The 288358-nt window shown below is 41.6% G+C and overlaps 2 protein-coding genes across 2 annotated transcripts; one reads left to right on the forward strand and one right to left on the reverse strand.

The window, feature by feature from the left end:
* Nucleotides 1-12876: 12876 nt before the first annotated feature.
* PRKG2 (protein kinase cGMP-dependent 2) lies at nt 12877-152709 on the forward strand (the record flags this gene model as incomplete). Its single annotated transcript, XM_082269973.1, has 18 exons — nt 12877-13412; nt 25841-26007; nt 30043-30156; nt 33037-33142; nt 35998-36061; nt 47079-47156; nt 91318-91412; nt 94502-94573; nt 96019-96117; nt 100994-101144; nt 102469-102605; nt 104762-104851; nt 105780-105921; nt 118920-119083; nt 133718-133840; nt 140275-140337; nt 149734-149800; nt 152587-152709. 18 exons carry the CDS (start codon nt 12877-12879, stop codon nt 152680-152682), a joined length of 2364 nt encoding a protein of 787 aa, XP_082126099.1. The 3' UTR covers nt 152683-152709.
* A 37166-nt stretch (nt 152710-189875) lies between these two features.
* BMP3 (bone morphogenetic protein 3) lies at nt 189876-264357 on the reverse strand. The gene is made up of 3 exons (XM_082275311.1): nt 263902-264357; nt 210423-211321; nt 189876-190926 (listed from the first exon to the last, which is right to left on the reverse strand). The coding sequence occupies exons 1-3, from the start codon at nt 264173-264175 to the stop codon at nt 190735-190737; spliced, it is 1365 nt and encodes a 454-aa protein (XP_082131437.1). The 5' UTR covers nt 264176-264357; the 3' UTR covers nt 189876-190734.
* Between the last annotated feature and the right edge of the window lie 24001 nt (nt 264358-288358).

Genomic DNA, 288358 nt, shown 5'->3' on the forward strand with positions numbered 1-288358 from the left:
ATGACGCCAGCAAGCATTACGGTTCAGTTAGTTGACATGCAGGAGCTGACCAGCGAGCTGTTATTCGTGTCAAGACAATATGATTTACATCATGAGACTTCTTTAAAAAACTACCCTTCACATGGGAAAAAGAGTCCAATAAGTCTCCACCCCTACCTGTAAATGCATTAGTTGCTCACTCCCAGCATTCCATGAATGAAAAACAAAGGTTTTTGCTTTCTAGCAGCAAGTCAGTATGTGGGGGTTGCTAACTACTTTTTTAGCCAGGCTTCTGAGGGGAATGTCTATAGGTAAAACAATGAAAGAAATGATTATTTTACAAAGTTGCACAGATATTTAATTTGATAGAATGGGCTTTGCAGACAGTTCGTGTTTATCACAGTGAACCTTGCATTACAATTGGTATATATAAGATAAACAGTCCGTCATTCCAGGCAGCGCTTCACTATTTAAATTACATGTAGACAAGTCCACCTCTGTGTAAGTGCGTAATCAAAGGAGTGTCTTTAGTATACAGAGTTAAGTGCCTCCAGATAGTGATCCCAACATCCACTCATAAAATCTTCACTCTGGTGTAAATGGTGACCACCACTCCCCTCGATACACCACACTCACCAAATAAAGATGCAGTCAAAGTAGTGTCTTTAGTATACAGAATTACGTGCCTCCAGATAGTGATCCCAACATCCACTCATAAAATCTTCACTCTGGTGTAAATGGTGACCACCACTCCCCTCGATACACCACACTCCCCAAATAAAAATGCAGTCAAAGGAGTGTCTTTAATATACAGAGTTACATGCCTCCAGATAGTGATCCCAACATCCACTCATAAAATCTTCACTCTGGTGCAAATGGTGACCACCACTCCCCTCGATACACCACACTCACCAAATAAAGATGCAGTCAAAGGAGTGTCTTTAGTATACAGAGTTACATGCCTCCAGATAGTGATTCCAACATCCACTCATAAAATCTTCACTCTGGTGTAAATGGTGACCACCATTCCCCTCGATACACCACACTCACCAAATAAAGATGCAGTCAAAGTAGTGTCTTTAGTATACAGAGTTACGTGCCTCCAGATATTGATCCCAACATCCACTCATAAAATCTTCACTCTGGTGCAAATGGTGACCACCACTCCCCTCGATACACCACACTCACCAAATAAAGATGCAGTCAAAGTAGTGTCTTTAGTATACAGAGTTACGTGCCTCCAGATATTGATCCCAACATCCACTCATAAAATCTTCACTCTGGTGCAAATGGTGACCACCACTCCCCTCGATACACCACACTCACCAAATAAAGATGCAGTCAAAGGAGTGTCTTTAGTATACACTCACCAAATAAAGATGCATCTCATTTTACTGATTGGCATATCTCACTTTATTTTTACTAGTTTTGTGGAAAAATAATCCTGGTCAAGATAGCCACTTCCAGTTAGGTAACTTAACTTAGGTAATTGCTCAGCACTTTCTTCACAACGTATATTTTCCCCGGTGTCGATGTGACCGTAGATGAAGATAGATGGAAAGCTTAGATGAGGACGCTCTCCGAATATCGCCAGCAGTGTTGATAACTGGGGTTCCCAACAGAGTATGTGTTTCTCCAGTTACTTCAGGTTTATCTCTGGAAATGGAAATTGTTCTATTGAGGTCATGTTTCACTTCTACATATTCTCGCACCAGCTACAAGAACCGCTCTGTACACAGCTAGGTGGACATCTGTCACAGTCCCACCACCACCACAACTCTGACCACCTTGCTATGGTAGCTGCTAATTCCTTTTATTTTAAGTTTTTTTATATAATCTTTTATATATTGTGAGCCTCTAAGTGTGGAGTGTTTTGGACCTGTAACTGTCATTACAGGCAAGGTTCTCTTATTATCTTTAGGTGAATCGGAGCAGTGTCAATAGGTGGAGCGTTTTTGATGCAGGGTCTACTCTAAGTTCACTTGCACTAGCACATTAAAAACAATTTGTGTATTGGTTTGAACCATGTAAAAAAATACAGTATGTCTAGCCACAGGTTTCGCTGGAAAGAAAAGGGAAATTTTCAACTGCTACACAGAAAGAAAGAAAATGTTTTTCTTTCTTAAGTTAGTGAAAGGCTAGCACTCCATGCAGAGGCATACCTAAAACCTTCAGGGCCCCGGGTCAAGAAACCATGAAGGGCCCCCCGAACCCCTGGCCGGGGCCCTTCCCTTCAAGCCTGGGGCTCTTCCCACTGATCCTGGGGCCCTTTACTCTCATTGTGGGGCCCTTTATTACGGTCCTGCAGTGGGACCTTTTCACAAGTTCTGTAGTGGGCCCCCTTCCTGCCATGTTGGGGCCCCCTCATGGTGGTGGAATTCCAGGGCCTGGTTGCAAGTGTGACCTTTGCGATCCTGGGAAATCACCCACTGGTGTCAGTAGTTTTTATTTTTTGGTATTTTAATTGTATTATTTGTTATAAATTTATTTAATTTTTTTTACAATGTCACTGACTATGACTTTGTCCATTCAGAAAAGAAAGGAGCTGGTAAATTACATATTTACCGACCCCTTCCTGGTTCTGTATTGTGACACATCCCTTGCAGCAGCCGGCAGGAGAGGGAAGGGAGCACGGGGGGGGGGGGCAGCACAGTGAAGGGGGGACCAAGGGAGCACACTGGAGGCCCAGAGACAGCAGAACAAAAGTGAACTGGATAGGAGGAGTGGCAGGGGCAGCATACAGAGGAACCAATCTCCTCCATTTCCTCCTGCAGCTACAGGAGGAAAAAGAAGGACAGTGATTTCTCTACATGCTGCCTCCGTCGCCCCTCCTATCCATGTATACAGGGGAGCCTCAACCCCGGCAACCCTTGTATTTACCCCCCTGACTCCATGTGACGAATTTGGTATCAGACCCTGGCCACCTTAACCAACTTGTGACTAATTTCTGGTCAAACTCACACCGTACTGTCACTGATACTCTCAGCCTCGACCTGCACAAAAATTGTCTAGATTGCGCAACCAAAATCTAAGTGTCAGCAGACTGGCAGTGATTGACACTGGGCTTGGTAAACTATGCAGTTAACTTGCTAAGACCCAAATCATCAGTCACTAAATATTTTATAGTAAATATCAGACGTTCATAATAGGGATAGACCGATATGTTTTTTTCAGGGCCAATACTGATACCGATATTTTGGTCACTGAGGCCTGTATCTGTATCGGCCGATATTGGCCGATATTTTGTACATTTAAAGTTTTGAAAAATAAAGACAAATTTTGACACAAATCTGGTACTGAACATGTTAATGTTTGTTTATTAACATTTTTAACATTAACCTCCCTTGTTTCTGTTTTTTTCATATATTGCTGCCACTTCATTAACACGCTCAAATAGAGGTGAAGTTCATCCTCCAGCCTTATTTTTGCAGATTCAGAAGAATCCTCCGCATGAGGCCCCAATAAAACACTGAACATGCCATCAATTTGACCACGAAGAAGATTCTGTTCTGTTTTTTGTCATCTTTTTGGACATTTTTGCCCTGGCCAATACATCATCAGAAGAGAAAGCATGGTTCTTGTATCGAGGATCCAAAAGACTTGCCAGCACAAAATTTTTAATCTCTTCATGCTTCTCAAAACACATATCAATGAAAGCTCTCTGGCTTGACAGACCATCATTTAGAAGTTGGAGGGTGTTGTGTGACATGCAATTGAGGTCTGACACATCAGCAAGCCTCATTCCTTTCCGCATGTTTGCTCCGCTGTCTCAAAGGAGCACAAGCATCACTTGGTCTTTGTTGATTCCCCAGTCTTCAAGCATGCCTGGAAACATTTCTCTACTGTAACCAGTGTGGGATCTTTGCATCACTTTTGTATTCAACACCAATTGCCTTTTTGTCCATCCTCTGTCAATGAAGTGGCATGTAAGATTCATTAGTGACTCTGTTTGTCCTGACCAGCAGTCAGCCGGGAATGAGAGTGAGTTGCCAGCATTCTCTGGTTGCAGCATAGCCTTTACTTTCTCAACGACCTTTTGGTGAATCTTTCCGAGCATTTCGGTTCGATAATACTTCTCACTCTTCAGTGTTTACCTTGGCTCAACTATGGACATCAACCGCTTAAATTCAGAGTCAGACACCATTGTAAATGGCTGGTTATCAGTGACCATCATCTCTGTGATTACTCTGTCCAGCAGTTGGGATCTTCCATCTGAATTTATCCACCTGTTTTTGTTCTGAAACATATCTCTTATTGTTGCCTGGGATAGTGGAGGAGGTATTTCGCATTGTGATTGTGATTTATTTTGTTTCTGTGCTGCATGATATAATTCAACATGATGAACTCTTAGATGGGCCCAAATATTTGACGTATTTTTTTTTTTTTTTGCAGTTACTGATCCCATGCTTACATTGTTTTTGCATGTGTTGCACAGTGCTGCTTTTCCTGGAGATGGTTGAGACGAGAAATGGTCCCAGATTACACTTTTACTTTTTCTGTCTGCATCCATCTCCATTGCAATTTGAAAGAGAGACAATATAAGGTTAAAAAATTGCTGGCTGGCTGCTGGCACCCTGCTGTGGGTGGCTGGCTTGCTGGCACCCTGTTGTGGGTGGCTGGCTTGCTGGCACCCTGTTGTGGGGTGGGTGGGTGGCTGGCTGGCACCCTGCTGTGGCTGCTAGCTGACTGGCACCCTGCAACGGCTGCTGGCTGGCTGGCACCCTGCTGTGGGTGGCTGGCTTGGTGTAACCCTGTTGTGGGTGGCTGGCTTGCTGGAACCCTGTTGAGGGGTGGGTGGCTGGCTTGCACCCTGCTGTGGCTGCTGGCTTGGTGTCACCCTTGTGGGTGGCTGGCTTGGTGTCACCCTGTTGTGGATGGCTGGCTTGCTGGAAACCTGTAATGGGGTGGGTGGGTGGCTGGCTTGCTGGAATCCTGTTGTGGGGTGGGTGGGTGTCTGGCTTTGTGTCACCCTGTTGTGGGTGTCTGGCTTGGTGTCACCCTGTTGTAGGTGGCTGGCTTGGTATCACCCTGTTGTGGGTGGCTGGCTTGGTGTCACACTGTTGTGGGGTGGCTGGCCTGCTGGAACCCTGTTGTGTGGTGGGTGGCTGGCTTGGTGTCACCCTGTTGTGGGTGGCTGGCTTGGTGTCACTCTGTTTTGGGTGGCTGGCTTGCTGGAACCCTGTTGTGGGGTGGGTGGCTAGCTTGGTGTCATCCTGTTGTGGGTGGCTGGCTTGGTGTCACCCTGTTGTGGGTGGCTGGCTTGCTGGCACCCTGTTGTGGGGTGGATGGCTGGCTGGCACCCTGCTGTGGCTGCTAGCTGGCTGGCACCCTGCGGTGGCTGCTAGCTTGGTGTCATCCTGTTGTGGGTGGCTGGCTTGGTGTCACCCTGTTGTGGGTGGTTGGCTTGCTGGCACCCTGTTGTGGGGCTGTGGCTGGCTGGCACCCTGCTGTGGCTGCTGGCTGTCTGGTACCCTGCTGTGGCTGCTGGCACCCTGTTGTGGGTGGCTGGCTTGGTGTCACCCTGTTGTGGGTGGTTGGCTTGGTGTCACCCTGTTGTGTGTGGCTGGCTTGCTGGCTTGCTGGCACCCTGTTGTGGGGTGGGTGGCTGGCTGGCACCCTGCTGTGGCTGCTAGCTGGCTGGCACCCAGCGGTGGCTGCTAGCTTGGTGTCACCCTGTTGTGGGTGTCTGGCTTGGTGTCACCCTGTTGTGGGGTGGGTGGCTGGCTGGCACTTTGCTGTGGCTGCTGGCTGGCTGGCACCCTGCTGTGGCTGCTGGCTGGCTTGCACCCTGTTTTGGGTGACTGGCTCAGTGTCACTCTGTTGTGGGTAGCTGGCTTGGTGTCACCCTGTTGTGGGTGGCTGGCTTGGTGGCACCCTGTTGTAGGTGGCTGGCTTGCTGGCACACTGTTGTGGGGTGGGTGGCCAGCTGGCTCCCTGCTGTGGCTGCTGGCTGGCTGGCACCCTGCTGTGGCTGCTGGCTGGCTGGCACCCTGTTGTGGGTGGCTTTCTTGGTGTCACCCTTTTGTGGGTGGCTGGATTGGTGTCACCCTATTGTGGGTGGCTGGCTTGGTGTCACCCTGTTGTGTGTGGCTGGCTTGGTGGCACCCTGTTGTAGGTGGCTGGCTTACTGGCACCCTGTTGTGGGGTGGGTGGCTGGCTGGCACCCTGCTGTTGCTGCTAGCTGTCTGGCACTCTGCTGTGGCTGCTGGCTGGCTAGTACCCTGTTGTGGGTGGCTGGCTTGGTGTCACCCTGTTGTGGGTGGCTGGCTTGCTGGCACCCTGTTGTGGGGTGGGTGGGTGTCTGGCTGCTGGCACCCTGTTGTGGGTTAGTGGCTGGCGGCTGGCACCCCGCTGTGGCTGGCACCCTGTGGTGCCGGTCTGTGGCGATGCAGAATTGTGGATGCACAGCACAGTGAGTGCAGTACTGTGACTGCATGCTATCCGAGGCGAGGGAGACAGCCTAAGAAGGCAGAACGTGTGTAGTTATAGATCCAGCACATGGAGACACGTCAAGCAACACACGCAATGATGTCACGTGTGCGCCATGCACAATAGTCATCCGCTGACATCCGCAATCCCCATAGACATACATTATGTCCGTATATCATCCGCAAACGGATGGGATGATATGCGGACATACGGAGCGAATGACACAAGTGTCATCCGTGTCCGTCAAAAAAAAAAAAGTGCCGCAGCGGAAGAAGAAATCGAAGCGGCCGTTTGAAAGAGCCCTTACTTTGTTTACTGTATAACGAAGAGTGAAAGTGCAAGAACATTTTGGGTTGTCACCAGAACAGAAATAGAGGGGGCATTTTCCAATAGAGACACTTGTTCTGGTGACCCTGGTGACAATTCCTTTACTTTGGAGGGATTTCCTCTCACTTCCTTTTGAGACCACGGGGCAGGATGTGAAGGGAAATCTCCCCAACGGGACACAGATGACAATAAAAAAAAACTGACAGTGGTTATTCATACCCTCCCTTACTCTACCCAAAATAAAAAAAAGTTGGGCCTTTAGTTTTACTTTAACATTAATATTATTTATTATTATACAGGATTTACATAGCGCCAACAGTTTGAGCAGCAATTTACAATGTAGAGGGGGGACAACACAATTACAATACAGTTCAATTCAAAAGGGACAGGAGGGACCTGCTCGTTGAGCTTACAATCTAAAGGGAGGGGGAAGTGGTACAAAAGTTATAACTGCGGGGGTTATCTGATGGAGGTGGCTTGGGTACAGTTCTTAGGTGGAGGTGGGGTAGGCTTCCCTGAATACGTTTTTTCAGGGATCGCCTGAAGGTGGGCAGGATAAGGGGCTGACCGGACAGGCTCTGGAGAAGTCCTGGAGGCAAGCATGGGAGGAGGTAACAAGGGAGCTAGAGAACATTAGATTACTGCACAGATCTGGGAAAAAAGATTTAAAATATAACTAAAAACATAACTTTTTTTTCAGTTTTGCACAGAATAGAGCTAGATTAGAACACCTGTCTTTTTTTTTTTTTTTTGGTGTCTGTGCCCCCAGTAAGGAGATTCAGCCTTTCTATTTGTCCTATTTGCCATTATCATTGAAAGTGAAAGTAAAAGAAAACCCAAAATTTTGGATTGTTCCCCGAAAAGTAATAGAGGGGAAATGTTCCAACGGGGACACCAGTTTTGGTGACCTGGGTGTCCCCCAAGGAATGCCCTTAATTTGCAGGGATTTCCTCTCACTTCCTGTTTAGCTATGGGGCAGGAAGTGAAGGGAAATCTCTGCAATGGGACACGAATGGCAAAAATAGATCTGAGAGGGGTTATAACTCTCCCTTGCTCTATCCAAAATGAAAAAAAAAATTGCCTATAGTTCTACTTTAAGTAAGCATACACTTGCCTCCTGTCTTCACAGAATATTTATTTTGTAGTTTAAATAAAATAAAAAATAAAATAAGATTAAAATTAAATTAAATAGCAAACACGTTTACCCAAAACATGATTGGATAGTTAAGGCGCACACATATTTGCTGTGACAGAAAAAATTAATAATGTGTCTATAATAAACTGCAAATACTATGTTTGTCCTTTTTCTCCAAAAAAAAACCATAAATACAGATGTGCTCTACAAGCTTAATAATTTTTACCGCCTTCACAGTGATAATAATAAAAAAATATATATGATTAGCTATTTTAATACCTACAAATATGTAATTGCCATAGAATAAGGTTACTGATTTTTTTTCAAAGGCTAACATTAATATTGCTAAGTAGCAATAAACAGATGTAAATTGCTACGTGTGTTCAAACTAAAGGGCTTTTGGCAATGCCAGCTAGAGTCATGCTTGCTCCTAGTGACATGTGTAATATAATCCAGCAGCAAGACAAGGCTTCTCTGCTTGCATCAATCCCACCAAATGTCTCATACACTTTCTCCCATGGGTGACAGTAATGTCCTGCCTCGCCCAGGGCTGCCACCTCCCAGGCACAGGCTCCACTGGGGGAGGGAGATGTCAGAGCAGACAGTGATCTCTATCACTTACAGTGCACCATGTGTTACCTAGTATAGAGTCACTGCTTTCTTATCTGTCATTTACCCAGAGAAATGACACTGGGAGCCTATGTCTGATGTCCACAGAGTCTGGGAGCCAAGCATCACAATCCTGAGAGGTAAGTGTGGCGAGATTCTGATCATGAATAAGGTGAATTAGATTTAAAGTGAATTTAAAGGGATACTTTATTTATCTAAATCGGAATCATTTAATGATATGCTTTGCATATAGTACCTATGGTGCTGACAATCTTAATTAATATTGTGATTTCTCTAGCTTCAGAAAAATATTTTGCGGAGATGTAAAAAAAAAAACAATGGCAATTAATAATTAATAATTGTAGTACAGTGGTATAGATAGAAGTGGAACTTTGTAAACACATGATAACATCCTTTCATAGACATGCAGCTTATGTGTGAAAGCCCATATTTGGATTGCACTCTGCTAGCCTGTGGTATAATACTTTGAACTAACCACACAAATTTACTGTTTATCAAATTTTCCTTAATTTGATGAAATGCTCATAGGCTGACTGGGTATGAGATTAGTAAAATTGATGGAAGCCGTACAATTGTTCAAGGAATGTATTCATTTTATTAGGGATTTTTCTTTTTTTTAGAATTGTATTATTATTTTTTATGATAAAAATTGTAATATTATTTGATGTTATTCTACAGCTGTTTGCAAAAAAAGATTGAAGCATTGATATTTTTTCTGAAAAAATATTGTAAAATTTTTAAATTTCACATTTGCCTAAATAATCTGATATTAGTAACAGAAAAAAATGTATGTCATATGTTGACGCCGAGAGTAAATATCTTGAGATCTCGTAGACAGCAAACAATTACGTTGTGTGTGGTCAGTTTTAATAACTCCAGGTTTCATTTCTCTTTAGTTCGTTTGGGCCAAGCTATTTAAAGTGAAATGAAACCTGGAGTTATGCTTTAATGTAGCCATACTTCAGTAGGATAGTACAAAAATATAAAAATATCAAGTAAAGCTATTCAAATGTATGTTTACTGCACTTTGGTTTCCAACTGGTTTTGCATGTCGACTTCTTCAGGGAAACGCAGAAATTATTCTAACTGGTAAACAGATAAGAATGTAATAAGTACTATGAAACATCTTTATATACATAGATGTAATTAATTTTACAACATTCTCCATCAAAACGGTGGAACTGTTTCGCATACTCAGTTGATGCCTTTGGCCTTAAGGAGTATACTGACATTCGCTGCCCAATAGTTATCCTATGATCCATGCCACAGGTATGAAAACCCTTATTATTCTCTGCATGTCTGATTGAACAAAACTTGCTGCATTGAGATATAATTTTTTTGATGGAGAATGTTGTTAAATTACATCTATGTATATAAAGATGCTTCATAGTACTTATCACATTCTTATCTGTTTACCAGTTAGAATAATTTCTGTGTTTCCCTGAAGAAGCCGACATGGCGAAACCTGTAGGAAACCAAAGTGCAGTAAACATACACTGAATAATTGCTTTTACTTGATGTTTTTACATTTTTGTAATAAATAAACGTTTATATTTTTTGTATATATTAGTACTGCCCTTGTTTTTTTCCCTTTTTCTCGTTATTATGTTTGAGCACCCTAAAAGTTTGACAGCCCATACACCCTAACATTTCTTTGATCAATGCGGATGTTGGTTCTCTGATTATTTGCAATTGGTCTCATCCACGAAAACCCATTGAATCCAGCAGGATAGTACGATATATTCACTTTTAACTGATTTATCCTAATGTGCATAGGGTAATTTAAAATTTGAATGCAAGCATTGGAAGAGGCTTCTTTAAAGCAGCAGGGAAGCTTGGACATGTAGGGGTCTTGGGTTTAACCACCTCCTGGGACACAATATCCTAGTACCTTCTATATTTTTTCTTTTTTGCCTAAATTTATTCACAGCTGAAAATAATATATCAATAGGTTAAAGGATTTTATACTAATCTTACCCTATTCTGAATTTTCTTCTCTGCAAAGGCCAATTTCAACCTTAAGTAAAGAACAAAATTCAGCTCCTGAAAAAAATTATTGTCAGAACATTTACAGATATCAGATATTCTTGCAGTGCCTACACTTAAAGTGACCCTCTTATGAGAGCAGTTCAGGGGCTGGTACTGCTGGCCTCCTTCAGAAAATGCAAATAGTTTCACTGTATTTGACTTAAACGATGTATCATCTCAGCTGGACACAGGTAGCAAAAAAACGGATAGAGTAGATAAGGGTTAAAATCTAAAACCTAAAGGTTTGGCTTTTCATCACTTTAAATTCTTTAAGCCAAATTCACAGAACAAGCAGATTCTAAATGAGTTTCAGAAAAGTGTTAGATTTTCTCATATTTATACTTGTTCTGTCTCAGACAGGACTGCAGCTAAAGCCTCAGCATGACAGTCAGAAAATTAGCATTCTCAGAAAGACATGTTAGAGATGGCACAATCTATTATTTTGTATTGACAGATTTCTTTTAAGAGACATATTCAACATTAAAGATGTTTGTTTTTCAAAGGGGCTGCTTTTAGATATTGCCCCCATAGGTTTACATACATTGCTTTAGTTATATCTGAGTTGACTGCTGATGTCACCCATGGTCTCTGAGATGAAGATGCGTAGACATCCTTTGTGTTTGGCTGGATGCTATAAGCATACAGAAAAGAGCCCATCACTCTGTCATCATCTTGGAGGCTGACAAGCTTGACTACCTTACTTTATTTCAAGTACTTATATAGCGCCGTCAATTTACGCAGCGCTTTACATATACATTACACATTCACATCAGTCCCTGCCCTCAAGAAGCTTACAATCTAAGGTCCCTAAATCACATTATTACATACACATAGTAAGGCCAATTTATACAGGATCCAATTAACCTACCAGCATGTCTTTGGAGTGTGGGAGGAAACTGGAGAACCCAGAGGAAACCCACGCAGGCCCAGGCAGAACATGCAAACTCCAGGCCGGTAGTGTCGTGGTTGGGATTCGAAGCAGCAACCCTTTTACTGCTAGGCGAAAGTGCTAACCACTACACCACTGTGCCGCCCATAACTTTAAAAAACATTCAACAATGAATAGATATGGAATTTAAAACTGAACTCAAGGAATTCATTGTATTGCATACTTTCATTGGTTAAGCTTGACACATTGTAACAATGGCAAGATGTAATATACATTATTTATATCTGATGGACACTAAGGCTCCGTTCACATCTAGGCGTTTTGGGGCGTTTTTGGGGCATTTTTCTGCTCTAGGATCAGCTCTCAAAACGCCCAACAAGACAAATCCTATTCATTTCAATGGCCCCTGTTCACATCTGAGCGTTTGACGCTGTATACAAAACGCCCAACGCTCAAAAAAGTACATGAGCTTCTTTTTGGGCAGATTACAGGCGTTTTCCATTGATCTCTATTCAATCTAAAAACGCCTGCACAAAAATCGCGGTAAAAATCGCGGTAAAATCGCGGTAAAAAACGCCGCAAAAATCGCGGTAAAATCACGGTAAAAAACGCGCGAAAAACGCTACGCTCAGGTGTGAATGTAGCCTTAAAGAAGCTGGAAATCCCTGTAGTAGTCAGTGATACTACAGCTAAAGGTTTCTTATGTAAATATCTCATAGGTCCTGCTCTGGTTCTATGCGAGCAGCTGCCCCTCTGCATACTGGCCACAGGGGGTCGCTTGCTTCATAAAATGCCTATTTTTTTTCAATGAATATAGGACATTCTCTGATTGGATAAGATGAAGAGGAGGGGTGGTGACAAAATGATCTCCATCTTGTCCAATCAGAGAATGCCTTGCATTTACTAAAAAAGTACTAGGCATTCTTTGAATGGTGGTACACTGTAAGTATGTATGTGCAATACCTCTCCGATCCCTGTGGAGACTGGAAATTACTAGTAGGCACTGCTACTACAGTGATTGCTGCAAGCTACCAGGTCCTGTGATGAGCGACTGCCCTGCTGCACAGTATGCACAAAAGGTCATTAGCTTGGCTAGGGCACCATTCAAAGAACACTTTGCATTTTTTCAATGAATGCAAAGCATTCATTGAATGGATGTGGTTCTCCACTTAATCCAATCAAAGAATGCTTTTTATTCATGGAATCCGTAATGCTTTTCACATAAACTACCACATAAATCTGATGTAATATTAAAAATATAGAAAACTTAAAGGGTTCAGAAATCATGCTTGGTGCAGGATTGCATTATTTAATCATTATGCCTCGATTTTAACAGATACTTACAGCATAGTGTTTTGGTATACTTCTCTATGGTGATATCTTATTAATCAACCATTTGTTTTCTTCTGGTTTTTGTTTTTTATTGGGTTGTTTGCTTTTTTGTAGTGTATCATAAGACATGGGAAATGGCTCCATGAAACCCAAGCCATTGAGGCAGCCACATGGACAACTACTGAACTTCTCTGTCAGCGCCTGCAGTAGTCTTCACAATACAGATGCCACTGATGGAAAAGTTTGGGAACTTGAGAGAGAGCTCAGGCTGAAGGATGAGGAACTTCTGAAAAAAGAACACATATTTCAGGAGTTGCAGGAGCAGTTTACCAAGCAAACCCTAGCAATTGCTGAAATCACAGAAGAACTTCAAAGCAAGTGTGTTCAACTTAACAAACTGCAGGATGTTATTAATATTCATGGGGGGCAGTCTTTAACACCCACTTTAAAAATGTTGCACTCTTCCCCAACTAAACATCGCCAGACATCACCTTCAAGAGCTCTTCAAACTTCACCATTTAAGACTTTGACTGGGTTTTTTAACAACAGCAAAAGAAAAGGAGCCAAGGAGGGGATATCTGCTGAACCAACTACCAGGGTATATGATCAAAGTAATGCACCAACGTTTTCATTTGAGAAAGCATGTGTTAGGAAAGATTTAAGGTGAGTTCTAATGGTTAATGCAAGGTTGTCTTCCTTAATAATATAAAAGCTATGTATGAGTTTCTTTTTGCCAGCAATGTTTCATTTTGCATTCTGCGTTGATGCTTAATGCAAATTTTATTTTACCATTGGATGATTCTGCCACTACTTTTCCAACATTGTAATATCATCAATTTTTCCTTTCCTGAAATGGGCACACTTTTGCTAGTTTTAAACAAATTGCTTTGTTTTCTTTAAAACCTAGCTCTAGGATATAATCAATCTACCCCCTTCCTCCCACTCCCTTTAACGAACCACTTAAAAAAAAAATGAAAAAAATACCCATTTTAATTACCTAAAACTATGGTTATGTGACAATCCTTCTCTCTTCCTCAATTTATTTCCTTCTTTGGGTGTCCACATTACTGCCTGCTTTCCTATTGGTGGAAGCAACACTTGCAGTGACTGGTTCCTTACTCATGGGCTCCGGAGGCAGGAGAACTCATGGGGTTAAGGAGGAAACCAGTGCCCAAGAACATAACAAGCAGCGAAAAAATTCCTGGTCAACAGGGCAAAAAATTAGCTTAGCTCATAGAGGAAACTGTGGGGAAAAGGTTGGGCTTAAGGTGCCATACCGCCTGTTTTCTATAAACTATACAATATTATGAAAATGCCTCATTACCTCCTCCCCCCCCACCTCCCATCTCCCCCAAAACCACTGGATCTTTGATGTAAAATGACATTTACGTATATGTAAATACATATATATATATATTACCGGTTTTCATTCCCTGCCCTGCCCCTCACTGGGAAGGTTCAGATGCTTAAAGCAGTCCCTTGGTACATCTCTTTAATCTTGTGAGATTTTTCTCTGCCCCAAAATGTTGTGAGGTTTAGTTTGAGAATAGATGAAATGTCATGACATGCTTTCCAACCAGTAGTGATGGACCAAACAGCCCCATAGAAAAAGTTTGGATGCGTACCCTATTAAAGTGTCCCCTAAGACCCTAACTCAAAAATGAAAAGTGCCAATTTTGTAGGCTTATATGCAAGTTATTGGCCAAAAAAGGGTTTGGGTGCCTGGGTACTGTCCTGGGGCACACGTATCAGTGCTTATTTTTTTTTTTTTAAATATCATTTTTAACCACTTCTGGACCGGAAGGATTTGCCCCCTTAATGACCAGGCCATTTTTTGCGATTCGGCACTGTGTTATTTTAACAAACAATTGCATGGTCGTGCGACGCTGTACCCAAATAAAATTGATGTCCTTTTTTCCCAGAAATAGAGCTTTCTTTTGGTGGTATTTGATCACCTCTGCAAAATTTTTTTTTTCATGCTATAAACAAAAAAAGAGCGACAATTCTAAAAAAAAAAAAAAAAAACTACTGTATTTTCTGGCGTATAAGACTACTTTTGAACCTCAAAAAAATCCCCCAAAAATGGGGGGTCGTCTTATACGCCGAGTATAATATCTCCAAGGTAACCTAAGTGTAAGTATTACCGGTAGATGAAAATTAGGGGGGGTCACCTTATACGCCCAGTCGTCTTATACGCCGGAAAATACGGTATATTTTTTACTTTTTGCCTGTATAACATTCCCAAAAAAATAAAAATCTAAATTTTTTAACACTTTAGGCCAATTTGTTTTCTGCTACATATTTTTGGTAAAAAAAAATGCAATAAGCGTATTTTTATTGGTTTGCGCCAAAGTTATCGCGTCTACTAACTGCGAGAAAGGTTTAGGTCATTTTTATTGTTTTTTTTTTTACTTGTAAAAGTGGCGATCTGAAATTTTTAGGGGGACTGCGACATTGGGGCGGGCAGATCGGACCCCTAACTGACATTTTTTACACTTTTGAGGGGACCAATGACATTACTACAGTAATCAGTGCTAAAAATTTGCACTTACTGTAATAATGACAGGGCAGGGAAGGGAAGGGGTTAACACTATGGGTGATCAAGGGGTTAAATGTGAGCCTAGGGGAGTGATTCTAACTGTATGGGGGCGGGGGTTTGTGAAATTATCATAGACACCTGTGATCCTATATATGTGATCATTCCAGAGAGAAGAACGGTCAGCTGTATTTACAACAGCAGACCATCATTCTCTCTCCACGGGGAGAAATCGCGGGTGCCCGGCAGCAATCGTGGCCCCAGGCCCCTTGCATCGGCATCCCTTCTGCCTAATGGGGGCGTGCACACACGTGCCCACAGGATCGCTCCCACAAACTGCCGTACAGGTGTGTTTACAACAGCTGACCGTTCTTCTCTCTCAGTGGGGAGCAATCGCGGGTGGCAGGTGGCAATCGGAGCCACCTGCCCCATGCATCAGAGTGCCCGCTGCCGAGTGGGGGCGGGAGCGCGGCGGCGCGCACTCGCCCCTTAGCTGCAGGCGCGTGACCGATGTATACCTACGGCGGTTCGCGCAGGAGGGCGAGTATTTCTGCGGCGGGCGGTCCGAAAGCAGTTAAAGGAGCATTGATTTTAATGTGGATGTGGTGTATCTGGACTTTGCAAAGGCCTTTGACACCGTTCCCCACAAACGCTTACTGTACAAACTAAGGAAGGTAGGTATGGACCATAAGGTGAGTACCTGGATAGAGAACTGGCTCCAGGGGAGAGTCCAGAGGGTGGTGATTAATGGGGAGTACTCGGATTGGGCGAGGGTGGAAAGTGGGGGTCCCCCAGGGTTCTGTCCTGGGGCCAATCCTGTTTAATTTATTCATAAATGATCTAGAGGAGGTGATATCGAGTACAATCTCAGTATTTGCGGACGATACTAAACTAAGCATGCCAATATCTTCTATACAGGATGTGGAAACCTTACAAGCGGACCTAAACAAAATAACGGGGTGGGCAACTACATGGCAGATGAGGTTTAATGTTGATAAATGTAAAGTAATGTACTTGGGGGCCAGAAACCAGAAAGCAAGCTACTCACTAGGGGGGGAACCTCTGGGGGAGTCTAGGATGGAAAAAGACTTGGGGGTACTGGTAGACAACAGGCTTGGCAGTGGCATGCAATGCCAAGCCGCCGCAAGCAAAGCCAACAGAATACTGGGATGTATAAAAAAGGGGATTCACTCCAGAAATAAAGAGATTATTCTCCCGCTCTACAAGACTCTGGTCCGGCCACATCTGGAGTATGCTGTCCAGTTCTGGGCACCGGTCCTCAGGAAGGATGTGCTGGAATTGGAAAGAGTCCAGAGAAGGGCAACAAAAATAATTAGGGGAATGGAGGACATCAGCTATGAGGAAAGACTACAAGCACTGAACCTATTCTCTCTAGAGAAGAGACGTTTGAGGGGGGATATGATATCAATGTACAAATACTGTACTGGCGACCCTAGCATAAGGAACAAACTATTTAGAGTAAGGAAATACAACAAGACACGTGGCCACTCACTAAAACTAGAGGAAAGGCGGTTTAACCTTAAAATGCGTGAGGGGTTCTTCACTGTAAGGGCGGTAAGGATGTGGAATTCTCTTCCACAAGCAGTCGTATCAGCAGGGAGCATTGATAGTTTCAAAAAACTATTAGATGGGCACCTTAAAGACCACAACATACAGGGGTATACAATGTATGGTTAAAAGCAAACACACACACATCATAGGTTGAACTGGATGGACTGATGTCTTTTTTCAACCTCACTAACTATGTAACTATGTAAGGGGTATACAATGTACGGTTAGCAGCAAACACACACACACACACACACATCATAGGTTGAACTGGATGGACTGGTATCTTTTTTCAACCTCATTAACTATGTAACTATGTAACTATGCATAACAACAATAAAAATGAAAAATCCCTTTAAATATAGTGCCTGGGGGATCCCCTTAGTCTGCCTGTAAAGCAGCACATCTCTACCATATATAGAACCTGCTGCAGCAAAACCGACATATATAAAGGAAAAAAAATTACATTTAAAATTATTTTCCCGGCTGCAAGTCATTGTCCACAATACAAAAATTAAAAGAAAACACCAAAATTAAAAAAAATAAATAAAACGGTGTGGGGTTCTATCTAAAATCCATACCAGACTCTTATTTGAGCATGCAGCCTGGAGCATGTTCATGCATAAATCAGCGCAGACAGTCATTAGGCTTTTTTCAGCGATGGGTTAATTCAATCAACTTGATGGTGAACACTATCGAGGTATTTTTGCTGAATTTACACATTATTATGCCTTTACATATTTATTATTTTCAAGTTCAGGAGTACTCCTGACCTATACCATAGGGAACTGCCCATACAGTATAAAACAAAGAATTTCAATTTCAGTGCGGTTTTGGCCTTCTATCTTGGATGCCAATTTCCCATTTTGCAGGAAAATAATTAAAGGGTAATAAAGGCTATGTCCAGGGATTAAAGTGACAGTAACCAATACCCTTATTCTCCAAAACGAATCCATTTACATCCAATACTTAAAAATCCATGTAACCTATTTTTCATGGAATAGTTTCTTACTGTGTTTTTCTGCCTTCTTGTAATATCCTCAGTAAGGTCTTGGATCTCTCTTCCCCCCTCACTTCTGTTTCTTTGGAAGAAGTAGTTGTAGTCTTGTGAATTGCTCTAACCACACTATAAATCCCATAGTCCATAGTACTGAGTCCATTTCAGGAGCAAGCAAGTGATCGTGGCTACGTTCTACGTACAGTAGAGAATGAACATAGCCACCCTTTAACAGGAAGGCAGATAACAGCAGCAAAAAAATGTGAATTTGGAGATTTGGAGGAGGCTGAGAGCAATAGAAGATACTTTTCTGTGCTAAAAAAAACTTACTTGGATAGAATAGTTTTTTTAAACCAGAGTTTTCTGTCCATTATGTCAGTTTGGTTTGAAGCATGGTAGGAACAAAGCGTATGGAGTTTTGCAAAGACTTCCCAGGCTGAGTGCTGTGTTCTTGAGGCTCACCAGGCAATACACAGGAGGTAGTAGCTTGGATGCACATGCGTATCATCTGGTTGTGCAATTATTTGAACTCATCTAGCCATGCTGGTTTTAAATAAAATGTGAAAAAAACACAAAGTTTCCAGTTTAAATGCATAGTCTGCAAATGATATGAGATTTTTACTTTTTTTTTTTTTTACTTTTTCCCTGACAAAACTGCTTTGTTTAGAAATGCTCAATCAGTGGCCTCAACTAGATATCATAGGCCGTCAATACCAATTGTAAATGTTGCCTTGGTTTATTGATGGACAAGCCAGAGAGATCATGATCAGTATTATCCACACTGAAGTTTTACAAATTACTGAACAACAACTGTAAGCTGCCAATATATATTTTCACTGTAAGGACAAAAATCCTTCTTGTCTTTGTCAGTAACAATGGATATGTAGTCCCATCACCTAGTACCTAGTGTTAGTGGCCATCATCCCAATAAGTAGAGACAAGGAGGGTACCCCCAATTGTTTGGGACTGTGAATGCCACTAGACACTGAGAAAAATGCAACTATGTAATAAAATAATCAAAACTTAATTTATACACAAAAGAAAGAATATACCACAGGTTGATAATGCAACCAGTTTACAACTGGATATACATAACAGATTAAAATTACATGCAAAAACAGACCATCCTCAACATGGAAGACTCCCAGGTACAAATGGTGAGGAGAACCTGACAGGGCCCTACGCGTTTTGGGTAAATACCCTTCTTCAGGGGTCAACCAAAGTTCAGAACACGAGATGTGCCTATATGGGTAAAATTTCTTTAGTATTACATAAGAGAAACTGTATGAAACTGTATTGTTGCCTGAATCCGCTCCTGAAACAGAGCCAAAGATGCACAGGACCCTTTTCCAATGCGGACCCTGGACGCCACAGAGATGTGTGAACCAGCTCCATTGAGAGTCGGTTACACCCTCCTGTCATGTAAATTGGATTACCAATCGCATCATTGTGAAACCCGCCTTAAGCAAAGGGAACTTAGTGGCGTATTACAGGCTTCTTACCATGATCTGCATTTTATGAATAGAATTAAAAATTTGGGCCATGGTGTGTGAATCCAAGTGGGGTATAAAGGAGAGCGGATGGCAATATCTGCCATCTAAATCTGCTATATCTAAATTTACTTCTGTCTCAATACCTTAATATACCTTTCTGTATTAGCAGTTTGAATTTACCTTTTAGCATGATCCGGACATCAGAAGGGAACATTGCTGGCCAATTCGGTTTTACTACATTGCACTACACAAGAAACTTGCTAATCTCATTAGTGTGTTTTGTTACTTTACTATCCAATCACAGGCTGGGGTGGACCTTAACCAAGTTGTGTTGCTTTAACTGTAGTAGAGCAAGGTGAGGTCAGACTCTAGAAGTGTTGTCGGACATGGGATGTCCCATTTTGAAAAAAAAAACAAATTGAATTAATTTTGTGGAAGGCAAGCTAGTACGCACATACTGAATGTCAACTGTAAATTTAGCTGTTTTACCTTCACTCACACTTTAAATGTAATGCTGCAACTATGCAAATAAAATTCAACACTGGATGTCTAAATTGTAGTGAGCGAAAAATACTCACTGAGCAATAACCAATGTTTCCATATCCCTGCAGGAAATATTGATAGTTTTAAAGACATGTGGAGCTATTGTAGAAGAAGGAAATAAAATATTACTACACATAAAATATATTACCAACCAGAAATGGTGGAACAGCCTACATCAGAGCTACTTTAATATACTCTGTTGTATCTGTTCATAATTCAAGGGAATCTTCTATAGAGCAGTCTGGGAATCGTCCATTACCATCTTCCTTTACCATTTTAAAAGCAAAACTGGTTTTAAGTAGTGTTCTTGTTCAATAGGAGCTATAACAAGACTTTCTAAATTTCTGAACTGTCTTTTGGCTTGAATATGGTTACAAATGAATTACTGCTGAGATATCATGTATACAGTATATAAGTAATATATTATTATGGAAAAGTTCTAAATTGTGCAACTACTAGATCATTTGTTGTGATAAAATCTGGTACCATTCCATATAACTGTCCAAAACATTGTTATTACGAACAGGAGAAATTGTATTGAACTTTTGCTGTATGTGGGTCAATTGCTTTTGGTGTATCCATGTGACCCACTTAAATATGTGGTTACCAGGCAAGTAGAGAAAACACTGCTCCTAAAGGCTATAAATAAGCCTGTCGTATCTTAAAACATATATAATAAAGGTGATGAGGCAATAGCAGAGACTGCCTGGAGTCTATTGCTAAGGCCAGCAAACTGCAGTGCAGCCTGAATTTGGTTTAGTCCTGAGTGATGGCCCCTTTAAAGTGCAGGAGATGCATAGGCCACCACAAGAGGGGAGAGTGCAGCATGGTGATTGGCTGCATTGGTGTCTGGGAACCCAAGCCACCCCATTCAGTGACAGAGGAGGGAAATGGAGTGCAATACCAGGCAGAAGAGAGCAGTGGGAATTAGGTGGCCGGCAGCCCAGGAGACAGACAGAATAAAAACCATCTAGGTACCAGGGAGACCCAGATACATCAGCTTCCTACAATTCATCCCTTTTCAGGCCCACAAGGACCACCAGAGACTCAGGGCTAGAGAGGGAAAGAGCAGCCAGATAAGAGGAAAGGCACAGGCTTTTTTAAACCTCTACAAACTAGCCTCCATGGGGCGTCATGGCCTACCCTCTATCCGCCATCATCCAGCCAGTGTGGTTTACACTTCATTCACCTCCACACAGCCTGCAGGTTTTGACTGAAAATACACTTTCATGGCTATCCACCACTAAACGTGGTTTAAAAAGTAGATTGGAAGCATAATAGCTTAGTCCTTCCAAAGAAACCTTCTTTACCATCCTTTCTGTTGACATCAGTGTTACATATCCCAAAAAATTCTACTACGAACTTAAAATGCTGACAAATTCATACAATCAGCCCAACGCCAACACTTTGCATGATCAGAAAATATGGTCCAGGGGATAGGTTCAAAAGGAGGTGGCCCTCAGCAGAAGGGGCTGCCAGGATTTGTTTTTTTTTTTGTTTTTTTTAATGAATCCCACGTCATGCTTACATTCTATTTTCAACCCTACTTAATAATAATTTATTTCTTACCGGAAACAGATGATGTAAAAGTATTTTCACTTAGAGCAGTATGTCATAAAAAGGAATTCCCTAGACAATAATCAACTTTATTTAATAAATCAGTGCAATGAACAACGGTGACATGTAAAGCATAGCAATATATAAACACCAATCAGATTTTGGTAACCTCATATTTATGAAGGATCCCTTCCAGTTGGTTCATTTTCTCAGTTTTATTTGCTTTGATCAAGCTTCAAAATACTTTTAATATTTTGTGACCATGTGTATTTGCCAATGAAATTCCAGATTAAATCAGTCATGTTGATGATGCCCTTATGTAATAAGGAAAAGTAGAATACTTAAAGTGTAACTCATACAATGGACTTTCACCTGACTGCCAAAATCGAGTTTCTGAAATTTGATTAGCAAGGCTGTAGTGTCAATGTTGTTTGTTTTATCTTAATAAATACGCCCTAGCTCATTTTTTAAATCAACAGTTATGCAATGTGCTATTGTTTTGTATTTCTTGCCTGATTGACTTCCCTATGAACAATAATTTTAATGTGTTTTTACTCAACAAAAAATGCTTTACTGATATTATTTGCAGAAATATCAATAACTTGAATAGGCATAATTTACCTTTTTCATTTTTTTTTCCTTTCTCTATAACAGTATTTTTATTCTGCTAGTGACAAACATGTATAGATGTATAGGAGAACATGATCTGTTTTTAAGTGCTCACCATATGGAATTCCCTGTGACCTACATCCCAATTAGCTGCTAGCATTTTTTCCTGTGGGAATACAATGGCAGGTTGCACAAATCACAAGGCAATTAGTACTGAACATACCTTTTGCTGGGTGAGTTAAAAGGATTAATAGTTACGTCTTAATCAATATTTCTGCCTCCTAACTAGAAGCTTTAATTGGTCCATAGTCAGAATTATTTCAAAGCTTAAAGTTTTGTGGACTATGTAAACCACAGGTTAGTTGGTGCGGGTGTGGTATTCATTTTTTTCCACAATAGCAATTATTTAGAGATTTAGGTAGCATAGCTTCTTCACAGTCCCAGTTATATTATTATCCCTGTCTGATGTTGTGTGACTTATTAAAAATGCCTAGTATACAAGCTGAAGGAAGCCATTGAAAAAATTGAAGTAATTCATATACGTATCTACTTACTTGCTGAAGTCAAAGAAATAGTCTATCATGAAATTAAAATTCATTTTTCATGTACATATACTGTTTTCATGTCATAGAGTATTATTTATTATTACATATTTTGTGTGCACGCCCAAAGGACATATCCTATGGAGCCTAAGAGAAATCTTTCCTAAGAGGAACATAGAGGCTGCTTTTATAATTTGGCATACAAACTTTTTGAGTTGCTAACTCAAAAAAAGGGTGCAGATAAGCACTTCTGACTTTTCTCTGACTTTCCTGGTCTGCATACTTAAGCCTCGTACACACGCAACGAATTTCCACTGACCGGTCGTCCGTCTTTTGTCCAGAGTTGTGTCTGTTGGTTTGAATGTGCCTAGACTGCACACAAATTTTCCCGCACGACAGAATTCTACTTCAGAAGTGACTTACAGTAACATTCACATGAAGGGCAGATACAAGGTTTCCCAGCAGAACATTGCTCAAAGCACCACACTGCTTCCGCTGTCTTGCTTTCTTCCCATAGTGCATCCTGTGCCGTCTCTTCCCCTGGTAAGTGACGCACACACTCCCAGCTATCCACGTAATGTAAAGCAAAACATGATTCATCAGATCAGGCAACCTTCTTCTATTGCTCAGTGATCCAGTTCTGATGCTCAGTTCTGATGCTTTTGGCTGTGGAAACCAGTCATCATGGGCACCATGACAGGTCTGCATGTATAAAAATAAAATCAGCACAAACAATTTCTAAACAATATTAAATATCCTTCTAAATAATATTTTGTGCTTAATAAAACAAGGCTGTGACTGCTGCTAGCACTTTTAGAGTGTGTCCACCCAACTCAAAAAACGATAATAAAGTGCAACATATAAGTGCAGAGGTATCAATAAATGACAAAACATATAAATAACAAAATACAAATAGTGCTAAATCCTAAATGTGATAGCAAAAATATCTATGTCAAAGTCCCATTCATAGAATTCCACCGTAATGCAAATATAGTAACATAAAATGCTTGTATCCAATGTGTTCGGTGCCCACCACCTTCAGGCAAAATTCCTGCTCACCTCCAATATCTGACCCCACCCCAGAGTTCAATCAGCCTTAGTGTCCTTCCCTTAAGATGATACTGCATGATCTCGGAACACTCCCGCTGGTAGCACCCCTGAATCTTAGTCCTCTTACTCTTACTTAGCCTTTTACTCACGATAGTCATAGAATATACCATAAAACAGAAATGTATTTATTGAAAAGAACTAGGGATAAAAACACTTACATAACTGCAAGTAAAATGTGCAAGTCATCAGCTCACCACGCTGATACAAGTTTGGTGAAATTACATCAATGTCAGTGGCTCCTCCCACCCATCCACGTTATGCTCGCCTTATGAGCTTCTTCAGCAGGAAGAAGCTCATGAGGTGAGGGTCTGCGACTATGCTGCCTCATTCACAGCCAACTTTATTTTTTTTTTGCTTTCAACACATCAGCTCATCAGAGAGAACAATCTTTACTTGCTGCCTAAAATATCCTAACAACGTTCAGATGCCATTGTAACCGGATAATCAATGTTATTCACTTCACGAGTGAGCGTTTTTAATGTTATGACTGATTGGAGTATACAGTATAAAATATAAAAAAACAGGTATATAAAGGTGAACAGTACCACCGCCAAAAGATTGTTTATAGTAATTTCCAAAAATAACAAAAAGCAAAACTTCCTTTTAAGATGAGACTTTGTGGATCAAGATTTTACATTGAAACAATTCAGTCGCTTACTGCACCATGTAGCCACAGTGAAGCAATGCAAGCATGCTGCAGGGAATTGGTGCTAGCTGTGCACTCATAATATATGCATCGGCTGACTCCACTGTTCTGTGCTGAGAGTGTGTTGACTGCAAATTCCCAGCACAGTGACAGAGCTGGAACAACAGTCTCTGGTCACCATTTACGATTCGGAGCCAGTGGGATGGTCTTCCGATCATGTGATAGCCAGCCAATCAAAGTGATCACATGATAAGGAAGCATGCCTCCCATATTTCAGAACCCAGAAGTCAGTGGCAGGGGGCTAATTGTTTGAGAATTGCATTGCTTTGTAATATAAAGCCTTAAGCATCAACCCTGACAGTGAGCTTACTATTCAGTGGCTTTTAATACTGATCATATGTAAGTTTTCTCCATGCTGATGAAATGCTGTGAAGAGGTAGGGTGGGATGGATGGTGCTGCGCAGCCCAGGAGTCTTTCTTACCAACACTTCCAATGTCAGCTTTTCTGTATTCTGAATTACAAAACAGATATACACTATATTACCAAAAGTATTGGGATGCCTGCCTTTACATGCACATGAATTTAATAGCATTCATGTCTTAGTCCATAGGGTTCAATATTGAGTTGGCCCACCCTTTGCGGCTATAACAGCTTCAAATAGACACAGAGTGTGTCTATGGGATTGTTTGACCATTCTTTCAGAAGCGCATTTGTGAGGTCAGGCACTGATGCCAGACAATAAGGCCTGGCTCGCAGTGTCTGCTCTAATTCATCCCAAAAGGTGTTCTATCGGGTTGAGGTCAGGACTCTGTGCAGGCCAGTCCAGTTCCGTACCCAAAACTCGCTCATCCATGTCTTTATGGACCTTGCTTGCACTGGTGCGCAGTCATGTTGGAACAGGAAGGGGCCATCCCTAAACTGTTCCCACAAAGTTGGGAGCATAAAATTGTCCAAAATGTCTTGGTATGGTGATTCCTTAAGAATTCCTTTCACTGGAACTCAGGGGCCAAGCCCAGCCCCTGAAAAACAACCCCTAACCATAATCCTCCTCCACCAAATGATTTGGACCAGTGCACAAAGCAAGGTGAAGGTGCATAAGCACTTTTGTGCCTACAGCCTCATAACTATATCTGCAGTGTGACTTTATAAAGCACTGCTGCCTCTTACTGCTAGTCTCTGAAGATTTAAAATGAGATTGAGCATTGTCACTACTGCTCACTGCTCTTCTTGCTAGAGACCTTAACAAAAAGGTGCAAAGCCCTGCCTTCATACACCCACATAATGGTAAGTTAATAATGGGAAAGAACAGTTGTAAGGAGAGAACAGTCAAAACGGTTGACTAGACCTTTTGTCCTTTGCCTGATTTTTTGAACACATAAATTCTAGTTGCTCTTTATGCCCCATTCACATGGGCGATGTGGTTTGTACAGCGTATAATTATATTTTTTGATGCGTGTTTTATATTTATACCTTCTTTGTCTTTACAAGTGATAAAAAACTTATAATGGATGCACTATACAAGAATCAGTTTCTAAAACGACTTGATCCTCATCAAATCTGGGACATGATAGAATGCATGTACGAAAGAAGATATGGCCAGGGAGAATATATTATAAAGCAAGGCGAACCGGGCAGTCATATCTTTGTATTAGCTGGTAAGTTGAACCGAGTATTCTTTTTCACTAAACACATGCTGGATGGACCTGTCCTCATCATTACTCAGCTGTAGAAATGTTAAACTCTGACTAAATCTAGTCATGGAAAAAAATAGCAGGTGATGCGGTCAAACTCTTTCACGTTGCACTCAATATGGACTTAACCAAACAAATCTGCTAAAATGGAAGCAGAATTCCAACAATAAAGTACTGTTGTTAAACATAAAAAGTTGCTGTATTCATAACTATTTCTGGATGCTTAAGAGACCACACTTGGTATCTCAATACACCTAAAAGCTAGCATTTCACTGTGTGTGCTTGCATTATATATGCAAATTCTAACCTCAGCAAACATTTAGTGGTGCGCACTTCGTAGACATATCCAAATGCATCATACTCTTTTTTTAAACCCTGTATGAAAACAGTTTTGATAGATTTTAAAGAGCCTTCTCCACTCAACCTGATATTTTAGTTGTAGGTATATAGGTAGATGCTGGGGAGATAAACTAATGGTTTATCTCTCTAGTTAAATCTAGGGATCTAGGCCTTCCTGTTGGAATTTTTCATGTATTTTATTTTATTAAAGCATATGTATAGCCACAGCTGTTTTTGTTAGTTTTGGATTGAGTAAGTTAAGGTATAACTAAAGACAAAACATTTTTTTGTTTTAGATGAAGTAGGCAGGAATTAGAACATCTCTCTGGTTTTAATTGCTGTCTGTGCCTTTAGGAAGATTCACATTCTCTATTTGTCTTGTTTACCATTATCACCAAAAGAGAAAGTAATGGACAACCCCCTAATTTTGGGTGCCCCTATGGAGAGTAACAGAGGGGAACTCTTCCAATGGGGACACTAGTTCTGGTGACAATCAGGGTTTTACTCACTTTGGAGGGATTTATTCTCACTTCCTGTTTTGGCTATGGGACAGGAAATGAAGGGACATCTATTAAATGGGACACAGAAGACAGGGGTTATAACCCTCCCTTACCCTATCCAAAATGAAAAAAAAGTTTGCCTGTAGTTTCCACTTTAAAACCCCTATCAGGATATTTTTGCTGTTTGTGTCCTGCTGGGAGGATTTCCCTTCAATTCTTGCCCTGAAGGCACACTACGAAGTGAGAAGAATTCTTCTTAAAGTGAGGGGAGTTCCCATCTTGGGCAACTGTCACCAGAACATTTGTCCCCAAGGGAAGATTTCCCTTCACCTCTTGCTCTTATGAGAGTCTAAAATGTAGGATTTGTGCATACTTTTTGTTCTGGTGACAATGAACACAAGAACAAATAGGGTGAATCTCCCCAATCGCCCCCCCCCCCAACACAGACCACAATAAAGGCATGGCTTACTGTTCAACCCTTCACTACTCCATCCAAAACTAAAAAAATATTTTGCCTTTACAACCACTTCAAAGCCTAAAATCCAGGTCCATCAAAACAAAGGAAGTTCAAAGTCTTACTGTTCATGTTTTTTATAAAGCTTGCCTCCTGCCTATATGCTGCAGAGTAGGACTCTCCATTAGGAAGCAATGATCTCTCTGCAGAAGCCCAGTCCCTCCCTGCTCAGTTATAATCAGAGCTCTCCAATCCGCAGGGAGAATGACATTTGATGATTGCAGATTTAAAGGGATGTTTTGGACCTCTGCAATAAGATGATTGCTTCCCCACAGACAGCAAAGGTAACACTCAGCAGCTGCTGGCAGGAGCAGGTTTCTCTATTTAGGCTGTGGTTGCTTTGGATAGAAAATTAACTGTAAGACTTTGAACACCTTTTGGTTTTAATGCACCTTACATTTACTCTCTCCCCCATTCTAAGCATATTCTATCCACCCTTTAAAAGGAAAGTTGCCTATACTTACCTATTCTGCAGTCCTTCTGGTCCGGTTACATGATTGGGTCCCAAAACCTGCTTCAGTGTAGAGGAGGGACAGCCAACAATGGATACCCCATAGTAAGCATGTGGGTGATGTCACCACCCAGGCTCAGCAGCTGTTGTCGGCAATCACTCCTCTGAGTGACTTCAGAATAGGTAAGTATAGGCATCTTTCCTTTTACAGGTAGAAAGCATAGGCTTAAAATGGAGGTAGGACTATATTTAAAGAATAACTAAAGGCAAAACCTTTTTTTAGTTTTGGATAGAGGGGAGAGGGATTAGAACACCCAGTGAAGGCTGGTGAAAATGTTTTTTTTGGGGGGATTGCAAACCCCTTTAGGTCCTTACCTGCATGGCTGTCATGGCTCCCCTGATTACCCGGCCGCTTCCGCGTTCCAAATCTTCAGCCTCCTGATTGCCTGCCGGGAAACCGGAAGGGAAGGGATGGCAAATTTTGATTTACTAAAAGCAAAAGTGGGAGGGTTTGGGCGAACACCTATTATTTTTTGTTTGCAGTCTATGTCCCTAATAAACAAGCAAAAAATTTGGGGGAGCATACCCATGTATTTCTAAAGCTGGTGCAGCTGTGAACCAAAAGACATGTATATTAAAAAAGAATAGCGCACACATGCAAAAGAAATTACTACCAAATTTGAAGACAATCCATAAATAAAAATGGGGATTTGGTCCCACCATATGGCCATATAGTGCTCAAGCCCACCACTACGTCAAAGTACCCCATTATCAGTGGGTCCTACACTATCCATGAAATATATCTTTTTCATGGATAGTGTAGGACCCACTGATAATGGGGTACTTTGACGTAGTGGTGGGCTTGAGCACTATATGGCCATATGGTGGGACCAAATCCCAATTTTTATTTATGGATTGTCTTCAAATTTGGTAGTAATTTCTTTTGCATGTGTGCGCTAGTCTATGTCCCTGCTCGGAAGATTCACCTTCTCTATTTGTCCTGTTTACCATTAGCGTTGAGCTGAAATTTTAAATCGAGTTGTAAGAAAAATAGCAGGAGAAGTAGAAGAAGAAGGAAACACCCAGCTGGGAGATTTTGCCATTTTATGTACTTTTATTGTTCTAGTAACAGATGTTGGGGGAATTAGGCAATCAAAAACTGATAATAAAACTTCAGTCTTTAACTAGGGAATAATTATTGATCACACTTGGTTTCAGTCTACATGGCTGGCTAATTGACCAAACAAAACGTTAAATGGGAAAAATGATCTATTGGTCAACTACTATAACACTGGCACTGGCACCTGATTACCAGGTATTTTTAAATAAATACAACATAAAATCCCAATAAGCAGCGTATAACATTTATTTATTTTATTTAAATAACTGTGGTATTTTTTTTTTTTGCAGTTAAGCTATAGACATAATGTAAAGGGTAACTTAACTTTTTTGAAAAAAATATGGCAAAAAAAATAATAATAATAATAATATAGCATATACAATTGCTATACAAACTATATTGCAATGTATTTGAATTTTAAAATGATCTTTCCTCTTCAATTTGCAGTGCTGTAACTTTCTGTAAAATTCAATGCAATATTGTAACCTGGAGGTGTTCTGTAGAATGTTGATGTACAGAAATGTAATTTTCTGTGTGCGTGTGATTGGCTCACTGATTTTCCTAGAAGTCTGCACTAAGATACACGTCAAATGTTGACCATCTTCTACGATAGATATTTTAGTTTGGTCTACAAGGATTAATTACTTCCAAAGAGAAACTTTTTGCATTAGAAAAATAAAAGTGTCCCAGCTGATTATAATGAACCAGTCCCTCCCACTGAGAATCAGTATCCAATCAGTAGCCAAAGAACATAGTGGAACAAACAGCTTTTTTTTCAGAGCAGGACATGGTAGTTTGTTAAAATCCTTGAAATGCACATTGATCACCTAAAGAGTTTTTTTTCTCACTAAAGAGTTACTCTTTAAGTGATCCTGTTATCAACTAACACAATCATTCAAATGCAATCTCACTGTTGTTACTAATAGAGTTGCTCAGCACAAACTAAACTGGGAAATACTTTACATTACAAGTTCTTCTTAAATGCCAATGCTAGTTAATCTGAAATTATTTGAAAATGTTTTTAAATTTATTATGTTTTAACTTAAAAAAAGGTTTATTACAATATATTTTACAGAGGGTAAAACAGAAGTCTTCCAGCAAAATAAACTACTAACCTCCATCCCTGTATGGACAACCTTCGGAGAACTGGCAATACTCTACAACTGTACAAGAACAGCTTCAGTCAAAGGTAACAATTTACTACTTTTAAACTGTCAGGATATCATTAAACAACGTACTTTAACCACTTCAACCCAAGAAGGTTTACCCCCCCTTCATAACCTGGCTATTTTTTGTGATACAGCATTGTGTTAATTTAACTAACAATTGCACGGTCGTGCAACACTGTACACAAATAAAATTGATGTCCTTTTTCCACACAAATAGAGCTTTCTTTTGGTGGTATTTGATCACCTCTGCAGTTTTTATTTTTTGCACTATAAATAAAAAAAAGACCGTTAATTTTGGAAAAAAAAAAAGCAATATTTTTACTTTCTGCTATAAAACATATTAATTAAAAAAAATTGAAAAAATCAAATTTCTTCATCAATTTAGGCCAATATGTATTCTGCTACATGTTTTTTGGTAAAACAAAATCCTAATAAGTGCATATTGATTGGTTTGCGCAAAAGTTATAGCGTCTACAAACTGTGGGATAAATTTATGGAATTTTTTTTTATTTATTTTTTTTACTAGTAATGGCAGCGATCAGCGATTTTTAGGGGGACATTGCAGCGGACAAATCTGACACTAAGTGACACTTTTTTGGTGACCAGTGACACCAATGCAGTGATCAGTGTTAAACAAAATGCACTGTCACTGTACTAATGACACTGTAAGGGAAGGAGTTAACATCAGGGGCGATCAAAGGATTAAATGTGTTCCCTGGGAGTGCATGCTAACTGTGTGGGGGTGCTTTGACTGCACCTGCTTAGCAGAAACACAAGATCTCCATCTTCCCCTCTAACAGAGGCAGACCGCCCTTCTGCCTCTCTTGGGAATGATCACCGGGTCCTGGTGCACATTGGGTCCACTGGACCCACTGGAATGGCTCCTGCTGTGTCCAATCACATGGGCACATGCACACCACAGACCAAGAACAAAAAATGGTACCAGTACAGTACGTGATTTGGCACTGAAAGGGCACCCCGTCCACCACCACCCCTGTATATGTAGATGGGGTGGTCCGGAAGCAGGTGATATCATCATAATTTGAACAGTGATACGCTACTCTTGGTTTATTTCAAGTCACATTATTTTAGTTGAAAGTGCAAAGATGTTGGTGGAACTCAGGCTTTAAGCGCCGGTTCACACTAGCGCGACGCTACTTTCAGGGGCGACCTCCGAGATCGCGGTGCGAGCAGCGCGCCGCGACCTCGGAGCGGCCGCCACGGACTTCATAACATTGAAGTCTATGGCGGTCGCCTCCTGGTCGCCCCAAAGAAGCTCCGGACCCTTTTTCTAGGTCGGAGCGACTTGTGTCGCTCCTATTAGAACGGGTCCGTAGCTTCCCTATGGGAGGCGACCTGCGGCGACCTGTGAGGCGACCAGGTCGCCTCACAGGTCGCCCTAGTGTGAACCGAGGCTAATACAACAAAATAGCAAAAGGAAGACTGTGCCCATGGGAGTTTTTAGAGTTACTCCAAAAAAAGGTTAATACCACTTCACATAAAATTTACAACTTTGAGTCCATATTCAGGTAAAAATGTGACACAATGTATAATACATATGTCATGATATTAAAAAGGTAGAAAAAAGTACATGTACATTTTGATGCATATTTTAAAAAAAGACAATATTGCAGGTATAAGCAAGTAGGTACAACCTGGACTAAATTTCAATGCGTTTCATGAAACAATGTTCACTTCTTCAGGAGATAGTCAAATCCAGTGCATCTGTGGAGAGGCCATGTCATAAAGATAATCTATATAAGCCCACATAATATATAAATATGGGTAAAAGGACAGTCACCACTCCCTATAGTGGATATAATGTACTTAAACAACAAATTAAATATTTAAAGGATAACACAATCCAAGGATTGTTCATAAAATGAGGCAATGAATAACAGCATTGTGAAAAACTGAATAACTACTTTTTATTTTTATTTTAGTTAAAAAAAAAAAAGCTAAATGTTTATTTTTTTACAATGCAGTTATTGATTTAAATATATACCACAAAGAAACTATATTTAAACTCTCACACTACAGTGAAGTTATTGTATTGTTTATGAAGATATTCTTTATTTGCTAAAATTAGTAATAATCCCCTTATTTTGGAGATTTGTCATGGAATCAGACATGTGAATACCTTCTGTTTTAGGAAGGCTTTACTCTGCTATGCACTAATAGGAGTGAGGGGTTTTTTGATTCCTTTAGGCCAGTGATGGTGAACTTTGGCACCCCAGATGTTTTGGAACTACATTTCCCATGATGCTCAACTACACTGCAGAGTGCATGAGCATCATGGGAAATGTAGTTTCAAAACATCTGGGGTGCCAAGGTTCTCCATCACTGCTTTAGGTCCTTCTCACCATAACCAATATGGTTATACTGTATCATTAGTTCACAAGCCCTACTGCTTAGAAGCCATGGTTTCCATTCACAGCACTCATACATGGCACTCATACACGGCACTGATGATGATCAAAAAAACTAGAAGAGCTTTATGCAGTTTGGAATAAATGGCCTTATACTATTGGGCTATACTTGTTATATATGCCAGCGTTTCTGGATGTGCATCTGGCCAGTGGGATGTAATGTTTTAGTAATGGATTGAATAAGACACGAGTACTTTCTGTATTAAGAAGTTGTACTTATTAAAGTGAGGAGTTTTGATTGCTCTAGTCCCTAAAAATTACCATCATGAGAAATGTTTAAGGGAAAGACACAAGGAAAAGAGCTACCTATGTCATGCTTTTATTGAAATTCCTTATCTGGGTTCCTGATTGTATTTTCTTAAGTGGAACCTTGGACCTGCCTAAGAGGTGTATCCCTAGCACAGGGCCTTTACTGGTGGAGGTTTGCTGTCCATTTGCATATTGTGTCTTTTTTTTTTTTTTTTTTTACAGCTATAAGCAATGTTAGGACATGGGCTCTTGACAGAGAAGCATTTCAAAATATTATGAGAAGGACGGCACAAACCAGGCATGAGGAGTACCGGAACTTTCTTAAAAGGTAAAAATGTTTGGGTAGAATTTCAATATGAATGTTAATTGAAGCATTACCCAAACAAAGTATGTATTGTTTCTCATCATAAAGTGTTTGTAAACCCTTCTCTGAACATCTGGCACTTTGGCCAACTTTGTTTCAGTAAATATACCATTTAAAGTGTTTTGTTATAGTGCAAAATACCTTTTGATCCTGCCAGTAATCATGTCAGCTGATAATTAACTCTGTGTTCTGCTTGTGCTGCACTCTTATCAGTTTCCTTTGTGGATCACAATACACCCCCTCTAATTTTATGGAAAAGAGAAAAGGGGTGGTGATCTGTTTTCAGTCCTAGGGTGACAACACTGCTGCTACGTACATACCGTATGGTGAGTGAGCATTGTCACACAAGGATAGGAATTGTGTCACTGGCATGATCTCCAGGGGAAAAAAATAAAGTAAAAACAAAACCCAGAAAATAAGCTTTCAAATAATTAATAAAGTTTTTTTTACTTTCCATTTTCAGCTCACCAGAACAAAGTCCTTAGGCTGGCCATACATATTAGCATCTTCTTGTACAATTTTCCTTTAGATTTACCAAAACTATATAATATCAGGTCAAGCCTAAACACTTTCAAATTGTATCCAATCAGGTCAGGCCGGCCCTTGCACTACATAGCTGAAGGTAAATCTAAAGGAAATTGAACAAGAACATTGTAAAATGTATAGCCAGCCTTAAGCAGTGTTTCTTTGGTTAAACAGGTGCTTAAAGTGGACCTTTACTCAAACTCAGCACTTTAACTCCAACAATCACCCCGCTCTCCACCATCTGTTTTTTCGGTTTTTCATTGTTTATTTACCTTTTCCTATTTTTTGCACTTCACCCTGTATCCCACCTCCATTCTGACCTTGGTGAGAATGTCTTCGCCTTCACTCCTGAAGCCTCCTGGGATATGCATATCCCATGTCTCAGGGGGCATCAGCTTCAACACAGTGGCCTAAGGAGGGAAGACCAAGTACTGCATCATCATTAGGGGAAGGGGGCCTGAACCAGAAGGAGACAGTTGGCTCCTGATGGCATCAGAAAGGAAGAAGTCCTTGTATGACCTGGCTGAGCTCCACAGTGAGAAGAATCCTCAGATAATATATTCAGATTTTAATTTTCTCCTTTTATCCCTGTTCCACTGTAAAAGTTTGAATTTCTCTATTTTCCATCAGGACAAATATAGAAGAAGAATCCCCACAGCGTAGTCATAGGGGGATAATTACTAAAACTGGAGCGTGCATAATCTGGTGCAGCTCTGCCTTGAAACCAATCAGCTTCCAGATTTTATTGTCAAAGTTTAACTGAACAAGCTGAAGTTAGAAGCTGATTGGTTACTGTGCACAGCTGCACCAAATTCCAGTTTTAGTAAATCTCCCTCTTAGTCAACAACAAAAGGTGTGGGTTTTTAAAGTACTGGCCTTATAGAATGGTAGCTAGCATGTTCAAAAAGAGAAGTCAGCAAACGCAACTGACATACACTATATTACTAAAGCAGGAATGTCCAAACTATGGCCCTCCCGCTGTTCAGGAACTACAATTCCCATGAGGCATTGTAAATCTCTGACATTCACAGACATAACTAGGCATGATGAGAATCGCAGTTCCTGAACAGCTGGATGGCCATAGTTTGGATACCCCTGTACTAAAGGTATTGGGACACCTGCCTTTACACGCACATGAACTTTATTGGCATCCCAGTCTTAGTCCGTAGGGTTTATTATTGAGCTGGCCCACCCTTTGCAGCTATAACAGCTTCAACTCTACTGGGAAGGCTGTCCACAAGGTTTAGGAGTGTGTTTATGGGAATGTTTGACCATTCGTCCAGAAGCGCATTTGTAAGGTCAGGCAATGATGTGGATGAGAAGGCTTGGCTCGCAGTCTCCACTCTAATTCATCCCAAAGGTGTTCTATCGGGTTGGGGTCAGGACAGTCATGTGACTTCACCCCAAACTCGCTTATCCATGTTTTTATGGACCTTGCTTTGTGCACTGGTCATTATGGAGTGTAGTTGTTTTTCAGGGGGTTGTGTTTGGCCCCTTATTTCCAGTGCAGGGAACTCTTAAAGCTCCCAACTTTGTGGGAACAATTTGGGGATGGCCCCTTCCTGTTCAAACATGACTGTGCACCAGTGCAAAAAAAAAGGTCCATAAAGACATTGATGAGCGAGTTTGGGGTGGATGAACTTGACTGGCCTTTACAGAGCCCTGACCTCAACCTGATAGAACACCTTTGGAATGAATTATAGTGGAGACTGTGAGCCAAGCCTTCTTGTCCACATCAGTGCCTGACCTGACAAATGTGCTTTTGGAAGAATGGTCAAACATTCCCATAGACACACTCCTAAACCTCTTGGACAGCCTTCCCAGAATAATTTAAGTTGTTATAGCGGCATTATTGCTGCATTTTGCTGTATATTTGGTAATATAGTGCATTTCTGTCACTGCGGGTTTCCTTCAAGTTCATTCACTCTTCCATTTATTCACTCACATTAGTTTGCCAATTTACAAAATAGCTCTTACATTTTGGGTTTACAACATTCTCAGTTTTGTCATGATGACCTTTCTTTTACATATTCCAACTAATGAATTGTGGTTTTAAGATATGTTCCTCTTATAAATAGTAATTGTATAAAATTCGATTATGCAATTACTTGGCAATATACCTGCAATAATTATGAAATTTAACGTGAAAAAATTCAGTTTAGAAAAAAAAGTGACAAGATTTATTAGACTAGGGGTTACCTTTTGCCTGTACATTTGTAAGTGGTATGAATGTAACTCTGTAGATGATGCGTACAACAGTCAATTACATTTAAATTTCTTTCTCTACTTTAAAGTGTATTTTTATTTAAGAAGCTTCCAGAAGACACATTGATGAAGATAGCAGACTGCTTAGAACCGGTAAGTTTTTTTTATGGTTTTTGTAACATGTTAAAGGGAACATCAAAAACCTGTTGTCTAAATGATACATGCCGAAGCTCAGGAACTAAGGTACAAGAATATATCTTGTGTTTTACTACCATAGGAACCTCAGTAAAATGCCATATCTTGGTTTGAGTAGTAAGGCACATCTCCTCCCGTATCACCCAATGCAGTGCTTACTGCATGAATAACCTATCACCAGGCCAAAGCATTGCCATGTGACAGTTGTAGGGTGTGCCTATGCAAATTACAACATTACCAATTGCATGGTAACCTAGTAATCAAATATCTATATGCAGGGGAGCCTCTGCCCCTCAGGGGAAATCCCTTACATACAGCCATATACCAAAATAATTACCATGAAACGTTATGGGTGCTGTAAAAACTATCCAACAGAAATATCACAAAATATAAATGTTTAATTTTAAATACATATATTTTATGATATCTTCGATGGGTAGTTTTGACAACACCCATAAAGTTCCATGGTAGTTTTTTTGGTATTCCATTTAATTTGGAACTTGGGGGGAAGGACTCCAATAGCACTCTAACAACTAAAAATGTAATTTAACAATGAAGATGTAATCTGGCACCTTATGATTACTGATTATGGCTACACTTTCCTACACTGGTACGGCCACGCTTTCATTTAAAATTTGTTCACAACCCTCCCTCGACCCTATATTACTTTTTGTGCCTACCACAGACTGCTTTTGAAATTCCTCCTAATCCAGTTGAATGCCATGATTATTGTGCCATACATGAAAATGTGTTTGATACAATATGCATACGTGAGACTCCCTTGTAGAAAGAATCTGATGTAGCGGAAAATTTCTTCATTCAAGCTTTCAGATTGAATCATGTCTAGAAAGACTGGCATTGCCAACCCTGTTGCATGGATATGTTTTTTTTTTTTATGCATCAAGTATTTTAGTTCACAATGCGATTGTATGGAAGCATGATCTTCCCAGCGTCAAGGCCGACAAGTGGATTTGTGGATCTAATAGAAGAGTCAGGCATATACCATGATAAAGCAAGAAAATACCAGGTGAAGATCTAGGATCTGTATATAAGAAGTGGGTTGGCATAAGCAAAGCATATATTGAATTTAAAGCACACCTGTGCCCATAATATGGGTCATAGATGTTTCACATGTATGCACTGCAGCTTGGTGTATTCTAAAATGTATGACATGCTACATTTTTGTGAAGTCACTCATCTTAAGCAGGCCCCTTGAAATACATTTTTATTATTATTATTATTATACAGGATTTATATAGCGCCAACAGTTTGTGCAGCGCTTTACAATGTGAGGGAAGACAATACAATTACAATACTATTCAAAACATGAGGTAGGAACTATTAATGTCATACACAAAAAAAAAGCATGCATCATGCAGTTCTTTGTATTATTACCACATGCACCATGGAGAAAAGCTATTCTTTGTATATATTTGGTGAAAAAACACATACAAAATGTACATAATGCATTGCAATACAGACAGTAATTTGGATGCAAAACTCATATTAATGCATGTGCATAATTGTGAAGGGCCGTGTACTGAAGGAAATATGAAAGCTAAGGGCCTGGCAGTGATCTTGAAAATGTGTCGACAAGTGATTGTTTGTTCTTTCAGGTGCAAGCATGGGGGTCAATGGGGGACAATGAATACAATAATACTAGGCTAGGCTCCATTAGCATATTGGCATCCCAGGTCATGGGCAGAATCGCCAAGATTCTGGCCGTGATTCCGAATCACGGCAAATCGCGGGACGCCCGCGCGATTCCCCTCACTTTCAATGGCACCCCAAACGCAATGCAATTTTGCCACGATTGTCGCCCAGCTAATCAGGTTAAAATTGCACAAACAGAACTGCAGGATGCCCAAAAGAAGCTCTTGTACTTTTTTTTGGGGCGACAGGCATACCACAATTCTGTTTGCGCGATTTTACCACGATTCATCAAGCGACAATTGAGGCAAAATTGTGCCGCATGTTAGGTTGGTGAGTAGTCTAGAGTGTCAGTCATGATTTGTTGAATGAGGTGGTGAACCTCTTTCCAGCACGGTTGGATATTTTGGCAGGACCACCAGATGTGTACTAGTGAGCCTGTGTGATTGTCACACCTCCAGCATTTAGCAGATGTGGAGGGAAAAATTTTGTGGAGCCCCAGAGGAGCCATGTACCATCTCGTCAGTACTTTAAAGTTATTTTCTTGTGTCGTGACGTTAATTGATCCCTTGTGAGCAATTGTGTGTATCATTTCACATTCAACCTCTGTGTAATTAACATTCAAGTCTAGTTCCCATTGTCATTTCAATTTGCTAGATGTCGAGGTCATGTCTGGGAATAGCAAGGTGTATATGATCGATATCATATGCCTTTAAGGCTCTTGTTTGGCGCATAGTGTTTCAAAAAGGGTACGGGGGGCGCCAGTATTTAGGAGCGTTTTTTGGGTTATTTAGAAAGTGCCCAATTTGTAGGTATGACCAAAAGTGGAAGGTAGAGGTCTGTGTACGGGAGCAGAGTGTTGAAAGAGAAATGAAGTTCCTGCTTTCAAAAAAATATTCAGCTTTAATACTTTGGTTAGGCCACATGTCGGTGAGGAAGGAGTCTGATAGTCCAGGTGTAAAGTAGGGATTTTGTCTAATAGGTGTGAAAGGACCCGAGGAAGTGGATATCTGGAATTTTTGGCAGTTGGTTTTGAAAATGCGTATGGTGTTCGCAATTAAGGGGTGGGAACCAATGGAGGTCTGCAAGACGGTGGAATTTGTCCGAGGGAGTTGGTTCAGGGGGGGTTTTGGTGCTAAGCTGTTCCAGTTGTACATCCTGTATATATTTTTAACAAGCAGTAAAAGAATTTTAAAACAAGTTCTCACTGCCCTCTTTAGCTGCTTGGACTGTGAAGTAATTATTACTCAAAGATCACAACAGGGAATCTAAAGTTGACATTCGGTCAGTTTATAACAGATTACAGCACCTGGTGTGTGTGTTTACATTGCAAGGCTTAGAGTAATGGATTGAAAGTTCTGGGACCCTCAAATCCTGGTTAGTGAAAAAGTGATCAAAAATGTAGTTTATTAGTGCTAAGGATGTCCCTGTGTGGCATTTGGGTGCTACTTGGTCAGTTTCTGTGTACTGTGTACTGTGTACTGAGGAACTACCACAGTACCCTCAGGATAATAATACAACATTTGAATTTTAAAATAAAGTGGCACACCAAAATGTGTCCCAAGTAAGAATTTATTCTAAAAATTACTTTAGTAATAGAGCCAATCGCCGTCTTTATCAGGGCTTATGGACATATGGAATCTGTTTGTTCTACCAATGATTTCACACTAGATATGCTATGTTGTCCAAATAAATTTAGTAGCATTCAGCTTCTGGTTAGAGCGTCAACCAATTTTTCATAAGCCCCCAAAAAACATTGGTTCTCTTACTTAAGTTAATTCCTACTTTTAACTTAAACATTTTAATGTGGTTCTTTGATTTCAGGTTCAAATATAATTTGTCCCTGGAAGGCTGGCAGACAACCAAGTCCCTTCTGCCATAGAAAATACAGGAAAAAGACACTCTATACTAGGGCTGTGCATCTTCACTTACCTCACGATTCGATGCGATTACGATTATTAGGGTCGCGATTCGATACGATTCGATTCCGCGATGCATCACGATTACTGCTCAATGCCCATGCCCAGCCCACTGCCCAATGGTTTTCAAAACTTTATCAAAAAAAACAAACAATCAAGCAGTCACAAATAAAAGAATCCTTTTTATTTTCATTTGCTTCAAAGGACACTTTCCTGGACCCTGTCATGGCCTGCAAGCCCTGCATACTTTAGTGCACTTGCACTGCAAACATATAGGAAGGTCTGAAAATGCAAACAGCATAGCAGAGACAGACAACAACACTAGTATTTTACTAGAAGTAACAGTAAAATTTGTAAAAAACTGTAGTAGTGCAGTTTACTGCTTCATAAAAGAAAATATTAATATAAGCCAGACTGCCACAGCAGAACAGTACCCCCGGGCCCCGACCGACCGTCCCCTGTCCCAGGCCCCCCCCCCATCACAGACATCCCCCAGAGATACAGACGAGAGACCCCCATGAATGATTACACAATCATTTGTTCGGACTGGGTGGGTTGTTGTGCACTGCATTGCAGAGGAGGACAGGTGCTGTGCTGCTCTCTGGGCTCTGTGGCGGGCGGCTGGCGTCACTGGCAGTGGCGTGGCGGCTGGGCCTCCAGGGCCTGTCGGCTACGGTGAGGTGAGGTGAGGCTGGCGGCGCTGGCTGGCTGCGATGGGGACGCACTTGGGGCTCCTCGCTCCTGTGTGTGGACTCACTGGACTGGCGGCTTCTGGCTTGGATGGCTGGCTGGCTGGCTTCTAGGCCGCAAGTGGGACGCCGATACACGCGGGGGATGTCTTGCTGCGCCTCGGCCCGGGTCAAAGAGGCAGAAGGGGAGGGGCGGAGCCTTTTTATTAAGCTCCCGCCACTAACCCACCAATCAGCTGCCGATCCTGCGATCTTGTGATTTTTTCTTTTTTTTTTCCCTTGCGCGATAGGGCGTGGCCGCGGCTGATGACGTCATTTTGTATAATCGATTATGCCGGCAGCCCGCATCGATGCAGAATCGCGAAGGGTCGAATCGCGATGCATCGATCTTTTCGATTATATTCCCCAGCCCTACTCTATACCAGTGATGGCGAACCTTGGCACCCCAGATGTTTTGGAACGACATGTCCCATAATGCTCATGCACTCTGCAGTGTAATTGAGCATCATGGGAAATGTAGTTTAAAAACATCTCGGGTGCCAAGGTTCGCCATCACTGCTCTATACCATTGTTGTGACTTTAAAATGTTAATGTCCCTAAAACTCTTCTAGGTACAGGGGTGTTTTGAGAAACTTTTACTGTTTGTACAGAATAAGTTACCACTTTATTGTGCAAAGTCTGGCACACATGCACTTAAGGTTTGGGTATACAGTAATCAATCGTATTTTAAGTTTTTTTTGGGGTGTAATAATTCATATATAATTATATTTCTTGGTGTTAAATCTTAAACTGCTGCCCCAAAAATAACCACACCAATTTCCCAATAAACTTGCTGTACTACATAATACTATTTCAGTAGATTAGTAGTAAGTCTAAAAGTTATTAGCAGCAGTACAGGGCAGATCTGTGTGAGACAAGTGGGCAAATTTACTAAAGAACTTCAATTTCACACAATATAATTGTGTAGTTATTCGCTGAAATTATTTATTCATATGCGAATGAAGATGGTAGGTTTAGAGGATTGCCTTTTAACATGAATAAATAATTAAAAAGAATATTTCCACGATTAATTGTTAAAGATTCTTAACTCCTTTAATAAACCAACCCCCAACTTTACACCACCTAGAATAGATGCCAGAATTGACATTAATGCTTCATCTAGGCAAACAGATTTCAGTGCACAAGGTAGATGCCAAATCTTGATGATGCTTGTACAAACATGGTCTTCTTGGGAGAGAGGCATTGCTAGGAAGAGTGCTGTAATCTCTGTAAGAGGCCGGGGCGTAACTACAGGGGTTGCAGGGGTTGCAATCGCTACCGGGCCCCATGCTCCAGGGGGCCCGGTAGCAAACCAGTGGGTAAACTTCCAGGATTGCAAAGGCCACACTTGCGACCGGACCCTGGCATTGCACCACTGTGGGGAGGCCCCAAGATTGCAGAAAGGGGGCCCACTGCAGAACTTGTGAAAGAATCCTGCTGCGGGACCGTAATAAAAGGCCATGCAACAAGTGTAAAGAGCCCCAGGATTAGTGGGAAGACCCCTGGGCTTGAAGGTAAGGGCCCCGGCCAGGGGTCTGGGGGGCCCTTCATGGTTTCTTGCATCAGGGCCCTGAAGTTTCTAGTTACGCCTCTGGTAAGAGGTAATAAATACCTGTAAGTTTTACACTTTATATTACTTAGCATGCATGCAAAGAACATGAAAAATATGTTTGTGGCTAAGTCCACATTAAATGTATGTTTTAACCCATCGGTGTAGCAGCATGGGTGATCCCTTTTTTTTGTAAGAAAAAACAGTAATTTCAGGTTTTAGCTGCTGCACTACTTGCAGGTAAAATCTTTAGCACCACAATACATGTTCAATTGCATGTTCAATGGTCCTCTGTGAATACCACTGAGTATGTAAGTTTCTACTTTAGTATGTACAACACTGGGCCAAGAAAGGTGAGGATTTTCCTGTTTTACTGTACGAAAACATAAGAAGTGAAAGGGGATTTCTATTTAAACTAGGAATCATAAATAACCCCCACAGTCTACCAGATCAAAGCATACGCACGTCTTGAAAATGTGAAGTTAAGTTTATTTGTTCATATTGAAAATCTGGTCCTCGGTAAGAACCTTCTCTGGCTTTTTGAACATTAGAAAAAAGGAAATCTTCTCACCGGGAGAGAGCAGAAAATGTGTCCTGTGTTCCTCTAACATGTTAGAAGGTGACACATTTGCTAAACAATTTTACCAAAGCACAAGAGAGCTCATTAAAAAGGCTTCTCTATGTGCATGAGACACACCGAAGAGAAGGCCCACTGAGTTTATTTTCCTGGGCAGAAACATAATATGGACGTTGGCCACTTCAAATACGTGCAGTGGAGTTCCACGCTCTATTTCTGAAAGATTTCACAGAAAGAAACTATTTCAGAGGTGTTGACTTTATGTCAGACCTGTGTTCATCATATCATTGCACGAAAAAGAAAAGCAACCTTCTATTGAAATGCAGTCAAAGAGCACTTTGCACTTAAGTGTAAATTACACCACCAATGTATCAATGAGTATTTCATAAAAATTCCCCAGAGGAATTTATTAATTCCATGCCACGATGATACAGTGTTTGCTCTCTCATTTCCCAGGGTTTTGATGATGAAATCATTCTGAACAGGTCTTCTTGGATCTGTTCCCTCCAGAGGGCTGGCCATGTAACGTAACACTGACACAGATGTTACAAATTAATAATTCAGCGTAATTTCACCAAAGAGCACAGTCATTTTTCTTTAAAAGAACAAAATGTGTTTCTAATAGAGTATGTAGCGAGCAGACGTAATAACCACCAGAGAATTCCATTCTGATCCCAGATATTAAATCTAGAGCTATGAGGATTAATGGGAGTACACTTTGCTTGCTACCTCTTCACCTTTCACTATTTTCAATGGGAGGATTAGGGTTTGTTTAGGTTGTTTGTTGGACTTAAGGCTTGATAGACTTTAAAAAAAGATATGCTCACAAACAAATAAAGGCAGTCAATGCAATTGGCCTAAATAGGGTTCTCAAAAATATTATTAATGGTGGTGGTAAGCTAATGCTGCAAAGTCTGTGCCTTTCAAAGTTTAAATGTGTGCACATCTGGGCAATCAGGGTCAAATCCCAATTTTCAGGACCTATAGTGAATCTCTACCTACTATATTCTGTGAAGATGGGCAAACATTTGTGCAGTTTGAGAAAGTATTGGAAATATGTCTAATGGCCCCAGATTTCTATTTTTTTTTTTAAAGTAATGATAATGATAATAATAATGGCAATTCTAATTAAAAATGAGGTTCAAGATCACAGCTTCCATGGGTTTAGGGAAAGCCTGCAGGTTTGAGATGCATGGGCCTCATAAATTTATGTGCAGATTTAATCTGTCTACGCCCAGCTTTATACCCAGCTTTAGAAGGGAAAATTAGCAGCCATGGTGTCAGTGAATTGGAACCTTTTGGAGAGAAAGCTAATAAACTGCAAAAGGACTGAATAGGGCAGATAGGAAACTTTTTTTTTTTTTACAGGGTAGTATTTTTTTATTTATTTTTTAAATCCTATTTTATGTTGTAGGAAATTTTTCCATTTTAGAGTGTTCAAAGCAGAACATTCACGCATCATCTGTTCTTGGAACTGCACTATGTTTTTAGCATGCCACTACTTTACTTGAAAGTGATAGAAAAAGTAAGTGCAAGAGCAGTGTGCACCTAAACCACCTCACATTACCACTTAACTGCACCCCTATCCCATAGATAAAATAAACGGCATATTAAAAATGTCTTGCTGGTAGCTAATTTTACTCTGTTGTACAATCTGCAATATCCTAATTCTTGTAGTAAAACAACCTGCCCATTCCCTTTGTTTCTAGTATTGTAACATACCTGGTAGAAGAGCCTGACATGAAGAAGAAGGCCTCTCTTACACCTCTGGGCCCCTGAGCAGAGAGGTGGTGCAGAAGTATAGAGTGGCATGAGTGCCTATTAGTCTTGTCAGCAGCAGGGCTGGACAGGCTCCCTCCTTAGACCACAGCGTAGCAGGAGTGTTGGATGGATACCAGTGAGCAGGAGACAGGAGCAGGCTGGCACGGGTGACAGCAGACAGGTACAGGCTGGTAGCAGTCAGGCGGTGAGCAAGTGTTACAGGAATATAGGCAGAGGCTCACAGCAGGCAGTACAGCAGCAATGGGGACAAAGGCAGAGTCAGACAAACCGTGTCATACACAGTCAGCTAGACCAGGTGCAGATGCATAGGCAGGAGTGAAGTTAGGATACAGGCCAAGTCAGTAACCGAGCAGTGGAGCAGCAGCAAGGGGCCCAGGCAGCGAGGTCAGAGGCAGGTCAGGGTCAGTGCAGGTGGAGTTCAGTAGTCAAGACAAGTCAGGTTGGTAACAGTAGCCAGATGCAGAGTAACAGGTTGCAGGTATGCTTGGGAAAACCGTAGACAAGAAAGCACTGAAGCATAGAACAGGCTCAGTTTAAATAGCCTGCCTGGCCCCAATGTGAGCAACAGATGCGCGTGCGTGAGCATGTGCACATTTCCTACGTGCATGTAAAGGAACATGAATTAGCCTGTACCTATGGACAGGACGCTATCCAGAAGAACCATGTAGTTTGCTGGTATGCCCTTCCTGACAAGTACATTGTGGGCAATTATCCATTATTAAAAATTTTCTGCTGCTGACCTGTTTTAAAACTGATGGATCATCTACAGTTCTTAAAGGAGTTGTAAAATCAGAGGTTTTTTTTTATCTCAATGCATTAAGATAAAAATCCTTCTTTATGTAGCAGCTGCCCCAGCACCCCCTAATACTTACCTGAGCCCCATTTTTATACAGCGATGCCCATGAGTCTTTGGCCATCCAGGATTCTCCCACCTGATTGGCTGAGGCACAGCAGTGGAGCCATTGGCTCCCGCTGCTGTCAATCAAAGTCAGCTAGCCAATCAGGGGAGAGAGGAGGCGGAGCCAAATGGCAGCTCTGTGTCTGAATGGACACATGGAGCTGCTGCTCGGCTCGGGTGCCCCCATAGCAAGCTGCTTGCTGTGGGGGCACTTGACAGGAGGGGGGGGCCAGGAGCAGCAAATAGGGACCCTAGAAGAGGGGGATCCAGGCTGCCCTATGCAAAACTAATTGCACAGAGGAAGTAAATATAATATGTTTGTTATTAAAAAAAAATATATCATAAGACTTTACAATCACTTTAATTCTTAATAAGAGCTTGATAGAAACCAGTGCATATACTACCACCTGTTGAAAAAGCATGTGTTGCTGCTAAACCTACCTGAAACTGAAATAAATCAGACTGGGAAGTTGATCTGTTGATAAAGCTAATTGTAAAAAAAAAAAAAAAAAATCTGTTGCATCAAAGCCACATGAAAATACCCTCTCCCAGCTGTATGGTATTTCTTTTTTTTTTTTTTTTTTTTTTTATTGTAGCATCCAGATCTGTATGTCTTTTTTTTAGATATATATATATATATACATATATGTATTAATTAATATATATTATATATAAAATAGATTTCCTATTAGCCTTAAAACTGCCAAAATATGATTTGCCTCTACATTTAAATTTACCAAATTTCGAACAAGATTTAACAAATTGATAGAATTGAACCCGGGCAGATTTGCCCTTTATTAATAATAATAATAATAATGTCATCAGTACAAAGCAATGAACAGATAATTTTACTCACATGTGGCCAGTAAGCTATTGCCCTAATATTAATCATCTGAGTTGTCAAAATTCTCACAGGTTTGCTATTTTTCTACTTTAAGAATTCCAGTGTTTAACTTAAAAAGTTGCATGCTAGTACTTAAAGGGTAATTTCACTTTCGTGGGGAAAAAAAACAGCAAATAAAGAGAAAATAATATAGCGTATACAATTGCGACACATATCATTTTGTAATTGAATGGTATTAAAAATTACCTTTCCTTTTCAGTCTGCAGCTGTTGTAATTTTCTGAAATTGCAATGCAATATGGCTACCTGGAGCTGTTCTGTAAACAGAATGTGTACTGACCACACTCCAAAAACATAATTTCCTGCTTGTGTGATTGACTCACCAATTTTTGCAGAGGTCTGCCTAAGATACAAGTCAGATTTCTGGCATCCCCTGCAACAAAAATGTAATTTTTGGTGAGATGCTCCCAATAGGAACACGTCAAAAGGGATGCAGGCCCAGCAGATTTCCTCATTAGTGCCCTGCAGCTGCCACAGCTGATAGATAATGATGAAATCACTCCCATTTGACCCACTCAACACAGAGGCACGGAGGAACAAACAATGATTTCTTCAGAAAAACAAAAGGTAGGAATCTGCAACAAAGTTTGTTAAAACCCTTGTAATGTACATAGATCACCTAGAGGGGAATGTTTTTTTCTCAACAAAAGTGGAGTTATGCTTTAATGTTATATGAAATACAATAAAAACATGAATTTGGCAATTCAGATATTAATACGATTCTACATTAAAAAAATCATGTGAATATGATAAAATGTTGCTTCAAAATGTAAAAGTCGTTGCTGAAAATGAAATCTTTTAGTTAATACAAACTTCTGTGACCAGTTGTGTTGAAAAGCTATTACTTGATAATTATACACCATGTAGGTCTTGTTACACTATAGACTGTTGGAGTTTTCTTTTCCACAATGCATTTTTTTAATGAAAATATTGCAATATTATTTATAATATTTGTTACTCTAATTACAGGAATATTATGAAAAGGGACATTACATTATTCGCGAAGGAGAGGAGGGGTGCACGTTCTTTATCATTGCTAAAGGAAAGGTAAAGCCAAAAGCAAAGAGCAAACTAAATATTACTTTTGTTTTGCTTCATTCCTTTCTTTACAGTTTATTGCAAAACCATTCTTTTAGGCTGCAGCTTAGTTCTGTAGTAGATATAAACTATATGGAATGGCATTTCATTTGCTAATGCACTGTTTATGATAAACAACCTTCATTTAAACTTCAAGACTCAACTGTTTCACCCCCTTCCTGCCTGGCCATTTTTCAGTTTTCTGAAAGACAATTATTTTGAATGACAGTTACTCAGTCATGCAACACTGTACCCAAATTAACAGGCGGAGCTTTCTTTTAGTGGTATTTAATCCCCACTGGGTTTTTGTTTTACTTTTTAATACTTTTCTGAAAAAAAAAATAAATACATTTTCTTTGTCTGTGTTACAAATCTCTGCAAATAAATAATCATAAATAATTCATACATTTGGGCCACCATGAATTCTAAAAAAATAATTTAGTGCTTTTTATTTAATGTGTGTGAAAGTTTTAGCATCTACAAACTATGGTAAATATAATTGAAAATTGATCAGTCCTGATGCACTGACTGCCTATTTCAATTCTTGAGGCCCTAAAATGCTAGGACAGTACAAATACCCCTTTTTGGAAAGTAGACAGTCAGTTCTTTTGAAAATGAAGAAATTAAAGAAATTATTATTATTATTATTTCTTTTTTTTTTTTTTTTTTTTTTTGCATAGTTGTAATTTTACACATCATAGGCATACTTACAATTACATCCTAAGCCACATTTTGCTATGCTTCTGAGTATGAGGATACCACATGTGTGAGACTTTTTCACAGTCTAGACACATAGAGAGGCCCACAATCCAAGGAACACCTTTGGGCTTTCTAGGAGAAAAAATTACTCACAAATTATGCATCTTATTTCCTGACTACCTATCATATTTCTTGAGTCTATCAAGTGCCAGGGCAGGAGAAACACAAATGACCTAATTTTGGAAAGCAAACTTTTGATATATGGGTATGTCCACCTGCATCAACACTTGCCATGTCTGGCCATTACATGGACCAGACAAGAAGCAGTTAAAAAACAAAATGTTTTCACCTTTTTAATGCTTTGTTGCATCTCAGTGCTGCTGATCTACTGCAAGCTTTTTGTAGCCACATCATGTCTACATGCACTTAGGTAATGGCTGCATGGCATATTCCCCATCAAAAGCTTGTGTACAGTCTGATAATGTAGGAGTACAGTTGGGAGACAGAAACAGAGTGCTGTCACCCTATACCAGGAAGTGCATGAAGAAGGACATTCATGGAAGGATAACAGGAATTCTTTAATGGAGACTGACAGAACTAAAAATATTGAAAATGGCAAGAAACAGGCATGTTACATTAATATCATAAAGCTTATATGAGACTTTAGTGATTGGGTTTACATATACGTTAAGAAGTTAACACCTTTATAAATTGAGGATGAAAGTTCTCAGCAGTCTAAGCCATACTGAGAAATATTCTAACGTCATAACACAGGGCTGAAAGCAGAATTATTCTCTGCTGTCACACCATAGGGACATACTTGTGTAAACATTACATGTTCAGTTTTCATAAAGTAATTGCTATGGTGCTATGCGAGGTCCAACTTTCACCTTTCACCTCCTTGAGATGCTGAAAGGCCTGTTTCTTGGCATCAAATGGCTTATAATGTTATGTTTCCTTACTTAGACAGCTGTAGAAGCTGTCATGTGACAGTATGCAGAAATGTGCTTTGTGCAAGAAGATGGCAATGGCAGTAGTAAGGTGGTCAGTTAATTACCTGAATAAGGCACTTTATTTCTAATAACAATAACATTTTAACCATTTTATATCAAAGAACAAGGTAGAATTCCACTGGTGGGTATGGGAAACTAAACATTATTGCTCTTTGTACATTTATTAAAAAATAGAAAACGTATATGTTCTGATTTAATGATATTCAATATAGACAATTCAGGGACAGGTTCATATTTACATAGATACGTAGTTAGTCTGGCTGAAAAAAGACCATCTAGTTCAACCAATAGAAGGAAAAAAATATACAAGCACACACACACACACACACACACATATATATATATATATATATATATATATATACACACTCAAACATACACTATATTACCAAAGGTATTGGCACACCTGGCTTTACACGCACATGAACACTAATGGCATCCCAGTCTTATTCAGTAGGGTTCAATATTGAGTTGTCCCAACCTTTGCAGCTATAACAGCTTGGATGAGTGAGTTTGGGGTGGAGTAACTTGACTGGTCTGCGCAGAGTCCTTACCTCAACCCGATAGAACTCCTTTGGGATGAATTAGAGCGGAGACTGCGAGCCAGGTTTTTTCGTCCAACATCAGTGCCTGACCTGACAAATGCACTTCTGAAATAATGGTCAAACATTCCCAACAACACACTCCTAAACCTTGTGGACAGCCTTTCTAGAAGAGTTGAAGCTGTTATAGCTACAAAGGGTGGGGCCAACTCAATATTGAACCCCTACGGACTAAGACTGGGATGCCATTCTAGCTCATGTGCGTGTAAAGGCAGGCTTCCCAAAAGTTTTGGTAGTATAGATACACATATATATACATACACACACATATATACACAATCCTATATATACAATCCTATGCCCACAGCTGATTCATAGGAAGGAAAAAGGTTCACCAGGATGAAGTGGTTTAATGCAGTTCACTAAATGTACTTCTTGACATTATGGTCTTCAAGAGCTGTTAGGGAATGCAAAAAGCATTGATGATGTGCAAATATTATTAGCAATCAATCCTAATTTTTTCATAACACATAGCAACTAGTGTGCGTGTGCAAATCTAGCACACCTGCATGGCATATCTAGCACCCGAGGCTGCTCTTTTTTTTTTTTCTTGCGTCCCCCCCCCCCCAAAAAAAAAAAAAATGGTTCGAAGAAAAAGAGCAGCAAATTGTTGATGGGGTTAAATTGTGTCAACAGAGAGAAGGGGTATATGCTTTAACCCCTTTGCACTGGCGCCTCTCAGCCCCTTAAGAGGTTTCTGATGCCAGGAGGCAGGTTTATGATCATGTGACCGCCATGATCACATGATCCGAAAGTTATAGATCCAAGAAGTGATCAGATGCTTTCCGTTAGCCACTGGTAACTATGCTGGGAGCGCACAGGGTGCGCGCTCTTGGCACAGCTGTGTCTGCTAATTAGTACGCAAATATGTGGTCGCTCGGCGCCAAGGCCCACCCACCGAGAGGCTGCATATTTGTGTCCTGTCGGCACCTAGGGGTTAAGGACTATGCTACAAGCGAGCATGTAACAAACACTCACAAACCTTAGCTCATTCATTTTAATAAAATTACACTGTTCCATTACATATGCTTTTCTACACACAGTTTACCTTACTAAAGAAGTTCATATACTTAGAGTACAGTAATCAGAAGTATGAAATGTAATACATAGTTAGGGGAAATTGTCAAAACTGGGCCAGACAAAATCTGGAGCAGTTGTGTCTGACAAGCAATCATTTTCTATCTTCAGCTTGTTCAGTTAAGCTTTGAAAATAAAAGCTATGAGCTGATTGGTTACTATGCACAGCTTCTCTAGATTTTTGGCTGCTCCAATTTTGATAAATTCCCCTTACTTAGACAGGTGCTGAGACCCACCCTATGTGCTGAGATGCTTTTTACTGCATCTCCATCCAGCTCAGAGCTGAATGTAGGGAGCCTATAGAAGTGGATGCAGATACAGTGGCTGCAAAATTTGACATGTGGGCAGGAGCAGGTGCATGGATCTGAATGCAGACAATGTGCGTTCAGATCTGTGCACTCCCTTCCACCCACATGTTAAATTTTAACTGTGTTTTGACTGTGTATGTGCAGCAGCTGAATGAGCCTTATGTGCTTATAGTAGAGGGATCCAAAATGTGTAATGCAAAGACCACTTCAACTAAAATTACCCCCCCCCCCGCTTTCCAGTACAAATCATCACCCCGCCAAACCTATATCCCCCACATTACAGATCTTCTCCAAGTCTAACCCCTAAGTACAGACCCCTCAATATAAACACATCATTACAGATTCCCCTTCTCAGCACAACCCCCTCCCCCCGCATGGAACCCTAAGTACAAAGCCTGCCAATACAGACCCCACCAGCACACAAACCGACCTTATCCAGCACAGACCAACTCCACAACACAGACAGACCCTTTCCAACACAAACCCCCCCCAGTACAGATTCCCTCCATCCCCACTAGCACAGACCTCTTAGCACAGACCACCCCCCCAGGACAAACCCCTCTGTACAGAAACACCCCCCCCCCAGCACAGACCCCTCAGTACAGTCTGACCCCCCTAACATTCCCAAATCCCCCCACTACAGACACATCGATACAGACACTTTTCTCCCCTAGCATACACATCCCTCATCTGAGTACACACCCCTCAGTACATAACCTTTCCCCCCCAGTACAGGCACCCCCCCCCCCCCTCTTCCTACCTACACTCACTATGTAGGAGGTCAGTGTGACAGGAAGTCCTCTCAGCTCTGTAATATGGGCAGAGCAGAGAAGGAGAGTTCCTCTCACAGTAAGCTCTGGCTGACACTGAAGCACCGGCACAGACTTAGGCCCCTTTCACACATATGGTCTGTTCAGTTTATCAGTTCAGTCACGTCGAAATGTATCAGTTTTTCATCTGTTTTTCATCCATTTTTCATCCGTTTTTCATCCGTTGTCTTCTGTTTTTCGTCAGTTGTTATCAGTTTTTCATCCGTTTTTCGTCAGTTATCTGTTTTTCATCCGTTGTCATCCATTTTTCATCCGTTATCATCCGTTTTTCATCCATTGTCATCCATTTTTCGTCCGATCCGTTTTTTTGACAGATGAAAAATAGGGCATTCATACGTTCAAAAAAATGTAACGGATGTTAACTGATGATCATCCTTTGTCATCCGTTTTTACATAGAGATACATTGATGTCCGTTTTTCATCCGTCAACGGATGGATGAAAAACGGACAAACGGACAGCATGTGTGAAAGGGGCCTTACTGAGAGTGCTGGGGACTGCTTGTTATCACTCTTTTTTGTGGGGTAGCACAGTATAATAAATAAAAAATTAATGTTAGGCAACCCCTGCACCCCCAGTGATTATAGCCCCCAGACTGCACCCCCCTTACTGCAACCAGTAAGAATTAGAAGAGTGGATTACTATCAGTTATTGTACCCTAAAGAAGAACATTCATTAAAGTTTTTTTCACAGGTCTTTTCTTCAGGGGACAAAGTGCATTTAGTACTTTGTCCTAAGTTGCTAGTTGTTTCCTAGCCCTAGATGAGGTTGGACTGGGCTTACCCCCTCACCGGTCTGACAACATAGTTACATATTTACACAGTTTGTGAGGTTGAAAAAAGACATCAGTCCATCCAGTTCAACCTATGATGTGTGTGTGTGTTTGCTGTTAACCGTACATTGTATACTGTATGTTGTGGTCTAGCATGGAGATGGCAGCTTCATAACAGCCATTTATCTTGGCCCCTAAGGCAAGTGGTAGCTAGAAGAATGCAGAGGCAGAGGGGGCATTTCAGCCCCCCGTTCCCCTGCATTACTCTTGCTGCTTCTTGTCTTGGAAAAGTGCTCAGAGTAAAGGCAAGTGGTTATTATGAAACTGCTATCTCCTTCCTGGCTATGTTGTTGACTGGCTGTGAGAGGAGACTGAGGGTGCCCAGTCCAACCTCATGGCTAGAGTTAGGAAGCAACTAGCAACATGGGACAAAGTACTATATGTAATTTGTCCCATGGAGGGCAGAAAAGTGAAAAAATTTAATTTTAGTTTTTCTTCAACACTGCTTTTTTTACCCTTCAAAAAAGTCTGTGGTTAATTTAACAAAGAATCAGAATGTTTGCCTAGCTCTATGATCTCGTGTTGACATCAAACACCACATCATGTGCAAGAAAATTTCTCTTAAACATCATTGGATGCTTGAAGTGAATGCTGATTCAATGGGTTAAGCAAATTTTTTACTCCTCAATTTCTTAATTCCTCATTAAGGTCTTGTTTATACTGGGAGCTGCATTTTTCTGCACAGCACTGCACATGTATGGTGTGAACATGGCACATAGAAAACAACGGCGATGGTGTGAACGCACATGGTGTGAAGAACCCTTAAGTTTAATGGAATTTTTATTGCAATGTGTGCACTTTACCATAGGTTTAGAATATCATGGAGAAGCAATTTTCATGTACTCAGATTACAGGCCAACTATCCCATTAGAAAATGTTCTAGTTATTCATCAGTGAAATGCATTTATTTTTTTTAGGGCTAATACACATAGGTATCACAACGATTGCAGTGAAAGTAAAAGTCAGAATGGCTCTTACATGGTATCGCCAAGGTTTCTTATAGCAGCGGAGCCTAACATTGCCTGACTTCCATAGGAGATGCTATTTCTGGGACAGTGCACATCTCCGCAACAAGGACTGTCCTGGAACTAGCGCTGCTACCTGGGCTTTTTGTCTCTTTTATTTTCACCTGTTGATCCAGCCAGTAAGTGTTTTATTTTTCAACTTTCAACAGACCAAGCGCAAGCTGTTTAGCAAAAAATTGTGCTTAGAGGAATGAGTCAAACCATTTAAAGTATAACTGAAGAAAAAACTTTTTCAAAATTTTGGATAGAAGGAAGAGGGATTGGAACACTTGTCAGTTTTTATTGCTGTCTCTGCCCCCCGTTAGGGAGATTCTCCCTCTCTATTTGTCCTGTTCACTATGATAATTGAAAGTAAAGGAAAACCCCAAATTTTGGAATGTCCCCAGAAAAGTAATGGAGAGGAAATCTTCCAATGGGGACACTAGTTTTGGTGTCCCCAAGGAATTCCCTAAATTTGTGGGGATTTCCTCTCACTTCCTGTTTGGCTACAGGACAGGAAGTCAAGGTAAATCTCCCCAATGCACACAGATAGCGAACAAAAGTCTAACAAGGGTTATAACCTTCCCTTACTCTATACAAAATGAAAAAAAGATTTTGTCTATAGTTCTACTTTAACCTCCCTGGCGGCATGATTCTTTCCGATTTTAGGTGCTGAAAGCGGTACCATTATTTTGCACTTAATCCTTAAGAATGAACTGCCCAAACAAACTATTTACATATGATATTTTTTTTACTGTGCATTCTTCTTTATAACATCTCGGGCATGATAAAGTTTGAAACACAAAATCATAAATTATAATATAATATAATAAATAACTATAAATAAGTTAAAGTATGTATGCATGAATATATATATATTTTTATATATATATATATATATATATATATATATATATATATATATATACACGTATACATATATTATGTATATATATATATATATATATATATATATATATATATATATATATATATGTGTGTATATATATATATATATATATATATATATATATATATATATGTATATATATAAAAAGTACAGTAAAACTGCAGGAAAGGGCACTGGGGGGCAAATTAATGTGAATTTATTTTATTTTTGTAATGTATCAGTGTGTTTGGTGTATTTTACTATTTGAATTTCCTGCCGCTTCCACCCCCCTGCGAGCGTTACGTCGCAGGAGATGGAAGCCGGGGCACAGAGCATCGGGAGGAAGATCTGGCCGCCGCACACCGCCGGGATACATCGCTGGATCCTGGGGACAAGGTGAGTACCCTCTCTTCCAGGATCCAGCGATCTTCCTAGTGGTACCCCGAGTGTGGCTTGGGGTTACCGCTTTTGGCACTGAAATTTAACCCCGAGCCACACTCGGGAATACCGTTAGGAAGGTTAACACTGACAGGGGTGCTTACAATGATTCACTTTTATTATTTTTTTTAAAGCCTTTATTCCAAAAGGAAACAAAAACTGTTGCCGTATAACTGTTTAAAGAGGAACTTCACTCTTCCATGATTCATGCTTGCTCATATTAACTCCTTGTTACTTGATGTTCTGGGGTAAGCTGAAATGACATACTCACCAACCCAACCTAACCCAACTAATCCAGTGAAGTCCAGTGAAGTCCCATCGTGATCCACCAAAAGCTGTCGCACTGTCAGGTTCAGAGTAGCCATCTTCTTTGTGGTGTCATCCGGAGGGCAGCTGTCTCTTCTGGGTCCCAATGGCCAGCCTCCTGATGGCATCACAAATTGCTGAAAGGGGGCAAGGTAGGAGTCCGATGAAAGGAACATGAAAAAGTGAGTAATGTTCCATTTTAAAAAGTGTTAGCTGGAGTTCGGCTTTAATTTGTTAGCCAAGTCTTTGTAAATTTGCTTGTGCAGCTAACACTTCTCTCTCCAATGCTGCTGTCCTTAGGTGGCTATGCTGCTCTTCCATAGATAGAGTGGAGAAGTGTGTGTAGCCACCCTAAGGTTAGAGGTGTGTTGATTGTTGGATCACCAGGTGAAAATAAAGGTAAAAGCCTAAAAAAGAAAATGGAATGTGGTCACCACATCTAGGGATTAGTTAAGCTGCAATATGTATTTTTTCCCCCAAAAAATTTTTATTAGGTTTTTAAGAAGTGCAACAATTTATGCAACATGAATCTACGTAGCAGTGTACAGTTACAAAATCAGCTTTACACGGATATCAATAGAAATGTCAGTATAACCGGTTGTGGGATCCATTCAGGCGCTATCTATAGCTTGTTAATGGTGTCAGTCGGAGAAATGTAAAAGAGGTTTGTAATTTTGCCTTTTCCTAAAGTTGCAATAAGAGATAATTTATAGTATTTTGCAGATTTGTAAAAAACTTTGTATGTCAGAAGTGGTCCCAAGTGGCCCAAGTCAGGTTGTATTTGTCAACTTTCTCTTTGGCAATATGGATCAATTCCTCCATTTCCGCCACTTTATTAATTCTAGTGAACCATTCTTTTAGGGATGGAATAGAAGTTGAATTCCAGTGCACCGATATACATGATTTGGCGGCATTAATCGTTTGCATTGCGAGGGATTTATGGTATCTTCTAGGCAGGTTAGTAGAATAATGGAGTAGGTATTGGGTTGAAGTGTATTCTAGAATATCGGTGGTGACCTGTTGAATAATGGAGTGGATTTTGGTCCAAAAGGGTTGAATGGAAGTACAATCCCACCAGATGTGTAGTAGAGTGCCTCTTTCACTTTTGCATAGTCAACCTCGGTTGGGGATCGAAGGGTCGAATTTGTGGAGTATTTCAGGCGTTCTGTACCAGCGCGATAGTAATTTAAAGCAGGTTGCTTGGATGGATACATTGGCCGAACCTTTGTGAGTAGTGTGATAAATATGTTCCCACCCAAGCTGCAATATATTACATTTTTGTTTTTGGGTTTAGATACGTTTTAATTTGTGAACAAATGCTGTTATTAACATGTACTATAGGTAAAGGCTGCAATTCTTTTCAGAAGACCAAAAGTGAAATCAGATGTTCTATTGTGGGTACTTATTACATGGCAAATGGTTGGTTCAGTAATCACTTGCCATTTAGTTGCTGTAGTTAAAAAACGCATTCACAAGCCACAGGTTCATGTAATAGTGTCCTATTCTCCACCTATCTGGGTTTTCCATTTTCCACTGTAAATACAGAAAACATTACAACTGCTGGCCAGACCTAAAATATTTTTGACATTTAGCTTTAGTAGAAGGAACAATCACTGCTTTCATCAGTAATTCACAACTTTATCTCTATGGAAGACCTGCAAGTCTTCTGCATACTTATTTCACACATTTGCTGCTCATCTGACAGACTGCAAATGAGAATTTTGTCCATTAAATCCTCATTTGTATATGTCCCCTGTACCTGACATACTAGACTTCAAGCTCCTTTTCCTGTGATGAAATTAAACAGTTAACCACTTGCCGACCGCCAGCCGTAAATATACTGCGGGAGGCTGGCTCGGCTGCGCGAACCGCCATACCTGTACGGCGGTTTGTGAGAGTGCTCCTGTGGGCACGTTTGCGCGCACCCCCATTAGGCAATGGGGATGCCAATCCACAGGGGCAGGGACTGTGATTGCTTCCGGGCACCCGCGATCGCTCCCTGTGGAGAGAGAACGATGGTCTGCTGTTGTAAACACAGCAGACCGTTGTTCTCTCTGGAATGAACGCAGAGCACCTGTGATCCTCCTATATATGATCACAGGTCTCTGTGTCAAACAAGTCCCTCCCCCATACAGTTAAAAAACACCCCCTAGGCTCACACTTAACCCTTCGATCACCCCTGGGTTCACCCCTTCCCTGACAGTGTCAATATTCCAGTAAGTCCCGGTTCACACTATAGTGATGACAGACATTGCATGTGATTCGGAGCGCACTGCTCTGAAAATTACATGCAATGTCTGTGCGATGCCAATTCAGCCATACAGATTGTATGGCTGAATTTGCATCAGATTCGGACAGAACAATCACAGGACCCTTTTATGGGTCCGCAGCAGATTTGGATCACATGGTGGTTCAGACCAATTTGATCCGATTCATGTCCGAACTGTCATTTCGCACTGCGATATGCAAACTGATCTGAGGGTGTTGTTAACTTTGTATTATCACCGATTCGCATATGGCAGTGTGAACTGAGTGCGATTTGAATGCAGTGGATTTACAGGGTTCCCGTATAGCATATATGTGAACCGGCACTTTCAGTGCATATTTTTAGCACCGATTACTGTAATAATGTCACTGGTCCCCCAAAAGTGTCAAAAATGTCAGTTAGGCCTCCAATCTGTTCGCCGCAATGTTGCAGTCCAGCTAAAAATCGCAGTTCGCCGCCATTGCTAGTAAAAAAAATAAAAATAAATAAAAATGACAATAATCTTCCCCCTAGTTTGTAGACGCGATATCTTTTGCCCAAACCAATCAAAATACGCTTATTGGAACCTTTTTTTACCAAAAATATGTAGCAGAATACAAATTGGCCTAAAATTATGATTATGATTCTAATTTTTTTTTTTTATTGGTAATGTTAATTGGGAATTTATTGGGAATAGCAGAAAGTGAAAAATATTGTTTTTTTTTTCAGAATTGTCGCACTTTTTATGTTTATAGTGCAATAAATAAAAATCGCACAGGTGATCCAATACCACCAAAAGAAAGCTTGATTTGTGAGAAAAAGGGACATCAATTTTATTTAAGTACTAGTCCGTTAAAGTAACACAGTGCCGAATCGCAAAAGATGGCCTGGTCATTAAAGGGGCAAATCCTTCCGGTCCAGAAGTGGTTAAAGTGTAATTCCACCTTTGTTGACAAACGGTATTGCCTAACATTTGTTTCTCTGAAGAAATAGTCGTTTGTTTCACCATGTCCTTTCCAGACTGAATTTGAATAAGAGGGATTGGTTCATTATAATCACCTGGTGCTCTCTCGCTGCAGGTTCTGTACCCCTATTAGAAGTATTTACCAGTAGGGTTGAAGCTATTTTAATTATGTTTGTCATGTCTTGTGATTGTGTTTGCAGATACGTGTGACTATGTGTTATTGATCTTCAATTTTTGAATAAAGTTTTTCTTTTTACCTTCCACACTGAGTGGGTATCGCCTTATCTTGTGAATGGTTACTCCCATTCCATTTGGTTTCTGATGGTTCTATCCCCATAGGTTCCCCACACCCCCTCTAGGGTGGGTCGGTGAAGGATTACCCCCACCAACCAGTCTTGTGTCTGGGACCTTTTTACATATTGAAGCTATAGGTGTAGTGATGGGGAGGTCATCGGGAAGGACCACAAAATACTGCTGGGAACACTCACGGAAAGGTCCAGACACATCTGGATGTGTCCATTCCCAGCAGATTTCGGAGGAGGACTCCTCCTGAATGGAGAAGTATTCAGCAGTACAGTCTTCTTTTGTATGTTTTTTTTTTGGCAGTTTTAATATTCACGACAGGGTCTCTTTATCAAAACATTATATGATTTGAAATGTAAATAGCGCAATTACATGAATTTGATTTAGCATCAGCCTTCTGCAATTACCTGCACAGCATCACTCAGACTTAGAGAGGAAGGGCAGGACTGGAATGAAGTCAGGAACATGCTAATAGAAAGAGATAGGAGCATAAGCAGGGAGATGGTGAGATAATACCATTATGCTCCTTAAGTGATATTAAACCATCAGTTTTTAAGCAGTTCACTGCTAGACATGTGCGGTTTGTTTTTCGTTCCTAAAAAATATACAGACAAATTTTTCGTTATTCGGAGATTCCGAATTCACAAATTACAGTATAAGCAAAGTTTACAGAATGCTCCGCATAACAAAACAAAATTCGTCTGAATTTCAGAAATTCAAACTGAAATTTGAATCAAATTTTACATCAAATTCCATTTGAATACGAACTGTAAACATATTTCTGAAATCAAAGACTGTTTGTTATTAGAGTACCATTTTGAAATAATGCTGTTTTTGTTAAGTCATTGTAAATTTGTAATCATTTGATGAAGATTTTTCTTTTGTTTGTTCACTTTTCCGCATTTGAATTGAAAAAAAAATCTAAACTTTTTGGTTCAACAGATTTGAAATTTATCGATTCGAACGTTTTGAATTGAAAAAAATCGGCAAATTCTAAGAAAATTAGAAAAAGACATAAAACGAATTCCAAAGATGAATTCTGAATACGAATCCTGAATACGAATTGAACGAATCAATCGAATTTAACAAAACTAAATAACTAGATTAACAAATCTAAACAAAACGAAACAAACTTTTTCGTCATGCACATGTCTAATAACTGCCCCAGGTTTACAGCTATGACTAAGCGTGAAACATATTAGCCTGGTCATGCTGTTCACCACTTTTTGTGTTTTTGGATATGTTTTTATGGACTTTTACTGGACGTGTGGCCAACAAAATTTTTTTTTTGCCCCAGGTATACTGTTTCAAAGTGGCTCCTTTCTCTAGTGTCCTATGAAGCCAACTTTGTATGCAGAGATTAGAGTTGTGTCTTCCTACACTGTGTGCATCATTAGAAACCCACAGCCCTGTAGTCTAGGATAACAAGGCATCCCCTTGGTCCTCTCTCTCCTATTCCCTTCTCCAAGGTAACAGACTGGCTGAAGACTGTACTGTCCACTGTTAACCACTTCAGCTCCGGAGGGTTTTACCCCCTTAATGACCAGACCATTTTTTGCAATACGGCACTGTGTTGCTTTACTGACAACTGCGCGGTCGTGCGACGCTGTACCCAAATAAAATGTATGTATTTTTTTTGCGCTATAAACAAAGAAAGAAAACGAAAAAACGGAAAATTCCTATCATACTTACCGTAATTTTCCTTTCCTGATAGTCTCCATGGCAGCCTACGTGTGGGTTAACCCCGCCTCCACTCCAAGGGTATAGGACCCCCCTCCCATAAATTTCAGCTCTCAGGTACAGCAGGTGTTCCATATCTTAGCCGAATCCAAGACGAGAGGGTGGGTACTCCGGCTGCCATGGAGACTATCAGGAAAGGAAAATTACGGTAAGTATGATAGGAATTTTCCGTTTTCCTGTCTGTCTCCATGGCAGCCTACGTGTGGGAAATAACTAGCTCACTCCACACGGGTGGGAATGCTTTAGCAAAGAAAAATTTTAATTCATGCTATTTGCAGACAAAACAGTCAAACCAAAATTAACTGAGGACAGAGAAGCAGGCTCTACACAATAGTGGGTCATAAAAGTATTGACCGATGACCACGAAGCCGCTCTGCAAATTACATCTGGAGCCACATGCCGCGAGGCCGCCCAGGAAGTAGAGATACTCCTTGTAGAGTGCACCGTCACCGCCTCCGGAGGAGCCAGCTCCTCAGCTCTATAGGCCTGCTGGATAGCTGCCACTATCCATGATGCGATAGTCCTGGATGAAGCAGGTTTACCTCTGTTCTTTCCCCAGAACAGGACAAAGAGGTTGTCAGACTGTCTGAATGGTGCAGTTGCTTGAAGATAGACTTTCAAGGATTCTCCTACATCCAACGGATGAGGATTGGACTCATTAGATGACCGGAAGGTAGGCAGGAAGATCTCCTGATTCTGGTGAAACACCGAGGTGACTTTCGGACTTAAATTCAGCCTGGGTATTAGTACTACCCGATCCGGGGAAAAAAGTCAAAAATGGTTCTCTACATCCGAGAGAACTTAATTCAGAGACCCTTTTAGCCGAAGTAATGACTACCAGGAAGACAGTTCGGATGGTCAGGTCCTTGATAGAAGAAGAGGAATCTATGCCCGTTTTTGAGAGGGCATTTAGGACAAGAGGTAGATCCCATTTCGGAAACCTAGGTCTTCTTTGAGGATTGAGCCTGACTGCTCCTTTGAAGAATTGTTGAATCAGTGGGTGTTGGGCCCACATGACCCCGGAGAAGGCCGACAAGGCCGAAACTTGAACTCTAAGAGTTGCCACTGAAAGGGGCATATCCAGACCAGCCTGAAGAAAACTTAGTATTTCTTGAATCCCAGGGACTGAGGAAGACATACCTTCTGGATATGCAGACTTCATGAATCTTGCCCAGATTCTACAGTATACTCTATTAGTACTTGGTCGTCTAGCATTCATCAAGGTGGAAATGGCTGTAGATGGGCAGCCGAGCGATTCCAACCTTTCCCTCTCAAGAACCAGACCGTCAACCGGAGAATTGCAGGACAGGGGTGCACTGATGTTCCCTGAAGAAGCAAGTCTGGTCTGAGGGGAAGAGTGACCGGGTCCCGGTAACTCAGTTGTAGGAGCAGCGGAAACCATGGCCTGTTCGGCCAGAAAGGCGCCACCATCACTATCTCCACATCTTCCGCTTGAAGTCTCTGCAGAAATTTGAGAATGATGGGTACTGGAGGAAAGGCGTAAGCCCTGCTGAACTCCCACCTGTCGGTTAGCGCATCTGTCCCGTAGGCTTGAGGGCATTTGCCTCTCGTGACATACTTCTCCAACTTGTGGTTGCAAGGGGAGGCGAACAGATCGACTTCGGGAGCTACTCCCAGCGACAGGATCCATTTGAACGACTCCACATGGAGAGACCACTCGTTGTGGTTCAACTGGACCCTGGACAGAAAATCTGCTTGAACATTCTGTGAACCTGGAATGTAAACTGCCGAGATATTTACTAGGTGAGTCTGGGCCCAGGACATGATCGGGTCTAATTCTCGTAGCATAGAGAGACTCCGTGTCCCACCTTGTCTCTTTACATAAGACACTGCCACGGTGTTGTCCTTCCGAATTAATACAGATTTCCCCTCTAGCAAGTGTTGGAAAGATCGAAGACCCTGGTAGGCTGCTCGGAGTTCCAGTATATTGGAAACTGGTGTGTGTTTCTGAAAAGACCACCTCCCCTGTGTCATCTCTATCAGACAATGAGCCCCCCAGCCTGAGTTGCTGGCGTCTGTTGTGATTATAGTCCATGAGACTGGAACCAGAGAGTGACAATTGAGCAGATTCCTGCGTTGCAGCCACCAAAGAAGACAGTATCTCATGCTGGAGGAGATATGAATGTACTGATCTTTTCTGGAAGGGCCTCATATGCCAGAGAGCCCATTTGACCATTGGAGCTGTGGACACCATGGTGCCAATGATTTTGAGGCACTGAGAGGCTTTCAGCCGAGGAGAAGAAAGAGCCGGAAGGATTCTCTCCCTCACTACCGGTATCTTCTCTAATGGGAGAGAGATTGAATTCTCGACGTGTCGAATTGCGCCCCAAGATAGACTAGGCGCTGAGTGGGCTCCAGCTGACTCTTTTGTAGGTTTAGCAGCCAGCCAAACTCTTTGAGGGTCGATATGACCTGATATCTGTGTGCCAATAATTGATCTTTCTCTTGAGACAGCAGCAGAAGATCGTCTAAGTAATGATGTAGACGTATACCTTTCAATCTTATGAAGGCTACCACTGCTAGAAGAACTTTGGTGAATACTCTGGGCGAGGTAGACAGGCCGAAGGGTAGGCAAATAAATTGAAGGCCCGGCTATTCACGGAAACCTTACAGGATAACTACATGTCGCAGTTGGTGGATTCCCCTACTAGAGAGAATGCTATCCTGGATCTATTGATCACTAATGACCCAGACATAATCTCGGAGGTAGGAGTCCAGGACAACCTGGGCTCTAGCGATCACAGGATGATCACATTTAGTATAAATAACAATATTAAAAGGCAAGTGGGGAACATAAGAACCCTAAACTTCAGAAGGGCAGACTTTCCAAAATTGTACTCATTGATGGAAAGGGTAAACTGGGACCAAACCCTGGGATCACTGACCACAGAGGAAAAATGGGAATGCTTTAGAACAATATTAAGCAAAGGCATCTTGCAGTGCATTCCTATGGGGAATAAATTTAGAAGAGACAAAGCCAAACCTGGCTGGCTAAACCGTAGCGTTAAAAAACTTATTAGGGGAAAAAAATTGGCCTTCAAGAAATATAAATCAGAGGGCACAGTATCGGCCTTCCAGCAATACAAGGAGGAAAATAAGAAGTGTAAACACGAAATCAAGATGGCTAAAATCAACTTTGAGAGACAAATAGCGGAGGATAGTAAAAAAAAACCAAAGAAATTCTTTAAATATATCAACAGCAAAAAAACTAGGGCAGAGCATATTGCACACATAATTAACGATGATGGGAGGATGGTTACAGAGGACACTGAAAAAGCAACCGTGCTGAATTCTTTTTTCTCGTCAGTCTTTACGCAGGAAAAGGAAGGGTACACTGACCATGACTGTATGGTTAGTAGTAATACACAGGACTTGCCACTATGGCTAACAGAGGGGGAAATCAGGGAAAGACTGGATAAACTTAACACAAACAAATCACCAGGCCCGGATGGCGTACATCCGAGAGTGCTCAAGGAACTCAGTATGGTTATATCTAGACCACTGTTCCTGATCTTTGCTGACAGTATTAGGACAGGAGATGTACCAGGGGATTGGAGGAAGGCTAACGTGATTCCGATATTCAAAAAGGGCCAGAGACATATCCCGGGAAATTATAGGCCTGTCAGTCTGACATCAATAATATGTAAACTTTTGGAGGGGATGATAAGGGACTATATCGTAGAGTATGCTAAAGACAACAACATCATCAGTAGTAACCAGCACGGGTTTACAAATGGGCGTTCTTGTCAAACCAATCTCTTAGCATTCTACGAGGAAGTGAGCAGTGAGCTAGATAGGGGGAGACCAGTGGATGTGGTGTACTTGGATTTCGCTAAGGCGTTTGATACAGTTCCCCACAAGCGCTTAATTTATAAAATAAGGTCTGCAGGTATCGACAGCAGGGTTTGCTCTTGGATACGGAATTGGCTAAAAGGCCGTGTCCAAAGGGTAGTAATAAACAGCACATACTCAGACTGGTCTGAGGTAGTAAGCGGGGTGCCCCAGGGCTAAGTCCTGGGACCAACCTTGTTCAATTTATTCATAAACAGCATTGAGGAAGGGATCAGTAGTTCGTTATCAGTTTTTGCAGATGACACAAAATTGGCCAGGGCAATAACTGCACAGCATGAAGCAGATATCCTACAGAATGACCTGGACAAAATTACGGAGTGGGCAACGACATGGCAAATGAGGTTTAATGTGGAGAAGTGTAAGGTTTTGCACTTGGGGACCAAAAACATAAAAACACAATACACGTTAGGAGGGGAACCCTTGGGGGAATCAAAAATGGAGAAAGATCTGGGAGTCTTAGTTGATGATAGATTAGGCAACAGCATGCAATGCCAAGCGGCAGCTTCCAAAGCCAACAGAATATTAGCATGCATAAAGAAAGGGATGTATTCCAGAGATAAGACTATAATCCTTCCACTTTATAAAACTCTGGTCCGACCGCATCTGGAGTATTCTGTCCAGTTCTGGTCGCCAGTCCTCAGGAGGGATGTGTTGGAGCTGGAGAAAGTCCAGAGAAGGGCAACTAAACTGATTAGGGGGTTGGAGGACCTTACCTATGAAGAGCGGCTGCAATCGCTCGATTTATTTTCCCTGGAGAAAAGACGTCTGAGAGGGGACATGATAGCAATTTATAAATATCTTAATGGGGATCTCAGCTTAGAAGAAAAGCTGTTCATTCGAAGGAATTGCATGAGGACTCGAGGACATACAATGCGATTAGAGGAGAAGCGTTTTAACCTCAGGCAACGTGGGGGGTTCTTTACTGTTAGGGCTACAAGATTGTGGAATTGTCTACCACAAGAGGTGGTTTCTGCGGGTAGTATGGTGACTTTCAAAAGACTCTTAGACTTACATCTCAAGGATCAGGAGATTGAGGGCTATGTTAGATGATTACAGTCACACACACCTACACAGGTTGAACTGGATGGACTATTGTCTTTATTCAACCTCACCTACTATGTAACTATGTAACTATGTAACTATGAAGATGCTGATTTTGAACACAGAAGCGGAGATATTTGTGGAAGTCGGTTGCCACAGGTACATGAAAGTACGCATCTTTCAAATCTATTGAGGCGAGCCAATCTCCCGGCAGTACTGCCTTTTGAATAGTTGAGAGTGTTTCCATCTTGAATTTTTCGTTCTTTATGAACTTGTTCAGGTATGTGAGATCTATAACAGGCCTCCAGGCCCCGTTCTTCTTCTGGACTAAGAAGAGGGGCGAGTAAACCCCTTGAAATCTTTCTTGTTCTGGAACTAGAGCTACCGCTCCTTGAGCCACCAAAGCGTCTACATAGGCAAGCAAGACTTCTCTTCTCTCTTCTAGACAGGGCAAATGAGTTGAGATGAATATTGGAACTGGATCTGCCAGAAATTACCATCTGTGGCCTGTAGAGACCGTCCTTACGGTCCAAAAGTCCGTGATTGAGGCCGCCCAGTCATGCTGAAAATGGAGAAGACGTGCCCCCACCTGACATGCCTGAACGGGCCCAATCTCAAAAAGATTTAGTGGAATCTTGTCCAGCAGGCGCTGGATTTTTCGATGACCTCCGAGTAGAGGATTGACCACCTCTCCAGTTTCTTCGGAAATCCCTATTAGGTTTATAAGAGCGTGCATCTCTTGATCTCTCCGTGTATTGCCTCCTAGGTTGAGGCTTCTTCTGACTAAATAATCGTCTGTCCTGCGAGAGGAAGCCTGACTTTCCGCCAGTAGCCTTAGCAATAGCCCTGTCTAATTTATTTCCAAAAAGGGAAGTACCCTCAAAAGGGATCTTACACCATGCCTGTTTAGAGGCTGGATCCGCAAGCCATGGGCGAAGCCACAAGGCCCTTTTTGCTGTCACTGAGGATAGCATCGATCTGGACAGAAGACGCAGAACATCGATAGATGCTTCTCCTAAAAATACTGAAGCCAACTTGAGTTCATGAATAGGGGAGCTTTCTACGGCTTCTTCCGAGAGGCTTCCAAGTTTAGATTCTATATCGGATACCCAGACTTCCATGGCTTTAGACATCGTTGCTAATGCCATAACGGGTTTGCAGGCCGCGCCGGCCGTCACAAAGATCCTTTTTAGGTCCAGATCTATTTTCCTATCCAAGGGGTCTTTGAAAGAGACCGCGTCATCCAGGGGCAAAGTGACATGCTTTGCCAATCTTGTAACTGCCGCATACACAAGAGGAGCAGATTCCAGACGGGCGACACCTTCAGGTTTAAAGGGATATAGTTTCCCAAGTTTGGAGGATAAGGAAGACTTACTATCCCCTTTACTCCACTCTTCAGTAATCACCTCCTGTAATTCAGAGAGGGAAGGGAAGTTGACACGCTCCTTGCCAAGGTGCTTGAAGAACTTCCGCTGCTTTTTCTGAGGAGACACAGGATCCTCCCATCTTAGAGCTTCTTTAATGGCTCTGATCAGGGGTGAAACCAGGGCGAACTCAAAGCCGCATACAGCCCCTTCTTCTTCCGAATCACTGTCAGATGATTTTGCAGAAGTAATGCTCGGTTGAGAGGGGCCTTGATCTTCCTGCACTTCCGCTGGAGGACTAGATGTAGTGGGACCAGGTGGTGGAACTGTACCCCATTCTTTCAGGGACTGTTGTACTATTCTCTTCACTAGAGATTCCAATCCTTGGTCCTCATGCACCCTCTCACCGGCTGCTTGAGCAAAACATGGCTCACATAGGGACTTGTCCTCCGGGACATACGCCCCACAACCCCAACAGGCTCTCTGGTATGTGCGGTGACTCTGGTGTTGTTTATGGTGTCTGGGGGAGGAATTAGAGCGTCTCCCTTGCTTCCTACTCCCTGATGGAGATTCACGGCGCTTAGATCTGGAGGATGAACTCCCACGAGGTCTGACAGGGTCTCTTTCTTGTGGTAAATCAGGCCTGGAAGTGCTGATGGAGAAAGAGAAAATCGGGGAGACACTGGATTTAGCCATGACATAGGGACCAGCAAGCCCTCCCCGCCCCCCCTTCTGAAAAACGCCAGCACCCACCTGTTGTGAGAGGGCTGGCCACAGGAGGGCGGTGATGCAGGATCCATACTTCAGGCCAAACAACCAGACTGATAAAGAAAGGTAATACACATCAGACACCATGTCAGTGATACATTGTGAGGTAACAACCATCCGCGCCCCCCCCCCCCCTCTGCAGTCAAGTCTCCATTGCACATACCTGTAGCAAAGAATCCAGAGACACTGGGAAGCCGCCGCAACGCCCACAGTACATTCCCAAAGTACAGGGGAACCGTCAGCTGTTTAAATCTCCCGCCGGAATGACGTCAGCGGTGATGCGGTCACGGACGCTACTGCGCATGCGCGAGCCAAGCCTCGGCTTCGCTCGCGACGCACTGCACATGTGCGGGACCACGAAGCGTCTACCGATTGGACGCTAGAAGCAGAGGAGGAAGAGGAAGGGTTTGCTGGAACGCAGGAAGCGTTCCAGCGCCATTGGGCCAAACAAACATTTTGTACAGCGATAGGAAAGAGACAGACAAAGTGCACATAAATAACAAATACCGCTGCCATGAAGGGATGCAATGCGAATCTTCAGACCCATGTCAGAAAATGCCGATCAAGCTTCAGTCAACCGCAGAGAGCAGGGGAATTTAAATGTCACTCACCCGCCCATGGCTGGGCCCTGGACATGCAGACACCATCCAAAGTATCCTAAGGTAAGCTGGACGTAGTAAGACATCAGAAGTGTAGGTCCTTGGAGGAGGACAAAAAATGAACACCTGCTGTACCTGAGAGCTGAAATTTATGGGAGGGGGGTCCTATACCCTTGGAGTGGAGGCGGAGTTAACCCACACGTAGGCTGCCATGGAGACAGACAGGAAACAATATTTTTCACATTCTGCTATATAACATTCCCAATAACAAAAATGTAAAAATCTATTTTTATCATAATTTTAGGCCAATTTGTATTCTGCTACATATTTTTGTTAAAAATTAAAAAAAATCCCAACAAGCGTATTTTGATTGGTTTGCGCAAAAGTTATCGACAGCAGATAGATTACAACAGCAGACCGCTGTTCTACCTACACGGGGAGAGATCGCCAGGCCCATGAATCGGCCTTCCCACTGGTGAGTGGGCGCACGTGCGCCCCCAGGATCGTTCTTATGAAACCGCCATACGGCGATTCACGGGAACCTGCCAACCTGCCGCAGTATAACTGCGGCGGCTGGTTGGCAAGTGGTTAAAAAGAGAGTAGTCTGACCTGCTTGATTCTGCTGCGTGACAGGGATGTGTAAACCTCAGTACTGGATTGTTCAGGGGCAACCACTGCACATTTGTTCCTTTTCTTTTCACCCATCTTTGTATTCAGCTGAGCTGGCTTTGATTCTTTATTACCCACAACCTATAATATTACCATTAAATAGCTATAGATTAAATCATTAAAACAACATTACCTTTAAAATGGAAATTATATCAAGTTTATTTAAATTTGAGTTCAGAGTAATCTGTGTATTTATGGTGTGAAATCTGGTTTAATAACACTGCCACCCATAGCTGTTCATTTTGAGGTTCACTGATCATGTTTTCTTAGCTTGCATTTCTGTAACAAGCTTCCCCTGCTTTATATTCTTTGGCAAAACACAGCAAAAAAAGCTGATTGTAACAAAATTTGTCAAAACACATGTGAAAATTCAGTGTTCCTATTCCATGTATTGCAAGTGCCCAGGTACAATAATATTATGCTTTGTGAAGTGATTTATGTTGGACAGAGTTCAACGCTGCTATATCTGATTTTACTGATCACACAAAATTGAACAATTAAATCCACTATTGAATGGTTAATTACTATTTATGCAGTGGTGACATAAACCTGGCGTAGCAACAGTGGAAGGCACGGAACATAAAATGTGTATTAAAGATAAAGGGAAGAAAAAAAATATACAGTTTGTGTAATTCTTCCATAAAAAGTAATGCAATTAGGCCTCTTGCACACTGAAGCTTAAAAAAGCTCAGTACAGAGCTAAAATACAGCCCATTCATTGTAATGTGCCTATGCACACAGGCATGTAAACGAGTGCCGTGCATTCTTCAGTCAAAACAAAATAGAAAAATCTGCATTTTTGGGCAGTAATTTAGGCCCAATGCGCACAAATGTGTGCAAATGGCCATTTATATAATGTACAATACAAGAACAAGAGAATAGGTTTCCGCACATTTGCTAAAACTGCACAAACGCATATGCGCAAAAATACGCGCAAAAAAAAAAAACTGACGAAAAAGTAGATGCTCAATCAGGAGTATCATGTGCAAGAGGCCTTACTCTGCACCATACAATGGCAAGACAGTTTTATACAGTGTTATATAATTAAAAGCATAATAAAATGATTAAAGCGTATTCCAAAAATGTAACTATTAAAAAAAAAAAAACATAAGCAGTACATCTCTGCAATACATGCACACTTTCCCAAATTTGAAGAAAGTATATTAGGCGCAATATCTGTTAAATTAATTGTTAGTGAATTATTAATAATAATTAAATATTATTTTAAATGGTGGATGATTCTTAATAATAATTATTTATATAGTATTTTAAATAGTGGATATTCAGTGAATAAAAACTAAAATCTCATGTGCAACATATGAAAAAAGTGCTGGTGCAAGTATGTGCTAACATGAAGTGCCTGTGTACCAATAAGTTAATATAATAAATATTAAATATTCATAAAACCCCAACAAATATGTGCCAGTGAACAATTGATCTGATGCGGTGAAGCAAATAAATCAGAATCAATATACGTATATCCAAAAATACAAAAATCCAAAAAAAATGTAAATATTTTTTTGTGCACACAAAGTGCAGGTGCAAAAAACATGAAAAAAAAAAGTAAAAAAAAATCGTATTAAAGTGCAATGCATAAAAAGAAAAAAATCACCAGGTTAAATAATGCAATCTTAATTACAAAATTAAAGTTCATTAAACATAGTCCATGTTGTAATCCTCCCGTGACAAAAGTGCCAATGTGCTGATTAAGACAATTCCAAGGTGCTCACAGTGTATCAGTGAAGATCCTTTCACCACAATAATCAATGCGCCTGGGTAAACTCACCAGATATTTTGCTGGTAAAACCAGCAGCCAAGCCTTATTCATTTTAAATTACACTCTGGACTCCTCTCTCCTTGATCTCCACAGCTCAGCTCAATCAAATGTAGAATCACATGGAGGAACAAAGAGGAATGCCACACATAGTGTTACACTGTATGACTATAGGTATTTTATTTAAAATCTAAGTTCAAAACACTCACAATAGTTGGTGTCTGCCAGACGCTAGGGATCTGTGCTTGTATATTATGTCCACTGCTCTAACCGTCTGTTAGCAGGGATACATTGTAGCAGTGCTTCCTTCCAATCAGGCGGTGCTGTCTCAGCTTCCTATCGCCACGCCCCTACCGGTTTCGTCACCTGACTTCTTCTCGGGGCGGTCCCAAATTTGATCTCTTCAAAGACCCTGCAAGTACAGAAAAATACTTTTTGTTCTATCAGAAATGCACTTAGTTTCCAAATCCTTTTGTGGGCTGACAACGCACAGCATTTTTGTGATTTCAGCCCAGCCTGCTTTCTTTTGCTAAAACACTCAATGAGTCTTAAGTAGGGTACACACTATAAGAAAATTGGGCGAACAATCGTCTGATTTTCCTCGTTGTTTTACAGCAAATCGGAACCGATGAACGAAAATTCGTATGAAAATTCTCGTACGACAAAGGCTTTTTTTTTTGTTGTTTATTGTTTCTGATCATGCGCAGTCTTTCTTTTCTGACTTTTCTTGTACAAAAATTATTGGAAAAAAAAAAAAAAGAAAACAGTACACATTACAGGAAAATCGTTTGTTCTTTTCCCGTACGAGAAAAAATTTGGAGTTTGTCCATTTGAGAATTTTTGTACAAAAATTCAGAATCGTCTGTCGAAAGTTGTGTACACACTATACGAAAATTTTACGAAAATTGTTTGGACGAAAATGTTCACCCGATTTTCTTCTAGTGTGTACTAGCCTTTACTCTCAGATCTGTACAACATGAGGGCTGATTATCCTGTAGTCCAAGATTAATATTACTAGGAGGGCCATACAGACTCTTTGAAACAAAGAAAGAGAGAAACACAGGAAGTGTACAGAGGACACAGAATAGAGAAAGGGGGTAGCAGGGACACATGGATTTTAACGGCATGACATTAGAAAAAAAAAACGTTATAATAAAAAAAAATAATAATAATAATTTACATCTTAAAATTCAAAAAAGATTTAAAACAATTTATAAATATCCAAAAATTGTGATACTGTGATATGATACAATAAACCTTCTAACACCTTCTATATACTTATATCATATAAGCTTTATGTGTACAGGTAGCTCAATCCTCCAAGGGTTTACGGGGTATTTTTAAAAGTCTGACAGGATAAATACGTTTTTGTTTTTTTTTGCATTTATCAAACACAAATAAAAAATTTCCAACTGTATATTTAGGAAATGCAAGGAGACCAAATATGATACATTTATTGTTAGAATTTACATACGCTTAAAGTTAAATTTTACCACTGCAAGAAAATACCATGGATGGTAAAGCACTCCAACTTTTCCCTTAACCACTTAAGCCCCGGAAGATTTTACCCCCTTCCTGACCAGGGCCTATTTTGCGATTCGGCACTGCGTGACTTTAACGGACAATTGCTCGGTCGTGCGTACCTAAACAAATTTGGCGTCCTTTTTTTCCCACAAACAGAGCTTTCTTTTGGTGGTATTTGATCACCTGTGCACTATAAACAAAAAAAAGAGCATCAATTTTGCAAAAATAACAATATTTTTCAAATTTTTTTATATGAAATTCCCCCCCAAAAAAATGTAAAAATCAAAATTTTTTAACATTTTCGGTAAATTTGTTTTATGCTACATATGTTTGGTAAAAAAAATCGCAAAAAGCGTATTTTGATTGGTTTGAGCAAAAGTTAACGCGTTTACTAACAAAGGGAAAGATTTTTGTAATTTTTGTTGTTTTTTTTTAACGCGTAATGGCGGCGATCTGCGATTTTTTTTGCGGTACTGCGACATTGCGGCGGACAGATCAGACCCTTGACTGACATTTTTGACACTTTTTGGGTTACCAGTGACATTTCTACAGTAATCAGTGCTATAAATATGCACTGTTACTGTAAAATTACACTGGCAGTGAAGGGGTTAACTTTTTTGAGAGGGAGGGACTATGTGTGTCCCTAGGGGCGTGATTCTAACTGTGATTGGCTGTGGCTTGAGATATATGAACAGTGATCAATGGTATGATCATCATTCATACACCGGGGAGAATGACAGGCGGCTTGTTTACATTAGCCGCCTGCCTTTCTCCCTCTCTACCGACGATCGTGAGTGACCGGCGGACGATCGGGTCCACCGGTCACACGCGCGGGGGGGTCCGTGACCGCGCGGGAGCGGGAGCGCGCCTCCGGCGGCGCGCGCTCGCTCCTGAGACCCTCACAGGCTATCGACGTAGACCTACGTCGCTCTGCCTGTGAGGGGCTGACTGCCGCAGTAAATATACTGTGAGCAGTCGGCAAGTGGTTAATGCTTCAACATTATTCTTTTATCCCCTTCAACGTTATGAAATTCTTTAATTGTAATGGTTCGCTTTGAATCCATCTACGTTGTATATTGGTGGCTTTAAATGTGTCTCTGCTCCCAACAACTCGTTCACATTAAGAAAATATCTTCAAATTTTACATAGTTACCTAATTAGTCTGGATATAAAAAGACTCAAGTCCATCTTGTTCAACCAATAAAAGAGGGAAAAAATCCTAAAAAAAATACAATTATATATACACAATCCTATACCCACAGTTGACCCAAAAGAAGGCAATAAAACCCAGCAAAGCATGATCCAATTTGCTCCAGCAGGGGAAAATATCCCTTCCGGATCCCTCAAGAGGGAATTAGATATTCCCTGGATTAACTTTACCTATAAATGTGAGTACCCAGTTATATTATGTACATTTAGGGAAGAATCCAGGACTTTTTTAAAGCAATCTACTGAGCTGGCCAGAACCTCCTCTTGGGGAAGTATTTTCCATATTTTCACAGTTCTTACTGTAAAGAAACCTTTCTATATTTGGAAATAATTATTCTGTTTTCCTCTAGATGTAAAGAGTACCCCTTGTCCTTTATGAGGAGCTTAAAGTGAATAACTCAACACCCACTTCAATATATGGACCCCTTATGTATTTATACATGTTGATCATATCCACCCTTAATCTCCTCTTCTCAAAAGAGAATAAATTCAGTTCCTCTAATCTTTCCTCATAAGCCTAGCTCCTCTGCACTTTCTCCAGTTCCCTGATATCCTTTTTGAAAACTGGTGCCCAAAACTGAACTGCATATTCCAGATGAGGTCTTACTGATGATTTGTACAGGGGCAAAGTTATATCTCTTTCTCTCTCTGGAGTCCATACCTCTCCTAATACAACAAAGAATTGTGCTCAATTTGGAAACCACAGCTTGGCATTGCATGCTAATATTAAGCTTAGGATCTACCAAAACCCCAAGATCCTTCTCCATCATTACCTCCCCCAGTTGTACTCCCCCTAGTATGTATGATGCATGCATATTCTTAGCCCCCAACTGCATAACTTTAGATTTATCAACATTAAACCTCATTTGCCACATAGTCATGCAACTAAACAGTGCATTGAAGTCAGCTTGTAAGTTGTAGACATCCTCTAAGGAAGTTATTCCACTGCAAAGCTTGGTGTCATCTGCAAAGACTGCAATGGTACTTTTAATCCCAGACCCTATATCATTTATAAAGGTATTTAAAAGTAAGGGTCCCAACACTTAACCTTGGGGTACACCACTGATAACTTTAGACCATTCAGAGTAAGAATCATTAACCACTACTCCAGTTTTTCATCCGAACTGATCTTTCCAAGCCTGTAGACTTTACCTTACGCATTAGCTGTGTGTGAGGAACTGTGTCAAACGCTTTTGCAAAATCCAAGTATACTACGTCCACAGCCACCCCTCTGTCCAAGGTTTTACTTACCTCCTCATAAAAACAAATCAGGTTTGTTTGACAACTTCTGTCTTTCACAAATCCATGCTGTCCGTTGCTTAAAATATTTTTTTCCAGCAAGAACTCATCTATGTGGTCTTTTATTAAACTCTCCAGTATCTTCCTGACTATAGAAGTTAAACTAACAGGTCTATAGTTACTTGGTAAAGACTTTAATCCCTTTTCAAATATAGGCACCACATTGGCCCTGCGCCAATTCAGTGGTACTATTCCAGTCATTAGCGATGAGCCGTACACCCCCCTTTTTAGGTTCGTACCAGAACATCTCGAACAGGAGAAATGTTCTAGCGAACATGCAAACTCCATTAAAGTCTATGGGACATGAACATGAAAAATCAAAAATCCTAATTTTAAAGGCTTAAATGCAAGTTACTGGCCCAAAAAAATGTATGAGGACCTGGGTACTGCATTGGGGGACATGAATCAATGCAAAAAATGTTTTTTAAAAAAATTTTTTTTACAGGAGCAGTGATTTTATTAATGCTTAAAGTGAAACAATAAAAATGATAAATTCCTTTAAATATAGTGCCTGGGGGCCCCCTTAATGTACCTGTAAAGTGGCGCATTTGTGCAATGTATGTAGCCTGCTGCAGCAATACTGAAATTTCTAAAGGAAAAAATGTAATTTAACCACTTGCCTACAGTGCACTTTCACCCCCTTCCTGCCCAGACCGATTTTCAGCTTTCAGCGCTCTCACACTTTGACTGAGAATTACTCAGTAATGCAACACTGTACCCATACAAAAATTGTGTCCTTTTTTTCACACAAATAGAGCTTTCTTTTGATGGTATTTGATCAATACTGGGTTTTTTATTTTTTGTGCTATAAATAAAAAAAGACTGAAAATATCGTGAAAAAACGCATTTTTCTTTGTTTCTGTCATAAAATTTTGCAAATTAGTAATTTTTCTTCACAAATTTTGGCCAAAATTTATACTGCTACTTATCTTTGGTAAAAAAAACCCAAATAAGTGTATATTATTTGGTCTTTGTGAAAGTTATAGAGTCCACAAGCTATGGTGCGAATCATTGAAAATTGATCACACTTGATCACACCTGATGTACTGAAGGCCTATCTCATTTCTTGAGACAATAAAAGGTCAGGAAAGTACAAATACCCCCCGAATGACCCCTTTTTGGAAAGTAGACATTCCAAGGTATTTAATAAGGGGCATGATGAGTTTTTTGAAGTTGTAATTTTTTCCCACAATGCTTTGCAAAATGAAGATTTATTTTTTTTTATTTTTTTTTTTTTACAAATTGCCGTATTAACAGGTTATTTCTCTCACACAGCACATGTATACTTGCAACTACACCCCAAAACACATTTTACTACTCCTCCTGAGTATGGCGATACCACATGTGTGAGACTTTTTCACAGCCTGGCCACATACAGAGGCCTAACATCCAAGTAGCAGCGTCCGGCATTCTAGGAGCACAAATTACACATATCATTTCCTGACAACCTATCGCACTTTTGAAGGCCCTGGAGCACCAGGACAATGGAAACCCCCATAAAATGACCCAATTTTGGAAAGCAAACAGCCCAACGTATAATTTTTGAGGCATAATGAGTCTTTTGAATATGTCATTTTTTTCTACAAGTTTTTGGAAAATGTGGAAAGAAAATGAAAACACATTTTTTTTACACAAAGCTGTCCATTTATGCAATATTTCTAACACATCGCATGTACATAGCAAAACTTGCACCCCAAAATACATTCTGCTATTCCTCCTGAGTATGGCGATACCACATGTGTAACACTTTTTCACAGCCTGGCCACATACATAGGCCTCACATCCAAGTAGCGCTTTACACAAAGTTGTCCATTTATCCACTTTAAGACTGGGCCTATTTTTGACACTTGGTGTTTACAAGCTAAAATCATTTTTTTTGCTAGAAAACTACTTTGAACCCCCAAACATTATATATTTTTTTTTAGCAGAGACCCTAGAGAATAAAATGGAGATCGTTGCAATATTTTTTATCACACCATATTTGCGCAGCAGTCTTCCAAATGCGATTTTTTTGAAAAAAATTCACTTTTTTGAACTAAAAAATAAGAAAACAGTAAATTTAGCCCAATTTTTTTCCATAATGTGAAAGATAATGTTACGCCGAGTAATTAGATACCGAACATGTCATGCTTCAAAATTGCGCATGCTCACAGAATGGTGCCAAACATTGGTACTTAAAAATCCCCATAGGCAACATTTTAAAAATTTCTGCAGGTTACTAGCTTAGAGTTACAGAGGAGGTCTTGGGCTCAAATTATTGCACTCGCTCTAACGATCGCGGCGATACCTCACATGTATGGTTTTAACACCGTTTACATATGTGGGCGGGACTTGCGTATGCGTTTGCTTCTGCGCGCGAGCTAACAGGGACAGGGTGCTTTAATTTTTTTTTTTTTTTTTTCCTATTTATTTTATTTATTATTTTTTTATTTTTACACAGTTTAAAAAAAAAAATGTTTTGATCATTTTTATTCCTATTACAAGGAATGTAAACATCCCTTGTAATAGAAATAGGCATGACAGGTCCTCTTTATTGTGAGATCTGGGGTCAAAAAGACCTCAAACCTCACAACTACACTAAAAAAGAAAAAAAAAAAAAAAATTGTTGAAAGAGGAAAAAAAAAAGCAAAAAAAAAAAAGCGGCCCTTTAAACCGGTTGCTAGGCAACGTCTTTTGACGTAGCTCCGGTCCTCCAAGACCATAGAGTTGAATGAGGGCCATTTTGCCCTCACTCGACTTCCTGTCTCTGAGGATCCGGGATCGGATAGTTTTCCCCGCTGCCGGCGGGTCCGGTAAGCTGGGAAAACGTCTGGGACGTGGCAGGAGGGGGGGGGGCACCTCTTCCCCTGCACCGTAAGGGTAATTCCGCGGCGAATCCGCCACTGGGACCACCCTTATCTGAAAGCCGACCGCCCGCCGTTTCAAAAAATACCGGGGTTATGGGGGCTATCTGCTGCCATAACCCCAGTATTTAGCTTTTAATGGCCGACGCATATAGTCGTTAGGCGGTCAGTAAGTGATTGCATGTATATAGCAAACAGGTGACAATGACTGATGGGGTGACAGGTGACGATGACTGATGGGGTGACAGGTGACAATGACTGATGGGGTGACAGGTGACAATGACTGATGGGGTGACAGGTGACGATGACTGATGGGGTGACAGGTGACGATGACTGATGGGGTGACAGGTGACGATGATTGATGAGGTGACAGGTGATGATGATTGATGAGGTGACAGGTGACGATGATTGATGGGGTGACAGGTGACGATGATTGATGGGGTGACAGATGACAATCACTGACGGGGTGACATGTGACGATGATTGATGGGGTGACAAGTGACGATCACTGATGGGGTGTCAAGTGACGATGACTGATGGGGTGACAGGTGACGGTGATTGATGGGGTGACAGGTGACGGGCGATGGTCACTGATGGGTGACATGTGACGGGCGATGGTGCACGGCGGTACTGATGGCAGTCTCTGGTGACCGGTGAACTTTAGGCTACGTTCACATGTGAGCGTAGCGATCACGGGCAGAATCACTGTGATTCTGCCCGTGATCCAGAAATCATTGCAAATGGCGGGACACCAGTGCGTTGCCCGTGATTTGCAATAGCACCCCAAACACTGTGCGATGTTGCTGCGATTTCCGCCTGCCGATTTGCGGTAACATCGCGCAAACAACGCATGACGCTCCAAAGAAACTCTTGTACCTTTTTTGGGCGTCATGCGATGTTTGTGCGATGTTACCGCGATTCGGCAGGCGGAAATGGCGGCAACATCGCACAGCGTTTGGGGTGCTATTGCAAATCACGGGCAACGCACTGGTGTCCCGCCATTTGCAATGATTTCCGGATCGTGGGCAGAATCGCTGTGATTCTGCCTGCGATCGCTACGCTCACATGTGAACGTTATGGGTGTCAATTTCTGGGCACTGATGAGGTGACTGTTGGGTGACAGGTGACATTGGGGGGGGACTGAGGACTGTGTGGGGACCTTTTATTTGTGTGATTTTACTGTGCTTTTACATTTTGCAGGTACACAGAGCAGTAACTCACTGTTTCTAGTTCTTCTCCCCTCATACTGGAAACTGTATGAGGAGAGAAGAGCTAGTAACACTGAGTTACTGCTCTTTGTTTACATTTTGTGATCGGCTGTGAATGGATTCACAGCCGATCACATAGTAAACAGTCACTGTCAGTGACTGTTTACTACCGCCGGTGACAGCTGTGTTCCTACGGAACACAGTGCCACCGACATGACCGCGCTGCGCGCTCCCGATCGCGCATGCGCGGTCATCTTGTGGGCGCCTTCATTGTGATCGGCTGTGTCATTGGAACACAGCCGATCACGTGGGAAACAGCCACGCCCATTGGCTGTTTCCCCCCTGCCGGTGACGGGGGGTGTCCCGGGGACACCCCGACACCGGCAGTGCAGGGCGGCGCGCACGCGATCGCGCGCCTGCCCTGCTTAAAGTGCCGCCGTCATATGACGGCGGCCCAGGATAATGGTCGCACCGCTCCGCCGTCATATGACGGCGGGCGGGCGGCAAGCGGTTAAACTTGCCCACGGCTGTAATGTATTGTTGGCTCCCGGCAATACAGATTAAAAAAAAAAAAAACGGTGTGGGGTTCCCACTAACATCCATACCGGATCCTTATCCAAGCACATAGCCTGGCTGGCCAAGATGGGGGTGGGGCGAGCAAAGCACCTTGCCCCCATGTTGATTGGAACAGGGGTCTCTTCCCAACAACCATGGGCTGTGGTTGTGGGGGTCTTCGGGGGAGGCTTATCAAAATCTGGAAGCCCCCTTTAACAAGGGGGCCCCCAGTTCATGGCCCCCCCTCTGTGAATGGATATCGGGTACATTGTACCCCCTACCCATTCACCAAAAAAGTGTACAAAAAAATAAAGACAAAAGACAATCACGTCACCCGCCCGCAACCGAAAAATAGAAAAAAAAAAGAAGCTCCAGCTTCTCAAGACGCCTCTCACGCATAATGAGCTGTTTGAGTTTTACAGCTCTTTTATAGGGATCTGACATCACGAGCGTCCCATAATGCATTGCTCAGATGCAGTGAATAAATTACTGACGTCATGTCAGAAGTGGCGGGGACCCCACGCCATTTTTTTCAGCAATACTGACATTAACTGATATAAACTGATTTCCTATAAATATATATATATATATATATATATATATATATATATATATAAATATATATATATACATGTATATAACTTTGTGGTATACACTGCACTATCTGATCTCAACAAACTGTAAAAAGCAAAAATCTCTCTCCCTGCCAGTGATGTATTATTAACTATACTTACTGCACTATCTGTTAAACTCACTACACTCTCCTTGAAGGAATTCCACTTATAAATCACCCACTGGCCAAGGGATTTGAACCCACAACCTCTCAATTGCAACCCAGGTATTCTACCACCTACACCACCGTCAAGCCTGCTTAGGCTAAACACATTCTTCCTGCCTAACTAACTAACTAACTTCTATCCAGCCCTACACACAGTGCACGGCAGCCACCCATGAGCCATTATTGGCTAAAAGCACCTGCCTTTAGCCAATCATGGCACAGATGATTTGATTGGCCAAAGCATAGAGGTCAGAGTCAATTCTTTGGCCAATCACATAATGCACTGCCAGAGCACAGTGCATTATGGATGCAGGAACTCGAAGTTCCCGCAAAGAAGCCTATTTGTTCACCATTCGGCGAACGGGCTGTGTTCGAGTCGAACTTAGGGTCGACTTCAACACGAAGCCTATCCCTACCAGTCATTAAAGCGGAGCTCCAGTCTATTATAATCATTTTTTTTAAAAGCTTCACAATGATTGTTAGTACTAGTACATTATTATTTGGATACTGTCCGAACTGCCTTCACACTTGTTATTTTTAAATCTGTAATAACTTACATGATCTCGGAAGCAGGCAGGGGCCATCAAGGATGTGGGCATCTGAAGCCCGCTCATGTGTTTTTCCAGGATAAGGTGCAGCTGGCTACCCAGCATGCACCTCCGATCTCGCGCCTGCACATAAATGCCACTGAGAGGCTCTTCCTCTTCCTGACAGGTTGCCATAGCAATGGCGTCGTCGGCGGAAGTTCCCACCCCATTGCTATAGCAACCTGTCAATCACGATATCCTGGTCCCCCCATTTGCAGAATTTCCGGTCTGGAAATAACGCGAGATTTAATTACTAGGCGGATCGCAAGGGCTGCTGGGATACATGACGTCGCTATCCCAGGAGCCCTTGCGAATTGTCTACTGATGTAATCACCTAGGCGGATGCAGCCAGAAGTGAAAAAGAAGAAAAAAGGTAATTTTCCTTTCCTGATGGACTCCATGGCAGCCTACGTGTGGGTTAGTCCCGCCTCCTCCTACCTCATAGGACCCTACTCCCATAAATTTCACTCTGCCCTAGAGACCATGTTCCATAAAATAGCCTCCTCTGACAGATGGGTGGGGACTCCGGCTGCCATGGAGTCCATCAGGAAAGGAAAATTACGGTAAGTATTTGATATAAATTTTCAGTTTTCCTGACAGACTCCATGGCAACCTACGTGTGGGAAATAACTAGCCAAACACACCAGGGTGGGCAATCTGCTGTTCAAAAGAAATTTAATTTGCACCATCAACTGATAGTATCCGCAAACCAAAATCAACAGATGATAAAGAAGCTGGCTCGACACAATAATGAGCCATGAAAGTGTGAATTGAGGACCATGAGGCCGCTTTGCATACAACTTCAGGAGCCACATGACGAAACACTGCCCAAGAAGTCGACATTCCTCTTGTAGAATGCGCTGTCACCGCCTCCGGGGGAGCCAACCTTTAGCTCTATAGGCCCATTGAATGGACTGAACAATCCAAGATGCGATCGTTCTAGACGAAGCACGCAAGCCTTTATTCTTCCCATAGAACAGGACAAACAAATAATCCGAATGGCGGAAATGTGATGTGGCTTCCAGATATAGTTTCAGAATTTGCCCTACATCCAGTGGATGAGTCACAGAGTCAGAGGATTTGAATGTTGGCAAGACAATTTCCTGATTTTCATGAAAAATAGAGGATACTTTTGGGTGCCAATCCAACATGGGAATCAGAACCACCCAATCCGGGAAAAACGACAAAAAGGGTTCTTTGCATCCCAAAGCTCCTAGCTCAGAGACCCTTTTTGCTGAGGCGACTGCCACCAGTAACGCTACTATAAGAGACAATTCTTTGATGGAGAGTTGAACCAGGTTATCTCTTCTGAGGTCTGCAAAGAAATCCAGAACAAGTGGAAGATCCCACTTAGGGAATCTGGGCTTCCTTTGTGGTCTAAGCCTAGAAGCTCCTCTGAAAAATTGCCTCACTAGAGGATGCTTTGCCTAGGATGTTCCTGTGAAAGCCGAGATAGCTGACACTTGAACTTGAAGAGAACTGACTGATAAAGGCAGATCCAGGCCAGATTGTAGAAAACTCAAAATGTGTTGAACCTTTGGAGTGCCTTGCACATCCATATTTCCGGAGATATGAGACATGAACTTCTTCCATATCCTTTCGTAGACTCTATTTGTTCCAGCTCTTCTCGCATTCAACAGTGTTGAGATAGCTCCACTTGGACACCCTAATGCCTCCAGCCTTTCCCTTTCAAAAACCAGGCCACCAGGTGCAGATGGGCCGGGCAAGGGTGTAGCACTGTTCCCTGAGACAGGAGATCCTGCCTGGAAGGTTGTGGGACTGGTTCGCGAGAGCTCAGCTGTAGCAGCATCAGAAACCAGGGACTGTTCGGCCAATATGGGGCTATCACAAGAACCTCCACTTCTTCCGACCTGAGTCTCGTCAGGAATCGAAGGAGGACTGGAACTGGTGGGAAGGCGTAAGCCTTGTGAAACCTCCACTGCTCTGTTAGGGCATCCACCCCGAAAGCTTGTGGGCATTTGAATCTCGTGTAATACTTCTCCAACTTGAAGTTGCACAGGGAAGCGAACAGATCCACTTCCGGAAGGAACCCTAGGGATTTTAGCCACTGAAACACATCGGCATGAAGACTCCACTCGTTGTCCATGGAGACTTGTGATAGAAAATCCGCCTGGATGTTCTGTGTCCCTGGCAGAAAAACCGCAGTGAGGTTGGATAAGTATTTCTGAGCCCGGACCATTATTGGCTCGACTTCTCTCAATAAAGAGTGACTGTGAGTTCCCCCTTGTCGCTTTGTATACAACACTGCCGTCGTATTGTCCAGCCTCAGGAGGACAGATGTTCCTACTGTAAGGTGATGAAATGCTTGGAGAGCTCGAAACGCTGCTCCAAGCTCCAGGTTGTTCGAAACTTCCCTGTGTAACCGAGGATTCCATTTGCCCTGGGCTATCTCTGATAGGCAGTGAGCGCCCCAACCTGTGTTGCTTGCGTCCGTGGTTATCGTGACCCAAGAGATGGGAAGGATAGAATCGCAATTGAGTAGATTCCTCTTCTGCAACCACCACAGGAGACTGTGCCGCATTACTGGGGAAATCCAAATCAGATGATCCATGTCGCCTGGGCACCATTGGCAAAGAAATCCTGTTTGAAAAGGACGCATCCTCCATTGAGCCTATTTCACTATAGGTGTCATGGCCACCATAGTACCTATTATTTTGAGGCACTGTGAGGCCCGGAGATGGGATGATGACATGGCCAGCTGTACTCTGTCTCTGATAATCAGGATTTTCTCTAGAGGCAAGGAGATGATGCCCTTGACTATATTGAATTGAGCCACGAGAAAGATAAGTGCCTGTGTGGGCTCCAGATGGCTCTTTTCCAGGTTTAGCAACCAGCCGAACTCGAGAAGAGTCGCCATGACTAGATCTCTGAACCAGGAGTTGCTCTCGATCTTGCGACAGAAGTAGTAAGTTGTATAAATAATGGTGAAGACGCACTCCCTTGATTCTGATCAGGGCTACCACAGCCAATAAGAGTTTTGAAAATACTCGAGGAGATGTTGTGAGCCCGAATGGGAGACATGTAAACTGAAGATGGTGTTGATCCACAGCAAACCGCAGGTATTTCTGTAACTCTGTTGCTATAGGCACATGGAAATATGCATCCTTCAAGTCTATTGACACAAACCAATCTCCTGGCTGAACCACCTGGCGGATTGTCAATAGTGTCTCCATTTTGAATTTTCCCTTTTTTATAAAGGAGTTTAGATGTGTGAGGTCTATGACCGGTCTCCAGGAGCCATTCTTCTTCATTACTAAGAAGAGTGGAGAATAGAGGCCTAGAAACCTCTCTTTGGATGGTACTGGAACTACTGCGCCTTGAAGCAGCAGCGCATCTACGTATGCCGAAAGGATTTGCCTTTCTTCTTCCGACCGTGGAAGAGCTGTGGGAAGGAACTTGAGGATAGGTGGACTGCAGAACGACCAAGTGTGTCCTGTAGAGATTGTCCTGATGACCCAAGAATCTTTTATCGAGGCTGCCCAGATGTGTCGAAACCGGAGAAGGCGAGCACCGACCTGAACCGTCTGGACAGGCCCAACATCAAAAGGACTTAGCCGCTTCCCGGCTACTAGAAGAGGCTCCTTTGGAAGCCTTTTGGTTTGAAGATGGATTTTTCCTCCATGTTTTCCGGAATTCACGATCAGGTCTGTAACTTCGAACATCCTTCGCTCTATCCGAAGATTGTCTGGACTGTGTCCTTCTCTGACCCAGCAGACGATGATCCTGCGGGAGGAACCCTGACTTACGGCCCGTGGCCTGTGAAATAGCGCTCTCCAGCTTGTTCCCGAACAAGGAAGACCCTTCGAATGGAATACGGCACCAAGCCTGCTTGGAGGAAGGATCAGCCAGCCAGGGGCGCAGCCATAGAGCACGTTTAGCTGTCACTGAAGAGAGCATTGCCCCGGGCCACCAGACGAATAATATCTGGGGAAGCCTCCCCCAGAAAAGAAGCCGCCACTCTGAGCTCATTCACTGCTGAAGCTCTGGCTACTTCTTCTGATACAGGCCTTAGATCCGAATCCACCTCTATTGTCCAGGCCTCCATGGCCTTGGATAAAGCCGCAATGGCTAGGGCTGGCTTACAAGCCATTCCAGCAGACACATAAATCTTCTTAAGGTCAGTGTCGATTCTTCTTTCCAGCCCATCTTTAAAAGAATCTGTGTCTTTGAGTGGAAGAGTGACGTGCCTCGCTAATCTCATGAGGGTGGCGTCCACTAGGGGCGCTGACTCCAGGTGCTTCACATCCTCACTCTTGAATGGGTACATCCTGGAAACTTTGGATACCAGAGAATTTTTCCTCTCTGCACATCCCCACTCATCCGAGATAATTTCACCAAGTTCACCTAAAAAGGGAAAGTTATGGCGCTCTTTCTTTAGGTGTTTGAAGTACCTTCTTTGTTTAGATGGTGACTCTACTGGCTCCTCCCACTTTAGGGCTCCCTTTACTGTATTAACCAGGGTAGGGACCAAGGCAAAATCAAAGCCTGTGCCAGGAGTATCCGATTCGTCCTCACTATCCGAGGAGTTGAAGCCGGAAATGCTCTGCTGAGAAGAGCCGGGAGTACTGAGGCTATCCCTAACAGGGATGTCTGCCATACCAGCCGAGGGGCTACAGGTGCTGTCAACCTCCAGGTTTTGTTGGGATTCTTGGACCACCCGTCTAACCAGGGATTCCACCTGCTGGTTATCATTCCCCCTTTCTCTAGAGGCATGGGCAAAACATGCATCGCATATTGATTTGCCATCAGAAACACGTGCTGCACAACCCCAGCAAGATCTTCTATCAGGGTGTCTTTGTGCTGATGCAACCGTGGAGCCTTCCCTGTGATGTTTGGTAGAAGACTTGTGGCGACTAGTGCCAGGAGAAGTGTGATGACGTTGTGACCTAGTAAGGTCCTTATCTTCGCGTGCTTTAGTTTGTTTATCAGACCTAGAAGGGCTAAGAGAAAAGGGAAAAATTACCCCTACTGCCCTAAATCCGAACCGTACAGGGATAGGTAAAAATAATACCACTCTTACCTGTAGAGTAAGGGTTGGCCACTGGGGGGCGGTGAAGTATCCATACTGCTCTTAACAGGAAGACTAATAAACACAGGAATAAGGAAGTGCTGCATACACAGACTGCACACAGACATCCAGCAGGATTAAGCTTACCACTAGCAGAGACCGATCAAACACAGGGAAGCCGCCGCATATGCCCGCAGTACAATCCCAATGTGATCCACTGTGACAGCAGTTTTAAATCTGTCGCCAGATGATGACGTCACCGCCCCCCCGTGACAGACAGCATCCATGCGCATGTGTGAGCACGAACAGCCACTCCACTGCGCTGGCACCGCCCCCAGACACCCATCGGTGACCCGGAAGCTGCTCTGGGACACAGGAAGAGCCGGGGCCGCAAGATGGAACGCACCTGCGTTCCAAAACACAGCAAGACAAAATACATATACAAAAAATGGCTGCCATACGTTACCAAGCACGGTCCGAACCACGGTCTGACCTGGGACACGAAAACCTCCAGTGCATCGATTCGGGGTGTATTAATGTGCCTCCCGCTAGTAGCTAGGACGATTGGCCGTATTCAGCTTGCCCGCCAGTGGCCAGGCTTTATGCTTCTCCAATGCATGAGATTGTACACCCGTGTCCTACCCCGCGAGTAGCTAGGGCATACTGGACTCTTCAGGAATTCAGCCTGGAATCGATCATGTAAATCACCAGGAAATAGACCGAAAATCTTCATGAGGTAAGACTTGATATCCATCCAACAGAAGGAGGAGAAAAAATGAACATGGTCTCTAGGGCAGCGTGAAATTTATGGGAGTAGGGTCCTATGAGGTAGGAGGAGGCGGGACTAACCCACACGTAGGCTGCCATGGAGTCTGTCAGGAAAAAAAGTTTACATTGGTAAAAGCATTTTTAAAGAGGATAACGTACATAGCAACTATATAAAATGGGTGGAACTTCGCTTTAAAGAGTCCCTAAAAATTAGAAGCCATGGCTTTGAAATTACAGCACTCAATTATTTTAGGATCCATGGGTGGATGCCATCTGGTCCAGGTGCTTTATTTTCCTTTATTCTGTCTAAATATTTGTAGACTTTTCTTAACGTAGCACAGTCCTGACTAAACAATTGTGTATTCCATCGCTATACACTTGAAAATAACTAACTTTAGGGGCTAATAGTAGTTATAGCTCTTTCTTAATATCATTATACATCTTCTTTGCTATTGTTGTTCTTATACTTATCTTTTTTGACAAGTAGAGAAATCTGTATCTTCTCTTTTCTCTTAGCAATCTTATTCTTTGCCCACATCCCATAATGTACAAGAATTTGTTTACTTTGTTTTTTTTTTTGTATTGCAAAACTTTAAAAGGATACATTAAACAGGAAAAATGTCTTCTTTTAATTGCTAAAGGGGACATATGAGGAAAGATATATAGGAGCTGTCATTACTGACTCATTTTCAAAGGTGTCAGCAGCATGACCGATTTCACTACAGTAATCAGTAGGTTTGCTTTAATGAAGAAAAATAGACTGTCCACTCTGCAAGTGCAGTTGCTCCAGAGCTTAGTAAAAAAGGGGAAACTCTGCTGACGTTCATCATGCCAACATGTGCTAGAAAACTTCTGTTTTTTTTTGTTTTTTTTTAATTTTCCTTGGGTATTCTTTGTGAATGAAACTTTACCCCATTTACTAATCTCTGGAGCAACTTCCCTTGCAAAGTGCACAGTCTATTTGCCTTTAGTGAATCAACACCAGTGTGCCTTACTGTCTGGCTTGAATGCATGCTTGGTCTTTTAAAGGAGAAGTGTGGGAATCAAAATATTGATATACTCACCTCCCAGATCTATGCCAGATCTATGCACGAGAACCGAGAAAGCACATGAATACTGATCACTCAGTTTTGCATCAGCTTAGAGCAGAGTGGTGATTGTCAGTCACTGCTATCTGCTGGGACTCTCCAGTGCTCACTGGAGTGCTGGGCTGGAGGGGGGGGGGGGTAGAGTGGCTGGCTCAGGCTCCCAGCAGCCTGCTGAGAGTCTGAGCCACTGCCGATCAGGTATCTGGGTGGATCCCAACATTATTGTCGTGATCCTTCCAGAGCCTGGAGAGGCTCTGTGATGTCAGCCAACAGTGGACTTTAGCCCACTGTTGGCTGATTCTGGGTCAAGGGAGAGGACAAGTGAGTGCACGCCTGTGACCCAGAAGAAAAGTATGACCAAAAAAGGTTTGGCACTACCTCTCTTTTAAAGCTGAACTCTAGGCAGATTACTTAATGCAGCTCTGCAATCAATAATACAACATTAACCACTTCTGGACTGGAAGGGTTTCCCCCTTAATGACCAGGCCATGTTTTGCGATTCGGCACTGCGTTATTTTAACTGACAATTGCGCAGTTGTGCGACTCTACCCAAATAAAATTGATGTCCTTTTTTCCCCACAAATAGAGCTTTCTTTTGGTGGTGTTTGATCACCTGTGGGATTTTTTTTTTTTTGCGCTGCAAACATAAAAATAGCGACAATTCTAAAAAAACAAAAAAAAAAAAAACAATATTTTGTACTTTCTGCTATATAACATTCCCAATAAAAAAAAAATGTAAAAATCAAATGTTTTCATCATTTTAGGCCAATATGTATTCTGCCACATATTTTTGATAAAAAAATCCCAATAAGTGTATATTGATTGGTTTGCACAAAAGTTATCACGTCTACAAACTTGGGAAAAGATTCATGTAATTTTTATTATTTTTTTTCTTTACTAGTAATGGCGGCAATCAGCGATTTTTAGCGGGACCGCGACACTGGAGTGGACAGATTGGACACCTGACTGACACTTTTGGGGGGACCAGTGACATTACTACAGTGATCAGTGCTAAAAATATGCACTGTTACTGTACTAATGACACTGGCAGGGAAGGGGTTAACACCAGGGGGGTGATCAAAGGGTTAAATGTGTCCCCAGGGGGTGTTTTCTAATGGTGTGGGGAATAGGCTTCTGGAATGAACACAGGGACCTGTGTTCCTAAATAGGAGGAACATAGGAGCCTGTGTTCATTGCTGACAGAACAGCGGTCTGCTGTGTTTACAACGGCAGACCGCTGTTCTGTCTCCACTGGGAGCGATTGCCCGTGCCCGGCGGCAATCGAGGCCACCGGACCCACAGATCAGCTTCCTCTCTAGCGAATGGGGCCGTGCTTGGTCCTGGGAAGAGACATACAGGTATGTCATTTTACGGGAACGAGCCAACCTGCCATAGTACAGTATATGCACGGCGGCTGGTAAGCAAGTGGTTAAAGTGGTCCTAAATTTAAATAGTCAAAAACTGTAGCCAAAAAATATCAAACCTCCTGAAAAATAGCGGTGCACTTCTTGGTAAGTGAGGGTGCCTAGGCACTTATGTGTCTACAGCTTTAAAACTATATCTATAGTCTCTGACAAGCAAATACTAACCTCTATCAAGAAGGACACCTGCACACAGAGACACAGTGTAGGACAAGGCATGGTAAGTCAGTAATGGAGAAAAAACTGAAGCAAGTACACCACAGGCAATACTGGTGACTATGCCTTTGCCCTCTTTTTTGGGCATAGCTTTCAGAGATCAGTTTCCCAATTTCATTTTATTTTTTATGCAATTTTTTTATTCAAGCAGTGTAATTACAATGAGCTTGAGTGAGAGCGAAAGAAGCAGTATGTAGAGCCAATCAGTTAATGTGCTAACAAGGAGCATACTGATAGGAGTAAAAAGCACAATGAGAGAGATGAGCTCATCACTGTGCTGCTTCTTCTTTCACTGTTCAGTCAAAGGCCGAGGCAGGTCCATGACAGGCTGGGCTTTGAGGAAGTGGGTTAGATAAAGATGGATGTGAACATTGCAGCAAAAGCAGATTTTTTTATTTTGCATTTTAACGGGCTCTTGTTTTTTTTTTTTTTTTGTTTTTTTTCTAGAGATCATCCATCTGGAGCTTGCACAACATGCAAAGCAGTATTTCAATGTATTATATAATTCACAGTTCATAGAAGTCACCAGGACATATATCAGCATTACTAAGTTAAAGTGTTTTTATTAGTAATAAAAGCAATGCCATAATAATAAAAAAACAAACAAACAAAAAATAAACTGTCAGAGCTTCATCAAGCCCCAGCCTAAGCTATACATTTAAATATATACTGTATTAAAAAGCTAAAGCTCCTCTTTATCGGCAACAGTAGCTCTTGTATATTCCCAGGTTGTTTTCTAACTCCTGTTCAATACCATGTCTAATCACTCTTGGCAAACAAATGTGCAGTGGTCAAAATACTATTTTGATGTGTTTAACCACTTGACCTCCGGAAGGTTTACTCCCCTTCAAGACCAGGCCATGTTTTGCGATGCAGCACTGCGTTATTTTAACTGACAATTGCACAGTTACGTGACAGTTACGTGACAATGTACCTAAATAAAATGGATTGCTTTTTTTTTCCCCACAAATATAGCTTTCTTTTGATAGTATTTGATCACCTCTGCGTTTTTTTTATAAACAAAAAAAGACCGACAATTTTGAAAACCAAAAAACAATAATTTTTACTTTCTGCTCTAAAACATACCCAATAAAAAAATAACAATTCTAATTTCTTCATCAATTTAGGCCAATATGTGTTCTGATACATATTTTTTGGTAACAAAAACGCAATAAGTGTATATTAATTGGTTTGTGCAAAAGTTATAGTGTGTACACACTATCGGATATTTTTATTTTACTAGCAATCGCGGGGATCAGCGACTTATAGCGGGACTGCAATATTTTGGTGGACAAATCAGACACTTAACCTAACACCTAACATTTTTTTTACAGACCTGTGACCCTAATTCAGTGATCAGTGCTGAAAAATATGTTCTGTCACTGTACTAATGACACTTACTGGGAAGGCGTTAACATCAGGGGCAATCAACGTATTACCTGTGTGCCTAGCCTGTGCTTACTCACTGGGGGGGGAGGTGCCTTGACTAGGAAAAGGCAAAGATCCTTTTTCCTGCTTAGCAGAAACACAGGATCAATACCTTCCCTTCTGACAGAACGACAATCTGTTTTGTTTACATAGGCAGATTGTTGTTCTGCCTGTGTCCTGGGTAATTGGTGGGTGCCGGCGGACATTGCGTCCACGGTGCCTGCCGCTGGGCTCCCACTGTGTGTTATCACAGTGGTAACGAGCCTCCAGCTGCGCACGTGCCCCAAACTCAGGAGTGTCAGATCACGTACCGAGCAGCCGCCCTGCCACAGCAAATGTACAGGGAACAGTCTGCAAGTAATTAAAGAACTCAGAGATCTCAGATAAATCCTATTACAGCCTAACATGAAACGAATTGTTAATACCCCACTCTTTTATTTAAATTTAAAGTTTCCCCTAAATTTGTTAATCACTTTTAGGCCATTTCAAAAATGTGAGTTTAACTCCCAATATTGCTATAAAAGCATTTTTAATTTCAAATTATTTATTTGACAAAAACTGTAAGCTTAATGAGGAAGTAAATTATTTTATTATTAGATACACAGGTAAATTATTTTATTATTGAGTGGCTCTATTGTACATGCACATTCATTGCAATAAGATAGCTGTGGTGCATTTAGATTTTTCTTTCTCAACTGAATAAGAAGAGGCATGCAGCAACATACCTATGTAATTTAGTATGTAAAGACACATTCCACCAGTATCTTAGGCCACAAATATTAATGTGATATTGTTTCCTTTGTTCTTGAATTAATTATGACAGCAATATATGTTAATTGCAGGTGAAAGTTACACAAACTGCTGAAGGCTGTGATCAACCACAATTGATTAAAACATTGGAAAAAGGAGATTACTTTGGAGAAAAGGCCCTTATTAGGTGAGTACATTCTGATTCTATTGATACTTTGTGTAAAACCTCAGGGAGTTATCAAAGTGTTTGTAAAAGTTAATTTTTTTCTTCTGTAGTGTTACATAGTTAGTCAGGTTGAAAAAAGACACAAGTCCATCTGGCTCAACCAATAAAAAAAAAAAACAAAAAAAAAACCAGTAATGAAAACCCAACCATACAATCCCATATACACAATCCTATACCCGCAGTTGATCCAGAGGAAGGCAAAAAAACCCAGCAAAGCATGATCCAATTTGCTACAGCAGGGGAAAAAAATTCCTTCCTGATCCCCCGAGAGTTGCCTCCATCGCTGTATTTCCTGTGCTCCTATGGCTCTATAGTCAATGTCCTCTCCTTTCATGAAATCCTTCTTGACTATTACGGATAATTCCTTTCCATGACACCAGTCCCTTAAACTGAGCACAGATGTCATACAGGTTTTCTCATCCCTGCTGTACAATACAAGCCAGTGTGCCGATGCGTGTCTGACCAGCACAAATCAAATATTTGCAAAACCCCTTTTCTCTATGACCAGCACATGCAGGGTAATCATCTTTTTAGAAAAATATCTGTAAATGATTTTAGCAACCTCTGTGCGCAAAATAGATCCTGGAGAGATATTCTGTAAAACTTACATATATATATATTTTAATGCCCTTGAAGTCTATGTAAATATTTTCATGGAAGAATCTCATATTTGGACAAATTTGCATAATTCTTCCACCATGAAATCTTTATCAGGAATGCATCTAGTCTTATGTAAAGGGCTTTTTTATGTTTTGGATAATGTGAGGTTACATCCTCTGTCAATTTTTTATTGTGGTCTGTGTCCCTGCTGGGGAGATTCCCCCGTCTATTTGTCCCAATGACCCGCAGACAGAAAGAAAATTCCAAAATTTGGAGTTGTCACGAGAACAAAAGGTGAGGGGGGACCTTCCAATAGGGACAAATGTTCTAAGAAGGAAATTCAATTTACTTCTTGTTCTTTCATCTACAAGACAAGAAGTAAAAGGAAATTCCCCCCTTATAGACAACCCTTCCCTATCCTTCTAAAACAGAAAACAACAAAAAATTGAAAAACACACACTGTAATGTTATCTTGTTTTGAATTCTTTCTCAGATCTTCTACTAAAGCGGAGTTCCGGGCACAAAAACATTTTTTCAATGAATATACCCCCGGGACAGTCAGAGCTAGTACATTCCACAATGGCTAACCTCTGATCTGATTCGCACTTACCTGCAAGAAGAAATACTCACTTATAAAATTTCTTCTACAGTGTTGCCATCTCTGTTGTGGGCAGCTGAAGCCAGCGCGATCCTCTTCTGCGTCCTCTTCCGCGTCTTCTTCTCCCAGAATGCACCTTCACCGGGCCCTCTCGTCACTTCCGGTGCGGCGCCGCATTCCTACACAGCTTCTGGGCATGCCCAGAAGCTGTTTAGCAGGGAATGCGGCGTCGCACAGGAAGTGACGAGCGGGGCCGGTGCCGTCGCATTGATTCCTGGGAGCGATGACGTTCAGCTCCCAGGAATCATTGCAAACCGGAAGTGACGGCGCGGGCCGCGGCCACAGAGGGAGGAAGTGGAAAATAGGTGAGTATTTCTTTCTACAATTACAAGGTAAGTAAAAAAAATAAAATAATCCTAACTATCCAATTCCTTTTCAGGTGAAGAAGAGCAAGCGGATGGCCACAAAATCGATTAGGTCGATTTTGTGCCCGGAACTCCGCTTAATGCCTAAAGCAGACCCTCTCATGGAAACTGAACTTTGCTTTTCTCCAACTCATCCCTCCTCTTCAATATGATAAATTTATCCTTGCTTTTTCTTTACTTATTTACATTCTGGCTTTAACCCACTCTCCAATATTATCTGGGCGAAAATAATTTCTTCTACTCTGGATGCTGATATGTGACATACATGTCCCAGGAGGTATAAGCTTCCAACCAGCAGATAGAAAAGGTTGGAGGATTCTGGTCACCATCATTTAGGGCTGGTTGCCTAAACCTATGGAAGACAACTGGCTAATGATGATATCAGGAAAGAAGATGGCAGTGAAGGACCAGGTGTGTGCCAGCCAGAACACAGATCACAGGACAACGCTGGATTTGTTGGACGGATAAGTCTGTGAATTGAGCACAACCCAGCATTAGATGAGCTGAAGCTTAAAAATTATTATTAGGTAAAGAATTTCCTTTCCAAGTGCAATCGTATTACTTTTTTTCCAAGTGTGTTGAAGATACTCTTTATCTTTTCTCATGTTGCCACATCTATTTAAGATGCTAATTTTGAAAATTATGATAAATAATGATAAATTTAAAGTTTTACCTATCAAATTTCCTTTGCAGTGAATTATTTCATAGACTCCTTTACCTCAAATTTTAATAAGACGTGGAGGTTTGTAGCAAATGTCTCTAACAGATTTTTGAAGATTTTCCAAGTAATGATTTTTCCCTGTTTAGTTGCTTTATTTCAGTTATTGCTACATCTTCTTGGGTAGTTTTTAAAGCTTGATCCAAGCTTGATTTCCTTTATCTCAAATTTGATTTAACATCTTTTTTGTCTAAAAGTCTCCTTTTATTAATTCTGGAATGGTTTTAAAAGTAATATCTAAGCAGCGACTAATTCATGTCTCTCAGCATAGTCAACATAGTTTAAAAATCAATTACTTCCTACTTAATATATATAAATATACAGTATACTAGCATAATTGCATTTATTACCAAAAAATTACAGATGTTTTTGTTTCTTGACCTGACAAAAGAAATAGATTCCATTTACTAAATAAGCAAGGAATTTCTTCTAGCTTAGTAAACAAAATAAACCCCTGTTCCCCTCAGTCATCCAATCGTGTGCAAGAGAAATCCTGTTTTGTTTTTTTTGTTTTTTTATTCCACTGCACATGATTGGGTATTTAAGGTGGTATTTAAAGTGGTCACAGCTTCTCTTTATTCACAAGGCTAAGTGAACCAGAACTTTGTTAAGTAAATATTCTACACTTTGTTAGCAAATCAAACCCTTTGTACATGTTTAAAAAAAAAAAAAAAATCCAAGCAATCTGTTTCCTTTTTTTTTTTTGAAGTGATGATGTCAGATCGGCTAACATTGTTGCAGATGATGATGATGGAGTTGAGTGTTTAGTCATGGATCGAGAGTAAGTAATAATATTTCTTCTGGGATAATTTCTGCCCACAAACAGCTATAACAGATGTATAGTTTGGTTCATTTATGCCGGATCATATCATATAAGAGAGATTATAATTAGACAGTCTATTATATGAAATAAAAGAAAATCTTACATGCCAGGACAGGTGGCAGAACAAGCTCCTAAACTGTAGAACATTGTTTTTCAAAAACATCTTTTAAATATTTAGAAAAATAAATATACCAAGTAGTATGTTAATGTGTTCAAATAATTGTCACAGCTCTGAAATTGTAATTTGCCAATGTTAATTTATTTATATCTTCATGTTTTCTTTTTTTTTGTAATTAAAATCACCTTTTAAAAGTCCGATTTTGGTATCATCTCAGTCAAACTGTTATTTATTTTTTTTAATTATCCTCTGTACTGCCTTTTCATTAAATCCTTAACTGGGATGAGCTTAGTCTGTCTGGCTTTGTTGGCTTGTGCCTAGCTAGAAATGCTCAAGACAATGAAGAATAGCAGGATAACAACAAAAATTAGGGAGATGTAGAGTGTAATGCTGGTTTTTGGACAAAAACAAGGATATGTGGGAATGTGCAGAATTCCTGAGGGGCTGGCCATGTTTCGGACCTCCTAAACCACTGTTTCTGTCGTACTGTACCTAACGTAATTCTTAAATCTACACCCCAGCTTCTTTTAGGTGTTAAAAAAAAAAAAAAGAACTTAAGTTTTATTTAACTTCAAAGCAAACATGTGCTTTGTTCATGCAGAAAAAAAAGTCCTAGCAGCATATATTCACCTTTCTTCTCTTCTTTGTCACTCCATTCAGCTGCTGGGAGCAAAGCTATTACCTGGTATGTCTGGATATGGAGAAAATAGGAATTACTCCATGTTACAGTGCTGGTGTTCGGTGATTGGTCAAGTACTGTCACATGAGAGCAGGGAGAGGTTCAGAATATTTTTGCTCCATGAGGGTGGGGTAGCAAGGGGAAAGTAGATATGTGCAGCTGTTACTTTGTCCTGCATGGGCAAAGTACAGGTTCATTATGCAGGGCATAGCCACAGGTTCACTTAACTACCACTGTCCCCTGCTTTGCATGCTCACCTTTACTATTCTTTCCTACCATTTTGCTCTGAAAAAAAAAAAAACTGATACTTCTAGGTATGGGGAGCAGGTGACCTGTCCCTGTACTTTTGGGTATGGGGGAGCAGGTGACCTGTCCCTGCACTTTTAGGTATGGGGAGCAGGTGATTTGATAACTTGGATCTTTCGCTTTGTATAGTACAAGCAAGGTGAGTATGTACAGCTGGGGAGTTCAGAAGGTAAGTGAACCTATTGCTTTATCATGAATGAGCAAGGCACGGGTTCATTTTAAGATTTTATAGTACTAATTCAACAATTATAATGTAAAATTATGCTTGTTTTGTAATATTATAACACTACCTTACTTTAGGACATTCAATCAGATAGTCGGAACATATGCTGAACTGCAAAAGTACCTTGAGGGCTATGTGGCCAACCTGACTCTTGATGATGAAAGAAGACATGCCAAGTAAGCCTTTAACAATATTTTCTTCACATGCATGACAGACACAAAAAATCTCATGCAAAATGTGTCATTTTGGTTGTTTTGTAAGAAACACTAATTTACATTGGCAACTTTTTGGATAAATAGATTTTATGTAACTTTAGTGTGAGAAGTGTGATTTATTAGCTTGATAAGCTTATTGGAAAATGTACCTTTCAATATACCGTTCCTTGTATCTTTTTGCTTCATTTGCCAATGGATACTTTTAATTACTTTACATTTTTCGAAAAAGCACTCTAAATATCAGTGATGATGTAAAATGTACAGTAAGAAATAGCACATTTATGCAACTGTTAGCATTTAACTCTTGAAAACAGTCAACAGCTTGTGTATGAAAACCTTTCACTATATGGCTAAAAGTTAAATTCCCCACCTGTTTCGAACACCGATATATAACAGCCTTCATTTTTCTGGGAAGGCTTTTCCGATATTTTGGAGTGTTTCTTTGGGAATTTGTGCCCATCCAGCCAGAAGAGCATTTGGGAGTAGGGATGAGCTTAGAGTTTGAGTCAAAACAAATGGGGCACTCGGCGGGAAGTTCGCCCGCCGATGAGTGCCTCATAATGCACTGCGCTGGTGCAGTGAATAAATTACTGATTGTCTGATGATTGGCCAAAGCATGCACATGACCTGTATGCTTTGGCCAATCACAGCACAATGTCTATGATGTCCATGCAGGGTGCCTTTAGCCAATCATGTTTCAGGGGCTAAGTCCATGCCCCACACTACATAAAGCTGCTGCTTATACAGCAGCGTGTATAGTGTGTTAGGTGAGATTAGGCAGGTAGTTAGTGGATTGTGCATTATATCTAGGAGTAGATCAGGCAGTGTAATATATATATATATATATATATATATATATATATATATATTAGTGATTGACCGATATCGTTTTTTTTACCGCCGATACTGAAACCGATATTTTGGTCATCGGATATCGGTATCAGCCAAACACCTCCTCTGCACTTAAAGCATTCAAAACGCCAAGTTTGGCTGTTTGTAATGCTGTAAGTTTTTGAATTTGGCCCTGCCAGTACCCGGAAGTGATGTCATGTCATATGGAGACTCAGTCAGACGGCGGCGGTGTGGCGGTGAAGGGAGGATGCCTGGGTCTCCCGGTGGGACAGGAGACCCGGGCGAGCCGCGGAAGGCGGCGGGAGGGGGGGACGTGGAATGACAGCCAAGAGGCTTCTCAGCCGCATTGGTTGTCATTACAAGACAGCTGACTGTCGGCTCTGGACACCGGTACCGGGGTGATGCCTCTAGCTGCAGGCATCACCCCGATACATGCACTTTCCTGAAATATTTGCAATATCGGTAAATCAAAAGGCCGATTTCCGATATATCGGGCAAAGTGCATATCCGCCCTCAATATATCAGCTTTGCCGATAATCGGTCGATCCCAAATATATATATATATATATATATATATATATATATATATATACAGTATCTCACAAAAGTGAGTACACACCTCACATTTTTGTAAGTATTTTATTATATCTTTTCATGTGACAACACTGAAGAAATGACACTTTGCTACAATGTAAAGTAGTGAGTGTACAGCTTGTATAACAGTGTAAATTTGCTGTCCCCTTAAAATAACTCAACACACAGCCATTAATGTCTAAACCGCTGGCAACAAAAGTGAATACACCCCTAATTGAAAATGTTAAAATTGGGTCCAATTAGCCATTTTCCCTCCCCAGTGTCATGTGATTCGTTAGTGTTACAAAGTCTCAGGTGTGAATGGGGAGCAGGTGTATTAAATTTGGTGTTATCACTTTCACTCTCTCATACTGGTCACTGGAAGATCAACATGGCACCTCATGGCAAAGAACTCTCTGAGGATCTGAAAAAAGAATTGTTGCTCTACATAAAGATGGCCTAGGCTATAAGAAGATTGCCAAGACCCTGAAACTGAGCTGCAGCATGGTGGCCAAGACCATACAGTGGTTTAAAAGGACAGGTTCCACTCAGAACAGGACTCACCATGGTTGACCAAAGAGGTTGAGTGCACATGCTCAGCGTCCTAGCAAAAGGTTGTTTTTTGGGAAATAGACGTATGAGTGCTGCCAGCATTGCTGAAGAGGTTGAAGGGGTGGGGGTCAGCCTGTCAGTGCTCAGACCATACGCCACATACTGCATCAAATTTGTCTGCATGGCTGTCATCCCAGAAGGAAGCCTATTCTAAAGACGATGCACAAGAAAGCCCGCAAAAAGTTTGCTGAAGACAAGCAGACTAAGGACATGGATTACTGGAACCATGTCCTGTGGTCTGATGAGACCAAGATAAACTTATTTGGTTCAGATGGTGTCAAGTGTGTGTGGCGGCAACCAGGTAAGAAGTACAAAGACAAGTGTGTCTTGCCTACCGTCAAGTATGGTGGTGGGAGTGTCATGGTCTGGGGCTGCATGAGTGCAGCCGGCACTGGGGAGCTGCAGTTCACTGAGGGAACCATGAATGCCAACATGTACTGTGACATACTGAAGCAGAGCATGATCCCCTCCCTTCGGAGACTGGGCTGCAGGACAGTATTCCAACATGATAACAACCCCAAACACACCTCCAAGATGACCACTGCCTTGCTAAAGAAGCTGAGGGTAAAGGTGATGGACTGGCCAAGCATGTCTCCAGACATAAACCTTATTGAGCATCTGTGGGTTATTCTCAAACGGAAGGTGGAGGAGCACAAGGTCTCGAACATCCACCAGCTTTGTGATGTCATCATGGAGGAGTGGAATAGGACTTCAGGGGCAACCTGTTATGCTCTGGGGAACTCCATGCCCAAGACGGTCAAGGTAGTGCTGGAAAATAATGGTGGCCACACAAAATATTGACATTTTGGGCCCAGTTTTGACATTTTGACTTAAGGGTGCACTAACTTTTGTTGCAAGCAGTTTAGACATTATTGGCTGTGTGTTGAGTTATTTTGAGGGGACAGCAAATGTACACTGTTATACAAGCTGTACACTCACCACTTTACATTGTAGCAAAGTGTAGTTTCTTCAGTGTTGTCACATGAAAAGGTATAATAAAATATTTACAAAAATGTGAGGGGTGTACTCACTTTTGTGAGATACTGTATTTATGTATCATTTATTGCAGGATATATATCAAGCAGTGCAGTGTAGTGTAGGGCTGATTCTTATGACATTTAAACTTGCTCGTGGCTGTAATGTATTGTCGGCTCCCAGCAATACAGATAAAAAAACATTTTAAAAAAAGGGCGCCAAAATGGGTCCCCCCCAAAAAAAGTGTACAAAAAATAAAGACAAAAGCCAGTTTTTGACAAGTCCTTTATTAAAAAAAATGTGTCCCCTCTATGTAAATCCATTGTCAATCACGTCACCCACCCCCGCACCCGAAAAATGGAAAAAAAAAAACTTTCCCACCTCTTCAGACACCTTTCGGCATAATGAGCTGCTGGAGCTGTGACAGCTCTTTTATAGGAAAGGGACGGGGACCACATGGCCCCTTCTCTGCCCCTTCTGACCCACCGCCCCTTCTGACGTGACGTCATTAATTTATTCACTGCACCTGAGCAGTGCATTATGGGGCGCTTGTGACGTCAGATTCCTATAAAAGAGCTGGCAAACTCAAACAGCTCATAACATGGGAGGCGTCTGAAGAGGCAAGAGCTTCTTCTTTTTTTTTCTATTTTTCGGGTGCGGCGGCGGGTGACGTGATTGACGATGGATTTACATCAGAGGACACTATTTTTCTATTTTTAATTTTTTTAAAAAGAACTGGCTTTTGTCATTTTTTTCGTACAGTTTTTTGGTGAATAGTTAGGGGTACAATGTACCCGATATCCATTCACATAGGGGGAGCCAGGATTTGGGGGCCCCCTTGTTAAAGGGGGATTCCAGATTCCGATAAGCCCCCCACCCCGCAGACCCCCACAACCACAGCCCAGGGTTGTGGGGAAGAGACCTTTGTCCCCATCAACATGGCACCCCAAAGCACCCCCCATGTTGAGGGCAAGTGACCTGGTATGGTTCAGGAGGGGGGGCGCTCGCTCGCTCCCCCCCCTTATTCTATCTAGCCAGGCTGCTTGCTCAGATAAGGGTCTGGTATGGATTTTGGGTGGACCCCACGCCAAAATTGAATTGCTAAAGTCGAATCTAAATACCTTCTCCACCACAGCTGTGATGTTATACTATGTCTTGTTCACTCGTTGTGTATGACCCACTGTATTCCTACGATGTTTTGTCACTCCATCTTGTTTTCTCCAAAGAGCACTTATGTTCCTTGTATTTGAGTTTATTTTTCTCAATAAAGACTTTGTTTGATTGAAAAAAAAAATGTACACACACTTAGTCCCCGTTCACACTAAGGCGACCTGTGAGGCGACCTGGTCACCTCACAGGTCGCCGTAGGTGGCCTCCCATAGGGAAGCTGCGGACCCGTTCTAATAGGAGCGACACAAGTCGCTCCGACTTAGAAAAAGGGTCCGGAGCTTCTTTGGGGCGACCAGTAGGTGACCGCCATAGACTTCAATGTTATGAAGTCCGTGGCGGCCGCTCCGAGGTCGCGGCGCGCTGCTCGCACCGCGACCTCGGAGGTCGCGGTGCGAAGTAGCGTCGCCCCTATGTGAACGGGGCCTTAAAACAACAGCTAAGGATGTTATTATTTAGACATACGCATGTTCAAATATTTTACAAGGGGTGACATTATTCCAAGGAGTAAAGTAATTGCCTGAAGCATATGTTCGAGTGATGACCCCCCTACACATGTGCCCTAAAACAGGAAGGCTGAAAAAGAAGATGTTAATGTTAATACTCTGTAAAATTGTTATTTTATCTTATGTACAAAACCTTTTCTTTATTTCTTTAGGAAGTCCACAGAAGGACAACTTGACACAGTATTGTCACTGGAAACAATACAGATGAAAGAAAGAGTTTTTAGACTTTCCTCTTCATCACCATTTAATGACCTAGAGATTATCACCACACTCGGTGTTGGCGGGTTCGGACGAGTGGAACTTGTAAGGGATTTTGTTCTTAATAATGTTATAATATTAGTAATACAACACAACACATATGAAACATAAAACATAGATATACAGAGATGTGCCCTGTTCTTCTACCACTGCATTTAACATTTGTATCCAGGTTTCTTCAGAAAAATGTCCTTTACCTTGCCTCAGTTACACGTATATTTACCTGTAGTGACCTCCCAAACCTTCCTGTTTGTACATGTGTTTGTATGTGTATGTGTACACATTTGTCTGTCTGTGTCTTTATGTGTGCATATATATTGTACATATGTCTGTATTTGTGTGTGCGTGTGTCTGTGCATGTGTCTGTTTGTGTGTGTGTGTGTGTCTGTGCATGTGTCTGTTTGTGTGTGTGTGTGTGTGTATATGTATGTATGTCACTTTTAATCCTGACCCCCCCCCCCCCTCCCTGTACCATCAGAACTGCTTTTGTAGGGCTTGTTTGTGATAGCAGCAAGGACTGCTTCTCCTCTAAAAAACAATCCATGCTCGGATCGCTTTTCAGAGGCATTTAACGGGTGGTAAAGAGGCAATATGTTGCCTCCTCACCACCTGTTTTAAGCCCGTAAATGCAGCATTAACACGCCGCAACCGTGCAATGCACACAGTTGCGGGGTAGTTGAATTGCAGTCCCATTCACCCTGGGTATACCTCCATCTCAAGCCAGAGCATGTGTACGCCCCCAGCTGCTACCACTGCAGCTAAAGGGGGAGAAGTTGTGAGTGGTAAAAACAGCTCAACCATGTGGTTTTACCGCCTCTCCAACCTGACATGTGAACAAGCCCTTGGTTCACATCTGTGTGGCAGCGTGCTGTGTGTAGGGCAACCTATACATTTCAAAGGGTTTACCTATCCACAGAAATGCAGGGAAAGAAGTCCCCGACCCTTTTTTTAAAATTGAGACGCAACAAAAGCACCCTATATTTGCCAATGTGTGGGGTACCATTAAGAATTACTGGCACCCCTAAAGAGAAGAGCATTTGTCTGTGTGTCAGGAATGAGCGCAATTTTGTGCATGTTCCGCAACACACAGTAACGTTAACCAAGCCTTGGACAGGGATGCCTCAAGATTGAAAGTACTTTTCAAGGGCACCCTGATTGGAGAAAGGTTGAGAAACACTGGTTTAGAAAGTATTGAAGCCAGGGGATAAACATGACCACCAGGTAACTAGCATTTTCAGAGGAGGAAAATATGCAATAAGCAAGTTTGCTTACTGAAAGTTTTTAACTTTTGAATTTTCCACTATAGTGACTAGGATAAGTGATGGATTGTAACATAATAATAACTACTTGTTTATTCTTGCATTTGTAGGTAAAAGTGAAAAATGAAAACTTAGCATTTGCTATGAAATGCATTAAGAAGAAGCATATTGTGGATAACAGACAACAAGAACACATCCACTCTGAAAAGAAAATACTAGAAGAAGCTAATTCTCCATTTATAGTAAAGTATGTGTTTGTGTAATCATTGATTATTGCATGCTTCTTAAATGAATATTATAGTTAAATATGTTTTTATAAAGAGACTATACTGTATTTTTATTCATTTCATGCATAGCTGCCAACATCATATCAAATAAGTAATTATTCAAAAAAAGGCAAACTTGAAATAAAATCAGGGCTTGTACAGAATACCTTCAGATGCATTCAGAATGTATTTTGAGCTACACGTATGGAGGAAAAGCCATTCTGATTAAAAAAAAGTCTCTTTCACAAGCCCTTAAAAAGTTTTGAAGTTCAGAATTTATGATATATAGTACATGCACATCGCTTATGAGAAGAGAGCATCTTAAAAATCAACCTAAAACCCAACCCCTGCTAACATTTTCTTTTTTTTATTATTTTAATAGAGTGAACCAGAGTCAAAAAACTCTGCCAAGTTTTTACAGCTGCCTGTTTCCTAATTGGGGAAAACTTCACTCAATTCCTGCCCACCAGAAATGAGTGCGTTCTGGTGTTACTGAGAGAGGAAGACACATTGGGAGTTTATTTACTAAAGCTGGGGAATGCAAAATCAGGCTCACTTTTGCCTAGAAACCAATGAGCTTCTAAGCTCTGCTTGTTCAATTAGACTTTGGCAATAAAACCTGATACTTTTTCTATTTCCACTAACATACAATTTTTCAGGACAAGCTTTCGAGGTATGTCCCCTTCATCAAGGTCCAAACAGTACTGATTCACAAAAGATTTAGCAGAATGGTAAAAAAAACACAATCTCTAAGCCAGGCATGTCCAACATGCGGCCCGAGGGCCACATGCGGCCCGGAACCCCAGGCAATGCGGCCCACTGCCCCTGACAATAATTTTTTTTGCTGGGGAGGAAGGAAGTCGGGTCTGGGGCATGGCCACAGCGGCTTCCAACTAACAGTAGGCTTCGGAGGGGAGGGGAGGCGAGCATGTGCAGTGTTTCTGACTCCTACCACCGTGACCACTTCTTCAAATCACTGAAGTGGTCATGGTGGTTAGAGTGTTCCTTAAATATCTCTCAGAAGAAGTAAATCTCTGTATGTATACTGATTCCATTTCATTTGATCATCCTCCTCTAGTTGTGTTAAATAAGTGCGGGGGGTGTGGCGGCGCGGGAAGGGCACGGCAGCATTTTATTATTTATATACCTTAACTATAGTATATATTTTATATGCGGCCCGAGAAAATTTCTCTACACTCAATGTGGCCCAGAGAAGCCAAAAGGTTGGACACCCATGCTCTAAGCCAAAGGAAAAAAAAGAGAAAACCAAACAAACATAAACAAATGTAACTGCCAATGGTAATAAAACTTGCATAGTTAGTGAGATAAGACAGAGAGAGAGAGAGCTATAGACGGGGGGGGGGGGGGGGGGGGTGATAGTCACAGAGGGGGTCATAGAACTGTAGAATAATGAGTAAGGAAACCCATATCTAAATTTAGGCTGTTATTTTTTCTGTCAAAAAGAAGTATCATTCTTAATTCTTAATTAAGTTTTTCTTTCCTTGATAGTTCTGAAATTCCCTTTAAGAACTAAAGCATTGAGGTCTTCTATAGTGTGGTCCGGTTGTGAGAAATTATGTCCCACATGTACTCAATTGTCTCTGTCACAAGTGCACTAATATGGCTACAATCACCTCAAGCAATAAAACCTGGAAGCTGATGGGTTTCTATGCAGAATTGAGCCTGACTTTGCCCTCTCCAGATTTAGTAACTAGACCCCAGAGAGCAATAAAGGCGGGTTAACTAACCCCTATAAATGCACTTTTGTTACTGTCTCTGCTCATATCAGATAGAGACCCAGTCACCTCCTGCCCTTTTGACATTATTTTGCTGGGATAGGAAATAAGGGTACATTTACACATGATCAGATGATGGAACTCAACAAAGCTTTGCCTCATTCACCAAGGTGAGGAAAAATTCCATTGCAAAATTAAAATTACCATACAAAATGAAAAATCTTTTTTGCCTTTAGTAAATCAACCCGAGAGTGTCACTTTTATCAATACTTTCAATTGAAGTTGGATATCAGCTAAGGAAGTGACAATTGACCTATACTTTGTTTTTGCATGTTAGTTTGCATGATGCTAAACAATATTCTTTAAGTACAAGCTAATAATAAGCCAATGTATACTTTCAGATTATACCGAACCTTTAAAGATTTAAAATACGTATATCTCCTGCTGGAAGCTTGTCTGGGGGGAGAACTTTGGAGCCTCTTAAGAGATAGGTAAATACTTAGGTATTATTTAGGATTTTTGCACTGTTTTAAATCTTGTATCTATGTTACTTAGTCCATTTTTTCTCCATTTATATGTATGTGCAATGCAGACAAAAAAAAGGTTTAAACATGGAAGAAATCTGCAGTGTTTTAGTGAAGAAACAATTAAATGTAAACTAAAAAATTATAGATTAAATCAAGTCGGAATTTCTTTTCTATAATTATTCCTGGTTTTAAAGAACCCACACATTGATTTTTATAAAGACAGGTAATACTCTACAAAGCATAACAAAAAGAAATAGTAAAGACACTCATTTCACAAACATTCTCCTTTCTGGTGTAAAAGACACACTTATGAGGCCTTAAGTGACTTTTACAAGAAGTCTCAAAACTTAGTCAATTTTTTTCTCCATTTATATGTATGTGCAATGCAGACAAAAAAGGTTTAAACATGGAATAAAACTGCAGGGTTTTAGTGAAGAAACAATTAAATGTAAACTAAAAAAATAATAGATTAAATCAAATCTGAATTTCTTTTCTGTTTTTTTTTTCCCCTGGTTTTAAAGAACCTGTGCATTTATTTTTCTAAAGACAGGTAATACTCTACAAAAGTACAACAAAAATAAATAGTAAGACACTCATTTCACAAACATTCTCCTTTCTGGTGTCAAAAAACACTTATGAGGCCTTAAGTGACTTTTACAAGAAGTCTCAAAGCACTTGGAAAAGATCAAAGAGTTCTTTTAAAATTTAATTTCATTTAATTTGAGGATTAAATTAATCATTTCTTGGATCTGGCTGAAAATTACATTTGGCATAATCACTGTGTGGGCACTAGAAACTGAAATGTTTAAGCACTTCATTTGACACATGTGTAATGTCAAAATGATGATTAAAACTGAAAACACTTGAAAATAAATGTTGACTTTGTTCCCAGAGGCAGCTTCGATGAGATGGCTGCTAAGTTTTGCATTGGATGCGTGACTGAGGCTTTTGAGTATCTGCATCGCATAGGTGTCATGTACCGGGATTTAAAGCCAGAAAATCTACTTCTAGACTCAGAAGGCTATGTAAAACTGGTAAGTTTACATGGGTATTATAGTAGGCAGGCTACTTAATTAATAAATTAACCACACTAATACTTAGTTGGATAAATCATGGCCGCGGCTTTATTATTGGTTTTAACCAAAATTACAATTAAATCATTTAAACATGCTACTGAATACTTTATTCATTTCACCTCAAAATACTGAATACTTCAAACATGGCCCAGCCTCTATGGCTCGATTCTAAAATCCTTTACTTCGAACAAAGGTTATTAATTAACCCCGCCTTTTCTTTTTTCTTATGGAAAGGGGGGTCCCACCACATAACAAGCTGCGTGAGGGATGGGGGGGGGGCAGGTAGCTGACTAGGAAATTCTTTCTTCTGACTGGCCCACACCTGATCCCAGAATCCCTTTAAATAGCCAATCCCAATAGACCAATCTTGGGTCACCTTTCCCAGATTCTGGAATATTCCTAGAGTCACCTGACTCCGCTGACCTATCAGGGAACAAGTACCTCATAAACCTTTAGGGAAACATGAAACTGCTGCCTCCCCAATCCCATGAGGAAAAGGGGGGGGGCCTTGAAACCGATCCCCCCCCTTTTTTCTTATATTCTGCAAATTTTATTGTGCTTTCAATGAAGATTAGTTTCAATAGATTTGTATTATTTTATAAAATATAAAAAGTATGTTACAGTCTGTTATGTATCCAAACATTTAGTAAGAGATCATTCAATTGGTTACAGTGACATAGCAGAAGTCCTGTTCAATCATGAGCCATATTTAAATAGTAGGATCGGACAAACGGAAACAGTATTTTCTCCTCACCCAGACACCCCTCATGGGAGCAAAATGTGTCACAGGGCGGAAGGCCACACCATCGTTTGAACTTTTCATTTCTATATAACTTTGTAAACTTGAGTTTGATTATAACTAGGGTTGAGCGGACACCTAGATGTCCGTGTTCGACGGGTTCCGTGTCCCGGACTTTTACCGAACTTTTCCCGGACACCGAACCCCATTGAAGTCAATGGGGACCCGAACTTTAAGGCACTAAAATGGCTCTAAAACACCAATGGAAAGGGCTAGAGTGCTGCAAATGGCAGCAAAACGTAGTTAAGAGCATGGCAAGTGCTCTGCAAACAAATGTGGATAGGGAAATAACTTAAAACAACAAAAAAAAACAGAAAAATAAAACAATGTTCTTCATCTCTGAAGGACGAGGCCCATATGGAGTAGGAGGGAGGTTGAGGTGGTGGTGGATGTGGCGGTGTCATAGGCGTGCGCACAGGGTGTGCCTGGTGTACCTGGGCACACCCTAATCACCTAGGGCACATAGCATTATCGCTCTGTTTTCCAGTGAGGAGATGGGAAAGATCTCCCTCACACCTGCTCTGCTCTATTTCTCTTTGCCAGCAGGGAGAGTAATGTATCGGGGCCATGTACATGTAGGCAAACACATGCATGTGTATTTCAACTTTGGGGTGCACACCCTAATGCAATAGGCTGCGCACACCTATGGGCGGTGTAGGTGGAAGCGGCGGTGGAGGAGGACCAGGGCCGGATTAAGAGCATCATGGTCTTGGTGCTGAGGATTTTGAAGGGCCTTAAGGGCCGTGCCTTGGCATGCACCCAGAGGAGGAAGGGTGCAGCCATGCATGCCTAATTCAACATGGGATGCTGTCTCTGAAGCCCATAAACACATCCATGCATCGGCAACTTTCCCTCCTTGTCCGGCCTTCGCGCTATGTGGGGAGGTTCTGAGGGTGCTGCCTGGGGAAGCGAGCATAGAAGCCAGACTTCTGTGTTTACAAGTGACAGAAGAGCGGTCACAGTGAATATGGCCAACCCGGGGCCTATATAAAAGGTAGGGGCCTGCATGGAGCTGCAGCTCCAGTAGCCCCTACGTTAATCTGGCCCTGAGGAGGAGGACGAGGTAGCCAACACTGCTTCTTTTCACAAATTTTAAATGAGGGTACACCCCAAAAGAGTGAGAAAGAGCAAAAATGGAACAATGGCTGGGTAAGGTCGGTATCCATTGCTATTCTGCACAAGGTACGGAAAAGTCCCGTGGGATCCATGCCTGGTTCATTTTAATGAACGTGAGCTTGTCCACATTGTCTCTGGACAGGCGGCTGCGCTTGTCTGTTATAACACCCCCAGCCGTGCTAAATACCCGTTCAGATAATACACTGGCTGCAGGGCACGCCAGCACCTCCAAGGCGTAAAGGGCAAGCTCAGGCCATGTGCCCAATTTGGAGACCCAGAAGTTGAAGGGGGCAGACCCGTCATTCACTACATGTAGGCGTGTGCACACATACTGCTCCACCATGTTGGTAAAATGCTGCCTCCTGCTAAGACGTTCCATCTGAGCTGCTGGTGCTGCTGTTTGTTGTGGCGTGCTGACAAAGCTTTTCCACATTTCGGCCATGCTAACCCTGCCTTCTGAGGTGCTGGCGGTGCCCTGGTTGAGTTGGCGACCTCCTCCTCCTCCTCCTCTGCCTTGTGCTTCCACTGTGGCCCCGCTGTCAGATGGGAATGCCAGCAGCATCGCGTCTACCAGCGTGCGCTTGTACTCGCGCATCTTGCGATCGCGCTCCAGTGAGTGAATTAAGGACGGTACGTTGTCCTTGTAACGGGGATCCAGCAGCGTCGCCACCCAGTAATCAGCACAAGTTTGAATGTGGGCAACTCGGCGGTCGTTGTGGAGACACTGCAGCATGTAATCGCTCATGTGTGCCAGGCTGCCCAGAGGCGACGAAAGGCTGTCCTCTGTGGGAGGTGTATCGTCCGTGTCCTCTGTATCCCCCCAGCCACGCACCAGTGATGGCCATGAGCTGGCCTGGGTGCCACCCTGCTGTGAACATGGTTCCATCTCCTCCTCCAGCTCCTCCTCCTCCTCATCCTCCTCATCCTCCAGAACTGTGCCCCTGCTGGACAATTGTGTCCCTGGCGTTTGTGTGTGCAGGAACCCACCCTCGGAGCCCCTTGCGAATGACTGCCCTGAAAGCCTTTGAAATGTTACCTCTTCATCCTCCTCCTCCTCCTCCTCATCCTGTGCCACATCCTCTTCCATCATCGCCCGAATAGTTTTTTCAAGGAGGCATAGAAGTGGGATAGTTAAGCTGAGAACGGCGTCATTGCCACTGGCCATGTTGGTGGAGTACTCAAAACAGCGCAACAAGGCACAATATATGCAAATGTCAAATATGCAAAATATGCCGCAATTTAATGTTTTTTACACCAAAAGGGTGTGTATTGAATAGCGGAATAGGATAAAAAACTGTGTATCTCACACGTACAAACACAGACTAGGCCCGATTAAATTTTTTCCTACCCTAAAGGGAGGATGAGGAAGAGGAGTATGGAACAGGCAGCACCCTCAAATCTTCAGAAGTATGAGATGAACCCCAAAAACTTGGAAAGGTGGATCTCACACGTACCGACACAGACTATTCCGCAATTTAATTGAGCCACAAAGGTTTTTATTGAATAGCGGAATAGGAAATATGATCAAAAAAAAGTGTATGTTTTTCACACGTACAGAAGCACACTAGGCCCCAATTACTATTGTTTGTACACCTAAAAGGATGGATGAGGAGGAGGAGGAGGAGGAGTATAGAACAGGCAGCACCCTCAAAGCTTCAGAAGTATGAGATGAACCCCAAAAACTTGGAAAGGTGGATCTCACACGTACCGACACAGACTATTCCGCAATTTAATTGAGCCACAAAGGTTTTTATTGAATAGCGGAATAGGAAATATGATCAAACAAAAGTGTATGTTTTTCACACGTACAGAAGCACACTAGGCCCCAATTACTATTGTTTGTACACCTAAAAGGATGGATGAGGAAGAGGAGGAGGAGGAGTATAGAACAGGCAGCACCCTCAAAGCTTCAGAAGTATGAGATGAACCCCAAAAACTTGGAAAGGTGGATCTCACACGTACCGACACAGACTATTCCGCAATTTAATTGAGCCCCAAAGGTTTTTATTGAATAGCGGAATAGGAAATATGATCAAAAAAAAGTGTATGTTTTTCACACGTACAGAAGCACACTAGGCCCCAATTACTATTGTTTGTACACCTAAAAGGATGGATAAAGAGGAGGAGGAGTATAGAACAGGCAGCACCCTCAAAGCTTCAGAAGTATGAGATGAACCCCAAAAACTTGGAAAGGTGGATCTCACACGTACCGACACAGACTATTCCGCAATTTAATTGAGCCCCAAAGGTTTTTATTGAATAGCGGAATAGGAAATATGATCAAAAAAAAGTGTATGTTTTTCACACGTACAGAAGCACACTAGGCCCCAATTACTATTGTTTGTACACCTAAAAGGATGGATGAGGAGGAGGAGGAGGAGGAGGAGGAGTATAGAACAGGCAGCACCCTCAAAGCTTCAGAAGTATGAGATGAACCCCAAAAACTTGGAAAGGTGGATCTCACACGTACCGACACAGACTATTCCGCAATTTAATTGAGCCCCAAAGGTTTTTATTGAATAGCGGAATAGGAAATATGATCAAAAAAAAGTGTATGTTTTTCACACGTACAGAAGCACACTAGGCCCCAATTACTATTGTTTGTACACCTAAAAGGATGGATGAGGAGGAGGAGGAGGAGGAGTATAGAACAGGCAGCACCCTCAAAGCTTCAGAAGTATGAGATGAACCCCAAAAACTTGGAAAGGTGGATCTCACACGTACCGACACAGACTATTCCGCAATTTAATTGAGCCCCAAAGGTTTTTATTGAATAGCGGAATAGGAAATATGATCAAAAAAAAGTGTATGTTTTTCACACGTACAGAAGCACACTAGGCCCCAATTACTATTGTTTGTACACCTAAAAGGATGGATGAGGAAGAGGAGGAGGAGGAGTATAGAACAGGCAGCACCCTCAAAGCTTCAGAAGTATGAGATGAACCCCAAAAACTTGGAAAGGTGGATCTCACACGTACCGACACAGACTATTCCGCAATTTAATTGAGCCCCAAAGGTTTTTATTGAATAACGGAATAGGAAATATGATCAAAAAAAGTGTATGTTTTTCACACGTACAGAAGCACACTAGGCCCCAATTACTATTGTTTGTACACCTAAAAGGATGGATGAGGAGGAGGAGTATAGAACAGGCAGCACCCTCAAAGCTTCAGAAGTATGAGATTGTGTTCACTGTACCCCACAAAGATTGTGTTCACTGTACCCCACAAAGATTGTGTTCACTGTACCCCACAAAGGTTTTGTTCACTGCACCCCACAAAGATTGTGTTCACTGTACCCCACAAAGGTTTTGTTCACTGCACCCCACAAAGATTGTGTTCACTGTACCCCACAAAGATTGTGTTCACTGCACCCCAAAAGGATTGTCTTCTCTGCACCCCACAAAGATTGTGTTCACTGTACCCCACAAAGGTTTTGTTCACTGCACCCCACAAAGATTGTGTTCACTGCACCCCACAAAGATTGTGTTCACTGTACCCCACAAAGGTTTTGTTCACTGCACCCCACAAAGATTGTGTTCACTGTACCCCACAAAGATTGTGTTCACTGCACTCCAAAAGGATTGTCTTCACTGCACCCCACAAAGATTGTGTTCACTGTACCCCACAAAGTTTTTGTTCACTGCACCCCACAAAGATTGTGTTCACTGTACCCCACAAAGGTTTTGTTCACTGCACCCCACAAAAAATTGTGTTCACTGTACCCCCCAAAGATTTTGTTCACTGCACCCCACAAGGATTGTCTTCACTGCACCCCACAAGGATTGTCTTCACTGCACCCCACAAAGATTGTGTTCACTGTACCCCACAAAGATTTTGTTCACTGCACCCCACAAAGATTGTGTTCACTGTACCCCACAAAGATTTTGTTCACTGCACTCCAAAAGGATTGTCTTCACTGCACCCCACAAAGATTGTGTTCACTGTACCCCACAAAGGTTTTGTTCACTGCACCCCACAAAGATTGTGTTCACTGTACCCCACAAAGGTTTTGTTCACTGCACCCCACAAAGATTGTGTTCACTGTACCCCACAAAGATTGTGTTCACTGTACCCCACAAAGGTTTTGTTCACTGCACCCCACAAAGATTGTGTTCACTGTACCCCACAAAGGTTGTGTTCACTGCACCCCACAAAGGTTTTGTTCACTGCACCCCACAAAGATTGTGTTCACTGCACCCCACAAAGATTGTGTTCACTGTACCCCACAAAGGTTTTGTTCACTGCACCCCACAAAGATTGTGTTCACTGTACCCCACAAAGATTGTGTTCACTGCACTCCAAAAGGATTGTCTTCACTGCACCCCACAAAGATTGTGTTCACTGTACCCCACAAAGGTTTTGTTCACTGCACCCCACAAAGATTGTGTTCACTGTACCCCACAAAGGTTTTGTTCACTGCACCCCACAAAGATTGTGTTCACTGTACCCCCCAAAGATTTTGTTCACTGCACCCCACAAGGATTGTCTTCACTGCACCCCACAAGGATTGTCTTCACTGCACCCCACAAGGATTGTCTTCACTGCACCCCACAAAGATTGTGTTCACTGCACCCCACAAAGGTTTTGTTCACTGCACCCCACAAAGATTGTGTTCACTGCACCGCACAAAGATTGTGTTCACTGTACCCCACAAAGGTTTTGTTCACTGCACCCCACAAAGATTGTGTTCACTGTACCCCACAAAGATTGTGTTCACTGCACTCCAAAAGGATTGTCTTCACTGCACCCCACAAAGATTGTGTTCACTGTACCCCACAAAGGTTTTGTTCACTGCACCCCACAAAGATTGTGTTCACTGTACCCCACAAAGGTTTTGTTCACTGCACCCCACAAAGATTGTGTTCACTGTACCCTCCAAAGATTTTGTTCACTGCACCCCACAAGGATTGTCTTCACTGCACCCCACAAGGATTGTCTTCACTGCACCCCACAAGGATTGTCTTCACTGCACCCCACAAAGATTGTGTTCACTGTACCCCACAAAGATTTTGTTCACTGCACCCCACAAAGATTGTGTTCACTGTACCCCACAAAGGTTTTGTTCACTGCACCCCACAAAGATTGTGTTCACTGTACCCCACAAAGATTGTGTTCACTGTACCCCACAAAGGTTTTGTTCACTGCACCCCACAAAGATTGTGTTCACTGTACCCCACAAAGGTTGTGTTCACTGCACCCCACAAAGGTTTTGTTCACTGCACCCCACAAAGATTGTGTTCACTGCACCCCACAAAGATTGTGTTCACTGTACCCCACAAAGGTTTTGTTCACTGCACCCCACAAAGATTGTGTTCACTGTACCCCACAAAGATTGTGTTCACTGCACTCCAAAAGGATTGTCTTCACTGCACCCCACAAAGATTGTGTTCACTGTACCCCACAAAGGTTTTGTTCACTGCACCCACAAAGATTGTGTTCACTGTACCCCACAAAGGTTTTGTTCACTGCACCCCACAAAGATTGTGTTCACTGTACCCCCCAAAGATTTTGTTCACTGCACCCCACAAGGATTGTCTTCACTGCACCCCACAAGGATTGTCTTCACTGCACCCCACAAAGATTGTGTTCACTGCACCCCACAAAGGTTTTGTTCACTGCACCCCACAAAGATTGTGTTCACTGTACCCCCCCAAAGATTTTGTTCACTGCACCCCACAAGGATTGTCTTCTCTGCACCCCACAAAGATTGTGTTCACTGTACCCCCCAAAGATTTTGTTCACTGCACCCCACAAGGATTGTCTTCACTGCACCCCACAAGGATTGTCTTCACTGCACCCCACAAAGATTGTGTTCACTGTACCCCCACAAAGGTTTTGTTCACTGCACCCCACAAAGATTGTGTTCACTGTACCCCCCAAAGATTTTGTTCACTGCACTCCAAAAGGATTGTGTTCACTGCACCCCAAAAAGATTGTGTTCACTGCAGCCCACACACAGAAAAATGGATGTGGATCACTGACACCTGCCTATCTCCTATCCCACACCACACAGCAATATCGATTGTAGTTTGTAGAACACACTTTCCCTAAAATTCAGCAGACTCTGTCCCTAACAGGATTGAGAAGAGATCGTAGATCAGGAGAACTAAGTGCAGACCCCACCCCACACAGCAATATTGATTGTAGTTTGTAGAACACACTGACCCTATAATTCAGCAGACTCTATCCCTAAAATGCCTACAACTCGCCCTGCCTAAACACTCCGACCTGTCCCTCAATTCTATCCGGACACAAATGTTTTTTTCCTGCCTATCTTTCCCTAATCAGCAGCCAGCACGTTGATGTGTGCTCTGTCCCTGATCTAAGCAGCATAATGACGCCGCTGCGGCTGCCTCGAACTTATAAAGACTTGGTCACATGCTTCAGACGGCCAATCACAGCTACTGAGACATTTGCAGGCATGGCTGGGATGGCTTAAGGCACACCAGTTAAACGATTGTTGATTGGCTGTTGAAAGCCCGCCATGAAAAGAGCACCAAAGCATGCAAAACCCGGAAATAAAACGACCGAACACGGATTTTTACCCGAATATACAGTAAAGTGTCCGTGTTCGTGTTCGGGTAACAAAAATCCAATTATTCGGTACGAACACGAATAATACAGTCCGTGTTCGCTCAACACTAATTATAACTCATACAAGCATAGACCAAACTTTTGATATTGCAATCACTTTACAGTACTGGTATTATTGTCATGCCATACTTTCCAAGGGTTCCATTTAATCATGGTGGTTATCAAGGAATTCGTGGCCCGCGCATGCATTATTTCGTATGTGTAGTGTTGGTGAACTAAGGATAGTACCTCTGATGTCTTTGGGATTAGAGGTGATCTCCAATGTCTCATTATGACTAGTCTCGCTGCTAACAATTCATTAACCACCGTGCTCCTCAGTGGGTGTGGAATTGTGTCTAGTTCTAGGTTTAGTAAAGCTAAGTCAGGGGAGAGATATAAAGGGATAGATGTAATGTCTGATAGGATTTGAAAAATAGGACGCCAATATGTAGCAAGAGCTTTGCACGATCAAACTATGTGATAAAGTGAGCCCAGTTGTCCACAGTTTCTCCAGCACAAATTGGATGTTTCAGTGAAAATTAAATAATCAGTGATATAAGAGATTATCTAAAAATGTTAGCTCTCACACCTATATACTCCTTATGGACCAGAGTAAATTTTACATTTCTGGTAAGGGCCTTTTTTTTTTTGGCAATAACTGAAATTTCCTAAAACGATTGTAAACTCATATATTTTTTAAATAACAAACATGTTTTACTTATCTGTTCTCTGCAATGGCTTTGAACAGAGCTGCCCCAATCCTTTTCTTATTGGGTCCTCCATCAGAGCTCCTCCCCCTGCTGACTACCCACCATAGCAGGCTGCTGGCAATGGAGACACTCATGTGGGCTCACTCCATAGACACACAGAGCACAGCTCAGGCCCTGCCCTCCACTCTATCCTCACTGCCTGTAAATGACACCAGCGAGAGCCAATGACTCTGAGCATATAAGGAGGGAGAGAGTCGCTGCTCTTGTGTACAGTGCTGGATTGAGGTCAGGCTCATGTAAGTATAGAAGGGGGGTGGGGGAGCTGCACTCAAAAGGTTTTTTACCTTAACGCAAAGAAAGCACTAAGGGAAAACAACCTTTATAGTTTTTCCAGGACTAACAAGACACACTTTTTTTTCTAATTGAATCACTGCTGGTTAAAAAAAAAGTGTTACTGTAGATAAAAAGTATACATTTTATTCTATGAGTTGTCCCCTTTATAATGGCACTTACATTTCTGGTACAAAGAATTCAAAGATATTTTTAGATTTCATGTACTTTTTATTGAGACACTAAGAAAAAAAACAAAAACAAAAAAATCACAAATAAAAAAAAAAAAAAAGGATTAATTTATTAACAAAATAGAAATAATCATAAACAAATAATAAAAAATTAATAACAGTAAACTAGTTAAAATACCCTCAGCACTTGCAGCTTACAAATGTCAATGTTAATCGCTCCTACTCTCTCAGTGCTGCCCCCCTGAACAACTTTCGGTCTTCATACGAAAAAGTTATTCATGGACAATGCAGTCTCCAGTAAGTTTTTTTAGCTTGGAGAAGAGAGAGGGAGGAAGAGAATGGAGCAGAAGAGTGTTTGGGGGGCTTTGGGGTAGTGTTTTTCAATTGATGCAGACAATGGGAGGAGACACAAGTCGAGTCCCTGCAAACAAGGGTTGATATATATACTGCTGCAGGAGAAAGGAGTCAACCTGTAACAGAAAACCTGGGGCAGTGGACATTGCAGCAGCAACAAATGGTGATTTAATATTTCTTATTAAAAAGGGTTAATGAAGAGTTAAACAGGAACACATTTGAATAAAATTTGTTGGAATCTTGGGAAAGTTGAGGATACTAAATCTTGCAAGAAAACACTGAGGCTGAGCAATACCACTAATGCCAAGGCAAGTGTGCAGGAGCAGCTTCTCGCAGGACTTTGGATACTGTCATGTACCTGATAGTGAGTCTGACATGAAGAAGAAGGCCTCTCGTACAGCTTTGGCTCGGGGGCCACTGGTAGTGAGACAGCAGCCGTGGGAGCACGGCAGTGTATGAGTGCCTGTGATCAGTCCAGCAGTCTGTGTGGGTAGCAGTAGTCAGCTGGCGGATGTTGTAGCAGAACAGGCTGGTGGCAGATGAGCTGGCACAGAGTTTGGCTAGAGGCAGATTGTGGATGTACAGCAGGGAGCTGGAGCCATACGTCAGCTCACTAGATTGAAGGAGCTTGTAGCTAATTGGATGAGCAGGATGCAGGATCAGACAAGCTGGGTCAGAAACAGTTGGGCAGATGAAGCATAAAGTAGGCAGCAGAATAGTCAGGTCACAAGCCAGTGTCAGCAGCAGGTAAGTAGAACAGGCAAGAACAGGAGACAGAAGCAGAATCTGAGGACAAGCCCAGCTCAGGGCATGTAGCAGACAAGCATGATCGGGAGCAAGCCAGGTCAGGATCAGAGGTCAAAACACAGGTATCAGAAACATAGAACACAGAAGCTGTAGACCAAACAGCAATAAGCCAAAGCTGCAGCCTTGTATAAATAGCCATTTGGTGGCATTATTGGTGAGAGGCATGCACCTGGTTGTTTGCATCTGCCAGGCATATGTATGCGCCCGGGTACTTCATTTGTGTCATGGGCAAGCCTTCCCTGACAGATACACAGGTGGCGATTTACTAAAGCCCCGTACACACTATAAGAAAATCTGGTAAACATTTTTGTCCGAGGAAGGATCGTACGATTTTCCGATAGTGTGTACACAACTTTCGACAGCCGATTCCAACCTTCCAAATTAAATTTCCAAATTCAAAAAATGTTCTTGTATGGGAACCAAATGAATGGTTTTGTTTAATGTATACCTTTTTTGAACGAGAAAAATCAGAAACGAAAGACTGCGCATGATCATAAACATTAAACAACAAGAAAAAAAAAGTAATTCGGGAATTTTCATACTTTTTTCCTTCCTCGGTTCAGACTAGCTGAGAAACGAGGAAAATTGGGCAATCGTTCGGCCGATTTTCTTATAGTTTGTACCCCACTTAAAGAGGAAGTAAACGCACGTAAAAAAAAAAATGAGAAAAAAAAACCTGTAAAGACAAAGGCATAATGCATTACATACTAGCTCATTATGAAATACTTACCTAAAAACGAAGCCCCCGAAGTGTCGCCCGCATCTAATTGGCCGGAGGCGCGATTACATCACTCCCGCGCATGCGCGCGGGAGCCGCCGTTCACGGCATAGGGTTCTGAAGGAACGGCACGGGTGGCCACTCTTTCAGAGCGCATGCGCTGATGACGTCATCGGCTGCATGCACGGGAAATATCTCTTAAACGGTGCATGTTTAGGAGATATTTATAGCACCTATAGGTAAGCCTTAATATAGGCTTACCTATAGGTAAATGCCAAAAACGTGGGTTTACAACCTCTTTAAAACTGGAGCACTCAGAATCTGGTGCAGCTGTGCATGGTATTTAATCAGTTTCTAACTTAAGCTTGTTCAGTTAGGCCCCTTTCACACAGACGGACCGTTCAGATCCGCCTGTCCGTTTTTTTGCATTCCTATGGGGCATCGGAGACATGTCCGCTGACATCCGACCCGATCCGATCCGTCAAATCTGGACGGATGGAAACCCTATTTTCCACCCGTCCAGCGGATCGGATCGGATGGGATCGGGTGAGAACGGACTGATGGTCCGTTGACATCCGATTTTCCCCATAGAGATGCATGGGGTACTGTCAGCTGTGTCTCCGCACACAGCGCGGAGACACAGCTGTCCTCCTGCTGCTCAGCGGGGGATCGGCGGCTCGATCCCCCGCTGAGAAAAACGGACTCCGTCCAACGGACGGAGTTTGTGAAAGGAGCCTAAAGCTTTGGCAATAAAACCTGAAGGCTGATTGGTTTATATGCAGGGTTGCACCAGATTTTGCACTCTCCAATTTTAGTAAATAACCCCCTTAGTTTTTATCAGGATCCCACAGGATTTCTGAGTGACATCACTGGCAGACAAAATGGCATCTTTATTTTCTTCTTCCAATTTTTTACCGAAGTTAATAGACAGGGGTTATGTTTTTACTACATGGTCCACTTTAATTCCCTAACCTTCTTCCATCTCACCACATTTAGTAGTAAAGTATCTGCATATTTTATTCATTTCTTCTACAAGTATTGAAGAAAGGGGAAATGTTATATACTGACCCTCTTGAATACAAAAAAATTCTTGAAGAAAGAAGCATTGTTTAAAGATGACACATGTAAGTAACAATGTAGCACAGCACGTGGCCTGCACTGTAACTTGAATTATGCTTAGAGAACAGCAGAATTTGTTAAGATAGTATGTGGACATCATGCAGCTACCCTTTGAAATCTCACACAGAGCACTAATCTAGTTTTTATCCTCAGTATGCCAGATGGCTTACAGGAATTCCTGATAAAAGACAAGAAAGGCTAATTCAGAACACTTGCTGTATATATTTCACGCCTTAGGTTGATTTTGGATTCGCTAAGAAGCTCTTTCCTGGCCAAAAAACATGGACGTTCTGTGGGACACCAGAATATGTTGCTCCAGAAGTCATTTTAAATAGAGGCCACAGCTTCAGTGTTGATTTTTGGTCACTTGGCATATTACTGTATGAACTACTTACAGGAAGGTAAGTGGTATTATAATAAATATTTTACTATTTTGTAAATGAATATGTATATGTATTTGCTACCGTGTATTCATTTGTAGCATTACATCTTTAGAACTTAATTTTAGTTTTCTATCTCATAAAGGTGACAACCATTTATCATAACTTATTGGAGAAAAAAAATTGTACAAGGCATTTGGGGTAAACTTAAGTGGCACCAGTGAAAACATATGGTGGCAAAGAATGGCCGAATAAAAGAAATCAATCAGTTTAAAGTAGAATTGTAAATAAGTTACATTTTTGCATAGAATAGAGACCTTGAGACAATTGTGGTTTTGTGGTGAATCGAATAGATCCGAATTACATCCACGTGCAAACATATGTGAGATTTTGCCAGGTGGAACCTTTTTAAAACCACAATACACTGCACCCATAGTCAGCAGGCTTAAAAAGTCCAATACTGGGGGGAATTAGATGTCAGCCCCCCTCACTATAAAATGGAGGCTCACAGTAGGCATATTATCAGTGTATGTGAAGAACTGACAATCTGTATAGGGAAAACTTAGTGAGCTGTAGTATTCTATGTTGTAGATTGCATTAGAGAGCTGTATTGACGTTTGTGCTCCCTCTGTGTTCACAAATGTATTCAAATAACCATTTGTTTGCTTTCACAAGTGTTATTGCCTGCTAGCTGCTGTCCCTTTACCCTTTTCAGCTTTTTTGGTGGTCTTTTTTTGGGGTCTTTCTTTTTGCTTTGTGCTTTATTTTACTGGGGAACAATTCTTTCCTTCTGCCTTTTTTCTATGTCATAGGGGTATATGTTTTTTTTTTTTTTATTGCTTTTGTTAGTAGACCCTTTTTTTATTTGTGTTGCTCACCATGCAGCATTCAATTATTTCTGATTTGTTCTTGAAGATGTTGTGTCTATGCAACAGACCACTGCACTGTTGTGCAAACAAATTGCTTATGTTCATCTTACCCATTTATTGTCATAGTAGAAACAAAAGTTAGGCATGCACCTCCCAAAAAAAGCCAATGACAGGTAGGCAAAAGGGCAGCGGTGATGTTACTGGGTGTTGCCCTTTGTCACCCACAAAGAAAGAAAGAAAACATTGACTGGATGATCAATGGAGCCACTTTTATTACAACACTGCTGATGAAAAAAACTCCTCAACCACAAATATGCTTCCAAAGAACACTGTTGCAGAGGCTGTCTGTGAAAAAATGTGTTCATCCATAGAGTAGACATAACAGGCTTGAATTTGCAAGACACAACCCCTAAAATGAGTGCGTACCTCTTGAGGTCAGATAATAAAGTCAGCTTGTCTGTCAAGTCTACAATATTCTTAGGTAATTGTTCAGCTTTCAGCCATTCACTGGAAGCCATGGAGGATGCCTCCAGGACTTCTCCCGAACCACAAAAGGTGGTTTGTAATTGGTCACAGACTATGGTGATCTGCAACACAGGTTCCTTAGGCCTCTCTGAGCATTGCCCTTGCTCTAGTCCAAGCCTCTCTACCCCCGCTGCTGTAATATTCTAGTGTGGCAGGCATTAAAACATTAAGCTGCTGTCAGGAGCTCTCATCAAGAAAGCTCAACTGTGCCCACCATTTCCTGCCAGACCCATCATTCTTTGAAACCATTCTATCACCTCTATGTATGACACAGGATCCCTGAATTGGGGAAGGGCAGATAATTTATAGTTCCTCCTCCTTCATTCATAAATCCTGTGTCATTCATAGATGCCGTACTACTATAGTCTATGAGTAGTGGATCAGGCAGAAAAGGGCAGGCATAGTCAAGCTCTCTTGATAAGAGCTCCTGACAGCCCCTTGGTGTATTAGCCCCTGGTGAAAGAGGGGGGAGGGGAAGAGGGTGTTGTTCAGATTATTATTACTTTATTATACAAGATTTATATAGTGCCGACAGTTTACACAGCACTTTACAACTTGTGGGTAGACAGAACAAATACAAATGCACTTTAATACAGTAGGAATCAGAGGGCCCTGCTTGTTAGAGCTTACAATCTAAGAGGGAGGGTCAGGAAATGCAAAAGGCAATAATTGTGGGGGCATATGCTGATGAAGAAAATAAATGTACAGTTGTTAGGTGGGGGCGCGATAGGCTTCTCTGAAGAGATTGTTTTCAGGCATAGTCTGAAAGTGGACCAAGTAGGAGATAGTCGGACAAATTGTGGTAGAGCATTCCAGAGGCTGGGAGGGGCTCGGGAGAAGTCCTGGAGGTGAGCATGGGAAGAGGTGACAAGGGAGCTAGAGAGCATGAGGTTGGGGAGGAACAAAGAGAACAATTTGGTTGGTATTTTGAGACCAGGGTAGTGATGTAGCTGAGTGCCAAGTTATGGATGGCTTTGTAAGTTATGGTTAGTATCTTAAATTTAATTTGTTGGTTAAGTGGCAACCAATAGAGGGATTGGCAAAGAGGGGTAGCAGACGTTGAGTGGTTTTTAAGGTGGATGAGCCTGGCAGCAGCGTTCATGATGGACTGAAGGGAGGATAGCCTATTGAAGGTAAGCCAATGAGAAGGGAGTTGCAGTAATTGAGTTGAGAGATGACCAGGATGTGGATAAGAAGCTTTGTGGTGTCGTTGGTTAGAAAGGGCCGTATCTTGGAGGTGTTGCAGAGGTTGAGGCGGAAAGCTTTGGACAAAGACTGGATGTGGGCCCACATGAAGATTTCTCCTAAAACAAGAAGAATCAGTACAAGGGACACATTGTATTAAATTTGAATTATGGGCATTATATTTGAATTATTGGCCTTGTGGTCCATTTTTCTGTTTTTAATTTAGGCTAAACTTAGACTTTAAAAAGATACACTTTGTGGTGGCTTCACTGATCACAATACTGTATTTTTTGGTGTTATCTGGATATAGGAAGGGCAAAATTGCAAGATCATCTCAATAGGTTTGAATTGGCCCCTGTGCTTGCTTCTACTGGGGCACACAACAATGACCAGTATCAAACACCACCATCTTGGCCATTTCCAATATCTTTCCTATGCTTAAATTGATAATTTAGCATGTCTCAGCTTTTGCACATGTGATTGCTCCTCGTGGGTGCCGATGGGTAAAATAAATCTTACTTGAACATGCTGACTCCTCCCCACAGTGTTCCTGCACATACTGCAGAGAAGTATCTCAGTTCTCAGTCCATTAAACAATCTATTGGCACCATCGTGTCCAAAGCAATATCAAATTGTAGCATGTGGTTCATGGTGTACTGACTGTACAGCAGAGAGAAAGCCTTCTCTAGTTGCAACCATGGCACAGTGAGAAGTATTTTACAGATGATGCTCCGCAAGTACCAAAGCTCATCAGCAGGGATGGGCTGAACACCCCCCCATTTCGGTTCGCAGTAGAACTCCCAAACAGGGGAAATGTTCTTACCCGAACAGCGAACCCCTATTGAAATCTATGGGAGCTGAACAGGAAAAATCAAAAGTGCTCATTTTGACGGCTGATATGCAAGTAATTGGCCATAAAAGGGGTATGGGGGTCTGGGTCCTGCCCTGGGGGACATGTATCAATAAATATATATTTTTTTAAAACAATCTTTTTTTTAAGAGCAGTGATTTTATTGATGCTTAAAGTGCCACAATGAAAATAAAAAATTCCTTTAAATATAGTGCCTGGGGGGTCCCCTTAATGCTTGTAAAGTGGCGTATTTGTAGCATATACAGAACATGCTACATTAAAAAATGACATTTCTAAAGAAAAACCACGCCAAAACCATACCAAACCCTTATCCAATCATGCAGCCTGGCAGGTCAGGAAAGGGGGGGGGGGGTAGTGAGTGCTCCCCCTCCTGAACCATACCAGGCCACATGCCCTCAAAATGGGGGGGTTGGTGCTTTGGGACAAGGGGGGCTCTGTGCCCCGCTCCCCGAAGCACCTTGTCCCTATGTGGATGGAGACAAGAGCCTCTTCCTGACAATCCTGGCTGTGGTTGTCGAGGTCTGTGGGTGGGGGCTTATCAAAACCTGGAAGCCTCCTTTATCAATGGGCCCCCAGATCCTGCCCCCCCATGTGAATGGGTATCAGGTACATCGTATCCATACCCCTTCACCAAAAAAAGTGCCCATACCCCTTCACCAAAAAAAGTGTCAAAAAGTAAACACATCGAAAACGGTTTTTGACAAATCCTTTATTAAAAAAGAAAAAAGTGTCCCTCGATGTAAATCTATCGTCAATCACGACGCCCGCCAGACCCGCCTCCTGGAAGGCCACTGGTGACGGCTCTTAGATAGGGAAGGGGCAGGGCCACCCAGTGGCACATCCCCTTTTGACCTCACAGGATGTACCCAATACCCATTCACATGGGGGGCGAAATCCGGAGGCCCCTTTAATAAAGGGGGCTTCCAGATTCCCATAAGCCCCCACCCGCAGACCCCGACATCCACAGCCCAGGGTTGTCGGGAAGAGGCCCTTGTCCCCATCAACATCGCTCGTCCCCCCCCCTTTTCCTGGCCTGCCGGGCTGCATGTTCGGATAAGGGTCTAGTATGGATTTTGAATTTTCCTGAAATTAAGAAAAAAAAGCACAATTGTAAAATAAGGCCGCAAAAAAGCTAGTGCCCATAGGAAGTGATGCATTTAAAAGATCTGCTCTTCTAATCTCCCAGAAACACTGATTAAACTCAAATACACAGCAAGCTTTACTGTATGCATGCAATATTTAAGTTTTATTGGAAAGAGTCAGGAGGCTAGGTTCGCAAAGGTAACATAACAGATAATAATGACAGTTATTTTCAGCAGTCCAATTTGATTTAAAAATTACAGTCACACAGTTGAAGAAAAAAAAGATAATTATCCTTGTGAAAATCTTTTTGTATTGAACCTTTTAATTATGTTATATAGCCTGTGGGTGTCACTAGTGTATCAAAGTGAAGTTTTTTTCTTGGTTAAAAAAAAAAAAGACATAATAATAATAAAAGACCTAGAAGACCTAATATTTAATCTTCAATAAACTTTTATGTGCTCTTCAATAGCTCGTTAATGATGTGGCATTAGCTTTCATGTTCAATTGTGACTACACAACTGCCTCCTATTATTGCCGAAAAGTTTATTTTGTAAATTGGTGTAAAGTACATATGCTGCAACCTGTGGCAATGCATGAAACATTTACAGACCACATTCTGAACATTCCAAACGTTTATCAAAATTAATTAATGAAATATGGGATCAGAGTGTGGGAACTATGGCATGGGAAATCTCCCAATATTTATAAAAGAGTTTGTTAACTGAAGAAGTAAAGCATGTTCACTTGTTAAATTGAATATTTATTGAACTAAGTAAATATGGCAAAGCTACGTTCACATTAAATATACAATCATGTGCCAGGGGAATTAAATAAACTTTTACTTGCACAGGTTTAAATGACTAAAATGGACACAATATTGCTTGATTTATTAAGTGAACATTGACTTTGCTAAGTGAAGATGCTTTGCTCCATCTATCCCTGAAAGGCCAGAAACAAAGATGTGAGTGTGCTTTGCCCCCAGTTTACCATAGAGAGTGTTTTCCAAGGAAAGTGAGGACAAGCAAGGATAAACTGGTGCAACTGCTTTTTCACCAGTTTACCTAAAACTGTGTTTTTCTAGGAAAGTGAGGAGGAGCAAGTACGTATAAGGATGAGAGTTTTTTTTACATTGAACTTGTGTAAGCAGATCAGTTGACCCTTTCCCCTCTGGGGCTTGCCCTCCTTCTGTGAGGGAACCCGCCTATTAGTCAGGTATGCCACAAAAGACACACTTCTTTTCACTGGTGTGCGCAGTCTATTGCATTAGGATGTGCATACCAGAGAACAAATGCGCATGCGTGTATATGAGCAGAGCAGTGGACAGTGTCAGTAGAGCAGAGATTTGTGTCATTAGGTCAGTGGACAGTGTCAGTCATTTTTTATGTTTACTATTTTTTTAAATATTTGTAGCACCCTCCTTGGTAGGTGCTAGGAAAGAGCATATAGGTGGCCCTGTCTGCATATCAGGAGAGCCTGATCATTTAGTTAGGCTGTCACATGCTTCCAGGTGTGACCTGTTGAGCCTGGGGAGTCTCTCCACTGTTTACAATGAGGGTTCTTATTGGACAGTGGAGAAAAACTAGCCAATAGCACACCAGGGCTTTGTAATGTTCCGGTACCTTTGGTACCCTAAATTACACTTTCCACAAGTGTATGCGCCCCACCATTTACTTTTGGAAAGGTGCGCATACACCTTTAAGACTGGAGCTGTCATCACCCAGCGCCGGACTAGATGGCTATTTAAAGCGCCGGTTCTCACTCACATGTGTTCGTTCAAACACCCTTACCTGGATGCTAACCTTGCTTGAAGCTTCCATGCTTGCAAGCTTACCTCGCTGACGGAACCTCGCCGCGCTGATCCCTGTATCCCGCTACTGGATCATCCGCCTCTCCTGAACCACCCTTCGGCTGTATCGCTAATAGTGCTAAGTACCCCGCAGGGGAATTCTCTATAAACTTATACTAAGCTTACACTATCTAGCTCTGCATAGTAAAGACTGTTTATCACATCTGCATACCTAGATTGCTAGCTCTTGAGACTACTGCTACTTTTCTGCACTGGGTTGATCTCTTTTGTATGTCCACCTGCTATTCTGTCATCTGCTACCATACAACATTGCTAAACCTTCCTGCATCCATCTGCTACTGTCTCACCTTCAAGTGTCTATCACCTACCACCTCCACTCAACCTATCCCTCAACCTTCATCATTGTGTTACCACATACATAAAGTCATTCTAGGAACCAGCTTGCTAATTGTGTGTATTTACTGGCTGAAATAAGACCTTCCACACATGATGAGTCATTGAGGTTGGGAATGGTATCTCAGCATATCTCTTACATGACTACTGACGTGGAACTATTTCTGCAGCTGAAAATCCACACCATATAAGAAACGCAGAAGCGTTACAGATATAAGAAACGCAGAAGCGTTACAGATTGAACGAACCAAAAAATGGATTCAGCAGAAATAACCACTCAGGTGACACAATTAAAACAGCAAGTATCTGCGTTAATACACGCACTTGCTGAATTAAAAGAAGACAATCAGGCTCTGTCGCAGCAGGTAATTAGACTGACACAACTTACCTCTGCTCAGTCCCCTGAACCCAAGATAAATCCCCCTTTGGTATTTACAGGCGATCGCAAAAAATTTCGCGAATTTAAAAACGCATGTGAGTTACTTTTTTTGCTAAAACCTCGTACCTACCTTACTGATCACATTAAGGTTTGTACTATTATTTCTTACCTATCAAACGATCCTCGAGCCTGGGCAGATTCTCTTTTTGAGAAAAACGACCAGCTTCTCAACTCCTATGCCTTGTTCCTGGCAGAGCTCACTAGCCTATATGATGACCCCAATAGGCAGAGTACTGCTGATCTTCAGTTAAGATCCTTGAAACAAGGAAGGAGGCCTGTAGAAGACTTTGTCGCAGAGTTCAAGAGATGGACCCTTGATTCAGGATGGAATGATGCATCTCTGAAAACCCAATTTAGGCTTGGCCTATCAGAAGCCGTTAAGGACGAGCTCGCCCGAGCGGATCTGCCAAAAACCCTGGATGCACTAATACAACTCTGTATTACCATAGATAGAAGACTACGAGAAAGAAAGGCTGAAAAGATGGGAATGCCATTATCCGTTTCCTCTCGGAGTCTGGCCGTTGACCCCGTTCCTATGGAGATAGGAACCATATGCCCACCGCTATCAACTATGGAAAAAGCCAAAAGACGAAATGAAAATCTCTGCTTGTACTGTGCATCCCCGGATCACAAGATAAACGTCTGTCCCCTAGTCAACAAAAAGAAGGGTGAGTGTTCACATGTCTCCCTAGGAGGATTGACAACTTCATTCACTAACCCCTACATTTCTTTTTTTATGACATTACAGTGGGACCAGAACAGGATTACTACTAAGGCCATGATTGACACAGGATCTTGTGGAAATTATATGGATATATGTTTTGCTGCTTTAAATAAAATTCCTATTATTTCTAAACTCAAACCTGTCTCAGTAAGTCTTATTACCGGTGTTCCGTTATCCTCTGGTCCGATCACCGATCAGACACAAGCACTTCTAGTCACTATTAACGAGTCTCATAGGGAGACTTCTACCTTCGATTTAATACCATCACCCCACTTTCCCATTGTGTTGGGACTTCCCTGGTTGCACACACACCAACCAACCATAGATTGGAAGAAACGGTCCTTGACCTTCCCTTCTTGTTATTGCGAGGAAACGTGTAACCTCACGTTTTCCGGGAAGATTCTGTCTGTGGTGACAGATGAGATTGCACCACTATGTTATCAGGATCTTTCTGAGGTTTTTCTTGAGAAAAATGCTCAAGCATTACCTCCTCATCGAGACTATGATTGTAGCATTGATCTACTCCCAAATAGCAAATTGCCGTTCGGTCATGTTTATCCTCTTTCACAGGATGAACTTGCCCATCTCAAAACCTATTTGGGTGAGAACTTGGAAAAAGGTTTTATTAGACCTTCCACTTCTTCCACAGCAGCAGGACTCTTTTTTGTTCGCAATAAAGATTCAAGTCTCAGACCTATCATCGACTACAGGAAATTGAATGCTATCACAATAAAAGATCGCTATCCTCTACCACTTATCCCTGAGCTCATTGAGCAGGTGCGTGGAGCTACCTATTTTTCAAAATTAGACCTGAAAGGAGCATACAATCTCATTCGAATCCGTGATGGACACGAGTGGAAGACTGCATTCAGAACTAGATACGGATTGTTCGAATATCTTGTGATGCCATTCGGCCTATGCAATGCCCCTGCAGTTTTCCAACGATTTATAAACGATATTTTTAAAGACTTACTAGATGTCTGTGTTGTGGTATATCTGGACGATATACTTATATATTCACGGACCCTGTCTGAACACATAAGACATGTAAGACTTGTATTATCGAGATTGCTTGCACATAATCTTTATGTGAAGCTGAAGAAATGCTTGTTCCATAAAGATGAGGTACTCTTTCTAGGCTACATCATATCCAAAACAGGAATCGAGATGGACATGAGTAAAATATCCTGCATTCAGGATTGGCCTACACCAACTACATGCAAGGCGCTACAGCGATTCCTGGGATTTGCAAATTTCTACAGGAAGTTCATAAAAAACTTTTCTGCTATTGTGAGACCCCTCACACAGCTCACTAGCATAAAAATACCATTTAAATGGTCAGAAGAAGCAAATAAGGCTTTCCACTTGTTAAAGACAAGGTTTACTTCCGCTCCCATATTACGCCATCCAGACCCATCCCTCCAATACATTCTGGAGGTAGATGCGTCAAACATGGCAGTAGGAGCAATACTCTCCCAACGACCTACCCACACTTCACCACTTCATCCAGTCGCTTTTTTTTCTAAATCCCTGAGCAGTCCCGAGATAAATTACCCCGTGGGTGAAAAGGAACTGCTTGCTATAAAATTGGCTCTGGAGAATTGGCGACATTTACTCGAAGGCACCCAACTACCAATAATTATATACACGGACCATAAAAACCTCCAATATCTTCAGACTAGCAAAACTCTCTCGCATCGACAGGTACGATGGTTACTATTCTTTCTAAGGTTTAACTTCCTAGTGACCTACACACCTGCAGATAAGAACAAAAAGGCGGATGCACTATCACGACTAACTGAAGAAAACTACTTTGAAATCCCTTCCGTTCCTATAATACCTCACAAACGCATTATTGGAGTTGTCCGTTCCTTAAAGGAAGAGGTTCTGCATGGTATAAGTTTGGATTCACCCCCACCACAACTAAATACTGATGCAGAAGGCTTCCTCTACTACAACGACAAACTTTACATACCACCTACCCTACGCACCAAGATCTTGGAATTATCGCATGATGTGCCTATGGCAGGACATATGGGTATGACAAAGACTTTCAATTTGATTTCTCGACAATTCTGGTGGCCTGACATGAAAACATCTATACAAAAATTCGTCTCTTCATGCAATGTCTGTGCCAGGTCCAAAATTGACACTATGAGACCATCCGGTCTACTATGCAGTCTACCAATACCCCAAACTCCATGGGAGGTTTTGTCATTGGACTTCATCGTAGAATTGCCTCCTTCCAAAGGATTTAATACCATCTTGGTGTCAGTGGACCATCTGACAAAGATGGCACATTTCATTGCTATTCGCAGACTACCTTCTTCCAAACAAACGGCAGAACTCCTGATGAAACATGTCTTCAGATTACATGGTATCCCAAAAACTCTTCTGTCTGACCGTGGATCCCAATTTATTTCTAAATTCTGGCAAGAACTATGTCACATACTACGGATTGAGCGGAAGCTCACTTCTCCTTACCATCCGCAGACCAACGGACAGACTGAAAGAGTCAACCAATGCATCGAGCAGTATTTACGTTGTTACACTTCTTACCAACAGGATGATTGGTTGGATCTTCTCCCCCTGGCAGAATTTGCCTACAACAACGCAACTCACAGTACAACCAAGCAGAGTCCGTTCTACTTGAACTATGGGTTCCATCCCTCTATTCTCCCTCCACACATCCTTCCTTCAAATAACCCAGTAGCCTCAGACTATCTTACCCAAATAAAGGATTCTCTGGGTTTACTAAATACTACCATTGCACACGCTCACAGTCAACAAAAGAAGTACTATGATCTTCGTAGAAGACCTTCTCCACAGTATACTATCGGGGACCTCGTTTGGCTCTCAACAAAAAACTTGAGACTGAAGATCCCTAGCAAAAAGCTTGGACCTCTGTTCTTGGGACCTTTCCCAATCAAGAAACTTATTGGAAAAGCTGCAGTGCAGCTTACATTGCCAATGGACCTAAAAATCCATCCCATTTTCCATGTGTCGCTACTAAAACCCCATGTTCCGGACCAAGGAATAAGGCCTAATATTCCACCTCCCCCTCCTGTACAAGTTGAAGGTGGAGAAGAATACGAGATAAAAGAGATTCTGGATTCTCGTATCTACAGAAGAAGACTTCAGTACTTGGTTAGATGGAAGAACTATGGGCCCCAAGACGACACCTGGCTAAACACCTCTGACATACATGCCCCTAGATTAATCCGCAATTTTCATGCGAGATACCCAGACAAACCAGCTCCAGAGGCCTTCAGGAGCAGGCCTTAAGGGGGGGTATTGTAATGTTCCGGTACCTTTGGTACCCTAAATTACACTTTCCACAAGTGTATGCGCCCCACCATTTACTTTTGGAAAGGTGCGCATACACCTTTAAGACTGGAGCTGTCATCACCCAGCGCCGGACTAGATGGCTAGTTAAAGCGCCGGTTCTCACTCACATGTGTTCGTTCAAACACCCTTACCTGGATGCTAACCTTGCTTGAAGCTTCCATGCTTGCAAGCTTACCTCGCTGATGGAACCTCGCCGCGCTGATCCCTGTATCCCGCTACTGGATCATCCGCCTCTCCTGAACCACCCTTCGGCTGTATCGCTAATAGTGCTAAGTACCCCGCAGGGGAATTCTCTATAAACTTATACTAAGCTTACACTATCTAGCTCTGCATAGTAAAGACTGTTTATCACATCTGCATAACTAGATTGCTAGCTCTTGAGACTACTGCTACTTTTCTGCACTGGGTTGATCTCTTTTGTATGTCCACCTGCTATTCTGTCATCTGCTACCATACAACATTGCTAAACCTTCCTGCATCCATCTGCTACTGTCTCACCTTCAAGTGTCTATCACCTACCACCTCCACTCAACCTATCCCTCAACCTTCATCATTGTGTTACCACATACATAAAGTCATTCTAGGAACCAGCTTGCTAATTGTGTGTATTTACTGGCTGAAATAAGACCTTCCACACATGATGAGTCATTGAGGTTGGGAATGGTATCTCAGCATATCTCTTACATGACTACTGACGTGGAACTATTTCTGCAGCTGAAAATCCACACCATATAAGAAACGCAGAAGCGTTACAGATATAAGAAACGCAGAAGCGTTACAGGCTTATGGCTATCTCAGTGGGTGGAGTTTGCCGCAATGCACCCTATGATGGGCTATAAGTCTGAGGGGAGCATGTGACAGGGCATCTTTGGTGGGAAGCAGAGTCCCAGGAGGAGGGTGATGGCTGTCCCTCCTCCTGTCAGTGATAGTGAAGGTGTCCTGGGCAGTCGGTCTAGAGGACGAAGGTTGAGCTGGGCTGCAGAGAGGAATCCAGAGTGCTGTGAACCGAGTGGAGATGTTGGGTAGAAGTTTAGGGGAAAAACAGTGTCCTGAGTACTCAGTTTGGAGTTAACGGGCAGCAAGCCAGCGTTAGCCAGCATTAACCAGCGCCAACAGGCGTTGATCGGCATCTAGCCAGCGTCAAGTCAGCGCCAATCGGCATTTCTCAGTTGTCCCTAGCTTATTGTGTATAGTTGAGCCAAAGGAGTATCCCACTCATTCCCTTCTCCCATCCAAGTTCTCAATAAATACAAAAAAAAAAACAAAGATACTGGACTGGTCATTGTCTCAGTGCTCACACTTGGAGAAACATGCACAAAGGTACTTTTGTTGAACCCGGTGACCCAGGGGGACCCATATCCAGCAAAATGGCTGGGAATCCTGCTACATATTATTTTTCAATATTTTTTTACAATTTCTTTTGGCAGCCCTGTTGGGAGGCTTTGGTGAAATATCAAGAGTCTAAACAGATCCCTAATGTATCACTTTTGAGACAGAGAAAGGAACTAAGGATGGAGATTCTCCAGTCCCTTTCTCTGCAGCCTCAGCTGCACTGGACAATGAAAGATTGGGAAGTGTTGTGCTGAGTGGCTTCCTGTTCATTCACAAACTGAAGCATAGTAAGCAAAGTTTACTATGCTTAAGTTAAGAATGAACACAGGAGCAATTAATACAGATCACTCGCTGCGTTTACTCAGAAAATAAAGGGGCAGATAAACTACATATTTACCAGCCCCTTTCCCAATTCTCCATCCCGAAACACCCCCCCCAGCAGTTGCTGGCAGGAAAGGAGAGGAGGGAAGCTGGCAGCACTGGCAGCACTGCAGCGGGAGACAGGGGGCTCCAGAAAGCAGGGGGAATCGACACCATGGGGGTGATTAGGTGTGCCCAGCACACTTGGCACACCCCGTGCGCCTACCTTTGCTTCTTCTCTAACATTTAGTGGTTTTCAAGAGTGAAGAAGAAATCATATTTGCTAACAAAAGGACTCCCCGAGTATAAGAATGTTCAACACTTCTGGGCTGCATAATGAACTGTATCTTTTGCTAAATCTTCATAAAATACACCAACAGGTCTGCCTTATTTATAATTGGCAGCTCATGACAGTGGGGAGATTCGAAAATTGCTATTGGACTGCCATGCGCTGTCAATAAACTGCAAAGTAGACTTGATGGGAAACTAGTCTCCAGTGGCGGCCCGTCCACTAGGGGCGCAGGGGCTCCGTCCCCCATATTCATGCCCCTGGCCACCTAAACTACATGCAGGGCGCCAAATGCATGGATTCCAATGGGGTTTTTTTTTTTTTTTTGAAGCACATGATTAGAGCCGGAGGCTCTAATAGGCTTCAAAAAAGGGTGGGCTAGGGGCACAGAGCCCTTTGCCCTAAGCCCACCCAGTTGTGTGACAATAGCGAATGAATATTCACTATTGTCACATGGATTCTCCTCCTGGCCAATCAGGAAGCGGGTCCTAAGACCCGTCTCCCGATTGGTCAAAAGGAGAAGCCATCCTATTGGCGAAGGAGGAGGAGATGCAGGGGAAGCCCGACCAAAGAAGGAGGACACGGAGGAGACTAAGGGGGAAGCCGCCACCTCCACATGCCAGTCCAGGTGCAGCACAGGGTGAGTGAGCCGGCGACCGGGGGGGGGGGGGGTATGGTGTGAGGCACGGGCTGGAGCTGGTGTGATCCATGGTCAGGTTCATCTGCCACCCCCTCCCGTCCCATGGAGCACCAGCCGCCACTGCTAGTCTCTCAGTTCCTCATCACTACTGCACAACACGTTGGCCATGGGTAGACAATCCCATCAATTTCAGTGCAGGGTCCCAAAGGAATTCTAAATGGTGTCTACGACAACCTTCATAACTTCCAATCAGTGTGTTCTTAACTATGTGCCATGGTTCCTTCCACCAGCCATTACTAACTAAAAAACACACTAACTGCCAGAAAGGTAGGTACAAACCTTTTTTTATAGAGTGTATTTAACATAATTTTTACAATGGCAACAGGGCAGCTTTAAAGCTTGCATGAGATTTTGAAGGTTGGGTTTAAATATATTGTAATGGCATGACCATCTGAAGAAAACTGGTAGAAACATCTTTAATTAGTATCTCTCTATAGGGAAACTTGGATGGTTTCCTTGTTGGAGAGGTCTGCATTACATTGTAGAAGACAGTTTTCATGGGCAGCCATGTGCAGATTTCCAACAATAAACATTATATTAGCTGTAAGTTTTCTTTGTTTAGTTTCATTTTCCATGGTGACTGAGAAAAAGTGTTTTCTTTACATGTTTCTGCAGCTGAGTTGAAATCTTAACAACACTGCTCTGTTTTTGTTATTATATATATCTTTGGGAGGATTATTTTTCATGTATAATATGTGTAACATAACATATCTGGCATATTTCTCTCCAGCCCTCCTTTTACTGGGCCAGACCAGATGATGGTCTACAATTTAATTCTCCAAGGCATAGAGAAAGTGGATTTTCATAGAAAAATATCGAGACGTCCCGAAGATTTGATACGACGGCTGTGCAGGTAAAATGTCTGAGTTCACAAATGCTAATCCTCTGGAATCTATTGCTGGACAGCCCTTGAAAAAACTAACTACAATGAGTGTAGTAAAGAATGAGAATGAATAAAGTGTAACTAAACCCAAAAACAAATAGGTAATAGTGTGGCTTAACAGTCCTGAGATGTGGTAGTTGCATCAGTTTTCTGTAAGTTAAAAATAAAGCATAAAAATCTTATCTTTCTTATGTAAACTAATACTCCCATCAATCCACATTTTAATAGAAAGGAAAGTTAGATATGTTTGAAGTGCAGCCTATGTGACAACTATGGATGCCCCTATAGATATAGTGAGGAAATGAATGTACACATGAATGGGCAGGAAATTTGTTACTGAGTGGATCACCAGGTAAAAATAAGTGAAGAAGGCTGAAAAAAGAAAACGAATGCAGCCACCGCATCAGGGGATTGGTAAGCTGCTATATCTTTGTATTTGGGTTTCAATACACAGTTCTTGTTTGCCCTCATTCAGTGCCGGTTCACACTTATGCGATGCGGGAACGCTGCGAATTTGCAGCCTGTTCCCGCATCGCAAACGCACCCCTGGCAGTTCACACTGCCATATGCGATACGCTGGGGGTGTCAATTAAATGTTAACGACACCCCCAGTTTGATCGCATATCGCAGTGCGATCTTTACAGTTGGCACAGGATCGGATCGCACAAGTGTGAACCACTGTGCGATCCGATCCTGATGCGGCTGCAAAACTCCTGTGCGTCTTTGCTGCAGGTGCAGTGCGAATTTAGCCATACAAAGTATATGGCTGAACTCGCACCGCACAGCCGATCGCATGTATTGAAGGAGCAGTGCGCTCCGACATTACATGCGATCGCCGCAGCCGCACATATGTGAACCGGCACTCAGAAACCTTCAACCATAAGCACATAGGCATCACTTAAACCCTTATCTAGCAAGGTATACTTATAAATGTCTTGGTAGTCAAGGGGTTAAGGAAATATAAAAAAAAAATTCTAAATTAAAATAATGAATGTGTTATACTTAAGCTGAATACACTCTATACAATTTTCTTTAGATTTTTTCGTTTAGATTTACCAAAACTATATAATATGAGGTCAAACCTAAATACTTTCAATTTGTATGCAATCAGGCAGGCCCCTGCACTACACAGTTGATGGTAAATCTAAAAGAAATCAAACAACAAAAGTTGTATAGTGTGTATCCAGCTTTAACTGCTCTGTGCAATGGTTTTGCACAGAGCAGCCCTGATCCTGCTCTTCTGGGCTCCCCAGCCGTTGCTTCAGGCTCCTCCTCTTCAGCGAGTGCCCCCATAGATTCATTCATGAGGACGTGCTGGTGAGTGCTCCGCCTCCCTGACCCTCTAATCCTGTGTCATCCTGCAGTCACCCGGGCCACCCTGCTCAGAAAAATTCTTCTGCCGGGTCAGGGAGTTCCCCCGGTGCCATCCATGCCTGCAAAAGCTTACGTAAAAAACAACCTCCCCCGAAGTCCCAAGGCTCCCCGCTGGTGAAACGTGCGGGGGCCATCTTACCCCATATAAAATATTGATTATACACCAAAGATATTTTTTGTATATTTAACAATGTTAATTGCCGGAAAAAATGGTACAATATTCATTCACTATAAAAGAAGTTCAAAAACTGTGTAGGATAAGGATAAGTATTTACTTGTTGCTTATCTCTTGTATGTGATATACCTGCTCGGGTGTGATGATGTATACCACACATCCAGAGCCGCCAAGCGTCTTGTTTCTACTTTATCTTGGGATGCGGTGCCTTTGGGACTTCCTCTGATGATCCTATCTTGTCTAATTTACAAAATGAAGCTTCACCCCATCTACTAAACTCTGGGGAAAATGAGTGCAACTGCACTTGCAAAGTACACAATGTCTATTTGCCTTTAGTAAATCAACCCCTCTCTGTCCTAGCAAAGGGTTGGCGGTGTAGAGGCTTGGCTTCTCCCATTGTATATTATTGAGGATAGGCTTAGCACAGGCTCAGTCTAACATTGTTTAAAAAACCTTGCAGTCAACCAAGACACCTCCTCCTGAGAAACATCTAACAGCTAAGAAATATTTACAAATATATTGCTGTGTGAATTGGAACCCCTTATAGCTGAACCTCACTCAAAAGGGGAAATTCTGCTTTTCCTTCCTCCTCCTCCCTCTCCTCCATTGTGAATGGGAAGCAGGTGTGTTAAATTTGGTGTTATCACTCTCACTCTCTCATACTGCTCACTGGAAGTTTAACATGGCACCTCATGGCAAAGAACTCTCTGAGGATCTGAAAAAAAGAATTAGTGCTCTACATAAAGATGGCCTAGGCTATAAGAAGATTGCCAAGACCCTGAAACTGAGTTGCAGCATGGTGGCCAAGACCATACAGTGGTTTAACAGGACGGGTTCCACTCAGAACAGACCTCGCCATGGTCGACCAAAGAGGTTGAGTGCACATGCCCAGCGTCCTAGCAAAAGGTTGTTTTTGGGAAATAGACATATGAGTGCTGCCAGCATTGCTGAAGAGGTTGAAGGGGTGGTGGTCAGCCTGTCAGTGCTCAGACCATACGCCACACACTGCATCAAATTTGTCTGCATGGCTGTCGTCCCAGAAGAAAGCCTCTTCTAAAGATGATGCACAAGAAAGCCTGCAAACTGTTTGCTGAAGACCAGCAGACTAAGGACATGGATTACTGGAACCATGACCTGCAGTCTAATGAGACCAAGATAAACTTATTTGGTTCAGATTGTGTCAAACATGTGTGGCGGCAACCAGGTGAGGAGTACAAAGACAAATGTGTCTTGCCTACAGTTAAGCATGGTAGTGCCTCTTCTAAAGATGATGCACAAGAAAGCCTGCAAACTGTTTGCTGAAGACCAGCAGACTAAGGACATGGATTACTGGAACCATGACCTGCAGTCTAATGAGACCAAGATAAACTTATTTGGTTCAGATTGTGTCAAACATGTGTGGCGGCAACCAGGTGAGGAGTACAAAGACAAATGTGTCTTGCCTACAGTTAAGCATGGTGGTGGGAGTGTCGTGGTCTGGGGCTGCATGAGTAATGCCGGCACTGGGGAGCTACAGTTCATTGAGGGAACCAAGAATGCCAGCATGTACTGTGACATACTGAAGCAGAGCATGATCCCCTCCCGTCAGAGACTGGGCCACAGGGCAGTATTCCAACATAATAACGACCCCAAACACACCTCCAAGATGACCATTGCCTTGCTAAAGATGCTGAGGAAAAAGGTGATGGACTGGCCAAGCATGTCTCCAGACCTAAACCCTATTGAGCATCTGTGGGGCATTCTCAAACTGAAGGTGGAGGAGTGCAGGGTCTCTAACATCCACCAGCTATGTGATGTGGTCATGGAGGAGTGGAATAGGACTTGGGTGGAAACCTGTGAAGCTCTGGTGAACTTCATGCCCAAGAGGGCTAAGCAGGGCTGGAAAAAAATGGTGGCCACACAAATTATTGACATTTTGGGCCCAATTTGGACATATTCATTTAGGGGTATACTCACTTTTGTTGCCAGCAGTTTAGACATTAATGGCTGTGTGTTGAGTTATTTTGAGGGGACAGCAAATTTACATTGTTATTCAAGCTGTAACTCACTACTTTACATTGTAGCAAAGTGTCATTTCTTCAGTGTTGTCACATGATACAAAGAAATAATAAAATATTTACAAAAATGTGAGGGGTGTACTCACTTTTGTGAGATACTGTATTACAATAAAATATTATTATAAAAGAGTAAGCATGTAAAAACACTGTAAAATCATATTTATAATAATAACACTAATAATAATATAGTAAATACTCCAATGACTCAACATATGAGCTAAAAACACATTACACTTTTTATTTTGTTGATCATATTTTATTTAATTTTTACTCAAATGAATAGTAAACCAGTGAGCGTAGTTCAGGCATCTGTCCCTAAGAAATTTTGCAAAAAAAAAAGTATTAAAAACGTTAAAGTGTGTAGCATATTCTGATTGTGTCCACAAACACCAATGACGCCACAAACAGTAAGGGATTTATGTTTTGAGAAATATATTAATAAAGTAATTTTTCCTGTTTAGAAGGGTTACAGCTATGTGTTAGCAGATATAGTGGTGGACGTGTCTGGCAGCAACACCGTCAAAAACCACAGCTATTTAAAAAGCAACTACAGCTGCTTCATTAAATAGTAAGTAGGGACAAACCCTGTGTGTTGTCTTATATTCAACAGTGTGCCTGTTTCATGGAAAGTTGACTAACACCACTTGTTTTACGGGTGTGTATCTTAAGATATTCCCACACTATACACAAGTATTAGCACTTAAGTTCCAAAGATTATAATAGAAAAAATGTATCTAAACTATGTGACCTTTTCAATGACATATTTTTTTCTCTTTTCTTTTTTTTTTTTTTCTTGTGGTTCATTTCCATGACATTACCTAAAAGAATGCTGGCTATGCAGTTTTTAATGGGAATCTACTATTGTAGTTACAAAGCACAATGATCTTTTAAAACTTTAATCAAAGGAAGAAAATATAGTAATAAATGGTGTAGCATAAATGAAACACCCATGCAAAGGTCAAACTTAATTACCTATCTAGGAACATTTGGGTGCACTGGGCCATGATAGCTTTTGCCATAATGTGTAAGTATGGGCCTGGATCTGCTCTCCTCTCCAGCAATGTAAGATCCATGTCCCAGCTGCCAATCCTTTGCCACTGATGCCATCTTTTTATACTACCCTGAGTCCGGTGTTTTCTTGCTTCAGCTATTGAATGGCAAGTGATGATGAAACTCCTATGCATGTGCTCTGGAGTCACTTGGCACCTTACATATACTGGGATTTTATTTAATGTAAGAAGAAAAAAAAAAAACGTGCTGACAAATTTTTGTTTGCTAACCATAGTTATGCTTTAAAACATATCTGAAGGCCAACAAGTTTGAATAGAGGGGACAAAGGTGAAGAGCCTTTTCACATGTTTGGTTCTTTGTGTATAAACTTGGAAAGTTCATCTTCTCTATTGTCACTAGGACAGAAAGTGGTAGACAACTCCAAATTTTACAGTTGTCAGCTGGAGCAGGAGGAGAGAGAAATTTCTCAATGGGGACACCAGTTCTAGTGACAACTGTCCAGGAGAAGATTTCCCACAGTTTTAGGAGATTTACAAGTTTTTCTTTTGCCTATGGGACAGAAAGATTGCCAAGACCCTAAAACCCAGTTGCGGCACGGTGGCCAAGAACATACAGTGGTTTAACAGGACAGGTTCCACTGAGAGCAGTCCTCACCATGGTCGGCCAAAGGAGTTGAGTGCACATTCTCAGCGTCATATCCAGAGGTTGTCTTTGGGAAATTGCAGTAATGCTGGCAGCACTCATACGTCTGAGGTTGAAGGGGTGGGGGGTCAGCCTGTCAGTGCTCAGACCATACGCCGCACACTGCATCAAATTGGTCTGCATGGCTATCATCCCAGAAGGAAGCCCTTCTGAAGATGATGCACAAGAAAGCCCGCAAACAGTTTGCTGAAGACAAGCAGACTAAGGACATGCATTAATGGAAGCATGTCCCTGTGGTCTGATGAGACCAAGATAAACTTATTTGGTTCAAGTGTGTGTGGCGGTAACCAGATGAGGAGTACAAAGACAAGTGTGTCTTGCCTACAGTCAAGCATGGTGGTGGGAGTGTCATGGTTTGGGGCTGCATGAGTGCTGACAGCACTGGGGAGCTACAATTCATTGAGGAAACCATGTATGCCAACATGTAATGTGAAATACTGAAGCAGAGCAAGATCCCCTCCTTTCAAAGACTGGGCCGCAGGGCAGTATTCCAACATGATCACGATCCCAAACACATCTCCAAGACGACCACTGCCTTGCTAAAGAAGCTGAGGGTAAAGGTGATGGACTGGCCAAGCATGTCTCAAGACCTAAACCCTATTGAGCATCTGTTGGGCATCCTCAAACGGAAGGTGGAGGAGAGCAAGGTCTCTAACTTCCATCAGCTCTGTGATGTTGTCATGGAGGAGTGGAAGAGGACTCCAGTGGCAACCTTTTAAGCTCTGGTGAACTCCATGCCCAAGAGGGTTAAGTCAGTGCTGGAAAATAATGGTGGCCACACAAAATATTGACACTATGGGCCTAATTTGACACTTCCACTTAGAGGAGTACTCACTTTGTTGCTTGATTATTTTGAGGGGACAGCAAATTTACACTGTTATACAAGCTGTACACTCACTACTTTACATTGTATCAAAGTGTCATTTCTTCAGTGTTGTGACATGAAAATATATAATAAAATATTTACAAGAATGTGAGGGGTGTACTCACTTCTGTGATATGCTGTATATAATGTGTATTTGCATTTACAAAAGCCATCTAAGAAGCACAATATATACAAATGTCCTCCTGTTTTTGTTTTCCAGACAGAACCCTGCAGAAAGACTTGGAAATCTGAAGAATGGAAAAGCTGACATTAGGAAACACAGGTTAAAAAGCAAAGTGTTTTCATGACATATATTTTTATATGAGTTGTCATGGTCTATCGAATGTCCAATATTATGCGACTTACAGTAGTTACTGTAATAAATATTATCAACTCACAGAAACAAAATGATTTAGTGTATGTTGATATACTGAAGGAGAATATTTACTGAGCTTGGTAAATAAGGTGAAGCTATGGTCACTTCAGTCATCCAATCATTTGCAGGAAAAATATCCTGTTTGTTTTTATTTTCCCCTGCACCTGACTGGGTATTCAAATTTAACACAGCTTCACCCTTTTCATTAGGCTTAGTCAGGGCCGGTTTTAGACAAAGTGTGGCCCTGGGCAAACCTAAAAGTGGGGCCCCAAATTTTTTTATATTCTTCCAAAAATATTGGCGCATTTAATCAATTTAGCCAAATAAAACATACAACTACATAAAAATATGCTTTAATTAAATAACATTAAATTAATTATAATCATAATTATAATCACATCAATTATAATATTCTATTATGTTTACTGCTCCTCACCAAGATCTATTATAAGTAGGCCTGGGTGAGGAGCAGCAGAGCCATATAAAGAACATACACAGCTCTGCACATAGCGCTACTCATTTACACTAAATAGAAAGCCCCAGGGCAACAAATATAGAATAAAAACTCTAATACTATCACCAATGACGGATTACACTGTAAAAAAATTGCGTGACCAAACAATCATTAGGTTGGTTCAAAAATGACCAGCATGTCCCCCTTCAATGCCCAGTGACCAGCATGTCCCCATCAATGCCCAGTGACCAGCATGTCCCCCATCAATGCCCAGTGACCAGCATGTCCCCATCAATGCACAGTGACCAGCATGTCCCCCATCAATGCACAGTGTCCAGCATGTCCCCCATCAATGCACAGTGTCCAGCATGTCCCCCACCAATGCACAGTGTCCAGAATGCCCCCATCAATGCACAGTGACCAGCAAGTCCCCCATCAATGCACAGTGACCAGCATGTCCCCCATCAATGCAGTGACCTGACCAGCATGTCCCCCATCAATGCACAGTGACCAGCATGTCCCCCATCAATGCACAGTGACCAGCATGTCCCCCATCAATGCACAGTGACCAGCATGTCCCCCATCAATGCACAGTGACCAGCAAGTCCCCCATCAATGCACATTGTCCAGAATGCCCCCATTCAATGCACAGTGACCAGCATGTCCCCCACCAATGCACAGTGTCCAGAATGCCCCCATTCAATGCACAGTGACCAGCATGTCCCCCATCAATGCACAGTGACCAGCATATCCCCCATCAATGCACAGTGACCAGCATGTCCCCCATTCAATGCACAGTGTCCAGCATGTCCCCCATCAATGCACAGTGACCAGCATGTCCCCCATCAATGCACAGTGTCCAGCATGTCTCCCACCAATGCACAGTGTCCAGAATGCCCCCATTCAATGCACAGTGACCAGCATGTCCCCCATCAATGCACAGTGACCAGCATGTCCCCCATCAATGCACAGTGACCAGCATGTCCCCCATTCAATGCACAGTGTCCAGCATGTCCCCCATCAATGCACAGTGACCAGCATGTCCCCCATCAATGCACAGTGTCCAGCATGTCCCCCACCAATGCACAGTGTCCAGAATTCCCCCATTCAATGCACAGTGTCCAGCATGTCCCCCATTAATGCACAGTGACCAGCATGTCCCCCATCAATGCACAGTGACCAGCATGTCCCCCATCAATGCACAGTGTCCAGAATGCCCCCATTCAATGCACAGTGTCCAGCATGTCCCCCATCAATGCACAGTGACCAGCATGTCCCCCATCAATGCACAGTGACCAGCATGTCCCCCACCAATGCACAGTGTCCAGAATGCCCCCATTCAATGCACAGTGTCCAGAATGCCCCCATTCAATGCACAGTGACCAGCATGTCCCCCATCAATGCACAGTGTCCAGCATGTCCCCCATCAATGCACAGTGACCAGCATGTCCCCCACCAATGCACAGTGTCCAGAATGCCCCCATCAATGCACAGTGACCAGCATGTCCCCCACCAATGCACAGTGTCCAGCATGTCCCCCATCAATGCAGTGACCTGACCAGCATGTCCCCCATCAATGCATAGTGACCAGCATGTCCCCCATCAATGCACAGTGACCAGCATGTCCCCCATCAATGCACAGTGACCAGCATGTCCCCCATCAATGCACAGTGACCAGCATGTCCCCCATCAATGCACAGTGTCCAGCATGTCCCCCATCAATGCACAGTGACCAGCATGTCCCCCATCAATGCACAGTGACCAGCAAGTCCCCCATCAATGCACAGTGTCCAGAATGCCCCCATTCAATGCACAGTGACCAGCATGTCCCCCACCAATGCACAGTGTCCAGAATGCCCCCATTCAATGCACAGTGACCAGCATGTCCCCCATCAATGCACAGTGACCAGCATGTCCCCCACCAATGCACAGTGACCAGCATGTCCCCCATCAATGCACAGTGACCAGCATGTCCCCCATCAATGCACAGTGACCAGCATGTCCCCCATCAATGCACAGTGACCAGCATGTCCCCCACCAATGCACAGTGTCCAGAATTCCCCCATTCAATGCACAGTGTCCAGCATGTCCCCCATCAATGCACAGTGACCAGCATGTCCCCCACCAATGCACAGTGACCAGCATGTCCCCCATCAATGCACAGTGACCAGCATGTCACCCATCAATGCACAGTGACCAGCATGTCCCCCATCAATGCACAGTGACCAGCATGTCCCCCACCAATGCACAGTGTCCAGAATTCCCCCATTCAATGCACAGTGTCCAGCATGTCCCCCATCAATGCACAGTGACCAGCATGTCCCCCATCAATGCACAGTGACCAGCATGTCCCCCATCAATGCACAGTGTCCAGAATTCCCCCATTCAATGCACAGTGTCCAGCATGTCCCCCATCAATGCACAGTGACCAGCATGTCCCCCATCAATGCACAGTGACCAGCATGTCCCCCATCAATGCACAGTGTCCAGAATGCCCCCATTCAATGCACAGTGTCCAGAATGCCCCCATCAATGCACAGTGACCAGCATGTCCCCCATCAATGCACAGTGTCCAGCATGTCCCCCATCAATGCACAGTGACCAGCATGTCCCCCACCAATGCACAGTGTCCAGAATGCCCCCATCAATGCACAGTGACCAGCATGTCCCCCACCAATGCACAGTGTCCAGCATGCCCCCCATCAATGCACAGTGTCCAGCATGTCCCCCATCAATGCACAGTGACCTGACCAGCATGTTCCCATTCAATGCAAAGTGACCAGCACAGCATGTCCCCCATCAATGCACAGTGACCTGACCAGCATGTCCCCCATCAATGCACAGTGACCTGACCAGCATGTCCCCCATCAATGCACAGTGACCTGACCAGCATGTCCCCCATCAATGCATAGTGACCAGCATGTCCCCCATCAATGCACAGCGTCCAGAATTCCCCCATTCAATGCACAGTGTCCAGCATGTCCCCCATTAATGCACAGTGACCAGCATGTCCCCCATCAATGCACAGTGACCAGCATGTCCCCCACCAATGCACAGTGTCCAGAATGCCCCCATCGATGCACAGTGTCCAGCATGTCCCCCATCAATGCACAGTGTCCAGCATGTCCCCCATCAATGCACAGTGTCCAGAATGCCCCCATTCAATGCACAGTGTCCAGCATGTCCCCCATCAATGCACAGTGACCAGCATGTCCCCCATCAATGCACAGTGTCCAGCATGTCCCCCATCAATGCACAGTGACCAGCATGTCCCCCACCAATGCACAGTGTCCAGAATGCCCCCATTCAATGCACAGTGTCCAGAATGCCCCCATCAATGCACAGTGACCAGCACGTCCCCCACCAATGCACAGTGTCCAGCATGTCCCCCATCAATGCACAGTGACCAGCATGTCCCCCATCAATGCACAGTGTCCAGCATGTCCCCCATCAATGCACAGTGACCAGCATGTCCCCCACCAATGCACAGTGTCCAGAATGCCCCCATTCAATGCACAGTGTCCAGAATGCCCCCATCAATGCACAGTGACCAGCATGTCCCCCACCAATGCACAGTGACCAGCATGTCCCCCATCAATGCACAGTGTCCAGCATGTCCCCCATCAATGCACAGTGACCTGACCAGCATGTTCCCATTCAATGCAAAGTGACCAGCACAGCATGTCCCCCATCAATGCACAGTGACCTGACCAGCATGTCCCCCATCAATGCACAGTGACCTGACCAGCATGTCCCGACTCCCTGGTGACCATGCTGCTCGGGAGTCGACTTATTCCTCCTCCATGGCGTCGCGACTCGGTCGGACTGGTGTCCTTCGACTGGACACTGGACTATTCTTCCTCCATGCACGCCGCCCACTGCCTCTTCTCTGACGGCGGGTGGGAAGGTGACGTCGGGACGGGGGGGGGGATAGGTAGTATCAGGTCTGAAGGGGATCGCATATTGGGATGGGGGGGATCACAGTGTTGTGTTGAATTTGGGGGGAGATCATATATTGGTGGGGGGGGGGGGCAGTGCTGAATCATCAGCCCCGAGTGTCAGTGGTGAATTGTGTGTTGGGGAATGAGAGCAGTATTGAATTTGGGGGAGATCACATTTTGCGGGGTGTAAGGGGGGGGGGTGACACAGCAGTGGTGAATTTGGTGGGGGATCACATATTAGGGTGGGGGGTGTCAGTGGTGAATTGTGTGGTTTTGGGGGGGCTACACCACCATTGTATCATACCCCCTCACACAATTCACCGCTGATCTCCTCACCAAATTCACCACTGCTTTGTCATTCCCTCCGAATGACAAAGCAGTGGTGAATTTGGTGAGGAGATCAATGGTGAATTGTGTGTGGGGGGGTATGATACAATGGTAGTGATTGGTGAATTTGGTGGGGAGATCACATGTTGGGGTGGGGGGGGGGGTGTCAGTGGTGAAATGTGTGGGGTATGACACAGCAGTGGTGAATTTGGTGAGATCACATATTGGTGGGGGTGTCAGTGGTGGTAAGGGGGAGGGGGGGGATGACACAGCAGTGGTGAATTTTGTGGGGAAATCACATATTGGTAGGGGGTTTGTGCCACAGACCCCTACCAATATGTGATTTCCCCACAAAATTCACCACCGCTGTGTCATCCCCCCCCCCTTACCACCACTGACACCCCCACCAATATGTGATCTCCCCACCAAAGTCAGCACTGCTGTGTCACGCCCCCACCCCCGACACCACACAATTCACCACAGAGTCTGAGTCTTAAAAAAAAAGCAATTCCAGAGAGAGAGAGGTTTGAATTGCTTTGACAAAATTTGTTTCCCACCATATTAAGGGCTGCTTCCAAAGCCTATGTAGCACACTGACACCCCCCTCCCCTTGCTACTGTGCTTCAGAATCGGAACTTACACAGATAAGCACAGTAGCAGAGCAGCAGACTCTTATCTCCATTCTCCTGCACGAACTTCACAGAAGCACAGTAGCAGCCAGCAGAGCAGACTAGAAATCTTCACGTACCTGTCACAACCTGTGGGTGGCTGCCGGCTGGGCTGGCTGAGAGATGTCTTCCGCTCTCTTCTCTCTCTGCACTCTGGCTGCCCCCTGCGGCGGGAACGTGTGGCCCCGCCCCTCAGCTGAGCAAGATTGTGTAGGCACCTCCAGGGACAGACTGCTGTGGGCCCCCCCCCCTCAACCACGGGGCCTCGGGCAGTGCCCAACTGCCCGAATGATCAGTCTTCCCCTTGCCCGCCTGCATATAGTGTCACGCTGCCTCCGCTCCGCTGACAGGGGGCGGCTGGGGGCCCCTGGACACTCGGGGCCCTGGGCAGTTGCCCAGTTTGCCCCCCCCTAACGCCGGCCCTGGGCTTAGTGAACATCCAGGTTGCTAAGTAAGCAGTCTATTTTTCTAGTAAATCTACCCCATTGAATAAACAACAGGATTCTTTTTGCCATTACAACTTAGAAACAAACTGAGTGTCTGGAAAACATGAAAATGAGAGCAGAGCTCCACCTGTTGGCTGAAATTGAGAACACAAAATAATAAAATGCATTTTTTATACTGTATTTACTTTATTTAAAAAAAGGGGGAAAAAAACATTTTTAAAAATGTTTTTTTTTTTTCTGACTGTAAAAATAGAATGTATATACAAGACCATTGTGAATTCCCTAATATTTGCTCTAGCAAATCTAGCAGTGATACTGCATTTACCATAAGGCTTAGTATTTTTCAGCTTATTAAAATCTGTTGCTTCTGAAAAGTTACCTTCACAATAAGAAATTCCCTGCCTTGTCACTACTGTAAGAAAGAAAACTTATTAAAAAGATGTTTATCATCCTTGATAATATTTCTCAAGGGCTGGAACAAGGGTAGGCAACCACAGCACTCCAGGTGTGGTAAAACAAAAACCCTCTGCAAGACCCTGGCAGGAACAAGCATGACTCCCAGAGGCAGTGGCATAATAGGAATTTTAGTTGCACCACAGCTGGAGTACCGAACTTGCCTACCCCTAGGCTAGAATGATATGAAAGTACCTCTTATAGAATAACCAAGTGCTATAAATACTGTATTTACAGCACTTGGTTATATTAAAAGAGGTACTTTCAGGAGCAGGAATATCCCAATTTGTTTAGAAAAGGGATCAGCCTTAAAGCATGCATTTATGCAACATACTGCAAGAGTCCTATTATCAGATCAGATTCAGGTACTTAACCACTTGCCGACCCCCCGCCACAGATATACTGCGGCAGGCTGGCTCGGCTGCGTGAACCGATGTATGGGTATGTTGGTTCGCCGGGAGCGCTATTGGGGGCATGCACACGCTGCTGGAGGCGCACGCTCGCCCCCATTAGGAAGCGGGGAGGCCGATCCAAAGGGCGGGCGCCCGCAATTGCTGCCGGGCACCCGTGATTGCTCCCCGCTGAGAGAAAATGACGATCTGCTGTTGTAAACACAGCAGACCGTTGTTCTCTCTGGAATGAACACAGAGCACCTGTGATCCTCCTATTTAGGATCACAGGTCTCTGTGTTGATTCCACAAGTCCCTCCCCATACAGTTAGAAAACACTCCCCTAGGCTCCCACTAAACCCTTTGATCACCCCCTGGTTAATCCCTTCCCTGCCAGTGTAATCATTATAGTAACGGTGCATATTGTTAGCACTGATTACTGTAGTAATGTCAATGGTCCTCCCAAAAGTGTCAAAAATGTCAGTTAGGGGTCCGATCTGTTCGCCGCAATGTCGCAGTCCCGCTAAAAATCGCAGACATTACTAGGAAAAAAAAAATAAAAATGACATAAATCCTTCCCCTAGATTGTAGACGCGATAACTTTTGCGCAAACCAATCAAAATCCACTTGTTGGGATTTTTTTTTAACCAAAAATATGTAGCAGAATACAAATTGGCCTAAAAGGATGAAAAAATGCGATTTTTAAAATATTTTTTTTGGGAATGTTATATAGCAGACAGTGAAAAATATTGTTTAATATTCAGAATTGTCGCTCTTTTTTTGTTTATAGCGCAAAAAATAAACATCACACAGATGATCAAATACCACCAAAAGAAAGCTCTATTTGTGGGGAAAAAAGGACGTAAATTTTTTTAGGGTACAGCACCCCACGACCACGCAATTGTCAGTTAAAATAACGCAGTGCTGAATCGTAAAAAATGGCCCGGTCATTAAGGGGGCAAAACCTTCTGGTCCAGAAGTGGTTAAACTGCCTGCATTTGAAAATACTTTTAGTGCCATTTCACAAATAGTGCGGTGCACCGGTGTTTTTCTGCCCTGGAAGAATGCAGGTTCCCACTAGGTTTACACAAAAAACAATTGTTTTCTATGTGTCCTATTCACTCTGCAATACAGCCCATGGCCACACTGCAGTCGTCTGTGATAACATGCATTCTGCATGCTGCATTTTAATGCAGTGCACCGGACAGGATCTCATGTCACTGTAGAGTAGCAGAACGTACCACGCTGCCGCAAAGTGACATGAATGAAGTTTCACTTTTGTACACTTAAAAAAAAGTTCTTACAAAAAAGAAAAAAAGGGAATTGTGTGACATGCTAAAAAACAACCCATACTGCCCTCTACTGCCAGCTCACTGCAGCAAGAACAGAATGCTGCTAAGTGTCCAACAGCTCTCCATGGCCGTGTGAATAGACCCTCAAAAATTGAACTTCCACTTATCTGTCTCCCCCCCCCCTCTGGTGTGACAATTGGCACCTTTCGGGGGGGGGGGGAGTAGGTACCTGTTTTTTACAGGTACTCTGTCCCCACTTCCGTCGGACCTCACCTCAGCGAGGTTCTTTACAGGTTCGGCCCCTACTCCTCTCTTCGTGGCCAATTACGAGCGCAGCGTGCTTGACGCATGTGCAGTGGGGACCTTGCACTTCACGGCCGGGTTCCCTTACCGCCTTACCGGCAATGGCAGCGGCAGCACCCGACAGCCGATGGAAACATCGGCTGCAGTGCCGACATCACTGGACTCCAGGACGAGTAAGTGTCCTAATATTAAAGTCAGCAGCTACAGTATGTGTAGCTGCTGACTTTTAATTTTTGGAGGGGTGACGGAACTCGGCTTTAATGATGTATTAATGATTTCAGAGCTGCATTTATTTGTATCTTTTATAGTTGTCTATAGATCCACCCCAGTTTGTAAGATTCACATTCAGAACCACACCAACAAGTCAACTTTTTACAAAAATATACATATTTTTCCAAGCATTTTCTTTTCTTTGGCTCTAAACTTGATACAGATCCCCTGCATATTGCTGGGTAACAACCGAAGAGGCATGCTGTGGTCTTACCTGCTTTAAAGTTTCCAGAAGCGTTTAGGCATTTTGGATTCCATGGATGATTGGATGATTAAACATTTCTGTTGGGGTTGGTTTTCCCAGTTCATAAAGCTTTTTGGCCTCTTTTCACAGTGCAGTCATTCATCTGGACTTGAGAAGGGTTTCAGTGCATGTAATGTACCAATCTTTCAAAACAGTGCTTGTTTGTGGAACTAAAGGCACTGAAACTCTGTACTGCAAATCGAACACGAGGCCTAACCAGGGCTATAGAACAAAAAAAAAAAATGAAATATTTTTCCCCTAAGTCTGCCTGTCTTTTCATACATGACAATATGTTGTTGGCTTTGGCAGCTCTTCCCGATCCCCTCATAGAGAAAAAACATCCTGCTATGAGCTTACATAATATTGTGTCATCAGCAAATTCCCAGACACTGCTTTGGATGCCTAAAACCAAGCCTTTACTTAGCAAGTTCAAGAGTTGGACATGGAACAAAAATTCTTTTACTATGCAATACATACAGTATGATATAACAAGTTAATGCTTGATTTCTAATTTAGGTGGTTTAATGGCTTTAACTGGGAAGGACTGAGTACAAGAAGTCTTCCATCACCCTTAAAACCAGAGGTAACGTATACTAATAAGGGAACAATTTCATGACACTACACTTTATAAATGTGAGTTTCATGGTTTAAAAATAACCTTGACCTAAAAGTTACATTTTTTATTCTTTTTTTTTTTTTTTAGCACACAAATCCTATAGGTACATTAAATGTGCCTTTATAGTGAACATATTACCTACTTTCTATTTCTTATTAAACCTCTTTTATTTTATTTTTTCATCTTTCGTACACACAATAATTTACCACAGTGTATCAAAGGAGTCTTAAAGGAAAGTACTTACACAGTTTTTTTGCTTTCCTATTTGCAATGTAAAAAATGCTAAAACAAATTGGCAAATTATTGCACCTTGAGAAAAAATATATCCTTGTCCGCTTTCTTTCATTTTAACCACTTGAAGACTAGAGGATTTGGCTACTCAATGACTAAGCCCTTTTTTGCGATTCAGCACTGCGTTACTTTTTTTTTAAGTGCGCGGTGGTGCGACGCTGTACCCAAACGAAATTGACGTCCTTTTTTTCCCATAAATAGAGCTTTCTTTTGGTGGTATTTGATCACCTGTGTGATTTTTATTTTTTGCTCTATAAACAAATAAAAGATCGACAATTTTGAAAAAATAACAATATTTTTCAAATTTTTTTATATGAAATTCTCAAAAAAATGTAAAAATCAATTTTTTTTAACATTTCAGGCCAATTTGTATTCTGTTACATATTTTTGGTAAAAAAATGCATGCAATAAGCGTATTTTGATTGGTTTGCGCAAAAGTTATTCTGTTTACTAACTACGGGAAAGATTTATGTCATTTTTATTGTTTTTTTTTTTTTTTTTTTACTAGTAATGGCGGCGATCTGCGATTTTTTGCGGGACTTCGACATTGCGGCGGACAGATCGGACCCCTAACTGACATTTTTGACACTTTTGGGGGGAGCAGTGACATTACTACAGTAATCAGTGCTAAAAATATGCACTGTTACTGTAAAAATGACACTGGTAGGGAAGGGGTTAACCCTGTGGGTGATCAAGGGGTTAAATGTGTCCCTAGGGGCATGATTCTAACTGTAGAGGGGCGTGGCTTGTGAGATCATCACAGAGACATGCGATCCTATATAGCAGGATCACATAGCCTCTGTGATCATCTAAGTGAGAATGACAGACGGCTGTGTTTACATCAGCCGTCTGTCCTTCTCTCTCTGCTGCGGGAGATCGCTAGTGGCCGGCGGCCATCGGAGCCACTGGTCACACGCACTGGCTCCCCAGCTGACGAGCAGGGGCGGGAGCGCGTGCTCGCCCCCTAGAGTCTCCTGAACGAGTGACATAGTACTACGTCCCTTTGCCCAGGAGCGGCTGCCACTTTGCGGTGGGCGGTCGCTAAGTGGTTAAAACTTGGGCACAATCACTTGGATTTTTCATTTGATCATTGCCAGCGTCTAAAGCTACTAACAATCTTCACTATGTGCTCTCCTGGCCGGGACAGCAAACCCCCCCCCCCCCGCTGGGGGAAAACAATAGCTCCAATGACTGTGTTGATGGGGGAATCAAGCGATTATATTCCCTGCAGCCAAATAAACTGGCACCATCTATTACCAGCTTTACTATAACTGTTCTTAAAAGTGTTCTTTCCCCATTTCTCCTACCTATCCTGCATACCCTGTGTAAAAAGAGATCTGTGCATTTAGTTATGCTTAGTCAGATCTGGTCACCTGATCGTGCAGGTTTGGCTCCCCTGTGTCAATGAGCAGCTGCTGCAGGGGAGAGGAGGGAGTGCTGACAATGGATGTGCTTTGGGAGCCATTGGTTAATTGCAAGTCTCCAATAATTTACAGCCATTGCCAAGCTCAAGACTTAGGAATGTTAATATAGAGATTACAGTAGACAAGAAAAGCTTTACAAATTTACAAAAACCATCAGTGTTTTCTTATTAAAACGGGGGGAGAATTGAGAAATATTGACTTCAACCTTTAATAAGTAGGCCCAAGAGGTGTAGTAATATAAAATGTCTATATTACCATGCAATCATCAGGTTAAGGCTGGGTTCACACTGCTGTGCAGAGTGGCACACAGCAGGGGTCCAGTGCGTCCCTGTTCACCGTGTCAGGTCCGATTTCGGTCTGGATTTTTGGCTGAATTTGGACTTGAAACAGACCAGAAGACGCACAGAACTCCTGTGCAATTTGCTCCTCACCCGTCCCGGAGTTGTGTGAACCGGCTACATTGAGAGCCGGTCACAGGCTCCTGACAATGCGAATTGGATGAAGAGAAATCCACATCCAATTCCCAATAGTATGAACCAAGCCTAAAACTTTTAATAGGAACTTTCATCATCTTCCACACAGGTTTATGATTTGTGTGGCTCATTTTTGATGTTTGCTATTTTTGGATAAGATTGTCACTATATTCCTGATTTTATTTAGAAAAAAACAAATGCTCTGTGTAAATTTCTTCACATGGGGGGTTACATTTAGCATATACTCCTAATTGAAGCAGAAGTGCAGAGAGGTGCAGTAGTATAAAATGTCTATATTACCACGCAGTCATCAGGTTAAGGCTGGGTACACACTGCTGTGCAGAGTGGCACACAGCAGGGGTCTGGTGCGTCCCTGTTCACCGTTTCAGGTCAGATTTCGGTCTGGGTTTTTGGCTGAATTTGGACCTGAAATAAATCTTAAGAAAAAAAACTCAAAGATCATCAAACAAGGTTAATTAGCTGTAACCACATTTAGTAATAAAAACGCATCATCTTTAAACTTTTAAAAGTTATATGTCATTTCTGTTTCATTTTGCACTTTCAGCTTGATGGTCCCATGGATCACAGTTATTTTGACAGCTATCCACCAGATGGTGAAACACCCCCTGATGAGATGTCTGGGTGGGATCAAGATTTCTGAAAACACTTGTACAAATTATGACAATCCTGGAGTTCAGATAAGAGAAACGGAAAATATTCTTAGAGGCCCTAGACCTTATAATGACTTTGTGTTTGTTTTTATTAATTCATAAATGGGTGCCAGATATACAATTTTAGACGGGTATACATGTCAGATGCCTGTTGGTTGCTCGGAGCTGGAATAAAATTGACATAATCATCTAAACATTTTTTAAATTACAATAAAAAAAGGGGTCCAGATAACTTTCGGTAACCTTGCAAATCTGGGAAGAGTTGTGACGTTTGATGTCTTCAAGCCCCAGGGTTTGGCAGCCATTTTGTTGGTTAGAAACTTTGGTTTCATTTTACATTGCTGGTTTCTGATTTTTTACCAAGAAACTGGGAGCAGCGAAGGAGTATTCCAACTGGAAGAGCATGGTGAATAATTTCCAGGGACACCACTTCGGGATTGCTTTGGAAAATGTGTGTCTGACCTTCCTTGGTGGAGGTCAATACTGAGGGGTAAGGGGCAGTGTGAATGGGTGTTGGTGACGGTTTCTTCTTGGATACACCGTGTGCTGAATGTCATTTCAACTCATTTTGATGCAGAATCAAGAATGATTTATATTGGAATGATAACTTATATGTGAATCAGACTTTACAATCTGATTTTGTTTTTTGTTTAATAAGCGCTGCACCTATGTTATAAAAGTTTTCTTATGTTTTTATTCCAGCATTAACGTGCCAGCAGCTTTTTTTGTGTGGCATATAACCTAGCGCAGCCTACTATTGTGTATTATTATATCACCATCATCGTCAGTGATTTTTGTTTAGTACCAGCATTTATGTCAATTACATTTTTACAATTTGAAAAATGACAAAAAAATTAAATTGTCTGCAAAATTGTGTTATCTTGAAATATTTGTATAGGACATCATTTATTAGATATAACTTACAGCATATGAGTAACCAAGACTAGAATGTTTCTGCCATGTCTAAAGATCTATCTATCAATCTATCTGTCTATCTATCTATCTATCTATCTATCTATCTATCTATCTATCTATCTATCTATCTATCTATCTATCTATCTATCTATCTATCTATCTATCTATCTATCTATCTATCTATCTATCTATCTATCTATCTATCTATCTATCTATCTATCTATCTATCTATCTATCTATCTATCTATCTATCTATCTATCTATCTATCTATCTATCTATCTATCTATCTATCTATCTATCTATCTATCTATCTATCTATCTATCTATCTATCTATCTATCTATCTATCTATCTATCTGTCTGTCTGTCTATCTATCTATCTATCTGTCTGTCTATCTGTCTGTCTGTCTGTCTGTCTGTCTGTCTGTCTGTCTGTCTCTCTGTCTGTCTGTCTGTCTGTCTGTCTGTCTGTCTGTTTTTTTATTATTTTCAGCATTATAACCTATGGTTATATGTATTATTGTTTAGTAGTGTTATGTACAATGTGTTGTTATTATATTATTATAATTGTTGTTTCCATTATCAAGCAATGCAATTTTACAATTTTGCAGTATTTATACACTTTGTATATATCTGTATATAGTTGTAATTTTTACATTTTCTTATACCGATAGTACCAATATAATTTTAGTTACTTATGAAAGAGATAATAAACTTTTATATTACTGTTACCCCAATCAGCCAGCAAATAATCTTCTCTGACTTCCTGAAGTTTATAGGGAAGCTAAACTCCACAGCCTAGTGGCAGGTAACAGGGATTGCTATATATGTCCCATTAGGCTTTAGGTCTGGATGTGACACTCTGTTATATCTCCTGATCCCTAAAGCCCCGTACACACACGCAGATCGTCGTCATACAAATGTTCCTCTTTTCTCCCCGGGATGTCGGTGTCTGTTGAAAAGTGCAAAGACAGCACAAGGACAGCACAAGAATTTTGTCTGCAGACTTCAGCTGACTGCAGAAGTGATGTCATGTAATGGTTAACTTTCCCTGTGTTTTTAATTTTCTGAGCATGCCCAGTCTTGCAAATCTGCGGTCTGTCGGCCGAATTCTGTACTGACAGGCGAACAATCGTCCGTTCCGGTGTCCGCAGACAAAAATTTTCATGTTTGCAAGAAAGACTTTTGTCCGCGGATTGTGCGCAGACATCTGTCGGAGGCACCATACTAACACGCGTACAATCGGCAGATCTTTCGTCCGCCGACGTTTGTATGCCGACGATCGGTACGTGTGTACGGGCCTTAACAGTCATTAACTTGCCAGTTTGCTGTTACACTCTTTTGAGTCAGTGGGAATTACACAGTATACACCCAGCCTAAAACTCTAGTTATTGTTGCCCTGCCTGCTATGTATATTTCTGTCAATTTATATACGTTTTCTACCTTAAAACTAGAGAGAAAAAAGGGGTCACATGACCATCCATGCTTCTTTTTCATCCTGTTGTGCACTGGCCTGTGGGAAGAGTCAGATGGAACCAGCACATCAATACAGTAACTCCCAGAACAATAGTGATTGGTATTTTGAAGATATCATATCTGTCTAAGCTACCACACACAGCACTGTCTAAATGTAAACAATACAAGACAGTAGGGCTATGTTTACACATGTCCGGTGCGAATTTCCCATCTGTTTTCACTGCGAATTACCAAAGCAGATGTTCAGCTGCAATTTCTAGATACGGTTCGGATGCAAATTTTTAGAGGCGGCAGCTGCCACTGGCATCTTTGACAATTGCTGGTTGGTAAGGAGCAGGCCAGGAAGCTGGCCGCCACATCCTTAACAACTGGTGACTTATCAGCTGTCAGCGGGTTCCCCTCGACAGCTGAATATACACCAAAGAATTGCAGCAATAAAATTCAAGAAAAAAACACAGTGGGTCCCCCCCCCCCAATCAATACCAGACTCTTCAGGTCTGGTATGGATTTTAAGGGGAATCTCACACCAAAAGTGAAAAACAAAATGGCATGGAGGACCCCCCCAAAATCCATACCAGACCCTTATCTGAGCATGCAGCCTGGCAGGCCAGGAAAGGGGAGGGGGAGCTCACCACCCTTGTGATGTCATCGATCGGTGTATGCTGGGTCGATAACATCACAAGGGAGCTGGTTCAATCGGTTACATCATATGGGTGGCCCCATCGCTTAGTTACTTAAGAACTGGCAGACGGCGGAGCTAGCAGATGGTGGGAGCCAGCGACAAGTGCAGACCTCTTTTTTTTTTGGGTGCATTGTTTTTGTTTTTTGTAATAGAGGTATTGTCAAAAACTGTCTCTTTTTTTACACTTTTTTTGGTGAATGAGTACTCATTCACAAGAGGGGGGGGGGACAGGGCCAGGGCCCTTTCACATTTGTATAATCCTCTGGCCGCAGACCCCCACAACTACTGGCCAGGGTTGTGGGAAAGATGCTGTTGTCCACATCAACATGGGGACAAGGTGTCTCCCCTGTCCCACTTGCTCCCCCCCTTTTTCTTGCCTACCAGGCTGCATGCTCGAATAAAGGTCTGGTATGGTCTGGTATGGACCCCAAGCCATTTTCTTTAAAATTTTGGTTTGGAGTCACCGTAACTACTTCCCGCAAACCGACATACCTGTAGGTTGGCTTGCAGAAGTGGTTGTACCGGGATGATGCCTGCAGCTACAGGCATCAACCCGGTACCATTTTTAGAGATGGCGGTCGGCTTTCAGGAGATAACAGCAGATGAGATTTAGCAGCCGCTCGACCGTTGTCCCAGCGAGCGGGAGTGACATCCCCCCCTCCCGCAGCTCCACCCGCTGGTTGGAGTGCCGAACAAAGCCGGATTCGGCTTTGATCGGGTCTCCGATGTAGTAACCCAGAAGCGGCGTCATTGCCACTTCCAGATTACTCGGCTGCTAATGGCGCAGATTTAAAAAAACTGTCAATATTAAAAAATGCAGATTTTGGCATTTTGAATACTTTGAAATGTAGTGGAGGGGTCTGGGGACAGATTTATTTATTGATTTATTTTTAAAACTGCTAAAAATAAAAGCTTTAATAAAATAAATAGGAAAAAAAATATATATTTAAAGTGCCCTGTCGTCGTGAGCCGATGTAAGTCGCGCCTGCAAATGAAAACAGTGTTCCAACCACACATGTGAGGTATTGCCGTGATTGCCAGAGCGAGAGCAATAATTAGAAAAAGACCTCCTCTGCAACTGAAAACTGGTAACCTTTAAAAAATTTTAAAGCGTCGCTAATGGAGATTAAGTACCAAAGTTTGTCGCCATTCCACGAGTGTGCGGAATTTTAAACCGTAACATATTAGGTATCTATTAACCACTTAAGCACCGGAAGATTTTACCCCCTTCCTGACCAGGGGGTATTTTGCGATTCGGCACTGCGCGAATTTAACGGACAATTGCGCGGTCGTGCGACGCTGTACCCAAATGAAATTGACGTCTTTTTTTTCCCACAAACAGAGCTTTCTTTTGGTGGTACTTGATCACCTGTGCGATTTTTACTTTTTGCGCATAAACAAAAAAAGAGCGACAATTTAGCAAAAATAATATTTTTCACATTTTTTATATGAAATTCCCCCAAAAAAATGTAAAAATCAAAATTTTTTAACATTTTAGGCCAATTTGTTTTCTGCTACGAATGTTTGGTAAAAAAAAATCTCAAAAAGCGTATTTTGATTGGTTTGCGCAAAAGTTATTGCGTTTACGAACTAAGGGAAAGATTTTTGTCATTTTTGTTGTTTTTTTTTTTTTAACGAGTAATGGCGGCGATCTGCGTTTTTTTTTTTGCGGGACTGCAACATTGCGGCGGACAGATCGGACCCTTGACTGACATTTTTGACACTTTTGGGGGTACCAGTGACATTACTACAGTAATCAGTGCTATACATATGCACTGTTACTGTAAAAATGACACTGGCAGGGAAGGGGTTAACTTTATTAAGGAAGGAGGGGTTAAGTGTGTCCCTAGGGGAGTGCTTCTAACTGTGCAGGGATGTGGCTGTGTGTGTAAAGCCCCGTACACACGTGCAGATTATCTGAAGACTTTTGTCTTCAGATTTACCTTTTCTATGTAGTGCAAGGGCCTGCCGGATTGCATACAAATTGAAAGTGTTTAGGTTTGACCTCATATTATATGGTTTTGGTAAGTCTGCAGACAAAAGTCTTCAGATAATCTGCACGTGTGTACGGGGCATTACAGCACAGATCAACAGTCCTACATAGCAGGACCGTATGATCTGTGCTGTTACACAAGGGAGAGTGACAGGCGCCTTTGTTTGAGTGACATACCGGTGACGTACCTGATGCTGCCTGGCCGGGGCTGACCGCCGCAGTATATGTTCTTGCGGCGGTCGGCAACCGGTTAAGTCAGCGTGACATCTTTTTTCACAATATACAAAATAAATGGGCTAACTTTACTGTTTAGTTTTTTTTGCAGTGAAATTTATTTTTTCCAAAGACTGCTGCGCAAATACTGCGCGACAAAAAATATTGCAAACAACTGCCATTGTATTCTCCAGAGGCTTTGCTAAAAATATATATATATAATTTTTGGGGGTTCTAAGTAATTTTCTAGCAAAAAATACAGATTTTAACTTGTAAACAACAAGTGTCAGAAATAGGCTTGGTCCTTAAGTGGTTAAGATCCATACCAGACCCGAAGGGCCTGGTATAGATTGGGGGGTCCCGCACGCTGTTTGTTTTCTCAATTTGTGTTCAAAACTATAGAAGGCAATGAACCTGGAATTCGCATTTAAACAGCACCGCAGTGCTCAAAAAACGCATAGGACTCTTTTTAAATTCACACTGCCTCTGCACGGGAGATATGTGAACTGACCGCATAGAAAGCTGGTTCAGTTCACATGTCATGTGAATCGCATGCGGTTCAAAATCCATCCAATTCCCATATATGTGAACGGTGACTAAATCAAATAACGGTGACTAAATCAAATACCTCACTACATCACACAAACAACAGTGGGTGTTTTAGAACCCTTTGAATGGTACATGCATCAAAATGTGGGATCCTAAGTGCTCTCTGAGTAAAGTTATTTGTTACATACTGAAATTGTTTTAAATTTAGAGATTGTCAGGTTGCACAGAGGAGGTCATTTGGACCCCCATTTGTGGGGGTGTTATTTTTAAAATGTATATTTTCTGCTATTACTTTATAAAGCTGTCTGGAGATAAGTTCAGTAATCTAACGTGAAACACCTTTTATTATTTTCAGTTATACATTTTAACATATACATGTGTAACGTATTGTAGTAGAAAATGAGTACATTTTTCATATTGTAATGTGTAACAATGTTTTTTTTAATAACAAGCTGTAATATAAAAAAAAAAATTGTCCTGGTTGTTTCTGTAATAAAATGTACTACACTAAACTGATGATTTTAGTATTATTGGAACCAAATTCCAATTCCTGTGCAAATGGACAGTGATCCCCATTGTCTATTAAAGATGTTCTCAATCAGTTTTAGCTTGTGATCAACACTTGGAAATAACATAATATGAGATGGAGAACCGATTAAACCTCAAAAATAGCACCCAAAATATGATAATGGTTATATTAAAAACTCCTGATGTTTTCTAGGTAACATTGCAACAGTGGTGGCATAAGAAAGTCTGAGGGACATTTATCAAGCTTATAGGCGATTGAAGGCAAATAAGGCTGGCTCTCAGTTAGCAACTCTATGTGACATTTGTTTTTCTTTTTGAGTCCTGCACCTGCAGTTCCATGCTGACATTTAAGACAGTTTTTCATGGGTCTAAGACTGAATCATTATTGAATATTAGTAATGAGCTTCAGTTTTGGATTAAGCATACATTTAACCCAAATCCAGCGAGTTGATGGCTTGGCAAACAGCTTAACAAACTGGTCAAATTAGGCCAGTTCCGCCACTTGAACCCTAAGTTAAAAGCAAACCATCCAGGTCATTGCCCTCACCCATGATCACTAGCCAATTTGTTAACCAGCTGGGGATCTGGCATTTGCAACAGGATTAGCAGCCATGAAGCATTTCCATATGGCGAGTCATCGTGACCCACGCTCCCTTGGGTGAGTCGTATGTGGCCCATCTGAACGAGGGCTTAGGGGGAATCCTATGCTCTTTTTTCCCATTTTTTTTTAAGTGTACTGTTCCTTTGAAAATGGTTTGGGGACTCTCTTAAAAATCATATTATCAGACCCTTGTCTAAGCATTTAGCCTGGGTGGCCAGGTTGGGGGGGAGGGGAGCAAAGCTGCCTCCTTTTGGAAGGCACCTTTTCCTGATGTTGAGGGGACAAGGGCCTCATTCCCAAATCCTGTCCCCCAAAAAGTATTGTGAGGAATTTTTAGGGGGAAAATCTGGACCCCCTTTATAAAAAGAGGGACCTTTGATATCTGACCTCTACTAGGGAAATTAAAAAGTTTTAATTTAAAAAACAAAACTGTTAATGATATCTTACAATGTAAATGCAGCTACAATCATGTTGTCCAGTGCTGTAGATCCAGCAGCGTTGCTGATTATTGTAGATGCAGCAGCATCTCGAAAAGCTACCTCCACAATGACCTGAACCCCACGATGTTGCCGAAAAACAACCACCGTATACTGTCAGAAAATGACAGATCCCTGGCCAGCTTCTGTTTTTAAACAAACCAGCTAGAGATTCTGGGTGACATCTTTAACAGTATATGGTCATACAGTATCTCACAAAAGTGAGTACACCCCTCAAATTTTTGTAAATATTTTATTTTATCTTTTCATTAGACAACACTGAAGAAATTACACTTTGTTACAACGTAAAATAGTGAGTATACAGCTTGTATAACAGTGTAAATTTGCTGTCCCCTCAAAATAACTCAACACACAGCCATTAATGTCTAAACCGCTGGCAACAAAAGTGAGTACACCCCTAAGTAAAAAATGTCTAAATCGGGCCCAAAGTGTCCATATTTTGTGTGGCCACCGTTATGTTCCAGCACTGCCTTACCTTAACCATCTTGGGCATGGAGTTCACCAGAGCTTCACAGGTTGCCACTGGAGTCCTCTTCCACTCCTCCATGACGACAGCACGGAGCTGGTGGATGTTAAAGACCTTGCACTCCTCCACCCTCTGTTTGAGAATGCCCCACAGATGCTCAATAGTGTTTAGGTTTGGAGCCATTAATGTCTAAACAGCTGGCAACAAAAGTGAATACACCCCTAAGTGAAAATGTCCAAATTGTGGGCCCAATTAGCCATTTTCCCTTCCCGGTGTCATGTGACGCGTTAGTGTTACAAGGTCTCAGGTGTGAATGCGAAGCAGGTGTGTTAAATTTGGTGTTATCTCTATTACTCTCTCATACTGTTCAGTGGAAGTTCAACATGGCACCTCATGGCAAAGAACTCTCTGAGGATCTGAAAAAAAGAATTGTTGCTCTACATGAAGATGGCCTAGGCTATAAGAAGATTGCCAAGACCCTGAAACTGAGCTGCAGCACGGTGCCCAAGACCATACAGCGGTATAAAAGGACAGGTTCCACTCAGAACAGGCCTCGCCATGGTTGACCAAAAAAGTTGAGTGAACGTGCTCAGCGTCAAACCCGGGTGTTGTCTTTGGGAAATAGAAGTATGAGTGGTGCCAGCATTGCTGCAGAGGTTAAAGGGGTGGGGGGGTCAGCCTGTCAGTGCTCAGACCATACGCCGCACACTGCATCAAATTGGTCTGCATGGCTGTTGTCCCAGAAAGAATCCTCTTCTAAAGATGATGCACAAGAAAGCCCGCAAACAGTTTGCTGAAGACAAGCAGGCTAAGGACATGGATTACTGGAACCCTGTTCTGTAGTCTGATGAGACCAAGATAAAATGATTTGGTTCAAATGGTGTCAAGCGTGTGTGGCGGCAACCAGGTAAGGAGTACAAAGACAAGTGTGTCTTGCCTACACTCAAGCATGGTAGTGGGAGTGTCATGGTCTGGGGCTGCACGAGTGCTGCCGGCACTAGGAAGCTAATGTTTATTGGGGGAACCATGAATGCCAACATGCACTGTGACATACTGAAGCAGAGCATGATTCCCCTCCCTTCGGACACTGGGACGGGCAGTATTCCAACATGATAACGACCCTAAACACACCTCCAAGATGACCACTGCCTTGCTAAAGAAGCTGAGGGTAAAGGTGATGGACTGGCCAAGCATGTCTCCAAACCTAAACACTATTGAGCATCTGTGGGGCATTCTCAAACAGAGGGTGGAGGAGTGCAAGGTCTTTAACATCCACCAGCTCCGTGATGTCGTCATGGAGGAGTGGAAGAGGACTCCAGTGGCAACCTGTGAAGCTCTGGTGAACTCCATGCCCAAGATGGTTAAGGTAAGGCAGTGCTGGAACATAACGGTGGCCACACAAAATATGGACACTTTGGGCCCGATTTAGACATTTTTTACTTAGGGGTGTACTCACTTTTGTTGCCAGCGGTTTAGACATTAATGGCTGCGTGTTAAGTTATTTTGAGGTGACAGCAAATTTACTGTTATAAAAGCTGTACACTCATTACTTTACATTGTAGCAAAGTGTTATTTCTTCAGTGTTGTCACATGAAAAGATATAATATAATATTTACAAAAATGTGAGGGGTGTACACACTTTTGTGAGATACTGTAACTGTCATTTGCGGTAGTAGGTTATTTTTACTTTTTTTTTTTTTTAAGCTGCCAGCCTTTATTTATATATGTCTTTGCACTCAGCCATGTATGTCTTTCTTCATAGTTTATCAACTAGCGGTTTAGTCATGCGCAGTGCTCCTTTGCCGCCCCTTGGTGTGTGCCCAGTCTCATCCCCTTGTAGTGACGCCTGTGTGTGTGTGAGCTATCAGCATAGGAACAGCCTCCTCATCGACTGGTAACGCCTGCCTCAGTGTCTCTGCCTTCCATTCGTCGCGCCTGGCTGTGTCGTTGGCCGTGGAAAGTTCCCGGCGTCTTCGCTCGTTGCTTCTTGTCTTCCAAAGCCGACCTTCATCCCCCCGGGCTCAGGGCCGGTACTGTGAGCGCTGGGTGTTGTGTGGGAGTTCCGGCAGGGCCCAGGGGAAGAGGGGAAGGTAGAAGGAAGAGAGGCTGAAAAGCCAGAGCCGTCCACAGGAGGTGACGAGGAGTCTCACACAGGGCAGGCCTGAGAGGCGCTGGCGGCGGTTACCACGACGAGTGACACAGCTGGGAACATTCGACGCAGACATGCTCCGCGGGCACAGAGGGTCTCCTCCCCGGGCTCTGATCGGTTATTTTTAATTTTAAAGGATAAACTCTGTAAATTCACTAGCTTTAAGAAATCCCCCAAGCATGTTATTTAAAGAATGTGTATAATTTAATGTTACTCTTTAAGCCACACAATTTTTTATCCCTTTTTTAAAAGCTTTTTTTTCCATTGGAACATGCCCTCTATGGCAGTGCCAGGTAACACATGCCCTTTTTTTAACAATAGCTTTGCAAAAGCAAGATTTGACTCCTTTAGATTTCAATAGAGTTCAACAATATGTTCAAGGTTTGATGACTGCAAACAACTTTGCTCAGCCCTGCTGAAAAAAGAGACATATTCAAAAAGGTTTTTGGGTTAGAGTATAGACCCATGGTGATATTATTCAGTCCTGTACATCAATAATGGAACACCAAGCCTACATATTTGCCGCTCAGTGGTCGGTGTTCCCTAACCCAAGATTACTGGTAATAAGGAAATTTCACCAGCAGGGTAGGCCCCCTGTATGCCTTATTAATATTCGGTTTTCAGTCGACTGGAGTGTAGTAAGAGTACAGTATATACAGTATGCCAATTAGATGTTCTGGATTTGGTTTGCAAAATAATTAGAGAGCGTTGAGAGCTTTATGTGACTATTGAAACAGAGCTTGGAATTTACTGAAATGACATCTTTGTGTATGAAATGTTTACTAACACAGGGAATACGCTATCAAATGTTTTACATTAGTAGAAAAGTAAATGTATGCTTATAGGATATGTAAAAAGTTATGGCACTGAGAAATAGTAACAAGGTGTGCATGGAGTTTCAAACCTGAGTCTGGACTAATCGCGGTGTTAAAAACATTGACCTTGACAAAGGTACATTTTTTTTCTCCTATTACAAAAAAAAAAAAAACATTGACATATGGAGAAAGAATATCTAATAAGGCTTTTAGAAATTTTGCTGGTTATGTCCTATGATCTTGTCTTCTACTCATTTACTCTAAGGCAACGCACTTTGTTACTACTGGATGAATAAACATTCAAAGGGTAAGGCCCCGTTCACACTGGGGCGACGCTACTTCCCGGGGCGACCTCACAGGTCGCGGCGCGCTGCTCGCACCGCGACCTCGGTGCGGCCGGCACGGACTTTATAACATTGAAGTCAATGCAGGTCGCTCCAGGTCGCCCCAAAGAAGCTCCGGACCCTTTTTCTAAGTCGGAGCAACTTGTGTCGCTCCTATTAGAACGGTGGGGGAATGGAGGTAAATGGCGCTGTCAGACGTATAAATTAGGGAATATAAATATAACAGTGGGTACACTTATGATGTGAAATAAATAAGGTAAAATTTGTCAGATTATAAAATCCACAAATTAGAGCGTGATATGCAGTGAATCCTTATAAATATAAAAATGTAAAAAATCTAAAAAATCACTGTGTGTAAATGGTGAGAAATAGAAACAAATATGTGTAAAAGTATTCAGATATAAGTGACACAAAAATAAATAAATTCCGTGTGTAACAATAAAGAATAAAAATCTGATCCACTTATAAATCACGCTAATAGAATCAATACATAAGGTGATATAATATTGCATAAATTAAGTAGCATAAATAAATAACTATTAAACAATTAAGGTGCTCTTATTCAAGTGCATCAATAGGCTAGTGATCCAAAAACTATATAGCAATGTATAAATTAGGTAGACAAAAATGTGAAAAAATCAAATCATAAACAGCAAATGTGTCCCAGCAAATTGCATAAAATGTCCATAAAGGTAACTGGTACCACAAATATACAATCAGATGTAGATAAGTCCCAAAATATAGAGGGAGAAGAGATTATCAGGAGAAAGTGGATTCCAGAGGTTCCAAAATGGTGGGGGTGCTCAATAAGGAAATAAGTGCCCCCCTCCTATTGATCCCGCACTCACCAGATAGTGGTACCCCTACAGGGGTAAACAGCATTTGGGGTGACTCTCAGGGGTCCCTCCGAAGGCTGGTTAATTATCCACTTAATCCCGACCTCTTATAGTGTACTCTTCTCCAGGGAAATTAGTAGGTGATAACTCCTCATAAGCACTCCGATATATGTGGGAGATATCCGGATGAAAGGAAGAAAAAAAGGCTCCAATAGTGAAGTATTGTAATACAAAAGTGCTTTATTAAATCATAAATTACAAAACTCACATTCAGCATAAGAGAAAATGTGCATGTATGTCCTAGGGACCGCAACACCCTCGTGTAGCGGTTGTTCCGGGACGCGGTGCGTTCCACCGGCCGGATGTGCGTCTCAGTCAACAGGAAGCGGAACTGACGTGACCACGCTCTACGCGTTTCGTCATCAATGACGTCATCAGGAGCAGCGTATGGTCACGTCAGGTCCGCCTATTGTTATACTACCTAGTTGTCGGTAGTTGAGTGTTCAAGACACATACAAACAGTTGAAGAAAAATCCCAGGAAAGAATATCGTAAGAAACTCGAGATGTACATTAAGAAGGGTCAAGATCTAGGAATACTCACTGAGAAGGAAGCCAGGTGCTTGTTACCAAAGTCAGCAAAAACTCCAGTAATTTACCATCTCCCGAAGATACATAAAAGGGTAGAAAAACCCCCAGGAAGACCTATTATTAGCGGAATTGGATCTCTCTTCTCTAGATTAGGAGAATACCTAGATAAATTCCAGCAACCTTTGGTTTGCAAAGGAAAATCTTACCTAAAAGATAGCACCCAGCTACTAACAGAGCTGCAGCAAGTAAAAATTGGGGAGTCATGTATTTTGGCGACAATTGACGCAAACTCACTATATACGAGCATAGACCAACAGGATGGCCTGGACAGCGTAAAGAAGGCGCTACATGAGGAAACTGACCTAAAAAATATCCGAATTAATTATATTTTAGAAGGCCTACAACTCGCTATGGCAAAAAATTATTTCTGGTACGACAAAACTTTCTACGTACAAACAAAAGGCGTTGCTATGGGGGCAAGATATGCCTCCAGTGTCGCTAATATCTTCATGAACATGCTAGAGGAGAGAATGATATATGAGAAGAACCCACCAGAACTGTTATTCTACTGTCGTTATATCGATGACCTGATTATGATATGGGATGGGCCACTGGAAACTTTGGAAACGTTTATACAGCAATTAAACGGCAACCCTTATGGAATTAAGTTTGCCGCAAATTTTAATACAGAAAAAATTGAGTTTTTAGATTTGGAGATTTTTAAAGTTAGGGATGATGTACATACAAAGACTTTTTTTAAACAAACGGATAAGAATGGATATATTCCCACAGTCAGTTGCCATCACCCTAAATGGATACAAAATATACCGAAAGGCCAGTACATGAGGATCAGACGGAACTGTACTGAATTAGAAGACTACGAGATACAAGCAGAGAAGCTTACCAAAAGATTTGAGGAGAAAGGATATAAAAGATCAGTATTGGAAGCAACTAAAAATAAGATCAGAGATTTACCAAGGGAGAACTTACTAAGAAAAAAGGACAAAAACAAAGAGGATGCTTTCAATTGTGCTTTTATCACCGGTTTTAATAAACAATATAGGTCAGTGGAGAAGATTTTTAAGAAATATTGGCCTATTTTAAAATCTGATAAAACTTTAGCGAAGATCCTACCAAAAAAAAAACCAAGGTTTATCTACCGAAAAGCACCTACCCTAAGAAATAAACTTGTACATAATGTAGTTGATCCACCCAAACGAGTCAGAATATTCCCTGAACTGAAAGGATTTGTCCGATGCCGGAAATGTCTAGCATGTAAAAACAATCCTGCACAAAAAAGAAAGACCACACACTCTAAATCTACGGTAAACAGAAGAACTTTTCAGATAAGGGATTTAATCACTTGCCAGACCACACACGTCACTTACGTGATAGAATGCCCGTGTAAACTGCAGTATGTGGGCAGAACTACTAGGCCTTTGCTAGTAAGAATCAGAGAACATATAGGGAACATAAAAAGAGGATTCCCGAAACATAGCCTATCAAGACATTTCCATGATGTACATAATAAGAATCCAAGAGTAGGGTTGAGCGAACACCTAGATGTCCGTGTTCGACGGGTTCGGCCGAACTTTAAAAAAAAGTCCGGGTCCGTGTCCCGGACTTTTACCGAACTTTTCCCGGACACCGAACCCCATTGAAGTCAATGGGGACCCGAACTTTAAGGCACTAAAATGGCTCTAAAACACCAAAGGAAAGGGCTAGAGTGCTGCAAATGGCAGCAAAACGTAATTAAGAGCATGGCAAGTGCTCTGCAAACAAATGTGGATAGGGAAATAACTTAAAACAACAAAAAAAAACAGAAAAATAAAACAATGTTCTTCTTCATCTCTGAAGGACGAGGCCCATATGGAGTAGGAGGGAGGTTGAGGTGGTGGTGGATGTGGCGGTGACTAGACATATGCCGGTTTTCGGTAATTCGATATATCGCGGTATTGCATAGCCACGGTATTGTTATTGTGGCATTTTTAAAATACCGAGTTTCTCTGTCAAGTCTGCCTGACTTGTGAATTGATACATTTCAGTGAGCTGGATGACTCATTCACTCACTCAGCTAACACCTTTCAGCATTAAGTCTCCTAACTATAAACAAAAATGATTACATTTGTATCTTTTCCTTCCCTCTGCCAGGGAGAAAGGAAGTTTAACCTCTTAAAGACTGGATCTTTTTCTGACACTTGCTGTTTGCAAGTTAAAATCAGTTTTTTTTTTGCTAGAAAAGTACTTAGAACCCCCAAACATTTTATATATTTTTTTAGCAGAGACCCTACAGAATAAAATGGCGATTGTTGTAATATTTTATGTCACACTGTATTTGCGCAGCAGTCTTTCAAACGCAATGATTAGACTTTAATGAATAAAAAAAAAAAAAAAAACGTAACAGTAAAGTTATCCCAATTTTTTTTTTTTTTTGTTACACAGAGAATCGTGAGAGAATCGTGATCTTTATTCCAAGCTAAAAAATCGTGATTCTCATTTTGGCCAGAATCGTGCAGCTCTAATAAATATATATATACACACACACACGCCTAGCAGCCCACATTACATTATTATATAGCCATCAAGCAGTGTCTGGCCTACCTGGTGATGACTGGTCCTGGCGCTCTGATCCGATGGCCTGGTCTTTAAAGGGGCAAATCCTTGCGATCCAGAAGTGGTTAAACCTGCAGGAGGACCGGTGTTTTTATCTATTAATGACTTTACTATTGCTTTAGGCCTGGTTCACATGTATGCGGGTTGGTGGTTCACATGTATGCGGGTTGGCGGTTCACATGTATGCGGGTTGGCGGCCCACATTTGCACAGGCATAGCAGCCCATTGATTTGAACGGGCTGCTATGCCCTCATTTTCCGCAGAAAAAAGGTGCATGCAGCATTTTTTTTAAATTCAGTGGCCTTGAAATCCATCCTGCTTTTGCACCATGCGACTAACCTGCAGTTCCTGCTCTGGCAAGCTTTCTGCATTTTTTGTATACGTGGGCACGGCATTTAAAAATAAACAGTTTGCGTGTGCAGCAACGGCAGGTAAGTCGCATGGTGCAAAAGAAGGATGGATTTCATGGCCACTGCATTTTTTTAAATTCTGCATGCACCTTTTTTCAGCTGAAAACGCAGGCATAGCAGCTCAAGCCCATTCACATCAATGGGCTGCTATGCCTGTGCAAATGTGGGCCCCCAACCCGCATACATGTGAACCAGGCCTAAAGCAATAGTAAAGTCATTAATAGATAAAAACACCGGTCCTCCTGCAGGTTTAACCAATTAATGACTTTACTATTGCTTTAGGCCTGGTTCACATGTATGCGGGTTGGGGGCCCACATTTGCACAGGCATAGCAGCCCATTGATGTGAATGGGCTTGAGCTGCTATGCCTGCGTTTTCAGCTGAAAAAAGGTGCATGCAGAATTTAAAAAAATGCAGTGGCCATGAAATCCATCCTTCTTTTGCACCATGCGACTTACCTGCCGTTGCTGCACACGCAAACTGTTTATTTTTAAATGCCGTGCCCACGTATACAAAAAATGCAGAAAGCTTGCCAGAGCAGGAACTGCAGGTTAGTCGCATGGTGCAAAAGCAGGATGGATTTCAAGGCCACTGAATTTTAAAAAAATGCTGCATGCACCTTTTTTCTGCGGAAAATGAGGGCATAGCAGCCCATTCAAATCAATGGGCTGCTATGCCTGTGCAAATGTGAACCACCAACCCGCATACATGTGAACCAGGCCTAAAGCAATAGTAAAGTAATTTATAAACAACACCTCCTTCAGGTTTAACCACTTCTTGACCACAAGGATTTGCCCTCTTAATGACCAGGCCATCGGATCGGAGCCGAGCGCCAGAACCAGTTATCACCAGTTAGGCCAGACACTGCTTGATGACCTATTTTAGGCCTGGTTCACAGAGTCTGTACTGACTGACTATATAATAATGTGCATAAGTGAACCAAAGCCCCTAAATTCAGCAATGAAATTGAAGTGAGGTGGAAATTTAATAATTTAAATTTAATAATAGAATACCGTGATAATACCGTATACCGTGGCAAAACCTTAATCAATTAATCGCAGCATGAAAATCTGATACCGTCACAAGCCTAGCGGTGACATAGGCGTGCGCACAGGGTGTGCTGGGTGTGCCTGGGCACACCCTAATCACCTAGGGCACATAGCATTGCCAGTGAGGAGATGGGAAAGATCTCCCTGGGACCTGCTCTGCTCTATTTCTCCTTGCCTACAGGTACATGGCCCCGATACATTACTCTCCCTGCTGGCAAACACATGCATGTGTATTTCAACTTTGGGGTGCACACCTTAATGCAATAGGCTGCGCACACCTATGGGCGGTGTAGGTGGAAGCGGCGGTGGAGGAGGACCAGGGCCGGATTAACAGCATCATGGGCTTGGTGCTGAGGATTTTGAAGGGCCTTAAGGGCCGTGCCTTGCCATGCACCCAGAGGAGGAAGGGTGCAGCCATGCATGCCTAATTCAACATGGGATGCTGTCTCTGAAGCCCATAAACACATCCATGCATCGCCAACTGTCCCTCCTTGTCCGGCCTTCACGCTGTGTGGGGAGGTTCTGAGGGTGCTGCCTGGGGAAGCGAGCATAGAAGCCAGACTTCTGTGTTTACAAGTGACAGAAGAGCGGTAACAGTGAATATGGCCAACCCGGGGCCTATATAAAAGGTAGGGGCCTGGAGCTGCAGCTCCAATAGCCCCTACATTAATCTGGCCCTGAGGAGGAGGACGAGGTAGCCAACACTGCTTCTTTTCAAAAATTTTAAATGAGGGTACACCCCAAAAGAGTGAGAAAGAGCAAAAATGGAACAATGGGTGGGTAAGGTCGGTATCCATTGCTATTCTGCATAAGGTACGGAAAAGTCCCGTGGGATCCATGCCTGGTTCATTTTAATGAACGTGAGCTTGTCCACATTGTCTCTGGACAGGCGGCTGCGCTTGTCTGTTATAACACCCCCAGCCGTGCTAAATACCCGTTCAGATAATACACTGGCTGCAGGGCACGCCAGCACCTCCAAGGCGTAAAGGGCAAGCTCAAGCCATGTGCCCAATTTGGAGACCCAGAAGTTGAAGGGGGCAGACCCGTCATTCACTACATGTAGGCGTGTGCACACATACTGCTCCACCATGTTGGTAAAATGCTGCCTCCTGCTAAGACCTTCCATCTGAGCTGCTGGTGCTGCTGTTTGTTGTGGCGTGCTGACAAAGCTTTTCCACATTTCGGCCATGCTAACCCTGCCTTCTGAGGTGCTGGCGGTGCCCTGGTTGCGTTGGCGACCTCCTCCTCCTCCTCCTCTGCCTTGTGCTTCCACTGTGGCCCCGCTGTCAGATGGGAATGCCAGCAGCATGGCGTCTACCAGCGTGCGCTTGTACTCGCGCATCTTGCGATCGCGCTCCAGTGAGTGAATTAAGGACGGTACGTTGTCCTTGTAACGGGGATCCAGCAGCGTGGCCACCCAGTAATCAGCACAAGTTAGAATGTGGGCAACTCGGCGGTCGTTGTGGAGACACTGCAGCATGTAATCGCTCATGTGTGCCAGGCTGCCCAGAGGCAACGAAAGGCTGTCCTCTGTGGGAGGTGTATCGTCCGTGTCCTCTGTATCCCCCCAGCCACGCACCAGTGATGGCCATGAGCTGGCCTGGGTGCCACCCTGCTGTGAACATGGTTCCATCTCCTCCTCCAGCTCCTCCTCCTCCTCATCCTCCTCATCCTCCAGAACTGTGCCCCTGCTGGACAATTGCGTCCCTGGCGTTTGCGTGTGCAGGAACCCACCCTCGGAGCCCCTTGCGAATGACTGCCCTGAAAGCCTTGGAAATGTTACCTCTTCATCCTCCTCCTCCTCCTCATCCTGTGCCACATCCTCTTCCATCATCGCCCGAATTGTTTTTTCAAGGAGGCATGGAAGTGGGATAGTTAAGCTGAGAACGGCGTCATTGCCACTGGCCATGTTGGTGGAGTACTCAAAACAGCGCAACAAGGCACACAGGTCTCGCATGGAGGCCCAGTTAAATTAAATAGCGGAATAGAAAATATGATCCAAAAAAAGTGTATGTATATCACACGTACACAACCACACTGGGCCCCAATTACTATTGTTTGTACCCCTAAAAGGCTAGATGAGGAGTAGGGGGAGTATGGAACAGGCAGCACCCTCAAACCTTCAGAAGTATGAGATGAACCCCAACAACTTGGAAAGGTGGATCTCTCTCACACGTACCGACACAGACTATCCCGCAATTCAATTGATCCTCAAAGGTTTTTATTGAATAGCGGAATAGGAAATATGATCAAAAAAAGTGTATGTATCTCGCACGTACACAACCACACTAGGCCCCAATTACTATTGTTTGTACCCCTAAAAGGCTAGATGAGGAGTAGGGGGGGTATGGAACAGGCAGCACCCTCAAACCTTCAGAAGTATGAGATGAACCCCAACAACTTGGAAAGGTGGATCTCTCTCACACGTACCGACACAGACTATCCCCCAATTTAACTGATCCCCAAAGGTTTTTGATTAAATAGCGGAATAGAAAATATGATCCAAAAAAAGTGTATGTATATCACACGTACACAACCACACTAGGCCCCAATTACTATTGTTTGTACCCCTAAAAGGCTAGATGAGGAGTAGGGGGGGTATGGAACAGGCAGCACCCTCAAACCTTCAGAAGTATGAGATGAACCCCAACAACTTGGAAAGGTGGATCTCTCTCACACGTACCGACACAGACTATCCCCCAATTTAACTGATCCCCAAAGGTTTTTGATTAAATAGCGGAATAGAAAATATGATCCCAAAAAAGTGTATGTATATCACACGTACACAACCACACTGGGCCCCAATTACTATTGTTTGTACCCCTAAAAGGCTAGATGAGGAGTAGGGGGAGTATGGAACAGGCAGCACCCTCAAACCTTCAGAAGTATGAGATGAACCCCAACAACTTGGAAAGGTGGATCTCTCTCACACGTACCAACACAGACTATCCCCCAATTTAACTGATCCCCAAAGGTTTTTGATTAAATAGCGGAATAGAAAATATGATCCAAAAAAAGTGTATGTATATCACACGTACACAACCACACTAGGCCCCAATTACTATTGTTTGTACCCCTAAAAGGCTAGATGAGGAGTAGGGGGAGTATGGAACAGGCAGCACCCTCAAACCTTCAGAAGTATGAGATGAACCCCAACAACTTGGAAAGGTGGATCTCTCTCACACGTACCGACACAGACTATCCCGCAATTCAATTGATCCTCAAAGGTTTTTATTGAATAGCGGAATAGGAAATATGATCAAAAAAAGTGTATGTATCTCGCACGTACACAACCACACTAGGCCCCAATTACTATTGTTTGTACCCCTAAAAGGCTAGATGAGGAGTAGGGGGGGTATGGAACAGGCAGCACCCTCAAACCTTCAGAAGTATGAGATGAACCCCAACAACTTGGAAAGGTGGATCTCTCTCACACGTACCAACACAGACTATCCCCCAATTTAACTGATCCCCAAAGGTTTTTGATTAAATAGCGGAATAGAAAATATGATCCCAAAAAAGTGTATGTATATCACACGTACACAACCACACTAGGCCCCAATTACTATTGTTTGTACCCCTAAAAGGCTAGGAGTAGGGGGAGTATGGAACAGGCAGCACCCTCAAACCTTCAGAAGTATGAGATGAACCCCAACAACTTGGAAAGGTGGATCTCTCTCACACGTACCGACACAGACTATCCCGCAATTCAATTGATCCTCAAAGGTTTTTATTGAATAGCGGAATAGGAAATATGATCAAAAAAAGTGTATGTATCTCGCACGTACACAACCACACTAGGCCCCAATTACTATTGTTTGTACCCCTAAAAGGCTAGATGAGGAGTAGGGGGGGTATGGAACAGGCAGCACCCTCAAACCTTCAGAAGTATGAGATGAACCCCAACAACTTGGAAAGGTGGATCTCTCTCACACGTACCGACACAGACTATCCCCCAATTTAACTGATCCCCAAAGGTTTTTGATTAAATAGCGGAATAGAAAATATGATCCCAAAAAAGTGTATGTATATCACACGTACACAACCACACTGGGCCCCAATTACTATTGTTTGTACCCCTAAAAGGCTAGATGAGGAGTAGGGGGAGTATGGAACAGGCAGCACCCTCAAACCTTCAGAAGTATGAGATGAACCCCAACAACTTGGAAAGGTGGATCTCTCTCACACGTACCAACACAGACTATCCCCCAATTTAACTGATCCCCAAAGGTTTTTGATTAAATAGCGGAATAGAAAATATGATCCCAAAAAAGTGTATGTATATCACACGTACACAACCACACTAGGCCCCAATTACTATTGTTTGTACCCCTAAAAGGCTAGGAGTAGGGGGAGTATGGAACAGGCAGCACCCTCAAACCTTCAGAAGTATGAGATGAACCCCAACAACTTGGAAAGGTGGATCTCTCTCACACGTACCAACACAGACTATCCCCCAATTTAACTGATCCCCAAAGGTTTTTGATTAAATAGCGGAATAGAAAATATGATCCAAAAAAAGTGTATGTATATCACACGTACACAACCACACTAGGCCCCAATTACTATTGTTTGTACCCCTAAAAGGCTAGGAGTAGGGGGAGTATGGAACAGGCAGCACCCTCAAACCTTCAGAAGTATGAGATGAACCCCAACAACTTGGAAAGGTGGATCTCTCTCACACGTACCAACACAGACTATCCCCCAATTTAACTGATCCCCAAAGGTTTTTGATTAAATAGCGGAATAGAAAATATGATCCCAAAAAAGTGTATGTATATCACACGTACACAACCACACTAGGCCCCAATTACTATTGTTTGTACCCCTAAAAGGCTAGGAGTAGGGGGAGTATGGAACAGGCAGCACCCTCAAACCTTCAGAAGTATGAGATGAACCCCAACAACTTGGAAAGGTGGATCTCTCTCACACGTACCAACACAGACTATCCCCCAATTTAACTGATCCCCAGAGGTTTTTGATTAAATAGCGGAATAGAAAATATGATCCCAAAAAAGTGTATGTATATCACACGTACACAACCACACTAGGCCCCAATTACTATTGTTTGTACCCCTAAAAGGCTAGGAGTAGGGGGAGTATGGAACAGGCAGCACCCTCAAACCTTCAGAAGTATGAGATGAACCTCAACAACTTGGAAAGGTGGATCTCTCTCACACGTACCAACACAGACTATCCCCCAATTTAACTGATCCCCAAAGGTTTTTGATTAAATAGCGGAATAGAAAATATGATCCCAAAAAAGTGTATGTATATCACACGTACACAACCACACTAGGCCCCAATTACTATTGTTTGTACCCCTAAAAGGCTAGGAGTAGGGGGAGTATGGAACAGGCAGCACCCTCAAACCTTCAGAAGTATGAGATGAACCCCAACAACTTGGAAAGGTGGATCTCTCTCACACGTACCAACACAGACTATCCCCCAATTTAACTGATCCCCAAAGGTTTTTGATTAAATAGCGGAATAGAAAATATGATCCCAAAAAAGTGTATGTATATCACACGTACACAACCACACTAGGCCCCAATTACTATTGTTTGTACCCCTAAAAGGCTAGATGAGGAGTAGGGGGAGTATGGAACAGGCAGCACCCTCAAACCTTCAGTATGAGATTGTGTTCACTGTACCCCACAAAGATTGAGTTCACTGCACCCCACAATGATTGTGTTCACTGCACCCCACAAAGATTGTGTTCACTGCACCTCACAAAGATTGTGTTCACTGTACCCCCCAAAGATTGTGTTCACTGCACCCCACAAAGATTCTGTTCACTGTACCCCACAAAGATTGTGTTCACTGCACCCCAAAAAGATTGTGTTCACTGCACCCCAAAAAGGATGTTGTTCACTGCACCCCAAAAAGGATGTTGTTCACTCCACCCCAAAAAGATTGTGTTCACTGCACCCCACAAAGATTGTGTTCACTGCACCCCAAAAAGATTGTGTTCACTGCACCCCAAAAATGATTTTGTTCACTGCACCCCAAAAAGGATTTTGTTCACTGCACCCCAAAAAGGATGTTGTTCACTCCACCCCAAAAAGATTGTGTTCACTGCACCCCAAAAAGATTGTGTTCACTGCACCCCACAAAGGATTTTGTTCACTGCACCCCAAAAAGATTGTGTTCACTGCACCCCAAAAAGGATGTTGTTCACTGCACCCCAAAAAGGATTTTGTTCACTGCACCCCAAAAAGATTGTGTTCACTGCACCCCACAAAGGATTTTGTTCACTGCACCCCACAAAGATTGTGTTCACTGCACACCAAAAAGGATTGTGTTCACTGCACCCCAAAAAGATTTTGTTCACTGCACCCCAAAAAGATTGTGTTCACTGCAGCCCAAAAAGATTGTGTTCACTGCAGCCCAAAAAGATTGTGTTCACTGCAGCCCAAAAAGATTGTGTTCACTGCAGCCCAAAAAGATTGTGTTCACTGCAGCCCAAAAAGATTGTGTTCACTGCAGCTCACACACAGAAAAATGGATGTGGATCACTGACACCTGCCTATCTCCAATCCCACACCACACAGCAATATCGATTGTAGTTTGTAGAACACAGTTTCCCTAAAATTCAGCAGACTCTGTCCCTAACAGGATTGAGAAGAGATCGTAGATCAGGATTGAGTGCAGACCCCACCCCCCACACAGCAATATCGATTGTAGTTTGTAGAAGACACTGACCCTATTTAATTCAGCAGACTCTATCCCTAAAATGCCTACAACTCGCCCTGCCTAAACACTCCGACCTGTCCCTCAATTCTATCCGGACACAAATGGTTTTTTCCTGCCTATCTTTCCCTAATCAGCAGCCAGCACGTTGATGTGTGCTCTGTCCCTGAATCTAAGCAGCATAATGACGCCGCTGCGGCTGCCTCGAACTTATAAAGACTTGGTCACATGCTTCAGACGGCCAATCACAGCTACTGAGACATTTGCAGGCATGGCTGGGATGGCTTAAGGCACACCAGTTAAACGATTGTTGATTGGCTGTTGAAAGCCCGCCATGAAAAGAGCGCCAAAGCATGCAAAACCCGGAAATAAAACGACCGAACACACAGTAAAGTGTCCGTGTCCGTGTTCGGGTACAAAAAAACCAATTATTCGGTACGAACACGAATAATACAGTCCGTGTTCGCTCAACACTATCCAAGAGGCCTTGTTTTTTATGCTATTGACACTATTAAGGAACACTGGAGGGGAGAAAATAAAACCCGCAAAATCTCACAGAATGAGACACGCTGGATTTACCAGCTTGAGTCCCTCCAGCCGGGGGGACTCAATCTGGATATAGACTTAAACTGCTTTATATCAGACACATAGTCCATGATGAGAACCCTCCCTAGATTATGGTTCCAATTGCTCCCTTGAACAAACTCATACTAAGAGATATATATATATATATATACATCTTTTACCCACCCTCAAATCTAGAAAGGATCCAATTTTAGATAATACAAATCCCATATGTACCGAGTTTTACATGTACATTTGGTGTTATTACCACAAAAAAAATTTTTAATACATGTTTTTTACTTTATATACCATTATTGACATGTAAATATGGACACCTACATTGAAGAGACCTGATAGACTGAAAGTGAGTTATATATATTAAAACACCCCTCTTATACTGGATATCTTAAAATACACACTATTAATTAATATTTATAATATTTATTTCTGTAGGAGGTCTATATCAGAATACACACTATCAATCATTATTTATAATATTAATTTCTGTAGATGGTCCATATTCATATATAAATACCTAACCGTAGTCTTTTTCATAGATATGATGAATATATATTCCTTTAAAACACATCCGATATAATATTTATATATACTATTAAAAATCTCCTCTTTTATTAATTTTAAACTTTTTAAACAAAATCAATTTTAATTTTAATATTAATTTTAAAATTTCTCTCCATACGTCGCTACTGTAATATTAATTGCACGTATGCACTTTTGCGGATTCAAGTCCAATTACATATACAATAATTGATTACTAACGTATTACAAAGAGGTTCCCGGACTTAGCCAATATTAGCAAGAAAATAAAGTTGTTTTTAAATTCCTTTATATAATTTTTATATTGCGATGTAGCATTAAAACAATAGGATCTATCCACCGTTCAATTTTTACCATTTATTTTAGACATCCAATAGTTCCGTTAGAATCCACACATCGTTCTTTTTCCTTATTGCCAAACACCTCAATTCCACCTAGTAACAGATGATGCATTATATTTTAACCAATTGTATTTATGTTCGTTCGTCTCTTTACAAACACTAAGCATGTATTTGACCGGCAACTCATGACGCGCCATAAAGGATTTTTCCTATTGGCGGCCATAGAGTTTACAATTATCGTTGCCCGGCAACTAGGTAGTATAACAATAGGCGGACCTGACGTGACCATACGCTGCTCCTGATGACGTCATTGATGACGAAACGCGTAGAGCGTGGTCACGTCAGTTCTGCTTCCTGTTGACTGAGACGCACATCCGGCCGGTGGAACGCACCGCGTCCCGGAACAACCGCTACACGAGGGTGTTGCGGTCCCTAGGACATACATGCACATTTTCTCTTATGCTGAATGTGAGTATTGTAATTTATGATTTAATAAAGCACTTTTGTATTACAATACTTCACTATTGGAGCCTTTTTTTCTTCCTTTCATCCGGATATCTCCCACATATATCGGAGTGCTTATGAGGAGTTATCACCTACTAATTTCCCTGGAGAAGAGTACACTATAAGAGGTCGGGATTAAGTGGATAATTAACCAGCCTTCGGAGGGACCCCTGAGAGTCACCCCAAACGCTGTTTACCCCTGTAGGGGTACCACTATCTGGTGAGTGCGGGATCAATAGGAGGTGAGCACTTATTTCCTTATTGAGCACCCCCACCATTTTGGAACCTCTGGAATCCACTTTCTCCTGATAATCTCTTCTCCCTCTATATTTTGGGACTTATCTACATCTGATTGTATATTTGTGGTACCAGTTACCTTTATGGACATTTTATGCAATTTGCTGGGACACTGTTTATGATTTGATTTTTTCACATTTTTGTCTACCTAATTTATACATTGCTATATAGTTTTTGGATCACTAGCCTATTGATGCACTTGAATAAGAGCACCTTAATTGTTTAATAGTTATTTATTTATGCTACTTAATTTATGCAATATTATATCACCTTATGTATTGATTCTATTAGCGTGGTTATAAGTGGATCAGATTTTTATTCTTTATTGTTACACACGGAATTTATTTATTTTTGTGTCACTTATATCTGAATAATTTTACACATATTTGTTTCTATTTCTCACCATTTACACACGGTGATTTTTTAGATTTTTTACATTTTTATATTTATAAGGATTCACTGCATATCACGCTCTAATTTGTGGATTTTATAATCTGACACATTTTACCTTATTTATTTCACATCATAAGTGTACCCACTGTTATATTTATATTCCCTAATTTATACGTCTGACAGCGCCATTTACCTCCATTCCCCCCACACTTGCTAAATATAGCTTGCTATATTTTGAGGTAGGCTGCAGTCATTTATTTAAACTCCTCCACCAGCGCGGAAACCCTTCTCCACATACTCCTATTAGAACGGGTCCACAGCTTCTCTATGCCAGGCGACCTACGGCGACCTGTCAGGCGACCAGGTCGCCTGACAGGTCACCCCAGTGTGAACGGGGGCTAACTCCGCTTTCGTGGGGAAAAATAAAAGCAAATAAAACATCTCTTCGGACTGCTGTGCAAGATCCTTGGTGTGCTGGCGAATATGTATGTATCTGTGATAGATCCAGTGTCCAGCTGGTGATTGCTGCAGCACCCACAACTCATGTGCCTATATCCAGGAAGGTGTGCGATGGGAATATGAACTATTCTGATTTTCCCAGAAGTCTGCGCTAAAATACAAGTTCGATTTCAGGCATCCCCTGTAACAAAAATGTCATGGTACTCCCAAAAGGAACACGTCTAAAGGGATGCAGGCCCAGCAGATTTCTTCATTAGTGCCCTGCAGGTGCAAAGCTGATTGATAATCATGAAATCACTCCCATTGGACCCACTCAGCTCAGGGGCACAGAGGAACAAACAGTGAGTTCTTCAGAATAACAAAAGGTAGGAATCTGCAACAAAGGTTGTTATAATCCTTGCAATGTACAGAGATCAGCCTGAGGGGAATGTTTTTTACTCAACAAAAGTGGAGTTATGCTTTAAATTGGCAAAATTGTAAATTTAATAAAAAAAATAGGCAATATAATTAAAACATTGACAATTTAATTATAAACACAAATTCAAAGAAAAAAAAATGCAAAATGATAGATACTTGTCAATAAAAATAGTGCACATCACACCAGACAGACATCTCCATAATAAGAGAGGTGTAGACATGCAAGCCACTTATCAATGCTAATTTTAACCCATATTTCTTTTATCATCAGGCAGGTGTTTCAAGTGTCTTGGAGCAGTGTTTCTCAACCTTTTTTAAGCCAAGGCACCCTTTAAAAATCATGGACAATCTCGAGGCACCCTTTAAAAATTATGGACAGCCTCAAGGCACCCTATTGTAAAATGTAAAAGCTATTCTAATAGTTTTACATAATGTAGCAACATCCACAAGTCCAAGTAGGACATCCAAAGTTAGAGTGATTTATTCTTCCAAAGCAAATACACTTATGCAAACTGGTGCTGACTAGTATTCCAATGTTTCGCTTCTCCCTCAGTTTTTCTCCATCGCCCAGCTAATGTGACCCCCAATGCTGATGGAGAGGGGCAGGGGAGGGTCAAACAAGGATGCTTTGCAGGCGACTGACATCCTCCACATCAACTGTTGATGTCATTGGTCATTAGGACGCCAGCAGCTAATGGTGCACAATGAAAACCTGTGATTTTGTGTAACTAATGGTGCTTTTCCACTGCATGGAACCGAACGGTTCGGCTCGCTTTTGTGCTTTTCCACTGCTGGTACCGCATGGTACGGTGTAGGAACGGTACGGTACGGCTGCGCTTTTCCAATACATGGAACCGAACGGTATGGCTCTCTAAAACAGTACCACCTCGATTATGGTTCCAAGAGGTACCATACCTGTACCATATACCACAATCCTTTGCATGCAGCTGAATGTTTGTCACTACTAGCCACTGATTGGTCAGAGAATCATTGTTATCCCACCCACTAACTTTAGTACTACTTTAGTGGAAAAGCAAACCATACCAAACCGTACCGAACCGTTCCAACACCGTATCATGCGGTACCAGCAGTGGAAAACCAAACAGGTTCAAGGTGGATGAAAGAAACCTCCCCCTGAGCTACTGAATTCTGACTGCGGGGAAACTTCCCCAACGTCAAAATACACTGATCAGCGCTGCCGGCTATAGCCTGTGGTGCTGATGGACAGGGGTAAACCAGAAAGGGTGGTTGTACAGAACTCAGTTGGTAGACTGAATTCATTACAACCACAGTGCCCATACATGGATGAAAATCCATCCAGTCCCTGCTGAACTGGCCAAATTTTGATCCATGTATGGACAGCGTAAGGCTTGTTCTGGGTTGTATCTGGATGTAAAATACTAAATAATTTGTATTTAATTATACCAAGACTGATGAAGATGAATACTATTATTGGACTTGTTTAGCATGTTCAGAGATATCTAAGCGGCTTCCTCATTTCAGGTAAATGTCAGCATGAAGTGTGAGATCAAGGTGGCAAAATAGGTATAAATGCAGAGTGATACTTATTTGGGCTGAGAAAGCCATTTTAATCAGGGGTGGAAGGTCTCATCGTTATAGAACAAGTCCAGTTCAAAGTGATTTATTTGTATTATTTCTTCTATGACTTGGATAAGTGAAAACTTTTGCAAACATACTACTGATGGTAGCAACATCTCAAATTTTCTACTGTTACTATTGGGGTTATTATTATAATTACTTATATAAACATTTTTGTTTCCTTATGGAAAGATGGGACATGAAGAACAGCTTTGATGGCAAGTCCATCACTGTGCACACTGTTTCAGCAATACATAGATACTCTTATGTGTTAATATTCCTTCGCAGCAGTGCTGCTCTTGATATGCTGAAGGAGTCTATTTATAAAAAAAAAATTCCATAGCTATTCATTCAGCAAAACTGCATGTACATTCTTTTTGTGTGAATTAATGTAATAGTAAAGTGAAGATTTAAAAATATCCATTGACAGGTAGGGGACCCTGTTTATCCCATATTTCTGATTGTAGAAGCCAACATACCTACTGCATTTATACATCAATACACAATCTTGACAACAATGAAAAGTTTTGCAGGACATTTTGCAGTCTTTAAAATTTTGCATTCATATGTAATTGGAACATGCAAGAAAATTGTGTGTTTGTTTATTCTCCCAGGGATTAAATAGAGCACAGATTAAAGTGGAACTAAACCTAACTTTTAGATACAGTGCCTTGTAAAAGTATTCATACCACTTGACATTTTCCACAATTTGAAATCCTAAAACCAAAATGTAAATGTATTTTATTGGAATTGTATGTGATAGACCAACACGAAGTGGCACATAATTATGAAGTTTAAGAAAAATGATAAATGGTTTTCAAAATTTACAAATAAATATCTAAAGAGTGTGGCGTGCATTTGTATTCACCCCCTTTACTCTGATACCCCTTACTAAAATCTAGTGGAACCAATTGCCTTCAGAAGTCACTTCAGAAGTCACTTAATAAGTAAACAAAGTCTAAGCTCTGTATAAATACAGCTGTTCTGAGAAGCCCTCAGAGGTTTGTTAGAGAACCCTAGTAAAGAAACAACAACATAAAGGCCAAGGAACACACCAGACAGGTCAGGGATAAAGTTGTGGAGAAATTTAAAGCAGGGTTAGATTATAAAAAAAAATCCTGAGTTTTGAACATCTCACAAAGCACTGATCAATCCATCATCCAAAATGGAAAGAGTTTGGCACAACTGCAAACCTACCAAGACATGGCCATCCACCTAAACTGACAGGCTGGGGAAGGAGAGCATTAAGCAAAGAAGCAGCCAAGAGGCCCATGGTAGCTGGAGGAGCTGCAAAGATCCAAAGCTCAGGTGGGTGAATCTGTCCACAGGACAACTATTAGTTATGCACTCCACAAATCTGGCCTTTATGGAAAAGTGGCAAGAAGAAAGTCATTGTTGAAAGAAAGCCATAAGAAGTCCAGTTTGCAGTTTGCGAGAAGCCATGTGGGGGACACAGCAACAATGTGAAAGAAGGTACTCTGGTCAGATGAGACCAAAATTTAACGTTTTGGCCTAAAAGGAAAACGCTGTGTGGCAAAAAACAAACACTGCACATCACCCTTAAAACACCACCCCTACCGTGAAACATGGTGGTGGCAGCATCATGGTGTGGGGATGCTTTTCTTCAGCAGGGGCAGGGAAGCTGGTCAGAGTTAATGGAAAGATGAAGGTAGCTAAATACAGGGCAATCATGGAAGAAAACGTGTTAGAGTCTGCAAAAGACTTGAGACTGGGGCAGAGGTTCTCCTTCCAGCAGGACAACAACCCTAAACATACAGCCAGAGCTACAATGGAATGGTTTAGATGAAGGCATATTCATGTGTTAGAATGGCCCAGTCAAAGCCCAGACCTGAATCAAAACGAGAATCTGTGGCAAGACACGAAAATTGCTGTTCACAGACGCTCTCCATCCAAACTGACAGAGCTTGAGCTACTTTGCAAAGAAGAATGGGCAATCATTTCACTCTCTAGATGTGCAAAGCTGGTAAAGACATACTTAAAAAGACTTGCAGTTGTAATTGCAGCGAAAGCTGATTCTACAAAGTGGGTTGAATACAAATGCACGCCACACTTTTCACATATTTATTTGTAAAAGATTTTGAAAACCATTTATAATTTTCTTTCCACTTCACAATTATGTACCACTTTGTGTTGGTCTATCACATAAAATACATTTACGTTTTTGGTTGTAACATGACAAAATGTGGAAAATGTCTCTTCTGCAATAATACACACTTATTTGCTTGCTCGCAGTTTTATATTGAAAGTACAGTGAGTACCGTAATGACTGACTTCAGCGAACATGAGCAGGATGACGTCATCCCTGCTGGCCCGTCAAGAGGCCAAAAACCCAGCATCCAGGGAGATGACAGAGGACGGCAGCATCGCTGGAAGGTGACGGTGAGTATATTGGGGAGTTTATTTCTATTTAGGGTAAACCAAATGAACGGCTCAGTTGTTACATTTACTGAATAGCATTGGTAATCTACTGTTAGTGTTGCCTGTATGAACTTCTCTATCATTCTTATTGCCAGGGTTGCATAATATGTCCCTATGTAATTTTGTCTAATTTTCTGTGTTCATGACAAATCTCTTGAATGACAGCATGAGGAAGTTCATTAGCGTATTCCAATCAGTCATTTGTCTTCACTTCTTTTGCCATATTGGTACAGAGCATTATAAAAAAAGGTATAGGCTGAAGACGTCTTCTAATGTATGTTGACATATTCCACACAGCTAACACTGTAAATGCAAGATGATCAAGTTATACAAATCATAAAAAAAAAAAAAAAAAACATACATACATACTGTACATACAAATAAAAGAACAAAATAATCAATCTGAACCAGAATAATCATGTACCAAATGGCAGCTTACCAGTCCTTAGAAAAGGTGCCTGCAATAGTTTTCTTTTTTCAGGCGTTTTCTCTTGATAATCCTTTAAATAACACCCTTCCAGGTCCCTGAGTGGCTAAACTCACTTCTCCATTTTATCTATGGAGAGATCCATGGTTACCACCAAGACTGGACTTCAAACATATCTTTGATCTTTTTACTCCCATTTACATTGGGGGGGGGGGGGGGTGAAATGCTCATGGGATGACAAGGACACTGCATTTCTGGCAAGATTAACGGATATTTTTTAGTAAAACTCAAACACAATTCAGCAGCACCCAAATGATAGCATAAGATGAAATAATGCGTGTATTAATTCGGCTTTTCTGTCACTCGATAGCACATAAATTGATAGTCCAACATATGTGTGAGAAGACAGTCTATTAAAATAGTATTATCCAATGAATCAAGTTCATCCGTGATCTGTATCTTAAGTCACCACCAATCACCACTCCCTGTGGATTAAACACATAACTTAAATAGGCAAGTGTAAGGCATATACTGTAGCAATGATGTCACTCTGCTTATTCTACACCAGCTGCTCATCACTGATCATGAGGGATGATTATGCATAATGTCGGCTCTGTGAGGTGAGCTCTACAGTCTGACCTTCATGAACGACTATTCACCTGTACCCCCAGCCAACTGAGTTGTTGAGACACAGGTGGTGACTTAAAATACAGATCATGTCTGAACTTGATTCGCTGATATTACTATTTTAATAGACTGTCTTTTCGCACATACAGTATCTCACATAAGTGAGTGCACCCTTCACATTTTTGTAAATATTTTATTCTATCTTTTCATGTGACAACACTGAAGAAATGACACTTTGCTACAATGTAAAGTAGTGAGTGTACAGCTTGTGTAACATTGTAAATTATCTGTCCCCTCTCAACACACAGTCATTAATGTCTAAACCACTGGCAACAAAAGTGAGTACACCCCTAAGTGAAAATTTCCAAATTGGGCCCAAAATGTCAATATTTTGTGTGGCCATCATTATTTTCCAGCACTGCCTTAACCCTCTTGGGCATGGAGTTCACCAGAGCTTCACAGGTTGCCACTGGAGTCCTCTTTCACTCCTCCATGATGACATCACAGAGCTGGTGGATGTTAGAGACCTTCCATTTGAGGATGCCCCACAGATGCTTAATAGGGTTTAGGTCTGGAGACATGCTTGGCCACTCCATCACCTTTACCTTCAGCTTCTTTAGCAAGGCAGTGGTCATCTTGGAGGTGTGTTTGGGGTCGTTATCATGTTGCATTACTGCCTGTGACCCAGTCTCCGAAGGGAGGGGATCATGCTCTGCTTCAGTATCTCAAAGTACATGTAGGCATTCATGGTTCCTTCAATGAACTGTCGCTCCCCAGTGCTGGCAGCACTCATGCAGCCCCAGACCATGTCAATTCCACCACCATGCTTGACTGTAGGCAAGACACACTTGTCTTTGTACTCCCCACCTGGTTGCCGCCACACACGCTTGACACCATCTGAACCAAATAAGTTTATTTTGGTCTCATCAGTTCCAGTATTCCATGTCCTTGCAGGCTTCCTTGCGCATCATCTTTAGAAGAGGTTTCCTTCTGGGATGACAGCCATGTAGACCAACTTGATGGAATGTGCAGCGTATAGCCTGAGCACTGACAGGCTGACCCCCCACCCCTTCAACCTCTGCAGCAATGCTGGCAGCACTCATATGTCTATTTCCCAAAGACAATCTCTGAATCTCAACTTCTTTGGTTGACCATGGCGAGGCCTGTTCTGAGTGAAACCTGTTCTGTTAAACTGCTGTATGGTTTTGGCCACCGTGCTGCAGCTCAGTTTCAGGGTCTTGGCAATCTTCTTATAGCTTAGACCATCTTTATGTAGAGCAATAATTCTTTTTTTCAGATCCTCAGAGAGTTCTTTGCCATGAGGTGCCATGTTGAACTTCCAGTGACCAGTATGAGAGAGTGAGAGCTTGTAACTGAGACCTTGTAACACTAACGAGTCACATGACACTGGGTAGGGGAAATGGCTAAGTGGGCCCAATTTTGACATGTTCACTTAGGGGTGTACTCATTTTTGTTGCCAGTGGTTTAGACATTAATGGCTGTGTTGAGTTATTTTGAGAGGACGGCAAATTTACACTGTTATACAAGCTGTACACTCACTAATTTACATTGTAGCAAAGTCTAATTTCTTCAGTGTTGTCACATGAAAAGATATAATACAATATTTACAAAAATGTGGGGGGGGGGGGGGTATTCACTTTTGTGAGATACTGTATGTTGGACTTTCAACTTTATGTGCTATCATGTGACAGAAAAGCTGACTGTTGTAAGATATAATTCATGCATTATTTCATCTCATGCTATCATTTGAGGGCTGCTGAATTGTGCTTTTATTTGATGTTTTATTACTTGTTTAAAGAAATTTAAAGCAGCTGCCCACCGAGTATCAGTATACCAAACATTAAGTGTGTTTTAATTAGATTAGTTTCATCGCTATCCGTGAGCGCTCCGGATGGCGGCTTTATATTGTTTTAGGTATTTTTCTTTTTTTGTTTAAAATGTTCTTAACCTATGTAAGTACCTGTAATAAATAAATAAATTAAATAAACCTAAAAAAGGATACTAATACAGCCACCAAATTTAAGATCTGGTAAATGGCAATATATTACATTTTTGTTTTTGAGTTTAGTTATGCTTTATGTTTTTTGGCATGAGTGATTACACACAACTGACACAGAAATCAGACCATTTGTGACCAGACCTCCAGACTTTTGGTGACAAAAGTTAGCCAGGTGCAGGAAGCGACATAAAAGCCATAGATGAAATTTAAAGAATATGAACACCCAGTGCCCTGCTAATGTCTCCACAAAAGCCTTCAGCTTTATGTCCCTAATGAATATTCTCCAAGACTTCCTTGAAGACAGGTAAAGTACTGTGGAAGTGTATCTAAACCCAATAACAAAAATGCAATATAGTAAAGCTTACTGGACCTTTGATGTTGATGGCTGCATTTTTTCTCTTTTTAGACTTTGCTTATTTTATTTTCCCCTGGTGATATGGCCAGTAATACACTTCCTGGCTTGGGGGTGGGGGGCTATGCTCAACTACTGCACTGTGTCTATGGAGGAGAAGGGTAGCCATCATTGGTTAGCAGCATTGTCAGCCAGGGGAAAGAGTAGTGTAAGATGGTATAGTAAATTTAGATGGATTTCACATAAGTTACTAATAAATTAAAGTCTAACCCCAACTAAGACTTTATAAGCATAGATTTTTTCCTTTTGTGATAAAGGATTTACATAAATGAATAAAATCTGACCACTGTAAGCACCTTTGTCAGTGATAAATGGTTTATTTCAAAACTTCAACTGTCATTTTTAGTGGACAGCTGGTTATTGTAAAGGAAAGTGAAAAATAACAGACTCGCTAGCCAGATAACCAGGTAATATATAGCTATGTGACAGGGGACGTGAAAACACAAAACTGCTGCCTTAAAGTGGAACTAAACCCTCCTATCCTATACAGTCAAGGAAGCTGTCATCTTAGCTACTTTTTCATCAGCTGTTGCCATAGTGATCAGTTATGACACCGAAGGCTTGACATGTAAAGAGCACAAGCAACTGTGACAGTTATCATTCAAGGCATGTCTTGAATGCAACTGTTTTGGGAAACGATTGAATTGATGGGATTTGTTTTGCTATATTGCACTGACAGACCACATCATATATATTATATTTTATTAAACACAAAGAAATGTTTTGGAGACATCAACCACTGTAATAAGGGTTCCATTGCAATAAGAAAGAAAGTATTTTTTCATTCTTGAAAGTAGAATTCCAAACGAAACCTAATAAAGTCTTAAATATGGTCCCACCTCCCTCCTAACCCCTATGCTGATTAACCTGCGTAAGAAAGATGTATATCCTAATGTTTTTTTAGCCTGTCGGGTCACAATATCCTCTGTGTTGGCCAATGGAGGCTGCAGAGGAGAGGAAAGAGAGCAACAATGGCTTGAAATGCCTGGGAGGGGTGATTTGACCCATTGGCTCCCATGGCCCATCCACTGTGGCGCTTCCTCCTCTAGCCTGCAACTGCTGCTGACTGGCACTGGGGAGCTGGATCAAGTGACTGGATTGGAGCGGCTAAAAATCGTAAATATATACATCTTTCTTACACAGGGTTGTCAGCATAGGTCTAAGGCATGCTGGATGTTTTGCTAACTCTCCCAGACCTCTTTCCTCCTGGCAGCAGAGTTTTGGCATACTTGAAAACTCATTTATCAAGCACTTGGGCATTGATTCATTTTATTGGCCAGAATAATAAATTATTCTGGACACTAAAATGAATTAACGCTCAAGTTTCAAACACACTTAGCGCTTAGGCACATTTAGTCATTTTTATACACGTTTACACCCGTTTAGGCAGATCAAGATCAAAACTCTGCTGCTCTTGGACATACTGGCTGTAGGTTTTTTTCTGCCTCTAAATGCCCATGCCTCTAAATTCCTCTAAACGCCTATGTGTGCAGGAGCGTTTAGAGTCAGGAAAAGAAAAGCAAAATGCCCAGTGGAGCAGCAACAAAAAAAAAAAAAAAAAAAGAATGTCCAGTGTGCATGAGGAAGCGCTTAGGAGTGGGGAGGGAGCAGTTTAGTTAGCTTTAGCCTGGAATTCTACTTTAACAAGTACTGACCTCTTGCCCTTGCTCAGCCTTTCAGGTCAACAGGGCATAGCTACTACTTGTTTGTAGCCCGGCTTACTGTACAATGAAGCGGCCAACTGATCTTGCTGATGCACTGTAGAGAGGAAAATAAATCACAAGGCTAGCTGCACAGAATAACAAACCTTTAAACAGATAAAACATATATGTTGCTTTACCTCTAAAGTTAGTTATCTGCCTGTTGGTCTACTTTAAAGTAAACCTGATATAGCATAAAACATTAAAATACATTACTCTTCAAAAAGGCCCAAGTCCACAATGAGATTAAGCCCCAAGCCCTCCTTGTGCTAAACCCCACCCTCTGTCATTCAGCTGTCAAATGGCTGAAATTCACTGGATAGTAGAGGATCTGGCATTTAACTGCTGAATTGACTGGATAGCACAGTGATGGCGAAACTTGGCACCCCAGATGTTTTGAAACTACATTTCCCATGATGCCCATCTACACTACAGAGTACAGGAGCCTCATGGGAAATGTAGTCCCAAAACATCTGGGGTGCCAAGGTTCGCCATCACTGGGATAGCATATAGCCCTATGAGGGAGCATAGGGCTTAAAGCGGAACTAAACCCTCCTATCCTTTTCAGCAAAGGAAGCTGCCATCCTAGTCTCTGTTTGATGTGCAACTTCCATGGTGCTCTACACGTGATCAGTTATGGCACCAGCTATTTAAAGGTTTGACAGTCTGGTTGAGAGCACAAGCAGAGGTTACAGCTATCATTTCCAGCATGCCAGAAATGTAATTGTTTTTTGAAATCGGTAAATCGATAGGTTTAGTTCCGCTTTAAGATTTAAACACTCTAATGCTCAAGAGAGCTGCAGCTTGTTAGAGTGAAAATGTGGATATAGCTGAAATAACAGGTTGATTAACCTTCATTCATGTGTTGGTGCATCCATTAAAAGTTAATTTGGAAAACTATGAAAATTCTCCCTTTATTTTCCGTCTACAACCAGAAGGAGCATTTTTCTGCTGCAGTGCTTTTCTTTTTCTTGACTTGTTTTACATTTAACAAATGATCGTCAATGATATCCATTTCCTAAAAATCATGAACCCATTATTCATTTTCATAGCTTGATATCCTCCTTAGGGTAAACCAGTCACTATACCTATGATAATACGTTCTTGAAAGTAAGAATCAGGCAGATTTATTTGTGTGGTACTGTATAACAAAATTAAATATTGTTTATTTTACACAATTGTATTTATATTCTTTCATGTCCATTATACCTTTTGTTTACACTATTAAAAAGTGCTGGTTAAAAAAAAAAAAAAAAACACAGAAAAATCAATAAAATTTCTAAATTATGTTACACAAACTTGCTGTCACAAACCACTTTCCATGATGTATGTCTTCAGACTATTTAAACTTGCTATGATGTGGTGAGGAACACGCAATACTCCTTCAGTACTTCCAAGCATCAAATATTTAACTTCCTGTCCATTCTATGGTAACAGATGTGTGTAACAGACGCAAGAAATGTAAGGACTGTATATATAGCAAAAGAACACCATAGGCAGGTGAATGCTGATAGTCTGAAGGCACATTACAGCCTCAGCTGTTCAAATGTCTAGTCTTTTTTTTTCCGGTACAAAAATAAATGTGTCTTTGAAAAAAAGTAGAACGACTCCTATTTTCTTTAGAGCTTATTTGATTCAGGAGCTTATCTTCTTGTGTGCTATGTGTCAGTTTTCTGTGAGTTCCTTGACTCAAGTCCAGCATGAATTGAACACAGCAGACATCCATCGCCCAGTGTTTATATAATATATACTTTTTTTTTCTTTTCTTTTTGCATTGCTCTCTGTTAGGCTGTAACATTTCAGGAAACAGTTGTACTGAAAGTGCAAATATGAAGTTTGCTACAAACAGCTTTGAAGGCTTGAACCGTTATCTGCAGGCACAGGACTCCACTGTCATGTTGGGATAAACCTTGAGCACGACGTTCTTGTTTTCATCAAAGAACAGAATGCTGAGGGACGACATCTTTTCTGGGACGCAACATGGTTCAGGAATGCCGGGTACCACACCCACAGCGCGTACAATGCTCTGGATGGTGGCATGGTTGGATGGCTTCAATGACTGAAAAAAAAAAAAAACAATGATATACTAAGAATTTGTATAATTTAGATTAGACATGCATTTCTTCTATCTTTTAAAGCCCAACCTTGGGCGAGAAAAAAAGGTTTTCCCATGCAGTTGGGCTGTGCCTGCGCTGCATTGGTTATCTGCTTGTTTTGTATAGGGGTGAGGAGAAAGCTTATACTCACCTGATCCTTCCTTTCCCCAGAAAACAGTGCTCCCCAACAATCCAGTTCTGGACCATTCCTGGTTCATGGAGTCTGCTCTGGGCTTTATGACATCAAGAACAGTCCACAACTCATGACTGCTTGAGCACAGGGGTGCTTGGAGGATCTAGATCTAGGATCCCTAGACAAAATGGGTTTTAAATTGTAGATCCAAAATATATTATTAAATTACTGATATTATCTAATGCTGACTTTCTCAGCCATTTTAATGTGCAGGGACCCTTGAATAAAATGTCTGGTCTTAAGGAACCCTTGCTAATAATTATATCTACAGCTCATGATACATGTAGCGCGATAGGCACTGAGAAGAATGTGTGGTCAGTTCTAAAAATTCTGCCCATAAAGACAGCTAAAAAGATCAGTTTACTCACTGTATATAATAGGTAAGAATTGCATATTGCTGAAGAAACCCCTAACCAGTGTTGGGAGTAACTAGTTACAAAGTAACTGATTACAGTAACTACATTACTTTTTTTGGTAACGAAGTAAAGTAACTAGTTACAATACTAATATTGGTAACTACACTACTTTACTAGTTTATAGGAAGTAACTACACTACTTTACTAGGCTAGAGGAACGCGCTTTCCTGCGTTACCCAAGCCGTGCGATACAATCGTTATTTCGAAGAGTAGAGAGGAATGAAGTTTATGACTTTTTGTTGCACTTTGTTTTATTCTGTTTTTTCAGGTTTTGTTCTCATGTTTCCCAAAGCCTGTGTTTATACAATAAACTCTATGCAGAAAGAGTGTCATGTATCTTCTTCTACACGGTCAATTAAGAAAGAGGACAGTAAAGTAATAAGTAGTGAAGTTACTTTTCAAATGCAGTAACTAGTAAAGTAATCTCATTACAATTTACAGAAGTAACTAGTAACTAGTTACATTTTTTGAGTAACTACCCCAACACTGCCCCTTACAATCTCTGGAGGAACCTTGGTTGAGGAAGGCTGATCTAAAGTGTAAATTAAATGGAAAAAATATGGCAGCACAAATGTTCTGTTCTAGTATAATTATCAGATTGTGGAGTGAAGGTCAAAAATAATTATATTTAGGGATGCACCGAATGTTCGGCGGCCGAACATTATTCGGCCGAAAATAGAAAAAATAGCACTTTCGGTGATCGGCCGAATAAGTCAAAAGGCCGAATAATTTTGTGCCGAATAATAGGGCTGAACGATAGTCGATATGATATCGACTATCGTTCTGTGGCCGTAGGCGATATTCATATCGCCGAGGTCACGATATTTACAGGGGGAAGGGACTCGGAGGAGGACAGGAGGACTCACAGACTTCCGTGAAGCCGGGACACTTCAGCGGTGAGCATACATACATTACTCACTCGTGCACTGCAGCCCGCCCCACACATTCAGTGAGTCTTACTCTCCTCCCTAGTTTTTTCAATGGCACATTCAGGAAGCCAATCACGCCGTGATTAGCTGCACAGTGAACCAATCACGCGTGCCTGCACACCTGATTGGTTCCGCTGTGCCGCTACTCACGGCGTGATTGGCTTCCTGAATGTGCCATTGAACAAAACTAGGGAGGAGAGTAAGACTCACTGAATGTGTGGGGCGGGCTGCAGTGCACGAGTGAGTAATGTATGTATGCGGCTGTGCTCCTTTCCAGGCTACTACTAGTCCACCTCCAGCCTCCTACTACCACCACTGACACTGACTGACTGTCACTGAGTAATTGATGTTACCACATTAACCCTGACCTGCCCAGTGCCCTGTATCTGCAATTAAAATTTACAAGGCTGCCTGCATGCTTCCTGATTTCCATTCCCATTCCCAGCATCCTTCCCAATCCCTACAGTGTCACTAACATTAACCCTATGGTACAAGGCTGCAGTGTGCACTGAATCCCATTCCCTACAGTAACATTTAGGGAGAGAGAGAGAGACATGAGAGGACAAGAGAGAGAGAGTAAGAGGACAAGAGAGAGAGAGAGAGAGAGACATGAGAGGACAAGAGAGAGAGAGTGAGAGGACAAGAGAGAGAGAGAGAGACACGAGAGGACAAGAGAGAGGACAAAAAATTGGCAAAAGAAATGGAAAAAATGTGAAACACCGCGTTCGGTATTCGGCCTTCGGCCAAACATTTTATTATTATTCGGCTTCGGCCAAGAATTTCATTTCGGTGCATCCCTAATTATATTCTAAATATATATATTCACTCATCATTATGACTACAACCTACTCTAAGAATATGTTTCTTTAAAGTGGAATTAAACTTAATTTTTTTTTTAATGGGCCCCCACCACGTTTATGCCATAATGTGCCAGCGTGCATCACACCCACCAAACAAAGCACACCAGCACTGCGGTGTCAGCATTCCTGGGAACTTTCATCTTCTTCCTGTTTGGCTGCTTGAATTATGCACTTGCATGCCCACAGGAGATACTTCATAATGGCACAAAGCAGTGCCAAAAAATTTACTCTGAACTGTGCATGTGTGACTCAATGTATATTACCACAGGGAGAACCATTGATGATATTACCACAGGGAGAACCTAGGATATCTTCTATTATAAAAACCCTGCATCTCAATGGTTTTCAAAATTTGGGGCTTAATTCCACTTTAAATGGTTCCCTTAGTATGCTTCTACTGAAGGCATTTTCTGTATTTTTCTTATTTAGAAAAATAAATCAAATTAAGTTTTGCTACTTTTCATGTATGCATCAATATTGAATAAAACAATTACATCTGGTATACGAACTAAGCATTTGTATAATCTACATATCTACAGTATGAATTTTCAGTTGTTCATTTATGGTCTTTAAATTAAGCTTTCAGAACTCCAGATTTGATGTACTACATGGATATCATGTACAGTGATTCTATTACCGCCTCTCACTTATGGATGTCCTTTGCAAAATAGTTTGGTTTTCAAATTGAATAACAAGCTTAATTTTATCTCAAGCTTCAAACTGCTCACATCCTGAACAGGTTTTTGCTTAAAAGACATTACCTACCCCTTAACAACCCTTGGGTTACTTTGCATTCCTGAGAATTTAACAATTCCCAACAACCTTGGGAATTTTACAAGGCGGGGGGTTCTTTTTTGATATCTGCCTGACATTGTATGAGACTGCCACTTTTTGTGTCTCGATTTATTAAATGTATGCTGTAAATGATCTTTTGACAATCTGTTGATATTTTCTCACCTGTCTTTTTTGTGGGGAGATCTGTTTTTAGGTATTTCTTAAATATCTAAAAAAAAAAAAGGGTTTTTTTTTACCATTTTTGTAGATCACACTCTAGTCAATGTCTTGTTTTCAAATCTCCTTTGAGACTAGAAATCTAGAACGTTGATTGTAGAAATAATTTGTATCTTTACAACTGTGCAACCATGGCAATTGCAGATCAAACAGAAGCTAAGCCGGCAATGTCCTTGGCTGAAAAGTATCATCAGGATAATGAGCTCCATAGAATGTATAGGATTTCTGCCAACATCCCAAATAAAAAAATAGAAATGTGCACAGTTTTGCAACGAAACCAATGAGTTAAAAAGCGGATGACAATTTTTATTTTAATGTATATAGTAAAAAGGACGTCAGTACAGTAAAAGTGTCACATCTAACAGACAATATTTATATAAAATAAACAATTTCATACATATACATTGTATACCCAACACATCAAGATGTACCCCAGAAAATTGCCAGCATATACCTGGTCAGCTTGTGAGAAAATCTTAGATGAATCCTGACATGTTTTGGAAGATTTCCTTCTTTAAGGTAATTAATGGATATATAGGACTGTAGATTGAAATGTTATAATATACCTTAGTTTACATACAATTTATAGCATATTTAGTATATGTGTTACAATGGGCTACTGTGTGAAAAAACTCACTTACAATTGGTAGATACATATAATGAACAGCAATTCTATCAAGCGGGGCTGGTACAGCCAACTGTCCAGATACTGGGCAAGTCGGCAGCGTATAGGCTCCTTGGACTATCCACAAGAACCCTAAGGGCCAATGCGCACCCAATAGGACGGGGTACAGTCTGTAAATCAATGGTGGACATAGCGACATAGCATTACTGTAATGTAGACAGACAATGGCCAAATTAAAAGTCTATAGATTAACTGCATAAGGGTAAATGAAAAAAGGGGTATGAACCATTCACAAACCATGAAATGGTAAACATATATATATATATATATATATATATATATATATATATATATAGGCTCATTCCTCACACCTGACCTGACCTCTACGTCTTGGACTCTTGACACCTTGTTTGTGTGTGGGCTGCAATTCCTTACCCACCAGGTATGTTCTTCAGCACATCCAAACCATGTCATTGTTTGTGAATGGTTCATGCCCCCTTTTTTCATTTATGCTTATGAAATTCAGCTATAGACTTTTAATTTGGCCATTGTCTATCTACAATACAGTACAATACATTAATACTATGTCTACCATTCATTTACAGACTGCACCCTTTCCTATTAGGTGCTCATTGGCCCATAGGGTTCTTGTGAATATTCCAGGGGGGCCTATACTCTGCTGACATGCCCAGTATCTTGAGAGTGGCCGATACCAGCTCTGCTTGATGGAATTGCTGTACATTATGTGTATCTACCAATTGTAAATGGACTTTAAGTAGCCTCACGTAACACATATACTAAATATGCTATAAATTGTATGTAAACTACACTATATCTGTTGTTTATTTTCACATTGTTTTTGATATATTGCTTTCTAGAGTCCTATATACCTATTAACTCCCTTAAAGAAGGAAATCTTACGAAACATGTCAGGATTCATTCACAATTTTTTCCCAAGCTGACCAAGTATACGATGGTAGTTCTCTGGGGTACATCTTGATGTATTTTGTATACTATTTATATGTATGAAATCGTTTGTTTTTATATACATATTGTCGTTTAGATTTGACATTTTTATTGGACAGATGTCCTTTTTACTATATACTTTGAATAAAAATTGGCATTCGCCTTTTAACTCAATTACCTTGTTTGAACTCTGCCTCACAAATCCAGAAGGGGCTTCCCTGCACAACTGTGCACATGTCCATTGACTGAAAAATATAGGAGGGTTTAGTTTTGCTTTAAAACATTAGTCTCCTAAAAGTGTATGTAAACACAAAAACAAAAATGTGATATAGTGCAGCTTACCAATCTTCAGGTTTGGTGTCTGAATTTGTTTTCTTTTTAGGCTTTTTTCCTTTATTTTTACCCAGTGATGTGGCCAGTAACACAATTCCCATCTTAGGGTGGCTAAACTCACTACTGTATCTATGGAGGAGCAACAAAGCCATTCTTCGACAGCAACATTGTCAACCTGTGCAGAGGGTAGTGCTTGATGAACTCATGGATTTTAATGATCTTTACTTAGGTGACTAACAAATAATAGTTTAAAGCGGAGTTCCACCCAAAAGTGGAACTTCCGCTTTAGGTATTCTACCCCCCTGACATGCCACATTTGCCATGTCATTTGTTTGGGGGGGGGAGCGGGTACCTAGTTTTGACAAGTACCCGCTCCCACTTCCGCTCGGAGCGCCGCGGAACCCTGAACGGAAGTTCTCCTCTCCCCCTCCCTCCCTGCAATCTTCTGGGAAATGTCAAAGGTCCCAGAAGATTGCCGGCCAATCAAGACGCGCAACGTGACTCGCGCATGCGCAGTGGGTACCCGGCTGTGAAGCCGCAAACTGTCACAGCCGGGTGCCCACAGCAGTGATGCCGGGGCCGAGGGAGAGGATCGAGGCTTCGGGCGGCCGCATCGCTGGACCGTTGGACAGGTGAGTGAAATGGCTGGAACTCCGCTTTAACCTCCACTATCTTTTAAAGCAGTTACAGAAACTTTTTTTTTAAATTCTTTTGAGATAAAGGTTTTTACTATATAAATAAAAGCTGACCATTGTAATCACCCCTGTCCATGGTAAATTGTTAGTCTCAGCCCTTTAACTGCCACTTTTGCTGGAAAGCTTGAGCTGCTAAAGTGGAACTAAAGGCAAAATTATAAACTTTTTAATAAGCAGGCTATTGGTATCTTTACATAGGAATGTCATGTCTAGAAAAAAATACACCTAACTGTCTGCTTGCAGACTTCTGGGGCATGTATACTTAGCTGCACATGCGCAGCTTAGTGTACATTGCCAGCACAGACCCTGTGTGCCAGGAGAACTAACATCATCCTGCGGCAGCTAGTCAAGATGGCCGCAGACCAGCACCCAGAAGAAACCAGGGAGAAGATACTGTCATTAATGCCAGAATCATTGAAGAGGAGGTAAGAATTGTGACTTTAGTTCAGCTTTAAGTTGAACAATACCATGCCTATTGGCTGGATAAACACACCTATGTTACAAGGGGACTCTGTGTTAATGCTATTGACTGTCATTTTTGATTTAGTTCATAATTCCACTTTACCTTAAAAATGATGGGCCTTTACAACTATATCTACTCCGTATGTGATTAATTCATGTTTTCTACTCCCTTTCTGCTATATCTACATAATTTCTACTGCAGACTAAATGTTAGCCTTTTACCGTTAATTGATACTTAATGTCTCTAAAGACCCTGTGAAGATATGCCAAATGCTGATCCAGCCAAAAACATGAATACCATCATAAACACGAGTCAGGCACTGTAGCTGGTAACACACATTTCTAACATTTCTAACTGATCTTACTGTACCATATAATAATGAGCATAGAAAATGCATGATGTCTGTGCTAACCTATTCTGAAAATCCTAGGTGACTTATGATCTCCAGAAACTATTTGTCATTCACTGTCTTTTTCCACCTTAGGTACATGCATAATGCCTAATGTTATAAACTGTTGAATGCATTTATTTATTTATTTATTTATTTACAGTATATGCAAGATATTGCTTTTAGACCCCGTTCACACAGGGGCGACTAGACTTGCTGGGGCGACCTGTGAAGTGTGACTTCGACGCTGTGCACCGAGACCTCGGCGCGACATGCACGGACTTCATATCATTGAAGTCAATGCAGGTCGCCTCCAGGTCGCCCCAAAGTAGTACAGGACCCTTTTTTCTAAGTCGGAGCGACTTGTGTCGCTCCTATTAGAACGGGTCCTGTGCTAATCAATGGCAGACGACCCACCGCGACTTGTCAGGCGACCAAGTCGCCTGACAAGTCGCACTAGTGTAAACCGGGTCTTAGACATCAACTTCCAACACTGCTCCTTCTATGCATTTCTACATGTAGCACTCTCCGGCCCAGTGCAAGCAAGTCTAAGTTCCCACTAAAATAATGCATGATAATCTGTTTAACTCAACTTTTGCTAGAATTGTTTCAAAATTCCCTATTACACAGGCCCTGAAAAAAGTATTTGTAATTTATATAATATAATATATATATATGTATATATATATATATATATATATATATATATATATATATATATATATATATATATATATATTAATATATTTATTTTATCCAGAAGAAAATCTAAATGATTAACGCAGGGGTCTTCAAACTATGGCCCTCCAGTTGTTCAGGAACTACAATTACCATCATGCCTAGTCATGTCTATGAATGTCAGAGTTTTACAATGCCTCATGGGATGTTTAGTTTCGCAACAGCTGAAGGGCCGTAGTTTGAGGATCCCTGGATTAAAGTGTTACCAATCCCACAACAGTAAAATCAGTATGCTTGTTATACTCACTGTGGGTTAATCCTCTGCACTGTGTAAACTACTGTTTGATCCTGTTTTCTCTGATCCTCCCCTTCTTCCACTGTACCCAATCCATCTGCTGATAGTACAGAGCAATTGGAGTCACTCTGCACATGCTCAGTTTGATATGTATTGCTACAGAGTTTTTTTTTTTTCTTGGGAGGGTGCATGTGATCAGCACAGGGCCAATCAGCACTGTCCAGACAGAGTAAGGGGTCCTGAAGACTCATAGGACAGTCAGAGGAGAATGAAAACTCCTCCTACAAGCTTTACCTAGACACTGATAGAAGTCACAAGTCTGCTATATACTGCTTATGAAAAAAGGTATTTAGCAGTTTATATTTACTAAGGTAATTGCATTTTAATGGTCTGTTGGAGTCCAGATATAGTGAATGCAGGGTCCTGGGTTTAGAAACACTTTAAAAATGATTGCCCATTTCCATATTATTTTCCTTTTGCCTGTATTTGTATGCCTCTGTTATATATGAAGGCAGACTCTTTCAGTAAATGTCCAGCTAGTGTCTGCATAGAGAGGGAAAAATCGTTATGGAAGCTTGGTCAGTTTAAATGATAGGAGGAGAGTAAAAGCCTAGGTAGAGGATTAGTTTAAGTGATGTTAAGTCCTTATAGAAAGAGGTCCGCGGAAGTCTAGTTAAGAATAGTTGAAGTTGGCATTTAGTGGCGGAACATACATAATAAAGTAAAGAAAACTGATTGCACTTTCATCATGTATGTATTTTATTAGTACTGTTTATATGACATATACAATATATAAACAGCACAAGTTGGGCAAAGTTCTTCAGTGGGGTGTCCAATTAATTCTAGATACATTTAAAGTGGTTCTAAACACTAAAGGTTTTTTAACTTAATGTATTCTCTGCATTAAGTTAAAAAACAGTTCACTGCCAGGCACACCCCCCTCCCCCTTTATCGATTCAGTGCTGTGTCCAGCTGGAGCTCTTCTCACCTCTCTTCCTGGTCTCACAGGCTTTGCTTAGAGCAGCAGTAGCTCCTGCTGCTATCAATCAAATCCAGAGAGGAGAGGACAGAGCTGTACTGTGTATGTCTATGGCGGCTGCTCCTGATGACGGCATTTTGACGAAATGCGTAGGGAGGAGCTACCACCGTCTTTGCATCACTTCCAGTTGCAGTACGTGGAACGCAACACACCCATACTTCATGCTTTTTCTCATGCTGTTTAAAAAGCCTGCTTGCTGTAAGTGTACTGGAATGTTTTTATTATAAAGGTACCATACTTTTTCGCACTATGGGCTATCATTCTTTATGCCTTCACATGTGTAATGTGGTATAAAGAAAAGGAACTCCACCGTATATAAGCCATAGGTCTGCTGCTCCAAATACAGGGTGACACTCGGATGTGGATCCCAGGTCTGCTACCCCCAAAGGGGAGAGCTTTCTGGTGAGTGAGGTACTATAGGGGGCGCACGGCTTGTGGAACACCAGCAACATACACTCATTTAAGCATATTTGGAGCACCTCAAAGAGCACCTGTCACTTAATGTCTGATGAATTTTGAAAAGGACTTTATTTTATAGTATACAGTAACTTTTGTATGTAACTGCACAGCACCTAGCACTTTTAAAGAGCACTGAACACTCCTTTGCTCACAGAAAAATATTTATTGTTGTATTTCAGAAGCATTTATTGTTTTTATTTCCTTTGCTTATTTTGCATTTGTCTTATATATAAGTTTGAATGTACTACTATGAGCCCTTATGTTTATGTTGTTTAGGCACTAAGCAGTTTTTTATAGTAAATTTCCCAGCAAAATATTTGTAAAGCAGTACCCCACCCACTCTACACCCTTTTACTATGGAGGCCTAATGCCTGGTTCGGGAGCGTACCTCTACGTGTGCCCCATAGCACACGGCTGGCTATGGGGGCACATGCAGAAGAGGAGGAGCGAACAGCACCAGCAGGAGGGGGACCCCAGAAGAGGAGGTAAGCCACTGCTCTCTACAATACCATTGCACAGGGCAGGTAAGTGTAAACCTCTTTTTTTATTTTATTTGAATGGAAAAAAAAGTTTTTGCTTTTACAATCACTTTAAGTTAAATACTGTTGAACTAATGCACATCGAAGTGAATGTTTGTGACTTTTAGCATCATTGTAAACTATATTGATAGTCCCAAGTGCTGTTGTCCAGGTGTCCGCTGCAAAATATGACTTCATACTAATTGTAAATCATAGCTCCGATCAGTGGAACCCAGTGGATGCTTGGATACTGGCCTAATTCTGTAGTATATTTTTAGCAATAATGGAGCAGCAATTATTAAGTACTAAACCTTCCTACATTTGTTTAAAATCACTGTACAAATGAGATCCACTATGACCTTAATCCCCAACTTTGTTAATGTTCAGTTGATGACAGTGTTACAAAAGAATTCAGCTGAGGAAAGTCACAACCCTCTGTCAAGTTATTGACATTTTTTGTCCCCTTTAGGGAGATTTACTCTTGATTAATTTATGCTTGATTCATCATCATGGTGACAGGGGATGCCAAGCCAGACAATAGGATGATTTTTTCAAATAGTGACACAAATGTCAATAAAATATTCCTCCCCATTCTATCAAACGGCAATAATGGAGTTCCATTTTAAAGCATACACAGCCTAACACTAATTGGTGCTGTTCTAGCTTGCTGCAAATATCTTCTCATGACTACAATTAGTTTAGTTTGGGTCTACTGCAGCAGTGTTAATTTCGTCGACTAAAACCGACTAAAACGTTTTCGTCGACTAACACAATTCAGATGACTAAAATACGACTAAAACTAAAATGGCATTTTAGTCTTAAGACTAAAATACGACTAAAACTAAAATGGCATTTTAGTCAAAAGACTATAACTAAAACTAAATCGAAATTTGCTGCCAAAAATTAACACTGGTGCATGCTCAAAGCATAAATAATAACATATTAGATTTTTCACTCCAGGACCAGCAGTAGTATATAATGAGTTTGGAAATTGTAGAGAAATGCTTAAATAATGCATTACAAATTACAATTGAACTACACCCATTTGATTATAGATGACTAAAATGAGTTTTAGTCGACTAAAATGTAGGGCGTTTTAGTCGACTAAAATATACTGGAGTTTTAGTCGACTAAATACGACTAAAACTAAAACACTTGCAGAAGACTAAAATAGGACTAAATCTAAAATGCCATTTTAGTCCTAAGACTAAGACTAAAACTAAATTGAAATTTGCTGCCAAAATTAACACTGTACTGCAGCTGTCCAAGAAAAAAATTGGGGACATTAGCTGAGTTTGGGTCTTCTGCAGTTCTCCAAGAAAACAATAGGTGACATTAGCTGAATTTGGGTTCGCTGCAGTTCTCCAAGAAAAAATTAGGTGACATTAGCTGAGTTTGGGTCTAATGCAGTTCTCCAAGAAAACACTAGGTGATATTAGCTGAGTTTGGGTCTACTGCAGTTCTTCAAGAAAACAATAAGTGATGTTAGCTGAGTTTGGGTCTTCTGCAGTTTTCCAAGAAAACAATAGGTGACATTAGCCGAGTTTGGGTCTACTGCAGTTCTTCAAGACAACACTAGGTAATATTAGCTGAGTTTGGGTCTACTGCTGTTTTCCAAGAAAATAGGTGATGTTAGCCGAGTTTGGGTCTACTGCAGTTCTTCAAGGATACAATAGGTGATATTAGCCGAGTTTGGGTCTACTGCAGTTTTCCAAGAAAACAATAGGTGACATTAGCCGAGTTTGGGTCTACTGCATTTCTCCAAGAAAACAATAGATGGCATTAGGAAGGTTTGGGTCTACTGCAGTTCTCCAGGAAAACCCTAGGTGACATTAGCTGAGTTTTGGTTGACTGCAGTTCTCCAAGAAAACAATAGGTAACATTAGCTGAGATTGGGTCTACTGCAATCCTCCAAGAAAACAATAGGTGACATTGGCATTATCTGAATTTGGGCCTACTGCAGTTCTCCAAGAAAACAATAGGTGACATTAGCCAAGTTTGGATCTACTGCAGTTCTCCAAGAAAACACTAGTTGACATTAGCTGAGTTTGGGTCTACTGCTGTTTTTCAAGAAAATAGGTGATGTTAGCCGAGTTTGGGTCTACTGCAATTCTTCAAGAAAACAATAGGTGATATTAGCTGAGTTTGGGTCTACTGCTGTTTTCCAAGAAAATAGGTAATGTTAGCCGAGTTTGGGTCTACTGCAGTTATTCAAGAAAACAATAGGTGACATTAGCCGAGTTTGGGTCTACTGCAGTTCTCCAGGAAAACAATAGGTGACAATAGTTGAGGTACTTGTAGAAAGGGATGCAGGAATATATTCAGTACACTGATTTATTACCTATACCTTTCTCTTCTGGGTGTTTCATACAAATAGTAGGGCACAAGTCCTCAAGAGCCTATATTGTTTATTGCTGTTAAAAAAAACAATGGTTTTCCTTGTAAACACCCTAGCCTTTCTTGTACTAGGAAAAAAAAAAAGTACCTTTCCATTTGACTAACTTTTCAACCCAAAGGAGGAATATGATACGCTATCAGTGTCAACCAGCTATAATTAACCTTTAGGCACAGATCCAATCTGCTAGAGGCCCAGGAATTCCACAAAATACAGGTGGATCAAATCGCTTGAACTTACAGAAAATGTTACAAACACATCCAGAATTTCTCTGCTTGTAAATTGTAAAACTTGATATTACATTTTGAAAACATGTGCTATATCCAATTCCACCCAGCCCCATGTCACAAATGAGAGCTGAAGCCAATTCATACTTTCAATTCCACAGATAAACACCGCAACTAAATTGAAGAAGCATTAAAGCTAGAAATAAAATACAAACCTTCCATTTTGACCTGAACTAACTTGGCTTATATAAAATGACGTTCTATTCAAAGTAACAGAAACACTGCTAAATGCAAATGGCACACCCTATGAAAGCAGATTAGGTTTAAATGGCCTCAGATATATGTATTATTTTTATATACTATAATTTATAATTTGCATAGCACCCCAAGCAAACAACTACAGAAGAAAATAAAGTAGAAGCTCATGGCCTTAAAGAGCCTAAAATTCTTGCAGTTTCTTGCTTGAGTGCCAGGAATTTTTATTAAAGCCTTTACCCTACCAATTATTTTTAAATTTTTAGAGTAAAGTGGGGGGGGGGGAGTTAACATTTTTGCCAGGTTTTTCTTTCCTCCCCGTGACCCTGTCAGGGAAATATAATCCCACTTTCTGTAAACCCAATGGACAGATTTTGTATCACATACTGCTCTAAGTGAAAGTGAGGGGAAATCTTACCAATGGGACACAGGCAGCAAAAAAAAAAACTGGCATGAACTCTAACATTTTCACTGCAAAAAAAAAAAATGGTTGCAGTTGATATTCAAATAGAACCTGGCAACTCATAGTGATATTAATCCCAAAAACAAATAGGGCCCTCTAATTCCTCCTGTATTGAATTGAATTGTAACTGTACTGTCTGCCCTCTGTTGTAAAGTGCTGCGCAAACTGTTGTCACTTTATACATCCAGGATAATAAAAATTATTTTAAAAACAATAATAAAAACAAACATTTTATGTATTGTAGCTTACCAAACCTTGACGCCCCTTGCACACAAGCATCATAATTTACTGATGTTTACTCAGGAACTTGTGACGCCCATGTGCAAGGGACCAAAAACCGTGTGTAAAGACCTGAGTAATGTTGGGTATAGGCAATAAAAGATGAGTGAACGTATAGGGAAATATAGACAAGTAAATTCTTCTTCATTGCCAGTATTGTAATTTACTCATGTATACTCGCATAAAAATGCTTATAGAAGAGTAAACAAGTATGCAAGTAAATTACTGCACTCAAATGAAAAATGTTCTATTTCTGTTTTACTGCTCTGTATTTAACATTTCTTTACTGTGTACAATATCCCATAGACATAGACAAAAATGCATCTCATTTCAGATCAAGTAAAAACACTTGCATTTTTCTATCCCCTGTGCAAGAGGCTGGATGGAGTATTGTCTTTATTCAACCTCAACAACTACTATGTAACTATGTAACTATGTTTTAAGCAGTTACAGCAGCATATCTGCATCTTAAAAAGGCATTGGTTGGTATAGTATTTCTGTCCCAATACTTTTCCTTTAAGGGGATAACTTCTACAGGTATGACGATCGGGTACCTAGAGGTGCCTATAGATATCTGCAGCAGCTTCCAAAGCTTTCTTGCAATGGCTGAATTTCATTTAATTTCATTCTGACACTGACAGCTTCCAACACTTTCTTGCCACTCAGCCTCACCCTGCATATTAGTATTTTTTCATCACTATGGGCAGCCTCACCTGCCAGAAGAAATCTACAGGGGACAGAATGAATTAGGAAACCTTAGGCACCATCAAGAAGTACCGAAGCCTTGCCTGCCAGAATAGCCCTAGACTCGACCATGATAAGAAGGATTTGGAGGCTGCCTCAGTGGGGAAAATGATTATTTGATCCCCTGCAAATTTTGTAAGTTTGCCCACTTACAAAGAAATGAAGGGTCTATAATTGTTATCATCTGTGTATTTAAAAAGATAGAGACAGAATATCAACCAAAAATTCAGAAAAACACATGATACAAATGTTACAAATTGAGTTGCATTTCAGTGAGTAAAATAAGTATTTGACTTCCTACAAACCAGCAATAATTCTGGCTCTCACAGACTGGCTACAGTATGTGCTCATGTAATAAACAGATTATTCCTGTCAATTTAAGAAGGTGCTCCTAAAGACAAACTCGTTATGTGTATAAAAGACAACGAAAACAAGAGAAGGGTGCACCGATCCAGTGCAAGATCATAAAAACATTTATTATAGGGTAAAAAGAGTATCATACATCATACTCATAAACACAAGTTGTAAATACGCATATAAAATCGTAATACATGGATTCTTCCAGTACTGCAGAATGGCTGGATGGCGTCCATACTGGTGTATAAAAGACACCTGTCCACAGAATCTCTTTCTTCCATTCACACCTCACCATCATGGGCAAGACCAAAGAGCTGCCAAAGGACGCCAGGAACAAGATTGTGGACCTGCACAAGGCTGGAATGAGCTACAAGACCATCAGCAATAAGCTTGGTGACAAGGAGACCACCATTGGAGCAATTATTTTCAAATAGAAGAAATACAAAATAACCATCAATTGCCTTCAGTCTGGAGCTCCACGTAAGATTTTGCCTCATGGGGTAAGGATGATCATAAAAAAGTGAGGGATCAGCCCAGAACTAAAAGGAAGGAGCTTTTGAATGATCTCAAGGCAGCTGGGACCACAGTCACCAAACAAACCATTGGTAGCACAATGCCCCACCATGGATTGAAATCCTGTAGGTCCTCCTCCTCAAGAAGGCACATGTACAGGCCCATGATGTTTGCCAATGAACATCTAAATGATTCAGAGAAGGATTGGGAGAAAGTGCTGTGGTCAGATGACCAAAATTGAGCTCTTTGGCATTAACTCAACTCGCCGTGTTTGGAGGAAGAAAAATGCTGAGTATGACCCTAAGAACACCATCCTTACAGTCACCCCTACAGTCAAGCATGGAAGTGGAAACATGATGCTGTGGGGCTGTTTCTCTGCTAAAGATACAGGCCGAAATTGCCCCATTGAGGGGCCAATGGATGGGGCCATGCATTGTAAAATCTTGGATGAGAACCTTCTTCTCTCAGCCAGAAGACTGAAGATGGGTCGTGGATGGGTCTTCCAGCATGACAATGACTCAAAACATATCGGCAAGGCAACAAATGAGTGGCTCAAGAAGAAGCAAATTAAAGTCATGGAATGGCCCAGCCAGTCTTCAGACCTTAATCCTATAGAACATTTATAGAGGGAGCTGAAACTTCGAGTTGCCAAGCGACAGCCAAAAAACCTTAAGGATTTGGAGAAAAGCGGACCAAAATCCCTCCTGAGATGTGTGCAAACCTGGTAACCAACAACAAGAAACGTCTTACCTCTGTACTTGCCAACAAGGTTTGCTCCACCAAGTACTAAGTCATGTTTTGCTTGGGGATCAAATACTTATTTTACTCATTGAACTGCAACTCACTTTATAAGGTTTGTTTTGTTTTCTGGATTTTTGGTCGATATTTTGTCTCTATCATTTAAAATACACCTATGATAAAATTATAGACCCTTCATTTCTTTGTAAGTGGGCAAACTTACAAAATCTGCAGGGGATCAAATATATATTTTCCACATTGTACATGTTTGTACACCTCTGGGTGCTTGCTGTTTATACCTGCAAAAGTCTTCTTTATCTCTGCTCCCCTGATAGGGTCTGTTTAAAGATTGACAATATCAGTTACAACAGGGATTCCCAAACGATGGTCCTGCAACTGTTGCAGAACTACAGGTCCCATGAGGCATTGTAAAGCTCTGATATTCACATACATGACTAGGCATGATGGGAATTGTAGTTCCTGAACAACTGCAGGGCCGTAGTTTGGGAATCCCTGAGTTACAACTTAATTTCCAATCCAGTCTGTACTCCCAGATCTCTACCATCACCCTGGTTTTCTAGCTCATACGTTTTATTACTTATTCTCCCACCTTACCACCTGCAATGTTGATTTCATTCCATCTCATTCTGCTCATATTTAAGAAACCTCTCTTAGAATTTAAATGATATCTAAAGATAAAACTGTTTTAGTTTTTGGTAGATGGTGGAAGTGTTAACATTCACCATAGACACAACAAGAAGTGAGAGTAAATATCTTTAATGATGGCCATACACGGTGTTATAAACCTGAACAAATGATGTTCAATTTGGCACATTTCAGTATCTACACAATATCTGCATTACGTTCTATATTCACACTCTGTTATAATGTATACAAGACATGTGCTTGTAATTTATTTTTCTTGAAAACCCACTAAAAATTGTTGAAATAAAAACATTATTAAAGGTTCAAGTTACCTAATTAAAAGGGTTGAATACTCTTTGTTCAGAAATGAACTTTGATTTCCTACTAAAGTTTACAAAACGCTATAAATAAAACCTTAATACAGGATCATGACTCCACTTCTGAAGAAAATATGAATCTGTGGAACTGTGCTAACAACATATTGACTTAAATGCAGACCTACTCAGGCACATAAACTTAAACTCTATTCCCTACCTGCTCCATTCAGCCACCAGTAGTAAAAGGAAAGCCTTGTGCAAGCCACAAGTCAACAGAATCTTTGCATATACAGGGTTATAGATGTGACAATACTGACTGGCCCATTGCTGTCACATGCTCCCCCTGCGGAGTATGCTTTTAATGTGATTGTAGGCATGTTATGCTGGCTGCAGTACTAGCTTAGTATTTTCTTACACGTGTTTTCCTCTATACATGTTTGTTTTACATTGGTCAGCTCAGGAGGGATAACCTCTAATAACATGCCTACCCCCTAGATACAGTTTCTTGAAATGTTATCCTTTCAAGCTAGCTTAATGTAAACCTATGACTGGTTATAGACAGTCAAGTATTTACATATTTTTAACAAACAGTTATTCAGCTTCACAGAAGAACTGGGAGCACACCTATCACTATACCTCTGACATTTCTATGCTGGACATTAGGGTCTTAGATCATGCAGCTGCAGAGTCCCAGAAAGGCCTCCTCTGATCTTGCCCACTTATGGAATACCATGTATTATGTGGTCCAAATCACAAAATGCAAAGTCTTCTGTGAATGGATAGTGGAGGGGAGGGGTGGGCAGCATGGTTGCTGTGTAGCAGATCACATCTCTCCTGTTAGAGTGATAGAAGTATAGTGATAGCTATAGTAACAGCACTCAGTAAAAGGTTAAACAGTAAATTAAATACATCACATTGAATTTAACTCTTTAAGCACTGGCACGTTTTAAAAAGTGACTGAATTCTCAGAGTTCCCTTTAAAACAAGTCCTCTCTGATATTTATAGCTGCCTGCACTGTGGAGAAATTCATTCTTTAGTTCATAGTAGAAGCACTGAAGTTGTTCTCTCAACAGTTTAAATTCTCCCAGCAGTGACTTAGTAGGCTTTCAGCCTTCCAATCTCTAAGGTAAACACACAGCAGGTGCATTGGGAGGACGGAAGGGGGGGCTGGGGGTGCAGGGCTAGTTTAGCTACCTGAGAGAATAACCTAAATGTTCTCTGATATTAAATTAAATAATTCATTGCTCTACACTGTCTGCACCTACAGAGACCTTATGTATGGCTTGGTAAAGAATAAATAAATATCCAAATAAGTGCATTGCTTGTACATGATTGAATAATAGAAATCAGCAGAACTTTAACACATTTACTAAACTATGGAGTGCAACTGTCTTTTTGCCTTAAGTAAATCCACCTGTCTGTCCATACACTTGCTTAGGGTCAGTGGCTTAAAGATTTGAATCAATAAATAGAGTCTGCAAGGCTAGCTAGCTTTTAAAAAAAAGCGTCATGTTTCTTATAAGAAAGATTACAATGCCTGGAAATATTTAAAGTGGTTGTACAGGCTAAGGGTTTTTTGTAACCTTCATGCATTCTATGTGCTGCTTCCCTGACAGCCCCCCTAATACTCACCTGAGCCCAGGGCCATCTTACCAAACGGCCATGCTGGGCAGTTGCCCAGGGGCCCCACTTGCCCGGTGGGTCCCCACCTGCCCAGCATCCCAGCCCCAGCCAAGCATTAGTCCTGATTCCCGTGTGCATCCCGCCGGCAAACTTAGCAGGTGGCAAGCGCCTGTCGGCCCTGCGCTGCTGTCAGGCCACTTGGGCGGTGGAAGAGGAGCCCACAACTGCAGGAATGCCTGTCCACCTCCACGGGAACAGGCACACACAGTACAATCGAGTCTGACTCCCGTCCGAGTGTGTGTTCACCAGTCCCAGCCACCGAACTTGGAAGCTGCCATTAGCCTGGCACTGCTGTACAATTAAGACGGCACTGATTGAATTACATTGCTTTGGTTATGTCAAGCGACCTGGGGCGACACAAGTCGCCTCGTGAGTCGCCCTAGTGTGAATGGGCACTAAAAGCAGCGTATAACAATGATTTGTAATACATGTAAATTTAATGGGTAGCTTCTAAAGATTTTTAAAAGTAGGGCAGAATGCATGAATATAATTTTGTGCAATATTGCTAGTTACATTACAGAGACTTTTTTTTTTAATTTTCAGTTTGCTGTCTTTATTTTGTTGAAAAGCCTGACAAAACAAAGCTGGAATGCTTGCTATTAGCAGAAGTGTGAAATGTGGACAATAACAAATGCAGCAAGAAGTGGAACATGAACCTCCTCCAGAGGACAAAAGGTCAGCCTTTTCTGCACAGTGAGACATTAATGTTTGGATACTGTACAATAAATTCCAGCACATAAACCTTTAGTTTTTAAATCTCACTATTTTAACAACTACACTTATAGAACAGATATAAAAATATTACTTATTTACAGCTTCAGAGGGCTCCCTAATAAAACAGCTGGACTATTTTATTAAGAAATAAAAAGATGTACAGTTCATAAAAAGGATGCACGTTCCTGACCAGCACAGTGTGAAACTATATTTTGATATAAAAGCCTGTGTAAAAAATACTATTAAAATATTTACAGTACCTTTGGCATTGGGAACTGGCATGCACCTGAGCAATAATATGCATCAAAGGATTTGGGAGAAATAATCCATTCACTCCAGCCGATGTCTGCAAAGTCTACTTTAAGATAACGTCGAGCACAGTTCCGTGGCTCATTCCACTGCTTTCTTCTAGCTTTTTTCAGGGTGTGTTCATCAAACTGCAGCGTCTGGCCTTTCTGCCGTCCACTCTTCCTTAGCTTTTTCTTCGATTTTTCCTTCTCGGCTGGCCGTACTTGAAGAGTTTTGTAGGGTTTCTTCTCCACCCATCTCTCTTCATCTTCATTGTACTGGTACTCAGCTCCTGGTAGCTCATTGTTTTGTAGCGGTAACAAAATATCAGTTGACCGTCTACTCCTGTGATCAATAAGTCCTTCCTTTCTTTGTTTTTTATGAACTATACTAGCACGTTGTCCATGTAAGTTGGAAACCACACTGTCAGGCTCAGATATAGCAGAATCGTTGGCATAAACCAGGATATAAGGCTTATGTCCTAGTAGCTGTTTTCTTCGTTTATTTGTGGTATCAAGTGTCATATTGATTGCAATGAGGGCCTCTCCATGTTGTTTGGCTTCACGCAAGACTTGAGTAATATCCTTCCAATGCCAAGATGGAAGGTCTCGGTAGGTTGTAGAAATGTTTATAAGAAAATTCCCCAAAATTCTTGTTTGGTTCTCAAGAGATGTTAAACTGGACACTTTCAAATCTATGGATAGTTCAGGTTTTCTGTGTCCACGCCTGGAGCAAATTGATGAATGTTGACATCTCTGACTGATGTTTAAAATATCTCCAAGATAATAATGAAATGTAGCTGACAATATATTTTCCGAAGATGTTAGTGATGTTAAATTGAAAATATGCTGATTATTATCTTCAAAGTTCCCTGGGGAAAAAAAAAAAATAAGAAAAATATGAATTACATTTTACAGTTTTTTTTTTTCTTTCCAACAAGTTTATTGAAGAGTAATGAGAGTAACAACCATGAAATTACACTTTTCACATTATATGTAAAATAATAATCTAACTAAAAGTAATAAGGCATATTTGATCCATTCACATTATAAACAAGTAAATAACAGCTGAAACTTAGCAAAAGAAATGGTCAGACATCAAGTTAAACATAGGGTGTAACACGTGGTAAAACAGGAATGAAAGGACGAAGGTGTTTTGCCCTTTGGAGCATACAGTTATATATTAAAACAACATGACATATGAAACAAGGCAGTTAAGGGCTATCATCTTTTTAAGCTTGATAAAGCTAAAATAGCAAATTAAGAGGGAATATGTCAGAAAAGGAAAGGGAGTGGGGGACGGGAAGGCGGGTGACCAGCACAGGGCCCGCTAGGATGGGGGGAGAGAAGAGAGGTAGAAGAAGGTAAGACGAAGAAGGGGGGAAGAGAGAGAGGGAAGGTTAGGAGAGTGGGTGACGGGAAGGCGGGTGGGGAGAGAAGCATCTTGTGTGTCGAGGTCTCGCTAGAGTGCATGATAATATTAATTGATAGTATGGGGGAAGTGGATTAACTAGTTGGCGGGCATGTTAATAAGCTGGTCATATTCGGGAGAGTAGGGGAAAATATCTGGAAAGATTGGATTATTTTCCGCTACATAGTTTAATCAAAGCCTCATTCAACTACAATGGTTTGGTTCAACTTGACATAACATCAAAATGCAACGTGCCTATGGTATATGGCATAGCTACCACTGAACCGCAAACCTGAAAGTGTTCATGCTTATATGGTCCCAATCACCTCAGCTATTCCGCCAAGAGGTCCCTGGTAGCTTTCTGATGGTCATGTGGCTTACATCATCAAAGCAAGTGCAGTTATCTAATTTCCATCCAAAGGTTACTAGGTTTTCCAATTATGCCATAATAGTTTTTATCTAGATACACATATGTCTACAGCATGCACTAAAAGTCGGCAAAACAAAAAGTGGATCAATTACAGCTGTTTCTAGTATAATGTACTATTGCAAGCAGAAAAATGTAGTAAATACGGTATATATAGGATTTCTCACTACTAGCCTCTTTTTTTAGCTAAATATTTAGAGGGCTGAAACAATATTCAGAGTGCAACATAATTCAGTTTTCCATTGGTTTACTTACACATGCATTTGGTTACAATGCGTAAAGTGAATCTGTGGCTAGGCTACGGGCATAAAAATATTTATGTATTTAGAAAGTGACCCTGCCAGCGACGTAGTAAAATCCAAAAGGAAGTTTCCTGCAACAAAAGAAGCATTATATCCTTCCACTTTAGTGTTGCAGCCTCTCACAGACTTTTTAGCATTCAACACTTCTAGGAATGAAAGACGCATATGTCCCCTGGCCACATTACGGTTTCATCACCTGACCACAAAGTCACTTAAAATGACACTACTTTATTGCTGGCCCATGGGTTTACTTTAAATAATCTGTTAATAGCTGCCAGTGGCTCCAAACGTATACTGTGCACTCACCTTCCTGGAAAGCTTTCCTTTCCCTAACCAATAGTTACCTTTACCCCCTGTAAGTTGGTCCTGATTGCCACATGTCCCTTGGACGCCTATCAGCATAACATACACAAGTGTCATAGTTTACACACCCACTGTTCCTCTCTTCAGCAAAGCAATGCATCCCATGCACTCCAAAACTAAAGAAGATCTTTTACAATTAGATACTAGCTAAAGCGTAACTTCACCTGAAAGGCAAAGTTCCGCTTTTCCACAGAGTTTATGTTCAGATACTGGAGCCTACATTCAAACCACCCTCTCTGAAAGAATTTTACATATTTAATAATGCTTGTTTGTAAATGTTTGTCCACCGTAAGAACGAATGATAAGTTCAATAATCATAGATTTTGCTTGTTTGTTCGAATCTGAATCAAGCTCAGATATACATATACATTAGTAAATTAGGTCCTATCACAGAGGTGATAGGCCTTCAGAACGCAGTAAGAAAAGGTTGAATTTTAAATTTGAAAACCACTAAAAGTTTGGAGTACAACTACTAAAAAGAAATCATGGTAGGCAACAGCTTTACTGAATAAAAGAGAATTAGCATTTACAATCATATCCATCCAATATGACTGCTTAGGTTCTTCCAATTTCTGGTCCTACAATCTATTCTAGACAATGTGCTGGCGACTTAGTTGCATATTGTAGCACTAGTCTGTACTGCTGATACCTTGAGAGAGATGCATGCAATGCTATATTCCTGCGCAACATCAGTAATACATGTGTTCTATTTTACATATCCACTAATTTTCGATTAAAAAAATTGTACAAATATTTAGAATTTACATACACTTTAACTAATGCCATTAGTTTGTATTTTTATAAAATAGAGTTTTTACATTTTTATAATTTGTTGCATTGTGGTGCTGCTTATCTCAATCAGCATCTTTGCAAGCACTTGGGGGGGGGGGGGGTTATTTACTAAAACTGAAGAGCAAAATCTAGTGCAGCTCTGCATAGTAATCAATCAGCATTCAGGCTCTATTGTCAAAGCTTAATTGAACAAGCTGTCTGCATGCACTCATTCCACAATGGCTGCATGGCTATTCTCAGGCCAGGGTTCCTAAGAGTGATACTAGTGAACCCTGCCTGTGTAACGAGGATCAAGTACTTATAAAGTGTGCTCTTTACATAGGCAGGGTTCACTATTATCACGCAAGAGAATGTGACAGGGCAACAATGCAGCAGTACATTTAGGAGACAGGGACACGCATTGTCACCCAATAACAGGAAATGCCAGAACAAGCACCATGACAAAAAAAAATGGTTACAAATGAATTTTGAAATGACATTAACAGGTTAAATATGATAAAATAAATTTTAATGATCCACTTTAATGTAAGAATGAAGATCTTTATTTAGCCATGTGACTATAAATTTTACATTTCAATGAACTGAAAATAACTGTCACTTTCTTGAAAATAAGGACGCTAATCCTGGTGTGTTACCTTTTTGAACTAAGCCTATTGACAGAATGAGATACTATTAAAATGCATACTAAATACATAATAGCATTTAAAAGGATCTTTTATACCTACCTAAAGTTGCAATTCAAATTCTAAAGCTGTTTTTCAAATTCATGTTATTAGTAAATTTAGCAACATAACCTTTATAATTTATATCCAGCGTATTTTACTTGAAGCAATTGCTCAGAAAGCCACCACATTAGATATTTTCCCTAACTGTAAAAGTCCATGGATACAATTCCAATACAAAGAGAAAACATACTTCTTTTTATCCGTTTTGCTAAGCTCCCTTCATGGGCTGTAACTGCGCCCACACTGGCGAAACTGGCAGAGACACGGACTCTCACGCTAAGCAACACTGGAGAGCCATAAAATGGGGCTTTGTGGAAAATATAAGTAAAGTACAGCATGCGTTTAGTCTGGACTGGAAGCGGACCAAAGTATATGAGAACCAGGCTTACTGTTTTATTCAGAAACACCATGTGCCCAGGCTTTTATAATCTAATTATACATAGGTTTTATTTGGGTGTTCATCCTCTAGACCAGTTGAAAAATGAGCTATCATAAATTTTTAACTGAAACTAATTAGTAAGAGAAAATTAAATTAGATAGTAATCCTTTTGATATAGTGAGGGAGATTTGTGAAAGAGTCTTTAAAGTGAAATTGTTTGCTAACATGGCTAAGTAATGGTCAGCTGTAAAAGCATTACCTACACCAAATACCAGAAAAGACTTTTACATCATCAGGAAACTAGAGCCAAGGTGGATCTCCCAAAATCAGTGGGCAATTTCTGTCAAGGGTACAGGAAATGGTATACTGTAAGAAATGTCAACATGTTGGAAACTGTCTTGGGGGAAATATTCTAACAAGCATCATAAATTACTAACTTGAAGGAGAGGTATAGCCAAAGATATTTTAGCTATACTTCTCCTATGGATCACAGGAGTGCACTCCTATGATCTGTTTTCAGCTAACAGGGGACTGAAGCCCTCTGTCGGCTGACGTCACAGATCCGCCCAGAAGCCTGGACAGACAGCTGGCTCAGCCTCTCCGTATGTGCTGAGAGCCTCAGCCAGCACCTTCCACCCCCTCCACAGCCCAGCACTCCAGTGAGAGGGGCAGAGCAGAGAGCTGGAGACTGACAGCCAAGGCTCTCTGCTCACAAAATGCTGAGAACTGAGTGATCAGCGGTATTTGATCGCTCCGTTCTCAGTGTAGAGTTAGCAGGGAGACTGATGCAGCATTGGATTGATGGTGCTTTCACCTCGGTGAGTATTAATGTTTTTTCTAAATCCCAAACTTCTCTTTTAACCACTTCAGCTTCGGAAGCTTTTACCCCCTTAATGATCATTTGTTGCAATTCGGCGCTTCGTTACTTTAACTAACAACTGCGCGGTCGTGCGATGCTGTACCCAAATACAATTGATGTCCTTTTTTTCCCACAAATAGAGCTTTCTTTTGGTGGTATTTGATCACCTCTGCAGTTTTTAGATTTCACGCTATAAACAAAAAAGAGCGACAATTTTGAAAAAAAAAACAAAATATTTTTTACTTTCTGCTTTAAAACATTCCCAATAAAAAAATGTAAAAAAATCATTTTTTTTTATAAGTTTAGGCCAATTAGTATTTTGCTACATATTCTTGGTAAAAAAAAAAATCCCAAAAAGCGTATATTAATTGGTTTGCGCGAAAGTTAAAGCGTTTACAAACTATGGGATAGATTTTTGGACTTTTTTTAATTTTTTTGTTTTTATCAGTTATGGTGGCGATCAGCAATTTTTGGGACTGTGACATTGCGGCAGAAAAAATCTGACACTAAGTGACACTTTTTGGGGACCAGTGACATTAATAATATGCACTGTTGCTGCATAAATTAAACTGGCAGGGAAGGGGTTAGTGTGAGCCTAATTGTGCTTACTAACTGTGTGTGGGGGGGGGGGGGGGCTCTGTGAAAGGCACACAGAGATCATCAGTGTTTCAGATCAGCTGAGACACACAATCTCACTGTGCCTGTCTGACAGGAGAGCCGCCTGCTTTGTTTACATAGGCAGGCGGCTCTCCTGTCAGTTTCCCCAAAGATTGCGGGAGGCCGGCGGCGATCAAGCCCGCTCCTCCTGCTGCCTGGCTCCCGTTGTGTCTGACCTACGTGATTATGCGCAGCCGAGCCGCCCTGCCGCAGTAAATCTGCGTGGGGCGGTCGGCAAGTGGTTAAAGAAAAGTCTGCGTTGACTGTATTTAACAGGCCCAATTTAAAGCTGAATTCCAGCATTAGCAAATTTTGTCTAAATATAACCATGTGTAATCTTATTTGAATCTTGATGTGTTTTGTGTATATTTTCCAGATCTGTGCAGTAATCCAGTGTGAAACTTGCCTCTGTTCAAGAGCTTCCTGTTTTAACCACTTACCGCAAAGTGACGTAGGACTACGTCGGCAAACTTTGCGGTAGTATAGCTAGAGGCACCATCCCGGTACCATGGTTTACAGCCGACGGTCGGCTTTCCGTCAGTAACAACCGATGCATCTCGGGAGCCGCTCGATCGTTACCCGGGTGAGCGGGAGGGGACGCCCCCCCCTCCCGCCACCTTCCGTGACTTTGCTCGGGGCTCCCATCCCATCTGGAGCCCCGAGCACCCAGCCGGCACGTCCGCTGGCTGGATGGAGTCCACCCGGAGGCGGCGTCCATGATGTCACTTCCGGGTTACTGTGCTGCAAAAGGCGGCAAATTTAAAAAACGGCTCTATGCAAAAATGCCGTTTTCGGCGTTTTGCATACATGGAGGTGTAGTGGAGGGGTGGAGGGGTCTAGGGTAAATAGAAAAAAAAACAATTTTAGCCGCTCCCCATCACCGTTAGCTCGCGCACAAAAAAAAACGTATACGGAAGTCGAGCCGCGAATGAAATCGCTGTTCAAACCACACATGTGAGGTATCGCCACGATCGCCAGAGCGTGGGCAATAATTAAAAAAAAAAAGAGCTACACTCTAACTCTAAACTGGTAACCGTTAAAAAAATTTAAAGCGTCGCCTATTAAACCGTAACTTGTTGGGTATCTATTTACTTGGCATGACATCATCTTTCACAATATACAAAAAAATGGGCTAACTTTACTGTTTAGTATTTTTTAAATGCAGTAAAATTTGATTTTTCAAAATTTTTCCCAAAAAAATGGCGTTTTAAAGACCGCTGCGCAAATACTGCGTGACAAAAAATATTGCAATGACCCACATTTTATTTTCCAGAGTCTTTGCTAAAAAAATATATATAATGTTTGGGGGTTCTAAGTAGTTTTCTAGGAAAAAATACTGGTTTTAACTTGTAAACAAAAAGTGTCCGGAATAGGGCTGGGGCTTAAGTGGTTAAGACCAGTCACTGCTGCTCTCTTTACTTTGCAGGGTAACTAGTCTTGTGTCCACCTCTTTCTGTAGTTTTCTGTAGGCAGCCTGTAGTGAGTGGGTCTATTGAGTCTCACCCACAGCTCTATTCTATGTACAGGTTATGCACAGCACAGTGATGATATCATAACTACTTTTACAACGTTTGCAAAGACATTTGGTGCACACAAAGTGGATTTCTATCCTTAGAGGCATATTTAAATAAAAATGTTAGTGCCTTTAGTTAAGATCTTAAGTTCAGACCAAGAAAAAACCCAAGGAATGATTTACGAAAGGCATTTAGACTGTGGACTTTGCAAGTGCAGATGCACTCTGCAAGGGTGTTTCCTCCAGAGCTTAGTAATGTATACAGTGTAACACTTCCAGTTATTTATTATCTTGCAGAAAGATTGCAGCCCCCCCCCCCCCCCCCCGGCAATGCCTTAATCAATCTTTTTCTCCAGAAGGATGAAGCCCTCTATATTCAGGCATTACCCAAGGCCAGCATTTCATTCCTGAACTTAGATGTTGGCTCAGGGATGTGTCTGCGAAGGTTCTCATCTATCCAGGTCATGGTATATCGATCATTAGTTCGTTACATTCAGACTGACTTGTGCTGTAATGTTTTGTAGATTATCCAAGCCATTTCTTCAGTTCTAATGAGTGTCAAGAACATATCCCAGCTTTTACAGACAGACAGTGCTTTACAGTTACCTTAAACCAATTATCACAGAATGTGTCATAATTGGTGGTGGATCAGATGGTGTAAAAACGGTGGAAGCACCCTGTTCTAATTTCATCCCTTGATGCCAATACGTATGTACAGGTGTTGACCATTCGATTGATATGGATGAAGGTGTAAACTGTTGTGAAATCAAGATGACACTATTAAGTAAATTCTGGAGATTGTGTATTCTTGGCTTTGCCCACAAATGTCTGATACATATCACATATCAGGCCTATTCAGCCCCTCTTCTTGTAACTTATAAAATTCAATTGTTGCAGTCTGATCCCTGGGGAAGAGAAATGCTTCATCCTGCCTCATTGATGATGTCATCTTAGCCTAGGCAAAACCACTAGGATGGAGCTCATGGACTGCTTTTAAATAATAAAAGGTGGGGCTTTTTTAATGATACTGTCGTTGCATATTGTGACATGTCAGGAATTTATTTATAAACACTAAAAAAAATGCTGAAAGGCCCACCTTAAGTGCCGGTTCACACTACGCCGACCGTGTCGCCATAGTTTGAACGGACTCTAATGGCACACTCCAGCCAAAATTGAAAAATATCCCTTGAAATATATACAGGCAGAGATTCCGAGGAAGTTGTGATTGGCTAATGGAACACGGCAGCATGGCGTCATCACGCACATGACATCTTCCAGCAAACTGGCTGCTGTGGACATGCGCAGGGGAACCTGCAGGTGCTGTGTATACTGCAGACTAGGATAGTCGAATGCCGGCAATGGGAGAACTGGCACCCAGATGATCGTAGCAAAGTGATCTAGAGACAGGGAAGATGCCGAGGTGTGAGATAACCCCCATGTTACATACCTTCCCACCCAGAGTTGCTATTGCCCACTGCATAAACCAGTCTACTCTCACTAACTTTTCATCCAGGCTCCTTTCCATAGGCTAATCAGCATACACCTATCGATATGCAGCAGTACCGACTATACAATACTTGCTTCAATGGGACACTGAAACTGTTCAAAGCTTACTTTTATTGAATGCTCCCACTGCAAGTGTATATAGGTACATCTCTATGCAAACAACAACTAGCCACCCAGCAGCATCCCAATCATTTAAACTTGCCACAGAGGAAATTTACTTCACATATGGAATATGCCCCTGTATTGGCTAATCATTAGCACATAATACTCATACATCCCATGGTACTGGGAAGGACGTTCTTTGTTTTTCCTACACTCGGCTCCTACCAGTCAGGAAGTAATCTCATAATTGGGAGTATATCTGTCTGTGTGAATGCGTGTGTGAGCAGCTGCCAGGCTTCTTTTTAGACAACGTGTCTACTTTTAATTATTGAATAGGTAGAGGCAATGTGGTTGTTTTTGTAATTTACTATTTTTCAATAAAGCTATGATTTTATACATTCTCAACTGCCTGATCCATTATGTGACTACCTTGTAGACTCTCTGTCTTTATTTTTGCCAAGGATTCCGTTTTTTTTTTTTTTTTGTGCAGCCGTTGCAGTTTCGGGCAGTCAATTCCAATGGCTAATCTGCAAATCTCCATATTTTATATGCTAGCTATTAGTTAAGCTATGGAAGAGTAGGTGAAACCATGGCTGCTGATGGGTGGGACCACCAGTCCTCCTGTAGGGGGCCCAGGCACACAGGGGGGCCCCAACAGCATGGGAATCTGTGTGGTCGGGCATGGGAGCAATTACAGAAGGAAGCTCTGTACGGTTCTCTGCAACAGCTGAAAGCCAGTTTCTCCCCTTCCTGCCAGCTTTCAGCTGCTGCAGGGAGAGACACAGACACAGAGCATCGTTCCTGTAATTACTTCTGCAACACTGATCCCCCCTCCCTGTTCTGCCTGCTTCTGGTTCCTCCCCCCTCCCGTGTGCCTTCCTTTTACTGTGCCAATCCCTCCCCCTTCCTGCAGCGCTGCAGGCTTCCCTGTCCTGTAAAAAAATAACAAATTGTCAAAAAAAAATTATCTTTAAACATTGTAATGAATCATTTAAAAAAAAATGTAAAATAAAAAAATGATAACAGTTGTTTAACATTTTTAAAAAATTTATAATTTATTTTTAAATGTAAAAAACAATTAAGAAGGGCTAATTCATACAGGTTCTCTGTTATGTTTGTGACTATGATTTTAGTGTATTTTTAGTAAAAATATTGCCTTGATATATTCGAGGGCCAGGTAGGCTGTACGGGGCCCTGTGATTTTTAACAGTAATCCTGGGTGTAACCAAATCTGAAAGTTATATAAAAATGACATCAAGGCGCACACTACAATAATAATAAATATGTACCACTGGTTGTAGACTGTGCTTTCCTTTTAGTGCCGGTTCACACTAGGGCGACCTGTGAGGCAACCTGGTCGCCTCACAGGTCGCCGCAGGTCGCCTCCCATAGGGAAGCTGCGGACCCGTTCTAATAGGAGCGACACAAGTCGCTCCGACCTAGAAAAAGGGTCCGGAGCTTCTTTGGGGCGACCCGGAGGCGACCGCCATAGACTTCAATGTTATGAAGTCCGTGGCGGCCACTCCGAGGTCGCGGCGCGCTGCTCGCACCGCGACCTCAGAGGTCGCGGTGCGAAGTAGCGTCGCTGCAGTGTGAACCAGTGCTTAGCATTTTGGGTGCTAAATTTCAAAGCATCCTCAGCAAATATGTGCTGATACTGGAGCGAGTGCATGTAGACAATTGCTGCAAAGAGGCTGGATGAAAGCAGCAGCACTGAGAGGTAAAAATTATGACAAAAGATGAAAAGAGGTTTAACCTCCACATATGGAAAGAGGATTGGTAAGGGTATATTATTCTCTGTTAAAAAAAAATTGCACCATACTTTTTACCTTCATCTAGATCAGGGGTCTCCAAACTTTTCTGTACAAGGGCCACTTTGAATAATCACAGGACAAAACAATCAGCTCTATAAATAGATGAATCACATACATTTTATGTAAAAGTTTTACTTTATATTTTTATGTAATCCACATGATATGGATTTAGAACAGCCTTTCTCAACCAGTGTGCCGCGGCACACTGGTGTGCCGCCAGAGGTCCTCAGGTGTGCCTCGGAATCATGGGAGAGAAGGGCTGTCAGATGAGCCCAATCTCCCAATCCCCTGCCGAACTGTACATCAGCACTGTGAGGGAGCTCCTTCAGCTTCAAAAGTGAAAGTAAAGGAAAGAGGAGTGTGCTGTGCCCCCTGCTTCCCCTAAAATGCAGTACCTGGCTGAATGAGAAAAAGGTACTTTGCTACAATGTTTTAAAATGGCTTTATACATGTGTGTGTTTGTGTTCGTGTGTGTGTGTTCACATCTGCATGGCTGCATGCTACATATAGGGCATCCCATTCATTTCAGTTGGCTTCCCTACCCGCAGAAATGCAGGGAAAGGAGTACCTGACCCTTTTTTTAAATTGCGCCGCACCAAAAGCGCCCCATGTTCTCCAATGTGTGGGGTACTATTAAGAATTATTGGCACCCCTAAAAAGTAGAGCATTTGTCTCAGGTGTCAGGAACCAGCCTGATTTTTTGCGTGTTCCACGACATACAGGAACGTTAACTGAACCTTGGACAGGGGTGCCTCAAGACTGAAAATACTTTTTCAAGGGTGCCCCGACTGGAAAAAGGTTGAGAAACACTGATTTAGAACAACAAAAGAACAACTTTAGAAAAACAAAGCAAAGAAAACCCCAAATATCTTGAGCCCATCAGAGTCCCCTTAGACAGTTCCTACAAGAGTCCCCTCTTACGTCAGAGTTGCTATCAAAGTCCCCTCTTACATCAGAGGCCCAGATGAACTCTTGCAGTGGGCTGCATTTAGCCCGCAGACCGCAGTTTGGAGGTCCTGCGGGTTTAGGGTTCTGAGGTCGCATGTTTTTAATCCTTTTATTTTCTCCTTTCAGTTTATCTTTCTTAACGGAACTATAACTATATGAAAACAAACCAATGGTAATTGCATATGATATTTGTTAAAATTTATTAATAACTGTTCAAGATGTATCAAGGTCAAAATACTGAATATAGTAAAGAAGGAAAACTTTTAATAAAATATACTATAGACTGTAATATAAATATATATTTTGCTTCAACCTCCCAAAAAATCCTGAAGCAATATATATTACAGAAAGAAAGAAATGAGTGAATCCACTGAATTTTCTCTCTTCTTATATATTCCATGTTTATACTATAATGTAAACATTTCTTAATGAATATCATTGTAAAGCATTTATCATACTATAAAAATGATATTATATTATTAAACATTACAGCTACAAAGGCAATTTACAATGACTCATGGGTCAAAATTTAGGACAGTTCTCACAATAATTAAATTACACAAATTAGGATATTTCAAATGGTAGGAAAAATATAATAGTAGCCAGTAGGTGGCGGTGTATTCTAAAGCATTGCAGAGGCGACATATAAAAAACATTACATTATAGGATTAACAAGTGTTACACCAGTCAAACAGAAAAGAAGCAACTATTTACCAATTCCCTTTTAAGTTTTTGATGCAGGGAATGATTTCAAAGACCAGTTTGGCAAAAAAAAAAAATATATTGGAGTTATTAGCGCAAGCAGAATGAAGAACAACTGCTGGTTGCAGAAATTTTCTAGCATGCCAGGAACTTTGTGTGAACATTTAAAACATGTTAAACTGAGAGCAGAATTCATGGCCAATATAGGTGATTGATATACTAGAATATGACTGTCTATGTTCATCTTTAGTTCCAGCAGCACAGCAATGCACAAAAACCTGGGACCTGTTATTGGGTGGATTTACTAAAGGCAAATAGACTGTGCCTTTGGAAGTGCAGGTGCTTCAGAGCTTAGTAAACAAGATGAAGCTTCACTTTGCAAAAATTACCCAATCACACACAAGGAAAATTCATATAAAATTGTTTGCACATGATTGGATGAAGAAAGTCAGCAAAGCTTTATCTCATTTACTAAGCTCTGGAGCAACTGCTCCTGTAAAGTGCACAGTCTATCTGCCTTTAGTAAATCCACCCCATTGTGGGGTGTATTACTTCATGTATCTTTTATATTTTTTCCTAATCGATTAATGCGGATAGCTGCCAACTTTCTTGTCACGCGCATTGTATGCCAATGATTCCTATGTTTGATGTTATTTTTACAATAAGTCTGCATTTTCTTGCCTTGACCATCTTTTGAAATAAAAGTGTTTTATGGCCAGATTGTGCATGTTTGGATATCTGACATTCAGGGTCTGTAGGCAAAGCAAACAGGTTTACTTTCCTGCTGGCCTATCAGCTGCACATACTCACCTTTCCTTCCGTTTCTCACTTCTTGCATAAAGTCCCTTCCCTATGTGACAGTGCTGGCTGAGAACTTTGGCCTTATCCCCAATGTGCTGGCTGCCTGAGTGGCCAAATGAAAAGCACAAATCCTGGCACATTGGTGGAAGCAGAGACAATTGTTTATTTATCACTTTATATTGTATCTTATTTTCTGAAAATCATCCTATGCAGGGCTTTTATTTCTAAGAAAACAGGTGTAGGTACTCCCCTCTTCTGAGTCACCCCTTGTCTCTGCCCCCTGCCCACCTCTGAGCACCGTCCCTTGGTTTCACCTCCTACCCACCTCCCCGTACTACTCCTTTTAGAGAAAACAGAACCAAGCATAATTTTTGGTATATGGAATATGGTAAAGTGGTGGTAAACTCCACTTTTGAACTTGCACCTTATAATAAGACTTACCTGTAGGTACTGTGAAAATCTCCTAAACGTGCACTGTTCAGGAGATATTCACAAGCAAAGCTGTCGGTGATGTCACCTGTGCATGCACTCTGAAGGGACGGCATACACGTGCCGTTCCTTCAGAGCCCTGTGCCACGAGGGCTCCTGCGTGCATGTGTGGGAGTACCGTCAGGGCGGCTCTGGCCATTCATGAGAAGATGGCAGTGCCGCGAATCTGTGACAGTGCTGCGCAGGAGGGATCCATTTTACAGGTAAGTCTGTCATAATGTACTAGTATGCGCAGCATACCTAACCCTAAAGGGGGCCCACTTTATTTTTTTAGTGGCGGTTTACTACCGCTTTAATGATAAAGTTACCCTGCAGCCCCCCCCCCCCCCGCCAAACCAAATAAGCAAAGCTTGTAAAACTGGTTGTTTAGGGGTCAAAGCCATAGTTATATCCATCATGTTCAAGTGTACGAAACTCAATGATTTCCTTTCCTGTTAACCAGCTTTTAGAACAAAACATAATTTTCCACTTCTCCCCACAGGAATATGGGCAATCCCATCTATGTAAAATGTGTAAAAGGTGCGCTGATTATAAATGGTGTAAAGCTGCAACCGTAGATCCAAAATGTGGAAATATTGTAGTGAAGGTAAAATCAGGTGCGCTAAACAAGTGTTATAGTGTTCTTCAAATGAGGAACACTGAATAATGCTTAAATCAAAAAGCAAATATTCATTGATATTTTACAACAAACAGTTAAATGTATAAACTAAAAAGTTTACAAATAATCTGAAACTATATGTACAGTAATAGTGTACAAAAACACAAAAGTGTACAGAGATTCTAAATAAAAAGTGAAGTCCAAATAAGAATGACAAATGTCCGTGATAAGTGACAAAGCAAAACAGCAGTGCTCCAGGTGACAGCCAGAAAACAACTCAATGTGTCTGATGTCCCACCACCGATATAGGTTTGCTTCCTACCAGAACTCAATAGTAAAAGGGCATATAGACAGGCATATCCAAAGATAAGAACCTTGCGTGGGGGAGAGAAATAGGTGAATATCTTCCCACACCTTCCTTAATAGAAGGTGGGTGAGCCTCTTACCAGATGGTCACACAATTAGAGCCTGTAGATATTCCCGTACTGGAGGTATACTCCTTCCTCTCTTTCAGGTCTTTCAATGGGCCAGTGATCCCTGGTCGTCTTAGGCTACGCTGGTCCTCAGTATTGAACATAAGAGACAGAAAGCGGCCAATAGTGCATTATCCCCAGACCGTTTATTGATAAAAGAAAAATGGGTACACTTACAAGAACACCTCAAATGACTGCCGAGGGGTTCCTATGGTCCACGGCTGCCTGCAGTGCAGACCGCGGCGATGCTTGTGACGATGCAGTGCCTCCTCTATGACGCGTTTCCTCCCTAATCGGGCATCAACTGAGATAGGATCTCCTATCTCAGTTGATGTCCAATTAGGGAGGAAACGCGTCATAGGAGAGGAGCCGCATAGTCACAAGCATCGTCGCGGTCTGCACTGCAGGCAGCCGCAGACTGCGCAATGAAAGATGCTGGAACTGTCAGGTGGAGTGATCTCCACCGCATAGCAGAAGTTTAGTCCTGGCCGATGGGGAGAGAGTTAGCAGTGCAGGACCATGTGATTAGGTAAGTAAACAATGAACCCAAATTCTGGGCAGGAGGAGGAGGGGTTTATTGTTTGTTTACAGCCTGCAACTGAGAACCATTGCTGGAGCGGGGTGATTATTTCAGCCTGAGTCTGCCACTACCCACTAAGACTTGGGAAAAAGGTTGGATTTACAGCCTGAGCCTGCCACTGATCACCAATGTGGGTTTATTGTGTTATTACAGCCTGACACTGGTGGGGGGGAGTTACATTGCTACCATTGTAAATTGTGCTCCCGCGCTATCACTTTACATAATAAACTAGAAAACTGCTGCAAACACCAAATTAGCTAATCCGTGACCGTGAAAAACTGCCACATATATTATCCAATATTGCCATCAAAATGAGGAGATCATCCACTAGTCTTTTAAAAAATGTCCGATAGCTTTGGTCTATGGGAAAATGGCTGCTGTTTAACATATCAGAATAAGGTAAAACGGCTGACTAAAATAAGGAGACTACTAGAAAATGGCTGCCATAATAACAATTAGGTCTCACCTATATAAGGACACACTGTATGCCGCCCCGTTATACCTCGATGAAGTCACGTGTGCATGACACAACCCGTAGGGTGAGAACAGAGCAGAGGCATACCGGAAGTGACGTGATTATACGAGCTCGCTGTACATGCACAGTACTGTTTGTAAAAAAGTGAGTAAAGCAGCTGTTTTTAACCTAATAAACCTTTATAAACGTTATTACACCTCTGGAGAGTCTCTTTTACATTTTTAATTAAACAGAGCACATAGGGAGGGCCCACCAGAAGTTACCACAGAGACCCACCAACCTGGTAGATCTTAGGAGAACCCCTAGAGGCAGGAGGGGACGTACCAAGCAACAGCAAATGATAGCCTCTCACTGCTGTAAGGTAACAGCATATGTAGATAAGGAGCACATAGATGCCACATCACTGAGAAGAAGAGACATCAGACAATGTATTATAATAATGAAGATATGCACTGTTATCAAATTACGACACATTGTATATATGGACTCTTTATTGCTAATTTCATTACCACTGTTATGTTATGTCACATGACCTTTGGATACTAGGCACTAAATTGTTTTAAACACGCATTAGCGGTGCAGATTATAGTCTACTGGCACTAATTATTTTTTGGATAGTGATTATTGTTTTTTAATTGGGATCTTATATGTATTTGAGTATTCACTTAAAGTAGAGTTCCACCCATTTTGTGTTTATTAAAAGTCAAGACAAAAAGTGTAGCTGCTGACTTTTAATAAACACACACTCACTTGTCCCACGGTCCAGTGATGCGGCCGGTGGGAGCATCGGTTCTTCTCCCGGCAGTGCTGGCCTCTCTAGTGTGGGCACCCAGCTGTGACAGCTTGCGGCTTCACAGCCGGGTGCGCACTGCCCGTCCTAAGTTGCGCCTCCTAAGTGGACGGGCAATCTTCTGGGACCTGTGACGTATCCTATTTCAGGGAGGGAGGGGGAGTGGGGAACTTCTGCTTGAGCTGCCTAGGTGACCCGGGCGAAAGTGGGATCGGGTACCTGTCAAAACTAGATACCTGCCCCCCCCCCCCCAAAAAAAAATGACATGCCAAATGTGGCTTAAAGCGTAAGTTCCATTTTTGGGTGGGACTCCGCTTTAGGCTTTCCCTGTTTATTATTGATCACATCATTTTTACAACAGCACAACACCAACACTGTTTCCATTTATATTGCTACCATTACTACCAACGACCACCCCAGTGTAGGAGATTACCCACACTGGGGTTTATTATTGCTTCCAATAGCATCAATGATGGAGCGTATTTTACTCCTACACTACAAGCCATACACTGTAAAGTGACACCCAATTTATTGGCCATCGCTCCAGCATTTTACTTCTTGATCCCTTTGAGGCATTTAATGATTATTAATGAGAAATATTAATAAAGATAAGCCAAGGATGATGAATATGCTAGGTATACCACTTCTTGCATTCAAATATTAATACATAAACTAGAAATATAGGCAAAAAATGTTTTTTTTGGATAGAGTAAGGGAGGGTTATAACCTATGTCAGATTTTTTTCCCCATCTGTTTCCAACTGGGGAGACCCTTCACTTCCTGTCTCATAGCCAAACAGAAAGTGTGAGGGAATCCCTGTAAATCAAGGGAATTCCTCGGTGACACCCAGGTCACCAGAACAATGCCCGTTGGAAGATTTCTCCTCTATTACCTTTCTGGGAACAACCCAAAATGTGGGTCATTTCTTTTACTTTCTGTTTCAATGTAAATAGGACAAATAAAGAGAGTAAGTCTCCTTAATGGGGGGCAAAAACAGCAATGTAAACTAACAGGTGTTCTAATCCCTCTCCACTCTGTCCAAAACCAAAAAAAGTTTTGCCTTTAGTTAAACTTTAATAATATATTCTCTTTCCTAGAGCAGCAAAAAAAAAAAAAAATTATTGATTGTATATAGAAATTAAATGCGTAGAAGAACTGCACATATTAAACAGTTTGCTAAAATCTGGCAACAAAGGTGTTAGGAACAACAAAGAATGAGCCACTCCTCTAACAATCCCCTAATAATCACTCTCCTATTATCACTCCTTGTCCTGTGATGTTTTCACCAAGTTAAAAGAGGATCTTAAAAGGAAATGGGTTCAGGAAATAAAGCATGTCTGGCTTAGATTTGCCTTTAAAGATTTGCAGTCTCACTGACTGTCAGGGTGAATTATTTGTGAGGAGATCACGTTTTCATGATCTGGGCAATGTTTCACATAGTTACATGTGCAACATCTGCAATAGAGGAGCATGCCAAAATGGGTGAGATTAGTCAAGTAATCATACTGAATGAGCTAAAGGAATATTATATGCTCACTGGCAAGAGAACGGTTAAAGTCAAACTCTGGGCTATTTTGTAAATGTATACTTGCTGGTTTTAAAATAAAAAGAAATCTCTTGCTTCAATACTCACCTTCAGTCTGGAGCTGTCCTCCACAATACTTCTTTTCTACCACAAGATGTCCGTAGACTTCTAGGCTGATTGACAACCAGGGGTTGATTTACTATAACTGGAGTGTGCAAAATCTGGTGCAGCTGTGTATGGTAGCCAATTAAAAATCACCAGCTTACATAAAAACAATAAAAATAATTTATTTAAACCACAAAGTCATAGGATTCAATCCTTACAAGTGAAAAGGGAAACTCCAAACATGTTTCTTCAGGGATAGGATTGTATATAACTGTAAATATCGGCTACACTTCCACTCATTAAAAAAAAAGCCCATGGCTGAGGGAGCCTACTTGCCTCTAGATGGAGATATACCAGCAATCGTGTGGCTGATGGAGCAGAGTACTAAAGCTATCGGCCATGATGTCTGCTCTATGGAGGTCAGGGGACTCTTGCAAGGCTGCTCGTGGCACTGATGGTGACCTGATTGAGGGTGATGGTTGGTGTGATGTGATGTTCGGAGTATGGCCACTGGAGAGCCGGCTAAGGGGACGTCTCAACATCATGCAGGAACCTGCTGGACATGGAGGAGACCAAGGACTGGAGAAACAGATCAACCTGGCACCAGAGAATGATGTCGAAGGGCAGCGTTGCACCCCGGGGCTTTGTTGGGTGAAGGGCGAGGAATCCTCACATCTGCCTGTTAGACGGTCACCATGAAAACGCATTTTCGCTCAGTAAAGCCTTATCAAGTCACCACGATTTTTTTTTTTCTTCAGATGAGCAGCAACATGTCCTAAGCGTTGGCATCAGGGGAGGCATCAATTCTTAATAGTACCTCTATAAAAATGCAGTGCTTTTTTAATAGCAATAGGGAAAAAAAGCCGCGCTCAGGTCACAGTCAGGATTAATGAACAATAATTGAATAATAAGGCAGCCAGTACAAAAAACAACTAAGGCAGTAAGGATATAAATACAAGTACAGCGCCAATCATGTATATAGGACAAAGCACTGTAAAGTAAGAGTCCAAACAAATACACTGATGATGATCCTCAATGAAAAGATGTGAAAGTCCAGCCACCAAAGATGGAGTCAATTAAATGGAAGACATCATCACCACGTGCAACAGATTATAGATGTCAGCTTACCGGAACTCTAGACCCCCTGTTACGGTGGGTCACATAAGCAGGTGGTAAATGAATCCGGGAAGGAGGTCCTCTATAGTGCGGAAACCAATCCAGAGATGGTCACTCCAAGGAGGGCACGCTTCCAGTATCCCAAATAAACCCGTGCAGTAGGTGAAATACCTCAAAATCAAGAGGAAGACTCCAATGGCATAGTAAACTACTCAGCTTTATTAATTAAAAATATATAAATGGCAACTCACATTTGTAGACAAATCAATGCGCATAAAGTGAAAAACCAGGAACAGGCGTGAAGACAAGCGGACGTGTCTGGCGTTTCGTCCTCCTTAGGACATTCTCAAAGGCAGTGTTTGCCGCCGTCCTCACGCTATTTAGGCCGGTTATTACAAATGAGGTTAGGGGGGTGGTAAAAACCACAAGGTTGAGCTGTTTATACCATACCCCAACTGCTCCCCTTTAGCTGCAGAGGCAGCAGCGAGAGTCATATGCAGGCTGTGGTCGTGGAAGGAAGTATACTCCCAGGTGAATGGGGCTGCATTGTAACTACCCTGCAACCGCATGCGTGCGACTACTGCACAGTGATGCTGTATTTATGGGGTTAAAATAAACATTGAAATGCTGATATATCACCACTTCACCACCTGTCAAATGCCTCTAAAACGCAATCCAAGCAAGGAGAGGGAAAGTTGTTGCTGCCATTATGGATGAGCCCTAAAAAGCAGTTCTGATAGTATTGGAATAGGGGGGGCCAGGATTAAAAGTATTATAATGTTCATACATACACACACTTACAAACATACACATATAAACACGCACATACATACACACACACAGCCTTATTACAATCTGCAGGTCTGTACCTGCACTAGCACTGCTGGGTACTGCACTGCTCAGGACTCAAGAAGACCCTTCCACTGCTTTCACTTTATTGACTGCAGCTCACTGTCCTGATTGAGCTTCCAATGTGCTGATCTACAATTTGAATTTGGTCTTATCTTGATGCCTATCTCCACCAGAATGTTGCGGCACCTCTGGCGACCTCAGATGGCACCCAGAAAGACTGGTATAGGGTATATAGAAACCCTGGACAAACTAATACATTTTAACTTTCTTGCAGTTTGTTTCTGGAGCTTCAATTTCAATGAAATCAAATTTCAACCAGAGCTCTCACCCATTCCATACCACCTCTGCCATCCTGCTAGATGAAAGTGATTTTGCATATCATTCTTTATCATCCAAAGAAAAGGTTCAAGAGATCTGAAAAGTTAAAGTGTTACACCCACAACAGTAAAATCAGTCTGTACATGCTTGTTATACTCACTGTGGAACCTAAGGGGTTAATCCTCTGCATTGTGTAAAAAGTCTGTTTGATCCTGTCTTTTCTGATCCTCCCCTTCTTCCACAGTCCCCAATCCATCTCCTGATAGAACAGAGCCTTGGGGGGTACTCTGCACATGCTCAAGTTGGTGTGTATTGCTAGAGAGGGTCTTTTTTTTGAGTGGGTGCATGTGATCAGCACAGGGCCAATCAGCACTGTCCAGACAGAAATTTAACGGTCATGTAGTCTCATAGGACAGTCAGAGGAGAATGAAAACTCCTACAAGCTTTAACCAGTGCTCGGCTAGACACTGATAGAAGTCACAAGACTGCTAAATACAGATAGTGAGAAAAGGTATTTAACAGTTTATATTTACTAAAATGATTGCATTTCCATGTTCTGTGTACTATGGGAGACCAGATATAGTGAATGCAGGGTCCTGGGTTTAGTAACACTTTAGGGCAGAGCTCAAGCTTCTGAGGTGTGGATAAAATTTGTCAGAGAATGCCGAGAGTATCAGGGCTCTCAAGGAACTCTGCTTGATACAAATGCCACATACGTTCCCCAGCCACAAAGATACCGCAGGTACTCTTTACATTAGGTTTTATGCCACCATTAGATGACCAATACTCTATTTTCATTGGGGGTTGCCAAATTCACCTGGAAAAGTTTTTATTGGTGTGCAAAGAAACAAAGGGCCCTTTAAAGATTGTAACATTGTTAACATTTCTTTTAGTTTCTAATTCATTCTCCAGATCCAATAGGAACTTCTAAACTGTCAACGCAGATACAATCACTGCATATTTTATAGGATAGATTCTGACATGCCAGTGAATATATTAGTGGTGAACTGCATTCATTGCCAGGAAAGTCCCGGTGATGACAGTATTGTCACAGGATTTCCATGCATGCGTGATGTTCACTAGTAATAAATTCATAGATCATTTTTACAGACTCCTAATAAATAGCACAACACTTTTATGAAACCATCCAGCGCAAGGGACTTATATTATGTTGTTTAGTAATAGTTTTATCGCCTAAATAGATTATTAATTAATTATATCATTCAATTATATCAATTTTATTTATCTTGATTTTTCAATCCATTTTACGCTCTGAGCTTGAGGTGCCAATGTGCCAAAAGGCCCATTTAAACCATGTGTGTTGGGCACTTATGCTCAATGCAGTTGCCATGAGTAGACAAGGCAATTTGCCTTTTGTCCTATGAGTTCAGCTCACACCAATGAGATGTGTTGGTGTGAACTGAAAAAAATTAGGAAAGGATGCATATTTATGCAGTACAACACGTTGCATACTACACCGCAGAGCAATGTGCTGTGGTGCGTAAAAATAATTTTGTGACATTTAAATAGTGTAAAAAAAAAAAACAGTGGGCACACCATTGGGCACACATTTTACAGAGCATGGGCCCTTACTGGTACTCTGTGTATTTGTTTTCTTATTCTATGAGGTCAACTTTCTACTTTCATAGATTTTTACATCTTTGACTGATTTGCATATGACAATTCAATACATTTGTTAAAAGTGACCTTTTTTCAAAAATGCTGGTTGAACATCACATTTCTTATGCCCTATAAAGCAGTATTTCTACAAGATGGGTAAGCCATTTCCTCTCCATTTTCTTTGTGTGCAGGACGTAAAGGGAAATCTCTTCAATATCCTTAACATCTGTTTCAGGTCAGAGACTCAGAAAGTGCTGAAGCCAAAGTATCAGCATGACAACCAGGGATCTGACATTCTCAAAGAAGGAGGAATGCAATGGCAGCCTACATAATTCTGTCCCAACAGGTGTACACAGACACAAAATTAAAAAAAAAAATAATAAAATAGTTCACGTGGATTGGTAAACTTTAGGTAATTAAACGCCTCCCACTATCAGGACATTTAATTTGCACAGAATCCCATTAAAAAAAATCTTGACATGATTGAGCTCAGAAGGACTAGGATCTACCTATACCTTTTTACTGTTTAAAGCAGAACTCCAATCAGCTTACAAAAATGCCACTCCATGTACTCAGTATCTAATGCTTGTTTAGTCTAGTAGGGATGTTACATAGTTACATAGTAGATGAGGTTGAATAAAGACAATAGTCCATCCAGTTCAACCTGTGTAGGTGTGTGTAGCTGTAATCATCTCACATAGCCCTGAATGTTCTGATCCTTGAGATGTACGTCTAAGAGTCTTTTGAAAGCCACCATACTTCCCGCAGAAACAACCTCATGTGGTAGAGAATTCCACAATCTTGTAGCCCTCACAGTAAAGAACCCCCCACATTGCCTGAGGTTAAAACGCTTCTCCTCTAATCGCATGGTATGCCCTCGAGTCCTCGTGCAATCCCTTCGACTGAACAGCTTTTTTTCTAAGCTGAGATCCCCATTGAGATATTTGTAAATTGCTATCATGTCACCCCTCAGGCGTCTCTTCTCCAGGGAGAATAAATCAAGCGATTGCAGACAATTAAGGTCCTCCAATCCCCTAATCAGTTTCGTTGCCCTTCTCTGGACTCTCTCCAGCTCCAACACATCCCTCCTGAGGACTGGCGACCAGACCTGGACAGAATACTCCAGATGCGGTCGGACCAGAGTTTTATAAAGTGGAAGGATTATAGTCTTATCTCTGGAATACATCCCCTTCTTTATGCATGCTAATATTCTGTTGGCTTTGGCAGCTGCAGCTTGACATTGCATCAACCAAGACTCCCCCAAGGGTTCCCCTCCTAACGTGTAGTGTGCTTTTATGTTTTTAGTCCCCAAGTGCAAAACCTTACACTTCTCCACATTAAACCTCATTTGCCATGTCGTTGCCCACTCCGTTATTTTGTCCAGGTCATTCTGTAGGATATCTGCTTCATGCTGTGAAGTTATTGCCCTGCCCAATTTTGTGTCATCTGCAAAAACTGATATCGAACTACTGATCCCGTCCTCAATGCTGTTTATGAATAAATTGAACAAGATTGGTCCCAGGACTGAGCCTTGGGGGACCCCGCTTACTACCTCAGTCCAGTCTGAGTATGCGCTGTTTATTACCATAATAGAGAATATTACTTACCTAAATCCACAGTCACACAGGCTTTTTCCCAGCTAGTTCCACTATTGATGAGCAATCCCACAAAGCTGCTTTTCTTGTCTACTCGTGCATCCACCCCTCTAGTATATAAATATACTACACCTAGCTGGCTTGCTGTTACACTGGATACTATACTGCAGCCTCACAGAGTCTAAAATTAATAATGAATTAACACAATATGCTATATTTAGCTACACAGCAAGATCCACCAGGATTCCTGACAGTATTTCCAATGGCACTTGTAAAAGCTCTGCCAGTACTTCCAATAGCGCTAGTAGAATCCTTGCCAGAATTCGACTTCTCTCTTGATTGCTGCCTGCCTTGATCCTTGTCTGGACCTAACTATTCTCTTGCCAATTCCATGGTGTACACTGTCCTGGCCTTCCTTGTCCTTGCTTACCCCTAGGTGAGGTAGTCAAGAGCAGGGCTGCTATGAAATCACAGGGCCTCGTACAGCCTACTTGACAGCCCCCCCCCAAAGAAAAAATGTAAACAATATTTTTGAATATTATATATTTATAGATACACTAAAATCATTATTAGCAGACGCAAGCACAAAATTCCTGATAAATCTAGAAGATAAAACTGTATTAAGGTAATAAACAAAACTCTGTGAGTGAAGGTCTTGGGACCCATTCACATAAGCGCTGTGGCCTGTACAGTGTGAATCATTGATTTTTTTTTTTAAATGTTGTTGGAGCTGTGTACAGGCAGCCTATGTTAGGCCCCTTTCACACAGGTGGACCGTTAAGATCTGCCTGTCAGTTTTTTTGGCGGATCTAAACGGTCCCCCCATGCATCCCTATGGGGCATCTGATGTCAGCAGAGACATGTCCGCTAACATCCGATCCTATCCGTCAAATCTGGACAGATGGAAACCCTATTTTCCATCCGTCCAGCGGATCGGATCGGATGGGATCGGATGAGAACGAACCGACGGTCCGTTCCCATCCGATTTCCCCCATGGAGATGCATGGGGAACTGACAGCTGTGTCTCCGCACACAGTGCAGAGAACAGCTGTCATCCTCCTGCTCAGCGGGGTTTGGCGGATCGATCCCCCGCTCAGAAAAATGGAGTCCGTCCAACGGACAGAGTGTGTGAAAGAGCCCTTACTCTATGACGGTGCAGCAGCTGTACAAACACAGCAGGTCCTAATTGTGTATGGATGCAGGTGTACAGCTCCAAACACAAACGGTGTGCATTAGGAGCTACGCACCCACACCTGCACACCTGTTAACCTCCCCCCATCCACGCTACAGCCTATATACGGCTGCAGCGCGGACTTGAATTTCCGGGAGGCCGTTTTTAAACGGCCTCCCAGAGACACGCCCCCCCACGCGCTCCCGCGAGCACGCAGCGGGGAAAATCTGTGTCGGCCGTGTCCCTTGGACACGGCCGATCACAGATCGTGGTGAATGGCCAATCACAGCGGCCATTCACCACGTGATCGGGCCGTCCAATGAGCGATGATCTCATATGTAAACATATGAGATCATCTCTCATCGCCGGCGCTCCTTCCTCACACGGAGCCTGCAGTGTGAGGAAGGAGGGGGAGCCTCACGGCGCCGGGGACACACAGGAATGTAATCAGGGCACTGATCACCAGTGCCCTGATTACTAAAGGTAAAAACATACACACAGTGCCCCCCCATCAGTGCCCACAGTGCCCGCCATCAGTGCCCCCATCAATGCCCACAATCAGTGCCCATAGTGCTGCCAGTCAGTGCCCATCAGTCCCTGCTCATCTAGGCACTGATGAGCACTGACTGGCAGCACTATGGGCACTGAGTGTGGGCACTGATGGTGCTGCCCATCAGTGCCGCCTATCAGTGCCACCCGTCAGTGCTGCCTCTCAGTGCCCAGCAGTGCCACCTCTCAGTGCCACCTCTCAGTGCCCAGCAGTGCCACCTCTCAGTGCCCAGCAGTGCCGCCTATCAGTGCTCATCAGTGCCGCCTATCAGTGCTCATCAGTGCCGCCTATCAATGCCGCCTATCAGTGCTCATCAGTGCGGCATATTAGTACCTCCTCATCAGTGCCCATAAGTGCCACCTCATCAGTGCCCATAAGTGCCACCTCATCAGTGCCCATAAGTGCCACCTCATCAGTGCAGCCTATCAGTGCCCATCAGTGCCGCCTCATCAGCGCACATCAGTGAAGGAGAAAAATTTATTTTCAAAATTTACTCGCAGAAAATAAGAAAAACTTTTTTTTTTTTTCAAAATTTTCTGTCTTTATTCTTTTTTTTTGTAAAAAATAAAAAACCCAGAGAAGATTAAATACCACCAAAAGAAAGCTCTATTTGTGTGAAAAAAATGATAAAAATTTCATATGGGTACAGTGTAGCATGACCGCGCAATTGTCATTCAAAGTGTGACAGCGCTGAAAGCTGAAAATTGGCCTGGATGGGAAGGGTGTTTAAGTGCACAGAAGGCAAGTAGTTAAATTAGAACCTGCCTCCCCTCAGAGTAAAGCTTGGTGCACACGGGCCAAATGTCAGCTGGCATCGGCCGGTTCATTAGAAACCAGTGGTCATTTGGCTGTTCGGCCAAACTATGTCAAAGGCTCATAACCAAAAATGGTCTGCCGACTGGCTCCTGATCAGCACTTTCAGCCAATGACTGAGAGTGTTGACGGGAGTGTTCTGGCGAGGGAGCCATCCCCCTGTCAGAACAAAATAGAACAGCAGGGGAGAACGCTGTACTAACGTCAGACAGTTAGCACAACGGCTCCGACTTGAGCTGTCAGGTGTTTTTTTTTTGGTTCAACCTGCTAAGTTGAATGAAAAAAAAAATACTGGTGTGTACAAGGCTTAACAGGTAGGTATTCAGACTATATGGGCCAGAGAACCCATTTTTATTTCATTATTATTTTTTGCACAGCGCTGTTGGGGGGGGGGGGGGGGCTTTGGTGAAGTATAAAGGCTCTAAACTGACACCTGAGGTCTCATTATTGAGACAAAGGGACTTGTGACATAGATTCCTCTATCCCTTTCTCTGCAGCCTCAGCTGCACTGGCCAGTGAATGAACACAGAGCAGTCTGTACGCAGGTTCATTCACGAACATAAGCATAGCAAACACAGCTTACTAAGTTCGGTACCGATCATTTAGTGGGGTTGATTTACTAATACTAGAGAGTGCAAAATATGGTGCAGCTCTGCATAGAAACAGCTTCCAGTTTTTTTTTTTTTTTTGGCAAAGCCTAATTGAACAAGCTGAAGTTAGAAGCTGATTGGCCACCATGCACAGCTGCACCAGATTTTGTACTCTCCAGTTTTAGTAAATTTAACTCCATTGTGTTCATTCACAAAAGAAGGGGCCAGTAAATATATTGTATATACTGGCCTTCTCCTCTGGTCCCGTGTGCCCACAGCAGCTGTCAGGAGAGGAGAGAAGGGAAGCCGGCAGCGTGGCGGGGGTTGGGGATGGGGTTTGAGGGTCATACAGGGGGGGGGGCACAAGCAGCTGGTGGAATTGAATCCTTGACAGGAAGGTTGATTAGTGAGGTGGTGGGGCAGTTACAGGAGCCAAACCCCTGTGTGTCTCTCCCTGCAGCAGGTTACTTGCAGCAGAGGTATAAGTTGAAAATGCTGAACATGTGAAAAGGAGATCAGAGCTCCATCTGCTGACTGGGGAGAAGACTTCTACTAAAATATTAAATATTCTATATAATAAAGAAAGAAAATGTGTACAAAACCAGTATTCATTTCCTTTAACCCATTCACTGGCAAAGCAATTTTTAAAAACTTTTACATGCATTTTATAGAGTGCCTTTTTAGCCTCAAAATTACTCATAAACCCCAAGCATTATATATTTTCTTAAAGCAGAGAAACTGTAGAATAAAACATGGTAGTTGCAAATTTTTATGCTGCACAATATTTGTGCAACTATTTATTAAACGTATGTTTTCAGTAAAACATATTCCAAATGAATTCAAGTGCAAAGTTTTTTTTTTTGGAAAATATAACCAAATATGACAGAACTCTAAATTGTGCTTGAATATATTCGCTTCAACAGCGCCTGTCCTTCACACTGCAAAATGAAATGTCATCTAATATTTTATAAATATGATGGAGCCCTGTTCCTGCCTGTTCCTTTTTTCATGAGATATTTCCTTTAAATTCAGCATTAATATAAAGGTCAGGATACTCATGATTTACTATTCTCTGGCACGGTGTCTGGTACAGATATAGTAGCTTATAGGACACACATATGCCCTGTGTGTATAGAGCCTCAAGGTTCAACAATCATTTTCAGCAGCCAATACTTCTCTTAAAGGCTTTGTCTTCTTTGCTTTTTCTGTGCTAAAGTTACATTTAAATTCATTTTCTTGGTTAATTTTTTTTTTTTAATCAGTAAAACGGACCATGTTACCCTCTCATCAGCTTGTAAGGCTGCATTCACACTTGAGCGTAGCGTTTTACTGTGTTTTTTACAGCGATTTTTACCGTGATTTTACTGCGATTTTCAGGCGTTTTTTTCAGGCGTTTTTGGAGGCAGGCATTGACATCTATCAAATACGCTGGTAATCAGCCCAAAAAGAAGCTCATGTACTTTTTTCAGCTACAGGCGTTTTGCAAAATGCTCAGATGTGAACAGGGGCCATTTAAATGAATGGGGTTTTACTTGTTGGGCGTTTTGGAACATTTTTTTTGAGCATTTTTGGAGCTGAAAAACACTCAAAAAAGCCCAGGTGTGAATGGAGCCTTACAGTGGCGGCTATGGAGTCAGCAGAAATGAATCATTTTGATTTTCATTCTGCTAGTATTTTACTTGTTCAAAAGCCATTGGATTAATCCCAATAATACAAGTGTATTCCTGCCCTAAATAGGAATGATATATGAACCCTCTGTGAACAAAATGTATATATCCTGTATATCTTCACATATCCCAGGTGCCACTTTACAGTGCTCCTTTTTACACTTGTGAAAATACCAAACATTTAAAAGAAGTGATGCTAAATAATTAAATATTTTGAACTCTTTTCCAAAATAATGTGCTCAGTGCTAAATTGGCACTATTCTTTGTGTCCATGAAGAAACACAGGGGTAGATTTACGAAAGCTGGTGCACTCAGAATCTGGTGCAGTCGTGCATGGTAGCCAATCAGCTTCTAACTTCAGCTTGTTCAATTAAAGTGTAACTCCACTTTTGCTGAGAAAAAACCCTCTGGGTAATCTATGTACATTGCAAGAGTTGGCCAAACTTTGTTGCAGATTCCTACCTTTTGTTATTTTGAAGAAATCACTGTTTGTTCCTCTGTGCCCCTGGGCTCAGTGAGTCAAAGGGAATGGTTTCTTAATTATCAACCAGCTGCTGCAGAATCATGGCTCCAATGAGGAAAGTGACTGGGCCTGCATCCCTTTAGACGTTTTTTCCTATTCGGAGTATCTTACCAATAAATTACATTTTTGTTGCAGGGGATGCCAAAAATCAGACTTTTATCTTAGTGTAGACTTCTGGGAAAACCAGAGCCAATCACACAAGCAGGAAATGTTGTTTCTAGTGAGTGTTCTGTACACATTCTGTGTACAGAACACCTCCAGGTAGCCATATTGCATTGCATTTTAAAGAAAATTACACAGCTGCAGATTAAAAGGGAAACTTAATTTTTAATAACATTCAATCACAATATGATTTGTGTCACAATTGTATATGCTGTATTATTTGTTTTTGGAATTGTTATTTTTTTTTACCCATGAAAGTGGAGTTACCCTTTAAGCTTTGGCAATAAAACCTGGAAGCTGATTTCTATGCAGAGTTGCACTAGAATTTGCAACCTGTGATCAAGTGTCCTTATATTTTACCATTCCATCAATCCTTTTATAGCCTTTACACCACTGATGTGACACACCATAATTCTTCCCTCAACACCCTAAATAGCTCAGTGCAGAAGTGCTCACTCACCAGATATCTGACCTCATATGCAAAATAAGTAAGTGTGCTTCTACCAAACAAAGGATCTCCACTTCCAGTTGACATATACCGCTTTTCTCTTGGTCTATGGTATCCATGAGTTTTCATTAAGAGAAAAGCAGGACTTTACCCCAGAGCATCCTGAATGGTGGAGTCTGAGGAGTGGAGATCCTTTGTTTGGTATATGCGCACATTGACCTGCTTATTTTGCATAAGAGGTCAAAGACATCTGGTAAGTAAGCCCTTCTGCACTAAGCCACTTGGGGTGTTGAAGAGTGCACACAGAAGGGGAAGAAATTTGGTGTGTCACATCAGTGGTGTAAAGGCTGAAGAAGGACTGATGGCACGTTGAAACATAAGGACATTTGATCATGGGTTGTGAATTTGTTGTCACTGTGTTTGTTCACGGGCACAAAGCATAGTGCTAATTTAGCAATGGGCACATCATTTTGGAATGGGGTTCAATATATTTATTTATATAGTGCCGCTTCTTTTATTTGTTTATTCATTTATTACCATAAAGAATGTGGCTATGGGGAGGAGTACCAACTGTACTATTATTACCAAGTTAAAAGTTATGTCTTAGAGAGTACTAGATGTGACAACGTAATTATGTGCATCCCGTGTATATCTATGGCCACAATCTACTCTTTGCATGTAAAGTTTGGTTACTGGCACATTTTCTCAATGTGCTGCTTTGTAGGTAGCAACCTGTGAATGAAATCCTTAAAGCTTGCAGAGGTTTAGGATTTTTATCATCAGTAGCCCCCCAACAGGTAAAAAGGGGTGACGGGAGCCTGGAAGAAGATTGATAAAAGATGGTGGTTGAAGACAAGCAGCAAGAGAAAACAAAGCACAGCTTTGGTTTGTCAGCCATGGAACAGGGTACAACCAGATGAGTCTGGAATAATGGGAAAGTATGCTGCAAATACTCTTAGAAATCTATTTATAAATGTTTTCAAACAATTTTCTCCCAGAATACACACATTTTCCCAAAATAATATAATTTGAAAATCATGCAAATCTTGGGTAAAAACTGTTTGAATCTTAAAGTCAAAAATTATAAATAAACCCTTAGTGTTAGAGCAGTTGTACAGGGATTTTAGTTAGGCTGATGTGTTAAGTGGAACGCTTAATATAGTCAATAAGGGTTTTTTTTACTAAATCTGGAGAGTGCAAAATCTGGTGCAGCTCTGCAAACAAACCTTCCAACTTTCAGGTTTTTTGTCAAAGCACAATTCAACAAGCTGAAGTTAGAAGCTGATTGACTACCATGCACAGCTGCACCAGATTTTACGTGCTTCAGTTTTAGTAAATGTCCCCCATGGTGTGTATGCTTAAAATACATGGTTTGTCCTGACAAGGCTGGCAAGGCTGACAAGGCTGGCAAAATTATATCCTGGCACCACACCCCTATGTTTTTGGAGATGCGGACAGGAAGGTGATACGTATCATGTCTGGTGGTCCTGCCCAAAGGTCCGACGCTTCTGGATCAGGATGTTCAACCAGATCTACACAGTGACGGGACAGAATGTACACAGAGGTGCCAAAAATGGTGCTGTTTACTGACCTTCCGGAGGAGTTCCCCAGGCATCTACAAACTCTCATATTTTTCATTCTTTTAGCAGCTAAAATAACCATAGCACATGCATGGAAATCATAGAAATCACCCGTGATCAATGTTACATTGGTAAAATGTAAAATCCTGGACTATGATTATTGAAAAACTAACCAGTATTCGGGGAGATAAGCAAGTTGGTTCTGAAAAAGTGTGGAATCCCTGGATTGCTTTTCTTCAGGCTCCTTGAACACTGAGCCATTTTTTGAGGGGAGGCCTGGGCTGAGGGGACCTACTCTATTCTACCCTATTCTGATCCTTTCTTCTCATTTTCTTTTTCATTTTACCTGTTATTGGTTCTGTTATACCATAATAATTATTTTTGGTAGGATGCTGCTAGGGGACCGTAAAGTCTCCCCAAATTTTCTATTTTTTTTTAGATCGAGACCACAAGATTTGAGGTACCAGGACCGGTCCTAGTTGGCACTGCTTTTATATCTCCCATATCCTGGAGCTATGAGTGATCTCCAGCTTACTGTACTGTTATTTGATACTCAATATTACCTGTTGATGTTTCTTGGTGCCTAGTATATGAGAAATATGGGCTCATAGCCATAAACAAATGGTCATGCTAATGAGTAGAGCTGGATTGTGGGGCCTAAAACTTTGTTGATATAGTTCCTCTATGTTTAACTGGTCAGGGTCTCTGATCATATTGGAAAATGCATCCTTGTTCTGATAACTTTCTGACAATTGTTTATGCATAAACTTCTGTATGATGCTTTAAATTTGTGATAAAATATATCTTGAAGAAATTATACCTGTTCACCAAACCTAAAAAAAAAACATTTGACAGAATGCACCTTTGGTTGATTTTGCCCCACCCATGATCATCTACAGTATGTTGTCTACAATCACCTTATTTCATTAACATTATGCTTCCAACTGTCTCCTTCTAGTACATAAATACTAAAAGAAAAGATTTACCTGGTCATCATGTGAGGGTGCCTTTATACACTTTACAAACATAATTAGCAGAACGTTTCAGCTATACACACACCCATGCTTACAGCCTTGCAACTGGCACCTGCTATCAGTTTGACAACTGAAGTCCCAATATGTGTAGTAGAGCTGCTGTCCGCCATCATTCCAGCAGGTGTTTCTGCTTAGTGCTCTTTAAGATGTAAAAAACTTTTAAAAGATTGCAATTAGCTGAGGCACCCACGAGCTGCTAAATCTATTTTTTATTTTAATTCGCAGGAGTTTCTTAAAGTGGACCTGTAGGTTCACTGCTCCCACCATACTGTGCAAGTATGCATAGTGTACTTACATTTTAGGAGCCGACTCTCTCTTCTGTTTGCCCTTCTTCAGTGCTGACAGTTCAAAATATTGTTGTGACAGAAAATGCTGCGCTAATTCCTACAACCTCAAAACCTCAGCCATTTACCACCTAAAATGAATAATTACGTGGCTAATCAAAATTCAAAAATAGTGATAACCATATATAAATGAATACATGCAGTATCCCAATAATGTGCAAAAAGCAATTAAAGTTCAAAAATGATGACTGTAATGGCTCGTTTCCACTGAGCTTTCTGGTACGGTTCGGTACGGTACGCTATCTATGCCGTTTCCATTATGAATGGTACCCTAATTCCGAACCGTACCGTACCACTTTTTGGTGCCCTTTAGTTGGGGTATCAAGCACATTAGTACCATACCAACAGGGTGGAGCTACACTCTGCAGAACTTTGATTGGTTGACAGAGAATCGTCTATCACAGCTTTCCTGCTACACCACACCTATCATGAAAGGGTACTATTGGCAGTGGAAAGACAATGTGTACCGCTCCGAACCGTACCGTAAAGAACCGAACCGTACCGTACCACTCAGTGGAAACGAGGCATAAGTGTCCAGAGAAAAAGTGAAGAAAGTACGACCACATTTACCACATCTACGGGAAGTGAAGATATCCAAAGACAGCTATAAGAGTCCCCACCAGATTGAAAAATGCAAGCTAAACCAAATGCAAATTACCCTCAAACTAAAGAGAAGTAAAAAAGAACATTAAGAGTGTTGTTCCGCAGAAATCCCTTCTTATATAGTCCATGGAAGGCTGGGTTTAGCTACGATTCTCACCAACTATATGTGCCTGGAATCTCCGTATTCAAAAATCGATCCTCATAACTCATACAAGAAATATGAGCAAATGCCCCACATAGTGTAAAACCATCAAGTAATTTTTATTAAAAATTGTAATGAACTAAAATTGTAAAATCCGTGCTTATAGAAAAATCACTGGTAAAAATATGGCTTCTAGGAGGACTTCTGGTTACGCCATGATGTCAACAGCAGGCTCCGCTCAAGGAGTACAAAACAATTCACTCATCTTCTCTGATGCTTTTTCCAGATTAAGTTTCTCCTCTTTGACTGGGCAGTCTATGCAGCTTATTATCAAAGTCATGCACACGATGAAGGTGTTTACCAAGCTGTTTAACTAAATGTGTCCTTTCACAGCCAGCATAATTAGGGCACTTGGCAGGTGTAAGAGGACATTCCTCACTTCCTGATGTGCCTACAGTACAGGAATTAAGGGAAATCTCCCCAATAGGATGGTCCTCACCATTCTTTACACTATCCAAAATGAAAAATAAAACACGTTTTGGCTTCAGATATACATTAAGCCACATCAAATAAATATTCTGAATTTCTTGCATGAGCTGGGCCTCTCCTTGCATACAGTTATCGGATCAAACGGTAGCAAATATGGATTAATCTTATCTTTATATCATATTCAAATATAAAATAACCTGGTAGATCTAAAAAGGCAAGCTTGACCCATAGCATCTAGTTCAGTTAAGATTAAAAATACTTATAATGCTGCAGTGCTTTGAAAATGCTAATATGAGCTTCATGTTTCCATAGCACAGGTGGAATAATTTCAGCAGTTCTTTGGAAACTTCACCCATAAAGCCATCAATCAGATTAGTTAAAACAAAACAGATGAACCAGAGAAATATAACTATTTTGCAAAGGTTTCAAGTTAATTTGCAGAGGGAAGAGGAATATTAACTTCATCTCATTTCCATTTGAGCTCAGTAATGTAGTAAAGGTTTAGGAGGGCCCCTGGTATTTCCACTGGTTGCACTTTTGCTTCCAGTAAAGCAGTGTTAGAAAAATGAAGAACGCTAAAAATATGATAATACAACAAAACTTATAAAAATATGATACCAGTTACTACAGATAGATATGATAATATCAGACAGGGAGAGAACATTTTGAAGGTGGTTCTACAAACACAACTCCTTGTCTGCATATTAAAAAAATATTTATTCCAGGTAAGTGGCTCAAAATGCACTAACACTGCTGAATCAGATTGACAGCCAATTCAAGGAATGGGGACATATTTTCTAGAGCTTTAGGTATATACAGACTGATCCCAGATGACGTCACGCGTAGTCTGACGAAACCGGTCGGGTCCGCGCATTACCCCCACGTCACTTCCGGTTCTGACGCTGAAAAGCTGTTCCTTCATTTACCTGATGTAAGTGGCCTCTTTTTTACTGATTAAACTGTACATACGTACTATGCCATGAAGTCCCTTTCTTTTATTTATTGATCGGTCTGTGTGGGGTCTGTAAGCGAAGCAGTGAAGGAAGAATCTACCAGTCTCCTTAGGTGATTAAGACTACCATAAGAAGTTGTGGCGGAAGTACATCCTATCTGAGACCTCCTACAGTATACCACTTACCAAGGCTAGACCCCAAGGGGTCATCTGGTAAGTGTGTTGTTTATCTGGTGGTGGATTTCTTTCCCTCTTGCTACCTCACCATAAGAAGACACCTTTATTCACAGCACCGAGGACTTTATAATTCACAAGGACTAATTTGAGTTATTAACACTACATTTGCACTTTGCACATAAGGACTGTTTTTGTATACAACACAATTTGCGAATAAGGGGAAATGGCCCCTCTTTAATATAAAAGCACCTTCAGTCAGCACTTTTTGTTCTTGTTGCAAATATTGCATCTGCGTTTGTTGCACATAAGTGTTGTCACCATATACCGTATATTTAAGGTTCATGCATTGTCACTTTATTGCGATATTTGCACTGCGCACTGTCACTTTTGGTTTGAATATTTAAAAACTTGAATTAATTTTATATTTATTTATTTGTGAGCGCTGTCCTCCCCCCCCCCTTGTTTTCACTATTATCAAACACATGGTGTTTTTAGGACTAGCAGCCCACCGTTTATAAATTATCACTAGTATAATTTATTATTTATTAGCACTAACTTCCTAGGCGCGGTCACGTGATTTATAAAATTACCCCTTGGTTTGTAAACAGACTGAGGCTGGTATTAGCAGGTAAAGCCCTGCTGAAATGACACTCCTTTTCTTCTCCCTATAGTCCTTTAAAGGAATATGTTATAATTTTTAACTAATTTCGACCTAGAAATGTCTTAACCCATTACAGCCAGCTAGAGCTGGCTCTTCAAAACCTTTTAATATAGGCTTCCCGCTCATGTGATCCCTGTGATTGGCTGCCACACCGATCACATGATTGGAGGCCCCCTCCACCAGATCCCAATCCTAGACAGTGGTCAAGAGCTGCCAGTGATGGCACGTTCATTGTGCGGGGGAAGCCAAGTAACACTCACCCAGCACAAAGAAAGGAAGCCAGCTGTGGCTATACATTCAGTAGCTTGGCGTTAAGGCCCACTGACGAGATGCCACATATTTTCCTTTGGCCAGCATTTATGAGATAACATACCATTTCTATTAGTGGAAATGTGCTTATTCCCCAACTAACTCTAGTGCTGTGTGCTGCCATAGATAAGTAACAGCCATGCACATTCACCCAGAACTTTAGTGCTGAGGAAGAGAGGGAATGTGTCTGGCCAGGTATGTTAGATTGCTATTAGGTTGTAGACATCTCTGAACTGTGCAGCCATATTTAATCACTAAGCAGTGATTCAAAGGGCGATCTTCAAAACATCTTTGGTGGTTTATATGTAGTTGAAAGCCTTGCACCAAATTAATGCAAACTCACAACATTTTTATTGTTACACTGGCCATAGATGGATCGAATCTCAGCCAGTTCAGCAGGGAACAGGGACTGACTGAGATTCAATTTATCTATAAACAGGCTGATTGTACTCAAGTCAAACCATTGATTAACTTGAGTACAGCCAGCATGTTTGATTCTTAGCATGCGATTACTGCCTGTGGCTATAGCCACTAGCAGTAATCATTGTGTTCTCCCGGCAGGGACGGCTCTCCACCAGGAGAACACAAGAGCTCTGCAGGAGGAATTCCCTCCATCAGCACTGTGTTGATGGGGGGAACCAAGCGATTTTCTTTCCTGGAACCAAGAAAATTACACTATCTATGGCCTGCCTTAGTAGCAACACATCTAACAAATTAAACTACAGTAAAACCTTGGTTTGAGAGTAACTTGGTTTGAGAGCGCTTTGCAAGACAAGCACATTTTTTAAATATATTTTGACTTGATATACAAGCGATGTCTTGATATACAAGTAGCGTCATGTATAAAAAAGAAGAGAGGAGCCTCTAAAGTGTAGCAATATGGTTACATTTAATGAAGGTTCAATATTTAGCAACATGGTTGATGATTAAAACAGGCACATCTAAGTATGCAGGCATCTGGGGTAAAGCTGTCCACATAGACCATCCTCTGCACAGCCATCTTCATCATCCCTTCCCCGCTGCACTCCACGAGTGATTCAAAGCCTCACTTTTAGATCACTCTACTGCAGGCTATTCTTCTCGGTCACGATTGCAGACTGGCAGTGGTGAGAGCCGGTGGTTCAGAGGACGGTCTATGTGGACAGCTTTACTTCGGATGACTGCATACTTAGGTGTGCCTATTTTAATCATCAACAGTGTGAGTTGCTAAATGTTGAACCTTCATTAAATGTAACCATATTGCTACACTTAGAGGCGCCTCTCATCTCTCTTATATTCTGTAGCTCTGCTAGATTTTGTTTCTAATCCCCTTGGGAAGGCTGCATATTGTGGATGGACATTTTATGGTTACACAACCTATCACATTGCTATAATCTTTGTATATAGACTATAAACTGAAGGACTTGTGGAAAGAATCATCTGAGTTTCCACTATTTCTTATGGGGAAATTCGCTTTGATATAAGAGTGCTTTGGATTACAAGCATGTTTCCAGAACGAATTATGCTCGCAATCCAAGGTTTTACTGTAGTTCTTATTTTCGACATAATGTGCGTCACTATTGTTACATTAAATTCATAAAAGATATGTCCATATAGGTCATAAAGAAATAGGAGGTAAATAAGACCTCTTCCAAGTTGGAGTAAACGGTTGATTATGTCACACCTTTCAGAAAATCCTGCAACACAATTGGTCTTTAGGCCCCGATATTTGATCTGTCTCTGTTACTCTGCCAATGTCTCCAAACGCCCCAGACCCTTGCGACAGTTCTGTCAGCATTGCAACAGATTGAAATACATCTTACTGAACCTGCATGAATGTTACCTGTTCTGCAAATTGTCGCAGGACCACGAGGGCAGGTTTCTAAACAGTATCTCTGACACTTTGGGGTTGGTTTACTAAAGGCAAATAGATTGTTTACTTTGCAAGTGCAGTAGGACTCTGCAAAGGAATTTGCTCCAGAGCTTTGTAAATTAGGTGAAGTCTCACTTTGCAAAGAATACCCAAACTCATGCAAGGAAAAAAAGGAGAAAACACAGCATTTTGGCTTGCACATGATGATAAAAGTCAGCAGAACTTCACCTGATTTACTAAGCTCTAGAGGAAATGCCCTTGCAGACTGCAACTGCACTTACAAAGTGTACAGTCTATTTGACTTTAGTAAATCAACCCCTATGAGTTCAAGAGATTGTGCAATTATTGTAACAGGAAAAAAGAGGTAGGACTAAGAAAAGGGAGGGTGTCAGCACAATGACTGTCTGGCTGAATATCTATTTCTGTTATTTCAGATTGGCTGTAATTCTGAAGCATCATTCACTTGAATCTACTGGTATGTAAGGAATTACTCTTCTAAGCTGAAATTGGAAAGTTTTCAATGTGTATATAAAACAGGACTACAACGCCCATACAAGCTTTGGCAAACAGAAACACGCCTTTCCCGTGTAGGCGCCACAGCAAAATGTGACATCACAGAGGCAGTGCATTCCATAATGTAGGACACTGAACACTGCACATTGCCTATCCTCATCCAGGACAGGTTAGCAATTTGTTGCCACAGTACCAGTACAACCTACAAAGTGCTTACCCTCTGCCAATGGGAGGTAGTCAGTCTCCTTTCCCTGCAAATAGAAGCGTTAGATTTTCATATATCTTGTAACTGGCTTGGATACATTATCATCTTAGTCTGAGGATTTACATTCAACCACCTAGACAACATAATATAGACTCTGCCCACTTTATTATAAAAAATTAAGTTTATACGCATTGTGCATCATGCTTGCAAGCACCTCTTTCTAAGCCATCTTGCAGTGTAATGGATTAAAAGTTACAGTTTTCTCTAAAAGCCAAGATAATATCCTGCCATGGGGACCAGGCATTTTTTCCCTGGTGCCCTCCCTGCCTCTGTGAGTTCTCCTGCCTCTGGTGCCTATAACAGAGACCAGGGCAATACAATTGTTGCTTACACCAACAGATGTGGATTAAATCATACTCGTATAAACTGGAAGGTAAGTGCAGACCTTTTTACATATTTAAGTATACTTTCATTTAGGCCGGGTGGAAACTGCTTGTTTAGTTTGGCTGCTTTTTATATATTCTTTTACGTTTATACTTTTAGAGAAGTTACCTATTGCACTTATTGTTGTTGAAAATGGTCAAAATATCACAGGCTCCCCACCATTTTTGTTTTTTAAAAAAAAAAACATATATTACTCATGGGAAAACAGGTGTGTAGGCGCTACAACCTTCCCTCATAACAGCTCCACTCTGTGGTCGAACTTTAAAGGCTGCCGACACCTCCAACGTACCAGAATAAGGAAAGGGATGGTCGGCACTAAGGATAACATCCAAAAATAGTATTTCTTTATTGAAAAGACTGTAAAACGCTGTAAAAACAGCATACGCGTTTCGGATAAAACTGTGCAAGCACCACTGTATCAGCTAGTTAGAAGGGAGTAAGATAAGCAGGCCATGAAAGTTTTTTTTTTTTAAAGGTTAACCCTGGTAACTGCACTGATATATCAATTTAAACTGTATCTATATTTAATAGTGGCCTAAAACATACTGATTTTTCAAATAATGCCACACTCCAGAAAAACACTGGAAATCATAATAAACTCTCTTTCCTAAGTTTATGTTTCAAATAATTTCTCCCTGTGCTCCACTGAATGTAATGCAATGCATATCACACTGCATTACATCCTTTCCCTGCCTTAATGGCTGGGGAAATTGTCAACAGGGACACAGAAGTGACTTAATACATGCCACATCTCGGTCAGCAACCAGAAGCTCCCTCCCCTCTACCTGTCGGCACCTGCTATGCCAATTCTGGGCCTGCAGATGTTCAAGCAGGGCCCGGTATACACTGCAGAAGGGGGCACGCTTGGGGTGTGTGGAAGCATTCAGGTAGCAGCACAGCCACCCAAATGCTTCCATTCGAAAAGTAAACCTAAATATTCAAAATCCTACCTGCCTGGAACTACATGTCCTGGACGTCAGGCAATAGGAATTGTGCATCCCTGCACCTGGTGCTAACAGTGAAAAGGCTGACAAAAGCCCAGGGGCTAGGACACAATTTCTAGTCACCATGGCGACCTGGCGCCTAGGATTTATCGAGCCCTGTTCATAAACACCTAATCATATGTATCATACATTAAAACATGCTTCTGTTGATAATTGTCACAGCTTCCAGTGTACTTATGTCAGCTGTCAACCTGTCTTTCAAGCCAATGACTGGTCATAGCTGGTTACATGTGCAGCACCATGATAACTGAAGATCTAAAGCGAGACTACTATGGCATCATACCCAGCAGTAAGGTTTAGTTGTGCTTTAACACAAAGTTTTCAACTTTAGTAGCTCAAAATTACAGTCACATTCATGAAAATTAGGATCTTTATCTTGGTGTGTTAGCATTGTAAACTGAGACTAGAGTCTAAAGCTAGCCATACATTGCTCATTTTTTTTTGTTTAGGCGGAGGAACTGAACAAGGTGGATGTGGGAATCCTCCGTACTACGCACATAACAGAAACCATCACTGGGAAATTAGCGAAAAGTTTTAATACAAGAATCTTGATATTGGATTTGCAAAGAAGTGAACAGAAACATCAGACATCACGCACTAGGAAAAAATCTAGGTTATCTCCCAGGCCAGTGTGGCTAGAGAATTCTGTTCCTCCTAGGAATCCCATGACCTGGGCTTGAAAGCCCAGATCTGGAAAATGCATTCAGTATCAAGTAGATAAGGGAGTTGAGATTCAAAGCAGGTGTTGCATTTACAACGCCTGATTTTTTATGTGTTTCAGCAAAGATATTCAGTCCAATTTAAGAGGATGATGTGTTTAGAAAAAAATAACTAACATATGCTTTCAATAATTAGACACCCAGAAGAAGGTTAAAAGGGTATATGTTAAATATGGGGTAAATCATATGATCTTTGGAAGATGGATGTACTGTTTCCATCTATTAGGTTATCTGTAAGTTCGGATGTTGAATATACAACTGTGAGTAGGAATGAAAAAAAAGTTTGTGGGTTTTTTTTATGTTTGAGAAATAGTAATCATCCAATGGAGTGGGAATTCCATCAGGCTGACATTACCTTGTTTGTCTTATTACAAATATATAAGTGATAAACTTCACCTGCAATACTCTTGCTTAATTGTTAACTCATACATACCCAATAGGAAAAGAGTAATTACTCACCAATGTAACTGATCTCAGCAGTTATCTAGCGACACTAAAAATGAGGACAGTGCAAGCTCATCTATCTGTAGAGTTCTAACAGTTGTCAATCAGTTTCAAAGGAAAACATAAAATGTTAATGTGTATCTAAAGTCAAAATATTTATTTTTTAATAAAATGGTGAGGGGTTAAGAGTCGGTTCACATTAGCGCGACTTGTCAGGCGACTTGTCAGCCTGACAAGTCGCGCTCCCTCGCGGTCCATTGACCGCTACAGGACCCGTTCTAATAGGAGCGACACAAGTCGCTCCGACTTAGAAAAAGGGTCCTGTACTATTTCGGGGCGACCTACACACCACAATCTCAGCAAAGAAGCAAAATCTCCCCTGCACCTAAATGACTACCTGGCTATAACATAAGTGAATGTGCAACTACAGTGATCACTGGTGTTAAACAGTATAATTAGGACCCCTACAAGGGTGCATTATAGGCTGCTTACCTTTGGCCACTAGTGTATAAATCGGGGTGCAAATAAATGCTGCTTGCTGCTAACCAACAATTTAAAGGTGATATAAATAGGGGTGCATTAAAGGCCACCACTGTACAAAAATTGTGTAAATACTAAATAGATGTATGTTATATGCTACCCAACCCTGACCATCGATGTTCAAGGGGGATAATTAGGGGTACACTTTGGGTCCCCGGACATAGATAGGGGCCACCTGAAAATTTTGTAATATAGGCCCGTAATGTCTAGTTACACCCTCTCTTTTCTCTAATTTTAATATTCTGGTAATTGTCCCTGTTGAATTCAACAGGAATGATTTTAGACTTCTCAGGCAATAGTATGTGCATATGAAAATTATGCTTTTGAAGTTTAAAGTGATATTAAACCCAGTGGCGAAAATGTAATATATTGCAGCTTACCAACCCTTAGACGTGGTGGCTGCATTCGTTTTATTTTATTAGTTTTTTTTTCCCCCCCTCTGTTTTTGGTGATCCAGCCAGTAAAACACATCCTGTATTAGAGTGCCCCCTTTTTGGATGAAGGAGCACAAGGGGCACCTTTGTCAGTCTGGGGGAGGAGAATGTTAGAAGTAAGCAGATTCAAATGCACAAACAAATTAAAGCAAAACACTAGTTATTACTTTATAATCAGTTACAACAAACAGTGTTTTTCCATTTGGGATAAAGGGTTTACATAAATAAAAGCTGGTCATTTTAAGCACCCCTGCTAGTGTTAAATGGTCTTCCTGACCCCTGTTACTGCATTAGAGCTTTTCTTTTGAAAAACAACAAACTTCCTGGCAAGATCGCCAGATGAATATAGAAGAAAGAAAGCCTAAAAAGAAAACATTCATCACATCAAAGAATTGGTAATCGACAATCTAATAAATGTTTGCTTTTGGGTTTAATACTGTTTTCATGTCTTTTAGAACCCTAAGCTTAAAGCGGAGTTCCAGCCATTCACTCACCTGTCCAACGGTCCAGCGATGCGGCCGCCCGAAGCCTCGATCCTCTCCCTCGGCGCCGGCATCACTGCTGTGGGCACCCGGCTGTGACAGTTTGCGGCTTCACAGCCGGGTACCCACTGCGCATGCGTCTTGATTGGCCGGCAATCTTCTGGAACCTCTGACGTGTCCCAGAAGATTGAAGGGAGGGAGGGGGAGAGGAGAACTTCCGTTCAGGGCGCCGCGGCGCTCCGAGCGGAAGTGGGAGCGGGTACCTGTCAAAACTAGGTACCCACTCCCCCCCAAAAAAAAATGACATGCCAAATGTGGCACGTCAGGGGGTCAGGACTCCCTAAAGCGGAAGTTCCAATTTTGGGTGGAACTCCGCTTTAAGCAATTTTTTTACTGCAACCAGAATGAGCAATTTTTTTACTGCAACCACAGGGAGGTGAAGTCGTCCCCACCAGGAGAACACAGTGGGTTTGATTTACTAAAACTGGAGAGTGTAAAATATGGTGCAGCTGTCCATGGTAGCCAATCAGCTTCTAACTTCATCTAGCTCAAATAAGCTTTGACAAAAAAAAACTAGAAACTGATTGTTTTTTTGCACCACATTTTGCACTCCCCAGTTTTAGTAAATCATCCCCAGTGATTATTGCTAGCGGCTATAACAGCCAATAATCACATGTAAAATCCTACAGGCTGCTTGTACCCAAGTTAATTGATCGATCAACATTCAGACTGCCCATACATGGTTCCAATCTTGGATGGTTCCTGCTGAAGCGGTTGAGATTTGAACCGTCCATGGCCGGCTTTACAGTTGATAAGGGTTACAGGCAGTCCCCGGGTTACAAACAAGATAGGGTCTGTAGGTTTGTTCTTAAGTCAAATTTGTTTGTAAGTCGGAACAGGTACGTTTTTTAAGTCAAAAAGAATAATTTTTACATTTTTTTGATAGCACAGGGAAGGGTTAACACCCTACCATTAGTTTTGCTGTCTATTCCCTCTGTTCAGAAGATTTCACCTCACTTTCTGTCCCTATGACAATTGTATTTTGAATATTTTGGGTTGTTGTGGAAACAAGGACTGGTGATAAAGCTTCAGTAGAGACACCATTTTTCAATGAGAACTCTTAGGGCTCTTTCACACGAATGATCCAATCAGATCCGCCTGTCAGTTTTTCAGGCGGATCTGATCGGATCTTCCATGCATCTCTATGCTGCAGCGGATGTCAGCAGAGAAATCTCCACTGACACCCGCTGCCATCTGCATCCGATCCTGTCCGTGAAATCCGGATGGATGGAAACCCTATTTTCCATCCGTCCAGGGGATCGGATCGGATGGGATCGGATGAGAGCGGACAGGCGGTCCGCTCTCATCCGATTCCCCCATAGAGAGCAGCGGGGCTCTGACACCTCTCTCTTGGCACACAGAGCAGAGAGAGAGCTGTCACCTGCCTGCTCAGTGGGGATCAGTGTATCAATCCCCGCTGAGCAGCACGGACTCCGCCGACGGAGACGGACTGTGTGAAAGGAGCCTTACAGGAGTGAATTTCCCATCCTAGGGGTAGATTTTCTCTCATTTCCTGTTGTCTCTCTCCGTTTGTAAGTCGGATGTTTGCAACTCCGGGGATCGCCTGTATATATATATATACCGTATTTTCCGGCGTATAAGACGACCCCCCTAATTTTCAAGTTAAAACATAGGTTTTGGGCTATACTCGCCATATAAGACTACTTCCCTTCCGAAGCAAGGCAACACCATTGAAAAACATCAGATTTCTCATAGATCTCCAAGGTACCCCAAGTACTGTAATACATGTAATCTCTCATAATATCTCCAAGGACCCTAAGTATAAGTATTACCAGTAGATGTAATCTCAAGACGCTGGCTGTGCGAAATCCTGTACCGGTATACCGTATGTACCGTAGCTTTGGCTACATACAGTATACCACGCTCAGCCAATTACAGAGAGTGATGTATTGTATTATTTAACGCAAAGCCTGCTCAGATTGGCAGAGTCAGTGAGGCGGGCTGATGTTACTCCGCCAATCCGAGCAGGCTTTGCATTCAATAATAGAATACATCGCTCTCCCTGATTGGCTCAGCGCAGTATACTGTATGTAGCCGAAGCTACGGTACATACGGTATACCAGTACAGGATTCCCACACAGCCAGCATCTTGAGAGATTTCATCTACCGGTAATACTTATACTTAGGGTACCTTGGATATATTATACTCGGCGTATAAGACGACTCCCCATTTTTGGAGGATTTTTTTGAGGTTCAATAGTAGTCTTATACGTCAAAAAATACAGTGTATATATATATATATATATATATATATATATATATATATGATACACATCAAATGAGAAGACCCAGGGAGTGAATAATAGGCAAATCTTCACTTCCCACTGATTTCTTTACAAACTCTGCATATTATTGCTTAACGCAAACTAATATTAGCCATGTAAGGCTATTGCCTTCTTTTCCCATGAACTAAAGTCAACTACTAAGCAATCTGATAAAACTGTTCAAAAATACAGAAGACCTCAGTCTTAGGTCATAATATTTATTCAATGATTTCCCAGATATAGTCCACAAAAACTCCTCCCTTGTAGAAGAAAATTGCAAGAGCAACTATTTAATTTGCAAGTACTGATTAAACGCAGCCCAGCGAGCCAAAACCCAAGTTAATCATTGCACAAACTAAGGTGTATGTGATAAAATTAATTCGCATGACACAGATTGGCGATTTCATCTGCCCTAACACTTTTCTGACTGCCAAAACATCTGACAGCCATTGTAAGTATCCCAGATGTCTAACTTACTCATTAACAAGGGCATCTTTAAAAAGCCTTTAAAACCTCAAGTCTGTATTCTCAGCATGGAGATAATCCAGTGATAAAGCGCAAATCAGATGCAGGTATCAATGTTCTGCATTGTATCATTGTACAATAAGAAGATGGGAGGCCAATGAAAGTCCCGGTGTTTTTTTTACCCATGTGCTGCCCTTTCCAGCTCTCTTCTGTTTACTCTGGCAGAGAATGGATTAATGTAATTAACTCCACACTCTCTCCGCTGCCAAAGGTGTGATCAAAACACAGCACAGCATTGCTTCATCGCAGCCCTTTTTACACGTACTCTGCAGATTTTTCCACTGTGAAAAGATAAATGGATGGCTGAAATGCGAGTGTGAGTTTAATATCAGTTGAGCTCTTGTATCTAGAGAGGGTACTTGGATGGCCTGTGGGTATGCACCTGCTCGCTCGACCCTTGCAAGCACTTTACAAGCACCGCTGGCTTCTTTAGTGGTGCAGGATTTCTTCAACATGCCTCCCAGTTTCCTTCCCTGTAAGTGTTCCCTTCTGAATAAACAAGAGACTACCCCAACAGGGTTGTCACGCATGTTAACCCCTCAAGGACGTTTTAGCATGATCTCCTTGAAAGATTTCATATTAGAAACTGACCTTGAGATTGAACAACAAATAAACCGTTGACTCGACCTAAGAATGCAAAGGAACTGACATTTTCCCAAATAGACTGTCAAGATGTCTCCGCTAAACGTTATCATAAGGAACACATGCTGGCAAGTATTCCAGCTATTTTGTGAATGTGAGCGTTGAAAGGCAAATAAGTTGGACTGTGACACCCCAACTACATGCAATACACTGACAAGTACCAGCATTGGATCTCCACAGGCATTAAATCCCAAATCTTTAACACTTTACCATTTTTACACTATTTTCGGGATTGGCATTTATTAGTGTATTTTGCCTTATCATGCTATGAACATAAGTGCCGGCTCACACTGATCCGACTTGGACCGCGACTTGTCAGCCTGACAAGTCGCGGTCTGTCGCGCTCCCATTGTTCGTTACAGGAGCCGTTCTAATAGGAGCGACACAAGTCGCTCCGACTTAGAAAAAGGGTCCTGTACTACTTCGGGGCGACCTCGGAGCGACTTGCATAGACATTCATTTTATGAAGTCCGTGCAAGTCGCGCCGAAGTCGCGGTGCACGCGACTTCACAGGTCGCCCCCGAAGTCGTGCCGCTGCAGTGTGAGCCGGCACTAAGAGCCGGTTCACATTAGAGTGATCCGACTTGCCGGGGCGACCTCACAAGTCGCGGTGCGCAATGCAGGTCGCTCCGGGTCGCCCCAAAGAAGCTCCGGGCCCTTTTTCTAAGTCGGAGCGACTTGTGTCGCTCCTATTAGAACGGGTCCACAGCTTCTCTATGGCAGGTGACCTACGGCGACCTGTCAGGCGACCAGGTCGCCTGACAAGTCGCCCCAGTGTGAACCGGCTCTAAGGCTCAGTTCACACTTGTAGGACTCCAAAGTCTTGAGACTTTAGAGTGCAACTTTGGATGGGTGTGACTTGTATGTGACTTGTTGTCCCTTTGCAAAGTCAAACCTACTGTTGCACCACTATTGCATGTAAAAGATTCAGGTGCCCCTTTCATGCAACTCTTGAAGGTTAACATTGAAGTCTATGGCCCTCAAGTTACATGAAAGTAGTGCATGAACTACTTTGAAGTCTCTGCGACTTTAAATCACACATTTATGAATGGTTATCATTGGAAAACATGGGGTACGACTTGTTATGCGACTTTGATGTTCAAAGTCGCATGACAAGTGTGAATGGAGTGTCAAGGGGGAGATTTACACCACATTCACAGTTGTGTGACTTGTCATACGACTTTGGACATCAATATCGCATGACAAGTTGTACCCCCATATTTTCCAATGGTAACTATCCGTAAACGTGCGATTTAAAATCACAAAGTAGTTAATGAACTACTTTGGTCTCACTTTCATACAACTTGAGGGCCATAGACTTCAAGGTTAACCCTCAAAAGTTGCATGAAAGTCATACCTGAATGTTTTACATGCAACGGTTGTGCTACAGTTGTCTGTTATCATTGGTCAAAGCCAAAGTCACACTCATCCAAAGTTGTACCAAAGTTGCACCAAGGTTGCACTACAAAGTCATACAACTTTGGAGTCATGCAAGTGTGAATCAAGCCTTACTAAAACTGGAGAGTGCAAAATCTGGTGCAGCTCTGCATAGTAACCAATCAGCATCCAGACTTTATTGTCAAAGTGTAATGGAACAAGCTGAAGTTATGAGCTGACTGGTTACCATGCACAGCTGCACCAGAATCCAAATGCACAAGTTTTTGTAAATCTCCCCCTAAAAGTTTTATTATGATAGCCATATTGGCACCTGTGCCCAGTATAATGGAGCTATCCTGCTTAGTTACAGGTGTCCACCACTGCTACATACTGCATTTGCTAGTAGGGCTATTTTTCATTTGGATGTATCACTTTAGTGCAAATAAGAGCAGAGTGTTGTAACACAGAGCAGCCAATGAGAAAACAGTCACCTGTAAACAAACAACACTGTACTGTCCGTGATACTTTTTAAAAAAAATTGAATTCTTGCCTGCACATGCACTACAGCTTATAGTTTGCCACAAGCTACTATTTATTATGTATGTAATGATCATTTCCTTTCTAATAAATCCCTTTCAAATATGAAATGTATTACAGTCCAGGCTTCAGGAGGAAAATGGTTTGTCTGGCTATCGGCAGGGACATACCTTAAACAAGGTTTACCGTTATCCAACCTATTCATCAAAACTCAACAAGAAAACAGAAGGCAGCTCATGTTTGAGAGACTCCAAAATTGGCTTGGTATTATTTTAGGAATTCTGACAGTTGTAATAATGTCATGCCACGCAATAAATTAGTTACAGGCACACAAGGATCCGTAATAAAATAGCAAAGGGGTGTTACACTAAACAGCACCAGACAAAGTTCAGTACAGTTCACTTAAGTACAAGGTCAGCTCCTGCCGGCTATGGGCACTGGAAAAGGTCAGGTACCACAACATAGATGTAAGGCTACACCTGTAACCATGCAAGATATGTCACTCAACTTATTCTGATGTTATAATGAAGCATTGGGGATAATAGTTATTATAGCACAATTGTATGTCAATGATTCTTTCAGGAAAATATATAACATAAGACAGAAAGGAGAATGCAGAGAGAGAGAGAGAGAGAGAGAGAGAGACATAAATTATAGAGAGAAAGTAGGAGAATGCTGTAAAAAGAGAGAGAGGAAAAAGAGAGAGATATAGAGAGTGACATGTATATGGAGAGGGAACTTTCCATGGACCCATATATGGGGAGATATACATATATAGGTGGAGAGTGACATGTATATAGTATATAGAGAGGGAACTTTCCATGGACCTATGTACGGGGAGATATACATATATAGGTAGAGAGTGAAATGTATATGGAAAAGGAAATTTCCATGGACCTATATATATGGGAATATATATATATATATATATATATATAGGTAGAGGGTGACATGTACATAGAGAGGGAATTTTCCAAGGACCTATATATAGGAATATATATATATATATGTATATATATATATATGTATATATATATATATATATAGAGAGGGTGACATGTATATGGAGAGGGAACTTTCCATGGACCTATATATGGGAAGATATGTATATAAACATATATCAGTATATAGGGAGAGAGTGACATGTATATAGAGAGGAAACTTTCCATGGACCTATATGTGGGAAGATATACATATATAGGTAGAGAGTGACATGTATACAGAGAGGGAACTTTCCATGGATCTATATATGGGAATATATATATATATATATATATATATATATATATATATATATATATATATATATATATATATATATATATATATATATATATATATATATATATATATGTAGAGAGTGACATGTATATGGAGAGGGAACTTTCCATGGACCTATATATGGGAAGATATACATATATAGGTAGAGAGTGACATGTATATAGAGAGGGAACTTTCCATGGACCTATATATGGGGAGATATACATATATAGGTAGAGGGTGACATGTATATAGAGAGGGAACTTTCCATGGACCTATATATGGGAAGATATACATATATAGGTAGAGGGTGACATGTATATAGAGAGGGAACTTCCCATGGACCTATATATGGGAAGATATACATATATAGGTAGAGAGTGACATGTATATAGAGAGGGAACTTTCCATGGACCTATATATGGGGAGATATACATATATATAGGTAGAGAGTGACATGTATATAGAGAGGGAACTTTCCATGGACCTATATATGGGAAGATATACATATATAGGTAGAGGGTGACATGTATATAGAGAGGGAACTTTCCATGGACCTATATATGGGAAGATATATATATATATATAGGTAGAGAGTGACATGTATATAGAGAGGGAACTTTCCATGGACCTATATATGGGAAGATATACATATATAGGTAGAGAGTGACATGTATATAGAGAGGGAAGTTTCCATGGACCTATATATGGGAAGATATACATATATAGGTAAAGAGTGACATGTATATAGAGAGGGAACTTTCCATGGACCTATATATGGGAAGATATACATATATAGGTAGAGAGTGACATGTATATGGAGAGGGAAGTTTCCATTGACCTATATATGGGAAGATATACATATATAGGTAGAGAGTGACATGTATATAGAGAGGGAACTTTCCATGGACCTATATATGGGAAGATATACATATATAGGTAGAGAGTGACATGTATATAGAGAGGGAACTTTCCATGGACCTATATATGGTAATATATATATAGGTAGAGGGTGACATGTATATATAGAGAGGGAACTTTCCATGGACCTATATATGGGAATATGGGAAGATATACATATATAGGTAGAGAGTGACATGTATATAGAGAGGGAACTTTCCATGGACCTATATATGGGAAGATATACATATATAGGAAGAGAGTGACATGTATATAGAGAGGGAACTTTCCATGGACCTATATATGGGAAGATATATATATATAGGTAGAGAGTGACATGTATATAGAGAGGGAACTTTCCATGGACCTATATATGGTAATATATATATAGGTAGAGGGTGACATGTATATATAGAGAGGGAACTTTCCATGGACCTATATATGGGAAGATATACATATATAGGTAGAGAGTGACATGTATATGGAGAGGGAACTTTCCATGGACCTATATATGAGAAGATATACATATATAGGTAGAGAGTGACATGTATATAGAGAGGGAACTTTCCATGGACCTATATATGGGAAGATATACATATATAGGTAGAGAGTGACATGTATATAGAGAGGGAACTTTCCATGGACCTATATATGGTAATATATATATAGGTAGAGGGTGACATGTATATATAGAGAGGGAACTTTCCATGGACCTATATATGGGAAGATATACATATATAGGTAGAGAGTGACATGTATATAGAGAGGGAACATTCCATGGACCTATATATGGGAAGATATACATATATAGGAAGAGAGTGACATGTATATAGAGAGGGAACTTTCCATGGACCTATATATGGGAAGATATACATATATAGGTAGAGGGTGACATGTATATAGAGAGGGAACTTTCCATGGACCTATATATGAGAAGATATACATATATAGGTAGAGAGTGACATGTATATGGAGAGGGAACTTTCCATGGACCTATATATGAGAAGATATACATATATAGGTAAAGAGTGACATGTATATAGAGAGGGAACTTTCCATTGACCTATATATGGGAAGATATACATATATAGGTAGAGAGTGACATGTATATAGAGAGGGAACTTTCCATGGACCTATATATGGGAAGATATACATATATAGGTAGAGAGTGACATGTATATGGAGAGGGAACTTTCCATTGACCTATATATGGGAAGATATACATATATAGGTAGAGGGTGACATGTATATAGAGAGGGAACTTTCCATGGACCTATATATGGGGAGATATACATATATAGGTAGAGAGTGACATGTATATAGAGAGGGAACTTTCCATTGACCTATATATGGTAATATATATATAGGTAGAGGGTGACATGTATATGGAGAGGGAACTTTCCATTGACCTATATATGGGGAGATATATATAGGTAGAGGGTGACATGTATATAGAGAGGGAACTTTCCATGGACCTATATATGGGAAGATATACATATATAGGTAGAGAGTGACATGTATATAGAGAGGGAACTTTCCATGGACCTATATATGGGGAGATATACATATATAGGTAGAGGGTGACATGTATATAGAGAGGGAACTTTCCATGGACCTATATATGGGAAGATATACATATATAGGTAGAGAGTGACATGTATATAGAGAGGGAACTTTCCATGGACCTATATATGGGAAGATATACATATATAGGTAGAGAGTGACATGTATATAGAGAGGGAACTTTCCATGGACCTATATATGGGAAGATATACATATATAGGTAGAGAGTGACATGTATATAGAGAGGGAACATTCCATGGACCTATATATGGGAAGATATACATATATAGGTAGAGAGTGACATGTATATAGAGAGGGAACTTTCCATGGACCTATATATGGGAAGATATACATATATAGGTAGAGAGTGACATGTATATAGAGAGGGAACTTTCCATGGACCTATATATGGGAAGATATACATATATAGGTAGAGAGTGACATGTATATAGAGAGGGAACTTTCCATGGACCTATATATGGGAAGATATACATATATAGGTAGAGAGTGACATGTATATAGAGAGGGAACTTTCCATGGACCTATATATGGGAAGATATACATATATAGGTAGAGAGTGACATGTATATAGAGAGGGAACTTTCCATTGACCTATATATGGGAAGATATACATATATAGGTAGAGAGTGACATGTATATAGAGAGGGAACATTCCATGGACCTATATATGGGAAGATATACATATATAGGTAGAGAGTGACATGTATATAGAGAGGGAACTTTCCATGGACCTATATATGGGAAGATATACATATATAGGTAGAGAGTGACATGTATATAGAGAGGGAACTTTCCATGGACCTATATATGGGAAGATATACATATATAGGTAGAGAGTGACATGTATATAGAGAGGGAACTTTCCATGGACCTATATATGGGAAGATATATATATATATATAGGTAGAGAGTGACATGTATATAGAGAGGGAACATTCCATGGACCTATATATGGGAAGATATACATATATAGGTAGAGAGTGACATGTATATAGAGAGGGAACTTTCCATTGACCTATATATGGGAAGATATACATATATAGGTAGAGAGTGACATGTATATAGAGAGGGAACTTTCCATGGACCTATATATGAGAAGATATACATATATAGGTAGAGAGTGACATGTATATAGAGAGGGAACATTCCATGGACCTATATATGGGAAGATATACATATATAGGTAGAGAGTGACATGTATATAGAGAGGGAACTTTCCATGGACCTATATATGGGAAGATATATATATATAGGGAGAGAGTGACATGTATATAGAGAGGGAACATTCCATGGACCTATATATGGGAAGATATACATATATAGGTAGAGAGTGACATGTATATAGAGAGGGAACTTTCCATGGACCTATATATGGGAAGATATATATATATAGGGAGAGAGTGACATGTATATAGAGAGGGAACTTTCCATGGACCTATATATGGGAAGTAAGAGAGGACAGAGAGAGGTGTATAGACACTACATGTATATATGAGGTGTGAGGATTGGAGATATGGAAGTTGCGGAGTATTAGCTGGGAGCCGGTGCTCCTGCAGGCTCGGAGTGCCCCGTATAATAAGTAGGCAGACTTACCGCTGAGGGGTTTGAAGCTCCGCACAGTGTTGCCGTCCTTGAGGGTGAGCTGATGCCGGGAGCTGTCTCTGCCCCTTCTCCCTCCTCCTCCTCGGTACTTATCATAGAGTCTAAGCATATGTTCGGACACGGTGTCCCCCACAGGTAGCACAGCCTCAGCTGCTCCCGCCTGGCTCTTTATAGCCAGCACTCCTTCCTTCCACACTTCTCCTAGACACAAGCAGCTGCTGCATGCCCAGCACAGTAAGAGCCAAGCGGAGCCCCGTGTAGCCATGTCCAGGTAGTCAGTGTCACACACTAGAGCGGCTGGTGTGGTGACAATGGAGCACTTTATTCATTCAGCATCCACACATGTCCGGGAGTAGTCAGGTGTAATGAATGTGCTGATAGGTGGGCAGGCGTTATGTGAACATAGTGGTCCTGTGTGAGGAGGGTGAGGGCAGGCAGGGGATGAGCAGTGTGCAGCCTCCTCTGTGGAAATCTGCTCTCCGCTTTCCTTGCCAGGACTTTGGAGTGCAGTGAGAGGCGCTGCTTGGCCGTGGTTTTGTGTCAGCTCGGGGCTGAGCCCAGTCAGCAGGCAGCCAATCACAGCTCTCCGCTCTGACCAACCTGCACAGCGTACAGCCAGCGCAATGCATAGTGCTAGTGCACAGCTGGGTGCTATGTGTGAGTGTGAGCTCCTCTGATCTCCTCCCTGCTCCACCTTTCTACACAGGGGACACCCAAACCTTTATTCTTCTCTTACTGCATAACACTTTATTTCCCATCTCTCATCACCTGTCACTTCTACTCATAGCCTCTGTTTACCTGTACCTGTGGGCAGCTAGACACATTGTAAAGAGAACCTGTCATTCTGAATAGGCTAAAATAAATCTTCCTGTCAGCTACTATGTTTAAAAGCAATAAACTATGCTGCTTGCACTGGTCACTCTCCTATTGGTAAGTGCAGATAAATAATGATAATGTGTAAGAAAAATGTAATTGAATATAAGTTACAAAAATATATAAAGATCTACATGTATTTGTGATAAAGTGCATAATAATACAATATCAGTTGTTTAACCACATAAGCCCCGGAAGATTTTACCCCCTTCCTGACCAGGCCATATTTTGCGATTCGGCACTGTGTTATTTTAACGGACAATTGCGCGTTCGTGCGATGCTGTACCCAAATGAAATTGATGTCCTTTTTTCCCCCACAAACAGTTCTTTCTTTTGGTGGTATTTGATCACCTGTGCGATTTTTACTTTTTGCGCTATAAACAAAAAAAAAGCGACAATTTTGAAAAAATAACAATATTTTTTAAAAAATTTTATATGAAATCCCCCCCCCCCCCCCCCCCAAAAAAATGTAAAAAATCAAAATTTTTCAACATTTTAGGCCAATTTGTTTTCTGCTACATATGTTTGGTAAAAAAAATCGCAATAAGCGTATTTTGATTGGTTTGCGCAAAAGTTATCGCAGCTACTAACTACAGGACATTTATGTCGTTTTTATTGTTTTTTTTTAACTAGTAATGGCGGCGATCTGCGATTTTTTTTGCGGGACTACGACATTGCGGCGGACAGATTGGACCCCTAACTGACATTTTTGACACTTTTGGGGGTACCAGTGACATTACTACAGTAATCAGTGCTATAAATATGCACTGTTACTGTAAAAATGACACTGGCAGGGAAAGGGTTAACTTTTATTGGTGATCAAGGGGTTAATGTATGCCTGGTGCTTACTGACATGTGTGGGGGGAGGGGACTGTGTGACACAGGCACAGATCGCAGGTTCAGCTTTGCGGAATCCTGTAATCTGTCCCTGCCTGTCACATAGGAGATCCCCGACGATCGGGGAAGAGCGGCGGTGATCACCGCCTCTCCTCCCCTGGCCCGACTCCCGCTGTGTCTGAATACAGCTGGAGGGAGCCTCCGGCGGCGTGCGCACGCCGCCCACAAGGGGAGGAGTCCAGCGATGTACACCTACGTCGCTGGACGATAACAAACCACTTTGCCGCAGTACACTCCATGTGAGCGGTCGGCAAGTGGTTAACCTCCCTGGCGGTATGATTGTTTTAGGTGCTGAAAGCAGTACCATTATTTTGCATGTAATTCTTAAGAACGAGCAGCCTAAACCAACTATTTACATATTATTTTTTTTTACTGTGCGTTCTTCTTTATAACATCCCGGGTATGATAAAGAATAACTATAAATAAGTTAAAGTATATATATATATATATATATACGTATACATACAGTGGGGATCAAAAGTTTTGGCACCCCAGGTAAACATTTGTATTAATGTGCATAAAGAAGCCAAGGAAAGATGGAAAAATCTCCAAAAGGCATCAAATTACAGATTAGACATTCTTATAATATGTCAACAAAGGTTAGATTTTATTTCCATCATTGACATTTTCAAAATTACAGAAAACAAAAAAATGGCGTCTGCAAAAGTTTGGGCACCCTGCAGAATTTTTTTTTTTTCCAAATATAATCTTTTATTCAGGAATTAAAAATAAACATAATAACATTTTTGATACAAAATACATCTCCAACTTAACATATAATATAACATCTCTTGTACCCTTTCCTTACATTCCTTCTTTTTTCCTTTTTTTTTTTTCCCCCTTCCCTCCCCCCTAATAATATAAAAAAGAAACCCCCCGATAACCATTCCTCCCTCCAAAAAAAAAAATATATAATTAAAAAAATTTTTTATAATAATTCGCGACCAGCAATGGGAAGGACATATCACTCCCTATATCTTATTTTTCTCACTTTATCCTGCTATAAATTGTTTCCCTTCATCCGAGGTAATAAAGTGATTCCATAAATCCCATGTTTTTTATATTTTTCCTGTCTATTTTGTGATGAGGCAATTAATTCTTCCATTCTCCTATTGTCCTCTATCCTATGTATCCAATCAGCTACCGAGGGGGATTGTGTTTTTTTCCAATAGCCTGGAATGCATGCCTTTGCCGCATTTACCAAATGAGGGATAACCGATCTTTCATAACTTCCTGCTGGTATATCCGACACATGCATCAGAAAAAAGATCGGATTCTCTTCTATTTTATAATCTGCGAATTTCTGAATTATGGACTTCACTCCCACCCAGTATGGTTTTATATTAGCACAGGTCCAGAAGATATGTTACAGTGTACCTACTTCTTTTCTACATCTCCAGCATAAATCTGTTTCACGGGGGTACCAGTTATGTATTTTCTTGGGCGTAGTATACCATCTCGTTATAAGCTTATAATTCATCTCCTGGATTTTAGTACAGCTAGATGGTTTAAAGGCAAACCACAATATCCTCTGGATCTGTTCATTTGTTAAATCACATTTCAAGTCCATTCCCCACTTTCTCACCCAAGGTAATTCCGGTTGATCTTCCGGGTTCGTCAGTAAACCATATGCAATTGATAGTGTACGTAATAAGTTCCCTGGTCTTACACAATATTGTTCAAATCTCGTTAATGTTCTACCGAAGCCTTCCGGATTCGTTATTGAGGCAAGGTAATTGTGTAATTGAATTGCTTGCCAGAAAAGCATATTGTATGGTCCGTCTCTATCAATCAATTTGGTAACTGAGGGCCACTTTTTCTGTATCAGAAATGACGAAGCCTGTTCCTGTTCTTTTTCCCTTAGGCTCCTTTCACACGGCCGCTCCGTGTGTCCGCAAATCATCCCATCCGTTTGCGGATGATTTGCGGACATAATGTAAGTGAATGGCACTGCGGGTGTCAGCGGAATACCATCCGCTGACACCCGATTTTCCTCCTTTCAGTTCTGTTCCGTTTTTACAAATGGAACAGAACCCCATTTTTCCTTCCGTGTAAAAAACGGAAAGGAAGGAAAATCGGATGTCAGCGGTGTCATCCGCTGACATCCGCAGTGCCATATACTTACATTATGTCCGCATATCATCCGCAAACGGATGGGATGATATGCGGGCACACGGAGCGGATGACAGAAATGTCATCCGCTCCGTGGAAGAAAAAAAAAAAAATTCCCGCAGCGGACTTTTCACACGGAGCGGCCGTGTGAAAGGAGCCTTAGTGTTGTAAACTGTCTACCATCTAGTCCTGGGAGGAACTGGGGACTACCCAATATTGGGAACAGAGGAGATTTATTCGTTGTCAATTTAGAGTATATATTTAATTGCGTACAGATGCGTAATGTGTTTCCTATTATTAAGTGATGTTTCAAGTCCTTAGGTAGGGACTGATAGCACCATATAGCTCTCGTCAAATTTACTTCCGTTTGTACTTGTTCAATTTGTACCCAAAGTTTAGATTCAGAATGGTGCCACCAATCCAGAATTCTACTCACATGAGTAGCTTGGTAGTATGCCCATATATCCGGGAATGCTAAACCTCCCTTTTTTTTTGGTAAAGTTAAGATTCCACGTGATATATACGTGGTCTTTTATGGGACCAAATATATTTCACAAATAAAGAATGTACCGCCTTAAAAAAAACGCTCGGAATCCTTACCGGTAACGCTCGCAAAAGATACAAGAATTTTGGCAGTACTGTCATCTTCAATAGATTGCATTTGCCAAACCATGACTGCATCCCTCCACGCCACTCTTCTAAAAGTCTCCTAGTCATTGCTATCAAGGGCAGAAAATTAAGATTGTAAACCTGCGTCAGCTTCGCCGGTATATCACTGCCGTATCGTTCCACTTGAAGCCAAAGCTGCTTTTCAATAAATTTACTTGTGCCGTAGGTAACCCTACTCCCATTGCCTCTGACTTCCCAAAGTTAATTTTTAAATTCGACATAGCACCGTATCTTTTAAATTCTTGTATCAAATTCGGCAGTGAGATACCTGGGTTAGACAGGGAAAATAATAAGTCATCCGCATAAGCAGCGATCTTATATTGCTTTTCCTTTATCCTTACCCCCTCAATATCTTGATTCAGGCGAACTCTACATAGAAATGGCTCTAATGTCAAGGCAAACAGGAGGGGTGACAATGGACATCCCTGCCTTGTGCCATTTCTTATTGGGAATGCATCTGATAATAATCCGTTTCTCTCTGGCTATTGGATCTGTATACACTCTAGTTATTTTATCTAACATCGAGTTCCCCAGTCCGATGTACCTGAGCACAGAAAACAGAAAAGGCCATCCAAAATGATCAAACGCCTTCTCTGCATCTGTGCTCAGCACAACGCAGGGGGATTTCTTTTCATTTACTACTTGTATCAGATTAAGAATTCTCTTGGTATTATCTCTTGCTTCTCTTGATTTCATAAAATCCACCTGATCCAGATGTACTAAACTTGGTAGTAGCCTTGCCAGTCTATTTGCCAAAATTTTAGTAAATATCTTTAAATCTACATATAATAAAGATATTGGTCTATAGCTGCTACATGAAGATGGGTCCTTACCCTCCTTTAATATTAATAAGATATGGGCGGTGAGTGTATCTCTAGTTAATGTCCCATCTAGGTCTGTTGCGTTATACAACTTTACCAGATATGGGCCTAGAATATGAAACAATGACTGATAATATTGTGTTGTTAAACCATCCGGTCCTGGTGCTTTCTCGGGCTTCATTGACTTTAATGCTTGTTGTAGCTCCTCTATGTTAATCCCAACCTCTAAAGATTCCCGATCTTTCTCTGATAGTTTGGGTAATTGTGATTGAATTAAATACCTTTCAATATCTTGTTGGGAGGGCGGTACATCTTTTATATTATATAATGAGGTATAATTTTTCTCGAATTCCTCCGTTATTTGTGTTTGTAGGGTTTTCTTAATCCCCTCTGCCGATACGATATGAGGTATATACGATCTCAATTTCTGCCCCTGTATAGACCTGGCAAGTAGTTTTTCACATTTGTTTCCTGCTTCATAGTTCAATTTACGACACCTTTGTATGGCGGCCTTGGCCTTGTATTGTAACAGATCCGTTATCTGCTTTCTAATCATTGTCAGCTCCATCATTACTGTCCCTGATGATGTTTGCTTATGTTCTGTTTCCAACGATCTAAGTCTTTCTAGAAGTTGTGACAGTTGTTCATTCCTTTCCCTTTTAATACGTGCTCCATGCTTAGTAAAAACTCCTCTCATTACTGTCTTATGAGCCTCCCAGAGGGTCCCCATGTGACAGCCAGTTTGATCATTTATCTCGAAGAAGACTTTCATCTCCTCCGATACTTCCTTTAATATCTCTTCTTTTTGTAGTAAACTCTCATTCAACCTCCAGAAACGCCTTTTCTGTGAAGTATTCAATGTCAAACTATACGTTATTGATATGAGTGCGTGATCTGACCAGGTGATGCTGTCTATATTCGTTTTTTTCACTGCCTGTAACTGAGCATGGGGTATAACAAAAAAATCGATTCTAGAATAGTTCTTATGTGGTATTGAATAAAATGTATATTCTTTTTCAGAAGGGTGTTGTAGACGCCAAACGTCAATCAATTGAGCTTTATATAATGCTTTTAATATCCGTCTACTCATTCCGGGTGTAAGTGCTGTGGTCCCGGAGGAAGTATCGGCTACAGGTATTAGTGGCACATTAAAGTCCCCTCCCAATATTAGTTGACCCTCTGAGAAGCTCACAAGATCAGTCAAAGTTTTTGAAATAAATTAATGGCTGTTAGGTGCATATAATGTTGCCAACGTTACCTGTATTTCCCCTATGAGTCCCTCCACAAATAGGAATCTTCCATCTGGATCATTTCTACTATCTTGGAAAGTCCATGGGACGCAATTTGCTATAAGTATAGAGACCCCTCGAGATTTTGCTTGCGTATTGGCAGAGTGATATGTATGTGGGAAAAATCTATTTTTAAGAAAATAAATTTTATCTGTTCTAAAATGCGTCTCCTGTATTAATGCTATACTAGTTTTTAAACGTTTCAACTCAGTTAATAGAATATATCTCTTTTCTGGCATATTTAATGCTTTAACATTATAGGAAATAATTTTTAAGTCCTCCATCGCTGGTCACAAAAAAACAAAAAACAAACACAAAAAAACCCCCCCACTAACTGACGGGGGAGAGAGACCGGCTCCTATAAGGCTCCGGCTCTTTCTCCCGTCACTTCGGATAGCGTTCCTATCCTTATCTCACACGGCACTTCTGGGTGCCACTTGTGTGTATTTCTAAATAGGGGAGTGCCCCGGAGTGGCCCTCTGCGTACTCTCCAACACCTCATCCCTTCTCATCTTGCTTTAGATATATTCCAACAATGTAATATCTTAAGACACCCTCAAACCTACCCAACCCTTCTAGGGGGGACCTCAACTTGCTTTTTACCCTCCTCTCTCATCAGCATGAGGGGGTAAACGAGGCTAAAGACCCAAGGTCAAGAAATAGGAGAGAGAGAAAAAGGGGAAACGGAAGAGAAAAAAAAATTAATAAAATAATTCACGTGCTTAATTTACAAGTAAGGAGAAAGAATAAAAAATTCTCCTTATTGTGCCAAAAAAAAAAAAATTAGCCAACTCCTGTGCTCAATTTGAAGGAGAGGAATACAAAAAGAAAAAAATCCTCCCTAAAGTGTAAGGAAAAAAAAAAAAAAAAACCCACTATTGTTCTTCCATTCTTTCCCCTTTCCCCCTCTCAGAAATCTTATCCACTATATAGTCACCACAAGGATAAAAAAAAAAAAAACATACATTATTTCATCTCATATACTATCATATATTTATACATAATTTTACATAATTTCCAACATCCATATTAAATCCAGAGAAAAAAAAAAAGGGAAGAAAAAAAAAAAAAAGTCATTCGTGAACAAATTTAAAAGGGAAGAGAAAAAAAAATGAACTTCCCGTTAGTGAGAAAAAAAAAGTGCCCTAATTATAAGGGGGGATGAGGAAGAAAAAAAAAAGGAGAAGAAAAAGAGGGATATTCCACTCGTGAGCAGGTTTAAGGGGAAGAGGGAATATCTTCCCTTTAGTAATAAAATAAGTGACTTAATTACCAGGGGTAGGAGTGAAAAAAACAAAAAAAAACAAGGACGTGCATCTCTTAAAGGAGAAGACAAAATTATCTTCTCTATAATCAAAAATACAGTGACTAAATTATAAGGGGGTGGGATAGGAACAAAAAAAAATCCCTCCCCTAAGTATATATAAAAAAAAAAAAAAAGTGGTTCACTTAAGAGAGAAGGAAAAGCAATTATCTTCTCTAGAGTGTGAAAAAAAGGGGGGAAAAAAAACAAGTAACCAAAAATGCAACCTTATAATTAATCCAGATAGATGAAAAAAAAAAAAAAAGAGGAGAGAGGGGCCTCACAGATAAAGAAATCCTTCAGGAAATATTCATCTCTCTCTTATCTCTTCATTTACTGCTGTGTCTGCTCCTCTCTCTTGCTGTTGGGGGTGCTCAAAAAAGTTTTCTCTAGGTATTCGACCAAACCAGTTTATAACATGTATGAAATCTGTCTCTATAAACGAAAAAAAGGCCGCTCTGTCTTGAAATGTTCTGAGATTAAAGTATCTACCATTTCTGCAAAATGTTATCGAGAAGGGAATTCCCCACCTATATGTACATCCCGCCTTTCTTGCTAATTCCAACAGTGGTCTTAAAAGAGCTCTTCTGCGCAACATTCCTCTAGAGATATCTGAGTATATTTTGACAGGTATTCCTTCAACATTTATATCTTGAGCTTCCCAAGCCATTCTTAGTATTGATTCCTTATGTGTGTAGTGGTGTATTCTACAGATCACATCCCTTGGTCTCCTCTCTTCCTTACTTCTAGGACCAGGAGCTCTATGTATCCTTTCTATTTCTAGATGATCCAGATATTTATCCTTTAGAACCTGTTTAAAGATCTCCTTTGCCACCTCTACCAATTTTTCACTGTTTATGGTTTCGGATATTCCACGTAGTCGCAAGTTATTGCGGCTGCTTCTATTTTCTATTTATTCCAACTATAATTGTATTACATCTTCTGTTTCTCTCTGTGTATCTCTTGTTATCTCTAACGCTGCCAATCTCTCTTTTATCATATTAATAGATGCCTCCTCTTCTGCTAGGCGAGTTTGTGATATTTTGTCCTTTTTTACTCCCTGCATTTCTTTATGATGTTTTTCCTCTATTCTACTGATCATTTGTTCTATATCTGCTTTTGTTGGTAAAGCCTGTAGCAGGGTTTTAAGCTCATAGTTCTGTATAGAAGTCTGTGTATGCATGCAGGGTGTAGGGTTCTCTCTCTGTCCACTCGCTGGACTGTTAGAGCCGCCTTCTGAAATAGGGGAGGTATTCAGTGAATTAAGTATGTCACTAGACTCTGAGCTTGTCAAGGCACTATTTTCACAAGTTGCCATTTTTGCCCCTTTAGGCGGTTTCTGACTATTGGTAAAAAAGCGGCCAATTTCTCCTTCCGATTTGCTTGTCTGTGCCTTTCCTGTACTCTTCCTTCCTTTTCGTTTTTTGGTAAGAGTCATCCTCCCCTGCCTCCTGTCCTATTTTAAATCACCACAAAAATCAGCGTTTGAACTTTGAAATCAACATATAGACAAGCCTTATGCATTTTGGAAACAAGTTCTGTGGACCGATGAGGTTAAAATTGAACTTTTTGGCCGGAATGAGCAAAGGTACGTTTGGAGAAGAAGGGGCACAGAATTTAATGAAAAGAACCTCTGTCCAACTGTTAACCACTTGCCGACCGCCGCACGACTATATACTGCGGCGGTCAGCTTCTCACAGGCAGAGTGACGTATCGGTACGTCACTAGCCTGGGAGGGTCTGGGGAGCGAGCGCGCGCCGCCGGCGGCGCGCTCCCGCTCCCGCGTGGTCACGCACCCCCCCGCGCGTGTGACCAGCGGACCCGATGTCCGCCGGTCACTCTGCGATCCTCGGGGGAGAGGGAGAAAGGCAGGCAGCTTGTGTAAACAAGCTGCCTGTCAGTTCTCCCTGTGTAGGGACACTGATCATACGGTTCTACTATGTAAAACCGTTGATCAGTGTAACTACACCTCAAGCCACAGCCAATCACAGTTAGAATCACGCCCCTAGGGACACACACAGCCCCTCCCTCTCAAATAAAGTTAACCCCTTCACTGCCAGTGTATTTTTACAGTAACAGTGCATATATATAGCACTGATTACTGTAGAAATGTCACTGGTAACCCCAAAAGTGTCAAAAATATCAGTCAAGGGTCCGATCTGTCCACCGCAATGTCGCAGTACCGCAAAAAAAACGCAGATCGCCGCCATTACGCGTTAAAAAAAAAACAACAAAAATGACAAAAATCTTTCCCTTTGTTAGTAAACGCGATAACTTTTGCGCAAACCAATCAAAATACGCTTTTTGCGATTTTTTTTACCAAACATATGTAGCATAAAACAAATTGGCCAAAAATGTTAAAAAATTTTGATTTTTACTTTTTTTTTTGGGGAATTTCATATAAAAAATGTGAAAAATATTGTTATTTTTGCAAAATTGACGCTCTTTTTTTGTTTATAGCGCATGATCAAAAAATCGCACAGGTGATCAAATACCACCAAAAGAAAGCTCTGTTTGTGGGAAAAAAAGGACGTCAAATTTGTTTAGGTACAGCGTCGCACGACCGCGCAATTGTCCGTTAAAGTCACGCAGTGCCGTATCGCAAAATACCCCCTGGTCAGGAAGGGGGTAAAATCTTCCGGGGCTTAAGTGGTTAAGCATGGTGGTGGATCAATCATGCTTTGGGATGGTATTGCAGTCAGTGGCACAGGGAACATCTCACGAGTAGAAGGAAAAATGAATTCAATAAAATTTCAGAAAATTTTGGATGGTAACTTGATGCCATCTGTGAAAAAGCTGAAGTTAAAGAGTTTATGGATTCTACAAATTGATAATGATCCTAAACACACCTCGAGATTACATCAAGAGGCGTAAAAACTGAAGGTTTTGCCATGGCCTTCACAATCTCCTGACCTCAACATTATTGATAGATAGACCTTGAAGAAGTTGATGCCTAAGTGGATTCATGTGGACCAAACAGGCTTTGTCCCAGGGAGAGAGGGGAAGGACAACAGGATCAGGACGTTATTAACTATGCAAAAAATTAGGAGATGCAGACACCTGGGTCTTCTTTTGTCGATTGATGCCGAAAAAGCCTTCGACAGGGTAGACTGGGGTTTTATGATGGCCACAATGCTAGCGATCGGAATAGGACCAAAAATGATGAAGTGGATTATTGCCTTTTATAACTGTCCAGCTGCAGCAGTCAAAGTAAATGGAAAATTGTCACTCCCTTTTGCTATGGAAAATGGAACGAAACAAGGATGTCCATTATCCCCTATTCTGCTTGTGTTATCACTAGAACCACTTTTGTTGAGGATTACCAAAAATGTGGATATAGGGGTAATAAAAATCGGGGAGGTTGATCATAAAGTAGCCGTATATGCGGATGATATGTTATTCTATGTAGCCAATCCAAGAATAACATTACCAAACCTGATGAAAGAAATTAAAAAGTATGGAGCTTTGTCAAATCTAAAAATAAACCCAACCAAATCTGAAATATTAAACGTGAGTATAAGTAAAAAAGAAGAGTTAAACTTGAAATCAGAATTTACATGGGGGAAAAAAGTACTTACGTTAAATACCTAGGGATAAATTTAACAGCAAATGCACAGGATCTCTATCAAGTAAACAACATCCACTACTGAATGAAATTAAACAAGAGATAAGGAGGACATCAAAACCTATTTCATGTTTAGGAAGGATAAATATGGTTAAAATGGTGATTGTACCGAAAATTTTGTATAAATTCCAGATGTTGCCAATATGTGTCCCACAGTTTTACTTTAAAAAACCTAAAACCTTAATAGTTAATTATATCTGGCAAAAATAGAAACCAGGGATTAAATATGAATTATTATGCAGAGATAAAGCACAGGGAGGATTAGTAGCACCAGATTTAAAAAAATATTATAATGCAGTAATATTGTCACGGTTAGTAGAATGGAGGGAAAAAATTTGTAAAAAAAGTGTGAGTCACAATAGAGAATACAATGAGTGAAACAAATTTGGGTAGTAACAGTTGGGTACCACGCAGTGGCGGCTGGTGCTCAAAATTTTTGGGGGGGCGCAAACAGAAAAATGTAATAGGCATTGCTTTGCGGCAAAAAACGCGGCAAAAAATTGCATGACTTTGAGGTCACAAAAGTGTGAAAGGGGCCTTCAATGCAGAGTGACCACAGCGTGCCCCCTTCAATGCAGAGTGACCACAGCGTGCCCCCTTTAATGCAGAGTGACCACAGCGTGCCCCCTTCAATGCAGAGTGACCACAGCGTGCCCCTTCAATGCAGAGTGACCACAGTGTGCCCCTTCAATGTAGAGTGACCACAGCATGCCCCCTTCAATGTAGAGTGACCACAGTGTGCCCTCTTAAATGCAGAGTGACTACAGCGTGCCCCCTTCAATGCAGAGTGACCACAGCATGCCCCCTTCAATGCAGAGTGACCACAACGTGCCCCCATCAATGCAGAGTGACCACAGCATGCCCCCATCAATGTAGAGTGACCACAGTGTGCCCCCATCAATGCAGAGTGACCACAGTGTGCCCCCTTCAATGCAGAGTGACCACAGAGTGCCCCTATCAATGCAGAGTAATCACAGTGTGCCCCCTTCAATGCAGAGTGACCACAGCATGCCCCTTTTAATGCAGAGTGACTACAGCGTGCCCCCTTCAATGCAGAGTGACCACAGCTTGCCCCCTTCAATGCAGAGTGACCACAGTATGCCCCCATCAATGCAGAGTGACCACAGCGTGCCCCCTTCAATGTAGAGTGATCACAGTGTGCCCCCTTCAATGTAGAGTGACCACAGCATGCCCCCTTCAATGCAGAGTGACCAGCGTGCAGAGAGACCAGTGCACTTACCTGATGCAGCGGCTCCCTCCTCCTCCTCCTCCTCCTTGGCTAATGGCAAAGGTTCGCCATTCGGCCAACCAGGAAACGGGTCTCGGACCCGCTTCCTGATTGGCCAGGAGGAGGATCCGTGTAACAATATTCATTCGCTATTGTCACACAATGGGTGGGCTCAGATTGCACTGCTCTGCGCCCCGGGTCCACCCTTTTCTGAAGCCTATTAGAGCCTCTGGCTCTAATCACGTGCTTCAGAAGAAAAATAACCCAATTGAACTACATGCGTCTGGCACCCCGCATGTAGATTAGGGGACCGGACGCATGAATTGGGGGGGTGGCGCCCCTGCACCCCCAATGCACCGGCCGTCACTGGTACCACGTAAATATAGAAAGATGGGAGGGAAGACACCTGATTTGACTAGGAATGTTTTTGGGTATGGGATCACATATATAGGTTGACCAAGTGGGAAAACAATGTACCTTTAATAACACTAGCGGGGACAAATTATTTTATTTCAGGGAATAAACAACAGTTTGGTGAGTGGATATTAGATGAAGGGGCAGAAATAAAAGATATATTAATTAAGGGGAAAATAAAGACATATCAGGATTTGAAACAAAAGGAGAATTTGATAGATCTGAATGAATGGCGGTACTTCCAGTTAAAACATTTTATTATGAAATTACATAAACCAATTAGATTAGGAGTTGATTTATACCCTCTTGAACATCTGTTTGCGGAACAGACAGAAGCAAAACATAACATCTCTAAGATATATAAAATACTTATAGGAATGGGGGGTTCTGAGGTGCCGCCATTCATTAGAAATGGGGAGAGGAATTAAGCAGATATCTGGAGACCCAACAAATAAAGAAAGTAGTTCATAAGGTAACAACAGATATAAGCTCAATAGAGCTGAACTATAAAAGCCCGGTGAGGTGGTATATAACTCAAGAGAAATTAAATAAAATACAACCAGAAAAATCCCCTATGTGTTGGCGGGATTGCCCCCAGATTGGTACAATGACACATATATGGTGGGAATGCCCCAAGATAGTGGTTTATTGGCAAAAGATTAGGCAGTTAATAAAATATATAATAGAAACTGAGGTTAAGGATGATCCATGTGTGTTTATTCCATAATGTTAAAGAACTGATTAAACAATACAGAAATACATTGACCCCTAGTCTGCTGGTAGCGGCCAAGGGAGCAATACCAAAGAAGTGGTAGGAACCAGAGGCTCCAACAATTAAAGAGTGGTTTAGGAGAGTGGAATTTATACAAGAAATTGAATATTTAAGTCATAAAGATAAAGGGGGTTTAGATAGACATGAAAAGATCTGGGGGATCTAGAAGTTTTATTGAGGAAACAATAGAAGGCTGAGGTGAAGTAATAAGGGATAGATGAAGAAGACCATTGGCAACAGGGGTGGGAGTGGGGGAGGGGACGGGTGAGAGGGGAGGGGTTGAAAGAGTGTTTGCATCTTCTATGCTGTTTTTGTTATGTTTTTTTTCTCTTCTTGAGTATATAAGGAGAGATGATGTAAATGTATGAAGATGTAATTGTCTGAAATTAACCGCTTGCTGACCGCCACACGACTATTTACGGCGGCGCTCAGCCCCTCACAGGCAAAGTGACGTAGTACTACGTCGCTCGCCTGTGAAGCTCTAGGGGGCGAGCGTGCGCCGCCGGAGGCGCGCTCTCGCCCCCGCTCGTTCCCTAAGCAGTCCACGCGAGTGACCGGCGGACCCGATGTCTGCCGGTCACTCGCGATCTCCCCGTGGAAAGGGAGAAAGGCAGGCGGCTGATGTAAACAAAGCCGCCTGTCTTTCTCCCCTGTGTAAGAACAGAGATCATACGGTCCTGCTATGTAGGATCATATGTCTTTGTTGTTACACCACTAGCCACACCCCTTTACAGTTAGAAGCACGCCCGTAGGGACACACTTAACCCCTTGATCACCAATAAAGTTAGCCCCTTCCCTGCCAGTGTCATTTTTTACAGTAACAGTGCATATGTATAGCACTGATTACTGTAGTAATGTCACTTGTAACCCCAAAAGTGTCAAAAATGTCAGTCAAGGGTCCGATCTGTCCGCCGCAATGTCGCAGTCCTGCAAAAAAATCACAGATCGCCGCGATTACTCGTTAAAAAAAAAACACCAAAAAAGACAGAAATCTTTCCCTTAGTTAGTAAACGCAATAACTTTTGCGCAAACCAATCAAAATACGCTTATTGCGATTTTTTTTACCAAACATATGTAGCAGAAAACAAATTGGCCAAAAATGTTAAAAACATTTGATTTTTAAATTTTTTTGGGGAATTTCATATAAAAAAATGTGAAAAATATTGTTATTTTTTCAAAATTGACGCTATTTTTTTGTTTATAGCGCAAAAAGTAAAAATTGCACAGGTGATCAAATACCACCAAAAGAAAGCTCTGTTTGTGGGAAAAAAAGGACATCAATTTCATTTGGGTACAGCATTGCACGACCGCGCAATTGTCCGTTAAAATCATGCAGTTCCGAATCGCAAAATAGGGCCTGGTCAGGAAGGGGGTAAAATCTTCCGGGGCTTAAGTGGTTAAACAAAAATTCAAAAAACAAAAAAAAAAATAACAAAAAAACTGAACATTTTGAAAAAGATTTTCTCCTATACTGTAAAACATATCCAATAAACAAATTTAAAAAATCGAATTTCTTCATAAATTTTGGCCAAAATATATTCTGTTACATCTGTTGTATCTGTTGTCTTTGATAAAAGAAATTCCAATAAGTGTATATTGATTGGTTTGCCTGAAAGTTATAGCGCCTGCAAACAATGGTATATACAGTTACAGTAGGTCCACACATATTTGGACACAGGCACATATTCAAGCTATAGTTATATAATGGTTATGAGCTGAAAGTGCACACTCTCAGGTTTAATTTGAGGGTATGTACATCCAAAGGAAGGGTTAAGGAAATACAGCTCCTAAGAATAGCCATCCCCCCTTTTTCAATGAACCAAAAGTAATTGGACAATTTAATCAAAGCTGTTTCATGGCTAGGTGTGGGCTACTCCTTTGTTATTTCTTCATCAATTAAGCAGAAAAAAGTTCTGGAGAAGACTTCAGAAGTGATGTCATGTGCTGGTTTACTTTGCATGTGTCTTTTCTTCTCTGAGCATGCCCAGTCTTGCTCATCAGATTTTTGTCTGCCGAAATCTGTACTGACTGACGGAAAATCGGCCGTTGTGTTGACGGCCAACAAAAATTTTATAGCCTGCACACCAGATTTTTTTCGGCCGAAAAGTCGGAGTCGGTTGTCGGAAGCATCATACTAACAAGCCGAAAATCGGCCGATCGGACGTTGGCCGAAAATTCACAGCCAATTATCGACGCGTGTGTACGGGGCTTAAGTGTGGCATTTGCATTTGGAATCTATTGCTTTGAACCTACATCATGTGTTCAAAGGAGCTGTCCATGGAAGTTAAACAGACCACTGTAAGGCTTTAAAAATTAAACAAAATCATCAGAGAGATAGCAGCAACATTATGAGTGGCCAATTCAACAGTTTGGTACATTCTGAGAAAAGAAGAACGTACAGGTGAGCTTAGCAACATAAAAACGCCTGGACGTCCACGGAAGACAATAGTGGTGGATGATCGCAGGATCCTCTCTATGGTAAAGAAAAACCCATTCACAACATCCAGACAAGTAAAGGACACTTTCCAGGAGGTGGGTGTATCATTGTCAAAGTTTACAATTAAGAGAAGACTTATGAGAGCAAATACAGAGGTTTCACCACAAAGTGCAAACCATTCATAAGCCTGAAGAATAGAAAAGCCAGATTAGACTTTCCCAAAAAACATCTAAAAATGCCAGACCAGTTCTGGAAAAGCATTCTTTGGATGAATGAAACTAAGATTAATCTGTACCAGAATGATGGGAAGATAAAAGTGTGACGACGGTTTGAAACAGCTCATGATCCAAAGCACACAACGTCATCTGTAAAACATGGTGGAGGCAGTGTAATGGCATGGGCATGCATTGCTTCCAGTGGCACTGGGTCATTGGTGTTTATTGATGACGTGACAAAAGACAGAAGTAGCTGGATGAATTTTGCAGTGTTTAGATATATACTTTCAGCCCAGATTCGGCCAAATGTAGCAAAGTTGATTGGAAGGGGCTTCACAGTACAGATAGACAATGATCCAAAATACACTGCAAATGCAACCCAGGAACTTTTATAGGAAAAGAAGTGGAATATTCTGCAATGGGCGAGTCAATCACCTGATCTCAACCCAATTGAGCATGCATTTCACTTGCTGAAGGCAAAACTAAAGGCAGAAAGACCTACAAACAAAGAACAACTGAAGACAGCTGCAGTTAGAGCCTGGCAAAGGATCAGAAAGGAGGAAACCCTTTGGTAATGTCCATGGGTTCCAGACTTCCGGCAGTCATTGCCAGTAAAGGATTTTCAACAAAATATTAAAAACGAACATTTTATTTGTGAATATATTAATTTGTGCAATTACATTTGAGCCCCTGAAAATGGGCTCAAATATTTATGTTCAACCCTTCAATTAAAGTTAAAAAGTCTGCACTTCAAATTAATTTGGATTGTTTTGTGTTAATTTTATTCTGATGGCATACAGAGCAAAAAGTATGAAAATTGTGCCTGTGTCCAAATATATATGGACCTACTGTAACTATATACTGGAATTTGTATTTTTTAATTTTTTTTATAGTACTAATGGCAGTGATCAGCGACTTCTAATGAGACTGCAATAGTGTGGTGGGAAATCTGACACTGACTGACGCAGGGGGGAACTGACTGACTGTCACTGACCTCGCCAGTGACATTAATACAGCGATCAGTGATAATTCTATACACTGTCACTGTACTATTGACACTGGCTGAGAAGGGTTAACATCTAGGGTGATCAAGGGGTTAAATGTGTACCTAACTATGTGTAATGTGTGTAAAGTGTGCAGCTTTTACTACTAGATGCTTTGCAGGGATGAGACACTGACAGTTGTTTATCAACACATAGCTCTGCACTGTAATTGTACACAGCTTATCAGCAGGTTCCAGCTGTAAATCTTTGTCTGTGACTTGCTCACAGGCTCCCACTGTGTACAATCACAGTGGGTGCCAGGCAGGAGGGGCATGCATGCGCTCACCCTAAACAAAGAAGTAGGCAGCAACATACAGGGACGTCGCTTTGCCTTCACTGGCCGCTGTACTGCCGGCAGGTGGTCGGCAAGTGGTTAAATTGTAAATTCTAGGAGGTGGTGAAATGCCATTGTAAAGAGCAGTGTTTTTCAACCTTGTTACCCTTGAGGGACCCTTTAATTTTTTTTCAGTTGTAATTGAATCCCTGTTAAAATGGTTATACCTATGGCTTTAAATAAAAGTTTTAAATAAAATAAGTTGAATATATAATAATAAGTTATATGGCGTACCTATTGTATTTGACACCCAGGCCAGATCATTTTTTTACCACCCACATATATAATTCATTTCAGTTATATTCTTAAAATTAGATTAATAATAACTATAGAAAAAAAAGCCAGGCAGTACACACAGTGTGGTCCTAGTGGTCAATGTAGAAGTGACCTGTCGGTGGTTGGTGGTTGCCATTGCTCACTGCTCATTGAACCCCTTTCAAATTCAAAAGGATCCCTACGGTTCCCCAGAACCCTGGTTGAAACACACTGGTTTAAAGTATAACTCCAGCCTGTCAGTGTGACAGGCACAGTGACTGGCGAGGATGTGTAATAAGGATGGGCGTCCAGTGTGGACGCTCCAACCTCAGAGTGGGCAACTACGGATTCATGTACCTGTCTCAGAAAGGTACATAAATCATGTGCAAGCATCAATAGTTTTGTTGCTCTAATTGGACAGATATCTAAAGAGTGTCTCAGAATTCCCCAGAGTGGGTGGAGCTTAGAGCCTGTGATGTCATATGCCATACCTGGTGCTAGGTTTAACGCATTTCATTTTATTTTATGGTATTTCCGTTTATGAAGTTGTCATGAGGAATGAGGATATCACCTCAACTGTTGCTGAAATTCTTGGGGTACTGAGGTATTGCTTTCACAAATGCTTCCTGGCTTTTTGGTAGTTTTGAGGTCCATGGATCTGGTGAGTGCATTAAATTCCTTTGGTTGTGGTCTCACCACTTTTGCTTGAAAATGTTAAACTTGACATTTATTTGCCTTTTTTTTTTGTCTTTACTGACATCAGTAATTGATTGGATTTAGGCTTGTGCTGATGGTGTCAGCTTGACATCAGTTTCAGATGCTTCTGATATAAATTCAAAATTCATTGACAGGTGCATTTCACCTGCAGTTGACCTACTTCTGACTTGCCTTTGACCTGTTTTAATGTGGGGTTTTGCATTACCATAGACTTGAATTGGGATGAAAAACCTGTCTTACTTGAACAAAAGCCCACCAACACAGGCCCTTATTCTGCTTCTGCAGCACTTTGTAAAATGTTTATTTTCCTCTTTTTATTAAAAACACAGCAGTTGTTTATAATACGCATTGCTTTAGCAAACTAGATGTTATTCATTTAGGAGTTACTACAAGTGCAGGTTACTGCACTCATAGGCAAAAGCTTAGATATTGCTGATAATGGAATTTTTCATAACATTTTTGCATTACCTCTGCAATGAAATAGTATGTTTTTATAAAGGGGCAGTTCTTTAACTGACTTCCCAAGTTGACAATATAGAAAGTTTTATATAGCTGTATATAAAGTCTGTCAGATATTGAAAGTTCAAATTTTCCTGTCCAGTGCACTATTTTTTTACAATATTTGTATTCTTGCCCACAGAGACTAATGAAAGGTTTCAATAAGAAGACAAACTCCAAAGCAAAACTTGGCGCATTTAGTAATAAGAAACAGGTGGGCACCCTTGGGGCATCCAATAAATATAAAAGAACTGGCACAGTCATTCGTGATCCATGTAGATAAAATTAGATTGCAGCAAGTACTCTGCATATTAATGATTCATTTTTTAAATATAAGTTGTTTTTACAATTAACCACCTGCTACTTCAAAGTAGTGATAATTAATGTTTGTCATGTTTTAACTGAGAAGAAGAATTAGTTGCATTTGAACTGGTAGAGAAAATAAAATGCTTATTAAGTTAAAAATATAATCAAGGGCAATTTTAGACCAAATGACAAATCAAAGTGTGCCCCCTATGTAGGAGTATAGGGCAAGCAACATACTAAAATGCTATGTTGCCAAGAATAGAATCTGTCTTAATACGAAAGTTAGAATTTGCAGTACCAGGGACATATGGCAAGGATAAGCACACTGCTATGTTATGAGAAAATGAGTTGGGCCATGTAACAAAAGCCACTATAATTCCATGTTACAAGATCATGGCAATATTACCAAAGCCATAACAATAACACATTAGCACAGAACCAAATTTATAATCAGACAATTAGTGTGTAACTGGGGTTTGCATGCTAAATTCTCTGGGGCCACTGGTTGGCCAACCCTGATGTAGTACAAGGGCCTACCTGATTGGATACAGAGTGAATGGATAGATAGATGGGCCATCCTATTCCATGGTTTTGGTAAATCTAAAGGAAATTGTACAGAGATTGTAAAATTGAATGCATGGTGAGGGGCAGTAAAAAACACAGCTCAACCATGTTATTTTACTGTCCCCAACCATTAGCCTAAACAAACTCTTAATGTAACACAATGAGCAATTTGATTTAAGAACAGTTTTTGATCCACACTGCAGGCTCAATAGTGTATATAATTTGCTATATGAGATAACTAAATTAGACAAGCAGGTTTAGGTAAGCTAGTAGTAGTTCAGCTAGTAATAATTAGTCACATTCAACTGAAATTACTCTGTAAAATGTTCCTGTTTTTTTGTGCAATTGGGTTACATAATATTGTTTTTGATTATGGATATCATAGAGATGCCAATACGGTTCCCAAATGCTTTAGTGGCCCCATGATCCTTGAGGAGCAGGCTCACATTTGGTCTCATCTTCTCTTTCCTATTCCATCCCATGAGGCAGGGCCATGGCTCTCATTCCAGGTTGTGGATTTGTCTGTATGGTATAAATAGTGGCAAGTGAACTGCTTTCAAACTAGGCTCTGAAGAAGAAAAAGGTCCTTTGAAATGCGGTAGCCAGTTGGGTTCTACTTAGGGCCCCATTCCCTCAGTTAAAGGTCATGTTCATTCATGAGTAAATAGCCACTCAGGTGGCCTGATGAGCTTTTACTATTGGTCTGTTTTTGAGTAGACATCTAAATGTTTTTATCTCTATTTCTCTATTTCTCTAATAAATACATTGGATAATGCACTGGGCCAGTGAATCCTCTCTTTTCTTTTTTTCTACCATATCATTTGCTATATAGATAACTAAATTAGACTAATAGATTTAGGTAACCTTCTCTTTGTTTAGCTAGTAGTAATTAGTCAAATTCAACTGGACTTAATCTGTAAAATTTTAGGTACCACAGTTTAGTTATTATTGATTTATATTTCAGGTACTTATATGGTGCAGTCAATTTACGCAGCACTTTACACATGTATTATACATTGCCATCAGTCCCTGCCCTCAAGCAGCTTACAATCTAAAGTCCCTAACTCACATTCATACATATACTAGGGGAAATTTGGACAGGAGCCACTTTACCTACCAGCATGTCTTTGGAGTGTGAGAGGAAACCGGAGTACCCAGAGGAAACCCATGCAGGGAAAGGGAGAAAAAGCAAACTGCCAGGCGGAGGAGCTAACCACTTAGCCACTGTGCTGCCCATCAGTTTTCACCATTTCACAAACCTGTACAATTTTGAGTCTTGACAATTTTGGTATTCATTTACAATGTACTTGACACAACCCCATCTTTTATATTTTACTACACTTGGGTGTTAATTTGTATTTGCGTGCAGTAAAACACATTTTTGTGTATTTCTTGTCAGAAAATATGCATTTGATAAACAGCTGCACAAATATTATGCAACATAAAAAATGCAACTGCCACCATTTCATTCTACAGGACCTCTGAGTTCAGAAAATATATAAGTTGGTCATCCATGATGTTATTAATTAATAGATTGACATTTATGTATATACCTTTATTGTTACTGTTTATTTGCGGTCACATAAATGCTAATCATCCACCCTGGTCCTATTTTGGGTAGAGATCACTGATGTTAACACAGAAGGAAGTTCAGTGTAAAAAATTTGGCATATGTACAATGGAGGAAGTATTCCAGGTATACAGAACTCTTGTATTTAAAGTGAGAGGTATCGTTTCTAGGCCCCGACAAAATAACTTGGATGGGGATAGGAATTATGGGATGCCCAACTTGATAGTGACAAAACCAGGGACAACTTCCTCCCTATATACAGCTCCTCTTGATCCTTTGTACAACTCCAATTGATCCTCTACACAATTCCAAATGATCCTCTGCACAACTGCAATTGATTCTTCCTTCGTAGCTAACAGTTTCTGTTAGATCAGCAACAGCCCCTTACAGGCTAGGAACTCTTAGTTCCTATGAAAAGTTGCACAGTGTGTTGTGAACTGCATCCTAGAGTACCTCCAACTCCCCTGTAGACAGTGCTCTCAGCTCTACCACTGCAGGAAAATACTAGCCCACCTGGTTGCCTCTTTACCAGCCCACCTGGCTGCTTCTACATCAGTCTACCTGACTGACTCTCTGAAGATCTCCCAGGGCAGGGCTAAAGAGAACTCAAGCACACGGCTTCAAGAGAGACCTGCTACATGTGGCGGTCTCTCCCCCTATAGGCCCCTGCACCATGCTATAGTACTCACACTGTCCTCACTTGCTCCCGCTTCCTCTCAGGGAAGACTCCTTCCAAACTTCCCCTGTTGTCAGGATCCTCCAAGGCCAGCATTCGAGCTCCAGTCTGAAGCAGAGCACTCCCCCCTCAGGTGGTTCACTGCAGGGTCAGCCAACAGCCTAATCAGCACTGCATCTCCACCTGACTCCCCTCTCAGCATGACTCATTCCTATTTATGGGCTCACTTAGTCCCCTGTCAGGCCCACCTCCTAGGGATTGGCTAGGGATATGACAACATAAGGACATTTTGTTTGCGCAAGCAAAATAGTGCACACAAAAAGTTTGTAAATTAGCCTGCGTTGAGTTAATTTTGAGGCTCATTCAACAGTATGTTTCATGTACAAGTTTGGTTGAGGAGCTAGTTCCGCATCTACTCAAGCCAAAGGCGGGAGAGATGTCCAGACTCTGCCTCACCAGAAGCATGGGACTTTAAGGCATTGATTATATGGTGGTAATAGTAGTTGGCAAACAGGACCACAATGTATAAGAAGATAAGGGGCTGAACCTCTGGTCCCAGTCACCAGTAGGGTCATGTTAAAGTGGGACTTTGTAGGATAGGTGACACAGTAAGGCAAGCATATATTTTATAAAAGCAGTAATTTATTACAAAGTTTACATAAAAACAAACATCAATTGATGTACGTTGATATAAGGACATTGCATAAAATGACATGTAGATGAATACATATGAAGCTATTTGCCCTCATTCGACGCGTTTCGCAGATTCATATGCTGAATGTTGCTTCATCAGGAATGAGAGGAGGAATTCATCTATTATACTTATAGAAGAAGAAAAGAACAATAAGTCATAACATTCATCACAGTTAATAGTGTGAAGGGTAACTTACAATTCAACATAACGTCACCAGCTTACCATACATTGCAGATGTCTTTTAACATGGTTTTAAATCAAAGCAGACTCCATAAGACGGGGGGTGACTCCACTGGGTCGACAATTTCGAGTCCTGGCCATACCACCCAAAGGGTCCAAGTGTCCCACCTAGGGGTTGGCCAATAAGGTGCAGACTGGACCAAACACTTGTAACGGGCTCAACCCGTGGCAGGAAATGGGCTTCACCCTCAAGATGATAAGGATCTAGTTCAAAAAGAAATTGGTGGAAGAAGTCACCATTTCAATCTACCTTCGCTAAAAAGGAAAGCATCCCTCCCCATGCTACTACCTAAGTAGACCAGCCAGTATTACCCAGTATAGGTCCTATAACGCTGGTATTGCGGCCAGTGTATAAATCAGTTTAAACCAACGACACAAGGCATTTTAAATTGAATATTGAATGTTAGTGCCCATATTGCTAAACAAGAAGAAAGGTCAATCAAGACTTCAAATAGAGGGCCGATAAGACCATGTCCTTGCTAGGTTCCCAAAGGTTACTCCTAGAGGCGGCTTAGAACCCCCCAAAAGGATATATATAGATACTCATGGGCTAGTTCATTCATCCTATTTCGGTGTCAATTGATTATGAGTTTTAGAGCTACAAAGTTAAATTGATTGAACGGTGGTGACACCATTTTCTAAAGTTATTTACCAATAGCTGGGTCTGGTAGATCTAATAAGGCTGTATAGCAAGCACATCGTCAGACATAATGCTTAAATGTTGGGGAGGTATTCTTTCCCATAACATACCTATCCATTAGATCCATTCGGTTCTTCCGTTCAGCATTGCGGACGTGCAGGAGGAGCCACTGACGGCGTCCTCCACGTGCACTCCGCTATATGTTTGGTCCCACCAGAAGTGACGCTACACCCGCCCGCGTCACTTCCAGCGCGGG

Source organism: Pelophylax lessonae (assembly GCF_965119305.1).
Source record: "Pelophylax lessonae genome assembly, chromosome: 1".
NCBI classification, from domain to species: domain Eukaryota; kingdom Metazoa; phylum Chordata; class Amphibia; order Anura; family Ranidae; genus Pelophylax; species Pelophylax lessonae.

What these genes read in the sequence shown, in the direction of transcription:
- BMP3 (XM_082275311.1), bottom strand. Translation starts at nt 264,175, where the DNA reads ATGGCTACACGGGGCTCCGCTTGGCTCTTACTGTGCTGGGCATGCAGC. An exon ending in GAGCTTCAAACCCCTCAGCG is followed by an intron (nt 211,322 to 263,901) that starts GTAAGTCTGCCT and finishes TTTTTTCCCCAG; the next exon opens with GGAACTTTGAAGATAATAAT. An exon ending in GCCAGTTCCCAATGCCAAAG is followed by an intron (nt 190,927 to 210,422) that starts GTACTGTAAATA and finishes TTTTTTTTTCAG; the next exon opens with TCATTGAAGCCATCCAACCA.